The sequence below is a fragment of the Pyrgilauda ruficollis genome, unplaced genomic scaffold, assembly GCF_017590135.1.
Source record: "Pyrgilauda ruficollis isolate IOZ18807 unplaced genomic scaffold, ASM1759013v1 scaffold6, whole genome shotgun sequence".
Lineage (NCBI taxonomy): Eukaryota > Metazoa > Chordata > Aves > Passeriformes > Passeridae > Pyrgilauda > Pyrgilauda ruficollis.
This window is the reverse complement of record NW_024527710.1, coordinates 9376473-9594592: the sequence shown is the minus strand read 5'-3', so window position 1 is coordinate 9594592 and position 218120 is coordinate 9376473. Positions and strand designations below refer to the sequence as shown.

Below are 218120 nucleotides of genomic sequence, written 5' to 3'. Positions count from 1 at the left end.
CTGGTCTCGCAGGTAAATACAGATTTAGCCGTTATTCAAGGCATATTGTTTACCTCATTAAGTGTGTGTTTTGGCACGTGCATTATTTACCTGACGGACTAACGGATGGGAGAGAGCAAATGCTGTCTTTTGTGCAAACAGTGACTTTGTTCATGAGCAGCAAGTTCCCATTTTGCTGTGGCCACTTTGTCTCCTTGTCTCATGGTGGGTGCTTCTATCCCTGCATGGTAGAGCAAAAAGCCAGCACAGGTGTGGGGGTGCCATGCTCATAAAAGGGCAGGTGGGTGGCATGTCAAGTGATGGAGTTCTTCCACAAACAGTGGGACCAGCTGTGGGGATAGGTTTAAATATCTTATGCAGCATGATGTGTATGTATATATATGCATACACAATTAGAGGGGGTACTCCTATCCTTGTTCAAGAGGACTGAGTTGGTGCAATTTGCTTGTTTAGCTATCAGTCCCTGTACCCACCCATGTAACACCATGAACTGGTCTTGCATTCTCATCCCTGTAGATCTATTAACAGCCCTGAGGCTGACCCATCTTGGATAGTGACAATCCTGGCAAATTTTTCCTGCAATGTTTTAGAACAAAAGTAGCAGGAGGGGAAATTCAGGTCATCTCAAGATGGGTAATGCAATTTATTTAATAGTATTTGTTAGATGAAAGTATCAGAAGGTGATGGCTGAGTGAGGTATTTCTTTGGGAGGAAGACTGTAGCCTATAGAGTCCTGCTTGCATTTTACACTTCCTGCAGTACTTGCATGTGATTAGTTGAACTGATAGCCTCCTCTGGGAGAAATACCTGAAATTAGAAGTGGAGTGTAGCACTAAAATCACATCTCTGAGAAACCTTGTATACAGAGCAAACGAGAACTTTCCTGGGGAGGAGCCTTCCAGCCACCAGCCACCTGGATTTGTAATGGAAATGCCATGTTTTGGTGCAACTGGCAGATGTTTCAGGGTCAAGCTGTTTGGATAAGATGTAGTGTTGGTATGTGTATCGCTGTGTTTAATTTTTACCATGTATTAGAAACTGCATTGTATATGAAAAGATAAAAGGCCTCAGAAATTTCAAAAGGGCTTAGATTGGATATTCTGTGTTTTAATTGTTTTGTGTTATGTTCTGCTATAATGGGTTTCAGCAGTGGGGTGTGATCTGGTGCCTGGAGCCATGACTGTTGTGTATCTCTAGTTCTTAATTTAGAGTCGTTTGCAGAAGTTAATTTTCAGTTGCCCGTGATTCTGGACACCTTGAGCTCAATCCAAATGTCATCTGTTGTGCTTAGAGCAGGTTACTGTATTATTTCAGGTTTGTGATGCTGGAACCTCCACTGAGAAGCACAAAGGGAATCCCTGTCAGAGGAGGATGAACCAGTAGAGATGAGATGTAGGTGTGCATGAGTAACATGAGTCTCTCTTCAGTTTCAGATGCCTCTGGATGTTCAATGATAGCACTTCTCCATACTGGAGCAGCAAAGTTTCCCCCAAACTTACTTTCAAGGTCAAGACAAGCTGTGTTCCCCCTCTTCCCAGCTGGTGTTCTCGAAGGGTTCCGCTCCATCGTAAGCAGGAAACTGGCGTCCCACGGCTTTGGAGCTTCCATGGCAGCAATGTCATCCTTCCCTCCACAGAGATATCACTACTTCTTAGTGCTGGATTTTGAGGCTACATGTGATAAACCGCAGATTCATCCTCAGGTAAATAGTTAATCATGTTAATTATTGCCTTGCAAGTTGCTGCTGCTATTCTGAGAGGTAAAAGGAAAAAACAGTGCTGGCTCACTAATTTTTTCTGATTTGTCCCACCTCCTTTCTGTTGCTGGTTCTCCAGGGCTCTTGCCAGTCACCTGCTGTCTCAGGAGCAATGCCAGGACTGTTTGGTGGGAATGAATAAAGGTGTCTGATTTCCATCAAGGAAGTGACAATTCATGTGTTACTGAAAACAACTTTAAGTCATGTATACTTGTCATTTGTCTGAACTGGGAAGGATCTAAAAGTTTTTGGCTGGAAACTTGCATTAATAGATGGCAGCCGTGTTTGATTCTGGAAAGAAAAATTCTACTGTTGGTAGCAAACAGCTTTAGGAAAAGAATATTTTGAATGATAGGAATATGTGCAACATAATGGTATTTCTAAGTAGAGAAGAAGAACAGTTTGTAGATAATTTCAGCAAGATCAGGTATCTTGCCTGGGTTTTTACTCTGGAGTGTAATGAGTCAGGAAGAGTTCAGCTTCAGAGGTCTTCCAGTGCTCTACCACTTGAGACATGCAGAGATCCAGATGAAGTATAGAACTTTTCTGTAAACAGTTCATCCACAGTACTGTAGAGCAGATTAGTAAAAAATATTCTCAGTTGTCATCAGGATGGGCCTATGTTTTTAACTAGAAAACTGTACTAAAAAGACAAAAACCCCTGATATTAGGTTGGTAGCGAACAAACAGAATTTCTGGATCTAAAGTGGACTCAACCTCCTCTGCCAAGCAATTGGTCTGCATGTGTTGGTAATACCTGCATTGGGTCACAACAACTTCTTTTTGCTTTGTTTCGACTATCTGAAAGGCTTAAGCAGTTTTCAGCGTGGTGTCTCATTACTGAAGTGACTCAATGCAGCGTGTGCGTTTCCCTTGCGCTTGTCCCAACAAAGGGTTGCTGCAAGCTGGGATCAGACTTGACTCCTGTCTTCCCCAGTAGTGCCTTGGTGGGTGCTGCCTGTTCTTTGTGTTTCTTGAAAAATGGATAGCAAATTCCCTGCTCTTTTGCTGGCTCTTTGTGGGAGGCTGTTGTGGCTCTGCATCCAGTTCTACTAGCAGGCTCTTAACCGCTCCCCAAGTGAGATATCAGGCTATTTCCTGCCTGCTCCGCCTCGGGTGCACAGACCTGTCAAAGCTGTAAATTGGATCTACCTTGTCCCTTTGGATATGGGCTTGGTCTGTGCACATTTTGATGCAAAACCATGATGCATGTGGAGCTAGTTTACAGCTGGCAGTAAAAAGGAGCATGAGTGGAATATGATTACTACTGTTTTAAGGAGCTTTGTCCCCAAGTCCTTGCCAGGGAAAGTAATGGTCTGGGCCAATGCAGATCTGCTATATATTTTGTTGGTGAGATAGCACCTTTAAGGTGGAGATGTTCTTCAGTGTTGTTTTTCCAGTCTGCTGTGTTCAGTGCCTGTCTGCATCATATAATGTGTTGAAAGGACTGTCAGTCCCTCACATCCTCACCAGCAAATTAGTTCGACAAATAAAGAAATTACTTTTTCTACATGGGTCTCAATGCAGCTGGAAAAGCTGAAGGTGCCTGCCAAAATCTGGAAACTTCACAAAATGAGACTTCAGTTGATGCCGTTACCTACCTCTTATGTCTTTGCTGACCAGCATGGCTTTTGTCCTCTTCACTGCTAGGCTGTATGTCATGGTGACCGTGCCATGTATTTCAGTGATGTTTTCTGCAAAGTTTTGGTGACAGGATCTTTCACTGCAGGATTGATAGGCAGGTTTTGGAGGTTTGGTCTGAGGTCAGAGCTGGGAGCTAGAAATGGTCATGTGCTGATCTTCACTGTGATACTGATAATTTTTTTGCTTTTATTTTAATACCTACAAAATAGAATTCTAGGTACAATGAAATTCAAATGCAGTGGGATTTGATGAGAAGGCTGCATATACAGAGCTAAGCTAAGCTGTGATCCGCGTTACTTTAAGTGGGTAGGCATAGCTGTAAGTTTAGCCAGTTCAGCCTAAAAACCTTGCAGGAGTTCACTTGCCACCATACAGCACATTTCGCATTTCTCACTCACTGTTCTTCAAAATATTCTGGGTTCTTACAAGAAACTACTGAAAGAGCTATCCTTTTATGTACACTAAGATGTGTGACTGCCACATCTGCTCCCCCTCCCGTTGTATTTACTCGTGCTCCTCTGTAACTGGCAGCCTTGCTGGCTTTATCCCTGGGGAAGTCCTTCATGCTCATTCGTGAGCCCTGAAGACCCCTTCATTTCCATTCTCTTTCACATTGCCCGATCTCTCTCTGAGGTCTCGTGGTATGGCCTCTGTAATGGGGATCAAGGAGGGTCAAGGACAGTGGTATTCCTCTGGGAAGCCATCTGCATTGTGGCTCTGGTGGCTGAGACTGCTGGCTGAGTGCCTTGTGGCCGCTGCCCTGTGCTTTACCACTCACTCCTGTGTCAGGCATCAAGGGTCCTTCATGTTCCCTGCCCTACACCCACAAAGGAATGGGAGCATCCTTGCAGCCCTGACTTCTGACTGCTTTCAGAAGATACGCCCCTCCATCAAAGTGCTTGTTTATATACACATAGAAACCGCTCAGCTTTATTGGTTTTCTGGATGTATGCATGAATAATGGGACCATCCCGGAGAGAAAAGAAGGTGTGGGGGGTTTTAACTGCACAGTCTGTGTCATGTAGTGTTTTAGCCGTCCAAAGGTCATTAGGGGTTGGCAGTAAGAGATGTTTATGGCTGGCCTCTCGCATCTCTTTAAAGCTTACCTTGTGCCTTTGGAATGCGATCCGGAGCCCAGTGGGGTCAGTTGGGAGCTGTCATTCTGCGGAGGTCGGTGGACCCTGAACGGTGGTGGTGTATTTCATTTTTCAGCTCTGAGTTTTTTGTTTTACTGTCTGGTAAGAGTTTATAAGTACCTGCTTTTATACACTGTCAGCCCAAGAGCTGGATATATATGGAGTTTTAGCTTCATGAGAAGATGCATTAATAAGTGGGAGTCTTGCTCTTTTGTCCCTCTGTCCTTGTAGACATCAATGTTTATGATGGTCAGTGCTTTCAATGACTGTGTTAAGCAGCTCCACAGATTCAGATCTGTGGCTGCCTTTATTAATGCAGTAAGAAGGTGTGTCTCTTTCAGTCAGCAAGCCCAGTATCTTGCCTTCAACTTCAGCCGAGTGGATGAAAAGAACTTATTTGTTTTAATTATAAAAAGTCTGAAGGTAGAAATCAGATCTTTTCAAAGCTGAATTTGAAATTAGCCTTCTATATATGATGTTAATCTCTAATTTATTAAAGCCACTTAAATCAAAATCAAATAAAATTCAAACTCTGTATGTCTGCTGCCTGGAAGTGTAGAAGAGCATCAGATCTCTGACCTGGTAGAAGGAGCTGGATCTAGGAGTAGCTGAGCTGCTAAATGAGCTTTTGTTAATGATAAAGTTGCGTTTTCTCATGTCAGTTTTTTCAGGTGTTCAGTGTCTCAGATTCACTCAAACTGGTAATCATTTAGGAAGTAGTAATTTGCCTCTTTCAAACTCTCTGTAAAGGGAAAATATGAAATGTTCAGATCTCATTGCTGAAGAAGGTTGTGACCAGAAGCAGAAGAATAAATTGTTTACAGACAATGTTTTATGTGTCCTCCTAAACAGTACTTTTTAAATGCAAAATATCTTGATTTTTTTTTTTTGTTAGTGTATCCTAGATACTTCTACTCTGTTTAGCAGGCATTTAGATTGTTATTTCAGGAGAATTTTGAATTATAAGTGCTGTCAGATGAAACTGGATATACTAATAAATATAAAGCATCACTCACCATTTCAACATAAAATTATAAACACTGGCACAGACTAAGCAGATGTTCAGTTACTAATTTATTTTTGGTGTTCAAACAAATCTGGATGATCATAGTACATACTGTGATTGGCAAAAGTGTATTAGCAAATAGGAGCCAGTCTTTCTGTAAGATAATATTTAGTACAAATGCAGGAGAAGGTTATATCAGATTCAGTGTATATTTCCTTGAGTGCTGCTGTAAAAGAGCATTACATGTGTTTTCCCTTGAACATCAGTCTCACATCCAGCTCGCAGTCACGGGCAGGTACAGCTGGAGTGGCTGTGATGATCTGTACAGCTGCCTGTCCTGCTCTATCCGTGATCTTGTTACCGCAGCAGGGACAACTGAGTCATGTGGCTCTGCTCCTGAGCTGCTGTGATTTATAGACTGACCTTGTAATGGGAATGGATGCTGATTTCCACCAAATTTAGGCCATATCAACAGATGTGCAGTCCCTGCCAAGCTCTCTGTGTAGGGTGACTAGGTAGAGGATAGGGAGCTGCCTTGGGAGCCATAGCTGAAGCTACTTTGTAGGAGGAATATGTCCTTGAAATCACAAACTTGCTGCAGGAGGAGGCGATGGACGGATCGCTCATCTGCTGGGGAGCAGGCTGCAAGGTACCTTCTGTGTGCTTTGCATGTAGTTTTCTGTGGAGACTGCATCGAGGCAATCCCAGCTGAAGGCCTGGATGGGAATGCAGGTGTCTCACACAGTAACATTGTGACATTGTCACAATCCTACGCAGAGGTGGATAAACGACCTGTGTGCGCTTGTGCCTGCCTGTTCTATCTAGACATCCCCACATAACAGCTTTCTTCTTGCATTGTTTTTGTGTGGCTGTTAAGCTCAATGCACTAGAAATCACCTGCCAAAACCTTTATTGAGGATGATCATGAGTTGCTGAAAAATAAAGAAATTCAGGCTTGTTTCCCATGGCAACTTTAACCCAGCATAAGTATTACAGTGCAATATTAATCTGTAATTACCTGTGTTCGTGCATCTTAGGCTTGGGTGTAGTTTTAATTACCTGCTTCTCCATTCAGCTCCTTACAATGCTGTTTCTGGAGAAATGCTGTTAAAAATGCATGTAACATAGCGACTTAAAGCTATTTTTTTTCTTTTTACTACAGGTAAGTAAATATGTATATATTTATCACTTCTTTGCCAGTTATGACTGTTACTATGCCATTGTTCTTACATCAGAATGCTTTAAATTCCTAGAGTGGCAGGAAACAATTCATATAAGAGCCTTTTCAAATGAATTTTCCTGTTTGCATTGAGTTTTTGAACAAACTTCTTTAGGTCTTGTAGCTTTAGAGGGTTACACTGCACCTGGTGTCTCAGACCTGCACTCACTTTGCCTTGGAGACCTCCCTCATTCTCCCAGTAAGTGGGGACAACCTTTCTGTGACCCATATCAATCTGACGGGGTGGGTTATGACTTCAGGCAACAGAATTAGCTGTATTTATTTTAAACCTGATGAGCTAGAGAACATGAACAGTTATTGAACCCAAGTTTCCTGGAGAGCACAGCCATGAGACCACCAGGCAAGACATCTGATGTATGAAAAAAAAAAATCAAAGCAATTTTTTATTTAAAGATATAAACCCAGCATTATTACAGCAACAAGTCTAAAATACCAAGGCACTCGGGTGGCCAATGACTGCAGTCCTAACCTGACCTAACCTGCTCAGCTTTTGGCTGGTTATTGACAGGCCGATGAGATGACTACTTTAAAGCAATCAGTCATGTTGCCCTTTCTTTCACAGTGTTCGGGGACCCCACATCAGTTATGCATCCCGGCCGTGCAATTTCCCACCTGTGCTGTTTGAATACTGTATCCTTAGCTGTGCAAACATTACACATCGTTTAGGTGACAAGTTGCAAAGTTAAGTAGACTTGTTGTTACAGCAGAAAGTAGTTGAGCGGCAGTCACCCTGAAAGGAAAAGATCCAAGCTAGCTCAGGAATGTGCAAGTCTGCTGGATTGTTTGCCTCTCCATAAAACCACTGATGAGGGCTACGTGTGCTTCTTGAAATACTCCCATCATGTGCATTTCTGAAATGAAGGGGATGGGTGTCCCAGGTTTGTATATTTGCTGTGCTTGTCCTGCCGTGTGCGTGGCCTGGCGTGGTTGTCGGTGATCGGTGTGTGCCTGCTGCTCTTTTAAAGCCTCTGAGGTACAGGAAGTATTTTGCATCACTCCCAGCGCAGTGTTTTAAAACTAGGCAGTATTCTTTCATGACATAGTGTTCAGCTAGTGCTACTTGGGGATGGCGCTTTTCAGGCTGCTGTGGTTCCTGAGAAATTGTCTTTGCTGTGTTAAAGTGGTCTTGTCTTCACTTTGAACAAAACCTTCCTGACAAAGAACTCAGCTCTTTTAGTGAGAAGGACACAGGACATGCTTAAATCTTGTGGGCTTTTTCCCCTTTATGCCAAGCTTGCTGTGCAACCATCCCTATGTGGTCTGTGTTGATCTGTGCACTTGTTATCTGGCAAAATAACTCTTCATAACGTTGTTTAGTTCCTTTCTGTCAGGCAGAAATGTGCTGTCATCAGCAGCTAGTTGTGATGTCTGTAAAACCCTGGGTATTCATTTACATGCACTAATGTGCCCTTTCTACCCATCCCAGATGTTTTAGTGTCGTTGGGAACATTGATCATTTGTCCTGCTCAATATCAGGTGAAGAGGTTGGGACTTGAAATGATCTGATAATTCTGCAACAGGGACTGCATGAGCTGTTTGTCTGCCATAGAGAGGAGTGGATGTGAAAAAGGATATAGTGTAGTTGCAGTGGAAAGGTAATACTTGGAAATGTGTGTGTGTGTGCTGTTTTTAACTTGGTCTGAGTGCTAAACTTCTCCCAAACTGTCTAACTTAAATTGCTGTTGGCTGTGTCAGTAGAGATGTTCTGGGTGGTTAAATATATGTCAATAGTGCTTGAAGAAACACATGGAAGTGTTGATGCCTGATGGTCTATATTTCTCGTCCCATGTGTGAGAAGAGGGAGATTCTGCCGTATTCTTGATGTCTGGGTCCTGCTGGAAAGATCAAAATAGTGGGTTTTGGCAGGGAGAGATGATGCTGGTGGTGAGAGGTAGGAACCAGCCTGGGAGAAAATGATTACTGAAAGTTTTGTTAAGGATGGCAGGACAGGTGTTGTGAGCCTGCTGTCAAGATTTCAGGTGCAATGGCAGGCACGAAAAACTCCCAAGTATCACAGTGGTAAGTTTAGGAGAAAGGTGTCATTTGCAAGACGTGGATCCTCCTTTTGTTGGGCCTTTAAGAAGGGGCTTGAGCTGATAAATACTTCACTTTGTATTCCATACTCTTTAGAAGAAAAAAAAGATACCATTTCAAGAGAGTGAATAAGAGAATCAGTGAGTGTGACCAGGGGTCTGCAAAATGCAGCTGTGGGTGAAGGCTGGATGGCTTTGGGGTTGTGTTTAATGCAGTGATGTGAGGTGTATATAAGATGAGGTCTTTGTTACAAAAATGAGAAAGGCAATGTTCTGGCCTGTGTCTGCTGTGGGTAGGAAGAGCAATCGGGAATTTAAACAACAGCAAGGGAAATTCAGATTAGGCATTAGGAAAACTTCTCCAATGATAAGACTAATGAAACAGGAGGATAGAGTGAGTGCCTGGGGAGTATGTGAGTCTCTCTTATTGGAGTCGGTAAAAACAGCCTAGACAAAGTCAGAAATTATTTAGGGGGTGATGATGCTGCCCTCAGGCAGGTGCATGGACTAGATGTCTCTTTTAAAGCTGAAGCTCCTGGAGGCATGTGATTAGATGGGGATTTCAGCTTCTATTAAAGAAAGAGAAATGGTCCCTCACCCTCAGAGTTGTAAGGCAGCACTGGGAAATAAGAGCCACGTTTGATGTCAGTGCAGAACCCAAAATGCAACTCAAAATTTATCTTTGAGGAAATCCAGCATTTGACATTGGGCTTCAGTGCCTGAGTATTGGGGGTAAGCAGTGTGATTCACCTGACAGCAGAGGAGAGAAGAAACATTGGATAATCAATGATCAGGCAGCAGAATTTTTCTTCATATCATCTTTTCCCAGTGTTTCATGATCTTCCCATGTTCCTTCCAGTTCTCTTGTGTTTTGTTTTTGATGTGTATTTCCCTTCATGCTTTTCTAGGATATAGTAGTACTTTTAAATGTATTGAATTGTTAGGTGTGTGCTTATGTGTATTTTAAGCTAGGTAGTGATGGAAAAAAGAAATTTGGAGGTCAGCTGCTTCCCCAAAGACCTTTTGATAGGTTTAATCAGTACACAGAGTAACTTAGCCAGGACTGAGGCGCTGAGAGGCTCCATGGTGTGTGTGCAGGCAGACGTCCTTTGGAAAGCCAGCACAGCCCTGATTCAGCAGAAGTCCTGCTGCTCTGCACTGGAGAGGTGTTGCCTTTATGGTACTTGTTTTGGTTAGTTTAATAAAAATTTAGAAGTGAGGAAAAGACCTATGAGGTCATCTTGGTTACTGCCCCTGAGGGCCAGTGCAAGGCTGCTCACTTGGAAATGGCTTTAGTTAAAATAATAATTAAGGCAGAGGATGGAAACTGGGGAGGCAGATCTGTTAGGCTAGTGCTGTCCTTACTATGTCCCTTTTCGGTTTTAATTGCCTTGGAAAAAAAAGAAAATCACAAGGCTTTAAAAGCTCTGATTCTCTCTGCTCTTCAACGCCCCCACACCCTCTCCCCGATCTTGGAGGCATCAACTCTCATCTGTCAAAGTGTAAATCAGCAATTAAAACACAAACAGCGAAATGCCAAAGATGACCCGAAGCACAAAGCAACTGACAAACAAGTCCGGACAAATCGGCGGATAATTTATAAGCATTGCCCTAAAATCTAATTATTTGGCAATTCGAATTTGCAGCCGGCCAGGGCTGTGCAATAAATTTAACCCGCCATAAATTATTTAGGAGCAGCCCGTGGTGTAAATCAAAAACACGAGTGTTTGTTTAAGAAATAAGCTCCTTGTGCATAAAATGACTTTTTTTTCTTTAAAGAGGAGGGGGGGAAACCATCCCTGAACACAATGAGCTGGTGCTGAAGCTCTGTCCCTCCACAGACACTCCCTTGCTTCTTCTGCCCTTACCTTTTTTGAAGGTGTAAATGGTTCTTTTGGTAAGAAGTTTTATGCTTTTCCTTATCAGACAAAATCCATTTCTCTCAACAGCCTCTGCTTGTTTTTATTGCATTTTGAACAGTCAGCTCTGATTTTTATGGGCATCTTTTATTCTTGTGTTTATTAAACTTCTTCACATGGGGGTTAGAGTGAGGGATAAATTATTCTCTGGTAGTTTTTGAACTGAATAGGCCATACGATCTTCCTCAAATATATAACTCTGTGTCCTGGAGCGTGCCCTGTCCACTTTGTACACAGGCATCTGGATTAAAAGGTTTTGAGAGCTGGGAAGCTCTTGTTGGCACTTTGTTCTTTCTCTATAATAATAAGCAAAAAGGATAAGCAAAAATATTCCTCTATGGGAATTAGGGTAATTTCAGGTGCTTTATCTCTGACTGGAAATTGTTTAGCAAGTATAGTCTTGTGCTTGTTCGTTTCTTTTATTAGCAAGAAGATCAAGACAGCTGAATTGATGCATCCCTGCTCTGGTGTTAAAGGGAAGGGAGTTTCATATAGGACAACTGGGTAAGGAAGGGTTGGGTTTATAGCAGTGCTTTCACATGCCATTAAGAATTTTTCAGATCTCTCTTAGAAGAAAGTCCCTAGCCATTCCACAGTTACCCTGCTGCTGCTCAACCCGCTGGCTAGGAACAGCCAGGTTGCACAGGAGACTTCAACCTGGAACTTTTTCTTTTGAACCCTTGGTTTTTCAGAAGGACAAAAGTTCTGAGGAAGCTGTCACATAGATTTGCTTGGAGTACCTTGAAATAGTAAATGTAGGAGTGTTATAAAGAGAGTGGACCTGGTAATGGATCTGTATAAGCCTCTGGCTCTGTAGGTTCCTATTGTTACTGTGTTCGGGGGCACAGCTGAGGGGAGGGACAGGGTGCTGATGTTTTTTTCTTTAAGCGTGTTAATATTGATTTTAGAAGCTCTGTGTTCCAACAATATAAATGCAAATGCCTGTAATTGGGAGCCTTGTGCAGAATTTCTCAACAGAAAACATGTTCAACTTCTCTGACAATGAAAGGAAAATAAAAAGCCGCTTATTTATTGGTGGTGGTTTGAATCCTGGATTTCCTTTCAAGTTACTTTGCAGTGCTAAATAAAATACCTAATTGCAGTGCTCGCAAAATTCAAATGAGTACATTTGTTCTTCTGGTAGCTCGCGGCTATTTGCAGCCTCTGGACACCCTCAGCATTATTTTAGCACATCCATAACTCCTGGTTGTGCTATAAGGAAAAGCTGGCGGTGGGGGCAGAGGGAAGGCTTAGAAGCCCCAAATGCTGCTGGCACAAATCACTGCCGAAGTTGGAACATTTACTCAGTGTTGGAGTGGAGACATGTGAGGATCTCAAGGTAACGCTTGCAGATGATCAGGCTCTGATAGAAGAAAGGAAGTGTCAGTGAATCTCTGCCCTTAACTCCCTCCTGCTGCTTTCCTCCACCTTTCCTGCCTGGGAAGAAGCAGTGAAGGTCCTTGAAAGAAGGGGATGGAGCTGAGCATGTTGAGCTCACCGGGCTGCTGTGAAATATGAGAGAGCACCCGGCTGCCTTCCTGCATCACAGTCTCTTGGGGGGTTGTGTGTATGAGTGTCTAAGTGCTCACCGTTTCATAATAATTACTAATGAAATTCTAGATCTGTAATAACATTTCAGATATCTAAAACAAACCATATGCTTGTTAAAAAAAAAGAAAGAGAGAGAAAAAAAGTGGAAACAGATCTACTTTAAGCCATAAATTCTTGGTAATAGAGGCCTCTTTTCTCCCCCCTTTCTGTTTATGTTTGATAGATATTTTTGTTTCTGCAGGAATGTCAACTCTTAATTTCATGATGTATCGTGGGCTTAAGAAAATTGAATTTAATAAAGGCAAAAGATGAATGGCACCTTTAAAGGTCCCAACACTTGTCTTTATTAGCAGGACAAACTGCAGGGTCTCCAAACACTGCTTCTCTCCAAATGAAAGTTTAAATGAAAAGTACAGCAGTGTCACAGGTTAAATTTCATTGCAGGACTGGCTAACGTCGTTAGTGAGGAGTGGGGCTGATTTCATGGGGCTGGTATCTGTTGCCTTAGATACCAGTGGAGCAAACACTGCCAGAGACTGGAAAAATCTCCACTATAGGAAGCGTGCAGATAAACAGCCTTTTGGGAGAGGTTCTTTACCACTTGTTTCAAAAACTGACCCAATAAGCCCAAGAGAGTGGCTGCAGTTTCTCCTAAGACGTTCCAGCTGCCTCTGTGGTTCCACCCCTGTTCCTGGGCATGGACTTCCCACAGACCTACAGTAATTCTGTATTCGGATATTGTTAAATTTTCCACATTTTTTAAGTATGGCTTTTTATTTCCTCTGTCTGTCTTAATCCGACCCTCCTGGAAGTGCTTTTTGCCTTTGGTTCTGGAAGGCGAGCGACGCCTTTGTGTATCAGATCAGCAGCAGGCTGTCTTTCAGTCTTGCTTTGCATCCAGCCAGTTGATGGCCCCTGAGGATGTTTGTGGTCCTTTAGGGCACATCCCAGCATTGCAACACAGCCCTGCTATGAGATCCAGCCGGTGTGTGTCCCTCTCTGGAAAGGGAAATGTTTGTCTTCCCTTGCTGTGAGCTTGCCTGCTTCCATGATCACTCTCTGGGAGGGATACAGGCCTAAGGGGCAGTGAGATGCCCCAGACCCATTTGAAAGATGGAATGGTGTTATTCTGAAGTTAAGCCTGGCTCTATTATGGCAGGCTGTCTGTTAACTTCAAACTTTGCAGTCTGTTTTCCTTCTAAACAGAAGTTTGCTGCTTTCAGAGCCTCTGTGTGGTGGCCCTTTTGAGGAGAGGATCAGCTGTATCCAGCATTTCTTACTCTCTTGGGTTTCCATGGGTCCTTTTGGGTGGCTGAAGCTGGTGAGTTTGGCTGCACCACAACAGGCAATCTGGCTAATACTCAAGTGTTTGGCATGTGTCTTCTCCTTCCCTTGGAGCCCCTGGGTCAAGTTTGCTCTTTTTCCTGGGAAAACTTGGTGACTCCCAGTGGGGTGGTATGGCAGTAGGGAAGGATGTGCCCAGCCATCTGCTCTGCCTCATCCAGCACAGCATGCACAGGGAGTGGCACAGCAGACCATGAGGAAATGCTTAAGCCATGCGTCCTGTGCAGCTTCACTGCTCAATGTCTACACCTGGGCACTTCCACACTGTTAACACTTTATTTGATTTTTACATTTTTTTTCTAACTTTCAATCTCAGCAGCACATGCTCTCCATGTGCCCTGGTCTGGGCTGTGCCCCTGCTGCACTGGGGAGCTGCTCTGCTCTGTCTCTGGGCTCTGCCCACCATGGAAATTGGGTGTTTCTCCTGGCTATTTAAATTATCTGTTGTTTCCATTTACCCACCCAGCTTCTTGCCCTCCCGCTGCCTAGTGGGGTGATGTCATCAGCTCATATATGTAACCTCATGATAATTTCCGCCTGCAGGTCATGAGGGTTGCAACCACGGTCCAAAGAAGTGTATTAGTTCCTCTGCAGCGGCTGCATTTTTCACATGCTAATTTTACTCACAGGAGTTGGATTTTTTTTTTCATTTTTTATTATTTCTTATTTGTCTCTTCCAGATGTTTTCAGGCAGTTTTTTTTTGTTGTTAAACTAATTCCATTCATGTTTTAAAAATTTATGAAAGCACTAATAAAAATGTCAAAGTGGTAAAAATGTTAGCTTTTGCTCTGCTTTGATTAAATTTTGCAAACTGTTTTTGAATATTAAAAAGCAATATTTTTTTTATTCTCTCTCCCTCTCTCTGTTTTTCTCCAGAAGTGATTTGAGAGGCTTGTTGCATGGATATCACTCAGCAGGCTCATTTGCACTCCAGAACCTTGGTGCCATGGATCTCTATTAAAGAACATAGACAAATTATTCTTTAAAGACACCAAACAAATTGTCACTTCTCCTCTTACATTAAACTAGAAGGAAGAAAGGGAGTAGAGAAGGAGGGGGGTGAACACAAAGGATTTTATCGCTTTTATTCAGTGGGTGGCTTTTTTAATTTCATGTATATTTTTTAATAATTGAGAAATCCATCGCAACTGGATTTGTTTAAACTTTTTATTAACAGGTTCATGTAAATTTCTGATTGCTGATTATTCAAATAATTGAACATTCTTCTGATGAAGGAACGTTTTTATTTCCCTATCAGCATAAATTGGCTACAAAGAGGAAAATTAAGCCGGGCTTGCTACTGTGCTGTATCCCATAGGGATGGATTTGGGGGGAGCTTTCAGCTCCTCTTCTCAGTCTGTTGGAGGAGGGCAGTCCTCCTCAGCCTCTCCAGAGAAGGAGGTGCTTCATGCAGTAGTCCCTGTTGTCTGTCTGATGGTGTCCTCTAAAAGGATGGTGGGCTGGAAAGGTTGAGACTGCTCTTGGGGAGGGCACAGCCCCTGCGATGTCCTTGCTAAACAGCTGTGAGCCCATTGCAAGTACAGCTTCATATTCCCTGGGTATGGGAATATGGGAGTGGTGTGAGACCACCTTCCTTAGGTTCAGCTTGGGCAGTGATGTGTGCAGCTGCAGTGCTGAGCACAGAGAGCTCCTTGCAGCCTGTCTCAGCTGCGATGAGCATCAGCACCATTCTCTTCTGTTCTGGTGGTGTTGGATGTGCTCTATGCTGTGGCACCACCTTCCCACTTCTGCAGAGCTTTGAGTTTTTGTTTGGGACTATCAGGCCACCTTGCAGATGGGATAATTTCCAGCTTCATTTCTTGTTTTGTTTTAAATTAACAGCTGCTTTTCTTTTTGCCCTATTCAGGAAATCATCGAATTCCCTATCCTGAAGCTGAATGGCAGGACGATGGAGATCGAATCCACCTTTCACATGTATGTTCAGCCTGTGGTGCATCCCCAGCTTACGCCCTTCTGTACAGAGGTAAAGTGCAAAGGTTTCCTGGTGCTCCAAGAGTCTCTCTGGGAAGCAGGTTTCCATTGCACCAGGGACTCAGGTCGCCTCTTCACGGTGCAGCTGCAAAGCAGTGTGTCATGCCAACCTTGAGTTAATGACAAAGAGAATAATTTTTTGTTATTGCAGTAGTGTATAAAGACCTCAGTTTGGATTCATAAATAACTCTGGCTGTGATCTGCTAACTCAGATAATTGTATTTACAGCTAATAAATGTCTCAATTGGATGACCACCAAATAAACACACTTGTGTTAGCCAATGTTCAAAATCCTGTAACCTCTTTATGAGCTCTTGTGATTCTGCTGTTCTCTTCTATGGTGGGGAAGGTCAAAGAGAGCACGGACTGAGGAAGGACAGTGCTGTGCAGATGTATGGTTCAGAGTCACTAAATGACTCTACTGTGGGCATGTATGTTAGGATTTGGGGAGTCCTTCAGAATAGTAGGATAATTAATGTTTGTATTTTTAAGACTTTTTGATATTGTAATTGTGGGCCACTTGAAATGATTGCTGGAGAATAAATGATTGCTCTTTACTTGCTTACTCTCATTGCTGAGGACAGCTGCTCTTGAGCTGTGGCCACCTTTCCCCAGATATGAAATGAAGGTGGTAAATGCAATTCCTGAGGGTTCAGAAGAGTTAAGGAGCAGGGGTCTGATTTTGTTGTTGATTTGGGGTGGTTTTTTTGTTTGTTTTTTTTTTAATTCAACCCAAAAAGTTAACTGTTTTTCGAAGTGTGTTTTCCCTCTTTGCCATAATCATCAAAAGAAACTTTAAGTTCCTTTTGCTTGAGGTTTTTTTCCTGTCAGTCCATTGATTCGATTTTGAATCAGCTCAATGACTAAAATACTGACAGTGGGAATCAGTGTATTCAAGTTCTTCATTCTGTCCCTGTCTTGTCATCAACACCATGGTGTGTTTTCCCCTACCTCTGTGACTACAGGCTTAAGCCCGTGGAGGGCTTGTCCCACCTGTACTAATCTGATGAAAAATGACTCCTCTGTGTTAGGTGGAGTCCCCTCCAGAACCAACCAGCCCCTTCCATATTTTCACATTGTAAAAACAAATACTTATTTTTATTCTCGTGTAACTCAAAACCGTATGAAGGTATTTTATTTAAACTTAAAAAAAGACTAAGCACAGAAAACATTATTCCCCAGAGAAGAGCTTTCAGAAAGCTATAAATGTGTGAGAACAGAGGGTTATAATGGAGATGGTTTTGCAACCTTAATCCTAGAAGGCTGGGCAACTACTTTGGCTGTCCTTATCCCCACGAGACTTGGTGGACATATGCTTGTACAAATGTGATAAATTTCACAGCTTGCACCTGATCTTTGCTAAAGACAATGTCATCTTCTAGAGCTGAGCGCAAAATGTCGGTCTTGCAAGTCACCTAAATTCTGGAGAGAAGTTGTCTCATTAACTCCCACCAAAACTCCTTCTGGGAATCTCTCTATTGCATCCTTTCCCCTGTTTCTAAAGACTGCAGCTCTGTTCTTGCACAAGAATCTGCATGACTTGTTTGGTGCCTGCTTGTGGTTCAGCTTTGTGAGCTGAACAGAGCCTCCAGCCTGCTGCAATCTAGGGACATTTGGATGTTCTCTAGATGATGACCTTGTGACCAACAGTCAGCCCATCTAATGCTCCTGTACTGCAGTGATGGTTTCTTCAGCTTCCCTTGCTCTTGGGAGTCTGAACCAAATGTTTGTGTCTCCTGTGTGGGGCCTTGAAGCAAGTGAAGCTGAGTGTGTCTGTGTGTTTGTGATGGCTGTGCTTTTGCAGGATGGGCACAGATGTCCCAGGTCAGCATTCTGCTGCAGACTCTGCTGTGAACCTCGGTCTGGCATCATGTCCAGAGTTGGGTGAAAATGGGCAGTACTGAGGCCAGCAGGCAAAATGATTGCAGAGCCCCCACCTGTGTGTATCAATGGTACAAAAAGGCTGCACTACCAGGTTTGGCAAGTCCTCTGTTATTAACAGCATGGATTAGGAAGCTGGTTTTAATCCTAGCCTTGACGTCACTGGCTCCTGGTCACCCCCACATTGTACTTCTTGCTACTTAGTGCCCAGCATGGCCCCTGTCCTTCCTGGCTTGGCAGTCCACTGGCCTGTTGCAGGGGGCTGCCAAGAGGTCCAAGAGTGGGATCGTGGCTGGAAGTTTAACTGGACTTGTTCCTGGGGCCGGTGTATGGGGCTGAGTTTGAAACCCTACCCTGAGAGCCACTGGTGAACCTTACTAAACAGTGGGGTGCTGCTAGGTAGGTGCAGAGATCATCCCTGTGCCACTGGTGTAGGTTTGCTTGAGACCCCAGAGACACAGCCAAGATGTGCTCTTGCAAAGCTGCTGCCTGAACTGCTCCAGCACTTGTTATTGACTTTCTGCTGCTTTATGTTTTCTGAAAAATACTAATTTTGCTAAATGCCAGTAAAGGGCTTTGTCTAGGCACCTCTACTTACAAAGGGTGAGATTTATTGGCCTCTTTGTCTACAAAGAAAGACCAGGCCTGATTATCAGATGGTACACCAGAGACAAGTGCTTAGGTAATCAGCAAACTGTCTTGGAGTAGAAATACGATGATTTTCCAAATAAACTCTCTAGGAAAAGCACTGTTGGTGTTAACATTACATGGGAGCCTGTCTGCTGTGCTGCTGATTTCCCCTCTCTCCTCTGCCTTTGCTAAGCAGTAGAACTGCTTAGTGTAGACTCTGTGTGGAAGGGTTACTGGGGTTGCTTGACATTACTCCTTGGGTTTGGATTACCTCTTCCATCCCTCTTCCTTCTTGAGGAAAACAGCACAGCATGGGAAGGGTACTTGGAAGGGTGGAGAGCTTGTTGCCTCCCTCAAGACATCGCTTTGCTTACCTTTTGGTGTGTCTGTGCTCTCCCCTGTCTACAGGATGTTTCTCCAACTCCCCACATCAATGGCCAGGAGCTGTCTTCCAGTGCTGGCTCGCTCTGAGACTTCATCTCATCCCCTTTCTCCTGGCCTGCTTCTGTAAAACAGCAGGTCGTGACCTTGGTTATTGTGAGGGGTGAGCTGAGTGCTTAGGTGAAGAAGTTGTTAAAAGCTATTATTAGGTGTATAAAGCTCATCATGCCCTTTTGGAAGATCCAGATGATTTTTCTGGTGCCCAAGAAAGTTCTTGCCAGGAGCTTAAGGAGAGGTTCCCTCTACACGCAAGATGCTTGTACAGATCTTTTCACGATACTTTGCTCTCTTTTTATGTCTGATTTTTATTGATTTTTTTTTCCTGAAGGAATAGACAATAAAAATACAAAAGGATAAAGGCATTATAGCTTGCTTATGTTCCCAAGTACCTCATGCTTCTTGGGATAACCAGTGAAATTTTACAATTGTGCAGTTTTATGTTTTTATACTTTTTCAAAGCTGCAAGACCAGATAATGCTGCAGAGATCCAATGCACTAGGTTGGATGTGGCAGATGGACATAACTGATAACAAAAAGTATCAGATGAGAGAGTAGAAATCTGGTCCAGTTTGAGCACTCTGACCTGTATTGAAATGTACCTCTGGAGCAGATACATTCCTTTGTATTCATGTGTGTGATTTCTGCAGTGTGAATCCTGTGTGCGCATGCTTGGCAATGTGTCCTTGTACAGACAGGCTGGTACTTTGCTGGCCTGGCAGGGAAGGACAGAAGGAATTTTGGGCAAGAACAAGCAGTGATTCTTGATGGCACCTCTGCATCTGCCTCCATATCCCCTCCCTCCTCCTAATGGGAAGTGTCTGGATGAGGCCATTATACCCTGTTCTCCCATGGCATGAGGGGTGGAGTGCTCCATAGATACAGTCCTGAGGGTGCCTGGAATGATAGAAACCATTTGCATCAGTACTGGCTAAGATAGTGAAAGGTCACGTGTCATCCTCAGCGCAGAAAAGACTTGGACCTCTTGGAGCAGGTTCAGAGGAGGACCAGGAAGATGAGCAGAGGGATGAGGAAAGGCTGGGAGCTTTGAGGTTGTTCAGTTTGGAGAAGACTCCCAAGAGATCTTATACCTTTTAGTACTTCAGAGGGCCTGTAAGATAGACTTTTCAGCTCGGCCCCATTGTGACAGGACAAGGAATAATGACTTTAAACTAGTCAACTAAGTGTACAGAAGAAGATTTTTACATTGAGGGTGATGAAACAGAGGCAGAGGTTGCCAGAGAGGTAACATTCAAGGTCAGGTTGGACAAGGCTGTGAGTAAGCTGATTTAGTTGAAGATGTCCATGCTCACTGCGAGGGAGGTTGGACTGGATGAATTTTGAAGGTCCCTTCCTAAACAAACTATTTTATGATTCTGTGTTCCTTTCCAAACACACCTTTCAGTCACTTCTAGAGATTTGGGTTGGGCTGCTGTCTGAAAGGCAGAACCAGCACTTTGCAATAGGTGAGCTGTCCACCTCTGCCAGAAGAATACATGGAGAGAAAGATGGCAAGAAAAGCAAAAACCATACCAGTGAGCTTTAAAAACTGCTCTAAAGAGCCGTGCATTAGTTCCTCAAATCTATTTGCTTCTCAGAGTGTGGAAGTCTGTAGGTAGCAGCTGTTAACACAATTAAAATAGAGATTAATATAAAAATAGTTTCTGAAATATAAAAGAGTGTCTGTGTCCCTCCACTTTCCTAAAATTCCATTTCACAATGGCTTGATGGACTTGAGAAACACACCTAGAGGAACTCTGCATTCTTAAAATTAAAATACTTTCCCTAAAAGGTATGTATTGCCATTTCATGGGAGTCACTATGAGAAAATAATCTATCCACTTACAGTTTATTCAGTGAGTCAGGTATTTGGTATTCATTAAATGCCATTACAGTTTAATTGGAGTTTAATATAATTTCTTTTTCTGTCCTCCAAGTTCAGTGCTGTAAGCCAAGCATCCAAAGAAACTGAGAGATAGAAACCATTTAGCTTCCTTCAGTTGCCACATACTTAATAAAGCAGAGCCTGCTGGTTTGTGAGAGGAACTTATGTTGTACGAGTAGGTTGAGCTGGTCTGTGTGGAAGAGTTACTCCTGGGTGATGATGGGGCCATCAGTATCTCTTAACTGGATGCTATGGCTTCCAGAGGTGTGGATGCTTCTAGGTTGTGCTTGACCTTTATTTTATGAAAACGTGTGAGATGTGTAGCTTCAGGAAAGTGCCATATGAAGTGAAATCCCATAGTGTGCACTTGTTTTAATAATGATTTTTTTAATTACTTGGGTGCATTGATGGCAAGCTACTGAACTCCGATATTCAATATGTTAAAAGACAGTTTTGTCAGTTGGAAGGCAGACGGAAAAATTATCTGTTTTCCATGTGCCTCAAGCTCTCCTGGGCAGACACAGGCAGAGGCCCCTGAGACTGCATCTTTTAATGCATGTGTTTAGCTTTGAACAGCCGTGCAGTCGAGGAGCAGTCAGTAGGAGTATCTGTTGGCAGGACCTCTTCTAAGGAACCTACTGGAAAAGACTAGACAGGGCTCTGGAAGAAAGTGCTTTTCTTCAGATTTCATTCCATTATTTTAAAATACAGTTTTGAACTGCTGAGGAATGCTGTGATGGACTGTGGGAATGTGCACATGCTGCCTGCCCTGCTCAGGGCAGGATGACTGGGCCCTCTCCAGGTCTCACTTACCAATACTTCTCTGTTTGGTTCATCTAACACTGAAATTTTGGTGTCACTGTGATAGCAGAGGAATGTCCTGAGACCTTGCTAGTTACCACTGCCTGTGTACATCAAGACAACACCAAAACTGCTGAAGGGCATGTTGAAAAAGGGCATCATGCTGGTGCATGACACTGCTCCCCAAGTGGACCCTGCCATGCTGAGAATTTGCGGTTTTGTGGTGTGGGTAGGAGCCCTGCTATATTTCTGTGTTTGGGATGGAGCTGGGCCCTTGCCTGTGGCTGGGGAGCTACCAGGGTCACTCTGCTGTGGCTGGTTTCTCATCAACACCCATGTGGGTCACAGGAGCATTTTTGGTTGCAGAAAGATGGACAGGAGAGTAGACCTCTCTAACGATCTTTTGAGTGCTGCTCTGGTGACTGCTTTCCGTTTGTCTCTGTTTCAGCTGACTGGGATTATTCAAGGCATGGTGGATGGGCAGCCAAGCCTCCAGCAAGTGCTTGAGGTAAGCACAGTAACCTTTAGTTCTCAAACTCTGACCTCTGGTCTTGTAGTCCCCTCTTCATCTCTTTCCCTGCACCCTCCCCTTGCTGAGAATCGAACCGCGTAATTTGACTATGATTACAGCTTCATTAGAATAACATTTGCTGTCACACTGGTGACACACTGCTGAGATTATTGAACCATTGATCTGTCATCTCCAGCTGTTCATGTCAAGGGTGCTGACAAGATATCCAAACTCCTGCCAGTAGATAGGAGAAGAGGCGATTCTTTCTTGAGCCAGTTTTAAAGCATCAAGACATTGCTCAAGACCACTGCTCCTGGAGATTCTGCTTTCATTTCTTTTCCCCTCCCTCAGCACTTTATTCAATTATTTTTTCTACCTATTTAAATGCTCAATAATACATGTAGAATAGAAAGAAAATGCCTCGGAAATCTAATCTAAAGGATGTGTGAATGCAGATACAGCCCTAGTAATACCTTCTGCTTAATGTGGAATTCCTAGAGAATTTAAGGCTTAATTAGCTTGGAAGTATTTCTCCATCAATAGCTTTTGTTGGTAGTCAGATAGTGAAGGAAACCTCCTCAAGGAGAGCCTACTTGGGCTGCAGATTGGTGTTTGATGCGTCTTCTCTGTCAGGATTTCCACTGCTGTGTTACCTAATTGTTCCTAATCAGAATAATTGCAACAATTGTTTCTCTGAGGAAATCAAATTAAAGGTGTTAAAATCCTCCATGGAGACAGCACTTGATGGGCACTCACATCAGGGAGTTTAGAATGGTTACCCCTGCTGTCCCCAACTCCGGGCAGGCTCATGTGAGCTCATTTTTGGACAGAAAAATTGTTCATACAGCAGCATGTTTCTAGGTTAAAAAGAGATTCAGGTCAGGCAACTTCTGAGGCATGCTGGTTTACTCAGGAGTGAAAGGTGTCAAGCAAGGGAAAAGAGGAAGGATTTCTGTTGCTCAAGCATTGAAAATGCTGCTAGTGAGGTTGCATACTAACAGTTGATTGCCTGCCACTGCAAGATTCTGGGCACATTGTCTGCTAGTTTTGGCTGGAATAAGTATCTGTGCAGGGCTTCTAGTCTAAGTTAGTTCCTTTAATCCCTGAGGTGGATTGCATCCTCCAGGTTAACATGGCCCAGGACCCAGAACATCTGTCCCTGTGGGAAGTTGATCAGGAATAGTGGATCCACTTTAAATCCACACTACACTGAACAAGCACTTCTTCAGAACTGTAAGAAGGAAAGAGGGATCCAGCCTGGAGAGGGAGGAGACACCTGGCTTTGCTTGTTACTGCCGCACAGTGCCTGAGTGTGCCCAGCCTTTCCATTTTTTTCCCCTTCCCGTATTCCCCTGATGCTATATGAATTAGTGTATGTGAGAAATGCTGTAGGGGAGGGATGCCGTCTCAATATACCTGTCTTTTCTCCTCAATGGAGGGGAACAAAAGTTATGTTTCCTACGAGCCTCTTTGGTACAGGGAGAGGAGAAATGCCAGGTAACAGCACAGCTGTATCGTCCCGTTAACGCTGCGCAACTTTCATCCCTCCACAAGCAGAGCTGCTGCGGTGTCTGATAAGATCATCTCTCCTCTGGTTGCCTGATGTCTCCTATCAGAAATCTTCAAAGGTCCAAACGTGCTGTTGTTGAGATGGCAAGCAAAGAGAGAAGAGAGAGAGGGAGAGGTTGGATAAGATCACAATTTTCTTCTCTCTTGATTGCAAGCAGCTTATCTGAGTTTAACTCTTGTGGCTCGGCCTGTCTCTGCAAAACTCATCCTCTTTTCTTGCCTTCCTTTCAGAGGGTTGACGAGTGGATGGCAAAGGAAGGCCTCTTAGATCCCAGCGTCAAGTCGATTTTTGTGACCTGTGGAGACTGGGATTTGAAAGTGATGTGAGTATGGGAGGGGAGGGGGATTTTCCTGGGCTTTATTGCTCTGTGCTTGCCTGTAGTCTTTGTCCTTGCAAGCCTCCAACTGTCTCTAGTCATTGTTTCTTAGGGAAATTGTTGTTGGCCGTGCATAATTGGGAGAGGAGAGTTGTTTGAGAAAACAGGTGGGTGCTGGGCATGGTGCAAGATCACTGCTTAGGATATTCCCTGTAGTGATTGAAGCCTTTCAGAACACCAGTAAAAGTTTAAACTGGAGCTTTGTGACGTTTTGCCTTTTACCCAATATGCTTTCCAAAGGGATGGATATTTCTGAGTGCATACTTGGATGATCATACGTGAAGATCCTTACCTGACTTCCTGCATTGAAGGGGTTTTTGTGAAATCTTGGCACAGTAATTCAATGTGAATCACAGAGTAGTCTTTGGAATAGAATACAAGCAGAACACAAGCCAGGTCTGGCATGCTCCAGTGGTGTTCTTATCGTTAAGGTCATCTTCATCAGCTGGGTGAATATCTGGCAAGTACCAGGTGGGGACCTGCACTGGGATCTGCAAGTGTTAGTGTATGTGCATGTTTTGTTAGAAAAATAGCTAGGCCACAACCTAAAAATGATATTGTAAGAATGGAGCTAAATGTCCAAAAATTAAATTAGTTCAATGTCTAAAATGTTTGCAGATCAGTGTCCTACAGAGCTGCATTCCCTTGGATTTGTATAATCTTGCTTCAGCTTTTCATTTCCCTGTGGTGCTGGGTAAAGACTCCTGTTGTTATCACACCAGTAAAGCATGGGCTTGACACATCCCATCCTAAACTGACAGCCACAACTTGTTAGTAGTGTTACTTGGTTTTCACTGTGACATTGGTTTCCCCAAGCTGGAAGCCTAAATAAACTGCGCATAGTCTAGGAGCAATCAGCACCAGTTCTTCCCTGACAAGTAGTCTTTGCAGAGTGGCAGCTCCTTGCTTTTTCTTTGTGTAATTAGTGAAACATGAAATATGGGGTCCAAAGCTCAGCACAAGCACTAGTGGTGGTGAGAAATTGGCTCCAGACAGAGACAGAGGGGTGGTATTTGAATTTTTGAGTCAGAATCTCGGTCTTTGCTCAGGCTGTGTTCAGAGCTCATATTGCAAGTTCCTGTGTTAGTTGCTTAAATTAGGAGTGAGTTATTTTTCATTATATATCATGTTTATGCTTCTGTTACAGGCCAGCACAGTTGCTGTGCTAAGCTTCTGTTTCTCATGTATTCTGTTTTCTCTATTCTTTACTCCTGTATTGCTGTTGTGAGAGTCCAATTTACCACTTTGTTGATGGTTGTGAGAAACAGTTATCTTTCCTCCAAGCCCATCTTTCCATCCCTTCACAGTGGGCTGGCAAGATTCCCAGGTAACAACATCCTAACTTGGCATTCATATGGAAAGAGCAACCTGGATGTGTTGAGGTGGCTTTTTTTTTTTTTCTTCAGAGCTCTACAGTAGGCAAATAGAGGTAAAGATGAGCCCCATTTGTGGTGAGCCGTAGAGGTTGTGAGGTGAGCTGGCTCAGAGGGACATGCTGTTCTGGAGTGGAGATACACTATTCACTGTTTGCAGCGGTCTCTTGCATGGATTGTCCCTCACTAGTCAGCTGGAAAAGAAGACTCCACTCCTGGCCATGAGGTTGTTGAGAGTGGTTCATTTCTCCCTCTTCCTTTTAAATTTTTTTTTTAAAACCATTAACTTCAGAATTCAATCCTGAAGCATCTTCAGGGCAAAGCAGAAAATGCATTCTGTGTTTCCAAGCACATGGATAGCAGGAGTCTGGCTGCAGCTGCCTGGTGAGTAGCACATCACGCTGCTCCATTGCCGATTGGGTGCTGCAGCGTGTAGCGTCACATCTGATTAGCACCATGCCAGGGGATGAGGCTCGAGTGAGGACTCCCTGCCAGCTCTGACTTGTCTCATTTCCCATTACTTTTATCTGTCACCACAAATGCCGAGTCTCCCTCCTGAACTAATTAAGTTTGCGTGTGTTTAGACACATTGCCAAATAGGGTTTAGCAAAGCAGAACTGAGCATCTCTTTTTAAAGAGAGAAAGCGGAGAGCTGAAACAAGGCTGCTCAGACAGGGAGACAGAGCCTCAGAGACGTGGAACATCCATGAGGTATTCCAGGGAATCACTCCATGCTTCCCTACAAGACCTGTGGTGTAGCTGATGCCCTTTGCTACCACGTTGAGACCACACGCTGGTCACAAAAGGCAGTATGAAGGGAGGTGGAGCTGTTTGTCCACTTTTGGAGGAGTGTTGTTGGAACATTGCATGGTAGAAACTTGGCTGGCTTCCAGAGGAATTGAGGACGCTGAGGTGAGTGCAACACTTCCTGACTTAAGGAGCCACCACTTGTGACAAGTTTACTCCTAACTCTGCTCTTTCTTTTCTCAGCTTCCTTAGTAATGACAGCTGCTTGCATAGCTGCAATCCTCTTACCCAGATCTTGAGTGGTTTGGAGTTCCTGTCGTCCGTTGTCCTTAGCTTGGCTGGCAAACCATGCAGCTTTGTTCCTGGCTTCTCCAGCAGTGGCCTGGGCATTTAGTTTGGCTTCTGTCTGCATGTGCTGTTCTAGAACTGAGATATGGTGTCTTCTGGACTGGCCTGTCTACTGTGAGGGCTCCCAGCAGGTGCCACTGGTAGGTGCCAGGGAGCACAGTGGGTTGAGCAAGTTGGATGTGGGGAAGTGGCTGTAACAAGGAGGAGGAATCTTCAAGCTTGTCAGTGTTGGATATAGGGATAAGGTAGGGAAATAGCCCTGCTTAAGCAAGGAGCTGCAATGTGTGTAGCTCAAACAAAAGCACCAGAGAAATAGTAATTGTCAGGGTACTGCTCTCTGCTGATGGTGTCTGGCACTGCTGAGTCTGCAGGATTCAAGATATAAACTCAGCTGCTAAAGGATCAGTAAAGCTTCTGCTTGGCTCAGGGATCTTCAGGAAATGAGGCGCTGTGTGGCTACAGACTTGATTGCTTTTGAACACTGGAGCTTCCTTGGAAGACCACAGAGCTGTTTGTCTGTCTTCCCTCAGACAACAGGGAGCACTAGTTACAAGGAGCCGGATGCCCAGAACAGGAAGTTCTGGGTACGCAGAACGCCAAGCATGTGAGATGGGCTTATGGAGGTTTAGCACGAGTCAAGGTCCTCGGCCATGCTACCAAAGGCTTTGTCATGGGTGTGGTGCACCATCAGAAGGTGCACCTGTTGGAGGGATTTGGTTGCTGCTGGAGAGAGTCTGTTGTGTGAGAGGGCTCCTAAATGAAGCGCTGATCCTCTGCTGGCTGTGCTTGGATCAACCTGCTTTCAGTTCTTGGTGTGTGTGAATCAGGCTGGAGTTGGGGAGACAGCAGCTCTCCTGCCAGCCCTCCCCTTCCCTCTTGTTAAGATGCAATTTCTTTAATGAGGAAAACCTCTTGAGTAGGAACATCACCTTTCTTGAAGGCTTGTCCTGACAAGGCAGTTCAAGCCGACAGAGTCGCATATCAACTTCAGCAAATATCAGTCACTCATTACAGAGACTCTTCTCCCCCCCACCCCCCAGCAACACCCCTCATTCCCAGACAAGGGAATGAATCACACTTCTGCTCTTGAATACATCATGACAAGTCATGGTTCTAATGAGAGAGGGCCATTCATTCTGGGTGGAAAGTTCCCTGTGTCGACTCAGAAATGTTATTAATTAAAGAGAGCTACCTGAAGCAAAAGATGAAAGGAGCACCAGACCTGCCAAGCTAAAATATGAGTGGGGATACAGCCTCGTTAGACGCACGGTCCTCAGGCCTCTGCATGCTCAGTGGGAGGATTCCTTTAGCCTGTTGCAAGGAGCTGTAGTCCAAGTTTAACAGCTCCAGGGATGGATTCAGATACCTGATGTCATCTGCTTTAGTGCTTGGACCTCATTCTGCACCTAGGTTGGAACTGACACAAGTCATTAAGCTAATAGCATTGATGTGGCATTGGGTGGCAAGGGTAACGTGCCTCTGGCGGGGCTGAGGGAGCTGCTGACTGCAGGAGGCAGGTTTAATGGAAAAGAGGGTACTTAGTATCTGCCAGAGTTGAGCCCTTGTAATATAAGCTCTTTAGTGTAGTTTATCTCTGCTGAAATGTCAAATTGCTTTCCCCTGTGTGTGGAACCAGTTTGTGGGCTCTTAAACACAATGTGAATTAATCCTGGCAACGAAAGAGGCATTTTTACCATATGTTCATAGATACAGAGTTGAAGTACAGTGAGGTTAAGTGAGAAGCCTGTGGCTGTGCACGCAGGCAGAGGCAGAGTCTTATGTCCCAAATCTCAGACCTGCACCATAATGTCAGAAGCATCAGTTAATCCTTCTCCTTACAGATTTGGATTGTTCTGTAAATGCACTGAGCACAGCCAAAAGTACATGTAAGCTTTGGTCTATGTAACAGTGACATGAAGATGCTTTAACTGCACTTACTGTGACTGATCAGAACATGCTAATTTATGTCTTCACAGGAAACTACTGCTCAGAAGTTTTTTATTTTCTTAAATAAGTGTTAAAAGGCAAGTACTCTCTAATATAGTGATAAAACATAGTGAAGTGTCTTGAAATGTTTATAGCCCTTGGTGCTCTTCCTAGGTTGGATATTAGTAAATTCTGAGCAGTAAATTATACGATTGCTTAATTTTGTCTTACTGTTTTAATTCTTTCTTGCAAGTTACACAGACTGGGAGGATGCTTGTCTTCTCCGACCAGCTCCAAGTGTGACAGTGGGTTGCTCTTTCTAGGCTTCTGTCCTGGACATTTTTGAGATCAGAATTAGGTCATGAATGGAAAAGAATTGTTGGTGCTAGTGTCCTCTGTACATGCTGTTCTTTATCACAGGACCAGGAGGGGGTCAGTAGCCTCTGCCTCAGAGAGAAATTGCAGATGGCCACTGACTGGAGTGGGAATGCTTGGGTAGTCATGAGGAAAGGCAGGAGAAGGTGTGGCTGTGTGACAGCAGGGCAAGAGGTGTGTTCAGAGTTGAGAGCAACCAGAAGGATGTGGTAATTGAAAGATAATGTAGTAATCTGTATTTAAAGCTAATAAAACAATTCCTTTCCAATTAAGATCTTTAGATTAGCTTGGTGGTGTTTTTTTAGTGGGGATCATTTTGCTGAACAAGCCTATGCTGTATCTCTTCACATGGTTACATTGGCTGAACAAAGAGTGTGGTGTGAACTACAGTGAAGGGATGGGACTGAATATCCAGGGTCAGGAACCTTTTGAGTCAGCTTTGCTGATGGAGTTGTTCATGTAATTACATCCTAAAGTGCTTTGCCAGAGCTAAGCAAGGGAGCCTTGTGAGCACTTACAGGGAATAGCACTGACCCCATTCACTTCTGCGACCCTGCAGTCCAGCTTTTTGTTTTTAAAGAAAATGATATCACTTATGCAAAAAAAAAAAAAAAAAAAAAAAATTGAAAAAAAATTAGGATTTTAAGATTCCTCCTCTGTACACTCTTATTTAAAACGAATATACCAGACTTGACTTTTGTTATCCCTATGTACCAGTTACCCTGGCTGACTCCTGTTCTTGTCTTTATTTGAAATAATTGGTTGCTTGGGCTTCTGCAAGTTACATTGTCCTAGATGTCTGGAAATGTCTTTGGGTTAAGCTTTGGACATTAAGTCTTTGCATAGGGGTCATCATGCAGTGGACTGTCACCTTCAGGTCTGTTCCTTAGCAAAGACATTTTCATATCAGGGCTGTAGTGGCTACAGATTTACTGAGCTGTGGTGCCCAGTGCACTTTGGGGAGCAGGACTCTTCTACCTGGGAATTAAGACCAAAGAAGTTGGAAGCAGCGTGAAAAGAGTCTGGAGAAACTTACAAATAAATTTGCAGTCTAGGGGAGAATGAGACAGGCATTGCATCATGTACTTTATTTCCAGCACTGAACCTTTGGGATGGAGTAATAAGTGGAGAAGGTAGTTTTTTCTACCCCTGGGTAACTTAACTCAAGCTGTTTGAAAACAGTCACACTAAACTGGATGTAAATCAATGGTCTCAATGTCATCTGCTCACAGAGTAGGGAACCATAATTCCCTCTGCACCAGGAATCACTAGTATGAATTCTGTGTCCAGGGTTTTAGTGAATTCAGGCAAAATGGTTTCAAAATCAAGGGATCTATAATGGGTGCTTGGTAAATGGGTGCCTTGCCTCTGTCTTTATGAGAGCCCTCTAATAGCAGTTCAGGATTGCAGTGATTCTGTGCCTTGGGGAATTGAAAAGCTGGTTGGCTTGGGACTGCAGAGGACCATCACTGAAGGGCTGTTTGCCATCTGAATTTCGTTGTTCGTGGCATGTGTGAAAAACAGGATTAGCTCCACAAAGTGTTTGTTTTCTCTTAAAATAGCTTAATTTTTCTAGTGTTAGACAGCCATAGTGTTTCATGCTGGGTCTGAAATGTCAGCTCTCTTCCTTAGGATCCCAGCTCTTCTTACTTTGCAGAGGGCGCCAGTGCTGCCCTCTCAGTGGCTTGGCTGGGAGAGATGTGCTTATGGCTTCTTTGCCTAGAGAGCTCTGCTTGAAGAATACTGCCAGCCTGGGAGCAGCATCCTTCCTATTTCACTTGCTCTGCTGTGTGAGTCTATAGCTTTCTTGAAAATGTTTTATTTTGTTGGGATGTTTGTTGCCTGTTGGGAGCCATTTTCCTGGAAGGGTTCAGTCCCTTTCCTCCTGAAGCTCCTGGCTGGCAAAGACCTACTGGGCCATCTTGAGGTCATCCCTGGTATTTTCCCTCCAGCATATTCTCATGTGCCTTGTCCAGTGACACTCTGTATCCTCAGGAGTAGATAATGGGGTGCATGCAGGACTTGGGAGGACACCAGAGCTGCAGGCTAACTTTTTGAGCTGAGTCCGTTTCATGTGGGAGTCACCTTTTTCCATGTTTGGCACAGGTGCTGCCGTCGGCAGCCTGGCACCCCAAAGGCACATGCTCAGACATTGATGTGGACCAGGTGTCAGCAATGATGTGAGGCATATGGAGGTGGTAGTAGAAGAAAGCAGAATAGAGAAGTCTGTGGGAAGAAGACAGAGGAAGCAGGGTGATGTCCTGGCAGGGTTGTGTCCGGGAAGCTCATACTGCCTAGGACTTCATCCTGCCTTGGTCCTACCAGCTTTACCTCTCTTGGAGCAAGGATTTCTCTCATCCTCTCTGCCTGGAACCTTGGGACACCCTTCGTTTTTCTTCTGTAGGTGCCTCTTGGTCATCTCTAATTTCCTTGCTTCCGTTTTTCCATGTGAATGTTAAACCAGGTCTCGGTGTTGACTGTTGGCCAGCATGCCCAAGGTGCTCGGGCACCGGCTGACTTCAGTTCCTCATCCCTGCCTGGAGTCACGTCTGTCCCTGCAAACCAGGTGGATGGATTAGGCTGGTGGGAGGTTGCCAAGACCTCTCCTCCAGCTCACAATGCTCCCAGCTCTGAAGAGAACTTTTACATTTTATGGACCATTTAGCTTCCCAATGGTGATCCTAGTTCTTCACAGCATGTATATGCCATTTATTGGTTATTAAAAGGACTCCTGAAAAGGATCTGCCCTCTGAGTCAGAGCTCTTCCATGCAGTTAATTGCAGGAAGGTTTTCCTTAGACTGTGAGGCTTAATATTTCCAAACTCTCCCTATGTTAAAAGGGTGAATTAGTACCCAGATTTCCCCACAGCTGCAGACTGACCCTTGTGCACCATCAGTAAGCAGGCACAGGAAGAACACTTATGCTGGGGGTAGTTCAGACTTGGAATTGCTGTGGAGGAAGTTCACTTGATTTCTGCACAAAGCTCGAGTGCCTTAAAGGTTGTCTGGCCAGGTGTCTCAGTCTTTCAACTCTATATCCTTATTTTGTGTGACACTTCAGGTGCCAAAGTAGCCTCCATTCCTTGGGGGCCCAAGCAAGCACCATGTTTACTGGGAAGAGAGTGATTACCTTGGACTGACTGACAGGTCAGCCAAAGGTTGGATGGATGGATGGACTGGAGGTGATTCAAGCAGGGAAGTTCTTTGTCAAGTCACTGTGCTGTGTATGAGAAAACAGAGGCAGCAAGCCATTAGACTGTGTATTTCAGGTTGTGAGGAAGCTGCTGAGGTCCCCTGGCATTGTGAAATGCCAAGTGAAATGTTACTGCCATGTGGAGCACAGCAGTGTGTTGGAATTAATGAGTCTGGTGTAGGAAGAGCACATGTGAACAGTCTGGAGGGTTAATGTGTGAGGATGATAGGGAGGGGTTTGTCATCAGGATTGCTGTTTTTGGGAAGCACGTTCTAATGGCAAGACCACATAAAAAGAAATTGGGACTTGCAAGGAAAGCACTAAAAGTCATCAATAGCCAAAGTTGTTTTGCGTTTGCTGCAGGCCTGAAGCAAATGGCTGGCTTAAGGGGCTTTAAGCACCTGGGTCTTGCACTGGATTTACAGGTAAAGTGAAATTGAGAAGGGACTAAGTAATTAATTCCTCTTCCTGTGACCAGGATGGGAGATGGTTCTGACTTGCCACTTCTCCTCAGAAGTTGCTTCAGAGGCTGGTAAGGGCTCTGGTTGTGAAACCCAGGAAGCAAAGAGGATCCCTGGGTGCCTGACAATTGCTTTTCTCTGTTGGTTCTTTCTTGCAGGCAGCCTCAGGCTGCCTGTCTCTTTGTTAAGAGAGTGACAGCAATGTGACACCGTGAAAATAATTACTAACAAATCACGGTGGTGACTGCAAACAGCTCGCTGTCTTCAGAGGCATGTCAGGGAGCATTAGAGCAGGGCCGTGGGAGCAGCAGAGCGGCTAGGGGCTCTTTCTGTGCTCTAGGCTGAGGGAAGATCTTGGGAGACCTTTGGCGCCTGCCACCCCCACATCATTCCTTCCTCTTTGGCTCTTTCTTTCCTCCCTTCCCTGCCTTTGCCATCAATAATTAAGCCCATTAATTGCACAGTGAGTTTAGAAAAACTGCTAATGATAACACAGGGCTTCTGCCTTCCCTGGATTCAGCAACCAGACACAGAACAATGACAAAATTCTGGAGAGGTATCATGGGTAGAAGCACATCCAAGCTGTGTTTTCCGTCTTGCAGCTCTCATGTGTTGCCCTGGGCAGTAATGTTTATTAGCAGCATGCCCCTAGGAATTCATGGGCTGCTGGTACTGTTGGAGAATAGCCCATGTCCTTGTCCTCATGAACCTTCAGTCTCGGTGAGTCTGATAGGTTTGTATTTGTGCAGAGCATCACAGCAAATGTGCACTTACCTAGCATGTCTAGCAAAAAAAGTGGGCAGAAGAATGAGGATACAGTAGAGGTGGTGCCATTCAGTGTGACTGAAGCTGCAGGTGAAGACAATCCTTCAGGGAATAAGGAGTGAATAGGTCACATGTGAGGAAGGTGGCTGGTACCAAATAGAGCACCTGGGGGAATTTCTGCAGGGGTGAGCCCCTGTGGCTGTGTTGGAGTGGAGACCCTTCTGCAGGTCTGCACAGAGTCTGAGGGAAGCTCCCTCTAAAGCCTCTCATTATATTGATATAAAGCTCCCTCCAAAGGGCGGGTCTAGCAGAGATACTGATAGGAGACTGGAAGGCAGCTGCTGACTGGAGTGTCCTTCAGCAGCATTGAAAATCAAACCCCTGGGCAAGCTTTGAGGGGGAGCTCACAGCTTCCCCTCCCCTCCTTGTTCCTGGTGGTGTTTCATGCGCCAGTTTGAGAACAGGCTGTGCCGTTTGGCAGGGCTGTAAGGGGAGGCAGAAGGTGCAGATGGGAGCCTGATCCCAGGCGCCTGCTCTGCTGTGCAATCTTCATTCCCATTCCCTGAGTTACTAAAGTGATTTTCCTGACTGTCACATCTGTAAATAATGTTGCTGGCGTATCTAGCTGGATGCAGAGTGGCGATGGATGGGGGAGGGCTGGCGCTGAGGGTGGCCGTAACAGCCCCTCTCCCCGACTCATACAATATTTATGCAGGGCTGGGAGTCGGCGGCACTGACCTCTGGGTCGTGCTGTTAAACAGCTCCCGCAGCCCCTGCATCCTAATTGCTGCACTTGTCCTTTGCTCTGGAGGATTCGCTGTTCCTTCTCTCCGGCGAAGCAAATACTAATGGCAGCTTGTGCTTGGAGGTGGGAGCGGTCTCTTCCCCACAAGGAAAACACAAACTTGTTTTCCCCTGTGCACATGTAATTTGCACAGAAACCTGTGCTCAGACCCTGTTACCCAGTGTGCCGGTCTCCCCAGTGCTGACAGCATGAGAGCCCATGAAGCTGCTGTGCTTGCAGTTTTGGGTTGTGTATCATCAGAGGGCACAGGAAGGCAGTTTACCCCATCCCACTGGCTCCTGTTAGGATTTCTCTCTTCCCTTTAGTGGGGAGTGGGAAGAAGAAGCAATCTCAGAAGTCAGTTGAGAGAATGGAACTGGGTGATGTGGTGCCAGAAGAAGACAGAGATGATGCCAGGAAGAGGGGGTCAAACAGTCACAAAACAGAATGGCATCTTTTGTTATAGATAAATGGTCTACTTTGCAGAGATGATTCCAGGAAGAGGGGGTCAAACAGAGTCACAAAACAGAATGGCATCTTTTGTTATAGATAAATGGTCTACTTTGGTGAGGGGAAAGAGAGGTGATGCAGAAGGCTGGAGGCTCCCTTTGTGGATGAGGGGCTCTTCCCATTGCAAATAGTACAGCCATGGCTGAAGGTGGAGACAGACTTGGCAGACAGGTTTTCAGCTGATTCGAGTGATTCAAGAAAGAAAAAAAGACAAAACTTTTGATTGCTAGAGCTGCCATAGCTTTCCCCCGTGCCTTCTGGCCAGGCTTTGTGCTGCTTGGGGTTTCATGTCAGGTGTCTGCAAGTCCAGTGACCTGACTGACCACCCACGTCCCTTATCCTGCCTTCCTGGGCTGGCAGGTCCCCGCTGCGACTGGAAAAGTGCTGTTTAGGCTGGAGACTAATGGCCTTTAAGTGAGATGATTGTATTATGTTAAGCGTCTATAGGCTTTACCATTAGGCACTAAACAGCTTATGACTCATAGCAGAGAAGCCCTTGTCCTGAAGAGTTTATTCACTAAATGGTCCGGACAGACAAGGCTTGGAAGAGGGAAGGTTTCCTCCTGCCTGTCAGAGAGCAGATCTAAGGAAGGCCTGGCACAGGACATGTCTCCTTAGTTTAGAGGAGCACCTTGGCTCTAGGTCTTGTGTGTTCAGGTTTGCTGGGGAGAAATACTTCTGCAATGGGATTTGTGCAGTGGGAGGAGAGTAATATTTAATTTTAGCTTAGTTTTTGTGCATGTTTTGGTTTTAAGGGGGCTTAGACATGATGGGTACATCCATTTCATCAGATACATTCCCTTACTCGGTGCTTAATTACAGTGTTCTGCAACAGGAGTCTGAATGCTCCCTCTTAAAGCAGCTGGTATGCAGAGAACCAGGCAATTACTACATTAGTGTCTGTGTGAAAGGCTTATTAAGAGACTGTATAGACAGAGAAAGGACACATGCTATGTGTAATCAGGTTCTGCTGGAGCATGATTCACAGAATAATTTAAATAGAGATTTCTAATCCAGCCACCTCTTCAAAGTAGAGCTAACTTCAAACTTAGATTGGGTTGCTCTGGGTCTTCTCCAGATGGGTTTGAATGTCTCCAGGGGAGGAGATTTTGCCACCAATCTCTTCCAGAGCTTTATTACCTGCATGGTGAAGAGTTTTTCCTGATGACAAATTGGACATTGACCTGCTGCAGCCTGTGGTCATGACGCATGACTTTCACTGAGAACACAGTATGCAATTTTGTACACTTCTCTTCATAAGATGCTGTACAATGTCATGTTTAGCAAGCAGACAGACTCTTACACTAAGGTTATGTGTAAAAATCTGTTTGTAGGGGTTTTTCGTAGGATCAGGTTCCCAAGGCTGGGGAGGCAACCTCAGCCTTGGAGACTTTGCAATTTCTCTTTTCTTGGGAGTAATGTCATGCATTTCTGATGTCAAAGGGAAGTCCACCTAGTTGTTCTCCATGTCTGGAAGGGATGGTGAGAGCATTTGCTCTACCCCTCCACCAGTCTGGAGTAGCGCAAATCTTCCTCCTGCTGCGCTTCTAATCTCAGCTGAACCATGGAGCCAGCAAGCTCTGGTTTCCTGCATGGTAATTAAGTACTTACTTAAAAATCAAGAAGCTCATTTCTGATCCTACTATCCCTGGCTGTTTACAAACTCCAGGTAGAGTTACTCTAGATTTACTCCCACATGCCTAGCAGCGGAATCAGGCCCAGTAAATAGAGCTATGAATCTTTTTAAGAGAAGCTGTTAAGAAGTAGCACATAGATTTATTGTAGTATCATGTGTGTGCAATTGTTGATGAGCATCTTCTGTTGGAGGCTGAATACCTGCTGTGTTACAGCCTTGCTTTTAATGTTGAGATAGCATCTCTGCCAGCATCTTGCTGATGCACAGACAGATACTCATAAAAGGGCCAGATCTCGCTTGGTGTTAAATGCCTTCATGTTTCATTAAGGTTGATGGCAGTGGAAGGCATGCAGTGCTTTGCAGGACGAGCGAGTCACAACAAGCCACTTGCCCTATGTGCTTTTTGTGGCAGAATTATGTCCCTAGTGTATACATTGCTCTGGCTGCAAAAGGCTAACACCTTTTTCCATGCACCAGCTGGTGGCTTGGAAAGCAAGGATCCTGAGGTTCTCTCAAATTTCTTAGTGCCCAGCAAAAATTTAGAGAATAGGGATCACACTGTTAGCATATGATGGGTGTTCAGATATTTCAGCCAATGCTGCTATGAGTCTTGAGTGTTAAGGCTTGCAGTTTGCCTTTGAGGCTTCCTAGGCAGGAATTTGTCTGGTAGAGGGAGAACGCAGGTCTGTCCAGAATTGGCATCACAACAAAAGAAAAGATCTGGAAGTGCCAGGTATTAGCCTTGCTGCTTAGCCTGTGTTTTTGGCCTCATTACACTAATCCAATTAAAGGTTGATGGGAAAAGATAACGCACACTTCAGTGAAGGGGTTTGTGTGGCAACTGCTTTCCTTCCTGGGCATCTGGAGTGGCCTAAGTGATGTTGTGCATCACCACACCTCCTCAGGCCCTGCAGACCCACTGGTGCCTCCATGTGCCATGGTGTGTGCTCTTCTCCTGCATTGTGTCTCTCTTATTACTAATGGAGCATGGATGCATTTTAGCTGCTGGTCAGCCCTCATTAATATCCAGAGATGACAGGTTGACATTTGTAAAGAAGACTTGCATTGACCTTCATGTTGTGCATCGGTGCGGTTGCCATACAGTGCCCTGTGCTGGATGCTTCTCCCTGTGCTGCCTCGGGAATGCATTTGTGTTAGCGAAGGGACTGACTGCTCTGTAACCCTTTGCTGCTGTCAGGAGTGCAGGCAGTGTGTCTGGATGTCTCTGCATCCCTCTGCCCATTCCAGGACTGGTTGCTGTAGAGCCTCCATCCATCCCAGTGAACAGGACTGGAGGGTGTTGGGGTTGCACTTGTGGCTCCTTGTGGAGGTTTGTTATTTGGGTACTGGGGCCTTAATGGAAGACAGCTTTATGCCAATAGCAATGACCCGTCTTCTTCCTTTTCCTGGCTCTTGTCTGGGGAAGCAGTAGAAGAAAAGGCTGTGCTGCCCAGGCATCCTGAGTGCTGTCAGTTGCCTGTCTCTCCCCCAGCCCACGCTGTCCTGGCTTGAGGACTGCTGCAGCCTGCTCTACAATGACATTTATTAACAGAGGGGGCTTTGAAAAAAGGCAGGCTGCTCCTGCAAAGGCTTCTCGCTGTAACTCTGTCTCCTCTCACCAGCCCGTCTGAAGCAATGGCTGCTGGTGTTGAAATTCATTAGTGTTACCTGACAGGCGATGGAGGCTTGCTCTGTCTGTTCCCACTTCCCTGCTCTCATGTCCCTGCTTCATGCACGCTGATATTTAAAGCTGATGTGTGGCTCATAGGCTTGTTGCACTGTGACAAGTCTGGGGGTGGTTGAGAGAGCTGAAAGGGTGGAAGGAAAGCAAAGAGGGAGGGAGGTGGGACCTGTCTCAGGGTTTCTGTGAAAGCCCAGGGCTTTTCACACCCTCTCCAGATGTGCTGTCTTTCCACAGCTACTGCTTGTGAATTTTAAGAGCAGCCATGCAGGTGTGGTTTGTCTGGCACTGATGGCAGGTAGAGAGAGATGGAAATGTGTGTGCTTGGTGGGGGCTTATCTGGTGGAAAGCAGGAGCAGGTGGGCTCCTCTGGCCTCTTGGCTGGTCTGTGGGGCTGAGAAGTTGTGAGTGGAGAGCCAGAGGTCTGGCACAGGGTTTGTACTTCATTTTGGACAGAAGCATGTTTGCACTGAGTAGCAAAGTGACTCCAGCACTGAAGAGGAGACATCTCCCTGCCAAAGCTTTCAGATACACAGGAAAGTTGCCCCCGTCTAACCTGAATTACTGGGATGAGGGAGTTGGGGTTTGGGGATTTTTGTGGAGGTGTATGTCAGCATGCTTCAGTTTTTGTAGGCTGTGGTGTGGCTTGGGCTGTTCTTCGTGCATGGGCCACTCTATTGTGTGTGGGTGCTGTGGCATCGCCCTGGCAGAGGCCTCCTGGTTTGCACTGTGGTTTCAGCAGTCTACAGCTGCCTCTTCAGGAGTATATGAATCTACCTAAACTGCTTTGAATTCCTAGCTTGGCCCCATCTCATGTAAGTGCAGGTTAAGTGCAGACAGGTGTAGCTTTGCCTGTTGCAGTGCCATTTCTCTGCTAAATCAGTTCAGGTGCCTTAGCATAGGATGTTATTCACTTGCTAGCTTGTGCTCTTGGGGGAGGACACCTCAGCTTTCCTCTTGGCTGGGCAGACATGCCACTCTGTGTCAAAACAGAGGAGCAGAGTGTGGTCCAGAGTGTTGACCAGCCTTGCTTTGAACAAAGGAGCCCAGCTGAGGTGGTTTGACAGCTCCTCTCTTTCACCGTGGTGCTGTTGGGTGCTTCAGCATCCAAGCAGCTTCCTTCATCAGTGAAAGATTTCCAGGGCAGGAGCCTGCCAGTGCTCTCCTTTGCAGCCCAATGCACAAGTGTTGGCCAGGACACAATTAAAATGTTCTGCATCTCTTACAACGCAAGGTCTCCAGGGAATGGATTTTTTTGGAAGGTTAAGATCAGGTCTATAAACCCCAAGATTTAATGTCCCTTTATCTTCCCATAGAGGAACTTTTCTTTTAACTGCCTCGATATCAATACACCCTGTGTGTAGCAAGTGACCCAATTTCTTTGTCTCCTGACATCCTGAACCCAGAAGCAGATGGACGTTAACCAGCTCTGATTAGTTGGGAGAATCAGGCATTAATTTTTTATACGCCAGAACCACCTGAGTGACGGAAATCAATTATGGCTGCCCCTCCCCCTTCCATATTAATGTGCTGGCTCTGAGCAGAGATGGAGGGACCTGTTGAAAGGAGAAACCCCTATTTCTTCGTTTGACCCTCTAGATAATTAGGGTTAAATTGATATGCTATCGCACTGGTGACACATTTTATCTCCCTCTGTTTGTACAAGAGGATACAATAGTGGAGGAAGGACCAATTTGTGCCCTGCTTTAGCTAACCAGACTGAGATAAAAGGTGTCACTAGTATGATAACGTTCTTGCATCATGCTCCTTTATTGTTGCTCAATTTGCCTTTTTTTTTTTTTTTTTTAATCTTGTTCTTTTTCTTTCAGTACCCTTGGTCATATTTTAACTCCATGCCATCGCATAATGACGCCCTGCTAAATGTGTGTGGAGATAGGCAACTCTGGCTGACAGCCTTCCCTGATAACCGAATTCCAGCCCATCCATCACCAGGCTGCTCTCCTTAACTTAAGGAAAGTGATAACTAAAGCAAGGCCGTTTATCACCGCCGAGCTGTGCGCTTCTTGCTGCCTTGGAGAGAGCTGACTTCAACAGCAGAAATGCAGCCATGTCACCTCACCTCCTATTTGCATCCTGTTCATCTCCAGGCTCCATTTACCCTGCAGGCTGGATAGAAATCTAAGCCTGGCGTGGTGAAAACTCTCTGAAAATGGTGCAGAGTTGCCACTGCTGACCATGGCCTAAGAAGGAGTTAGTCTTGCTTAGCTGGTGGAGGAGAGTGTGCTACCTGATGTCACTTGCTCTTCTGAGCAAAGGTGATCTGCATTTTGGGAGCAGGCAGAAGTTATGTGCTCCCATCTCTGCTTCTGGAAGGACAGAGCACCAGAGCTGCATTGGAGGCTGGAAAATCCCACAGCCATTTTCAAGTTTCTCTATACTGAATGCGGTTTGGGTGTTGGGGTGGTTTTTGAAAGACAGCTTCCTTCCCAAGGAGTGAGAGCTTCAGTGTTTGGGAAGCCAGTTAGACCTCATCAAAAACTGGAAAGATCATGGGATGTTGAAAGCAGCAGAGTGTGCCATCATTTCTCCCTTACCTGAGGGAGGGCCAAATCCTGAGCTCTCTGCTAAAGCAAAGCTGCCCTCAGTGAGCAAGTTTTGCTTTGGCAAGAGCAAGAAGCCAGACAGAGCATAAAAGCTTATTTTTCAAATAAGTGAATGCTCAAGTGAATGGTGGCTCTGATAAATAAACATACTTCCTTACAGCCCATGGTACTTCTGTTCTCCGGAACAGCCACAGATGTGCCTTATTCAGTCCAGCCTGGAAAAGATGGTAGAGAAACTCCTGCCTGGTCACCAGGCTGAAGAGTCGGGGGGACTACTGCAGGTGATAGTCTTACAGCTGGGGAAAGGATTTTTAGGGGGTATTTTCCTCCTCATAGCTACTGGGAAACCTGGGTCCTGTGCAGTGAAAGCCCCTGGTTCCCTCTGTCAGGAGTGCTGTATACTCAGACTAGACCAGACCCATATAGCAATCTTTTGCTAATCCTTGCTCAGTGGCTGTGACCCCAGTGGCCTGGAGCCACCAGGACTGCCTCTTTCCTCAGCTCAGGGATAGACTTATGTTTTGGTCTGTACTGCTGACAGCTCGCCCGGGTTATAACGTGAGTTTGGTCTCCTGGTGCTTGAAAAACTTGAAGCCCCTCTGCTGCTGACAAGAAATGAGGGGAGCACAAGCTTGGAGGGGGAGGGGGAATGTCCTGAGGTCACGCAGCTTCACAGGCAGTTTCTGGGGTTGTTACTTGTTTGCAAAATGTGTCATTTATTTAGTTGACATATTTATTTGGAGCATTTATTTTCTCCAATTAAAGACCCACTGTCCAGCGCCCAGGGCACACTGCCATCAGTCTCAGGGTGAAAATAGAACCAGACTGTCCAGTTTGCTGGGCCTTTTGGTCCCACAGGGATGGCAGTGCTTTAGATGTCATTCGTTGCAGTAGGTGGTTTGCTGTCAATTCCTGTGGCTAACAAGAACAATGCTGCTCTCACTTCTTCTGGGTCCTATCCAGAAGTTAGGTAAATGGATAATTTTTCTTCTAACTGGAGCTAGGCTGAGACCTGTATTAATGAAAGCCTCTTGGGTTTGGAGGAGAAACTATTTTTTTGTAACATACCTTTTGCTAACTTCTGTTGTCATCTTCTCTAGCTAAATGTGAGCAGACTGAAAGAGGTTGAGCTAATCAAGTGCCTATATTGGGATCATTTGTTTGTTTAGATGATTCCTTTTCTTGTAATTCTTGATTTGGGCACCAGCAAAAAGCAGCTTTCCTGGAGAAAGAGCTTTCTCAGCATGCTGCTTGGGGCTGGTTGGGGCTGTTTGACTAAGGGACGTCATGAACATCTGTGTAATTGCTGTAAAGTGCATGGGCCAGGCTGCTGTTCGTGTGGCAGTGTGCAGTTGTGAAGAGTGATTCCAGGTGCTTTATTTCAGCACAATGGCATCAGGTGAGCTGTGCCCCGGGATGGGACTGTGCTGTCAACTTGCACTACTTGCCCTGCAAATCGCCCTGGCTCTGCTCCTTGCTGGCTCGTTCTTTTGAAGCCTTCCTGCTTTCAAAGAGATTCATCTGGACATTCTTATTCAAATGTGTTTGTATGACTTAAATGATTGGTCCTGAATCATCACATGTACATCTTCTCAGGACCAGGCATTTGACTTTGGCATAGGAAGTCTATTACTTTCTTAGACTAAGCAGGGCAAAAGTAGTACACAGGTGGGTCCCAGGGTGTGCTGGCTCTGTTGGCAACATATTCCCAGGAGATTCCTCTGGGTATGTTTTCCAGCTTCCTTCTTTTTTCTTGGCCTAGAAATGGAGGAGTCACCAAGACCAGACTGCTCTGGTACTGCACTACCCTGGGTCTCACATTATCTGCAAGTGCAGTATCTGTGTTGCTCCTTCATTTCTTTACTTGTGTTGCCCCTTACTTGGGGAAATGTCTGGAGAGATGCTTCCCTGCTCACCAAAGGGTTTGGAGCTGAGCTGACCACTCAGGTACTGCCTGGGATACTGATGGTGCACCTTGGGGTGTTTACCTTGTATCCACTTCTCACCAGAGCTTGTTCCTGTATTTCAGTCTTGAGTCTAAATAGTCTGGACTATTCACTCTTTCCTCCTTGGAGAGCAAGAGAAGACTTTGCCCTGTACATGATGGTCTGTGTTCAGATGTTTGAGCAGCTGATGCTGGCACTTCTAGCTCTTCCTCCTCCCCTACAATCTCCTCCTACAACCTCCATGTGCCTGAGGAAGTTGAAAGATTCCCCACACTCTCTGTTTGCAAAAGCTGATTTCTGGGGTTGTGACTTTTAACATGCACAAACAGCACTAATTTAGTCATTTATTTAGTTGACATATTTATTTGGGATGTTCCTTTGCTTCACTTAAAGATCCTGTGATCAGTGCCCCAGGCATGCTCAGCAGTATGTGAATGAACAAGATCCATCAATTACTCTTGATCAGATCAAAGTGGCCAGGAAATACTCCCATAACTCATGTCCCTGCACAGGCTTGGCTGCAGCCACACAGTTTGCGACTCAGCGTTCCCTGACCAAGGGGCACATCCTTGCTCCCCTGCAAACACACTGGGATCAGCACAGTGTGGGAGAAGCAGTTTTCCTGAGGTACTGCTGCTGTCTCTACAGGCAATCCACCTCCCTTACTGGTGCTGTTTTGTTTTGAGCCCTATTCCATCGGCTTCCTCTAGGAAGGGAGAGAATCTATACATGTGCTCACTGCTCTGGCTGCCGTGCTCACATCACTAGTGAGACAGTGTGCACCACCTTGTATCTTAAGAGTTGTGTCTGCTCTCTTCTTCCAAGCACCTGCTTGGAAAACAGCCTCTGCTTTCTTAGCTCTACAGCATTGCTGTCTGAAAAATGAATGCTTTGGTGCCTCCTTCCCTCCCTTATATCTCTTTTGATGTTTTAACCATAAAGGCCAAATGGAGAAGCACCAGGGCATGACAGGTGAATTGTCAGTCCTTCTGTCTGCCCTGTAAGCTGCTGGCAGAGCAGGATGGTTTTGCAGGGATTTGTGATAGGTTTACTTAGCCAAGGAGAGCCTGGATACTCCAGTTGTGTTTGTGTATTAGCCACTGTGGAGAAGAGCTGAGTGATGCTTGGTACACAACTGTTCAAAATGTTTAGTCTAAAAGGTTTCAGCAGCCTGGATGTGCCTTGATGTATGTAAGTCTTAAGCCAAGCTGTATTCTCATGAGATTTTTTTGCCAAGAGCTATAGTGTTTCTGATGTGCAGCATGATGTTACAGCAGACTTGAGAGTCTTTTCCATCTCTGAACAAAATGCACTTAAGAAAACAGAGTTTGTGTTGTCAAGGCACTGATTGAATCAAACTTGCTCTCTCTTCTCTCTTACAGGTTACCAGGACAATGCCAGTATTTAGGGCTGCCGGTTGCTGATTACTTCAAACAGTGGATTAATCTGAAAAAGGTACTTCTGTGCAAACTGTCATGGTCCCTATCTCCCTGTCTCCCTCCTCCCCTTGTCCTTCACTTTTCCTCTTTAAGGAGGTGTCTAATAACTACTGCTGTTTTGCATTGAAATGAGTTATTTTCTCAGAAGCTGGGCTGAGCAAGTCCTCCAGCTCCCTATTGTATCTCCTCTAATAGAGTCTTACTGTACTTGATGGGATGTGTTCTGCAGCTGGGGAGAATCCCATTGTGGCAGGCACAGTGCAATGTCTGCATAATATTGGGACACTGTGAGACCCTTTTTCAGTGGAGGTTGTGTTGTCACCAGTATTGCTGACTTTGTTTTGTTTTGCAGCCATATAAGGCTCTTAGGAGCATGGTTCCCGTCAGATGAAATTCCAGTTAATAAATGTGGAAATACTCCAATATAAAAATCAGCATTTCTCTTTGTGGCGTGGGGAAAGGGAGCTGTCTCAGCAGCACATCCACCTAAGAGATCAGTGATCACTTTGCTAAGCAAAATGCCTTGGACTGAGTACTGTCTGGTGCCTTGTCTTTTGCTGCACACCTTCACTGGGTGGTTAAGGAGCAGCATGCTGTGCATCCACAAGGACTCCTGGTGCAGCTGCTTCATCTGCACAGAAAAACATGGTGATGCCATAAGTCACACACCAAAGTGGGAAGAAAAGAACAAGTGTGATTACAAGCAGGAGCAGGGTGACAGAGGAGGCTGCGGTCTGTGCACAAGAGAAATGGGGGTGGCCCTCCTGCTTAAATCTTTAGTTGAGTAAGATTCCCTTCCCCCATCCAATTTAGTGCTTTATTTGGGTTTCTATGCCTTTTCCTGGTAATTAAGGATCTCAGTAAGCAGATTTTCTTATAAACAGCTCGTTGTTCTTGCAGGCTTTTCTTTTGTTCTTTTACTTATTTATTGTTTTAAATGGAAGCGTGAGTGACAGGCTGAGCAGCCGCAGAAGGACAATTTGCATGATCTGTTCCATCAAATAGGGTAGAACATGAACTTAACAAGGGATGCTGGCAGCACATTCCTGGCTGAACTTGTCAAAGGGTCTTGTATTTCCCTGCTGTCAGAGCAAATCTTTTGGCTGATTGCTGGTCCTTGGTAAATGAAATCTGAAAGCACATTGGGGCATTCTGCAGTTCAGTGACCATTAATGATCGCCATTTGAAGTTCACTAAACTTCCGGTGAATGGATAGCAGCTATATAACCAGCAGGTTGATAGCTGCAGAATAATAATACTCAAAAAAAAAAAAAATCCCTGTGTACTGTGATGTTTGCTAAGAAGTAGGTTGATCCAGCCATGCTCCTCCTCTGGGCCTTAGGATGAATGACTTATGGCACTTTCCCATAGTTCAAGGCTTCTGGATTCTGTGTGTTAGGAGCTGGGATTCCTCATTATGTGAATGTCCAGACAAGTGTCTCTTCTTCAAGGTGAGCATTCATGTATTGCATGTTAGCAAATATTGTGATACTAAGCTGAGGGCTGCTAAGCATCCGTGAAGTCCCAAGCACAGAGCTAAAGGCAGGAGCAGGAGGGAAGTTGTTACAGTGAAATGTTCCCCTATCCAGCTCTCTGAAAGGGTCACATGCTGAGCATGTAGGATGGGGGCATGTGGGTTGGGTTGTCCTCCTCTGCAGATGTGTTATTTGGAAAGTAAAGCTTCAACCTCCTTCGGATTGTGCAGGAAAGGGGATGTGAGAGAGAAATGGTGATCTTCTTCCAGCCCCTCTAGTCCCTTAAAAACAATGAAGTTTTTCTGTCACTGTAATACCTGACACCCTCTGAACACAGAATGGTTCCAGGGACGCGGTGTCCCTCTGGGAAGTGACCTATGTTGCAGAGAACAGCAGGGGCCTCTCCTGTCTTGTGACTAAGAGCTGCTTCTCCTGGGACTTGCTCTTACTCTGTGGTGGTGATCTTTCTATGCCATGCACTTTCAGGTGCTTGTGGGGCAACTGCCTGTGTGTTTTCACAAGAGAGAATTTCCTGCCTAGATAACTAATTCTGTCAAAACAGATGGACCCAGTGGAGACTCAGTCTCTGTTGAATGAGCTCCCAGAGTGAGGCAGATAGGAGTGGACAGGTAACTAGCCCCTCCATTCGTCCCTTCATAGCTCAGGTGGCCCTTTTCCCCCTCCCTCTGGCACATTGCTAACTTAGAAATACCTCCTAGGCTGAATCTGCCTCTGACCTGATCCATGAAGTAAGTGAAGGTGTTGGAAGGTGGGTGGGGCTTGCAGTGTGAAACTGATGATTTCTAGGTCATGGATAATGCAGAGACTTGAATGTTTCAGATCTCAAGGAAACAGGCACATATGACAGAGAGTAGTTTCCTGAAGGAGGGGCCCACCTGCACCTGCTGTATCTTCTTTGAGTCTTTGCTTATGGGCAGTGATAACAAGAGGACCTGTCTGAATTAGGGAGCTCCTGCTGCAATTACCAGACAATGCTGAAGTAGGATTACACGCAGACAAGTTTGTGTACCTATGTGAATTGCAGTAGCAGCAAAATATATTCCAGATTCCTCTGCCAAGGCACACACAGCTTCAGGTCCTCTTTGTCTCTGTTTCGTATCATTTTAAAAAACAGTCCTTGTCTGGACTCCCTCTGCCAGAGCATGGGATGCTTCAGAGCTCAGCAGATCTTCTTCCTGCAGTGGAGAGAGAGTCTTTCTTAGAGTTCATTTGCCAATAAACGTCCCTTTTCACTGCTGTGCTGCAGGAGCAGTTGAAGTGAGAACTTTGTGCCTGCAGGCAGGTTTCACAATTTCTAAGACCTGCCTCTTGGGCAAGCTGGAGACAGAAATTGCCCCCAGTAGCTGTCATGATTACTTTGCCTCTAGCAAACCTTGTTGGATTGATCTGGCCGTTCAGGTGGTGGTGAGCTCCACATCTGACTGCTGCAGTGGTGGCCACAGTGTCTTGGGATCTGTAAAAAAGCCTTCTGTGGAGGAGATGGGGGGGGAAAAACTGCCTGTGCATTTGACCATGTTTGCTGAAGTTTTACCTTGCCCTATGCCGCCCCAGCCTGCAAATGCATCCCTTCTGTCAAGCCTGGTCGGTGTTTGCTGACATTTTTAATGTCACTGAGCGATCTTGTATCTCTAGTGAACTGTCAGTGTAGAGCTGACTCGGGGCAGAGAGTTTATCATGTTCTTCACTTCGATTAGCTCAGCCTTATGGGAGGGGAGCAGAAAGCAGAGGAGGCTTTCTTTGAATGCTGCAACATTTCAGATATCCCCCTAAACCATCTCAATAGAGAGCCACCATCCCTTCTGCCAGCTCTCCTTAGGGACCTGTCATGTTGATATGCAGAGGCCCCGTGGGTTAGGACTGAGGTGCAGAACCTGAGCTACATCACTGGAGCTGGATGCTCAGGGTGGAAATAACAGAGAGGGCTTCATGTCAGCAGAGAGGGGCACCAGTGGAGTAATGTGTGCAAAAAGCAGGAGGCCATGGGTCAAGATTTATGCAAAAAGGAAAGCTGCTGCAGCTAGCAAGCTACAACCAAGCTGCTGCCCCGAGAGTATCCTCCCGTAGCCTGGGTAAACCCATGACTGCTTATTCTTACACAAGGATCAGCTTTCATTTGTGCTCCCTCTGCTCTTTCAGGAGCCTCTGTGGTTTGTTTTCCAGGTCCCACTAGAGTTAGCAGCATGATTGGTCCAGTGATGAATCCTCACCCCTGGGGCTGGAACCAGTGCTGTGTTTGGCTGAGGACACAGTGCCTGCAATCACAGGGTGTCCAAGAGACTGGGAATGGGAAGCCCAGCAGGCAGTAGGAGTTGTCAGCACCATTGGGGTGGGAGCATATCACTGAAGGGAGAGTAGTTTAAAGGAGGGAGGACGTGGAAGAAGAGAGGTTAAGATATATTTTCTTACCATGAGCTTGTGCAAGAAGAATGTTAGATGATGAGGGTATCAAAAGGGTGAGACCAAATGTGTAACCCAGATTATCTTTGTGCCAGAAGCCAGTAGCTGATGCTTGCAGATGTAACAGGGAGAGCATGGCTTGAGTCAGCTTTCTCTGATTCCCAGCAATTGTCTCCTCAAGAACTGAGAGCTGTGCCTGGACCACTGCATCTAGCACAGTCTGTCTACCAGAAACTTGTACACCCTTTTCTGAATCTGCTTATGCTTTCAGTTTCTACAGCATGCTGCGGCAATGACTTTTGCTATTTAATTATGCATCAATTATACTCTGTTTACTCATACATTGTGTGAAGACGCAGGTCCCTTTGTTTCTTTTAAACCTCTTGTCAGATTATTTTCTTTGACCTAGGTCTTGCATTGTGTGAAAGAACATGTGTTTCGAGTTCTTCTTCATGGTGTTACTCTTGATTTGAGACTCAGTCATATTCTTGCTCAGTTGTCTTTTCCAGCCCAGCAAAACTTGTTGGAGGGCTTGCACAAAGGCACTTGTGGACTCTAGAACTGGCTTGTGGAATTCTTAACATGTGTGCACTATCCTTCCTGATCTTCCATTTATTCTCTGGATGTTTTGCAGTTAAAAGATAAGAGGAGTGTTTTATGTATCCACTAAGGGTTTGTTTTATTCCTTGTTTCTCAAATTATAATTCATTTATTTTTTAAAAGGAAGACAATCTTCATACCCATCACAAAGCTGTCCCTTTCTCCGCACAGCTATCCTGGCATCTTTGACCATCTTTGATTTCTGTTTAGAGGGTGCAGCATGTCTTTAGATACAGTAATAGTGGCTGCTTTAGGAGTGAGAGAAGACTAGTCTTTAGTTTGACAACCTCCTGAAATTCAGGGGAGTTTTTATGAAAGGCAAGAGTTGAATGATGAGTGTGGAGGATTGTAACTTTCCCTCTCTGGGCATGATGAAACAGGCTTGATAGAGCCTGGGGAGCACAGTGTGACCATGCTGGGGTGCTGTGGCTGTGCACAGAGCTGGCCTTTTCCAGGGTCGGCCTTTACTGATATGTAGATATTCTTGTTTGGAAGTGAACTGTTAATACACATCCACAAATGTTTTAAGGTCACCTACTTGCATTGTGAAATCTGTCAGAGGAAGCATGTAATAGGATGTTTTTGTTAATATTTGGCTACTAGAAATAAACACATCTTAAACAAACAAAGATTTGCTAACAGCTTTCTGTCTCTCCTCTGAATTAACAATTCCTTCTGCCTTTGGGGTGGGAGGCGGGGCTGTGAGTACTTCTCAAGGCACTTGGTGCTGAAGTGTCTTGAGTGCTTTAGATGAAGATCATTGGAATGGGTGAGAAATGGTTTATGTGTTAACTCATATATTTGGAAGTTGTTTTTGTGAGGTCTAACTTCTTGAAGACTTAGAATGATTGTTATCAATTTCCTGTTTATTGAGTTTCCTGTTTATTGAGTTACTGACTGCAGGGAATATAAAATGCCTGGTAAGGTTAGAAATGCCAGAGGAGGACTCCTCAGGCAAAATGCTTGACCACAGCATCAAGCACATGAATAAATGTTGCCTCCTAACTGCAGTGAACTGTGCCCTGGGCTTTGCTGGTTTGCAGCATGGGTGCCTGTTCTGAGACCCTGTCAAACCTTCCTTCAGAGGGACCTGGGCTTGCTTGGTTCCTCACCCCATCGATGAAGCTCTTGGCTTTGGAAAGTCTCAGAGGGCAGAAATGGGAGAGATAGTGAAAGGAAGCACAAGGAGAAGTGTGACTCCAGGGCTAGACAAGTAAGGGTATCTCTTTCACAGAGGTGAGGAAAGGAAAGTGTCTGTGGAACGGCACTGGTTCATAGTTGGAAGGAAATGGAAGGAATTGCTTATAACAGCAAAATGACTGTGTTTAATAAATACTTTGCTCTGTATTTACAGAAAGGCAGAGGTTGCCATATTGCTGAGCAAGAGGTTTGCTGTTACAACACAATTTTCTGATAAAAGTCAAGTGGTGAATTGGTTGGCATTTTGCATAGCTGGTTTACAGGAGTTTTAAAGAGCTGGCTGAGATGCCCTGGACTATTAATAAGTCTTTGAACATGGGGGAAGTTCTAGAGGACTGGAAGAAAGCTAATGTTGTACCAGTAATTTAGAAGGGCAAATGGGATGACCGATGAAGTAATTATAGCCCTATCATCTTGACATTAATTCTGGGCAAAGTAATGAAAAGCCAGATATCATAGTTGATTAATAAAGAATGAAAAGAGGGTAATATAATGCCAATCAATGTGGATTTATGGAAACTAGATCTTTTTCAAACTAACTTGATATTTTTTTTATGAGAATACATGTTTGGTTGATAAAGGTAACCATGTCAATGTAATATACTTCTAGAAGGCATTTGACTTGGTACCTTATGACATTTTGATTAAGAAACAAGAGTGATACAAAATCAACATGGCACACATTACATTGATTAAGAAAGAGCAAACTGACAGCTCCTAGCATTTAATTGTAAATGGATAATCATCATGGAGTGCATGTCTTCCTAGTGGAGTCCCACAGGGATCTATTTCTCAGACCTCTTGTATTTAACACTTTTGTCAATGCCCTGAAAGAAAACATAGAAATCATTTTTGATAACATGTGCAGATACTGCATCTAGAAGGTGGCTACTGTTGGATTTATAAACAGGCAATGGTGAGGAGGAGCAGAGGGTCTGGATCATTCCTTTCTTTGGGTCTGGTTTGACCAGTATGGGATGTTGGATCCCATCTGCATCAGAAAGAATTCTAGAAACTTGAAGACTGGATGAGAACTGCAAGACCTGAGGAGCACTCGCCATGCAGTAACAACCCTGGGAGCCTTTCAGGGTACCAGAGAAGGGTAAGGGCTATAGTTGCCAAATATCTAAAGGGAGAGCCAAGATGTGACAAGAGGTTCCTTCACGGAAGCAGACAAAAGCATAAGCAGTTCCAGTTCCTGGAAGCCAAAGCAAGGTAATTCAGATGCAGATCTTTACACTGTGGCGTAATTAACTGTTGGAACAACTTACCGAGGGCTGTGGTGGATAATCCAGCTCAGGAGGGAAGGCTTTTTTCCTAAAAACATCAGCTGTGGTTCAGACAGGAATTTGGGGCAGTGCTGTGGCATGTGCAGGTCAGCCAGCCGATCGTGGCTGTTTCTTCTACCACGATGATCTTTGCCCGTCCGTCTCGCACAGCTCTGGCCGCTCTGTTCCTTTGCAGTGAGAGCACTCTCGAGAGCTCCTGGCTTGGGGAGCACAGACAGCATGAACACAAGGCTGGGATTGGAGGGGAAGCATCCCAGGGAATGCGCTGCCTCTGGCACGGTCAGAGGAGCCCTCCTGCTCCGGGGCTGGAGCACAGCAGCCATCCGCGACTTCTCCTTTAAATCTGTCGTGCAGCTGTCTGAACTCTGAAATTTCTTTCACTCTCTCCCTCGCCTTGTTAACATGTGTTGCCTTTGGGGTAATCAGGGAAAAAATATTATGTCCTTTTACAATTACCGGGTTTTGGAATATTAAAATGTCTCTCTGCATCGGCAGTGTTATTTTGATTGGTATTCTAACCTTTGACTAGCCCATAAAGCGAGCCGCTCTTCAAGCCAATATTGCGGGACTGAAATTTAATTCCGAAATGATTCCAGATAATAGGGAGACAGATAATATATGCATGAAGGATATTATGTTTGGACTAAATGCAGCAGGGCCAGGGCTTGGGAGTTGAATAATAGCCCAGAGTGAGTTATAATCTGTGGGACAGAAATACCTTACTGTCAGGGCCAGGAGAGGAACTCTTAAATCAAAGGGAGGGAGATGAGGAGGGAGTTGAGGATAGTCATCTCAACGGGAAAGGGCATCCAGGAGAGGCCTTAAAGGAGCAGCCCTTTCCGTCCTTCTGCAGAGCAACCTGTCCTTCCTTTCTTACTTAATAAGGAGTGCTGAGTGAAAACGTACTTCCAAGGAAAGCCAATAGGCAGGGCATTCTGGAAGTTCTTGGCAGCCTTTTCCCTTTTGTCTTCCTGGATTCTTTAGAAGGTACAGCATGGGTTGATGTCTCAGTTTCCCTACAAGTTGTAACCAAATGGACCAAGGGGTTGTGCAATACATGCTAAGGTAGTGCTCACAGTAATCATCAGGGTTGATTTTGACATCCTCTTTCACATAAAATAAAGAAAGCACAGACACAGCACGTGGGCTACATGGACAGTAGTTTTCATTCAGGGCTCTGCCCCCGATGTTCTCAGCCTGGGACTCACTGCCAGGCAAGGCTGTCTCCCTCCCTCAGAGTTGCTGCCTAAGCTGGTGACTGGAGACACAGAGTAGAAGTATCTTCTGTGACAGCAGAGGTACAATTCAGTGAGTATTAAACACTGGAGGCTTTAAGAAACAGCACCTCCCTCTGGGCTGTCTGTACTAGGGAAGGGAACTTAAGGTTTTTGCTATTTACTCCTCTATACTTTGTGCGTTGCCAGCAGCTTCCAAACATGATGGAAGTAGCTCAGTCCTATAACTTAACGTGCTGGGCAAGGTGTTGGGAGCTTTCTGTAGCTAGACTTTGCAGAGCATCGCGGATGACCGTGCTGCCAGCTGTCCTGGGAGGAGGAGAACTGAGCAGGCAGAGATGGAGAATGATGTCTGCTGCTGGGTGACACAAACCCATGTTGATATAACAGGCTTTGGCTCAGTGGCACGAGCTTATATTTTCAAAGTAATGATCCCAGCCTCACATTTCACTTCCTTTCTTTGCAGTCTCAGGAGCTGGTCTTGATACAGCTGAGAGGGGCTCTAGATGCAGCCTGGAGGCTTCACTGGTTTTGGATGACTTGAACAATAACATACATGCCCATCTCAGGAGGGCAGAAATAGAGCATCCATTTTTGCCTAAATCAAATGATTTTGTGTTTCCCTCTCCTTTGGTTTTTGGTTTTGGGTTTTTTTTGTAAATTCCATCATCAAAACACAGAAGCAATTTTCTGTGGAACTTGTGTCTGTACAAAGAGACAGGAAAGATGTGATCCCCTGAGGGTTCATGTAAATTATATGGAAGCTACTTAGATCTACTCCAGGGTAAAGGGGACACCTTAGTATTTTGGTCCTATTAACAACAAGCTCTTCCTGGAACTTCCTTCCATCCTTCTGTCCTTCTCTTAGCTATGCTGCATGTTTTCTCATGGCATCTCACGCACACATTAACTTCCTTACCATCAGCGGTTCTCCTACATTCTCTTTTGCTAATGCATACTAAAGTGTTTTAGGTGCACGTTAAAGTTCACCTCTTTTCCTAGGCAGGGTGTTTTGCAGCCTGGTCTTAGCCTTTGGAACGAAACTGCTTTTGGGGAGGACCTGCCACAGGTGGAAAACTCAGAGAAGAACAGAAGGGTCAGAGAACTGGAAGACATGACCTCCAGAGGAAGAATGAGGGATTTAGAGGACAAAGCCTGCAGCTGCACCAGGGGACATTTAAGTTGGACATTAGGAAGAATTTCTTCACAGAAAGGGTGATCAGAGAAAGAAGGGGTATTTCCCTTGGGTGCCGTGTACAGTCTCCACTCCCCTCCTGATGCTGTCTGCCCAAGTCCCATATGTTTGAACTGGGAAAATCCCAAGGCAGACTTTATTGGGCAGTGCCTTTGGGCCTCAAGTAAGAACCAGGGCCTCCTGTAGCCACATGTGATGCAGAGAGCTCTCAGGTAAGGTCAGAAGGTATTGATTCAAGAGAAACTGAGAAGCACAGTAATGTTCCTTAGCCCCGTGTAGCCTGCAGCTACTGGACAAAGCAGAGAGGAGAATTTGTTGCCTTTGAGCTTTTTTTAACCATGGCAAAAGATTTACCTTTTAAGTGAAATTCTGAGCAGTGGTTTGCTGATACACAACCATGGTCACTTTGCCAAAAGTATCCTTGTCTATGCAAGTGGTTGGAGGCAGGTTGGCATTTGTGGTTCTTTATATGCACATTGTTTTAGCTGCAGGCAAAAGGCAGAAAGGCAGCTGCTCAGACCTTGTGTGCTGCTCTTCCTGCTGAGTGCCATATTGCTCAGCTGCACCTCACTGTGCCTGCATTCCCCATGCTGGGGGATTTGAACATCTGTCCCCTATACCAAGGAGCCTCCTGGTTTCCATCTGGCTGTGTGTGTCTGCTGCTGCTGAGGTTAAACATACTGCTCAGACCTTTGTTCCATGGGTCTGGTTGCTGCTTGCAGGTTGAGGGAGGAGCTGGGAGTTGAAGGCACAAATGTGTGAAAAATGGCCTTTCCTAGAGTCCCATGGGAAAGGTAAGGGACAGAGCATCCCTGCATCCCAGCCCTTCATCTGGAGCTTTACTTGAGTACCAGCACAGCTGCCTAGTGCCTGGGAAAAGAGCTGGTTTTCTCAGCATTTATTTGAAAGACAGGAGCTCCATGTAGGAGCATGAAAATAGGCTTTTGCAGTTCTCCAGGAAGGCATGATGGGCTATCAGATTTTCTAGCCTTGGGAATTAAAACACTGCCTGGTTTGGTCCTCATTGTCCTACCAAGCCAGCATAGCTACAAAAGGGAGAGTGACTGACTGCTGCCATCACCACCAGCAACAGCAGGCTGGTTTATGGTAGCCATTGGCTTACCTGTAAATAGGAAGAGCAGAACTTTTTCTTTTTTTTTTTTTTTAAGAGATGTTCTTGGTGCCCTGTGCCGTGTGTGATGCACTGTCCTACTGAAAGGATTGGGACTTTGCTACTGGTGTCTTGGCTGGGAAAGTGTGGGTGTGCAGCCTCTGCCCCATTGCACAGAAGCATACCAGGGCTTGGCTTTGGCTTCTCGTGGGCTCAGTGTAAAGCAGCCAGAGATGGTAAGCAGTGAGATGGGAGATACAGTAGTGGAATTTGTATATTAATAACTTGCAGTACTTCACACTCATTAAATTAATTAATTAAATCCCTCAGAACCCCAAGGCTACTAAGGAAGCTGATTTCAGAGTTAGGATTAAAAGTCTCCTGTCACCCTTCCCCCATGCTAGCATAGCACTTCTGGTTTCATCCTGGCTTTTGCTCTTTCCACTTGCAGGTTTCCGTGCTTGAACTCTGCCTGCAGCCCAAGGATTGAATCTATCAAAGTGGCTTTTCTAAGAACTGGCTGAAAAGTCTACAGATATGATCTGCTTTTGTTTAGAAAACAACCCATCTTTTGCCCTTGTCTGGGCATAAACTTCTCTTATTTTGTAGCCTGCTGGGGAGGGCAGTTCTCATCACTCTGAAGCATGAGCCCTGCCAGGGTCTGTCCCATAGTGGCTGGTTTTCCCAGTTGCCTAGGCATTGTTTCCTACAGACCAGGACCGTCTTCTCCTTGGGTGCTCTGACATGAGTGCTGCTGCCATCTTTATAGGGCATCAAAGCTCCTGAGCAATTGGCCATTCCCAAGCTCTCTTAGTACCCATCATCTCTCAACAGTCCCTTCTGGGTGTCAGTAGGTGTGGTGGGGCAAGATGCTTTTATTTACTGGCAAACATGCACCTTTCCTTCCTCGTGTTCAATGTTGTGTCGCAAAAGCTCATAACCGTGTTTTTTGATGTTTTCCTGGACATCATATCCACAGCTGAAATTGTAGGTCCCACTCATGGCTGATGGATCAGCTCCATCCACCTCACCTTTCTTAGAGCCAGGACACTGGCATTTCAACACTGCACTCAAAATACCTTAAAGCAAATGACTTAGATTAATCCATGCGGGATGGAATGTTGTTAAGCTGTTGTCTCTCCTCCAGGCATTGGTTGGCATCCCCAATGGTTTTAGTGGTGTGGAGATGAAATGGCAGTGTACTGTTCTGTCAGTGCTCCTCCTGCATGCATCCTGCAGATGTGTTTTTAAACAAACTATAGATATTTATTGATATTTATGGTTTTGTGCCAATTTCAGGAAAGCCTGTTCTCTGTGCTCTCCCACTGTGGTAACCTCTGTCAGCCTGGCCCTGATTGATGCTGTTAATATTTGAGAGATTATTTGGGATCTCTGCCTTGGCTGTGCTCCTCACTCAGGGAAGAGCTGTCCTGTGTGGATGCTGCAGCTGCCAGAGGAGTGCGCTTCTTGCCTGACAGTGTGTTTTGGAGGAGGCAGGTCTACCAGGACTAAGGGTAGCACAAAACTTTCAAAGAGCTACTTGCTAGCTTCCAGCAGGTCCAGACTGGACCTTTATTTCTGTAGATGAAGGACTTTCAGCCTCCTTGGGACATGCCATTCTGTTCTTGCCTTTTGGCACCAACTGTATTTGGCCACGGCAGTGGAGGAGTGTCCCCACACCTCTGCTCAGCCCTTCCAGGTAGGAAGGGGCTGGTCTTGGCAGAGCTGCCAAACCAGAAGCAGCTCTGAGTCTCTCCTGTGTTTTGGGTTTCCCTTTGCCATTGTACCACGTATGTTTTGCCTGTATGGAGCTGGTTCTGCTGCACCCTTCCTTCCCCTGTGGGAACAATCCGTGCCGATCAGGAGGTGACTGATCCTTTGCTGGTAACTCTGCCACATGTAGTTTCCAGTGACCTCCCAGGAACTGCATATGGATTGTCTGCTCTAAGCAGTAGAGGTGCATGGTCATTCCTCTTGGTGCAGGAGAATTCTAGCAACACATTCCTTGCTCAGCCTTCCCTATGGGGCCCAGCTAAATCCAGTTGTAAGAACGGGGCTGATGTGCTGTGGGGATAGGGGCTCTGACAGATCCAGAAGACAGTAAAACCATGTGACTGAATACCAGACTGTGTTTGCTCTGCCTAATTATCAAAAGTATGAGTTTGTTCTGCTAGGTGCACATTATGCCTTTATTGTGGTGTAATTATGCCAGCTGCCTATGTTTAGTGTCATAAAAAGGAATAAAATGCCCATTACCCGCCTAAAGAATTCTTCTTGTGGTTTTTTTTTATTTTTATTGCTCTGGAGTACACAGTGGGGATATCTTTGGTCGGCAATTCACCATGCAAAATAGCTAGTGAAATACTGTGCCTTTCAGAGAGCTCCTCCAGCCAGCAGCCTGCAAAGGCAGCTGGCCCATGAGCCTCACCTGGCGCTGCCTCTGTTGCTTTCTGCCAGCCCGATCTGGTAGTCAAAATGGTGAAGCCATCACAATGCCTTCCTCTGCAGGAGCTGGACTGCTTTCCAGCAGCATTTTCCTGCTGCCGTCCAGGTCCCAAAGCTCCCTCCTGCTGACACAGCACATGAGAGGTGCAGGATGCTTTCCAAGCCTAGGAAAAGATGCAGCCTCTCTACCTGCTGACCTGCTCAGGAAGACACAATGGTGCCTAGGTGAGGCTGAGGTATTTTTTGGGCAGAATGCTGTGTTAAGGAGTCCCATGCCATGGGGAAGCACTTGAGGTTGTCAAGGGAGCAGCCCAGAGAGATGTGTGGGTGGGAGCCACGTGTTCTTGGCCCTGTCTCGTCTGGAAGCACAAGCCAAATGTCACGAACCTGCCAGCGGCCTGGTGGTGCTCTTGCAAGAGCAGGATACCAAGCCTTATACCCCAGCCAGCCCACAGCCCCTGCAATTGGTTTTTGGCTGCTTTGAGGTTTCCTGTGGTGTCTAAATATCTGAGGCCATGTTTCTGTGGTGCTGAGAGATGCCTCAAAGGAGCCACATCCTCTAAGAGCTGAGGTTCTGTGCAAACATCAATTACTGAAACACATATTCTGCCAGGGAACAGCAGCGGGGGGCTTGCTTTGTGTGTGTAAATCCTAGGGGCATTTTGGTGGTATTAAGTAATTTCTGACAGAAAAAAAAATAAAGAAAGCTCCATATCCAAATCCCACATCTTCAGAGGTTTTTAAAAGCTGCCTCTCTGCCTTTCCTTCTTCTAGTGTTTCAGTTTCTAATTGGAAACTGACTTTATTACCCTCATTAGGAATGGTTAGTGCTGGCTATAGATAGCTCTTAAATATATGTTTTCGGTGGATGTTAAATCTCTTGGGTTAGTTGGCTTATTTTTCAATTCGATGTTATGTTCAGCAGGTCCCTGATCCCCCCCAGCCCAGCTGTGCCACAGATACCTCCCACAACGTCCCTTTTAATTCCCTCCACTTATTTTTTACGTCAGGTGTTCCTTGAAGTGGCCTTCACAGTTCTCCACCCTTTCAGCCGATGACTACGTCAGGGGAAGATGGACTTGTGCCTCCCTGCAGCTTCATTGCATATGCACACGCTGTCTGCCCCGGCGGCACGATTGCCTTGGTGAAGAATCCAAGGGGCTGCTGATAGCAATCATTGATTAAGAGGGTAATTGTCCTGAAAATTCAGATTGATCAAAAGGCAGAAATGATAACTTGTGTAACTGTGTTTAAAACCACGTCCTGTCAATAGGGGAGACTGAGACGTGGCGAGCAGAAAGCAGGGAGAATTGGATGTGCAAGCAGGTGAGTGTGCCTGTGGTTCAGGGAGGAGGGGGAGCCATCCTTCCTTGGGGTCCATAGCAGGATGTTTCTTGTCACTGACGCTGGGCTATTGGAGATTCAATCACTTTTATCTTCCCCTCTCTCTCAATCCAAATGCCTTTTCATATTAGAAAATTAGAATCAGCTCTGCTCATGCAAGATTTATTAGCTCTGCTGAGCAATACCACAGAAGAGTAAATGATGTCGCATTTCAGGGGCTTTTTACACATTATGACCAAACTTGCAACTTCTTAAGTATTTTTCCATTGAGCCACTGCGGGATGTTAAAGGGATGGGGAGACAAACTTCTCTCTGGAAATAGTTCTGCACCAGTTCAGATGTCTTTTCTTTATTATCAGAATGATTGGATTTGGATTCTAATACAGATCTTTTCTTTGGGCTCAGTTTCTGTGCTTATTACTCTGGAAATCAGACTCTGAGAACTGAGCCTGTTTATCGCCTTTTTTTCTTGGGTCCCTTTGTAGAAACTCTTTTTGGTGCTAAAATGGGTGTCTTTGGAGCTCTGCTGCTAGCTGGCACTCATTTACATCTGAAGAAGGCAAATCTTGTTTCCTGCTCACTTTATTTCCATTGTGTTTTGCACTGGGTGGCTTCTTTTTAAAATGGCTTCTGACCTTGTGCTGTACACAGCTCATGTTTTGCGTAGTGATGGTCCTTTGGTTTTCAGGTAGTAGATGTTAAAGCTCTGTAAAGACATGAATGAATTTAGGCTCATACCATTCAACAGATTATATTGTGGGGATACCGAGGCATGGGGGATTGGATGATTTTCCTGTGAATCCATGTCAGAGATTGAAACAGAAATTAGGTCTCAACTCTCCTGCCTGTGGACTTCAGCCACAAGGCTTGTTTGTGAGGCTTTTCACTTTCAAATTGCTTTGCAGGCATTAAATCCATGCAGCATCCTCATGGGCTGGCTGCACAGGAGGGTCACTCAGCCACAAGAGTCAGAACGACCAGTTGCTGGGAGCTTCTGCCTGAGCTGCTGTTCAGTTTTTTCTCCCCATCTCAAAAATTAAAGCACTTGAGATACACAGTATTTCACTGATGCTACCAACACAAATCCCTGGTGCTCTGCAGCATTTCACCCCTCTCAGAATGGGCATTTTGTATTGTAGGCCCTACACAAAAATGGCTGTTGCCAAGGTAAACACCATTTTCCAGTCTGATCTGGTCTGGAATATTCTCAAAAAGGGAGCAAATTTTTCTCCAGCCATCATTATTTAGGAAGGTAGACAGCACCACATGGGGATACTGATGCCACTGCTCAAGTGTCTCACACTAAAACCAGCATTAAACAACAGAAGCTGGAATCAAGCTGTGGAAGGGAATAGTTCCTTCATAGCTTCATCTGCTGTCATTATGGTGTGGTGGAGCCCAGCACCTGCAACTGAGCTTCTGCCAGTCTTTTGTCTATTTGGATCTGACTTTTTCTTGACATGGCTGAGCTGCTGGGAGGCTTGCAGTGCAGGCAGAGGAGAGAATTGGGCAGCCTCATGGTTAAGGCTCCAAATGCTCAGCGGTGTCCTCTGCTTGACAGTTGTAAAGGGACTTTATTAACAGGCAGTACTAATTACATTTAAAATAACACCATATTTGGACTTGTCCAAGTGCCAGCCTAACTTGGTGCAAAGTTTTGCCATTCATTTTAACAAAAGCTATTTCTGAAGAGCTGCTTAGAACTGTGTGTTGCTGGCAGGGAGGTTTCTCATCGGGTGTCGGTGCTTGGGAGGCAGATACACTTGACAGGCAGAAGGACTTGACTTCTTCCCCTTCCATGTACAAGCACTATGTATTATTCACGGTCTTCTTAAGTCAATGCTGGGTTATTAATCGGTCGTTTCTCTGCATATTAAATTTGCCTACTAATTTTGAGGCTCTGGAAGGGGACTGTGGGTATGAGGTTGCACGGTATTTTCTTTCCCTCTGTGAGTCTCTGAACAACCGTGCATGCAATCTGGCTGCTGCACCCCCTTGCTCTGAGTTCAGATGACATAGTTCTGCCTGCGCAGCAGCTGCATGGGAGGTGAGGTCCAGGTTATTGATGTAATGTTCCTGTTTCCAGACAGTCATGGATGATGGGGGAAAGAGGGGCATGGCTGGAGCAATAAAAGCTTGTTGAACCTTGAGGGACCAAGCAAGACCCTCACATACCATCTCCTAAGGACTAGGGGTGCTGCAGTCTCAGGTGTCACTCTGGTGTGGTGTCCAGGTGTGGGGCAGGCATTGTACACAGGCCAGGAAGGGTTTGATCCATGACGTAGATGCTATCCACCTCCTCTTGGCTCCTGCTTTGTTTGCAGACTGATGTAATGAGTTATTTGCAGCTGGTTTGGAGACAGCCTCTTGTCTTGGGACTCTCTCTCCCCTGTACTCCAGCCAGACTTTATGCTCTGGTCTCCTCTCCCTCCACGAGCTCTGGCGGTGCTGCCTGCAGTAGGCAAGGCACGTGGGCCAGTAGCGCCTGCACGTTCCAGGAATCACGTCAGCTGTCATTACTTACATTACCTTGATTGGGAACAGTCAGTTATGTCACCGTTCATCATCGCCTCTCTCCCAGGAGAGGCTGAGGAAGGAGGAGAGGAGCAGGAATTATAAAGCGCTTCTGCAGTGCTCTGCCAATCCCACTGCTCTGTTGGCTGAACATCTGTCATCAGGCAGCTTGAAGAGAAGGTGCTTTGTCTGATGGATCTTCCCATTGTAGCCCCACAGGGAGGAGCCTTCTGCAACACCAAGACTGCCCCATGGGAAGAGCACTGGGGACTCTTACGGAGTTTAACACTAAAGGAATAATGCTGCTGCCTGGGAAGCTCTGTGGAGTACTGCAGTAGAGCTTGCTGGGCAGCTGGGGCCACTGGATGGGCTGTCCTGGCTGAGGGCTGCTTTGAGCCAGGTACTTACCAAAACTGTCTCCAGGCCAAATGAGTTAGAGCTTGGACTTGGATGCTGTCCCCAAGTGTGACTGTGGAGGATTTCTGCCCATGTCTCAGGTGGGATTTCGTCCTCCCTTTGGCCAGGAGCTCCAGACTCCCCAGATGAGAATGAGATCTGGGTTTTCATGAAGGGAAGTTCTTTCTAATGCAGAATTATCTGGAAAGTTTCCAGTGCTCTGCCCCAGCTGATTTGGGAATTGGACTCCTATTCCAGCAACGAGTCTCTTTGACTCTGGTCCCCCTGGCAGGCTGGGGGACAACATGTGGCAGTAGCTGTGTCCATCTCTGGTGGCAGAGCCCATAATGCCATCTGTGGTGAAGAAGACAGTTTGTCTGCCCAGCACTCTCCTGTGAATTAATTTGTGACTGAACTCAGGGAGGGTTGGAGAGGGTAAGAAGAAATAGGAGCTCTGTGGCTGTAGCCAGGAGGTGCTCAAGGGCTGTAAGGCCAGGTTCCACAAGGCTTGTGTGACAAGGTTGTCAAGGCTGAAAGCAGGAAGGGTTCAAGAAGCACATGTAGCCCAGCAGTACACACTGGGAGGTGGGGAAGGCAGTAGTGCCTGCCTCCTTGTGCTTCATGCTATGTGTATTGGTCCTGGCACTGTCGTGGGAGAGACACTGTCTGTCAAACACAGTGCTCACATTTTAGCTTCTGTTAACTAGGCAGAGAACAGGGGTGGCTTGACAGCAGCTGGACCTCAGTGAGTCCCCTTATGGGGGTATTCAACCCAGCTTGGGACCTGGCAGTGCCTCTCCAGAGATCAAGCCAGTGAAGGGGAGGAAAGCCAGGACAGGAGAGGTCTGTACCCAGGGTCCAAAGTGGGGAAGGAAAAGGAGTTCTGTGTTTCTGTATGTTTCTCCTTGGAACAGCTTGGTCAGAGGCAAGGAGATTATTCAAAGGGGAGTGTTAAAACACATGGAGGAACTGGCTGGCACCAGCAGTGGCACACGGATGCTGCACATGGGGCGTGTGTGGGTAGGTCATGGGTGGCTGAAGCAGCCTAGTCTCAGCCTGTGCAAGGCATCTTGTGCAAGTACAGCCAGCCAGGTCTGGCCTGTGATCCATCCTGTCATTTAAAGGACTTGCACTATACAGAAGTGGAGCTTTCTGTGTGCCAGGGGCACCACTGCAGTTTCTGTTAGCTGAGTTTGAAGAGCTCTTGCTGTCCCCAGCTTTAGGGGTAGGTGGTGTTGTGCTGGATGGCCCAGGTGCATGGAGTTTGCCAGGTAAGGAAGAGATTGAAAAGGGTACATGGAGCAGAGGAGAATTGTTCTTGAGGAAAGGTGGGTTTCCATGGTGAGTGGATAGCTAGTGAAGTGAGTAAATACTTGCTATAAACATGTTCAGAGCATCTCTGTGTGAAGAACCCAGCACAGCTTTTCCGAGTGAACAGAAAGAGAGCCCAGGTTCAATTCATATGTCTGTTTTCATTTCTTTTCTTCTGCTGGTCAACTGTGGCTGTAGATAAGAGTTTTCTATTTGAAGTTCAGAAGGGAAGGGAAACCCATTGTTAGAAGGGGAGACATTTTTTTTGCTTGATATCTATCTCCAGTGACACAGCGGAGAAGGAAAAGATTTGCTATGATAAAGGTAGGTTTAAGGAGAAAAAAAAAAAAAAAGGCACATTGAGTGTTGCTTTTCTCTGTACTTCAAAGCCTGGAGTAATATGGAACAGTATAAAAGAAGAGAGGGGAAAAAAAACAACCCAGCCCAGCCTCTGCACGGGGGCTGAGAGTGCCATAATAGAGCACCATCCTGGCCAGAAATCCAGAGCTGTGCCTGAGCTGTTCATCTGGGCTTGACATGATGGAGTTCAGTATGCACAGCACCTGCCAGGAGTCCAAAGGGATGGGCTGCAAGGGGGATGGATGCTCCTTATGGAGAAAGCAGGGGAAGTGTTTTGCAGGTGTGCACCCTGTGGAAGGACTGAACCAAGGGAAGTCACTCACTGGAAAGCAAATCAGGCAAATGGGGAAGCAGTATGGGAAAATGTGCCAATAAACATTTAATTATTAAAATAACTTGGAGGGTGTATGGAGTGTTCAATACAGTGTGGCAGAGGGAAAAAGCTGAACGGCACAGCTCTGGTGAAGGCTGTGGGTGGGAAATAGCTAAACATCTCTGTTCATGTGTCTCAGGGCCAGTGGGGTTGGCTTTCTGGGGTCCTGGGCTGTAGGATCAGCATTTCCCAGTGCTCAGTTGATTCTGAACAAATGAGAGCAGAGGAGTGCTGGGGATGGGGTACTTGTGAATGCCATTCCCTTTCTTGGAGCAGGCATGAGCTTACAGGGGGACTGCAGCTCCACAATCATCAGCGGGACTCCAGTGGCCTAAATGTGGATTTGGGATGTGCAAGATGGGCAGGGTTAGAAGCTCCCTCCGAGGGAACAAGGCAGGGGACAGAGAAGTGTAGCCTGGGGAGCTGTGCTTGTGACATCCCTGCTGCAGTTCTGCTCTGTTCATGCAGGCATCTCCTTTCCTCTGGCCCTCCAGCCAGACTGATGGCATGATCCTCCATGTCTGCTCCGCTGCCATCATGGTTTTGGTCTTCATCCCCATCCCAAGTTCCATGCCTGATCCTGGCTTCTGGAACAGTCCTTTTTGTGTCAGCCTGTTGCTGCTCTGCCAGCCTGTTTTAGGCTTGCTGAGCTGCTGGGACACCCCTGGAACAGACACCATCCAAAGCCTCCTGTTCCCCTCCAAGAAGCTGGTGCTTTAAATAAAGGAGAGAGCAAGCCTGTGCTGGAGGCTTTGCCTCTGTGGGAGTCTGGGGAGGAGCAGAACAAGAAACCAACAAACTCATTTTCAGTGCTGACCTGAGCAGAGGTTGGAAGTAAAAAGATTTCCAGCAAACCTGGGCTGGTCAGGGCTGCTAACGAGCCTTTCCTTTGAGCAATGTTTTACATTCTTTAAGGATGGCAGGGTGCTCTTGGGGAGAATCTGCTAAAGTAAATGGCAGAGTCAAGTGTGCCGGCTCCTTTCTTTCCCTTTTCTTTTCCCTTTTTTTTCCCTTTCCCCTTTCTTGGTTCTCTTTATTATGTGGAGTTGCTCTGGCTCTTTCTCTCACTTCTGTTTCTCCTTTTGTTCTCTCTTTGTCTATTTATCACACTGTGAAGGTTGAAAGAGATGTTATTAATCTGGGAGAATGAAGGCAGGATTAGTGGTATGAATCGGATTTTGAGAGCTGTAATGATGGAAAGACTCGCTCTGCTGGCGGGCTGCGTGAGTTTGATAAATGGGGAGCACTCCAAACTGACTCGCGCCTTCCTCCGCACTGCTCGCTTTGCCCGCTGGGGCGTGCCATGCTCTCAGATCTGCCAGCCATCCCACACCGCTCCTACCTGAACCAGAGCAAAAAGCCAAGGGTAAATCAGAGACAAATATCTCCCATTGCACTTAAAGAGATCATTTCTTTCAACATCTTTTTCAAACAGAGTCCTGTCAAGTTCTTGGACAGCCTTGTGTGGAGGTAGGATCCTCCCTTGGAGTGTGGCTCGGAGCCATGGCCGTGTGTTATTGTCTCCTGCCATGGCTTTGTGGGGAGCAGTGAGGAGTTAGTGTGGCTGCAGCAGAGCTCCCATCCTGCAAGGCACAAAGAAGCAGGATCATCTTCATAGGGCTGCGCCCTGCTGTGTTTGCCTCCTGGGGACTGCACCAGGCTTCAAAGCCCTTGTGGAGCTGGAGAAAGCAGGGGCTATTTCATCAAAAGTTGTTTTGGAGTCTTTGCCCTGAAATCTCCTGAGTGAGGGGTTCTTCTCCCCTTGCATAACATGAGCCAGGTTCTTTGTTATCAACCTTGGGGTGGGGCAAAGTAGGGAACAGCCAGAGAGTAACAGCCCCCAGCTATGAGCCAAAACATGACTCTCTGGACAGCATCTTTAGTGAGCAGGGTTCTTTTCTGGGATCACCCATCACTGCATGCTCACCCACTTGAACCCTTCTTCAACCCCACCTCTGGCTATCTGGTGGCCCACATTGCACCCTGCAGAGCCAGAAAAGCTAGGGACAAGCTCACAGATGTAGGTTATGTTGCATTTTGTAGCAAGGACAGAACTTGCTGAAGTTGTGTCACCAGGCATTCATATGTGGGGACTGTGCCCTTGTCCCAGGGTCCTTCATGGGAATCCTTACTCCACCCTCTAGTGTGACCTCTGTGGACATTTTGGGCTCGCTGCTTGGTCATGGCTGGGCTTGGGTCTTGTGGTCTCAGCTGAGAGCATGCATTTGCTGAAGTGAGATGTGGTTGTGTGAAGGCCATGTGCAACGTGTTGGGAAGGTTTGAGTTCTTCAGTTCTTCCCCTTGCCCCAGAGGCTGTGAGCATAGACTTGGACCTACAAGTCCCCATCCAGGGGGATGTGCCATGTGGTGGTTGCAGAACAACCCATCACTGCAAGGTTTGCACCTTGCCTGGGTTAAACTGGGGGTTATTGCTCAGTAGAGGAGGGGGAACAGCAGTGTGCAGGAGCAATCCTGCTTCCAAGGGGGAGTCAGACCACCAGGCAGCCCAGAGTTGTCAATGTCCCTTTAACTACAAGGTAATGGACTCCCCCGCGCTCAGGCTGAGCTCTGCTCCTGCCTTGGCAGGAACAGTAATGATTGTCAAGGTAGAGCTAATGAGACGTGCACATCTTTAAAGGATCGTGGCTTCCAAGACAAAATTAAAAGGGAAAAAAAAAAAAAAGAGAAATGAGGGAAGTAAAGTCCAACTGCACTGCCCTGGCCAGCAAGGTGTGCGTCCATCCGTCTTGCCTGCCCTTGGCAGGATCACCCCTAAATGACTAGCATGGCCTCTTCACTTGCTGCTGCAACTCCTGTTTGGCCTTGAGAGCCGCTTCACCTCCCTGTGACCTTCCCCCCAGCCTCTCTGCAGGCCCAGTGGGGAGAGAGCAGGGCACTGCTGGGTGTCACATACCTGCTGCTGTGTGGCATGGCTGTGGGGACAGTGCAGCTGAAAAGTGGGATAGCAGAAAGACGTACAATGAGATTAAGAACACAGGACTGTCCTGTGCTGGGTCAGTTGAAGATGTAGGGATGGTGGTGCTGTCAGTCCTGGCTCATCCCTCTCTTCATCCTTTTCGCCCAGGTCTGGGATTGATGCAGTTGGCATTTCCGAGCATGCATAAAGATACAGTCTGGATACTAGGGTTTTAATGATCTCCCAGATGCCTGTCCCATTGTGGAGGGGGAGGAAGAGATGTCTCCACTTTAGTATTGGGAAATGCTCCATGGCCACTCCTGGCACTGAAGAAGGCTGTGTCAATCAGGCTGAGCCAGGATGTGACCCTTTGGGAAGAGCTGGCAGGGGAGCTGGGACGCTGTGTGCAGTGTTTGGTGTGACTGCCTGCCCACACTTTTCCTCCTGTTCTCACTATTTCAACTTCACAGGTTGAATTGGTTCAGAGCAGCCAAACTAAATGAGGAGAGAAATGATCAGTCAAATTTTTCTTAAATCCTGTCTTTAAGAGATAAGTGCTTGGCTGGAACTTTAAGGCAGGTAATGAGGCTCTCTTCAGATCAGCTTGTGATGTGGAAAGTGCTAGATTGACCAGGCTGCAACTGGAAGAAAGCTCTGTCACAGCCGGGGATGGTGCGGCACAGGACTCCCCACACTCCGGCACTCTGCACCAGCTGCCGCCCGCTGCTCCCTTTGCCCTCATCCTGCAAAGAGCAAAATACAGTAGGAGCTGTGGGGAGCAGCTTGCTCACACAAAACTGAGTGACTGCCTTCCACATAAGGAATGTCAGTCAGTGTTTTGAACCCCAGCCCCAGTGTGCTCCAGACATTCAGGCAAGAGCTTGAGTGGAGGTGGTGAGCCAGAGGACCACTGTCCCTCCAAAGGGCTCTCACCAGTTTTCAGTTTTAAGATGACAGATTTGTTTTGCTAAATAAATCAGAGTCACTTCAAGCCCTGCAAGTGGCTCAGTGAGGTGGGATTCTCTCAGTCATGTCTCAAGCTGGTACAAGGGGAGAAGGGAAATGATGCCATTCTTCCATCACCTGGTAAGGATATGTTGGAAGGATCATCCTTCCTTTTCAAGACACTGTCCTTCCCTCTGCAGTGGGGCACCAGCAGTGCTTGTCTGCCTCAGGATGACACCTTCACAAGGCACTTAGCAGAGAAGAGGAGCTGGGTTGTTGGAGGAAAAGTGGCAGTGCAGGAGCAGCAGATGAGAAAGGAGCAATGCTCTGCAAGATGGGATGTAGTGTCTCTTCCTAGCTCCAAAATACTTGCTTCTCCTTTAGTCTGTGACTGGGAAAGCGTCTGGCCTTACCTGCATGCTCTGCACGACAGTGCCGATGCCACACTCCTGTGCCCTTGTTCCCTTATGGCATGCCCACCAGGCAGCACCTTGCCATCCTGCTCTTCTCTAGGGCTCTCCCAGGCAGGAGCTGGGCACCCTCTGAGCTTTCTGGTTTGTATCTAGGATTTTTAGGCCTTCTGTTGTTAATTATTGAGATGTAATAATGTGATTAGAGCACTATTAAAAAAATCGCTGATATGATTACCATGGATTTAATATCACATGATATATCATTACATTGTTACATGGTGACAGATGTAATTGAAATACACTTATTGGAGCCTGGGGTTGTGTTTCATTCAATCACAGCAGCACCTCCGGGGGGCAGAGCAGAAATGGCTAAAAAAAAATAAAAAGGCATCAGGATTGGAATTTATAATGAAAACAAAGAAACTTGCAGCCTCTTCAAGTGTGGGGCAGCTGCTGCTTTGGCATTTTCTCCATAGGAATTTAGAAAGGTACAAGTTTGGAGGATCACCTGGAGATTGGTCAGTTGAGTTGAACCTGTTTGCTCAGGGGACCGGCAGGAGGACATGTACTATGGACCTGTACCCAGAGGGCTTCCAGCCATCTTGCAGCACATGAGCCTGGCACAGTGGGCACTATACCACTGACCTCTTGGTCCCTCTTGACTCCTTTTTAAATGGCAAGTGGACCCAAAGGTGGTATTCACTGTGCTGTGGGAAAGCCAGCCAGCCACTCCCCGCCTTCTGCCTAACACATTTGTGGAGTCAGGGATAATTCAGTTGCCTCTTGTGTGGCTCAGGCTGTGCCACAGAGGAAGGGTAGGCAGTGATGAGCTCACCTGCACAACTGTGACCTGGGTCATGTTTCCTTCCATGTCAGTGAGAAGAGGTGACATCTGTCTCTGCCACATTATCCTCGAGGGGATTTGCACATGGGCTTTGGGCAGCTGGGGTGAGGAGAGGAGCAGCTCTCAGGTACCTTCTACTTCTCAAGATGGTGGTCAATAAGAAGCTGGTGGTGAACATAGAGGTCTCCTGTTCCTTCATCTTCTCCCCTTCCCAGGGTCACCCACCCTCCCAGTCCCCCACAATGCAAGTTTGGGGTGTTGCTTTGGATAGGATTGGAGCTGTGGCAAGACCTCAGAGACACAGCACAGCATACTTAATGCTCTTTAATTGCTCTTCTCATCACCATGTACTAAATCTCATCCCGTAAAGGGGGCAGAGATGTGATTTTGTCTCAGGTACACCTATTCCCATCTCTACTGCAGGTCCCAGGGCTATTTTATCCTTTCAACAGACAGTGTTTAGGTGACTCTGAAACTGAAGGGGATGTGTTTAATCTTGCCCTCATCCAAAACGAAGGAAAGAGGAAGAATTTGTGGATAGAGTGAAGGCGACTTTTCCACCAAGAGGGGAATGGCAGTGTGGTGAGCTTGAGACATCTGGATGTTTGCATAATGATGTAGCAGCATCTGGCCCTGGTCACTAGCTCAGCATTCACATGTTCAGCATCACCCCCTACTCCAATGTGTCTGTCCCCAAAAACAAACCTTGCTGATGCTTGAGGGATCACTTCTATTTTGGGCTTTCAATTTTGTGTTCTCCCCACAAAAAGTGCTCCCACCCCTCTTTTGTGGAGCCAGCATACCCATTCTAAGCCTTTTTTTTTGCTGGGAGCTGTGGAAATTAATTTCCAACTGGCATGGGAGCTCTCTGGCTGGAAAGACTCTGGCAAGCATCTTTCTTTTGAGGTTAAAAACATAATTTCAGTCTGACCTCTGCGTTTCGGAGCTTTTGTTGGTTTTTTCCACCCCCAGATGGTTTTTGTGTGTGATTTTAAAATAGCCTTCTTCTCTTGGTTGAAGCTAGCTGATGCGTCCACTTCTCATTCGAGGATTGTTGTGTTTTATTAATGCTGTTATTATTCCATTACTGTCATTGTGCTCTTTTATAGCAAATAGCTTAATTTAGTTGAGATACACAGATGCTGAGAGTTTTAAGTGAAATCTTCAGCACTTGGTATGCTGGGCACTGAGCAGATATTCCCTAAGCACTTCGGTATAAACCTTTCACTTAAAAACAAATAGGCTGCTGGGGCAATGCTGGGTGGCAGGAGTTTGGGAGAGGGGAGAAGGGGCAGGGGCAGCACTATACAGAGGACCTCATAGTTAAATGTGACTATAGGTGCTGAGGAATGAAGCTTCCACTGAGGATTTCACCCCCAAGATGGGCTGTGATGGGTCCCTCTACCCTACCAATGCTGCGTGATGGGGAATTATGCCACCAACATTGCTGGGTGCTTTGGGTTGAGGTTTTTAGGGGTGGGGGGCAAAGTGTACTGTAATTTCTTCAACTGAAGCTGCCTGGCTACTGGGAGAGGTGAGGACTGGATGTGCTGCCACCCTGGGGTGGAAGGTACAGTGCCAGTGAAACCCACTGAATGTTTGAAGAAAAACGTGGCTGCTGGAAGGCTGTACTGCACTGCAAGTAGATCTTGGAGTAGAGAAATAATATTGGTGCCCAGGTGACTTAGCGGCCAGGACCCTACTGTTAGAAATTACTTGGGTGCTTAAGCCTCCTGGGAAACTGGTGCAATCCAGGCTTTGAAGTACCTTAGCTACTTCTGAAATTTTACCACTTACTGTTGACAGATGTTCATCTGAAATGGATGCTTCTTGCTTGGTGCCTCTGGGCATTCATTAATACTAGTGATAACAATTTCAGATTGTCTCCTACACCTCTTTCCCTGCCTCCATCCCTTGAAAATTACAAAGGTAAAGCTTGTTAGTGTCATGTTATTTGTGCACTTAACTCTTACTGCCTTGGCAAAACCTGCTGTCAATGCCAAAATTTCTTTATGTGGGGCAGGGAAAGCCAAGAAGAGAGTAAAGTAAAATGGAGCAGGCATGTTGCCATACAGGTTGAGGTGGTGCTGATGGCAGTGCTGGCTCAAATTGTCCTCTATGCCTGGCCATGGCAGGGAGGGTGCCATGTCCCTGCCAGGTGGTCCTTTGGGGAGCAGCAACTTTGCCTTTCCTGTCTACTGCCCATAGCTCTAGGACGCCCCAGTCTTCCTGGGGAGGGCTCTGTTCCTCTCTTTCAAGCCCCCCAGGGGCAGCTTCTTTGGGGGTGCAGCTAGGAAAGATTTGCTTCCCCCCTGTATTCTGTGGCCAGGCAAGGGGAGCAGCTCCCTGTGGTGGGGGACAGTGTGGGAAGAAGAAGAGCTAAGCCTAGTTGTCCGTCCCCAGTGTGCACTCATAATAGCTTGGGGGTCCATGGGGAGTTGCTGAGATCATTTTTATTCCCTGCTTTGTGGCAGCTTTGTGACTTTATCTGGCTTTTGAGGTGACTGGGGTAGCTAAAAACATGCATGGAGCATCCTCTGTGGAGGAGGCCTGGTGCCCAGCTTGCTAGAGGTCTGCTTTACCACTTATGAGAAACGAGTTAACCTCCCTTTGATCTCAGTTCACAGCTAACCCTTTAACAAAGTCCGGGATGTGCAAGGAAATCAATACTCAAGGCATTGAATTTAACACCAGCCATCAACTCAAGCGTAACACACACACTGACTGACTCCGATTACAAGGAGCAGTCTGGTTTGAAGCTTGTTTGCCAGCTCTCTGGGGTGGTGCAGGGCAGCAGTGGGGAGGGCAGGCAGGCTGGTTTACATGCCTTGCTGTCATTCAGGGAGGGAGTCAGAGGGACCTGGTGTACTCTGCCATGTCCTCCTGATCAGCTCTGCCTTCTGGTGCCCCATGTCTCCTTATAGCTCTGATTTGCAGCCCCAGCAGCTGTTCCCTGACACTGGAGCAGAGAGCTTGGATGCTGTGTGTGATCACTCAATGCCTGTTTGTGTACACATGTAATTGTGCTTTGCTGGTGAGAAGCAATGGGACCCAAGGCAGGGCAGGTTCTGCTGAGCCAGACAAAAAGTCAGTACTGCAGGTTAAAAATCTGAAAAATAAAATGCTGCAGGCGGGAGAGGTTGAGTGTCTGGTCAAGGAGGCAGCTGTGTCATTTTGCCAGCTCTAGTCCTCCCTAAGGAGATCTAATTAGATTAGTGGTGAACTAATTGGGACACCTTGTTCCATACCAGCTTCTTACTCTTTGCTGGCACACTGGCAGTGGGCAGGCTGCCTGCTATGGTTCCACATTGGGAAAGCCAAGTGTTCCACAGCCAAGTGCCTTCTGGACAGCCCATGGACCTACTCATGACATCTCAGCCCTCCAACCACCAGCTGCATACCAGTTCTTCTCTGGGGACATTTGGTCCTACTTGCTTTTCATCTTTCCGCCAGCCACAGCCAGAGCTGAGACAGCACATGTAGGTTAGGGATGGGTTCAGAGGGCAGCTGAAGGATGCTGAGGGGGTGGGATGAGCATTCCATGACCCTACAGCTCTGTTCTCGTGCCATGGCTGCATGGGGACCCTCCCTCTGCTACACGTGCACAGTAACATTGGGCAGAGATCCTGGGATGTGCTCCTCAGGTCTTGTATCACCAGCAGGCAGCAAGGCAAATCCTACTAGCATTTCCCAGGCTCACTGGCTGCAAAGAGCCAGCTATGCTACAGAATCTGGGCCTCAGCAGTGGCAAGCAGTGATGGCGCCTTCCACAGGGAGGGGACCCAGGGGCATCCACGTGTCTGGGTGTCACAGCCCTTCCCAGCACCTTACAGGTGAATTGCAGACATGGTTAAAAGCCACAGCTAGAGAGTGTCCCAGCTTGCCCAGTAAGGACACCCTGCTTGGCTGGCTGCAGGTGGCTCCCTGTGTCCTTGCAGGGGCCCACCCTGGCTGGAGGTCAGTAAAGCCTGGCAGCACCAAAGAGCTGTGGAGGTGCCTTAAGCTCTCTTGGAAGTCATGAGTTGAGCTCCTGAGGACCCAAAGCCCTTCATTTCTGTCACCTGTGACATGATCTTCTCTGTCACCTTCTCAGGACTATAACATGGTGCTGGTGCCCCTTTTCCAGTCCAATTAGCCGGTACTGCCCCAAACTCCTGCCTGGCTCTCCTCCATGAATTTCTGTGGTTCATCCCCCCATGCCTCCTTTAATAACCTCTTCTCAGGACCTTGGCATGTTCTCCTTGCAGGTCCCTTTATTCTTTTCTTTCATAACCTCTCTCCAAATTGATTCTCTCATGATGTGTTGCCCAGCCCCTCAGATCATCTCCTTCTGTTTGTTCTTCCATTGAAATTGGGAAACCTCAATTTTGCCACTGGTACCCCAGCAGGCTCTGCTACCTGGGCTGCTTGCCTGGTCTTTGCATCCATCACAGCTCTTAGAGGCACCTCTGCTTTAACCTCCTCAGTCTTAACCCTGACCTGAGTCAATAATCATGAGGAAGAGCTGATGCTTAGATGATCCAGTGTAAACTCTACCTTTGATTAGACAGGTATCATCCCTAGGCACTGGCACAGCAGCACCTTATTAGCTTTCCTTGGTGTTCCTTTACTGCAGCCATGAGAGCCTCCAATGCGGGCAGGGGATGGGCTGCTGCCCTAGTAATCTTTATTGATCTTTTCCCTGATGTCTCATGCATTGTATTTCTTGCTTTTCTCTCATTCTTCCAGCTGCCTCTCCTTTGAGCAGTTTGCATCTTGTGGGAGTGCAGAGAAACTCTGGTTTTTTCAATTCTTGCACAGCAGCAGCACTCAGAGACTGGAACAGCTGTGATTGTTGCTCTGCAATGAAAACTTGGGTTTTGCTCCTGTGTGTTTGCGGGGAGGAGGAGGAGGTAAGAAGGAGCAGGGCAGGTATCTCCATGCCTCTCTGGTCTGTTGTGTATGGACCAGTTTCTCTGCATTGTGCCTGAGGTGTTTTAGAGAAGGTCATGTATCTGTCCCAAGAAGACCTGACCTGGTGAACATGAAAATGGAAGGGATTGTAGGATGTGAGCTGAGGGAGAGGTGTGTGATAAGACATGCAGGACAGAAGTGGTGAGAAGGTCCTGCAGGATCACTCTGATTTCTTTTGCATCCTCCAGGGCCTAGGTTTTCCAAACAGATTATTAAACTGAGATGTGAACATGCTGGTCACCCAGCATCCCTCCCTTGCTGCCACCTTGCAAGCACCTAACCTTGGCAGTGACAGATAGTGGAAACCAGACAGTTGAACTGCATTGTCTGGCACCTGCACTATGAATGGATGTGCAGTTGTACATCACCTCCCCTGTGTTCTTCTTCTCTTCTGTAACCTGTCTGTGGGTCTCTGCCCTCTATGGTCCCATCATCCCCATCTGGCATGTTTGTGCACAGCAGCTGAACCATCACCAGAGGCATCCTTGCCAAAAATGTCCAGACCACCATATGCTGAAACATGCTGTGTGTCGTGCAAAGGAGCAGTGTGTCTGCTCTGGACAAATGGCTTTGTTTTGCACTGGGAAAACTGGAGTCAAAAAGTCAAAGCAGTGTTTTGCACAGGAATAGATTGTTCCTTTCCAAAGGGCAACAGTTCTGTCACTGGCTTTTACTTTGTGGTTCCCAAGCAGAACTGTTCCCACACAGTGAAACAAACCAGTATTTTGGCTTTTCCATCCTGGCTTAGGATCAGAGGTAATGTCTTTGGTCTTTCAGTGGGGTGGACGCAGTTTCCCAGCCTGTTACAGCAAGAGCACACTCCCTGCCAAGGATGTGCTGCTTCTGCTTTCAGCACGTTTGATCCAGCCCGTCTCTTTCAAGGTGTGTGGAAATGAGCTACAATCTCATCATTCCTGCAGAGGCTTCTCGGAGGAGATAGCAGAAGGGTCACAGCGCCTCTGGAAATCTCCCTTCAGGTGATGTGCCGTCGCATTTCACAGCAGACAGACAGAATAACCTTTAGGGCATGGTAAGAGGCAGCGTTTTGAACTCTGAGCTAGGGAGCTCAAGAGCTCATTTCTCTGACACATCATCTGTGTCCTGCCGGTTCCTGCATCCCCCTGAAATACCTTTGTCCTAATCCATCACTTCCTTAGCTAGAATTTAAAAAAAATAAGCTGGGCAGTTGGTCCCTTGTGTGCTGGCCACCCAAAAGCTAGTCTCTCCTGCAGAAATGCACCCAGAGCCTCTGCTGTGGCCGATTTTGCCTTAATTTAAGCTGGTCTCAGCCTAAAATGTGGAAATGGGGGGCTGCCCCACCAGGCCAGCTCCTGGCAGCAGAGCGGCTCTCGTGCACCCTCTGGCCTTTCCTGCACTGCACCCTCAGTACGTGGGTCCTGAGTTGGGTTTTTTCCCCACAGATTTATCTTTGTGGTAGTGGGGAGATGAGCGGGCTGGAGCAAGGTGAGTGGGGTATGTGCAGGCTGGCACAGGCTGCCCCTATGAGCCAGAAGCTGGGAACACTGGGAGGAAATTGCTGGTTCTCCCTCCTCCCCGCTCCGGAGTAAATAATGGTACTTTTTATTTAGCTATTATTTCCCAGTGGCAGATATCTCCTCGGCTGTCTGTTTAACTATCTTTATCTCGCCCTCCTTCTCTGTTTGATATAGTTATAGATAAACAGATAGCTACCTTATTAAATAACATGTTTTAAGAGAGCAGTGGTATGGTTAACATAATGCAGCAGCTGTTGATTTGTCTTTCACTGTTGGTTTGTTTTTTGTTTTTTTTTTTTTTTCTTAAGGAAATGCTTTAAATAAGGGATACTTCATCTATTAAAAAAAATACACTTGTAGCAGCTGCTAAGCCCATCCATAAGCCTGCTTTACGTTGTATTTGTGATGGGACTGACAGTGCATGGAGGAGCCTGATTATACACAATTCCATTTTAGCAAGCCCTGCGATGTAATTTCACAGGGCGATCAGTGTTTGAATGTAATAGCAGCCTGTGCTAAGGTGTCAGAATATTAAAGGCGCTAATGGAAAAGCTCCCTGGTACACAAGGGGGACAGCATTACAGGAGACGTCGCAGATGGCTGGGCACTAAACTAATGGGGCAGGATCCAAAAAGGGAAAAAAAACCTAGAGAAGGGAGAGCTCACGGGAGCACGGGCACCTGCTTCCCTCTCACACGGAAATTAAACAGCGAGCGAGGGAGAGGCGAGCGTGTGTGTCTGTAAAGACAGAAATTGAGGGGGGAAAATACCCCCTCTTGAATGTCTTGAAGGTTTTGACAGCAAGCCCGGTGCCAGCTTTGCTTGGGAAAGGCTTGGGGTTAGATTAAAGGGGTGTGTGGGGAGGTCTGAGCATCACAGTCATGGTCTGACCCTGGAAAGAGAAGAGTAATGGATGGATACTGTTACCCACCCTATTGCAATATGGCAAAAATGCAGCTCTCTTTGGTGGTTGTTCGTCTCCAGTTAAATCTAAGGAGGGTGAGATGTATCCACCTTGCAGCTGCCCTGACAGCTCAGTCCTGCAGCACATCTGCTGGGGCCATCATGCTCATTTCTGTCTTCATGTATACAGAGAGTGATATTGGGTCTGATTATGGGGCAGTGTCAACATTTTCCTGTTTTCCAGAACAATTACAGGCATCTTCTCCCTCCCTGTGAACCCGCAGTCTCCTCAGGAGCAGCCAGAATTGGACTGATCCATTCCTGTCTGTATGGAGAGGCTTCTGTGCCTGTGGTGAATCATCCATGAAGTGTGCTTGTGGGTTTTCCTTGGTATCATACCCAGCTTCCCGCTCTGCTGGCCACTAAGCTGTGGTAGGGAAAGGCTTAGTGCTGCTTTCCTGCTTGAATTGGCCCCACAGGGGCTGGGGTGGTCAGGGGATAGCACTGCAGGATGTGAGCCTGTCCTTGCAGGGCTGGAAGGGTAAATCAGCCACGTGTAGGTACTCCCTGGAAGCTGTCTGCCATGTCGTCATGTGTCTCTGCCTTTCAGGCACTAATCAGGAGCTGCTTGTGTATCTTAGTGCTGGGAGCCAATTGCATACATCAGAATAACCCAGCTTGGGTCTGTCACCCTGCAGTGCTGCCAGGAGCACAGGGACACCATGAGAAGTCAGCCCTGCCACTTCAGTGCCTGGGAAAGGCAAAGGGCATGTGTCTCCCAGACCCTCTGGTCATGCTAGCAGCCCCCATCCTTGGGCTGCTTTCTTGGTGGTTTATGGCTCTGCTTGTCCCCTCTCCTGGGCCAGCACTGGCTTGTGCACACCCAACTCTATTTCCCAGACCTGTAGTTTTGTTTTGCTTGTGACCAAACCCAGGGTTCTGACCCAGATCTCCACGGCATTAACCTAGTGTGTCGCCAGCCGCAGAGCACACAGCGGTAGAGAACATTTTATCCAGGATAATCCGTAGCCTGGGAGCAAGGCAAAGACTGCTCTTGTTCAAACACAGGGAAATGTGAAGCCTAAACCGCTTGGCACTTTGACACCCTGGAGTCAGGCACACCAGCGTGTTTCTGTTGCAGCCTAAGCCAAGGCACATGCTAAACCTGCACAACAGCATGGACACCTTCCTGCTGCCTGATGGGACCACAGCATCCAAATGCACCCTGGAGAGGGGCTCTTGGTGGCTGCAGGGTCCCTTCTGCCACACCTGAAGTTCAGATGAGTTTTAGCAGTGAATTTGTACAGCTGTGGCTGAGTTGAGATATTGCCAGAACACAAGCAGGATGAGGCTGCTCAGATGTGTTTGAATGGAATAGGCAAGGCAAGAGATCACAGCATGCCTCAGTTTCCCTTTTGCAGAGCTCCTATGTACAGAGCTCTGATGGCATGAGCTGCTTATTTTAGTAAGGAGAAAGCACATGCAGTTACGCTGCATCCTCTGCATGTTCTCTGACATCTTGGTGCCTTCCCTTAACAAGGACCTGTCCTCCTCCCAAGGTCTGGGGGCACCTCACCCTCTAAAGCATTTCCCAAAGGTGGGCAGAGCCAGGGAGCTCCTGTGTGCCCAGCGCTCACCTTTCAAAAAACAGACCATTCATAATTTTATTTGTTTAATTTACTCCGTGATGTGACGCATAAAGTTGTTTCTGTTCTAACAAGCAGCTTTGCAAATGGACTGAAGTGGACACCAGCTGGGCTTGCCAAAGGCTCCCTGCATCCAGGACATGGGGGAAGCTGGCTGTGTGGCACTGATCTGTGGAAAGCCCTTGTGTGAAGAGGGCAGAGTGCCGGGCAAAGCCTCAGCACCTTTTTAGCAATGTGAGAAGATTTTGTGCAGATCTCATTCTCTCACTGACAGGAATTTCCAATTTTCCCTTATTTTCTCTCAGGTGGGGCCAGACCTCATGCATGGTGTCCTCTTTTTCAGTGTGTCAGCTGCTCTCCTTCCCCCCACAGCTCTCGGAGGGTTTGTGCTCTGGAGAGTGATGTTCCCTGGGAAAGGGCACTGCTCACTTCTTCCCCAGCGTCCTCCCATGTCCAAACCCCAGCCAAACCATTTCCTGCAGCGGCACTGCAGATATATTTGGCAAAGGACACAATACTTTTGTCACCCCTGCCCAGTAATGATTGGCACAGATGTTTAATTCAATGCTTAGGTTCACAGGTGCTACATTGGGCAAAAGTTGTTTTTGTGCACCCTGTACCACTCATGAGTGTTCTCAGTGCACTGAGAGAAACTAATTAAACATGAGTGGTGTTGATGCTGTACCTGGTCAGTCTGGAGGCCCCTCTCACCACCGTGTTTGTAAAAATTAAATGCCTCTTGTTAGTGGTGCAGCAGAGATCTCTAATATGTGTGGACAGAAAGGCAGGGATGGATGGAGTTGGTGTCAGGGCAGCAATTGCTTATCGTGCCTTATCTGGGAATATGAAACTGTATTGCATGACATCCAGAGGCAGGCTGAATAGATATGCCAATTCATCTCGAGCCCAGGCTTTGACAAGCTAGACTGCCCTTGTTGAAAGGCATCAGTCAAACAAGAGCTGCTGGCTGCTTTTCCCTTTTTTATACTTTCTCTCGCTCCCGCGCTCCCTCTCCGTCTCTCGCCGCCTCCCCTCCCTCCACCTCTTTTTTCTAAGCTTTTTCCACACAAAATTGAAAAGCTTTGGAAATAATAATAATAAAAGCCCCCCAAACTAATACCGTTTTAAGTACACCCCCCTCCCTCCCCAAATGGGATTGATAAGGAACCCCAGTGTATGAAGGCATGTTTAGATAACATTGAGAATATTATAGCGAGTGAGAGAAAGTAGGGGGAAAAGCTTCCTGCCGCGTCTAAGCCGGGAAAGGCGACGGCACCCTGGCTAATACGAGTGTTTAATATTTGATGTGTTGGGATAAAGCAGGATCACCTTCGAATTGAATTGAGTGTCAGAATGAGAATCTATTACTGAAATTCTTGTGTGATTTGACAGCAAAGCAGACGATGTTATTCTTCACTAGTTACCGCAATCTTCTCCCCTACATCACTTAAATATTTTTTTCTTTGCTTGAGTAAACACACATTATCCTTTTTTTCCACCTCCCTTTCCTTTTTTGTCTCCCTCTTTTATACTTATTTTTTTATTTATTTTCTTCTTAAATCAAACCTGCCTTTCACAGGGCTGATGGAGTAGATTGTTATTTCTTTATTTGTCCTATTAAATGGAATTCCTGATCATTTAATCCTGCTTTTGTAAGTGATTTAAAAATACTTGAAAAGCTGTGAATGTGGCAACACTTCTGACTAAACTGCTTAAAAGGAACACGTTACACCTGGGCTTAGCTCCTGCCTCCTGACAGCCAGCGAGGGTAGCAGGCTCCAGTGCTGCCGGAGCCATCCCAGGCTCCGTGCCTCCATCCTGCCAGGCAAGCTTTCCTCTGCGCCTTCCCTGTGACAGAGTTCTGCTGTTGTCAGCTGTGGCTTGGCAAGCTTATTCATTACCTGATTTTTCTTTAATTGCATTCAGCCCTGTTCAGGAGCCTCCAACTAAATGATTTGGCGGTGGGGTCAGCTCCTCAGTGGTGTTACATTTTCCTCATATCATGCTGGTAAATTTGCATGGCAAGAAATCCCAGCAAGAAATGTTCATCTCCCATTCCTGGACCAGCATGCAATTAAAATGGGAACACTCTGGAACCTCCAGTGTCCTAGGTGCTGTTCAGGGACGTCCTGCAAGACAGTCCCAGCCCCAAAACCTTGCAGTCACTAAAAACATTTCAAACCGTGTTTAAAAGCCCACTTAGTCATAGCCATGACCTCTTTTTTGTTCCTACCATACGCTGTAATATAAAATCTTGACACCTCATTGTAGCAGCAGTGGAATAAGGGCAGTTAGATGGGAAGTGCTTATTTTGGGTGGATGCAGTGCACAGTTGACATGACAGGAGGAGGAAGATGATTTTGCTGTTCCAAAGACATTTTCTCCATTGCAGAAACATCAGGGTGTTCACCTTCGATCAGTAGGCAGCTGTGCCCAGCCTGATCCTGAGGGAGCATAGCTGGTACCTGCTGCTTGCCTAAGCTAAGGGCAGCTGGGAGGTCTCACACCTTCTTTCTGTGTATTTAAAACCATGTATATTTCATGTGTCTTTTTGAAATTCTTAATGGAGATTTTCAGCAAAACCCACCACTTTTCTTATTGCTTAGTACCCACCCTTCAGCATCTTCTCAGACTGCTTAAGCCCCTTTGCTCCTGGGAGGATTTTTTCCGAAAGGAAATATTTTCTCCCTGCCTGAAAGTGTCTGTATTAATATTAAAATTACAATTAGCAGACGAAACATAGCTATTAAAACCTCTTGGTAGGACATGTAAAATAAAATGACAGTTTCCCAGCTGGTCAGGGCAGGACACCCTGTGCCAGTCCTGGCGGTTCTTGCAGCCGTGGTTTGTGAACATGCTCGTGCCACTGCAAAGCAAAAAGATCCTCTTCCCTCCTGCCCTTCAGCTAAAGCATCCAGGGTGATGCAGTGCCAGCAGCTGTAGGGGAGGGCAGAGGGGCCAGGAGCTGGCCAGCAGGTCACAGCCTGGATATGTGTGGAAAGAACAAGGCTGGCTCTGCAGACATCAGCGCTTTGCCCCAGCAGAGCTCCGGCAGCTCTGTGAGGACCAGCTCTGTTCGTCCTGCATGTGGGGAAGATTTGTGTGGCTCCCTTATTCTGACTTCTGAACAGGTGCCTGTTTATATGCTGTGGGGTGTTTAATTTTGCCTTAAATTTGACTGCCGAACACCAGTTTTTGTGAAGTGTGCTGGGCACTTCCCATAAATAAATGATGGAGCATTATTCAGTCCACTTAGATCAATACATCAGCTTGACAGGTTCCAGTTCTGGGAATTTTCTGACCCCATGGTACATCTTCTCTGCAGCTATGCTGCCTATAATCCGTGGTGTGCAGCCTAAACTAACTCCAGAGAGCAGCACATCAGGACCCAACTGTGTTGGTGCTGTCGCCTTGCTGGCCCCAGCGTTGCTGGGGATGGGCACTGGTGTGCACTGGGATTGCAGCAAGGGCAGGTGAGCCAAACTCACTGCCAAACTGCACAAGCAACCACCAGCATGGGGTTGCCCAGCCTCACTGGCATGCCCTCTGTCCCAGCACAGGGGACCATCTTTGTACCCCAGTGCAGTCAGGAGGACAGAGGAGCTATTGTTTCAGTCTCTTTGCCATCTGAAGCAGTGTCATAGCTACTGGGAAGGTTTGTGACCTGGTACAACAGGAGGTTGGTTTCAGACCTTTTTTTGCTCTGTTATAAAGCCAGCCTCAGATGCTGTGATTCTGTGTGTGCATCATCTCCATGCCCCATGTTTTATCCCCACTTCTGGTTTTTGGATTTTCTGCAGGATATGTGGGCTACAGGTTACCTAATGACCTACCTCCCCACACCAGCACTTGTTTAACAAGATGTGGATTATCCGTGGTGCTTGCTCTATGCATAGAAACACGGTATGTTCCTAATCTCCTGCTGCTATTAGCTCACATTTATCACAGGAATATCTGCTTACCTTTGATTCAAGATCCCTCCATAAGGGACCCAGGGTGGTATTTGTCTGTGAACTGCTGTGTATGCCTATGGGATTGCATAAGTAAATAAATATAATTAATAATCATCTGACTTTGGAGCAGCATTGGCAAGGAGGTAAATGTAGCCTTCATAGGATTACAAACAAAATCAGGAAAAAAGGAAAACCTTCCTAGGAGATGGTATGAATGAAAATAGTTGTATTCAGGCTGCTTGAAAATTATTCTGTAAACATTGTTCAAGTGGTTTTTATCAGATCAGAAACACTGAGTTTCTCTCTAAATTGGAATTTTGGTCAGAACCTTTTTAAAAGATGCTTGAATTTTTATCAATTAAAATGCAGATAAAAATAAAAAACCACAGGGTCTTGGCTCTGCTTCAGTGTCTGACCTAAAAAGGAGCAACTCAGTCTCTGCAACACGAAGACTGAACCAGAGTGAGGTACAAAGTAGTGCAATTTCCTCACAGGAAGGGTTTAATGGCTTTTTTAAAAATCCTTTGGCTTGCAAGCAAACCAGGGTCATCTCAGACTTTCTTACAATTTGCCACAGGGATAAGCACTGAAGGGACAGGGGTCTGCGCCACTGCTGGTGGCTGTGTGGTCACAGAGCTGGCAGGGAAGTGGTTGACACCAGTGTCCCAGCAGCTCCAGTGAGCCAGTGGCCACAGCCACCCCTGCAGGCTGGGTACCCCTGGTGTTGGGGAGCCACGGCGCTTTCTGCCTCGCTTTAATAGTCAGAGGAAGAACTTTCCTGTTTAAAGATTAAACGTTGTCTTTAAATATTAAACAGCAAAGCTCCTTGCTCTTGATTGTGTGGCTGCTGCCAGCAGGCGGCTCAGAATTGCCACTTTTAATTAAAAAACTTTCTTTTCCAGCACAGCCCAGCAGTGGCTCCTCCTCTCGGCCAGCGGTGGCTGACCTCTCCCCTGCCTTCATCCCTTCATCATCGCTGCCTGCACTTCCCTGTGCCTGCAGCAGTGATGGTCCCTGCCAGCCCTGGAGTGTGAGCAGCCTTGTCTGGGACTGATCAATGCCCCTGGCACTTCCTTCCAAAACCCCAGGAAAAACAATTAAAATCCGATCGATCCTGCAGGCAGCTTTGAATATGCATAAGTGCACACTTGACCTTCAGTGGTCAGGCCAACTTCCACCCCAGCTGCTTAGGTAGTTTGCTCAGGTATTGCAGCTGTACCGAATGACCTTGATCAGGAAGGCAGAACGCGATGCAGAGAAGGGCCCGGTGCTGATCCGAGGGCTGGGGCACGTGCTGCCAGCTCCCTGCTGCTGCACAGCCAGGGGAGGCAGGCTGAGCTTGGCAGTAGCACCCAGCTACCAGGAGCTTTCCAAAGCTGTCCCTGTGGCTTTCCCGGAATCCTGCCAGCATCCCTCTGTGCTACCTCAGTTGCTTCTGGGCAGAGTCCAAGGAATGTCTGGGCTGGGAAGGCAGCCTGTGATATGGTAGCTCCCTGGGCAGGGACACCCCTGGTCCTTCCCCATCCGGACATACCACTTCCCCAGGGATGGCCCCCACTGCTGGTCTACTGGAGCTGAGCATGGGAGTCTTCCTATGCTCAGCCTGGGTTTGCTCTGTGCCCAGAAGAGGGAACCACACATGGAACCACTTCTGCCACCCAGAAGATGGGTGGCAGGGTCCCATCCTGCGCCCCAACCTCTGGCTCCCCCCACCCCGTGGTTGGCTGGCCTGCATCATGATCACGGGAGGGAACATACCAGAGCGTGTTTGTCAAGCTCGGAAGGCAAAGGAAATCTCCCCGTTGTGTACACAAAGTGTAATTTCAGTGAATTATGCATAGACTTAATTAGGAGTTTTAATTGCTAATCATCTCCCAACAGGATTAGCAATGCTGTCTATTAATTATCTGTGGAGCCCTCTGTTTTGCTAAGGCAGGAGTAACAAAGCAGCATGAATGGCTACATCGGCCACTAATAAATTAACTCCCCCAAGCCCCGTGGCTCCCGGGGGGCTGCCAGCAGAAGGGGCTGCGCAGGGGCTGGACCTGCCCGCTCTAGACAGAGCAGCAGGTAGCAGGAAAGAGGGGCTGGCAGGAGGTCCCAGCAGCAGGCAGATGGCTGGTGGGCTGGTGGGGGACACCTCTCAGCTCTGGTCACCCATTTCATCCCCATTCCTGCTGCAGAGAGCATCTCCTGGCATTTGCAGCCTGCGGAGGGTGTCAGCAATGCCTGCCACACTGTGGCTGCGGTTAGCGATGATCCCCCGCTGCAGGAGGGAGATAGGGGCGGCTGGATTGACCTGATCTCATCTGGGGACAATGGCCCTCACGGCAGCAAAGATACGCCAGCGTGAGCGACGCTAAGCCCACGCACCCTTCTTACCGCTCACAATGCGTTCTGAGCTTAATTCCTCAAGATGAAGAAGATACGTGGCTGTCAGGCTGTAATTACAGCCGTGCGTGTGACATGGAGGCCCGGCTGCTTTTATGTTTGCCTTGTCCAGTGGGTTTTTGTGCTGCTTATGCTTCCAGCTGCTTGGCTCCTTCTGGAAACCCTGCCAGGGGATGCCATGGGTATGAAACAGGCTCCCTCTGGCCAGGCTGCAGGCTCTGTGCAGTGGGCTGAGCAGTGCTGGCTCCCAGTAGGATTTGTCCCAGTGATGGAGGGAACCAAGGCAACTGGGGCTTGGGGGTGGAAAGGAGAGGGAGCAGGGAGGGCTGTGCTTGCCAGAAAAGAAAGGGCTTGCTGGCCAGGCCAGCCTGGGAATGAACACCCCTTTCCAAACCCCCTGACCCCTGTTGGTGACCCTGTTAAAGCAGGAGTGGATGGATGTTTTTGGAGCAACTAAGGGACATAGGGGATGAGCTTATAGCCCCTGGCTTGCCCCCTACAGCATGGCAAAGGTGGTCTTGAGTGATGCAAACCCCTCTGTCACAGGGTTTTCATGTGTACAGGACACCACCAGAGGTTCTGAACACCTCTAAGGAGAATCAGGTGGGACAGGGCAGGGTGAGAGCACTTTGTGTGGGTAATTCCAGAAGAGCAGCTGCAAGGCTGATGTACAGGTCCACAAAGAACACGGTGAGCACAGACACACACCAGCCCCTGAACACAGAGCCACTCCAGCCCCAGGAGCAGTAAGACCTGGGCAAGTACAGATCATGCCTGCACATGGGCTGTGTCTGACCCTCTGCTTCTCTCTTCCAGGCGTACAGCTTTGCCATGGGGAGTTGGCCAAAGAACGGGCTCTTAGACATGAACAAAGGACTGAACCTACAGCACATAGGGAGGCCTCACAGCGGGATAGGTGAGTGATGCTGCCCCGTGCCATTTCCATCTCCACAGCTGCCGCTCCGAGTGTGTGGGACGTGCCTCAGCTCTAAGACATTGTCCATCTGGGGTGCTGAGAACAAGCCAAAGGGCTGAAGAGTCCTCAGCTGGTGGAAGGATGAAGATGTGTCAGGGCAGAATGGACACATACTTCTCTGTCCCTTGCATGTGCCAGTGTGCCAGACATACCTGCCTGTCCCTCTGGCTGGGGAGCTGCTTCCCTCCTAGACTGCTCTAGCAGTGCTTGGGTTAAGGTTGGATGTGGTCAGCAGTAGATGCCTGGAGCACAGCAGAAGGGTCCCCAGGCTGGGTGGGATGCTCTCCCTGTTGGACCAGTCATCCAGTTGCTCTGGATGCTGCAGTCCTTGGAAAGGAGGCTGTGCTGCCTGGCTTGGGAACTGGCTGGAAACACATTGCAGACTGAAGAGGCGTGATCCCAGCTGGAGAACTGAATCATCATCCTGTTTGTTAACACATATGATGAGTTTTGTTGTCCTGCAGCGTGCTTCAAGATAAAGTGATCAACAGTGCTCTGAGATAAACAGTGGCAGAGTTCCATGTATCCCCCAACTCCTCTGCACCAGGGATCAAAGTGATATGAGGGAGACCTGGCCCAGGACACTAAGGCCGTATATCTGCCTGCTGCTTAACAGTGGGGATGCAGAGCTGGTAGAGTAGCAGGCTGTGGTACAGGCAGGAACTCAGATTTACTGGGCTATAGACAGAGCTGTGACTCAGGGCTGCATCACTCTTGTCTGTCTTGTTTCTCTGTGGAGCAGTAGATCACCTCTTGGAGACCAGTGGTGAGATATTTTCTCTGCCTCCCAGCCTTCATCCACAGTGACTTTTGAGCATTAAAGTTTGCAAGGAGGTAAGATTTACTTGGAAAAGTCACTGGCTACCTGGGCCTTGAAGAGGCTGTTTAATATTGTTTCAAGACTCTAACCATTAAACTCTCCAATCAATCCAAGTTAAGGAGATGAATTATTTAAAGCTCACCAGCTTTTAATTAGCAGGGTCCTTTTGAACTATGGATCTGGTTGCATTATTGACAGAGGTAGCATTAAAATTTGCTTCCCTGCCTGGGAGCAGATTTGCCTGGATTGTGTGCCATGTTGGGAGGATCATGGGGAGGGAGCAGGAACTGCAGGAGTTGTGTGTGCATGTCCTGCTCTGGGGACTTGGGCTTTTTCTGGGGTTTCCGAGTAGATGCAGAGTTGGTTTCTGCCTCATCATTCCTCATTTTATTTGTGTGATGAGCTCTCTTGTTGCTGTCATCCCTTACTCCAACAAAGTGTCCCCATTCTCTGGAGTATCATCTGACTGCTGTTGATTTCTGCCCCTTTATCTCAGTATTGTTGTCTTGCACAGGTATGACAGAGTACATACCTCTGCCTGACAGAGTACAGGGATTTGCTGTTCATGTCTCTCCCCATTCCAGTCCTTTAGGAGAGTTTTGCCAAACTCCCTCTGTGGAGGAGTTCTGCCAGTACAGGGTGAGCCAGCGAGGCCCAGCACCCAAGCTCCCTTCTTGCAGCGCTCCATCCCAATGTACCAGCCTTTCCCTTACCTCTCTCTTCTTCATGCTTTTGATTGCCCGTGCATCAGGGTTGGGAGGAGCCATGCCTCCCTTTCCCTGCTTAGGGCTGCCCTTCCTTTCCCTCTCTGACTGTAAGGAGCCTTGATCCCAACACAGCCCTACTTCTCAGCTGAATAAAGGACTGCCAGCCTCTTGCTGGCTGTGGATCTGGGGATGGTCCCATGCCATCTAGAGCCTTCCTTCTCTTTAGGCTCAGCCCTGGAGTACAGCCGTGTTGAGAGAGTATTAGGGAGCTGAGAGGAGGCTTCCTGGGTCATCTAAGCGGGGGGTCAGCCTCTGATTTTCATGGCCCTCGTGGGTCACTGATGGCCAAAAATCTGCAAACCAAAGAGGACTGAGAAGGGAGCAGCAAGGAGTGTTGATAGCCAGTCTCAGCAGTTTCACAGGTAGCATGCAGTGTAAGAGTGTCTGTGCAGCTCCTTTCCTGGCAGTCTGGGGAGCCTCAGCGTGCTTACGCAGGAATGCACAACACGGATGTTTCCCTTCAAATCTGACAGAAAAATTGTAGTGGATAGCCACTTGTTTTTGCAAACAATTTGCAAGGAATTTTGCCATCTTGCCTGATGGATTCTGTATTGCTTTGTTTTCAAATCACTCTCTGTTTCACTGTCTCAGCAGGTATCTGTTCCAAATCCTTGCACTTGACATGCTCTGGGACCAGTCCTGCTCTATGCTTCATCTCCTTTCCTTCATCGTGTTCAATATCTGCAGAGTTCAGGGTGCTTGACACCCTGCAGGGCCCTGAAGGCCAGATTCTGGATGGGAAGCACCTTTAGCATCCAGTGGATACAGGCAGGATGGGCTCGTGCTGGAGCACAGTGGAGTCTCCCTACATCCCCTGGAACACACAGCTGCACATACAGCAAGCTGCTGCACAGAGCTCATCTTCTAGCTTTTGTCTGGGTTCCATTAATGAGCAAGTGAGCTGCAAAGCTTATTGAGGGGTTAGAAGAGTAATTTGTGTTCCCAAAAACACCAAAATATATCTGCATACACTGCAAATACAGCTGTCTTGGGTGGGGGTGGGTGCAGGTCTGGTGCCATTGTGTTCTTGAGAGGGAAAAGGCAAAGGAAGGGGGGAAATGTAAATATTTCAGGATAAGGAGATAGAAAAGTCCTGCTCCAGAGGGTGAGGATGCAGGAATTCCTTGGGAGATCAGAAAGGAGCAGAAGGGGTATGAAGCCTATTCTTTCATGCCCTTTCTCACATTGATGTTTCAGCCGTAAGGATTCCTTCTGGGCTGAATGTGTCCCTGGAGACTAGAGAGGATATTTTTATGCAATTTCCATCTCTTTTCTAAGACAGGCTAGATATGTGTCAGCTCCAGCGTGGGCTGTAGAATCTTGGGGTGAGGAACTTCTCTTTGTCTGCTATTTTCTTGGCCCTCAGCAAAATGAAGTTAAGTCTTGCCAAGAAGTTACTCAGTCTTACATATATGGGGACACTACCATTCTTAACACATGTGTTTGAGGCAGTGCTTGCCAAAAACAAGCTGCAGCTTTTAATGGGAGTCTTGGCATGCAAAGACCAGCATTCACAGCCTCCACACCAGTGGAGCTGGGTACCTGTGTTGGGGTCTCTCTGATGAGAGTCAGAGACCCATACAAATCAGAAGGATTAAAATTTCAGGTTTTAGTTGTGATTTAAATCAGACAGCAGATCACCTGCATTCAGAAATTGATTCTCTTCTGGTTTTGCTTTTTTTAAAACATGTTTCCCTGAAAAAAGGTCAAATTTTACTGAACAGCACCTATCAAACCAAGTGCAGCTTTCCTTAGTACTGCCCAGTTGTTAAATCTGGTTATTCTTTTACTCATCCAATACTCTATTTTTGCTACATTTATTTTGATTGATTATGTAACATAATATGCCTTCAGTCTTAGTTTTTAAATATTTTTTACATTAGAAAAACGGTGAATTACTGTTTGTTCTTGAAGAGTTGGTGATTAAATTATTACTCATGATTGCTCTTTTGGATGAAAACTGTAATGCCATGCTTAAGTACTTCAGTGGTAGTTTGAATTGATTTTATTAGGAAAATCATCTTTCCCTTGCAAATATTCACTACAGAAAGAAATGTAAATTTCAGAATACTTTTTAGGTAAAGAAAAGCCCTGGTACATGAAACCAAAGCAAGAAATAAATGATCAGTGACCTGGAGGAGTGTTTCTGGAAACCAGCCTTTCAAGGTATTAGAATGACTACATCTCATCCTCTCTTACCTTAGTTGATTGGTTTGGTTGTCTTCAGTGATTATGGAAAGATAAAAGACAAACCTTTTTTATTTTCAATCCTTTGTTGTTTCTCAGCTCTGAACTAGCCAGTTCTTGAATTGAAAATACACCAAAACCAGCAAAAAATTTCCAAAACTGCAAAAGTAGCAGCTCCTACTGGTAAAGTATTTTTCTCATTTGTCAGCTCTGCTTCCCTCTCCAGTGCATTGACTGTCTTTAAAACATGACATTACTCCTTGCTACTGATCTTTTTTGAATCTAATTGAATGTAATTGAATCTTTAAAGTTTAGGTTTTAGCACATACATTATTGTGATTTTAGATTTAGATGTAAATGTCTGGTTTGGGGTTTGTTTGGTTTTTGTTTTTCTTTTTCTAGGTTGCTGTATCTCTTGCTAGTGAACCCTCAGTACCCATCCCAGGTGACCAGGAGATCTGGTCCCATAGTAGCACCCATCTTGACATGGTGCCCTCACTGGGCTGTTTCACATCAGCTGTCATAACCCTGTGAGCTCTGAGCCTTTGCACAGATCTTCCCTGTTCCACAGCTCCCTTGCCGGGGTGGTGCCGTGCTCCCTGTGTGGGGGGATCTCTGCCTGTGCCAAACAGAACAGCCCCACCTGCCTGGGCAGGTCAGCAGCCCATGCGGTGAGCGACCCAGCAAGCCACCGTGCCTTCCTGACTCCGTCTCTCTCTTTTCATTTACTGATTGGAAATCTCGGAAGGTTAGGGTGTGATATTGTTCCTGATCCAGAGCATTAATTAGGCCTCGGAAAGAAGAAGAGGAATTGCGTGTTTTTAACAGTGAGGTTAATGGGATGCTCGCAGAGTAGACAGTTTTAATGAGCTTCAACTCGATGTGCAGTGAGTTTACTCTTTGTGTTAAAAGGGTCACACTGCAGTAGTTTGATGTGGATTGTCTCCTGGCCCCCAATGTCATAGGTGAGCATCTGTCAGAGTCCAGTCAGAGCGCATTTACTTAGTGACACGATTCTAATTAACTACCTCGAGCTGCCAGCGCCACGGGGAGCCGGGGCAGCGCCTGCCAGGGTGCCTCCTGCCCGGCGCAGCCATCCCTCTCTCCTCCGCTCTGTCTCGGTGGAGCTGGGCTGCTCCCCGCGCCGACTCTGCAGGAGAGGGTGGCGAGGGCCACCTTGCCAAGTGCGGTGGCAGCTCACAGGCCACCCACCGCAATGGCCTTGGGCTGTGAGTGCCAGCTCTCCCCGCTGGAGCTTGGCGGGGGCGGATGAGGCTGTGCCTCACCCCTCAAGGTGCTGGAGGTGTGTGGTCCTGGCAGCTTGCTGGCCTTATTTCTGCCTGCTCTCGCTCTTCCCTGTTTTCCTTTCCTGTCTTTCCTGCCTCTCCCAGCATCTGTGGAATCCTCGGTCATCCTTGGTGCCCACCTGCCTCCCCTGCATCAGGGCAGGGGGAACAAGGAGGTGGACAGCATTTTGTGAAACTTCCTTTCATGTTTTTGACTATTTTTCATCCCACCCTATGTGACAGAGCCAGTCCCACCATCCTGGTCCATCCTTGTGCTCCCCCAGAGCAGACATACTCCATTCTTTTTGAGCTCTTCACTTCTCAGCGGAGGTGACACTTGCACAGCACCATCCTTCTGCTGAGGGATCCTGAGAGGGAGAGCTGAGAACGGGGCTCACTCCTGTGGAATGGGGCACTGCCCTGCACACAGTGGCCCCTGCTCAAGGCAGAAGGGGAAGGACTCTGAATTAAATAATTAAAAGAGACTTAAGTAAAAATCAACAGAAATGTCACCAAATGAGCAGCGTCATTTTAAATTAGCGCTCATAAAGGTCAGGCAGATCCAGAACAGGTGGAGCGGCTGCGTGCCGGGTGTCGCAGCCAGGCGGCGTGTCCTGGCACCCGGGCAGGGGGCAGGGACCAGCACAGCCACTGCGGGGTACCCACTGGGCCATGGGCACAGGGACAGCACGGCTGCCCCGTGGTGAGAGTCCCGCTGCAAGCGCCGGGCCCCAAATCCCTGCGGAGCGGCGGGGAGGGAGGGCTGGCCGGGGCAGCTGGTTAGAGGACAAGCAACTGTCAGAGTCCAGTCAGAGCACATTAACGCGGTGACATGATTCTAATTAACTACCGTGAGAGGTGTCACAGCTGGAAAAGCAGTGAGCAGAGACAAGCTTTTAAAAAAAGAAAAAAGCAATGTGACAGTCTTTTTTTTTTTTTCCCTTTTTTTTTTTTTTTCTTTCCCCTTTTTTTTTTTTTTTTTTTTTTTTTTACTCTTGTGTGCTCTCTCCCCTCCATGTGGGAGTGGATCTAAAGATAATTAGGATGTCTGGCTGCCTGGGAACCTGAGCCGGGGCTCTTTTGCTTTCAGTCATTTAAGTTTTCGACATCTCTCTGAAGGGACTTGGTGGCGCAGTGGATTACTGCGCGCCAGAGTGACAGAACACTCTTCTAATCGTAAACCCTTTTTAGAAAGGATTCTGCTCTCCCTTTTTCCCCTGGAGCAGCAGGGGGTATGTTCTGATCACTGCGGCTCTGTTCCCATACATGCTACAATGGGAAACTCAAGGTCTTTCAGCTGTTTCCTGCAGTTAACAAAGGAGGCACAGAAGAAAGAAAGGAAGGATGATTGAGTGTTTGTGTTGACTGCACTCACCCCTCCATCCTACCCTGCCAAAAGTTGGTCGTGTGCCCATCTGACCCCTGACTGCCTGACAGGGGTGTGATGGGTTTGTCACACCTTGCCCTTGGCTGAGGGCTCGAGGTCCCCAGAGAGCAGCCTTTGGAGGGAGTGTGATGGCTTCAGGGACTTAAACTGCCTGAGAAAAGTCAGGGTGCTTCCATGTGCTTCTCCCAGCCCCCAGGCAGGCAGTGGCAGTGGCTGCTCCCTGGTGATGTGTGGAAGGTATGCTCGAGTCCCTCTCTTCTGGCTGGAAGCAGTTGTTTGCAGCACCAGTGTTAGACTGAAGATTTAAGAGGGATTTCTGGATTGTTTGCTGTGCTGCAGTGCCTGGGAGGCCCAGCTGCAAACCGGGGCAAGTCTGTCTCAAGCCTCAGATCTGGCTGATCCCCAGCAGGACGGCATTGCCATCATCTCAGAACTGCCCTTTGGCACAGCAGTGGCTCTACCCTCTTCCTCTGGCTTCTGGTTTTAGGAGTAGTGGTGGGGACTGTCTCCCAAGGCTTGCTGTCCTTCCCTTTCTCCCTTCACCCAAGCCAGTTGTGATCCTCAGCCCAACACCTGGCCCAGTTTCTGTCCCCAGTGATAGATGAGAAACCTTTCAAATATATTTTTCATATCACTCTCAACGGTTGTAGTGGGAGCACCAGGAGAGGCTGATTGGTTTGTATTATATTTGCATTATGTCTGCTCTGTTTTAGTGATCAGCCAGTCCCAAAACCAGGAGTGTGCAGACCTGAATTGATCTGTGCTGTAGTGACCCTTGCACTGCCTTGTATCCATACACTCCTGGCTATTTGTCCAGTCTTTTTAGTTGTCTGTGCCTGAGCCTTGCAAAATATCCCCCTCACACTCTACTGGAACGACCCTTGCACTGTCCAAGCCGTGTCCAATATTGTGCTGGGCAGGTAGAACATCTTTGCTGGCATTTGTTCTCCTGCCCCTGTAACAGACAGCACTTCCCAAGCACCGTGATGCACCCTCTGACACAGTGAGATGTGTTAGGTGAGAAGCCTTGGAAGATCATTAACTTTCTACAGAGCTCCTTCTGTAGAAAGTAGCAACGTAAAACACCGAGTGACATTTTGATTTCCTGTAGATTCTTTTGGTGCCTTGGTGTCTCTGCAATATATCCCAGATGAGGCTAAATGGTGGCGTGTCTTCCCTTACCTGTGAGGAGGGGAAGAGTTTCCTGTTAATGAACATAAACATCTCAGTTAAGGGCACGGATTGCCTGCCCTGCTCCGCACTGGACTTTGGTGGAAAGTGTCTTTAATGTCCTACTGTCCTGCAATAGAAGTGTCCCCAAATCTGCCTTTACATGACTGCATCCAGGGGGATCCCAGGCATGCTGTTGTCCCTCTCAGGTTAGCCCTTGTCTCCAGAGTTCGGGCACCTAAGTTTTCCCCTCTCTGTCCTCCCTAGAATGCACAGGGCTGGTGAGCACTGTGGTCTGCCATTGCTAGGAGGAGAGACTCCTGCCCAAGTTTTAGTAAGGACCTGCCTTTAAGGAGAGTGATGGCAGAGGTGCAGAGGGAAGGCTGTGTCAGCAAGGGATGCCAGGTTTAGAGCTGCCCCGCTTCACCTAATGAGAACCGATTGCAAGGTGCAGGAGGGCAGGGGGTAGCAGTCAGCCAGAGAGACTCCACTGCAATTTAACAAGTTTTCATTCCCCTGAGTTCCCTGATAAGACCCCCCTGGAAGTCTGTACAGGAATTCATAAGAATAGGATAATTAGGATGTTTCAAAGCTGCGACCCTCAGAGGAGTCCTTGGATTAATCTGTTTTTTCGCTTAAAGACATCTGTAACTACAATCTTTGTTTCTCTTCTCTTCTTCCCCCCCTCCTTCTTTTCCCTTCTTGTCTGTCTCTGTATCTCCTGTCAAACCGTGGCAGACGTAAATGACAAAGAAATCAGAAAGAGAGATCAATGCAGTCCAAATTAGCACTTGGAGATAGACTGTGCTGGAGATGTCAGAGCCTGACCCCAGTTGATCTGCCAGCCTCCACTGGTGATATTATGCAAATTGCATCCATCTGGCAGAGCCCAGTAAAGGACTAATGGGGCAGGGAGGGGGCCAGGACCAGGCACCTTTGGGAAGGGGAGAGACATGGGGGTCTTTGGATAGGGGGTCCATGATCAACAGGGGAGATAAGGTACTGTATTGGCTTCCTTTGCACTCCTGGGTGGATTAAAAGCCAAACTCCAGATAAGAGATAACCAAACTTCATTTTGCGTTTTATTTTATTCCTTATTGCTCCCCCCATGCAACCTAGTACCAAAAAGAAGGGGGGAAAAAAAGGTGGTTCTTGGCGCTCGTTTCCTGCACGTCATTACCACTAATGGCAGTTTGAGGGGAGAGACAAAGTCAGAGAAAGAAAGCAAAAAAAAAAAAAAAAGCTGGCTGCTTAAAAGACTGTTGTAATAGGAGCATGGATAATAGAAATCTCAAATTACGGTGATCGCCTTGTTAAGAAGTTTGAAAATACAGCCAGATTGTCTTTAATGAGAGAAATATGGCTGTTAGTTAGTGAAGGAGGAGGGAATGGACCTTGTTTCAAGATCTATAGCTCACCCATCAAAGAGGCACTGTCTGTTTCATTTCAAAATCCTGCTCCTCTGCCTGATATTAAAAATAGTTGTTAAAGGCTTTGACTAGCAAGACGATTCTCTTTGACTTCCTACTCTCTTTCCACCTCCCCCAAAAGACTTCGCTAAGATAACTTCTGCTTTTAAAAAACAGCTAAGCAAGGAAAGAAAGAAAGAAAGACGAAAGTTTTGGGGGCTGCAGGATGATACTGCCCCTGGCACTCCAGGGTGCCTGGAGCCTTAAGCCTGAGCGCTACCAGCACCGTGGCCATTCCCACCATGGCAGAGGGGAGCCTCCTCCGTGCCGTGTGCTGCTGTGCCGGGATGAGCACTGAGATGTGGTACCACCACTGCTTTCCTCTTGGAAGTCCTAACCCAGGCACAGGGCAGCAGTGGCTTTTTTGGCATCTGGACCCCCATAAAGTGCCATGATGTTTCTTTCCTTTGCTCTGCCCTGAGCCTGGGAAGTGGCACCAGGCCAGGGTTGAGGATGCAGAGAAGGGCTCTGACAGAAGCCAGTTCTGGCAGCTGCCCTCCACCCCCACCTCTTGTGAAGAGCTAAGGGGCACCTCTGTGCTGTTAGGCTCTGACCCGTAACTCCTGCCTCGCTGTGCTGACAGTCCCCTCTTCATTCTCCCCTGATATCAAAGGATCACATTAATTGGTTTCAGGATCGTGGCCCCATGTCCTGAGTGGCCTGTTTAAGATAACGAACTCAGAGTGTTTAATAGCTGCTCTACCTCAACAGAGGATCTAGAGACAAGGCCTGGATGGGGAAGATGCTGCTGGGTGGGGAAGATGGGCATTGACACATAAGAGTCTATCCAATACTGTGTTTTTTCCTATCCTTATGCAAACCAGTGTCATTCCCTCACTTCCAAGTTGCTAGCATTATGAAATCCCAGGGCAAAGGGGACTGGCCAGAGGGGAGAGCTGCACCAGCCAAACTGTTGCCCTTTCCCAGGGTGGCCTTGCTCTTTTCATAGGTCTGCAGTGGGATCAGAGGGGATCTGCTCATATCCTCCATAGCTTGAGGCTCTTCCCAAAGGTGAAGCTGCCACTGCACAGGTTGATCCCAGCTGTGCCATTAATCACCCGAGTTCTGGCTTGTTCTGCAGGAGAGACCCACAGTGGGCTGCACTGTAATGACAGTATTTCCATCTGTTCCTGAGAGCCATGAGCAATCCTGCTCCAGCTCGGGAGCTGCATTCTTCTAACACAGCAGAGCCCAAGCAGCTTCTCCCAGCCTGGGCCCTGAATGGGGCTGTGAGAGTACAGGACCTGGAGGGGAGGCAGGAGGAGAGGGTCATGGTCACTGCTAAGGGTGGGTGTACCTAGTCCATGCTGCAGGGACCAAAATTCCATGTTCAGTACTGTAGTCTGACATGTCCCGTGTGCTTGGAGGTCTCTGAAGAGATGGCATGAAGGAGGTGCTGAAGAGCTCCTATGAGTTTTTGGCCAGTTGATGGTCCAGGGATGCAGCAGAATCAGCTGGCTGGGCTGTCATGCTGGGTGGGCTGCAGAGCTGTCCTTCCTCATCTCCCCAAGGCACAGAGCTGATTTTTAACCACAGAATACCCCTACCCAGAGATGTGATCCAAACCCCACAGTGATGGAGAGTGCCTGGGTAGTCCTGGGTCACTTTTCCCACTATAATCAGCCTCAGTGTTAATTACTTGCAGGCCTGTGATGTGCAAGGGTAACATCCATGCAGCCAGAGGGGCTTCCTCTGCACAGACCCTCCTGCAGTGCATCAACCCTGCGCTGCCCTTTGTCTCCTGCCCACCTCAGCAGCAGGCATGGCAGTGGTGCTGCTGGTTGCCTTGGCTTCCCAAGGCATGCATCTCCCTGCCTGCTGCCACCTCTCAGCCAAGCCCCAGAGGAAAGGGATCCTGTGCCCTGGCACTGCTACCTCAGAAGCCTTTCCCCAGGGGCTCTGTGGATGGGGTGAGCCTGCAGACAGCAGGACCCCCAGCCCTTTGCCCTAAGGAGGGCACAGCAGCACCACCTTCACAGGAAGCCCACTCCAGGCCTTAGCTGCCAACTGCCCAGTGCTGGGGGTGTCTGGGCCAGATCCCCTCTCCCGTGCTTTGTGCTTTCAGCCAAGAACCACTGATTTGGCTCTATGTGCATGCCCAGGAGTCTTAGGGCTTGGCAGCTGGGTCATCTGCAGCACCCACAAAGCCCCCTGCTCATGCTCTCCCCCTCTGAAAGTACATACATAACAGCCAAGAGAGACCGAGGAGGAGAGAAAAGGAGAAACGCCAGCTTTGCCTCCACGCTCCCATCCAGAGCAATCTCCTAATGAGAAGAATATGGCTGCTAGTTAGCAGAGGGGTGTGTCCTGTAGGCTAAAATGAGATAGTTACACTGCACTGATTGAAGGTTGAGGTTAGAGGGCAGCACAATTATGTTCAGGAGATTCAAGGGCTCTGTTTGATGCAGCAGTTCTAAGCTCCCAGCCAGTGTCAGTAGTTTAGCTCAGGGTTTCTTTTTTTTTTCTTTTTTTTTTTTTTTTTTTTTTTTTTTTTTTTTTTTTTTTTTTTGTGGGCTAAAGACAGGAAGGATAAAAACTATGGGAATGAGTTGTTTCTATTATTATAAAGTGGTGTGAGTTTTCTCTTTTTTAAATCACCAGTTCACCCCCCTTTTGCTTAACTGTTTCCTGATCATTATATTTTAAGCTGCTCAGAGGGAAGAAGAGCGCATCCCTTTCCCCCTGGAGAGCAGCTCTGAATTTCCCCCAGACAGGGAACGTGATTTTCTGAGTCCACTTCTGCTCAGTTCACTTGACTATGGATCAGGAAAGCAATTAGCAGTTCAAATTATGCCAGCACCAAATTCTTTGTCTCAAAATCATGGGTTAAGAGTTGCAAAAGAACCTTAATTGTCTGGTGCTGAACTAGATGGGTTTTTTTGAGAGCATTTCCAGTGCTTAGGGCTGTTTGTGGGGGGAGCCTCTTGTTGAATACTGTGGATCCTTTTCCCAGAGCCTGTAGCAGTACTCAGGCACTGCAGCAGCATCTCTGGCCTCTCCAGCCTGTCTCCCATCAGCAGGTGGCTGCCTTGCAGGCAGCCATGCATTCATCTCAAGATGATCCTGGTCACTGTCACCCATCTCCACTGTCCTGTGTGTAGCTCTCTGGTCGCTGCACACAGCCTCTGCCACCTGCATGCACTGCAGGGAGATGAGGATGAAAGGGACTACTGGCCTGCAGCAGCAGCACATGGCAGCCCAGTGCTGCCCATGGAAGGAGGCTGTTGCACTCTTGGTGACAGCACCCAGCTGTGCTGGGCTGAACACAAGGTGCTGGCCTGCCCATCTCATCCACCCCACCCCATCCTTGAGGATGGACGAAGGGATGCCTGCCCCAGACGAAGGGATGCCTGCCCCTTTCTCTCCTTGCCTGCTCCCCAGGGCCCATTTTGTCCCAAGCACACACTTTGCATTGCCTTTTGATCTGAGTGACAGGCTGGTTTATTTACTCTAATGGTTCTCAGTTTTAAATGTTAATTCCTCCCTGAAGAAAATGTCTTTTCAGGATGAGTTGTCCATCAGCAGAGATGTGGAGGGTGTGTTGGCATCCCCGGCCTCTGTGCAGAGCCAGGCCTTCACCCAACGGGCAAGAGCCTGGAAGGTGATGCCCAGGGAATACCTCAGTCCCTGTCACACTGTGGCTGGGCTGTCCCGGGGACCCCTCATTGCTGGGCAGATCTAGGTGGGACAGATGCATCCCTAGCATCGCAGCTCGTCCCTGTGCAGCCCGTTTGGCACAGTGCCACACACCACTGTCACAGCCCCCCGTAATCCCAGCTGCAATTAGGGGTTGATGGATTGTCCCCGGGCCAGGGTCTCAGTACAGCCCCCTAAAAGGGACGAGGCACACGCAGAGACGGGCAGGGGCCTGCTGGGCTGTCGCCATCCAACAACAATTTCTAATCTTGATTGGAGAGGAGGGCGGTGGGCTGGGGGGGAAGAATCAGAGATAAATGTTAGCTCATTTCTTAAGTAATTAGTTACCTCCTCATCCCCATGTTGTAATTGTGAACAAGCTGTAATGTTTAATTAGTGTGTAAATGAAACCCCAATTTCATAATGGCTGCGGTGACAGCGCTAAGTGAGACAGGCACAGAAGGGGCCGCATTGTTTCAGCAGGAGATGAAGCTGTCGCCCAGCAAGCCAAGCGTCTCTGGGAGAAAATGGAAATGATAAACGAAGTGAGGCTAATTAGCAAAATCCTACAGGCCCCACTGATGGTTCTCATCAAGGGGAGGTAATGAAGCGGGCGGGCCAAGCTGAGGGGGGATTAATTGGAGCTGATTGCTGCGCATACAGGCACTGTAGAGCAGTGCATGCGGGGATGCAAACTTTCCTGCTTTTCTCTTCTTGCCTTTCCCCACGACCTAGCTGTGGGTAGAGCCTGTAGGGAGCACACAGGTGAGAGTCTGGTTCTGGAGCAGGCAGGACACAGATGCAGAGGGGTGTTCCCTGCCTGCAGGTGTCTGGGCAGAGGCACATAGGCACCCATCCCACGTGAAAAGCATGGTATGAAGGATCTGAAACATTGGAGAGCTGCTGCAGGGCTAGTTTATAGCACAAGAAGGATTATAGCTCTTCGTTAGCTCCCTTCAAGTCCCTCCTCCTGTGCTGACTGTATTTTGAGTGTAGACATTTGGAGAGTAAAAAAAGCACCTCTGCATAATGGGTGCTAGGGAAGGGATGAGTCTTCCGTGCTCCCCCTCTGGGTGAGAGTTTCTGCAGACCTGATACCTGTGGCAGCACAGTGTGGCAACTGAGCCAGAGCTTGCTGTGGTGGGGGAACCTGGGGCATCATGGGGCTGAACTTTATCCTTTCAAGCTGTGTAAGAAATGCCCTTTCTGCAGCTGTTGGCACACAACCCTGATCACATTGCATTACTTAGTGACATTTCAGGGAGCACATGGAGCCCCGCTGCCAGTGGGCTCAGTCCCAAATGTCCCATCCCTGCTGAGGATGGGGTTCAGCTGCCTGCGGGCCAGGCTGCCCCACAACCTGCTCTTTACCTGCTGCCAACTCAATATCAGAAGTGAGCAAAAGCCTTGCCAAGCAGAAGAGAGGACAGCAATACCTCTCTGAGCTTGCATGCGTTAGTCTGTCCAAAGAAGTTATTCATGGCTGCATGTGAAACCATGAGACCATGAGCAGGTCTTTTCAGTGTCTCAGTCTCCTTGTCTGACAGAAAATGAGAGAGTAAGTTGTCTGCTTGACAAGTGCCCACAGCTGGCATGTCCAGTGCCTGCCCAGAGTCATTGCATCCCTTCCTCGTGGCATCTCCAAGCCCCCTGCTGCCTCTCTTGCTGAGTAATGAGAGATTTCCCTGGGCCTCCGAGGGCTCTAAAGAGGGGCTGAGCAATATTATTTATTCAGTTGTTTACAGAAGCGTTTGATCGGGAATAGTTCTTCACTGCCAGCCTGTTGTGTATTATTCATTGCAATAATCTCTGCAGATTGTGATAAACTGTAACTGCGGCGGGGCAGCGCGTAGCTGGGCTGTACTGCCACCGCTGCCTGCTCCGGCCTCTAAAATATCGGCAGCTGCAATCATAAATCTCAATTTACAAGTGGGACTATTGCACGGGGAGTTATAGTTATACTAATGATTACTTCTCTGTCTTATTTTTCATGTTGCAACAGAGTAATAAATTTTTAAAAACAGCCTGGGCAAAGCGTCAGCAAAGGCTGTGCGTCCTCTCACACGCTGTCAGCAGAGAGGGGCATTCCTGTTCTCCAGCAGGCATCTCGCTGGTGAAGAGAGCTGAGCTCCCGGCATTGTTTTCCCTGCTGAGAATGGGGACTGAGCCCTGCATTTGTCACTGACCTAGTCTTTGTCAGTCAGACTTAGGAAATCCTGGGGTTGATGGGGCCAAGAGGTAGGGATCTGAGGACTGAGAGTGGAGCTGGCATTTGAAGGGTGTACCTTATTCCTGTAGCTCACCACCCTCCCAGCACTGGGGCTTTCCCAGACAGAGAGTTGAAAGCTGCCCTTTTGCAGACAGCGTGCCCACAGTGTGGAAATGGGGTGATGGCTTGGGTGGTCCCACCTGAAGGAAAGCCCCCCTTCCTGGAGGACACAAAGGGTCAGAAGAAAAGGTTTTGGGTTGGAGGAACTAAGACCTTGCTCCCATCCCCATCTGGGAGCAGTGACTCAGGAACACCCAGTGGCATCCCTCCTGGAGGAGTCACCATGGAGGCACCTCCCAAAGACCAAGTCTCTTGCCCAGAAGGCAGCAATGGGACATGGGGTTCAGTGAGCATTTCCCAAGTGTTTATCACAGCTCCGAGGTCTGTGATGTGAGGCCTCTGATGGATGCCTCCATTCACAGACTTGACATTATGATGTACAGGGTGCCTAGAGATATATAGATTTTCAAAGTGGCCACTTTGAGCATAATTATAAATATCCAGCCTCTTTACATAGTGAATTGTTGCCAGGAAAAGAAGGACCCCAGGAGCTCTGAAATTTGGCATCTAGGATTTTTTGAGAAAGGAGCCTTGGCAGAGGTTTTCCACCCATTTTGGGGCCAGGAAGGTGTGGGTGTTAAGGGATGATGCTTTTCCCATCTTGAACCCCCTGGCAGGTCCTCCCCCATTCCTCATGGTGCTGGCAGTGTCTCTCTGTGAGGGACATCTCCAAGGCACTGTCTTGGACCCTCACCTCCCCTGCTTGTCTGCACCAGCACACTGTAATATGATTTTAACTGCTTCTGAGTGGCTGGCTACCCTTCCAGATCACGGCACAGAGCACCAGGGGCATAACAGAGCTGGGAGCTGGTGCTCCTGGTGTCTATGCCTGATCCATGGCTCCAGAGACACAGCAGAGGAGAGATCTTCCCATGGCTCGCTCATCTCCTTACGCTAGCCTTTGCAGCATCCCAGACCACAGAGGGCTGGGGCTCAGCACAAAGATCAGTTTTCAGGTGAGCAAAGATCCCCCCAGCTGCATGGGTGCTGGATGCAAAACCAGCAGCTGAGACCCGGGCACAGTCAGGAGCACTCCCACATGCCCTTCTTGGATTCACAAGCTCCTAGAAAAAAGGCAGCTGTCCTTTCTAGGAAACCATCTGGAAGTCCCCTTATCATGCTTTTCTCTTGCCCTTTGGATGATATCAGAGCATCACCACTTCCATTTCCATGCTGGAGCTGGGGTGAGTGTGCCCTGGGGAAGGTCTCTGCAGGCAGCTGTGTGCCCATCCCTGAGTATGAGTGTCTAGGCTCAAACAGGCACCGGTTATCGCCTTCCCCACCCTGGCACTGGGGCATGCTGGAATATTGCAGGGAAAAATGAAGAGAATGTTTGAGGATTTGTGTTCTGTTTGCGAGCAGGGTCTGGAGGAGAGAAGGTCAAAGAAGAAAATTGGAGCTGAATTTAAATCAATGGCAGGTAGAGATTAGAGCAGTGGCCCAATTAACTGCAGCAAGACAGGTGGAGGCTGGGGGAGGGCTCCAGCTCTCCAGGTGAGGACCCCTCATTGGACCCCGGTTCTGGTCCATGGAGATGTGAATGTCCCAGACAAAACAGGGAGCATGGCCAGGGACTTGGGATGGGGACTTTGTGCCAAGGACTTGCTGGTGGGCAAGGGCTGGAGTAGCTGGAGGCTGTGGATGGTAGCAAGATACCTAGATGGTTTCATGTTGGATTGAATCCCACTCCTTCCTTCCTTCTGTGCACATCTTGCCAAGCTCAATCTGCCTCTCCATCCACATACCAGCTCTTTGTCGTTGTTTCCTTGTCCCAGTCCCTTCCCCCATGTCCTGCTATCATCTCAGCTGCTCCCACCACCAGCCCCACTAGCTCCCCATCACTGTTTCCTCCTGCTTGTCTGTGCCTTGACTCCAGCTCTTGTTGGTGCAAGTGTTTCAATGAAACAGTTTCCTCCCTCGCACTTCCTGGGGAAGTCATCGAGCACCCGGAAAGCTGGGTCCCCACTTCCCACGCAGGTGTGTAGAGTGGGTGCCAGGGGAGTTGCAGCAGCTGGAAGCAGGGGCCAGCAGGGCCAGGGATGAATGTCAGTGCACGTGCAGCTGCCCAGGGCCGCCACACACAGCTGTCTTTGCCCAAAGTTGGCTTGATTCTGATGGGAAATGCAAAACATTCTGGGTTCCCAAAATCACCTTCCCAACAGACATCAAGGCTTTGTTCTGAAACATCATGGCAAATATAAAAAAACTTTGCACTGGCAAGTAACTGGAATTTAAGGGAAATAGTGAGATTCTTGTCATTCTTGTTGATGGCAATGTATTCATGGTTCAGGCTGGAATTTCCTGGGAAAATAATTCGGTGTGAGTTGAACATCCAGCATGGAATGCCTCAGCTGAATCACTAAATTTTGGGGAAAATCACTGTAGGTCACATCAGAGCAAGGGGAATCCACCAGCCCTTCCTTGTTCCCAACACACATCCCCCATGTGCTCCTGGGGTCGGGGCAGCCAGGAACACAGCTCCCATGTCTCTAGGTCTACAGGGGTCAGGCTTTGCTCTCTCCAGCAACCCTATGCAGCATGTTGCACATTACCCAAGGAACGTTAATTAACATTGGTGGAAGATCTCAGGAAAGGTGCAATTTGAATGGTCTGGCACCACAGTCATTCGGATGCTGAGTTAATTCAATCCTTGCACACAGTACTCCTACAGATTGTTGGCTTTAAACAAACAGCAGTGACAGATTTGTTGCTGCGGAAATGTGGTCATTAAGTCAGGAGCGTGTGTTTGACCTGAAAGCGATTGAGTGATGGATGCAAGTCATTTTAAAGCTGCAGCAGCCAAAGGATGCTCCTTTTGGAGAGCAATCTTGCATCTAAGGAGTGTAAATAATTTAAACAAACAAGTAAAGTAAGGTGAAAGCACTGCTGTGTTGTGGCACTAAATGCAAAGCAGGGCAGTGCTGCCAGTCCTGTGGTGAAGGAGAGCTCCTTTGCACAACACTGATGTAAAGAGGTGCAAGGTACCAGCTTAGGGGCTGTCTGTGGGGATAAATGGTACCAACCAAGCTCCCATCACTGCGTAGTCGCCCGTGGGAGCCGTGCATCCGCCGCGCTCCGAGTGTGAGCAGTGCAAGCGCTGTGGGATCCCCAAGGAACAGCAGTCAAAGTGGGTTGGTGGAGATCACCTTCATGTCCTGAAGAGCAGGACTCACATGTCCTGCAGTGGGGCACTGTGCCACTCCAGCTGCTCCTCTTGTCAAGCTGAAGGAGGCTGATACTCCCTTGGCTTTCAGACAAGGTCTGGCTTGTCTTGTCCAGCAAGGAAGGTTTGGTGAACCTGGAGCTTGGCATGCTGCCTGCTCCATGCCAGCCTTTCTCTGAGCCATCCTCTGATTGCTGTTGAAGATCCTCTCGCCCACAGAGTGTGAGCAGGGAGTTTGATCCGCAGCGGTCACATCACACGGGTCTGCGCATTGTGCCGCTGGATGTGGCGTCCCCGTAATGAGGCTGGTACTTACTGAGCATTAGAAGCAGCCATTGCTTAAGCCTCAATATCTCGGCCATTTAATTTAATGGGTTTTTTTAAATACCAAAAGCAATTAAGTTCACATTGTGAGCTAATCGCCTACAAAATTTCATTTCAAAGATGCTCAGACTGTTTGTGAGAGAACGGCTGGAAAGCAGCCCAAATATGCCACCGTGTCTGTCTGTGTGTCCTTCTTTGCCTTCCTTCTTTCCCAGCCAGAGTTAAGCAGACTTCTCAAAAGGAAATAGTCACATCCTCAGTTCCCTGCTTTTCTGATAGTTTTTCTCTGGTGTGAATTTAGCATGTCTAAGTTAAATGCCAGTGATTGGTGATGATTACAGTGCTCAGCTGCTACTACACGAGTGGAAAACAGGGGTTTGAGGTCTGGCTGATGGGCAAGAGCCAGATAGCTGTTGTTGGGGAGTGAGTGGGCACACAGCTGTATACCCAGGCCAGGAGGATATGGTGGGAGCTCTGATATTAGCTTGTGTCACCACTGCCTTGAGGCCATGTGTCTGTGCCACTGTGCCTGGGGGTATAAGAGGTGCCTAAGCAGTAACACCCAAACCTTGCACAAGCCTTTCTGCTTTGGAAAAGTGTTCTGGGTGAGCTGTTTGCAGCATGTCCACCATGTTCCATGGTGGCTCGCCCCACATGCCTGCCTTCCCAATCTTCCTCCTGCCTTAGCAGCTCCAGCCCATGGCACTCATCCGTGGCAGTCCCTGCAGGGACCAGCTTGCCTGTAGGCTGCAAGGCTTTATCAGATCGGAGAAGAGCCAGAGGTCTTTGTCAGAGATTACTTGTTCTCCTGAACAGTCATGTTACTGAATATGGAATAATCCCCCCTCAGCATCCAGCTGGGGGTTTTGTTTCCTTCACTGTGGGCTATCAAGTTAACACTCTCTCCTTAAAGCACCTTTGCCAGCTGAGTCGCCCACGTGATGCCCATCACCTGACCAGCATGGTGGGCAGGTGCACACTCCACACCACTGTCCACCAAGCTGCCTGCCCCCAGTGTGTTTGGCTGAGCCATGCATGGCTGCCATCCCGTTTTGGCTGTGGTGTTGCCTTCTCCATACTCCCATTGCCATTCCCCCCAGCTGGTTTCCCTGGCCAGCAGTGGGGAGGTGATTTATGGAGTCCCACATGCACCCGGTGAGTCCAGCTCTCTGTGTTTCAGGGAGATCCATCGCACAGGGAGGGGAGGTCACTGCGTTGCAGGTTTGCTAACCTTGCCCGCTTATTAAAAATGGTAAAAGCCTCCCTCAGGACTCGTGAAGTATAGATCCAAAGAGCTCCATATGCTGTTCCCCTTAATGAGATGTCTGCCTGAAGAGCAATAGCAAAACACACCATCCAGTGCAGGGTCCCTATAGCTAGATGGCCTGGCTGTAAACAGAGCCGTCCGTCTTAATGGGCTATCGTGTAAAAACTTCTCCCAGTCAATAAATCAAAGGGGCTCCATTTATATCATGTGCTGCCTTCGCTATTAGGCTGCCTCTGGATGGCATGTTCTGATACAGAGCTCCCCGGGCCTGCCAGACAAGGCCAGAGGCTCTAATAGACATTTAATTTAGGCTTCCCCGTGCTGATACCCGTGCGGAGTTCAGCATCTGGGACTCAGCAGGGGCTCCCTCGTGGTCTGGGGTCGCCCTGCTGTGCAGGAAAGGGCACCCATGGATTGGCACCTGGCAGGCATCACCTCCCCTGCCCTGCTGGGTAGGAGCCTCTGGTGTACAAGGAACCAGACCTCTCTGTGAAGGGGTGTGTGGGTTTGATGAGCACCCCTGCTCGGTTTGGAGCAGCAGCCACAGCTTGGCACAGTTATTTATTTTTCATCCCCTCCCTTGTGCTGCTCAGATGCCACCGGAGGAAGTTCCGCTTCAGCCACCATCCCAGGCAGAGATATTAGTCCTCATTACTAATTAAAGGAAGCAGGAGTAATTGACGGATGGTGGATGGCAGGGGAGCCAGTGTGATGAACAGCCCCTGTCCCTGTGCCGGGGACGCATGCTGAGCGCTACCTGTTAGCTACAAATAAACAAACCTGATAAATAATAAATAGTTTGAGAAGAGTGGGAAAGCATTATTTAAATTAATAGGGATTAGAGGGAGAGGTCTGAAAGAGCATTCCTCCAGATGAGCTATCCGTGGACAGACAGGGACTCATTTGTTGCAGACTGGAGTAAACAAGGAGAAGGGGAGGATTCATCACAGCAGGGCCTCGCAGCGCTTCCAGGGCTGGTACCGCACGGCTGTACTTCTGCTGGCCACCCTGCATCAGGGCTCCCCGTGTGCCTGCTGCCCCACCCGTGTCACCGTGCCGTCACACCTCTGGTGCCAGGCTGGGGCACTGGCTGCTCTGAGGGAGTCAGGGGGCTGCAGCAGAGCAGTGGGAGCAGATGCTGGGCTCTGGCTGCTGGCAGGGTCCCACACCACGACAGGGCAGCCGCGAGTTTTCCCAGACAGCTTGATGGCTGCCTGCAGCCTGCCTCCCCCCAGGCACTCACTGTCAGCCACGGGTTGGTCCCAGACACGAATCCGGCTGCAGGGGGGGTCTCTCCTCACGCCCTGACATTTGGATACCACCCTGCCTGCTCAGGGCAGGAGGCTGGGGGTGCTGGAGGAAGGAGGAAAGCTGCGGGAGGCGGGGGAAAGAGGGGAGGACAGACGCTCTGCTCGCTATCACATCTACTCCATCTTATCACCACAGTAATTTGATGATAAAAAATAATCCGAGGCTGGAAAGGAAACATGTGTAGTGGAGTAAAGATTGAATGTAGGTGGATTGTGCCCTGGGGCGGCGGCTGGGAGATAGAAGGAAATGTCCTTCTGTTTGACATAGTGCCGAGCCGCAGCCGTGCCCCCGCCTCGCCTCGCCCTGCCCGAGGCACCGGGAGCCCGCGGGCCCGCGGGCCGTGTGCCGGGCACGGCGGAGCCTCTTGCGGCCCCCCGACACCTCCTGCCCCTCCGCCTGCACCTCCTGTGACCCCCAGTACCCTGTGGGGTGCTGCCCCCCACCTTTCCACCCCACAGCTCGCTCCCAGCGCACTTCTGGTTATTTTTTCCCCTTTGGTTATGCTTCACAACTCATTTTATCAGCTGTCAGTAACCAAATGTCTTTTTTAAGGAGTGGGTTATAGCCACTAATGTACTGAATGCTATTGCACTGGCTGCAGTTAGTGTTCCACGGCTAAATTACTATAATTAATGTTCCACTAGAACTGTTTGTAACAGGCGGCTGCGGGAGCCCCAGGTCTGGGCTTTCACAGCCACTGAATTATCTCTCCTCCCCGGAGAAAGCGCCTCTCACAAAGGGGAGGGACGAGGTCAGCACTGGGACAGGCAGGCACTAACCGAGCAAACTCCAGCAGATGAGTGGCCCGGGAGCTGTTCCCGGGTACAGACTCCCTGTGTCACCCCATCCCGGCTGCTGTGCCCCGTGGGAGCGCGGCAGGGTGTGCGGTGGAATTCCTGCTGGGATTGTCAGGGCACTGCTGCATGGCCAGGGCTTCGCCTGTCGCCCTCCGTGATTGCGTTCTAAAGATGGAACGCGGTGCCTAGAGAAACGCTTCCAAACTCGCTAAGGGCAGTCAGCAGAGATGTTTCCCTGTGCCAGGCATGGCGCTTCAGCCCACACTCCACACCAAGTCTGCACCCAAAACCATCCCTGCTCTCACCTCTCAGTGAGGCCGGAGGTGCAGGGGGAAAAAATTTGCTCGGCGGGCATACACACCCCTTGTTTCGCTAAATGCATTGTTCAATACCTGCAACAAACAGATTAGCCGAGGCTTTATCAGGGACAAGAGAAGGGAGAGCAGTGTGATAATGGTTTTCAGCAAATCCTCGGGCTGTCACAGATTAGAGCCGCGGCAGGAGCATTATCAGCCCTTTCCTCCTCTCCCCATCACCTCCCCCTTTGTCTCTTCTCACCATCGGATTTCTCCAGCCAATCTATCCCTGAGAGAGCCGGGCAGATACAAGAAGAAGTCGGTTTCCATCTGATCTGCAATTGGTTTTTCTCGGCAGCCGATCCGTGTCGCAGCATTGATCCGTGGGCCCCCCAGCGCTTGTCACCTTGCGTGTCTGGAGAGGAAGGTGGCCAAAGGAAGGGGGGCTGGGGTGGGGATGCTTTAAACTTGCTGTGTGCCATTGATCTGCGGGCGGGAGCATGGCCAGGCCAGCCCTGCCAGGCAGGAGGGCACGAGCCACCTGCCCTCATCAGAGGAGTTTAAATGGCTGTGACCTTCTTATTAAAGGAGAGGAATGTCTTTGGAAGGCCAGCAGAAGGAGGGGGCCAACCCCAGGCTCTGGGGCAGTTGGTTGGGAACTGCCCAGCCTCACCATCTCACTGAGGGACAGCTCGATGAGGCTGGCACTGGGGTGCTGGGAGCCTGCGGGGCACCCTCCTCTCTCAGAGGGGTCACCCACTGCACCCACAGCCCCATTCCTGCTGCACACCTCTCTGTGCCACACTGCAGCATGGCCAGGCATGAGCAGGGACCCCTGTCTTGGCTCTGCTGCTTGCCCAAGCCTGTGGGAGAGAAGCTGCCTGGTGGGAGCTGTTGGGTTAACCCCAGGGGGTGGGCAGCTTTCTCAGGAGACCTGAAGCTGCAGAAAGTTGTTTTTTTCCTTCTAAATGTGGGACACAAGGCTATCTTTCATCCCAATTACTGCAGACCCCATCAGGCAGGGGTTTGTTCAAATACCTGGATGCTCAGGAGCCATGGCCCAATGGGCAGGGCAGCAATGCTGTACCAGGCAGGACCCAGCATCTTTGGAGTCAAGCTGGGACATCCAGGCTGTGCCAGCTGCCCCGCCCCTCACCCTTCTGCCAGGTTCCTGCTAGGGTAGAGCTGTGGCAGCTCTGCCTTGTCTCGCCTTTTCTGGCTGACCTGAGGGATGGTATGCAGGTGGGTGGGAGGGCAAGAGGGGATATAACAAGTAATGGCCCCAAGTGTGGAAACAGTGTTAATAAAGTGTATTTCACTTTTAATTTTGGCATATAATGTAATGATCTTTTTTAAGGCCCTATCATATTATCTGCATGACTAGATTATTGAGTCTTCATCATCTCCAGATAAATTTATGACCAGGATGATGTTTGGAATTTATTATCAGTCAATAGAGCTCAATACTGTAACAAGGCGTGTAATAAGATATACATATTTAATGATCCAGAGTAAAACAGCCCTGCTAATGGGCAGGATGAGACAGAGGCTGGAGCGTTAATTTCCATCCCCTGTCCCTTTCCACGAGAGCCTGCACCATTCAGATGGGATGCAGCCCCAGGGTCCTGTGTGTTGCCTGAGGTTGGGAGCAGGGACTGGCTCGGGGGGCCACAGGAGCACAGCCCTCATGCTGCTGTGGCTGTGAGCACGTGCCTGCTGCACATACGCACTCGTGGGAAGGCACATGTACCGCCCATCCCTGCAGAGATGTGCAGCTCTGTCTCACACAGCACACGGCTCTCTTACATGGCTTTGCAGGTCTGGATGACATCCCTGTCTGCGCCAGGTCAGGACTGTCACACATCCACTTAGCAGGTGGCTCTCTCCAGCCCAGCAGTCTGGGCAAGCCTTGCACAAAGCTGCTGCTCCAGCAGCTGCTGAGATGGCTGGAAAACCCACAGAGTACTTTTTATGTTCCAGGGGCAAGCCTGAAATCCTGCCTCTGGGACAGTGCAGCGCTCTCCAGCTCAACAAGGGGAGCAGAGCCAGGGCAGACAGATGCACCACATGAGGACATCTCTGGCCCGGCAAAGCCCTTGGTGAGGACACAGTCGCATGTGGCCTCACAGAGTCCCCCACACTCCAGCTCACCTGGCTGTCTTCCTTACAGGAGACCAGACAGCACCAGAGCAGCACAGCCCAGGGAGGTAGCAGTCTGTGTGCCCAAGCACCCTGGCCCTGTGTGCAGCTGCCCACAGACTGTCATGTTGAACAGGGGGCCATCTGCTTTGCCAGGTTGTATTTTGAGCCGCCAGCGCTGATTTTTCCAGCCTTTTGGGATGTTATTAAATTACTTTCCAAGGACTTTTAATAAGCGCTTTTGATACCTTTGAAGCGTGCAGCTATGTGGGAAGATTACAGTCCCGCATCCATCTCGCTGGGAGAGAAACAATGGCAGCAGGGTTGGTGTTTGATCTCTCCTCCAGAAGGCGAGAGAGAGTTTGGGTTAGACAAAGAGGTGAGCTGCTGATTTAGAGCTAATGTTTAAAAATAGGTAGGTCTCCCTCCAAGATAGAGAGACCTGCCCTCCTCTGTGTAATCGCCTGCCTCTGCCTCGCCGGACTTGCAGAAACACAGCTCGCTTCATTTGAAGGCTTCGAGTGCAGCATCGCAGTTTGATTCTTGGTCCTTTTCAAGCTATAACTAGGCCATCTGACCAAGCTTTAAAGAGCAGGAGAACTTTCCATTAGGACTTGCGACACACTCTTGGCAGCACTGGAATTGCATTCTTGCCTTTTATTTCCTTTCTCTGACATCTCATGTCACTCAGGCAGGAGAAACTCAGCTTTATAAACTCACTCATCTCTACCTTGAAATTTCTCCCTAATTAGGGTCCCAATCCCAGTGAAGGGACTGAATGTCAGGAGCTGGATGTGGAACAGAGCCAACAGCAGTGGTGGAGGTCAAACCAAACTGCTCCCTGCAGCCCAGGGACCACCTGGCCCCAGCAGCATCAGTCAGGGGCAGGGAAACAGCATCTCCCATGTCTATGCCCACAGCTCCCACACAGGAGAAACAGAGCCACCATCCCTGCCATGCCAAGCATCTGCATGTCTGGCCCCCGTGCTGCCTCAGGCAGAGATCATCAGTTGAGTTACAACACCACGAGCACCCAGCTCTGCCAGGCATGCCTTCACTGCAGGGAGAAAAGGTGTCAAGGGAGTCGAATTCCCTTTATCTGTGGATAACTACTGCTGCCTTTAACAGCCTGGAATAAACTAGCCATAAATATCATGATCATAAGTGCTTAGATATGGCAACTTTACACTGAACAGAGGTTTTAACCTTCCCTGCGGAGGATATCCAGCTCTACATCACTGACTGTTTCCATTCAGCTGCACGGCCAAAGACAAGCTCTTGATGAACTGCTCAGAGCAGCTGCACCAGCTACTGGCCACCTCTCAGCCCAGTCTAATCCCAGTCCTTACCCAGTTTTGGGGTAGGACCTTCCTCCTGCTTTCAGGGCCAGACAAGAGTCCTGCTGCCCTCTCCCCTCTACCAGCATTCTTTCCTCCTCTCAGGAATCACCAGCACTGGAGCCCTTTACTGGGCTCCCCTGGGGCTCCATCTTCCATTCTCATTTCCACTCACAAGGAGGGTCTGAGCCACCAACTTCTGCAGCAACTTCACCATCCCCTTGTCCCTGAGCCAGGCCAAGGGTCCCATATCACCAAGAGGGCAGTTTGCACCCTCCCTGCACCTTGCCAGTGCCCCGCCGTGACTTTATTTTGCATGGCGACTTTGAGGGGAGCTGTAAAACACTCAGACGAGTTAAATAATACACGAAAGTGTACGGTATAAATTACAGGAAGCCAGCGGTGGAGCGACATTGTATGCTGAATAAATTAAAGGCTGCGTGACTTACAGGCGAGATTGATCTGCCGAGCATTTTGTTTAGTGACGTGCTTGTCATAAGGGAGAGCTAATTACAGGCGCGGAGGCGCGCAGCTCCGGCGCTGGGGAGCACAGAGCAAACTGGGCTCTCCAATGTCAGCAGGGTCCCTGCACTTCCAGGATTTGCTCTTTCTCAGGCCAGCCACATGCCCGGCCCCGTTAGCTGGGTGCCTGCTGTTTTCTCAGGGCCATCCAGCACTGTCACAGCCCAGGAAAAGGATTGTGCTGCCACAGGGAGCTGCCATGGTCTGGAAGTGGGTGTGCTGGTGTGGGGGACACAGGCAGCTGGTGGCTCTGGGGTCTGCCTTGGGCAAGGGCTGGTGTTGGGTCTGCCTCAGCAGCTTAAGGGAAATGGAGATGCTCTATCCTGAGCCCATTCTTAATGGAGCAGAGCCATGTAGGAGTGCATCCTTTGCTCCTGTGGCATTTTTGAGCCCAGCGCTGCTCACAAGGTGACACAGGGATTTCACTGCTCTGGGGTACCCAGGACTGGCTGAGCAGCAAAGCTGAGAGCTGTGGGGGTTGGTTTGGGGACTGAAGAGTACAAAAAGGCAAGTACAAGTCAGAAATTAGGTAGGGATCCTGTAATAGCAGGATGCTGCCGTAAGCCATCAAGGGAGAGGGCAGTCCTTTAGGTCACAACTTGGACTGCATAATTTTGGGGAAGTTGTGCTTTACCCACATGGATGTGGGAGACTGGTGAGAGGCTTGGATTCAGCTGGGTGACTTTAACCACCAAACTTGGGGCTGAGTTTGGAGGCTTGTCCTGCTGGGCTCCGGAGCAGGGACAGCTCCTGTGTCAGGAGGTCTGTCCCGGTTGCCTGCACAGCTGAGCGATGCCGTGCAGGCTGTGGGCAGCCCTCGAGGTCACGGCAGAGGCTGTGCATGGGGCTGGTGGAACGGGGACCTGCCTGGCCTGCCACAAGGGTGCTGGTGGCTGGAGACCGTGCTCCGGAGCGGGCCGGCCATCGGGATGTGCTCCCTGCGGCTCGGCCGGCTCGGCGCTTGTCTGTCACTCGGTGGGATTATGAGTAGTGAGTGTAATGCATCGGCGTATGAATAGGGTTGTCTGGCTGATGGTGATGTATCGTTTTTCATTACTGCCTCTCAAGCCCTCCCTGCTTCACGTGTGGAAATTCTATTTATTCCCTAATTTGTAAAAATTCCCTCCTTATCTGATACCAATCAGGGAGGGGTAATTGGCTCTCCAGGGCTAGCGGCTGGGGTCCTGATGAAGAGATATGTGTGTCTGCTCTGGCTGTCCAGGCACCCTGCCCTGCTGCACCAGCGACACGGGCCACAATTAATAATGATTTGCAAATGGCAGACAAGCAATAACGCAGAAAGATGTCCAGCCAGCCTCCTGCCCGCCCCTTAATTTCCTTCTGTAATATAAATGGCACAGGAACGAAAATCCAGCGCTATAAATTCTGAAATTAGTTATTCACCGTAATAAATGGTTCCCTTTTTGGTGCACTGTTCTCCCCATCCTTCTCCCCTGACCCCCCCCAACTTCCTCCTCCCCCTCCCAGCCCCTTTGCCTGCTACCTACTTCATTTGAGTCCTAATATGCAAATGCTGTAATTTAACGGGATGGTGAAGTTGATTTTCATGTTAACTTAATTACTTTGATTTATGAAGGGCTGGGATGTAGACACAGCTCCATCCTTGCCCACCTCCCACCCTCACCCCTCTGCAGTCCTGCTGACCCGCTGCCTCTCTTCCCTTTTCTTCCCTTGGCTCAGTCCTCTTTTCCTCTTCTTCCCAAGTTTAGTGTTTTATTAGCTGCCTTTAAGTGGACATAAGTCCTCGCGACAATCGCATGATGCGGAGGACAAATTCCCCGTCCTGCCTTGTTTAATCGTGCCTGGATAATGGATGTATAATTGACTCATTTGAATGCTTTTGCCTACAGGAGTGCAGAGCATTAAATGTTTGATTGCCTTAATTTCCAAACAGATCATTATCCCCTTCTTACCCGCTCTTAATAAACACTTTATGAGGATTTTTTTTGTAAAGGAAAAAAATCTCCACTCCTCGTACTTCTCTGAAGTGATAAACTCTAATTAAGTCTAATATTTAAAAATATGGTAATGGTGACTTGTTTGAATAAGTGGCCTGCATTTCCATAATTTCATTATTACGTAAAACACGCTAATTATTTGAAGTGTGCTTATTACTAAAAGAGAAATCTCCTTCTAATAAAGATGAAATTGGCTTTTTTCCCTGTATTGCGTTGCACGCCTCTCCCCTTCTCTCCTGGACGGTGAGTGGCCACAGCCAGGAGCGGGGTGATGGCAGCATTCGCTTTGTTTGCTCAGGGAAGGCTGCCAGCCAGGGATGCTGGATGTGCAGGAACAGGCACAGAGGCTGAAGGACAAGCTGAGGTCTCTGTACACCCTGGGTCACCCTTGGCCCCAGCATCACTGGTGCCCTTTGGGCTCATGGGCTCCAGGAGTTGTTGGGAATGTTGCAAGCTCAGTCCCTGCTGCCCACTGCCTCCAGCAGGAGTGCCCCAGCTGTCATGGTTTGCCCACATGGCATCACCTGTGCCAGGCTATTCAGCAGCCTGTGGGGCTGGAAGGTGTCTCAGCAGCTGAGTGTCTTGCAGTGCAGAGGCCCCCGCCACCCAGCTCTGCCCTGGGAGGGGGACAGCATGGTGGGTGCATGATGGGAAGAGTTGTTCCCATTGCAGAGGATGAAAGGAAGCATCCTGTCTCCCACAGGGTGACAGTGACCAGCCTGGGTGGCAGAAAGAAAGTGCCCAAGGCAGCAGGTTGATGGTCAAGACTGGTCCCCTTTTGCTGCTCTTCCTACTGACCTGGGAACTTCCAGAGATGGGCCCTACCTGCTCCAGTGTCCCTGCTGGGGTAAACTGGATCTGGAGGTCTTGCTGACCCCAGTGTGCAGGGAGTGGGACAGGCATCGTGTCCTCAGGGACAGACACAGGTTGAGGGAGGATGAGTATGAATTGTGTCCAGCCCCTCTTCAGAGCCTGTGCGGGTGCTCTGTGGTGGGGCAGGCAGGGAGGCACTGGGATGAAGTCAATATAAAACTAATTTTCTTTTCTTCATGAAGAAATGAGGTGTGTGGCAGTAACGTAATTGCAGATAATGAGGTAAGTTATTCTTAATATTCTGCACGTCGCTGTCAGCTCCACCTAATATACCTGCCGGCTGTGCGGGACACACACAGCCCCTTGCCCCATGCACAGCATTATGAGGCCATTAATTTGGGAGCAGCTTGGCAGGACCATCCCTGGCATCCCTGTGGATCCCTGGGAGCACTTGGTTCTGACATGTCCTTGTCACCACTGTGGCAGGCATCCTGGTCCCCACCTTGCCCAGCATGTCATGGTGGGGATGGATTCAGATCAGACACAAACTGCCTCCAGCTCCAGTGTGGACACGGTGAGTGACACAAGAGCCTGGCTCTGTGTGCTGGGAAAATGCTGTCACTCCCTGCCCTGACAGTGACATTCCTGCTCACAGGGAGCAGCACAGCCCACTGTGGGGACACAGCACCCAGTGCTCCCATTCATGATTGCTGGGGACGCCAGCAGCAGTGCCAGACTTCGTGAGATCTCTGAGGTCCATACAGCTGCCGCCGCTCACAGGGCCACCTGCTGTCACCCAGGGGTGGCGGTGGGGACGCTGCGGGCGGCCCTGGCCGGGCGGGCCTGTTTCCGCTTTGCAGGGAGCTGTTATACAAAGGCAGCGGTGATATTATTCATTAACAGTAATCTGCCATTAGAACATTGACAAATGGCCCCTCGGCGCCTGAGCATCAGTTCTGGTACAGCCCATAAAGCATGGGGACAGTTTAAATATGGACCTGCTCAGCTCGGGCCGGGGGTGATCCGTCTTCCCGGCCATAGCACAGGTGCAGTGGGGTTGCCTCCAAATGAGCACGTCTGGGGGGGCCCTGCAGTCCCTGACCACCCACAGCCCAGCGGGGCAGCTGCTGCATGGAAAAGCTCCCTCCGTGCTCCGGAAGCGTCTCGGCCCAGTGCACGGCGGTTGCAGCAGCGCTCAGCCCCCTGAGCCCCCGTGGTGGAGGTGTCTGTGTGGTTTGATCCTGTGGGAGAGGTGGGAGAATGCTGGCAGGGCAGCACACATAGCCCCTACTCTTCTCCCCAGTGCTTGGGCTGGATGTGGAGGTGATGCTCTCCTGGAGTGAGCATTGCTGCTCCTGGCAGCCCGATCCAGCAGCACAGACTGCTGCTGATGGAATCCTTGAGCTCATGCTGGGTTCACAGCGGTGCTGCCGTGCAGTGGCTGGTGGGAGGGTACACGCCAGGCAGTCAGCCCAGTGCCATGGGCTGGGGGCTTTCTGCCTCCATCTCAGCAGAGGAGTGCAATGGAATGTCTGTGCACTCCAATGACAAGGCAGCCAATGATGCTGAACGGCCACAAACTCCAGCCTAAACTTAGGAGAGCATCCTGCTGTCCCATGCATGTGCATGTGTCGCTGTCCTTGGCTGTCACTGCAGTGAGAGCTTGGCAGGACATGGAGAGGGCTGAAATGAGGGTGTCAGGCCAGTGTGGTGTCACAATGGATAATGCTGAACCACAGGGGCAGGAGGGTTAAAACTTGGTGGGCTAAGCCAGCCAGGGTGAGTGGAGGCTGGGGTGTCACATTACCCCACACTGCACTGGCAACTGGAGTTGGAGAGTCCCAGAGGTATCCAGCCCCAGAACCCAGCACCTCAGGGCAAGCTCAACCCCAGCCATCCTGGGCCACTGCACGGGGACATGGGGTGAAGCTCGGAAGCAACACAGCAAGGTGAGGGGCACGGAGGCAGGGCTGGGCCACTGCTCTGTTTGCATGATAACCCCAGGCTCACCCCTTTCACACACACCGCACAACACCCCTAAATCAATTGCATCTTATTATTACAATATCAATATACAATATTCCTACAATAACACCATTGATTTTCTACTCAGAGGCTGCACCTAAGTCTGTTTTAAAGAGGAGGGAGTTAATAGTGCCCTCATTAAAAATCTATAGATTACCCCCCACCCCAAAAAAAAGAAAAAGCAGTTTATATTCATTAGGGCTATTGAATATAAAGTAATATGTTTGTGTAGGACATTGGAGTAATGTGATAATCCGTCCGCATATCAGGGAGAAATCCACTTAGCAACCCTGTCAGCTTGACAAGAAAAATGTGCCCATAAAGTCGGGAATACATTGAGGGAGTGAGCGGGAGGAGAGCGGGGGCGCGCGTGCACGTGTGCGCCTGTGCAGAGCCATGCTGGCCATCAGCGTGGGACCACCTTCACCCCGTCACCCTGCGCAGCCCTGGGACACAGCTGGGCACCCCTCAGCCCCTGGAGGTTCTGGGGCGGGGACACGCCAAGTGTGCCAGGATGGGGATCAAGCTGGGGGGCTCCGCAACCTGCCAGCCTCCCCAGCCCCAGGCAGGGGCACCAGACGGGACAGGTTGGTGGGTGCCAGCCTGGGTGCCAGGGCAGCACTGCCACAGCTTCGTGCCCCCCAGGGAGAGCCGGGCTGGGTGGGGGCTGCAGCATGGGCAGGGCTGCCTGTGCCCTCCTGCCAGCCTCGGACTCTGCTTGTCCCCTGCCCCGTGGTCACCTCTGCGATGGATTAAGCACTGAAAAGCAGCAGAGCAATCCCAGTCGCACTCTCTTAGGCTGTCAATTGCCATTTTTGTAATAGAAATTCCTTTCACAAGGTAACGACGGCCAGATTTAGAGGATTTCATATTGTTAATAATTCCCCAAACAGCCATCTGACTGTGTTGTTTTAAAAGCCGCTTAGTTTTTTGCTTTGGAGTTTATGAAAATCTCCCACTCTAATATCCCGAGAGCCAGCCTATAATTGTGTTATTAAATCAATCGGAGCGGATTACATTGTAAAATCAATAGATGGCTGTAATTGCATATTAGAAAGTTGTTCTGCTGTTGTTGATTTTTTTTTACATGGATAATTATAATAAGCGTGTTTACCTTAGCGCTGATTTGGAATGAGTCTCACTAAATGATGTATGACGAGCTCGGCACACTCGCTGCCAGGGGCCGTGGCATCCTTTGGGACAGCAAGGACAGCACTGGCAGCATGGGCATGTGGGTGGCATTGACCCAATAGGGTCCCACCAGTTTTGCAGGGTCCAGCTCAGAGTTCAAGGTGTCTCCCAGTGCTGGCACCTGACAACACAGCACACTAGGGTTTTGGGGAGACAAATGATGGGGTGCAGGAAGCAGACAGCAGTCACAGACAGACAGCGGTCACAGGTCTCTGTGCAGTTCCCCCTCAGCAGTATGGAGCAATAATCAAGCCCCAGTGCCCACTCCAGCTCAGGGCAAGGCTGCAGGCTGTGAAGTTGGCAGTGGGACATCTGGGGCTGTGCTTTCACATCCAAACTGCTCCCTTGCCTCCCACCTGCCAGAGCTGCAGCATTGGCTTTGCTGTTACTTTTTGGGGGTACCAGGCCAGGGCTGGCTGGGTGGGGGTACTTTGATCACAGACAGTTGCACTCTTCTTACCTGTTTCCCCAGCTTTCAAGCCACTGTTACCCTGTTAGATCCCACTGGCAGCTGGTTCCAAGGGTTGAGGCTTTTCCAAGGGGCTCAGTTGTCTGGGGGACAACTGAGATGGAGCAGGTGATCCTAAGGACAGTGAGGGGATCGCTTGAGTGGGAACAAGTGACAGCAGCAGGAGCTGGCATTGTGGCTTGGCTGGGCAGAACACCTGTCACCTCCAGGGGCCTTATGCAGCCATCAGTGTCACCTTGGGCAGCAGAGAGGACAAAGGCACAGAGAGATGGGCTCACCTCTGCTCCCATGCCAGCCAGTGGGCTGGGGACCCCCCTCCTTTGTTGGCCTGTCCTCATGCCCAGCTGCTGTTCCCTGTCTGGCACACAAGTGACAGGAAGGGATGCCACAAGAGGGTCTCGGGAGACACTCCAGAGGCACGTGGCACTGATGGGGAAGTTACCTCTTTCACTGCTAACCATCAGCCAGGAGGGTCCCTGGCAGCTCCTGGCAGCCCCTCGGGGAGCTGCACACGGGGAAAGTCCTGAACCTCGCACAGACGCTGGGGGACAGGCAATGGCTTTGCCAGGGGGTCACTGGGCACAGCGGGGCTGGGCAGTGCTGCTGGTGTGGCAGGGAGCATCCAGGAGGCCGGGCAGCCCCATCCCTGCAGGCAGATGCCTGGCAGCAGGACAGCGCTGCCCGGCTGCGGGGGGCCCTCAATCCGGCACGCGGCACTGTCAGCAGGCAGCCTGCTGTCTCCTAGACAGTGAAATATGGCCACAATTAGCCCGGATACAGTTCAATTATGATAAACAGCGTTTGCACCCTTTAAGCTGTGATTAAAAGGCCTCCTCCCGTTGATAGAGAGACCTAATTTCACATTATTATCGCTGTAGCTTGATTATAAAGCACTCCCTGGATTTACAGTTGGGAGATGGATGTGGAGGCTTCTTTATCATTTACACATCAGTAATGATGCAGCCTTCCCTCCACCACAACATCCATCCAGCAGCAGCAGGGAGAGGGGGGCCTCGCCTGTACCCCCCTCCCGGGGCACCCTCTCCCCGTGTCAGCCAGGCCCCGCTGCCACACGCAAGTGGGCAAAGTCACCCTTACGGTAACAGCTTGATAAATGGGCGGGCGGTAATGAAATGGAGACATCAAGGCGTGGGGCGAGGAAGAAAGAGTGGTAATCGGAACGAGTGGAGCTGTCCCGAAACGGAGGGGAGCGGGAAGAAGGATCGCCTCTGCGCCGTGTGCTGTCAAGGGAGAAATTACACATTTACTCTTGCTTTTTCTTAAGGAGACGGCCCTCATAGATCAAAACATGGATTTACAAGCCAATTTTCAACATGAAATATAGACACTAGGAATCAATTTAAGCCCAGCTTCTATTTTAGCAAACGGTGCCTGAGTTTAGTCCCAGGTAAATAACACCAGAGCCTTCCCCTTTCCCATCTTGCTGCTCTGCCACGGCCCAGCACCAGGAGTGGCTGTGGCTTGCCATCCCAACCACCTGCCACTTGTCAAACTCTGGTCGGTGAGCACAGGGAGGCGCCGCAGGCTGGCTCTGGTGGGGACTTGGATGACCCCAACCTTCAGGTCCAGAGCATGGATCCATCTCAGCGCAGCACTGGGTCATACTGGGATGCAGGTGACCAGTGCTGGGACTGGGAACTCTGCAATCACACCACATCACTGCAAGGTCCTTGGGACAGAGTACCCGGACTGGTGAGAACACAGGCATGGCATGGGATTCAGAACTTGCTCCAGCAACTCTTGTTTGGATCGTGCCTCTAACCCAGTATCTCTGTGCTTTCTCCTTAGACGACTGCAAGAACATTGCCAACATCATGAAGACACTGGCCCATAGAGGCTTCATCTTCAAGCAGACCTCCAAACCTTTTTGATCCCCGAGGCAAGCCAGGCAAGGGCTGCATGCGCCCGGTGCCGGCGAGGCGGGGAGGACGGGCTCCAGCATTAAAAAAAACCCGGCAACCGAGGCCAGAGGAACCGACACAAAAAAAATCTCAATTTCAGCTGTTAACTCCAGTAGAGGTTGTATATATGGGAAGGCAATTCTGTGTAGACCTGATGTGACTCCCTCTCTGGGCTGCTCCGGACATTATGCCATGCTAGCGGACAGCCGCATAGGGCGCTTGCACCACATTTTAGACTTGTAGTTCGTTCTTTTTCTTTGGCTCCTGATTTCCGTCCCTCCCTCCATATCCCACCCCGTCCTCCCTCTCCCACCCCGTAGCCAGAGCATCCCCCATCTCCACCCTGGCATGGGCCATACCCACCTTCCCTTCTTCTTTCTCTTCTCTGGTTTTATGTTTTCAGGCCTCGACAGCTGCTGCAGCGATGCCGGCGTGTGCCTGCACTCGGGCAGCGCTCACGGAGGCTCAGTGTGTCGAGACGGCCCCTCGCCCTCCCCGCCAGCTCCCCCCGCCTCTCCCCTGAGCGCCTTTTCCCCTTTTTGAGTCAACACTAACCCCTCTCTGACTCCTGTATGTGACAAACGCGATCCGTCTCTTTATGTTCAAGGTGAAGTGCCTGTATTCTCCGCTGCAGAGCCCCTGGCAGTCCCACCGTGGGCTGCAGGGTCCCGGAGGGCTCCCTTCAGTGAGGCAGGGGCCCAGCGGACAGGCGGGCGGCAGGAGGGAGGTGACAGTGTCCGCATGGAGCCCCGTCCCGTCCCCGTTCCGTCTGCTCGTGCCTCTTGCGGGGCTGGGTGGGATGCCCAGCCCTGCCTCGTCCCTGCCGATCAATTCCAGCTCCATGGGGGACAGGCCCGCCACAGCACCGTGTCCGTGTCCGGTGGTGGACGTGCCAGCGCGCGCTGGCCCCCGGCCCACAGGTACCTGAGCAGGGGAGCTGCAAATTGCCCCAGGCCCCTGAGCGTGCTCCCCACCAACCTCCCTCGGTTCCGAGCTGAGGCTCAGCCCCCCACGTGCTGTGCCCCTCACAGGTCCCCGCGGACGCTCAGCAGCAGCTGGCTTGTTGCCTGAGAGAGTTGCCGAGCACATCCCCTCCGGCTGGGTGGGCTCCCGGCTGGCCAGGGCGGTTGGGGGGAGCCGTGGGGCGGGCTGAGGGCGCACGTCCTCTCAGTGTCACCCAGCCCCAGGGCCCTGCTGAATGGAGCCCTCGTCCGGGCACTGACCTGCAGGGAGGCTGCAGCCCCAGGCCCGTGCATGCATGGCCTGGAGCGAAGCCGGTGACGGCAGCCAGAAGGGCAATACAGGCACTGAACTTGGCGGTACATGACTGCATGGTGTGTGGTGTTCCAGTTAAACCAACCGATAATGCAACCCCAGCATTTTCATTGTCTAGTTATTCCAATCCTTGCTGTAAATGTGCCACATGAATAAAGTTTGGGGGTAAAGGAGCCCGGGCTGTGCCCATGCATGTGCAAGTGTGTATGGGGGGCAGAGGGAGGGGAGTGCCACCTGGATAGGTGGGAGTAGGATGCTCCCTGAGGTATGGCACAGCCACGCTCCCCATAAAAGGGTTTTGGCTGTGAAAGGGCGGTCAAGGTTCCCTGCTGCTGGGAGCACTGCCCCACTCTCCAGTATGGGCACTGTGTGGGCACCTGCCCCAAGGCAGCAATGCCCTGAGGATCCCACCAGCCCATCACAGTTGGGCCTTATGCAGGGATGCACCCCACGCAGTTTTCTGCCCAGTGCAGCGTGACAGCCACCACTACATCCCACTGGCACCTGTCACCCTAACCTGTAGCCTGGCACATCGTACCCACACAGCTGCCACTGCATTTGGAGCATCTTGGCTACAGAATGGAGCCAGCGTGGCTCTGCTGGGCCCTGGGGCACCTGCTCTGCCCCACGAGTGTAATGCTGTGGGGTGCAGGAACTGCATCCAGGTGCCCAAGGGACCTGCCCTGTGCCTGAGTGCCACTGGATGACAGGGGTGCAAGTATCCAGCTAGCACCGAGTGGGCAACTCCCAGAGGGGAGTCCAGCCCATTTGCTCCATGCAAAGGTCACAGGGGTTTTACCAGTTCCATCTGTGCAGCCCCTGATCAGCTTTATTGACCCTTTTTCGATGGGAGTCGTCTAATTAGTTTTTTATGAAAACTAAGAACTTGGCCTTTGCCCTCTACTCCTGCAGGCGAGAATGTGACTCAGAGGACATTGTCACGGTGGATCGATGATGGCAAGTCACACTTGGAAAGCAGGTGTAGGGAACACAGGGTGGGCAGATGGGCATCAGCCCAGAGCAGGGCACACAGCCAGGGCCACCAGTGCCCACAGTGGCAGCACATAAACCCAGGCTCCCACTGCAATGCCTCAGCCCCTCCAAGGCCCTGCAAAACGATTGCAGGAACCAGACAGAAGCCTTGGGTGGGGCAGCAAGAGGTGGAACTCTGCTGACAATGAGCTGGGGACGAGTGTTTCCAGCAGGGGCAGCCCCTTACGCAGGCAGGGCACCACTTGCAGGTGTCGGGCACAGAAGAGTTACTGGAGGAGAGCAGCTACACAAGGGCTGGGCACGAGGGAGCTCCAGCCTGGTGTAGGCAGCACAGGAGCAGCCTGGCTCAGGACATGGTAGCCTCAAAGGCAGCAGGGGCTGCAGCAACTGCAGCTGTCACCTGGTGACTGAGGCAGATGGGCTCAGGGACAGCCAGCAGCTGCCAACAGGGTCAGTGGCACCCAGCCTGCCTGGGACGGGGGTGAGACAGCTCCATGCACCAGAGCTAGTGGCCGCAGAGCAGCCATGGGTGGCCTGGGGCAGAGCTTTGCACATCCCTGGGGCAGCTCTCCAGCACCTGCTGCAAGTGCCTGGAGGTCAGATGGGGTCAGGGCTATGGCACTGGGCAGGTGATAGCTCCCACTTTTCTCTGGAGCACTGCAGTGTTTGCCCCAGCAAGGCCCCTGTCCTGTCCCATGGCTGGAAGCAGCCAGCTGTCCTAGGGGCTCCAGGACAGCCAGCACTGCCCCTACACCTCCTCATCCTCACCCTGCACAGAGTGCTCACGGCTTCTTCACCCTCTTGATGGAGAAGGAGCTGGAGGCCAACTCCCTTAACTTCCTCTGCTCCAAAAGGTAGACAGGAAAGAAAAAAAAACCAGGAACAGCAGGTGGGAGCACTTGGGTTATGGCAAACACATCCACCCATCTCAGAGCTAGCCCCAGGGCTTGAGCATCACTCCAGGCAGTGCCAAATGGACTACACTGCCTGGCTGAAGGCAGAGCCAGGTCTTTGCATGACAGGAGGGACAGAGCTAATCCTGCAGTGACAAGACGGTGGGATGGCACCCTCACAGGGGATGTTACCTCCTTGACATAAACAGGGCTTTAGGATGGTCAGGAGGAAGGGGCTGAGCTCTGCAAGAACTGGGTGGCCCCAGGAGCCCTGACCAAGCAAGCCAGCATGCACCAAGTCCCAAGGAGCAGGACACTGCATCTGAGTGAGACTGTGCCAGGTGCCACACGGACCCTCTGCCCTCAGCCATGGCAGGGTCAGCACCCAGAGCTGGGTGCCCCAGGCACGGCACAGCTCCCAGGTACCCGTGTGCTGGCTGCTGCAGGGACACGAGGTGCCAGAGCCCCGGGTCCCCACGGCACAAGGCACGGCAGGCAGCGGCACAGGGACTGCAGTCTGTGCCTGCTGTGCCCAGCCCCGCAGCCCTCCCCTGCTCCCAAGGGCTGCAGAGCCACTGCCCCGGCCCACAGGCGGCAGCAGGGACCCGGAAGGAGCCAGGCCTGCCCATCCCTGCTCCTGTGTGCTCCCGGCGGCAGAGCGTCGTGGGAGGCCCCGCCGCCTCCCCTGGCGGGAAGCGGCCCCCAGTTCCCGCCGGGCAGACGGCAAACAGAGCATGGAATTTGCACGGCTGAAAGTTAAATACAACACACACACGGATTTCGTCAGAGGCCCTGGCACCGCTGCCTTCGTGGGATCCGATTAACGGGGAAATAAAAGGGCCAGAGAACCCACACAGCAGAGTGAGCAGATGCCCTATAAAAATCAAATACAGGGTAATCAAGGGGACCAAAAGGTACATTTAAAAAAACAAAAACCCACCCTGGAAACAAAGGAGTTGGGCTTTGTGGCTTTCCTGGGAGGGCTGCACAATTAATGGGGAAGAGCACATGTGTTTGATAATCTTTATATGGCAAAAGACCCATCTTTCAAATATGTCACAAATTCATATTAATCACCTTCCTATTGCCTTCCGTGGCACAGCTATTCCAGTTGCCTCGGGCAAAATTGGGAACTGTCTGGTTAAAAAAAATGTTTTACATTATAATTTACAAGAGCTTACAAGTCTAGTTTCTTTTAATGGAAAGAACGATTAAAAAAAAGAGAAGAATATATATACACCCTGGTATATATACACTATATATATTAAAATATATATATATAAAAGACAGATATTGTAACTCCATCTGGAAAGAGAGAATGTTTGATCTTAACAATGTAACTTCTAGCTTTCAAACAGGCTCAGAAAACAAGAAGTCAGCAGGAGTTCAGATAAAGGAAGCTTAAAAGTCAAATAATTCTGACTCTGAACCCGAGACTTCTTAGACTCAAGGTCCTTTCCTTTACCCATTAATGGGCTGACTTGTGAGCTCAGGAACAAAGTGCTGCAATGTGAGGATTTCTGAGAGTCACTCATTACAGATCACTGAGTGGAGTCTGAGTTGCGGAAATCAAAGGATCCAATCTGGAGTAACTGGCTGAACTTCTGCTTGGAACTAATTTGTTCCGAGTTCGGCTCACCTTTCACCTCCCAAAGGCCCCGAGTAAAGTCCCTACCGGGGTCAGCCTCAAACAGCACCGGGGGGATCCCAGCTCAGCTTTAATGGTCAGCAATGGGCACTGCAGTCCCTGGGAGAGTGTGGACAGGTACCAGGGTAGGAGAAAAGTGGTGGACACAGCAGGGCAGGACAGCACCAGGCTTCCCACTGCCCCACGGGCTCTGAGACAGATGCCTCTCCCAGCCTGGCTAACACACCCTGCTGACATGTCCCCATCCCCACTGCTGGCCAAGCGGGGTGGTGGCAGACAGCTGCTGACAAAAGCAGTATCTCAAAAGACCCTGGTGTGCCTTTGCCCATTCATTCCAATTCCTGGAAAGGAATCCAGACATGCCAGGCAGCGCTCAGGAGTCAGGACTCCTAGTCCTATTCCTGGCTTTGCCACTCACTCCCTCCAACATCTGGAGCAAGATACTTCTCTCCAGGGAAACAAATCTGGCTTCAGGAGAGCAGCTGGTTTGGAAGCTGAACTAATCCATGCTTAATCCAACATGTAGAGTGCCATGGACAGGCAGTGCTAGACAGCACAAAGGGATTCTCCAACTCAGAGGAATCTGAAGGAGGGAGATTAAATGATTCCCCCAAAGGCCCTGGCAGCTGTGGCAAAGCACACGCTTGAACTCGGGAGCTCAAGGCTGACGTGGCACGGTTAAACCACTGCAGCAGGACAAGGGCAGGTGTCATGGCCAAGCACCCACGGCTGCAGGAGGCGAGGGAAGGAATGGCCATCAAAAAGCACCGCTGTGCTTCCACAGGCTGCTTTCCTCAGCACCGTCACCTAGCCCTGCTGTCCCCACCACGGCCTGGGACACCTTGGGGCCATTGCTGTGCAGGGTGGGGACACATGCATGCACCCACCAGCCATCCCCCTTCTCTGTGCTGACCAAGCCCAACAATCTTCCGGAGGCAAATTTCAGCCATGATGCTGGACAAGAGGCACTGGAGCTGCATCTTCCAGCTCTGGGCAGGGCAGGGAGGATCACCAGGACATGACCTCTACCCAGCCTATCTTGGGAAAAGCTGGCTGTGGGCTGCAGGGTGTTGATCTCTCTCTCCCACCACCACGTGGCCCAACAAATGTAGAAAGGTTCAGGGCAAGCACACTGCCAGGCCCTGCCTGACTTTCCAAACATATCTGAACCAGGCAGAACATGGTACAGCAGCCCCATTCTCTTCCTCTCCAAAATACCCCTCCAGCTGGGATGTAATTTCCCCCCCCTCAAAAGGTAGCAAAAAATGGTCACAGTGTGAATGTGCTTGACCTTTTGTCTTGGACTAATCTAATTGTGTCGTCTTTGTGTAATCAGCCGGTAAAGGTCAGTGCTGTATTTAACATGGGGGCCCTTTAGGTACTGAATTTGCCTTGCAGTGAATTAACTTGATTATATTTCTTTCAAATATGTCAGAGACCAGGTCAGTTTAACCCTCTCTGTGCTGCCTGGGCCCATGCCTTTGTTTCCAATTCCAGGAGGTGGCACCGAGGAACAATGTGGTCAGAAACACACACATGGACTCCCTCCTCCTACAGGTATGGCCACCACCACCATCTCTCCCACCTTCCCAACAAGCCAGTTCTCAAGGGAGACCAACTGTACTGTAAATCAGCCCAAAAAGTTTGCAAACCAGGACACTCCAGACCGCAGGGAGGGAGGGGTGAGATTCCAGATTGAATGCAGTAGGGAAAAAAAATAATAATTCAAAAGACTCCTTTACAAACATGAACCTGTCTCAGTGGAACTCTTCCTTACGACTCAACATTGTCACAATCAAATAGGACATTACTCAAGTCCAGGTTAATGTGTCGCCTCTGCCGTTGACAGATAAGGTGTTCTCAATATCCTGCAATACATTATACATTTTAGAAAGTAAAGGTCTGTGCCGCTACCAGGGGCAGTGCGTCGGAGGCGTCGCGGATGCCACGGTGTGGAGATGGGCAGCTTTCATCAGGCAGTTCAGCTCAGCTGTGCCAGGGGACTGCACAGAGGGGAAAGCAGCCTCAGCTGATTCCCAGGCTTACCCTTGGCCCTGAGGCAGTGGTGAGGGGCTGGGCAACCTGCCCTCCTGGAGGCAGGGAGGAGAGGCCGGTGATTCACATCCTGCAGAGGTACATGCACAGGACAATGCCACAGGGCTTGCACTGGAAGAAGCCCTAGGCCAGGCTTTTCTTTCTTGGCACTGGAAGTAGGGTACAAAAACCCTCCTTTGCTCTTCAAACACCTCTGTCCTTCCCAGGCCTCCTGCTCCAGGCAGGGCTACTGCTTGACTCCAGAGTCTTGGGCAGGTCATGTCTCATCACCTGAAGACTGCTTTCCCCACCTGCTTCCCTCTGCTGAGCAACCCTTACAAGGCTGTGTCTAGAGGGAAAACACCTCAGGTTTGCAGCTGTACTGTTGCTGCCTTAGAACAAGCTCTCATCACCCAAAGCCTCACCGCTTTGGTCCACAGTGGCACCCACACCAAGCCATCTGCCTGCATGCAGGATGTAGAAAGCCCTGCTGACCCCACCTGTAGCACCAAGAACACTGTCCAGCACAGGAGACAAGCCCAGAGAGAGCACTGGGACTTGGGGGGGAACAGGCGTGTTCTGCTCCCTTGGACGCGCATGCCTGGAAGGAGAGCAGGGCAGCACCCCCAGCGCTTGTCAGGGCATCTGCGTCGGAGACCTGAGTGCGCCCTGTTCTGCCCCCCCGACCTTCCTTCTCACCGAGTTGGGGGTCAGTGGTGCTCCTACTACATCAATGATCTGGTCCTTGGTATCTCCCTTGCCCTCCTCGATGCCGAGCCCTGTCTGGCCATCTGGATGGGCACCTTCCACGCTGAGGGGGCCGATGCTCCCAGCTTTGGCCAGGGCCTCGTAGCGGTGCCGTAACATCTGCAGCTCGTACTCGCAGTTGGCAAAGGCTTGTTTCAGCTCGTACAGCAGCACCAGGTCGCTCCGCAGCTCGTTGAACATCTGTACAATCTCCTCTGTGGGCATAGGGTTAAGATCTAGGGAGAAAAACACCCCCGTTAAACACCCAGACCTACAACCTACAATGAAAAATCCCTATAAAGGTCTCGGCTGCTCTTTCATTCCCACAAAGACATGCCAGGAGCCTCGCTCCAATAACATGGATCAGTAGCAATTGGTATCCCTAAGGGCTACAACTCCTATTTCTCAGGCTGTCCTTTGGTTCTGACCAAGGATTAAGGGTGAACCTGCAAAGTCCAGGACTCAGCAAGTGAAGGATGATGGAAGACCAGATGGTTGAACCTTGCCACCCACCAGGTCACATGAAGGGAGCTGTGTCTTGCAGAGGGATTGGATCCACACTGCTGCAAAGGGCAGAAGAGCTCCTGCTGCTCCCTACACCTTCACCAACAACAGGTGGACAGGCTGAGTTCTCTTATTGCTCCTCGCAGGGCAGGTCCAAGGCAGAGAACTGCTCTGCTGCTGTGTTACAGACCTGTTTGTAGCAGCAACTGTCAGATCACCTCCCCACACCTTGCATTCTGCTGCACCCCACCATGCACACACACAGAGCCAGGAAGAGCTGCAAGTTCTGCAGAAGGAAAGGATGAAGCTCTGCATGTTTGCCCCAATACACAGCAGTGGCCCCTGTCTGCAGGGCTGCCCACATGAACCCCTTCCTGCTGGCACTGTGTTCCACCCCCACAAAGCCCAGGTGTGGTTCTGCACTCTAAGGTACAGCAGGGCCGAAGGCCCAAGAGACCCTCAAGATATTTGAGTTCTGTGAGGCAGGAGTGGGGAGTCAGGAACCCCTCCTTACCCTCAAGGAAAGTGAGCTCCAAGAAGCACTCACATGCTTCCCTCAGGCTTCCCTAGCAAGCACAAACAGCAACTCCTTTAGTTCTACAGCAGAAAGAGGAAACCATCCTGGCTGAGCCACTTTCACCAGCCACAGGAGGCCTTCAGAATGGCACAGACAACACATCGAGCCATAAACCAGTTGGCCCAAAAAAGTAACAAGAATTAACAGAAGTCAGTGCTGGGAACAGGCTCAGTGATCTCTTGTAAATCATTAATAAGGCTTCTATTTTTCTTTTTATTTTTCTCTTTTCCTACCTTTAAATGTCTCTCCAGCCACAGTGTGGGGGGAAGGGATCATCAGGTGTCTAATCAAGAGACACTGCATGCTGGGACCTGTAATACCTGCAAACTGTCCCCACTGCATGGAGAGCAGCTGCTGGCCACAGGCTGCACTTCTCCCCCTCTAGCCACGAGCAGGTATTGTACATGTGAAGTGAACCCTTCTTTCAGCTGCTAAGACACTCGAGTTCAAGAGTGAGGGATGTGTGTTTACTCGCCTTTCAGCAGAGATGCTCCAGATTTTCACACAGCATGCAACCTATAAAGGGGGGGATGAACAGTCCCAGATGCATTTTGGACTTGCCACCGTGAGCAGTAAATTAAGAGGAAATGAAGCTTAAAAGCAAGACAGGGCAGCCCTGAACAATGCGTGTGCCGTGGTCACTAACACACTTAGAAGTACCTCTCCCGGCAAGGCTGAGATTTGCCTTCCTAATACTGTGCTGCCTCTCTTGATGGTTAAAAAGGCCCAAACAAGAGAGAAACAAAGGCTCTTTTAAAAGATTTTTCTACTGGGAGGAAAAAAAAAAATCCCTGTGCATCTTGTTCTGGCTTTTACCCTCTCTTTTTTTTTTTAAACACATAAAATATTTTAAAAACCATTCACATACTGTTATTCAAGAAACTGGCTGTATTACTAGGGGAAAAAATAGCCCATCTCGAGAACAAAGGCTAGCTCTGTGTGTCTCTTTCTCTCTCGCGTGCCCCCTTTACTCACCTACTCCGAGTTCCATCAGCATCTGCTCCAGGGCTTTAATCTTCTTCTGTCCCACCGAGCTTGGCAGTTTCATCTGGAACACAAAGGTAACAGAGCCACACAGCTCAGAGATAGCCCTCACTCACAGCCGTCTAGTTCAAAAGGCAAGAGAGCTTTTCTTTTTATAGTGCAGGGGGAACAAAAAAAAGAAAGGGAGAGAAAGGAAAATCAAGTGGTAAGAGAGGGAGACAGGGGCTGAAAGTTTTCAGACTAGGTCTGAGGGCAGGTATTGAAAAGCCCGGTCGTGAGGGCTTTTATTTTCTCTCTCGTGTGTGTGCAAGACACGCTGTTTTACAGTTTCCATGTGTCACTGAATTAACAACAAAAGTTCTTCTAGGCTTCAAACCCTCTCCTGCGGTGCCCAGCCCATCAAAGGGCTCATTTACACAGCGGCTAATGTGCAATGCTGCCCTACTTTATTCGCTTTAGCCGGCCTGATTAGACTCATGCGCTAACAGACTCACTTCTCCTTTTACCTGCTGAGCCCCAGACCTGTGGGATTCATTTACAGAGCAGGCTTTGTAACAAAGGGGAGAGACAGAGAGAGCACAGTTACTTGACTGGCGGAAGTGTGCACACACATTTACATCGGAGCTAAGGGGCTAGGTGAGAGAGGAAGCATCAGATGTGAGCTATGAAAGGGAATTGGAGCTGGCCAGGAGAGGAAGAATGCACACACTTAGCAGGGTCCTTCCTCTGCATTCATTTGGGCTCTAGCAGGAGTGCTAGCTGCTCAGACCAAGCATTTATTAGATTACCAGCAGCACAAATGCAGCTGGCACAATATGGCAGGGAGAACAGGTTTCCAAGCCCTGCGGACATATTCAAGAAGAAATGAAAGCACTCGGCTATGCTAGAAGACACCAGGAAAGAAATGGTTCTCGTGCTGCATTGTCCAACACTCTTCTGCATGGGCACAGGCTGCCCTTCCATATCCAGCCTTGGAAAGGTGACCTCACACCTCAACCTGAGGATCCCAGTCACCAACCCAAGCTGCCCAGCAGGCCATTGGGCAGCCAGGAGGCAAGAGCCTCCTGCAGCCATCCTGCACACACCACTTACTGACCAGGGGCCCAAACCTCAGCCACGAGCCCACCAACCATGAGTCTGCAACGTGGCTGGGAATGACCTGAAGGAAGGAACATTATTCACTCCACCTTAAAACTGGCCTCTGAGGAGAGCTCCCTGGGAGGGCCTGTGGTCACCTTACTTCCCATAGGCCACAGGCAGAAGTTGCCCAAAGCAGGCAATCCAACATCAGCCTCCCAGATTAGAGCCATCTCTTCCAGTGTTCACTGCACCAACAAAAAAAAATGCCAAGAGGCTCCATCTGGAACTTCCTAATTCCTCTGAATGCAGGAGCACTGCATGCACACACACATCCCCAAATGGTGAGAGCTCTAACCTTAACTCAGCTATGGCTGTGTCCCATCAGCTGCTCCACAACACCAATGTAGGACCTGTGCAGGACCAGAAGGATCCTGCCTTCTCCATAACATCAGTTCAGCCAGGAAACCAGAGTATGGATGCCACAGAGCACCCCAGGGGAATGGGCCTTTCACAGTATTTGCTGAGAATCACCAGGTCCTTTTTGACAGATATTAGCACCACAAAAAAGACTCCAGCAAAGGACCAATAGGACTATTAGGGGAGGATTTCTAAGAAACTAGCCTGACCTAGAGAATCCAACAGGAGCACTAGAGATAAAACAAACACACACCTTCATGCAAAGAGTTAGCACAGGTAAGGACTATAGGATGCCCCTGCCTTTTTTTTTTACCCCAAAGGTCTTTGGCTTAGAGCTGGGGTTTCTGCACAGCAGTCAATTCCGTACTTCTTCCCTACTTGTAAAGAAACTGATTCTTTGTGATTCACCACAAAATGACTGTTTTAGCAGAAGAAAGGCTGTCAAAGTTATCACGTATTTGGAATTCAGTCAAGTCTTCAGCCCAGAGTCTCAACTTGAGCAGAACCTCACTAAAAGAGGTCTTCTGAGGAGCTCTGCTGCACAGACTACCTACACAGGCTCTGCTGAAAAGGAGAGGGTAGAGCCCTAAGATAAGGCAGCCCAGAGCACTGGGACAGGAGATGTTCTGTTTATTCCATGGGTGCCACGCTGCAGGTAGCAGCAGGATGCCAAGGAAGGAAAGGTCACTTTGCACAGCTTAGCAGAAGACTGAGTAGTCAGTCTAGAACATCAGGAAGATATCCCTGAAAGCAAGAGGATTCACCCCAAAGAATTGTTCTGCGCCATGAGGAACCATACAGAACATTTAAATGGGTGACATATCCAGCTCTGCCTCAGCTTGGGGATGTATGGGCTGACCTAGTCAGAAGGTACTGCCCTTAATTTGGGGGACACAATGAGCCCAGCATCTCCCCACTGAAGAGCTTGTGGACCACAATGCTTGTGTGACTATCACAGCCCTGAGAGTGTCCTCACTCCTGCCTCAACACCAGACATTGCAGCCTTTTCACCTAAAGGCAGGATTCCCTTCTGGCAAAAGCATGCTGGGCACCAAGCAAGCTTCAGGAACAAAGGACAAGAAAAGGTCACCCTTGGCTAGGCAAGGTAGACAGACAGGAGGTCTTGGTTTGTTGGTTAGTGGAAGAGCACAAGCTTTCCTCCTGGGAGGCCTCCACTAGCTCAAGCAACGACTGGCAACTCAAACAACCTGGCAAAGCCTTCAACTGTGATGTTGTGCACACCTGGATCACGTCCCACAGGAGTCTGGTCTTCACTGACACTTTTGAAGATTAGAGGATGGAGCAAGGAGAGGCAGGACAAATTAATTTAATTTCAAAGAAAGGAACACTTAAGATGCTGAGGAAGAGTGGGACTGTGAGTTTAGTTTAAAACCACATCAATTAAGCTTCCTTTTAATTCAGGCAGGAGGATCTGGCCTGCAAACAGGAAGGCTTCATTGGTTTCTCAAAGCAAGAGTATATTTTAATTTTACCATCATTAAGAAAATGTTATGATTTATGTGGCTGCTGTCGGACTAATATCTTTAGAATTTAGCTGGCTAAGCCAATTCATCTCTAAGACTGATGAAGGCTGATTGCTCTCTATGCAAAATGTATTAAAACTAAATGAGCAGTCTATTACTCAAACGCTGCTGATAATCTGTTAGCCAAGGTCCGTTAGCTGGGCTGCCTTGTTGCAAGAGAGAAGTCTTTATGCTCTGTACAGCTCTGATAAGACCAAGCTTACTTCAGGAAGCTCTTCTTTGTTCTGGTCTTTCAAGCAGATATCCAGAGAAGCAGCACAGTGCTGGAAGTGGTGCTCACTTGCCCCTCATTCCCAAAGAATAAAGCAATCTGCAGCGGCCACAAGTCCCAGCCAGCAGCCCAGAGAAGAGCTCTCTGGCGCATGACGTCTGCACTGCACTCTCTGGCTCATGATGTCTGCACAGAAACCACTGTGGTTTCTGTGGGCCATATCTCTGCATTAATGAAAACACCCCTTCAGGCAACCTTACTGCTGACACCACAGCTCCTGGGATGTTCTTGGTGTTGTCATGGATGGCGGCCTCCACAGGGGCTGAGGAAAATTATGTTCCTCAGAGAACTCCAGTGAGCAACCACAGCTTCTGAGGTGAATGGCATTTGCCCTTTTCTTTCCTTCCTCATAGTAGACTATTATTGTTATTTATTATCTTTAAAGTCCCCATATAATAATAATACCTGGGAAACAGATTGCTCCCGTCAGAAAACTGATTAGCTGGGATTTTTGAGGTTACTATATTTTGGATGCTCTTCTCCTTTGACAGCCTCTCCCTACAGCCCTCTTTGCAACACCAGCCTGTGCTTATAATTACACCAACATCACTTTTGATTTAAGGACTGTAATCCTTTGTCCTTGCTATAAACAACCTGCATTAAACACATGAACTGTGTGTACCAAGAGAAAAATAAAGAGCTACAGAAAACTGTGAGTCGACACCACAAAGCCACAGTACCACAGCCTGCCTGTGCAGAGAGAAGCCTGGGATACACAGCCTCTGCTGGAATGCACTTGGTCTGGGAGACATGGAATACAGGGCACTGACCTGCCCTGCTCTCCCCTGAAGGAGGAGGACATTGCTCCAGAGCTGGGTCAAGCAGTTTAAAAAGATCAGACCAGAGCACCCACCACACCTTCACAGCAAGGGCTGGGACTGGGGTGGACTCTGCAGTTCAATTTCTGTACAGGATCTCACCATGGAGTACCCTTGAGGTTTTGGATGATACAGGGTTTTTATTTAATGTTCGAGGCATTCTGCCAGCAAAACCTTGCTAATTCACACTAATGACTAGGAGACCTACTGCAAATTAATTGCTAATTGGCAAAATTCATTAAATTAACAAACAGGATAAGAAATAACCGAAGATATAGCCTCCCCAAACAGATTTGGTTCATTTATTTTTGTGTGCCATTCAGTTTTCATGATTTATGCTAATACTTTTAAGCATAGTTGTAAATGTATTTGAATCTATTTTAGTAGAGTAATGAAGTCTAAATAATAGCAGAGCTTGCAACACAGTCCTGTTGTGTCTCAGAGCATCACCACCCCGCAGGTAGAGGCTGTCATGGGGATCTGCAGTAGGAATGGAAGAGGTCTGCAGGATCTACAGATTCAGTCAGGGCACTTGAGTGATTGTATTTGTGTGGTCATCTTAAATGTCCTGCTCTCAATCCATCACTTTCTTCATAAATGCTCCTTTTCTGATGCTCCCAACTTCCCACTCCTCCTCAAAAAGTCTTTTTTGTGCTGAAACCTTTTGTTTGGTCTACCACCAAAATACAAGGTTTTTAAAATTAATTAGTGGTTATTTAAATATTTCACAGGTACCCTCCCTGATGCTGCACTTCATTATAATTCAATTTCAAGCTAAGTTTTTTCTTAAAATCAGCCTTCCCCAATCTGTCCTAACAACATTAACCCTAAAATCTCCACACATCTGACCTATGCCTGTACAGCTGTACCTGTGGTTTTATGCACCAGCACCAGTATTGTTCAGCATTATAATACAGCTCACTGACATTGAAAACCACCTTCCTTATGGATTTCAGCAGCAAGAAAACTTTCTCATTAGGCACTTTCTTCATGGATATCTTTAGAGTACTGAATGGTTTAGTGGATTTCCAGGAAGGTGTGCTAAAGTTTCAGATGAATAATGTTTTTTGCATTTTCTGCCTGAAGGTCAAACATTGCTGAGTTGCATGGCTCTACTCTGCAGGAGCAGAAAGCCTCCACTCCTGTACAGTTTTAAGATTCAAGGAAGGAAAGAGCCATATTAAGTACTTTAGTCTTAGAGCTCCGGAATTTGAAAAACCTCAGCTGAAAAATTCAGTTTTGGATATGAACTTGCACATTTCTAAAATTCTGAAGTGCTTCACTGAAGTGCTGCAGAAGAAAGAACTGCACAGGACATTTTTACTGGGGGGTATTTTATGCCAAAAGTACATTCCCAGAATGACACTACAGTATTTTGCTTTAAGCAGACCTGAAGATTCCCAGATAGTCCTACCCCTGCCTCTCACTACAGGCATGAAGACCAAGCTGAGACCCTCAGAAAATGGAAGTGGCTGCAGCCTCTAAGCTGCGTCTGACAGAAACAAATCAAGAGCACAGCAGTGTGCACTGTGATTGCAGGGAGGACCCTAAGACTGGCCAGAGAAGGGGGAATTCCAAGGACACTTTACCATAGCACAAGAACGTTACATAAACTTACAGATCAGACACAGCAAAGTGTAGCAACACATGCATCTAGTCTTGAATTGATGTTGCTTTTCTCTTAAATAATTTAACTGAATCTCCGCTTACACAAATACAAACAACCACAGTGACTAATTACAGTCCAATCATTATATTGGTTACACTAATGAAAGAAAAAAGTGATATATATGGAGCTCTGCACATGTTACACACAATAAAACTGGCTGATGAATGACACCCCAGACTGTGTCACTACGGGCACACAAAGGTACTAAAAGCTTCTCAAACCCAGGAATGACAAAGGTCCCTGAGGCCTCATACTGCATGGACACTGTTTGGCACTGGATGATTCAACAGAAGCAGCAACATGGAGTGTCCTTTCCAGAAGTGCAATTTATTTTACAGATCCCACTCCTGTACCCAGAGTGCTCTCCTTATACCCGAGAACCTACAAAGGCTTTGTTCCAGATGCTCTCCCACATCAATGACCTCCACAAAAAAAAAGGTGATGCACGGATTTTCCTTCTGCAATTTGACATTAACTGCCTTTTGGTTTAGCTAAAAACAAGAACGGAGGAAAAGATGTGTTGGATTCACCTTCTCTAGTTCATTCAAGATTTTGTATCCTTTGCAGTTCTCTCTAAAAATAAATACACCAATATTTTCATCTTATTTCATTCTCTACAGACAGGAGTTTGATTAGGAAATGCACCAGCACTCTCTTGGCCCTAATTAAAGGGCATATAGTACAACAAATAGATGGCAATGCCACAACATGAATTCGATCCAGCCTGCATCATTTCTTCATAAGTTTTATTCACAGAAATGAGAGAACTACTTCCCTTCTACACCTGTCAGACTCCCTGTGGAAATTACTCCCAGCCACTCTCTTGAAGAGTGCAAAACATACAACTTCACTAATGAAAAATTGCTAGCAGAAGCAACAAGCACATCTCAGCTAACTAATCCATGGGATGTTCAGACCGGGAAACATAAACTTTCCCCACCTAATAAGGGTGTGCTGATCTCCATGAGATTGATGTCAGAACGCCTTGGAGTGCAATCAATACAAAGCAAATAAATAATTAATTGCTTCAAGTAATTAAATTTATCAAATCCAAATAAGAATAACTGGTATTTTATGGAACTGCTTTCAAAAGCTGAACCTCTGAAGGGATGGTATTGATCACAGGAGGACAGACAGATGTGTCACATGTTCACTGCCAATGAAGTCTGGGTTTGCATTAATGACAGGGAAGGAACAGAGCCAGCAGCCTCCAGTGCAGGGTAAACAGCCAGCATGCTTGGCCTTGTAATTATTAGATCAAATATAGAGAATAAACATGTCTAAACACATACATACAACCCCATCTTCCTCTAGAAATATCATTCACCGTGGACTTGCAGGAAGCACTTAGTTCTCACTCCAAGGAAGAAAAAAGGAAGAACGCACACACATGCTTCCCCACACAACCACAGTAAATTCTTATTCATTAATCAGTGCTAAAAAAGTGCTCAGAAGGCTACTAAACATTTAAAAGCTGGTGAGTGTGAATATTTGAATCAATGGGTACTGAAGCTCTACTTGTAATTTTCCTTCCTTTACTTCTTTCTTAATTTGTTCAACTGGCAAATTGTCTACAAGATCCCAGTTAAGCAGATGGAGTCAGGCTGCTGGCTGGAAGCCTTTTCTGAGGGGAGGAGGCCAGCTTTGAATGACTAAGCTGGAGCATCCCTCAGTCCTTTCTGCAGACTGAGAATTCTACAAACATCTTCTCATCACAAGGTTTTGTTTTGTTTCCAGATGAGACACCACTCAAATAAATTATCTTCCAGTTCCTTTGCTTCCAACCTATGACAACTGAGCAAGGACAGAGACATGCACACCAACATGCAGGAGTGGGTACAAACATCCACCCTTTTCTATGTATCATCTTCTTTCTTAAAAGCACTGCTGCAACAATTCAACTGCATTACCAAAATCATAAGTTAAAATCCACAGACAGGGCTGAGAGAGAAGAACTTAAAACACACTGCAGAGATGTTAAGTATGCCAAAGTCAAGCACTCTGAACACAACAACAACAACAACAAAGATTAAATTTAAAAGAAAGCTGAACATACATGGTACAGAAGCACTGTGGTGAAATCAGAACAAACTCAGTTCTGCCCTACTGAAGCAACATCATGCCCAGATCACAAACATGTGGTTACTGTTTGTTTGTCTGGATCCTGGAAAAGATTCAAGTTCAACAGCTCCCATCTTCCTTTCCTTCAGGCACATCCACAGCAAAGCATTCCTTCCTCATAGCTCCACGCTTTCCCTTTAGTCTTTTCTTCACCTTTGCCTGTTCAAATTTCCTACACATCTCTCTTTTCCTCTGGCTCTTTGGCTGTCTGACCTCCCAACTGAGCAGAGCTGGTATAACAGGAAGTTTTCCAGAAGTAATGCTTAGCATATACAGTAATACACTTCTGATGTTATTTTCATAACACTGTTTTACTAAGATCAAATGCAAAGGTCTAAAATTCTTTTCAAGAAACTCTCAGAAGGCTCACCCCTTTCCAAACATCTGCTACTGCCTCCTGTTCTCAGTGGCACCAAGGCAATACACTGCCTTGAATTAAGAGAAAGCTTTTCATAATACCCAGCTTCTCACTGCCTTAGAGAAACTTGCAGTCTGTGCTGTCAGGAGGCAGAGGGAAATCCCATGCAGAGCAAGGGCACGGGGGCTGTGGCCTTCTTTGCCTGTGGCCACAGTCCCATGGAGAACAATGGGACACTGAGGCCAGTCTGACAGAAGCCAGCTTGTCGAAGTCACTGCAGAAGATTACTCTTCAGCGTCTGCTGAAGGAGAAACTTTCAGTTATGAAGAATAATGGCTGTAAGTGTCCATTAATCCTCACAGGGGAAAAAAAAACACCAGTCTTCAAATTCAGCTTGTCCATAAGATTGTGTAAGCTGTAATGACAAGGGGAATTTGAAGAGCCATGGCTATTGTCATAAAAACTACTGGAAACAAATTAAGTTGAATACAGATTCCTAACTTTTTCTTCAAGGACTCATTGCTATAAATTAATTTTAACTCAGATTTCAGACTAATTGTAAATCCTCAGGAAAAAAAAAATCTCTAATCAAAGAGTAAGTGCTATTATCCTGGGGATGATATGGTACATTTTTCACACATGACAGAGGTTGAGCCCTGATCTCACTGCGAAATCCAACTTTACCTAACCACAAAGGCATAAAGCACAATAGCAAAGTATGAAATAAAGGAGGACAACAGAAGCCTTTAGGCGAGGAACTCTTTAGGTCTTGAGGCAAAAGAACTTACTGCAGGACAGCACAAGCTTTTGGAAATAATTTTTCAATGTGCTAAGGGCAAAACATCTTATGCTGGATGTTGTCAGAGTATGAATTTCTAGAACTTCATTCCAATTCCTCACTTAGTCCTAGTCAGACTCCACCCTGATCAATTCCACATCACTGGAGATCAGAGGGTTTGCCATATAAATCCCACAAGTAAAATAATTTGGATTAGCATGGACTGTCAACTCCATAACACTTGGCACTTCAGCACCTCTTGCCAGTTCAAAAGGCCTGTGCTGACCTCATGTAATTAATTCTCCCCACCATACATCTCTGAAGCAAGTGAGTCTAATAGCTCCCATTTTAAAAACAGGGAAGGCTTGGATAAGGAAGCCAGGTGACTGGCTAAAAGCCACAAATTAATTCATTTTTCTGGCTTTGAGGTAGGTTTCACATTTCCAAATAGCAAAGTGTTGTTTTCTCACCTAGATCAGTGATGAACCATCTTTTTAATTCACAAACCACTGGCAATTCTAAGAACAGCATTTATCTCCTTAAAAATTGCAAGAAGAACATAGAAAGTTGCTCTAGGTCACTCCAGGAGCTTGGATACTGCAGGCTAAAAGATGCTGAATCAGACTGCCATGCTTCAGCTTAACACTGCATCTTGTGAGCATTAAAGGGAACAGATAAAAGCATGTAGCACCCATTTTCATGAAGGCTGGGATTTGAATTGCCTGTTTGGCGCATGAAAAGGCTGCTGGCTTTGCCAGATGGTTCCATCACCGATACATTATTGCTCAGCTTCTCTTCCAGAGGGTGTAAAAAAATAGAAAAGATCAACCATTACTTATTAGTTTTCAAAATCCAAATCAATCTCCATAAATTACTCTATTTATCTTAGTGCTGGAGAACACATCTGCCACGTCTCAATAAATCTCAACACCTGCACTGCAATCTTGCTTGTCACTGCACTGCGATTTCCTCAAGGCTGTAGCCCCTCACTCAAACACGTATCCTGCAGAGGGTGGCACTGGTACAATGAAGGGGCCTCTCAGCAGTGACCCTGCTGAGGCATCCCACCTCTAACACACACATGCACCAGTATATTAAAGCAGCAGTATCCCAAACGCATTTCTATTAACAGCAAGATCTGAAACCAGGCTGATATCAAAAGAACATTCCATAAAAACAGTCTTTTAAATGTACTGTGCCAAGTGAGGATGCCTGGCAAGGAATGTACTTATCCAACTTTGCTATAATTCAATTTTTTTTTTTTTTTGGGCTAGGAAAAAAGCAAAAAGTACTTGTATGGGCACACAGGATTTTGACATCAAAACTTCTCCACAAAACCTACCAACAAGGTTTAAGGTACTTGATATCCCAAAACCTGTGGCGAAGAGGCAGGTGTCAAGTCTTGCTGATATTAGCAATACAAAAACAGCAAGAAAGTTCTTTACTCAGGAGTATCTCTGCAACAGACTGAACATGGGGGTTTTTCCAAAAAATATCTTCTAAGATAATGTAAACAGAAAAGCTAAAAATTCTATGTGTTTATGTGTTTCTGTTTTTTTTTTTTCAAGACACAAACCTGAACATCCAGTTCTTAATCATCTTAACTAGATGATTTTTAAGGTCCTTTCCAGCCCAAACCACTCCAAAAGAACCTCTCAGCTAGTAACACACATGCTCCAAGGGGCCCATTAGATCTGGCAGTGAGCTCTGTTTGGACTAGAGAGCTCCATTTGGTTCTGTTACAGGTGTCTAACAGCAGAGCAGGCACACTAGTGACAAACACCAGCAAGTTCAGGTGCCTCTGCAAGGCAATGAGTTGGCTTCCACAGAGCCAGCATTCCAGGCTTCTGAGTCTCTACATTTATGGAATTCCTTTCTTATTTTAGAGGAAAGAACTCGACTTTCTTTAGCTATAAAAGGATGAGGAGAGAGCCAGGCAAAGTGAAAGACATTAACAGAGGTCCCATGGGAACAGGACAAGAGCCTACCCTCTGGCTCCGCAGCGTGACACCTGCAGATTTGAAGTCAGGAAACTTGATGCCAGCAGTCTCAGGAACAGCCTGAAAGAGATTGAAACAGGATGTGTTGATAGAGGAAACACAAGAAACACAACATTTCATATAGAGACTATCTGAAGGGGAAACACCGTTTCCTATGACAGAGAACCACCTGCCACAGCCACATGTCAGAGCTGAGGCAAGAGGAAAATCCCAGGCAATGGGATTCAGTGGGAAAATCCCAAGCACTTCATTGAGAAAAATACTCCAAGGCATCTTTGGAAAGCTCAAACATTTTTGGTCAGTTGGTTTAAATGCACTGCTCTGCACAGAGACTTAAATCCACCCACACAGAAACCCTGACCCTACATGGTATTTATACATATTTGCACAGTATCATCCTTATCCAACTTTGACCCATTTCACTGATCAAAACAGCCCAGGACTTCCCTAAATCTTGCCTTTTGACTGTAAACTCTCAAAGGAATGAGCTGAGAAACCTCTGATCTGTACAGACCTGAGGCCACTAATGAGGATGCAAGGACTGCCCCCTCCCAGGGAGGCCTGCTGTTCATACACGTTTTGCCATTTGTCCACTCATTAGACAGTTTTCTTTCTTACTTCGTACTTTAAGCACAGCATTAAAATGCAGCAAACTTCCATGTTTCTGCTGCTAACAGTAGAGCATACAGCTGCATTTCAATGAAATGGAAAAAAAAATAATGCAACCCCTTATAAATCTATGCTGATGAGCAAAGCAAAAGGTGAGCAGACTTTTAAACTACTAAACCAGGCTATCTGTGCACTGAATAGTGTGGGTTCCCCTGAATGGGTCAGCAATACTTACGATTCAAGCTAAGAATAGCCACAACCTCTGCAAAACACATGCACAATTGTGTTTTTCCATAACCAAATCACCTCGAATTTCCCCATTTCTTTGGAGACAGCATTTGCCTTGCTGCTTCCAGATTTCTCTGCAGAGAGGCTCTGCAGCTTGCTCTTTCTTTGTTCCAGACAGGGCTGAGACAGCCAGGGCTGCCCCAAGATCATAAGAGATGCTGAAGGACAGTGACTCAATTTCTCAAGTTCCCTGCCAACAACTCTCACATCCCTATCAGCTGTCTCTGGGTCTTGGTCTTGAGGTGGCACCCTGCAAACCACTCTGCATGGCCAGGCATTAAGATTATTTCAGTTATCTATTGTCTGTCCAATGAACAGAGCACCTGGGAAAAGACTCCTAAACTCAACCATGGAGGAAAAAGTATTCTCTAACTACCAACAGTGCTAATGAACTTGTAGAGATGACTTTGATCTTTGGCAGGATACAGCCTCCCTGCTTGTCTTATTAGAGACAAACAAGGCTGCAATCAAAAACCAATCTTCTGTGCTTCCTTTACACGAAGGCTGGTTTCCAAACTCCCTGAACTCTGCCCCTCAGCCTGTTGCTGAACACCCTGACACAAGCAGTGTGGGGAAATCAGCATCACTGCCTCAGCCAAGCCAACTCTGACTTGCATTCAGCAATAAGCAATTAAATGGGTTCTTTTGCCTCATGTGCCTGTACAGCCTGTACATGCTGTAAACGCTTCAACCTCAATTGACTCTTTGCTAAATGATTTTCCTTTGTTGAAATGATGCTGATGCAGCTCCCGATTCAAATTCTTAGTTAAAATGCAATTTTTTCTTAACATTTCCTGGCTATAGTTGGTAATTGACTCCTAATGGACTCTGTCATGGTTGAAATGATGCTAGTGCAACAACAGAAACTGCTTCTCTGCCCACCCTGGTGTGCCTGTGCACTACATGCATGCAGACAGGCCCCAGCCAACATTTAGGGGTGGCCTCCCTTGCCTTGGCACCCTCAGTATCTTTCCAGCCCCATTCTCTAGCCCTTTTTTTTTCATTCCCACCAGTGACAAGCTGCCTTCTTTACAGGGAGATATGCCAGCCATGGCTGAGCTTTCCCAGAACAACCCTTTAGGGAATTCAATGTACAAGGTGCCCAGTGATATTATACTCATCACACAGCAGGGACACACATGGGACATGACACACCAAAAGAGTGTTTCAGGAAGTGGTGGCCATTAGGCACACTTCAAGCAATAACTGTCTAGAATTCACTGCTTCTCCCCCTCTCTGTACAGAATCTTTTGGAGGAAAATGACTCAAGTGCTCTCTATTCACAAGGTGGAGGGACAGGAATTCCCAGGGACTCACTGGAAATATCCGAGATTTTTTTAACAGTCCTTCCCCACTGAAGGTGCTGAATTTAGATCAGTCCATGTTGTCCTCCTCTTTCCAGTAAGGGAAACCGAGGTAGCACCAAATGTGAACTGAAAGCTGTGTTCTGGGCCCCTTAGACTGCAGCTCAGCTCATGGAGAAATAGCAATAGCTCCCAGAACACAAGAGTCCCGCAGCAGGGCTGCTCTGATCACAGCTGAGGATCAGGATAGAGGCATGCACTGAGCTTGGGAAGATGCTGCTGAGATCCAGGAGCTGGGGAGGAAAGGAAAACTTGAACTAGAAAAATAAGGCAGGTGAAAGACAATGGGTTTGTGGGCCAACCGTACACAGCAGTAACAGAATACACTTGGAAGAAGCAGGGAGACAGATGCTTCTCCTTGCCACAATGCATTAACAGTTGGCATTATTTCATCCCTTTTCTCAGGCAGGGAAAGAGAAACAGGACTTAAACCAGCATTTTTCAAATGGGAGAGAGACCGAGAGCACATCAGGGGACTCTGACAATGGCTGCCTTACACCAATCTCCCTTCCAAAGATGTAACCAAAAAACATCTGCCAGAAGGCAGCCAGCAGTTACTCCCACCACCCTGAAAGGGCATGATCCCCATAGGACTGCTGCAGAAAATGTTACTCAGCCAGAGCATAAACAGGGTAAAGGGGGAAAAAAAAGAAAGATAAATGTTTACAGGCTTCTCTGTCTCCTTCTTCTGTGGCAGCTTCTTCTTGGGAGCCTTGCGCTCAGCACGCCTCTGCTCAGTGGTGGTGTCAGCAGCTGTGATGAGCTTCTGCAGGTCTTGGGTTCTCTTTTCTCTCTCTTTCTTCCTGGTTTCAATTTTACGGAGCTCCTGGATGAGGTATTCTTCTTCTGCCACCTGCAGACCAGAGCACGTCAGGGCAGTCAGAGAGCAGAGGAGGCCTGGCAAGGCAAGGGGGCCATCTACCGATAGCAGCTCTGCCCTGGGCCAGCCCGGGAATGATTTTATGCTCCTGCCTAACTTCTTGGATTTGTAGAGCATGCTATAATCCATAACCTTACCCTGTACGCACGGCAGTGCCACTCTACAATCTGACAGGTCACAACATTTATGATGCGCCCTTCAACAATCCATAAATTACTAATCCCATCTTCCAGAGACCAAAAGCACAGAAGGATTAAAAAGCCCGAATATGCTGTAGTTGCAAATACAGTGTTGTGAAAAGAAAAAAACTCCCCTCCCCAGTCATAGCATATAGAACCTAGAGCAGCTATGCCTAGTACTGACACCTGTCAGTGGGGTGAAGAAGCAGAGTAAGTCACATATGAACTTGTCCTTGGAGGGAACTGAAAAGGCTCTCCCCCAGCCTATGGAGAACACACTTTCTTAATCTCTGAACTGCAGGACCACTACATAGCTTCAACATAGAGAAGAACTAACCACGTAGATTTAGTCTTTGATGCTTTCTGGAAAGATTTTTACTCTCAAATAAATAATTCTCTCTCCACAAGACTCTGGTACTCATAACAACATTGAGAATTTGCTTCTGTCAGAGGACTAATACAGTAAGTGTCACTGAGAAGGTCCAGAAACCATTATGCTGCTCATGTAGGCCTTTCTCCTGGATAGTCAGATTTCTCAATGATTGTCCTTTTAAACTCCTTAAACGGACATTAACCCGACAACAAAAGCTGTACTCAGGTGTTGCTTCTTTCTTATCCAGCCCTTCTTTACCTTTCCCACCCTCTGGCCTGCATCATACACCTACTGATTCAACTTATCAATCTTCTGGAGAAGTGATGCTCTCTTCCACAAGTTACCTGCTCTGGTGTCCTATTGTACAGCCTTTCCAGCTGTTCCTTCCTTCGTCTCTCATGGCCAGCATCAAAGACTGGGATTTTTAGGTCTGTGCCCGGAGCTGCACGAATGTTTGCCAGCTTGGCACAGATGTGGTAATACCGTTCCTTCAGGTCCTCCACTGACCTTTTCTGTGGAAGACATCACAGGATGACAACATTATAGAAGAAGTAAGCAAAACCTTGTGCAGTAGCCACCTAAGGACCACAAGTATGTGTACCCACATACAGTACAAGAGAGAGTACCTGGGAGGAAGGCCTAGCAGGGACCCTTACAGCTGCCAGGGGAATGACAGGGAAGGAGGAGATTCTCAGTGAGCTGCATGAATTAACTGCCACAGGTTCACAGCTACCACTTTAAAAATACCCACCAAAAGATCCAACAGTGCTGAGGGTTTAGAGACAATACAGCAGTACAGCATCCTGAGCAGTGAAGATAAAAGAATGCAAGGAGAGTTGAGAGGAGAAAGCCTGCAAGCAGTAAACTGCAAAAAATGTGCAGGTCTCTGAGTTGCTCCAGATGATGGTCATTCAAGTCACAGCCAAGGTATCAGCACCATCAATTCACTGCCCATGATTTCATGAACTGAGCTGTGTTCCATAAACCAAGCCCAAAAGATGTTTGGGCTGCTCAGCTGGGCATACTCTTTGTTATTTTACTTTGCTCTTCATGTGAGCATTTCAGAGGATAACAAAGAGCTGGTCTGTAGATGTCACATCATTCCCTATGTAACCAGGAGGCATGAAACCAGTATAGTAGATCAGCAATCATGACTCCAGGGTTGCAATTTCAGACCACTGATGGTCCGTGTTTCACAGCAGAGATGATGGAAACCTGCATCATGTCAGACCACAAGTCAGGAGCAGCACCAGGGAGAAGTCCCAGCCCCCAGGGTTCACTGGCAGATCCTTCTCCAAGGGCCTAGACTGAAATCCAGAACACCTAGCCTCCTCAAATGAACTCCCTAGCTGCTTATCTTCAAGGAACAACGAGCTGTTCTCCTAGCAGGTGCAAACCTTCTGACTTTCTAATAAAACGCAACAGGGAATGAGAACAAGTCACAGTGGATTTAATTACAAACAAAGCAACAGCAATGCCTTGTGCTGGAAATCCAATATTCCTTGCTGCCAATAATTCATTATTTTCCCCTAATTAAGTTGATAGAAGGGTAATTTGGTCTTTCAAGCGCAGAAAACCCTGAACATGCCATAGCAGCACTTGGCCCCCAGGACTCACCTTGAACTGCTGGTGATCGTAGCGGTCATGAATGACTACGAAGCGCAGATCAAAGCGCCGAGCCAGGTCAAAGAGATGGTCTGTCTCAGCTTTGGTCCACGCATCGTCGTGGAGATACATCTGGTACTCCTGCTCTGAGTAGACAGGAACCTGCACTGTCTGTGGAGAGAAGAGAAAACCATGGTAGCGCTCCTGGCGCACTGCCCTCCTCACTGCCAAGACACCTGAGCCAAGAGCATGAGCACAGCACTGACAGGAGGGAGCTGCCAGGACCCTGAGCGATGAGTCTGCATAGGAAACATGATGAGCCGGCTTGATATGGAGCAGTGTGTGATCCCAAGGCCATAATGTGACATTCAGGGAAGCCTACCAGGAACTACTGCCTAGGAGGCTGAAACCTATTTCAGATGGCTCACACAGGCAGAGGTCAGCAACCCACATCCTGACTATGGGTCTCAACATTTCAGGCTAACATGACAGTGAAACCAAGATTCAGCCAGCTTCCCTGCATTCCTCCCATACAGCAAAACCAATACAATGGCACAAAGTGCCCTGACAGTTGACTCTCTGCTTGGGTTGGGACATGCTCACTTGTACAGGAAGAACAGGAAAGGCAAGGAGCAGTAATCCCCAGCCTTTAGCACACCTTCTGCTTTGATACTCGGTCTACTTCTTTCATGTTTGGTGCAGACAGCATCATGAAGATCTGAAAGACTGTGTACTGTACAACTGAAGGCCATAAACTTGGCAAATAAGTTTGTCCCTACCTTTCCCATAGATCTTTCCCCCAGCAGGATGACAGAGCCAAATGACAGTCCAACTCTTACAGTGTCCCAGGTGCCTAAAGGACCAAGCCCACATTACTGTCCCCAGCCTTGAACTGCTCTGCAAGGGCTCTATCCAGAACACAAGTGTCACATGAGTACTAAAGAAACAGCAAAAATACTTACTATATTAGGGGAAATCCCAGCATGTGGTAAAGCAAAAGTGTAAATAAGCCTGTGCTTTCCTCCCTTGTTGCCCCTCACTCCCTTCCTCCTGCAGCAAAACATTGCTCAGCCTGAGGAGGTCCTGTCTCCCGAAGAAAACAGTGCGCATGCAAGCAGCAGATGTGCTTCAACACCTCTGTGGTTTTGTGTCCTGTCATCCTCGTGAACTCCCTACAGCTCAGAGGAGCATTTCTAAGCCTCCAAATAACAGCTTCTTTAGGTCTACTGTCCTTCCTCTATCACTTAGACACGGAAACTCAAAGGTGGAGCAGATCTCCTGGGGATGTACTGAACCTCAACCTTCAAGTACCACTTCCACAGGACCAAAGCCATCTGACCAGACACTGTAAGGATGTCCCATGCACATCATGAAACAAAATAATTTCTAGAGGAGCACACACACATGAGAAGAGCCAGCAGGGCCCTCTGCAGTGGATAGAAGGGAAGGTGGCAGATGCTTCATCAGACAAGAGAATGTGACAAGAGCAAAGAAATTTCCAAAACACTTCCTCAGCCCCCATTCACGACTGCTCAGATGAGAACCACTGAGAGAATTCATAAGGTGGGAACAGATGGAAAGCTTGAGCCAACCATGGGCTGACTATACATTCAAATGCAACATAACCATGAAAAGGCAAATATGATCCCCAGAGAGGGATTTCCAGCAGAAACTGGCAGTGTTTCAACTGCACAACAAGAATACTGGCAGGAATACCAACTACAACACTACTGATCCCTGGTCAGGAAAGATGCACTGAAATGGAAACAAGTACAGAGAAGAGCATGAGTAATGGGGTGGTGAGCCTGTCTTCCTACAGCCTAGGAAGACAACACAGCCCAGCAAAGGAAGTCTGAAGGAGAATCTGACTGCAGGCTTCAAGTATGCTAGATGAAATGAAAGGAATACTCATGGGAAGAAAAGAACAACTGAAATAAGAACAATGAAATTGACTTGCAAAGAAATGCCAATTTAACATGGAAAATTTAACCTGGAAATGAAATGGAGAAAAGACAGTCTAAAAGAGCTTCCCAAGGAAGCACAGGGGCAGGAAAAGCCAAGTGCTTTTCAAAAGGAACTTGATCAGTTTATGAAAGGGACTGGATTGTGGGAGGACCTGAAAGAGTCAAGAAGAGAATTAAATGGCCCAGAAAACCTCTCTCAGTCCAACATTTCACACTATAAACTCACAAAATTATGAGTATTAAATTAGCTGAAACTGCTCAGGATCCTGGAGCCACAAGACAGCTCTGTGAAGACATCAGCACAATGCCTAATAGAGGTAAAAACTCAAACCGAACAGTAAAAATTATGAGGGAAATAGAGAAAAACAGCCCACATAAATCCACCATCCTCTCATAAGTGGAACACTCACTCCTAGTCCACACATTTCAAAAGAAAGGATATTTGAGAACAAGAGAGTGCACAGGAGGGCATGTGACATTACAGAGAACACAGTACACAGCAAGGACAATTTACTACATCGTGTAACACAAGATCTTTGAGGGACTAAACCTCAAGGCAGCAGTTTGAAATGAGCAGAGGAAAGCACCTTTGCACACCACACAAAATTAACCTGAAGAACTCATTAGCATGGGTTACTCATGAAGCAGCTTTCTGCCCTGAATGTACCTAGCAAGAATTAAACACAAATTTCAAATTAAGAAATCCTTAAGCCAAAGACCACCAGAAAATAGGAAAATATGCATTTGCCCCATTCTCATACTCTTTCACTAAGCCTTTACTGATGGTAGTCAAAAAACCCAGTATTGGCTGAGAGAGGACTTTGCTCTAACACCAGCAAAGCTGCTTTTATACTCCTATTTCAAACCCTGAAACAATGCTCAGTGTACATGGTGAAACCCAAGTTCACATTTTGGATCTCACAACAAAGAGGAGGAAATTGTATTGGAGACTGGAAGCATAGAGAAAAGAGAAAGCAACTGAGCAGTGACCCAGGAGCTCAGTTGAAGAGCTTGAGTGACCAGCAGGACAGACTACACAGGAAAACAGGCTCATGCCAAGGGGAGAGAAAGATTCAGGCAGAAGTATCAAGTATGTGAGAAGAAACCCACATACAAAGAAAAAGAGTCTGGAAAAGTAAGTAAATTTCCTCTGATAAAGCAAATATCTGCAAAACTCTTCATCAGTGCCTTCAACTTTCTCAACTACAGCACCAGAAGGGTAACAACTTGCTCCTGATATTATGTAATTGTGCATTTGCAGATGGCAGAGGTCTGTACCACTAATCTAAAGGTTACAGCCTTGCTGAAGGCTCTTCTGTCTGTCAGCTCACAGTACCTGATAAAGTTAAGGAAATGAGAATCATATAATTAAAACACCCAGATGTGATGTGTGGCCCCCTCTGATAAACTCAGTTGAACTCAGCCAAAACCAGTTCCAGCAGTAGAGTCTTAGAGACAATTAGCCTCACAAAGTTTCACTCAGACAGCTAGGTAGGTGCCTCGACTAAGTGAGTCATACTTCAGACTTCCACCCCAGACATCAGAGAAGAGATACCACAGGAGGCTCTTACCAATGTCCCAGCTACAGGCAAAGCATCAGTCAGAGCTTGAGCCTTCTAACATATAAGGTCAACCAACCACTTAACTCTGCAGGAAGCTACGCTTTGTTAGAGCTGATGCTCTGTGGGTTACAAACTTAAAATATTGTATATGGTTACACACAAGCAGAGCTTTTGTGGAATCATGTTAGCACACGGTTTTCTCACTCTTTCATATTTGCATCATGAAGGGAGTTAAATTACATTATGGAAGCACCCTAACTCTGCTCCTTCCTAACTTTGGAGGTCCTGACTTTGAAGTATAAATCTTGATGTCGTTTTCTTTGTGCATACACATAAAAGGCGCAGCCACTCAAAGCAGATACATCTGGGACAAAAGACAGCAGGAGATTACAACAACACATTGTGACAATTTAATGTAAGATGCAAAGAACAGGGGACTGCACCACACTGATACCACGAGAGCAGTTTCAGAGGGAACGCAAAGTAATTCAGCATCTGTGCTGGAATCTGGCCAAGAGGTTGCAAGCCACCTTTTTGGCCATGAAGCTCAAGCCATTTTTTTTCATACTGAGCAAAATAGCAAGATTTCTGACTTTTATGTCTCACTCAGAATAGAATACCTTTTACTGCCCTGAGCCTGTAATTAGGTTGTTGACCAGGAACAGAGGTAGGTATCACAAATCCTCCTCACCAAGTCCATGACTGCACACCTGAAACACCAGGGTCTCTACCAAGCTCTTACCACATACAAAGCCTGCTTTGCCTGAATGATTTGGAGACATCAGTCCATGGTCACATGGCTGCAGGTCATGCTGCAATTCAAAATGCAATTACCACATCTAACTCAGCCTTCACGTGTTGAAAGAATCAACTTCCCGTCTGGACAGCCAAGAAACTGACTGAAGGGTATTTTCCAGCTGCTGTTTATATGCTTTTGTTTGAAAGTGCTCCCACTTACTTTATTAAATCTGGCAAAAGGGTAATCCTTCCCTTCCTCTGCTGCCCTCCTCCAGTGGTAGAACATTGCTCCATCTTTCCTCGCTGGGTTGGTGAAAGGCATCCACTTCCAAGGCCGGACTTTCTTGGAGCCCAGTTTTGCTTTGACTGTTCGATAACCCTGAGTTGTATCACTTGGCAGCAGTGGAGGTGCATCCCTGTGGTGGAGAAAAGTGCTAGTGATGAGAAGCAAGGAGCAGTCCTAGGCAAACCCAAAGAAATTTCAGGCTCAGAACTCTTTTTGCAGATATAAAAGCAGGATGCTATTCCCAGTTGAGATTAAGAAAGAATTAGATACAAAGGCTAAGAGCCCTGGTTTGTCTGTGTTAGACTATTTTGCCTGTATCTAATTAATTTCCTATATCGAGCAAACCCCTCCAATTTAGAAGAGAGAAAACAGACACTGTCCATGACTAAGAGAAGGGCACAAGCATGGGCCAAGCACCAAGGGGAATCAATCTGGGAAGCGAGAGTGCCCCTGGTTTCAAGAGGATGCTGCCCTGCCACCAAAATCCCAGGCCACCCCACAACCTGCACAGACGACCATGTGCTCTTACTTTTTGTCAGAATAGAGAAGTGCATAAACTTCTCGGTGCATTCCTTCTGGCCTCTTAAACGTTAACGTCTCTGAGGATTTCTTGGATTTTTTCTGAAACAAAAAAATTGCGCTTTAGATTCAGAAGTAGAAATTCCTGAGGGAACATTAAAACTGTACAACTTGGTGCCCTGTGAAGGTTTTTACTTTTATCTGGTTTTAGACAGCTTGAATTTCTCCAGGAAAGTGCCTATTCCTGGTGGAAGACACTGACAGACAAAATGTACCCACTTTCAGTGATAGGGCTCACCAGTACCCACATTTGCTCTTGCTGATAACACACTTAAATTCCAAGCTGAACATCTGGCTGTAGATTGCAGGGGCTGGTGCACTAAGTCTTTTCCTACTAATCAAGCACTGTCCTCCCTCAGAAGTATTAATGCATTTAATTACATGATTCCCTACCTTTTCGAGTAAGAAATGTCTTCCCAGTTTTTATAGTTTTTGTCACTTTGTTCTGCAGCACCTTCAGTTTTTACCATCTGTGATTACACCCTCACAGTAGCCCCTTGGCAAAACCCCCAGTGTCACCTACCAAAGTTCTCCAGCCCCAGCTCTGCTCTCCCATTTACACAGCAAACAATTTTTTTTGACAGTTTCCTCAGAAGAGGAATTCAGTGTACACAACTCAACCTAGCCCCTAAACTCTTGACAGAATTGATGGTCTCTAAGACACAATCCAACTCATACCCACACACAAGTTCATCAGTAATCAATTGTATCAGGTGATCAGCTTTGGATTCAGGTAGGTACAGTAACAGCCACACTAAGAAGTTACATTTCATTTAAGAGGGAAAAGTTTACTGAGCATTTGGTCTAACGGTACCATCTTTATAACTACCACCCCAGACACTACTATTACATACTTTCTTACTGTATTACTACCCAATTTTAAATCAGAATATTTTTCAGTAGCAAAACTAACATTGCATCATAAATTGTGTTAAATCCATACAGTCACCTCTACCAAGCAAATTCAAGATTCCACTAAAAAAATAAGTCCCTGTCATCTTGGATTACAAGTACTTTCCATAAAACTTCATGACAGATGCATTCTGTCAGCACCTTTTCATCCCTAATCAAGCACCTTTCTCCCAGTGTGTCCATCACTTTGCCCAGCAGCAATGTAAGGCCAACCAAGGCAGTTACCCACAGGTCACCACACACCCTGTATGAACACAGGCTTCTGGAAATTCCCCAAAGTTCCCAGATTTATTAAAAGTTAATATCAGCAGGCCAGAGATCAGCTCAACCAGCCCTTTTAGGAGTTGAGAACAAATGACTTGGTCATGCTGATTTAAATGTTTTTATGCCTAGTAATTTTTATTTTAACATTCTCAGTCACTAATGGACTGGAAAGTACTTCATGGTTCTCTTGTGATTTCAAGACATCAATCTGTTTCTTTTCTAATTGAGAACAGATCTATTTCCTGAGTGAGAATTGCACTGTTATTAGCAACTCTGCACTGTCCATGCAATAACATCTTACACCTTTGGTTTGGCTTCGTTTCTGTACTTTGCAGAAATTCAGAATGTTTCATTCAATCCCTCCTGCATGCCTCCCAGGACTTTTCCCTGCACCTTCCCTTCCTGTCTCTCCCACTACAGTAAACTTGAGGAGAAAACCACCTTGGTCCCTGCTCCAAAGAGACAGCCAGCCACCAGTACTCCTTTGGTCTGTGCTGCCTAACACACAAACACACTTAAATCAAGGAACTCACAACTCCAAACACTCAGTGGCAACGCTCAGGTGAATCCAGCCATCAGGCTGCTCACCAGACACTGTTCACCAACACAGCCCGTGACCAGCAACTGCAACATTTCAGCCTTTAAATGACTGAAACTCACTGGTTTTCCATCACACCAATTATACTGTGTGCCCTAGCAAGGCAGTGAAACCAATGTTTCTCTTCAGACGCAAACGTTTCCGTTTTGTTTTGATTTTTTCCCCAAATACACAGGCTTTACTTCAAATCAGAAGAGATTTGAAGTACCAGATTTGTACCATCTTTGTACCAGAGAGCTCCCTGGGCTCATTTCAAAGCACCTCCACATCTCATAACTACTCCTAAACTGACATTCCCAATGCCTTGCAGAACATGGGACACCCATGACCTTGCCCAGATTTAAAACACAGAACACAACAAGACACTAGCACATTACCCCACAGAATGCAGCACATCATGTCACACATCCTTAACAGAGTTCACTAACTTGCCACATTCCCCCAGGCAATGCATCCCAGTTGTCCCAAGCCCCAGACACACCTTCCCCACACAGGCTGAAAGACTTCTGTCATTCAGTCGAGTCAAACAATATTTTCTTTCTTCTAAAACAAGACTGTGTTGTATTATTTCCATTTGTTTTGGGGCTAGACACTTCACAAAATGAAAGTTTTTAGAGACAGCTGGGAATGTCCTGGGGCCTGGCCCAGCTCAGCAGGACACGGCTTACCCAGCTCCAGCTTAAATCCCACACCAGATGCCATGGCACAGGTAGCTAAGAAGGTACACACTTAATTCCACCTTTTCTTCCAATATTCACCCCAAACACCACATGCAAGGCCAGCGAGTGCCTAGAAACCACGCAGCAGCCCCTCAGGGCACTGCAGCTCACCTTATCCGAGTTGATGATGTCCTTTTTGTTGATGGTGCCCGTGTTCTCTGACTCCACGCCTCCCAGCTCCAGGATGTCCCGTACATCTGCCCCCGTCGCCATGTCTCCGCCTGCCCTCTGGCCTTCTCTGCGCCGTCCTGTCCGTCCCCTCCAGCTCTGGGAGGGCGGGAAACCGGGGGCAGGGGGTTAACTCCCGCGGGGTGCCCCGGACTCATACAAACACGCGTAGGTGCGTGTGTATACACATACACGCACGTATATCCGCACACACACACGCATATACATGCACACGCACACTCACACACTTATATCTACATAGACACACACCCCCCTCGGCCTCCTCCCATCCCCCCGCCAGGCCCAACAACGGGGCCTTGCACCCGGCGGGTCCCGGGGGTTCCGCACGCCGCGCCCGCGGCCCGCGGCCCCGCGGGGGGATCCCGGGAGGCCCGCGGGAGGGCGTGCGAGACGCGGCGCTCCCCGCGCGGCCGCGGCCGCCCCGCTCCGAGCGGGACCCGCGCACCCACCGGCGCCGGCTCCGCGGCCACCGGGACGTGCGGCGCATACGGCGGCCCGGGCAGCGCCGCTTCCGCTCCCGCCAAGAGGCGCCCGGAAGTGCCCGGAGCGCTTTGGGGGACGCACCACGCGGGGGTGAGGGAGAAGGATGGCGGGTTCGAGTCCCGCTCCGGGCAGGTTGTGGCCGCCCGGCCCGAGGCCGCCGGCGCCGCTTTCCCCGCGGGCCCGCGGGAGCGCTCGGCCACAGCCGGCTCCCGGCACCCCTCGCCCCGCTCAGGGCGCACAGCCCGCCGCAGGCGCGGCTCGCTCCCGCGCCAGGAGGTGGCAGCACCGCCGCGCCCGACCGGCGCCTTCCAGCCCGGCCCGCGCGGCGGGGAGGGGGCGCCGCGAATGCGCTCGTCGCGCCCACCGTGCCCCCGTTCCTTTGGGGACTGTGTGATGGGTCGCTGCTCTGCCGAGGTCCCGGGGCTGACCCTAGTTTCTCATCAGCAGTTTTCCCGTCTCCTTTCCCGAGGCGCTCGCTGGCGGCTTTGCCCTGTCCCGTTCTCGCCGCCAGCCGTGCCAGGGGCCAGCCCGCGCCAGCCGCGCCTCACGGCACACTCGGGCTGCCGGCCTGGCTTCGTGTGCCACAGCGTGCGCTCCTCGCCCTCATGCTCTAGGCTCCAGAGCCGCGGCGCTCACATGAGGCAGCCCGGAGTGAGAGTTTTATTAATAAGACTCCTGTTTCCTCTTCTCTGTGGGAAGAGATGGGGGAACGAGGAAAGGAGAGAAAACAGTGGTGTGGGGCCAGGAGGGACTTTGAGGAATCACCTTCCTGCGAGATGGAGGCAGAGGCAGCCTTGCCCAGATGGTTTTTTCACTGGGCACAGAGAAACACTGGGACCTGCTGGCCACTTCGGATAGCCCAGGAGAGGGAGTGCCTCTGAGGGGAATCTCTTTTCCTTGCAGCCCTGGGATGAGCTGAACCCCACTAGCTCTTGCACAGAATCCCTCAATGCCAGCCAGGCTGTGCTGAAGTTACCACCATTCCCATCCTGCTGGTGAGCCCTTCCCACGAGGATTGGCACATCACCTCTGTATCAGTGCCCAAACAACGCCAGTGTGCCACAATGGGAACAGGTGACACCCCCAGAGTACCATCTGTTGTCCCCAGAAATAATTTAACCCCTTTTCTACACCTTTCCACACTATCAGGGATGGCTTTTAGCATCCTTCCCACAAGGACAGAGCTGATGCTGAGGTTTTGCCTGCCCTATTTGCTCTCAGCTCTGCCTCCTCTACCCAAGTACCCCCACCAGTGTGTGTGGACATTGCCAATAATTTCTAGCACATTTCCTTGCTCTTGCCACAGCTGGCCTGCAAGCGGGGTCCACACTCCCCCAAGGTGGGCTTGCAGAAGGAAACAAGGCTTTCCCAACTTCTGCAGTCTCTACCTGCCTGGCAAGCCTGGCACTGCGGCTCCATGGAGAGCTTTGTAAGACCAAAAATGGGGCTTCTCTTTTTGCCACTCATGGCGGGTTGTTCGGTTGTTCGCAGTCCGTTCATCCTTTAAATGCCGTTAAGCGGCACTTAAAGAAAACAAAAAGCCAGTTCCAAAAATAAAGTCTTGAGACAGATGGGGCCATTCAGCGCGTTTTTTGATTATATCTCCCACTTGTTGACCTGCCTCCCCCACACCTCTGTGAGCCCCGGGAGCTGTGTCCCACCTGGAGCTGTATGGACCTGCAGATGAAACACATTAGCCGGGTGCTTCTGCTAATGGGCTCATCAGCAGAGCAATTAGCACTGCTTCAGGGGGGCCTGCAGTTATTGTTTCTGGCCTGGAGTTATTGTTAATGGTCACTGCATCCCAAAGCTAGCAAAGGGGAAAGGCTGGGAAGCTGAGTCACGTACCTGGTCCATCACTGAGTCCTGTACTGGGACTGTGCCCAGATCTGACCACGAGGGTCCTGCCTCGCCAGGGCACAGGAAGGGGATTCAGGGAATCAAGGACAGCCAGCAGTGACCAGGAGCCCAGTGCTTCTGTGCCCTGGAACTCTGGCATCACTGTCCTGTCACTACAACACTGTCACCCACCTCCAGCTGTCTGGATACCAGGGATGTCCAGGGTCCAAGCCTGGGCGATCTGCCACCAAGCAACTGGGGGAGAGATATGCCCCCAGATTTAGCCCTGGCAGGAGGGCTCCCTCCAGGCCAGCTCCTCGCCCACCTCAGGATGCTGGGGAAGGATGCACTTTATCCATGCCCTGGCTGCCAGGTATGACCAAAGGTGGCCCCAGGCCAGAGGTGTGCGTGCCTTCTGACCAGGGCTCAGGGTGTGTGTGTCTGCCAGCCTGGCACCAGCGGAGGAGGACAAGTGCAAACACTGTGGCCAGTGGGGCAGGAGAAGGTTATCTGGGGCCCGGCAGTGGAAAAACTCTCCGTGTGTGACTAAGGCACAACAGCGCCAGGTGTGGGTCCAGGCAGGGCAAGGGAGCCGGGAGTTATCGCTTCCCCGTGGGTTCAGGTGCCTGAAGCCAAATGTTTCCTAAGGGTGCGGTGACAGCCACAGCCCCGTTATCGTGGCACCTGGCCCACCCCAAGCAGCATGGACACGGGGACAGGCTGCTGGACCTTCCCCCCAAGGCAGGGATGGGGCACTTCCCACTGCTCCTCCGATGGGAGACTCAAGCCCTGGGAGCGTACTTCAGCAGGGACACCTTGGTCCTAGGGACCCAAGCTCTGGCCTCATGGTGACGAATGGTCTGTGTCAGCCTGCCCAAGCACCCCCAAAGTATCCTCCCACCCTGGAGCACCCAGGCTGTATCCCACCCACAGCACTCTTGTCTCCTCCCCAGCTCCATGCTGTCCCCATGGACCACAGCATCCCAAAGGTCAAGCCCTGGCTAAGGAACCTTCAGATCTGCAACACTCCTTCTCCCTATGGATCAACAATCCCAGGCCAGCTGTGGGACCTGTTAGCTGTAGCATGGGGGATTCCCATGAGCTGGGTCATCCCCAGACAACAGAAACCCACTCAAGTTTCTCTTTCACCCCTCTCCAGCTCTGAAGACCCCAGGGCCCTGCTCCAACTGGCAGGTACCAGGCCATACTGTGACCATGACTCACACTTCTGCTGGGAGGTGTTTCTCCATACCTTGCTCCTTCCTTTACTCCCTTGCCTCCTCATTGGACCAGTTCAGCTGTACCCCAAAACCATGGGGCTTAAGAGTTAGACATTTCAGGGAGCTCTGTACAGTTCCCAGGGTCCTTTTTGACAGGAAGTGACCAAGGTGGAAAAGGAAGGGAGGGAGGCATGGTCTACCTTAGGGTTCTCCAGCTGACTGCAGGTGCACGCACCACAGGGATTGCACCCCAGCCGTGCCTCATCCCTCAGTGCTGCCAAAGGTGTTTTCTTGCTGCCCTCATCACTTTGACGGGCAGGTTTTGCTGGGGACAGGACTGGCCTCCCTCCTCCAATGGAGAGTGTGTCTTCGCCCAGGCAATTGGAAGAGGGTGTTTTTTATTAACAACAAATTAACCATAATTGTCTTTTCCACTACAGCCACTCCTCCCCAGCCATGCGGTGATTCCCAGCCATGCTGGGCCATTGACTGCCGTGCCCCATTGTGCCTGAAGGAGTGCCTTGCCCCAGGCACAGGGGAGCAAACCCAGAGCAGCTCTGTTTGGAGGAGCCAAAGCACCTTCCCCTGCTCTCGCCTCCCCGTGTAGGTAGTGGCAGCAGAGCCGGACCTCACTCCTGCCCTGGCACAGCAATGATGAAAGGCGAGAAAGAACTGGTTTGTGCTCTGATCTCAGAGCTGAACCTCAAAACAGCGTGAACCGTCACTCCAGCTCCCAGGATGCTTAGGGAGGACAGGACAGCAGAGCCAGCCTTTCCAGTGGGACAGGATGGTTGGAGAAATTCATCGTTCCCCTGGAAATAAAAATAATAATCATAATAAAAACACAAAGCCAGAGATTACTTATACGCACACAAACACGCAGGCACGCACTCTCCCCATCTGGCTTTGCCAGCCTGACTCATCGCTAATTCAAACAGCCCACACCTTTCCCTCTCCCTCCATGTGACGTTTTGAACAAGTTTCCAGGGAAGAGGCAGAAGTTTTGCCCCAGCTATCCCCTGGCATTGTAGCCTTGTCCTTGGTTTCTGGTGGTCCCGGGAACAAGATATCCCCAGTACTGCATCAGAGGCCACATGTGTCCCAGCACAGGCACCCCTGCACAAGCACCTCTCAGAAAATGGGGCAAGCAGAGGGTGGAGGCAGCAGTGGAAAGGACAAGTGATTGAGCCTGATGGATCTTGACACCTGTGGATGCAGCCCCATGGTCCTGATCTCAAGCCTACAGGCAGAACATTATGTCCCAAGCTGCTGCCACCCTGTCTAGAATCACCCATGCTTTTGTACCTGCTCAAGGGCAAACCACGAGGGTGGGTGCTGGTCCCAAAACAAGGAGCCCAACACCAAAATATTGGCCACTCCTCAGGGGAACATCAGACCTGCTCTGCCATTCCTATCTGAACTGGAGAGAGTGGGATCAGCCCAGCTACATCCCACTTCCACTTGCAGGGCAAGCAGCCCCAGGGCACCCTCCAGCCCTGACCAGCTGCTGGGGGTTGCAGAGATGAGCAGGGGGAGGGAGCCACTGCCACCACCACCCTGGGCCGGGGCATCACAGAGCTTGTGTGCTCGCTGCACTGCCAGCATGGTGTCAGGTCTGGACAAGTTCCTGCCTTCAGAGGGATTCGTGCATCACAGGTAATCAGCTGTGGGAGGGAGGGAGGGAGGGATGGAGCCAGACCTGCTTGCTGAGCTCCGGGACCTGCCAGCATGCTTGTGCTGAGTCACCATCTATTAACGCGGGGAAACCTCAGCACCTGAACCCCGCCAAGCTGCCAGGCCATCCCCAGGACAGCAGAGACAGCACCCAGGACCAGCCAGCTGACACCAACTTCCCTGCTGGTTGTGACCGCAAGGCCAGTACTGCAGAGCTCCCCCTGTGAGGCACAGCAGGACAGGACTGCTGAAGAAGAATTCAGGACCAGCAATGCTCTCAGTTGAGTTTCGGCTGCCATTCTCCTTAGAGATGACTCACCGCAGGACCAGTCACACCATCCCAGTGCCGCAATTGCCCCATCTGCAGATTAGGGAAACTGAGGCACAGGGAAGTGGGGTGACTCAAGAGCTGTTGCACAGGAGATGCTACTCAGATGCCGAGGCTTGGGCGTTCCCCATCGATCCTCCACAGCTAACTTAAGCAGAAATGAACATCGATGTAAATATTTACTGACAAACAAGCTCAGCCTCACCCTCTCCTCTTAGAAGAAACCTTTAAAGTAAACTCTCCTGGCTCTTTCATGTTTACATCTTGTTTATTTATTATACAGCAGATCACAATATTTCAACAGTTTGCATATAAAGAAAAGTAACATTTCAGAGTGCAAGAGACCTAACGTGCCCAAGCAGAGAAATGTTAATTAACAATATACACAGACGGGAACAGTGCACTTCCCAAAGCTGAGACTCATCTGTGTTCCCAGCTGGAAGAAAATATATTAAAAAAACCAGAAACATTATATATTACTGCTTTGTTTAATTTACAACTTGCTTTGCAGAAGCTGCACATAAAAAGACTCATTTTCTTTTGAGCTTTGTTTTTTGTCCCCCCCCTCTACAAAAATTTCAAGTATAGCAGAGACCTGGGCATTCATAGCTGGACTCACTGTCCTTTACATACTAAATTTTAAAAAGCAGCATGGGGAAGGCAGCTGCAGCAGTACCTGGTGTCATCCTGAGGGGAAGAACAAAACAAAATAAAGCAGACAAGAGCCAGGAGAGACATTTTAGGCTCTTGAGTGGAAAACTGGGAATGGCCAGGGCTGGACTGCCCAGTGGGGTCCCAGGCTGGTGATAGGAGCATCCCTGTCCTCTGTGCAAGGTGACACTGTGCTGCCAACACCTGCAAACCTTTATAGCCATGAGCCAGTCAAATCCCACCCTTGTCCCATCCGCTTTGGGTCAGGAAGTTTGTTCTGATGATCACAACTGAGACAACCAGCAACCCATTTCCCAGCATCACAACCAACGTGCCCAACTGGCATGGCTCTGCAGCCAAAAAGCAGCCAGAGTCAGCCACCACAGCCCCTAGAGCCAGGGGGGTGCCAGAATCTGGGGGAAGAAGGTTAAGCTGATGCCAAATACAAGCCAGGAATTCTGGGGACAGATCCCTTATGCACCAGTTCCCCCACTCACTGAGTACCTGGCTGGGGGGAACCCTCCAGGCACGGGGAGCTGAGTGGTGATGACTGGGCAGATGTTTCTTGCAGTTTTGCTCCCCACGTACATCCCCAAAGCAGCCCTTCCCCACCACTTGGCTGGGCCAGCTCTCACAGGAGCAGGAGGAGAAAACTAGTTATCAACTACAAGCGGAGGGGGCTGGGTGGCCAGGCTGCTCCCCACTGCCATCCCTGGCCCGACACTATTTACACCGTGAGCTGGCTCCGGGGACATGGAGTCCGGCCGCAGCCACTGCTCACATGTGCCGCTTCATGTGGAGAGCGAGGTGGTCTGAGCGGGAGAAAGCCCGCTCGCAGAGGTGGCACTGGAACGGCCGGTGCCCTGTGTGCTTGCGGTAGTGGCGGGTCAGCTCATCGGAGCGGGCAAATTTCCAGCCACATCCTTCCCAGGTGCAGTGGTAGGGCTTCTCGCCTGCAGAGGAGAGAGGGTGTCAGTGGGCTTGTAGCTTCCCACCCTCCCTGTGCCTTCAGTTCTGTGCTACCTTATCCAGCACCCCCTTTTCAAGGAGATGTGAGGCCCATTGCGCACCTCTACCTGCCCAACTTTCCCCTTCTGTCCCCCATTTTTCTGCCCTTCCCCATGTGCAAAAGTTTGTTTTCTGAGCATCCCTGCCCCATTACAGCACCCCTCCTATGTGCCCCTGCTTCACTTTAAACTGTGGGTGGTCCCCTGCTGTGGGCTGGCACCATGTGCCCTGTTCCAGCTCGACCAGAGGCTCTCACCATAGAACCCCCAGGCTGTCTCCCTATTCTGTTTTTCCCTAGCCCAAGTGGAGGGTTTCTCCGTGTCCCTAAGTCCTACCAACTCAGGCACCCCCGGGCACCAAAACCAGCAACTGGAGGAGCCACAAGAGTGGTCTTGCTACACGCCAAGTCCTTATGTGTCCCTGCCCAGCGCCACCACGGGGGTCCTGAGCACTTCGGGGGCCATCCCCATTTCCCCCTGCCCTAGATGCAGAACGCCTCCACGCGGGCTATCTCTGGGTGCCCTCACACAGCCCCATCACGGGGACCCACCGTGCACTCTCTGACATACCGCAGGGGTCTTTCCCACGCGACACGCCCCTCACCCCCGGTGGCACCTCCCGCGACGCCCCATTCACACCCACGGAACCACGCTGGCGGGTCTCACCACGTGCCGCCGTACCCCCACCCGGGACCCTCTATGCGTGCCGCCGCCCCGGCCGCCCTTACCCGTGTGGGTCCGCATGTGCGCCTTGAGGTGCGAGCTCTTGGTGTAGGTCTTGCCGCAGCCCGGGTATTCACAGTTGTGCGTGGCCGTTCGCTTGCGCGCCCAGGAGCGGCGGCCGCGCTTGGGCTTGCAGTCCTCGGGGGGAGCCCCGGTCGGGAAGTACTCCAGCACCGGGGAGTTGGGCGGCGTGACCAGCAGCCCGGGCAGCCCCGCCGGGCCCGGGCCCGGCCCCTTCAGGGGCTCCCTGAAAACACTGAAATGTCCATGAAACTGCGGTGGCGGCTGGGGGGCGAAGTGGGGCGCATAGCGGTGCGGGGCCACGGCGTAGTGGGGCGGCAGGTCGGCCAAGAGGTGGGGATCGGCGCCAGGCAGCGGCTCCTCAGGGGGCCCCAAGCGGCCGTGGGGGAAGCCCGGGTAGGGCAGCGGCGGCCCCGGCACCGGTCCCGGCCCGGGACCCGGCGCCACGCGTGGCTTGTGCTCGCCGCCGCCCGGTCCCAGGTACTCGGCGGCAGGCATCCCTAGCATGCAGGCGCGCTCCTCCGGCTGCTCCTTCTTGATGCGGGGCCCGAAGGACTGCGCGGGGTCCAGGGGCAGCGGGCGGGCTAGGGCCGGGTGGAGGGGCGGATGGTGATGGGGGTGAGGGTGGTGGTGGGGGCCGCCGGGCACACGCAGCTCCGTGTACTCCCTCCGCTGCAGGTCGTAGTGGCCGGGCAGGTCCGGGGTGAGCAGCTCAGCCACGTAGCTGTGGCTCTGGCCCTCGGGGTAAGGCGCCGGGAATTTGCCGGGCGTGGAGTACGAGCCGTCGCTGTCGTAGGTGGTGCCACAGCTTTCGGGGGTCTCGGGCAGGGGGTAGTTGGGGCCGGTCGGCCCCTGCCCGCCACTGCTGGTGTGCGCCAGGATGAAGTCCAGGTCCACGAACTTGCCCAAGTCGTCTTCCTCCCGCTTGACGGCAGCGGGGCCATCCTGCTGTAGCATCCTCTGCGGGAAAACGAAGCGTCAGGATCGGCGGGGAGACGGTTGCAGCGGCACCCGCCGCCTCAACACCGCGGCCCGCGCCTCCCGCTCGGGGCGGCGGCTCCCCCCAACCCGTCCGACGGGTCGGCACCACTCCGGCTGAGCTGCGCCGCCCCCGGGGCGCCCTCCGACGGCGAGAAGGCGGTCCGCCCCCCACTCCCTGGCCGGGCTGAGCCCCAGCCCGGAACGAGCTGTCCCGTACCCACCTTGCCACCCTCTCCCCGGTGCCAGGTGCTTACGTGGAGCATGTCGGCGGGCCGCTCCTCTAGCGGCATCAAGTTGGCGAAAGTGGAGATCGAGGGCAGGGCGCTCTCGTCCACGGCCGCCGCCATGGCGAGCGGGGCCGGGGCGGGCTGGGGGAGCGCGGTGCGCGGAGCCCGGCACGGCACCGCTCCGCTCCCCGTGGCAGCAGCGCTGCTCTGCGCCGCCCCGCGCCCCTAAGCTGTTAACAGCATGGCTGCGCCCCGATTGGTCCGGCCCGCATTGATATTCGCCGCCGCCGCTTGCCATTGGCTCTGCTGCAGCCCGAGCCACGCCCCTCTGGCGGGGCTGTCCCGGCGGGCGGGGGTCGACGGTTGCCGCTGCCCCGACGGCGCTCGGAGCCCGCGCGGGGCGGGAGAGGACGGGGCAGAGCGGCGGGGTCCCCACGTCCCTCTTTGCCCTGCTCTGCGAGACTGTCGCACGGCGGAGAACAGACAAGGGTGCTGTTGTGGATCGCGGAGGCCAGAATCCTGCCCGCGATGTGAAGGGGGCAGCGGCGCCCCTAAGGCTTGCCCACACCACGAGCGGGGAGGAGGGCTGTAGGTGGCAGTGCCGGAGGTCCCCCGGCACCCTGTCCCGAGTGGGACAGGGGCGATGGCTCTGTCACATGCACCCTGTGTGGAGGCAGAGAGTGCCGGAGAGGTCTGGCGCAGGGGAACAGGTAAAAAGCATTTCATCCACTGTGCCGGACACTGCACTCGCCACGGGGGCCACCGAGCGCGTCAGCGAGCGAAGGTGCAGTCCCAAAAAGGGGCGCTTGTGCCACCATAGGAGGTGAACCAGATAACCGAGCCCCGGTGCCCCCACACCCCCACGCGATTCGTTTCATTCGTAAGCGCACCCGTGAAGCCGCGTCCTCCCGCGCCGCGGCTGTCGGTGAGGCAATCAGCAGCACAGCGCGTACCAGCTCGCATCTGGCTGCGTGCAGGGTGCGTGTGCGAGCCGAGATAACTGCTCGTCTACCCTGTCGGGGGCTGGCACGCTGCCGGCATCGCCTCATCTCGCCCCACAGCCCCCACAACACGTTTGTCTGCCCTCCTTAGGGACAGTGCTGTGGCTGAGTCTCCGACCGCCCTGGCACTGAGGGGCACGGGCCGGCTGTCTCACCCTGCCCACCCTGAGCAGCCCCTGGGACAGCACTGTCCTCCTGAGGGCTTCCCATGGCAGGGGACACAAGGACAGCAGGTTATCCTGCTTTGCAGGAGACCCACCCTATTCTAGCTGGTTGGATGATGGCACAGAGGACCCAGGGCACTGGGCAGGCCTCCCCAGGGGCTCTCTGCCTCCCTGTCCGGCTCACAGCAAGGTCTTCTCCATTTGGCCCCCATCCAACCAGTACCAGGAACGGCCCTGCTGCTGTTGAGCTCAGAAGCAATGTCCCTTATCTCTTGGAGCCTGTCTCCCTGCTTTCTGGAGCTGTCCATCTCCAGATACCTTTCTAAGAACTGAGGCTGCTGCCTGCTCTATTCAGAAGCAAGGAGTCAATTTAAAAAAAAACAAATATAAACACCAAAGGTGAGGTGTGCACACACACCACACGCACATGCCGCTTCTGAATCCAAAGCTACTCTACCAGTTGCTTTCATCACCGCGCTTTAATTATAAGGGTGGAGCATTGCAATAAATTATTTCAGTAATCCAGTGGAACAACAACAATTCAGATCTTCCCCCTTTTACCAAGAATCCCTGCCCTGGTTTCCAGAGCACATGTTGGGCTGCTGCCTGGGCCCCATCTGCTTGTCTGCTGGCAAGGCAGCAGGTTTATTAATGGCACCTATTGGTCAAAACGCATGGGCTCCAAAGTCCTTCCTTGGAAAAAGCCACCTCCGAAGTGGCAAAGAAGCATGTAGGCATTACCTGAAATTACTTTTAGCTTGCCTCCCAGAGTAGTTTATTCAAGTCATCAGTTAATCCCATTACTTGTTTCTTGGCCAAATAATAATTAATAGCAAGGCAGTTCCTGCCCCAAACTTTTGCAGATAAGTCAGAGAAGATGCCATAGGAGACAGACTAATTCATCTTGGTTTTCCCCTTTTCCAGGAAGTTTTGGCATTTGCACCCATGCTGACTTATTTTGAGAGGCTTCGCCAACAGATCAGCTTAATTTTTAAAGCCAATAATTCTTGCAAATGTGGGATATTCCCCAGGAAACTCTTTTTACTGATGCTCTGGTGGGAGGGCCGGCGCGGCGGGGAGCGGCAGCATGCCAGGCACCGCAGCAACACAAGCACTGCCAGTGCTGAGTGTGCAGGGAGCCAGCAGTGCGTCATGGGCAGGGTTTTCCTGCTGTGAGCCATGGGGTGGGCACTGGGGGTCCCTGCCACAGCTTTGTCAGCCCCTTGGCCACAGAAGCCCCCTCTGAGGTGAGTGGGAGGCAAGCAGGAGCAGACAGTGCATGCACAGCCTGCTGTTGACAGAAGCCCATTTAGGAAACGTGGGTTATCTCCTGCGCCACTACAGCAGACTGTAAAGTTGCTGGCATCCCAAGAGATCAAACAGCAGCCAGGCAAGAGAGCAAACAGAAAGTGGGAAGGGCCACCCACCCAGGTGATGGCTAAAGAGGAAAGGGTTAATGGTTATCCTTGCTTTTGGCACATCTGGCAGCAGAGGAATGAGGAACCTGGCTTGCCCAGCATGGTGTGCCACAGGTGGCCCTGTCACAACAAGAGCATTGTCAGCCCTGCCAACACTTCCACAGTGCCATGGCACCTTCTCCAATGACACAGAGCACGGGTGGGATGGGCAGGGGGACAGTGCCCTGTGGCACCACCAGAGGTGGAATTGGTGCCCAGGTTGCTCAGCAGGGCTCCCAGGAGGCCCTACCCCACAAAACACTGGGGACTGAAACACACCTGCACTGCATCCTTTTCTGTGCTGTCACCTGGAGTTGGGAGACTGAAATAAACCCAAGGACTCTCCCTCAGAGCATCTCCAGTGCCCCCTCTCCAACACCACCTACAGCATCACAGCCCAGAGAGCTTCTGCTTCAGTGGGAGGCAAAATCCAAGTCCCAAAAGCTCCACAGGGGACCCCATGAGAGGTGCCAGGGGGATCCACACTGCAGAACACCCTAAACAACTGTGACACTCCAGGGTTATATCCCTGAGAGCAGAAAATGAATCTGGCTGGGTTTTACCCTCTGTCTTCCCCTCTGCATGGTACTGGCCTGCCTAGAGAAGGGTCCAGGAGCCCCCAGAACTGCCTGTACCCCCAAAGACCCATTCCCCTCCTGAAAAGAAAAGAGGAACTGAAAATGAAATTAAAGCATAATTCAATCCGGAGCAGGTCCAGAGTAAAGTCATCTGCTCTTATCGTGTGCTGGCAGGCTCTTCCCGCTCCGCAACAAACACAATGTTATCAGGGCACAGAGGGCAGATTCGTTTGCACCGGCCGAGCAAGCTGCTGTGTCCGCCCTGCCTACCCTGGGGTCTGGGGAGCACCGGGATGCACGGCTGAGGACCGGGGCTGCCAGGGACTTGGGGAGACCCGAGGCAGCACCCCGGCAGCACCGACAGGGAGCTCAGTCCCAGGACAGGGTACTTTGGCTGGAGGCCATATCCAGGCTCCCTACGCAGCTCTCTGGCCACAGCAGACAGGTCAGGTTGCTCTCAGTGAATGTCAGCAGAGTAAAGGCTACAGAGGGACAGGGTCCGTGGGAGATGTCTTTGCCTACGGGAATATACACGGCCTCTTCTCCCATGGGTGCTGCCCAGCTGCTTGGCCAGGAGGCTGCCAAGATGGCAGATCTTGGCATCCCACCCCTGGCAAAGCAGCCCAGCGGCACCCCCAGACCCTGCACACGCTCCCAGCCCCACTGCATCGCGTGGACCGCATTCCGCTTTGATCTCTGCTTGCTGCCTGGCTGTGCCCTGGTGGCTGCGGGGCCAGTGCAGCCCTCTCCGTCCTTCTTTATATACCCCTGTTATTTTTAACTCTGCCTACGCAAATCCCGAATCCGGAATGAGCAGCGGCCGGGGGCCAAGGGGAAATGGACATGGTGCAAATTTCCTGCCCTTTTTACCTCTCTTCCTCTATAACATACAGCAACGTTTTTCCTCCACTTCTTAACTTTCACTGGTACAGGAAAGCTGAAAGCTCCAGGCTCTGCAGAGAGCCACAAGGTCCAGCACCACAGCGGACGGGGTATCCCACTTGGAAGGGACATTGCACTCAGCATGGTGCCAGGAGATGTCCCTCCCCACAGCACACACCACAGGCTCCATCAGCAGTGCGATGCGCTGGAGGCATCCGGACAGCCCTCGCAGCCACAGCCTCACGTGCAAACACGTGTGCTCATGTGCCAGCCCAGGGGCCCATCCTTCCTTTCCTCTGGCCAGCAAGAGCTCTGGCCCCAGCCACAGCAGCTGGGACTGGACCACAGCCATGGGAGCCATTCCCTTTTGCCACTCACAAAAGTGCTGGACAAGACCTGTGACACCCCAGCAGCTCCAGGGGTAACAGCAGGAATTGCTGTTTTCCTTGTGAGCAACAAGGAGGAGGAACACAAGATATTCTTCCAACATCTCTGGTTTAATCTTTTAAAAAAAGCCACAACACAGAGTGCCACAGTGAGTTGCACAGGCAGTTTTGCAGAGGATATCATGGTATGGCTGCAGTGCCCATGGGATGTGCATGTTAGAACCCTTCTCTCACATTCTGGAGATTATTAGCTGTACATCATGTAAAAGCAATTTGCCTACAAAAGTTCCAAATGGCCCAGGTAAACACCTCTGCCACTCTTTTCCAAGCAGTGTCCAAGCTATACTCTAAGGTATTCAGTGTCCAATGAACCTGGATTCTCAGTGAGTGGGGAATACCTCTCTTACCATGCACAGGGGCAGGAAAAGAGCGGATGCTGAGGCCAGTGCTGATCAGACCTGATCCACCCAGATATACACCATTTCCCAGCCTGGAGAAAGCCTGGTTAGCCCTGGAACCTGGGCACTGGTGTGGCTGCAGTATCCAGGCACTGCTGGGCCAGTGGGGAACAATTTTCCAATAGGAGCTGTGGGATAGGGTTGAGTGAACAGTCTGCACCATGAGTCACTGGCACCCATGGGGACACAGCTCGGTGTGAGGCAGTGGGGGACAGCCCAGGTGGCAGCAGAACAAACAGGGAGCTGGAGAACTCTGTGTGGAAACCGTTTTCCAGGTAATTTGATTTTGTTATTCCTCCCATGCAGCTATCTGCCCAGAGCCACCCCACCAGTGTATATCACACAGCATAGCACATTGGAAACATGGAAAACTCATCCTTCCACCATCCCATGCCCCTAGGACACTGCACCAAGGGCGCCACTGTAGCACAGGATGCTGGAATCAATCACAGTCAGCCACATGTGGCTGCTGCAGTGGTTTTACAGAAACAGCCCACAAAACTGCATCCTCCCATCCACAACACTCGTGGGGTGTCTGGCAGGATCAGTGGGCACACTGTGTCGGGACCAAATCCCTCTGCACTGGCATTACATAGGGTGCTTCATTCTGCTCCAGGAAGTGGCATTTAATTACCCAGCCTCCTGGTAGTAAATAGGTTTCCAACACATTACAAAAGGCTGTATTACTTTTTTTTTCTCCCCAGCCTTGCTCATGCTCTGCGCCGGTGAGCTCATCCCCTGGGAATACTGTCTCCAAAATAGATTCACTCCCTTGTTGGAAATAATCAAATGGGAATCCAAGCTGCTGAGCCCAAGCCCAATTCCTCCCTTTGTTCTGGGGCTCTGGCAGCGAAGGGGTTCGGATCAGGGTGACAGGAACTCGCCTTCTTTTAATTGACCTCCGATGATGAAACAATCAACCAAACGATTTAGAAATGTGCATCCAGTGAGATCATCAGGAAAACTTCTCCACAAAGGGGCCTGGGGAAAGGAAGGTGCAGTAATCCACCTGCCCCAGCCGCCTCGGCAGGCCTCACTGCGTGGCACAACATGGCACAGCATGGCATGGTGTGTCACAGCCACTCAGTGCCTCTTGGGCTACCTTGCTGTGGCTTCATGCCAGAAGCTGCCTCACTAGGTCCAACATGGGGAAAGAGTACAGCTAGACTTGTCCCAGTCAGGACATCTGCTCCCATGGGACATCTATCCTCCTTGTTTCCAGCCCCAGCCCCTCCTTAGCTACTGGGCACCCACTTATCCCAAGCCAGCACCAAATGGTAGTGCTGCCTGTCTCCACTCCCAGACTCGCTGCAAGTCCTGCCACCCCACCAGGCATTTCTAGGACAAGATTCCATGATGTTGTGGGGGAAAAACCCTCCCAGCCCCACGAGCAGTGCCTCCCTGGGGATTTCCATCTCTTGCACCCTTTCCCCAGCTTTTTGTAGCCTGGCGGGAGGGCAGCCACACGGGAAGGGCTGGCATGGCTCCCTGGCCCCAGCTGCGCCACTGGGGCTGCCCCGGCTTCCCCAGCCCAGGTCAGTGCACGCTCCAGCTTGGCATGTGGCAGGCAGTAATTTTCACCCAAAGGGTTTCCCTTCAGCAGACTCTGCCGCCAGGGTGGTTTTGAAGACAATCTTAGCCAGAGTCTTCCTTCCTCGACTGCCAGCGATTCGGAGCCAGGCTGGTATGTTTGTGTTGTGTGTACATGAGTGTGTGTGTGTGTATCTCCAAACCGCAACAAATATTTCATATTCGTTTTCTTTCTTTCCCTTTTTTTTTTTTCCCCCTCCAAGCCCTTGACTGTGGTATTTAAATAGTAGGTGTGGTCCCGGTGCTGTGTGCCAAAACCAACACCAGTTCCACAGCAGATAACCCTGCGAGCAAATGCAGCAGCGAAACCACACTGAACTGCTGGGAGAGCTGTGCTGGGATGGGCAGTGCTGCTGGGTATGGCCACGGCATGGCCCTGGGCAGGCTGGCAGCAAGCGGGCACAGTGGCCACATGGCTCCCTGGCCCAACAAGAAAGCTTAGCCAAAGGGGCCAGGAGGAGGTGGTGGAGTCAGTACGTCCAGCTGAAGAGCCATGCACTAGCTGCTCACTGTGTGCAGCCAGGAGTTGTTTGGGATGGACCCAGATAGCCTTTTGGGGTTTGGTTTTTTTATAAATCAAGGCAAAACGTGTTACTTAATCATCTATTTTCCATGCTATGAACAATCAAAAAGATTTGTTTGTTAAAAAGGCTACATTTCTCCCCCAAAAATGTAGGGTGTGAGGAAGTGGGAGGAGAAGTCCCTCCACTGTTTTAAAAGCTGTTCGCAAAGAAACTTTCTTACGCCCTGGTGTTTTTCTCATCCAAGCTGAAAACCCTGAAATATAGTGAACATCATGTATTTCAGCATGAGTCACCCAGAGAGAACCAGCTGCGTCACCTTCCCTGGCAGTGCTGGCTGTGCCTGTGTATACTGGGGACAGTGGGGATGGAGGGGACCTCTGGGTGCTCTTCATCCAAGGACGGATAGAGATAAGTCAGTTCAGGCAGAAGAGGAATGAAGAAGGGTTGCTGCAGACGCCACCCTCCCCTTCCCTGGGGCAACTGCCATTTTTGGAGATGGAGAGGGGCTGCCTTGGAGTACCCATGAAGTTTTGAAGATTCATGGTGTGAGCATAATCCCCAGGAAGTTTGCAAACTCATCCACAGGGGAGTGCACACAGTGCCGCAGGCAGTCAAGTGAGGGCCACAGCACCCCTACTCCAGGACAGCCTCTGCCTCAGTGCTGCTGTCCCCCCAGAGCAGCACCCACATCCAAAAAGACAAAGGAAGATCCTTATTGCAGCCCTCAATCCCTCAGCTTTCCACAGGGCTCACAGGTTACCATGTTTCTGGGCGGGTTTGTTCGCATAATATTTTGCTCCAGATGGGACCTATTTGCATTCTGCAACCTGTGGGACAGTGCGCCAGTGTCCTGGCACAGAGACTAGGGGAAGCCTGAGCTTTTCCAGACCTGGCACTCACATCCCACTCTCCTCCTTGCTTTCTGGGTGGCTCTGGTGTGACATACCCTGTTTGCTCCTGCCCTAAGCCAGTGCCTTGTGGGAAGTCAGCAGAAAGGGCAGTGACATCCCACAATTTTGGTCCCAAGCAGAGACACTCAGGTGAACGGTCCCTGGAACACTCACCTGCTGGGGACAATGCCAGGAGATGGGGATGCTCCTCTCCAGCTGAAACCCAACACCCTGCCCAGAGGATAACCAGGGATAAGTGTCCCCTGGCTGGACGGTGCCTGGGGGTGACCACAGGCTGCTTGTCCCTGAGCTGAGCTGGTTCACGGCCACAGCCAGGCGTGTGGCAGGCACAGCCAGCACACCTCTCCCTGCCTCCCGGCCCTGCCGCGGCTGCCGCTGGAGAGGAGCCGGCCAGGCGTGCAGCGCTTCGCCAGCAGCACAAGGTGCACAGCGGGGCGAGGATCCACCCAGCCCGTGGCAGAGTAGGAGGGTCCTTGGCAGACAAGGCTCTATTTGAAAACCCACAGCCAAGCCGGCTCCCTGCCCGACCTCAGCGCGTGTTCTGGCTACGGGCAATCAGCCTCGAGCCCAAACCCAACCTCTAGTGGCCTCCATTTTCCCTGGCTCCATCTTCCCTGACATGCCTCAGTCCCGCTTCGCCGCTGCCTCCCACGTGTCAGCTCAGTGCAGTGTCCCGTGGCTCCTCAGGGACCTGTTGGCCCCACTGGCACGTGTCCCAGCGTGGAAAGGAAAATAAAGTTCGGATGTCACCTCCCCAATCAAGAGTGGAAAAATCTTTCCCAAAAAACACCCTTTTAATCCCTCACTGAGCATAGCCAATGTTGGAGTCCCCAGCCCCACAGATTCACAGCCAAACAGGGAATTTTCCACCTACATCAAAGCAGAACCATATGATTTTACAGGAACAGACATGGAGGTTGTGTCCTGTGCACCTGCCCGCCTGTCTTCTTGTTTTGGAAAATTGCAGTGACCACGAGGGACTGTGCAGGATACCGAGGTCCCCTGCTGCACACCATGTTGTTTCAGCCCCTCCTGCCTACCCCAGCAGCTATGTACTGTCCTGTGAGGTGTAGGGAGCCTGAGGGCTTTTCCAGTGATTACCCTAAATCCATCTCCCCTCTCAGACATGTAAAATGCATGAGGCCTGACTGAACTCATGGCACATGTGATGGTGAGGAGGCTGCTCTGCCTACAGCGTGGGAAGAATTGAGGGGGGTGGAGAGGGGATCTCAGGGGTTTAGAGTCTACCCCAGACCCACTGCTGCCCCCCATGCATGACGCTGCATCCCTCTCTCTGCTCTGAAGGGGAGGATGCTGGGGGACAGGGGCAGTTTCTAAGGGGCTGAAGTGAGGTTCTGTGGCACTGCAGAGCTATCTCCATGGATCTGGGGGACTCCACAGGACTGTTGGGCTGTTCCTGGGTCAGTGGGCAAGGGGAGAGCCCAAGGGGTCATGGGGAGAGCCCAGCCCTGCATCCCAGGCTTTCCCCAACACCAAGCCCTTTGAAGAGCCTGCCCTCACAAACTTACTCACAAAGCCCAGGGGTGGGGGATAGGATCCATGGGTTGGTGGGCAACTTGCCCCCCACCCAAGGTTGCCACATCCTCGTGGCCCAACCTCATACTTAGCCCTTAGGTGGATTTAGAAAGCCAGGATGTCCCTAAAATTACTTGAACCTGGCTTTGCCTCAGTAAGCATGTTCCAATTCACTTGGTGCACACGGGGCCACCACGGGCACAGGGACTTGGGGGTACCCGGCCATGCCTGGTTACCTCCCCCACACCATCTGTGCCCTGGGAAGGAGTATCGCTCCTCCAGCCCTCCGGTGTGGATCAGGTGGCTGTACCTTCCCGCTAGCCCAATCTGATGCACTTCAAAGCCAGGCAGGAGCAGGGCCGCCTGCCCCGGGGACATTAGTGTCAGGCAGGGTGACATCCAGGCAGCCTCGGCTGCCGGTGGGGATGGTAGGAGATTACTTCGGGAATCTGCATTTCCCGTAAAAAGGCTGATTCCGGGAAGGAACCCCGGACCGGAGCCATCAGTGGGACCATTACGGGCCACTCCAGCCATCTGGAACTTTTAGTCTCCAGCAAGGTCTCCTTCCACGGAGGGTGATGTGTGGGGGTTCTTCTGCTCTCCAAGTACACAATTGCAGGGTCATTTGCATCTAAAATGGGAGCTGGGCCCTTTAGCAGCTCCTCTGCTCCTGATAGGGGCTGGGAGCCTGCTCGGGCACTAAACCCGTTAATGCAATCAGCGGGGCCGGGGCTCTGCACATCAAAGATCCCCGGCTCCCTTATAGCAGCCTCCCGGCCACAAACCTCTCCTCGGCCACCTTTCATCACTGCCAGAGTGGCTGTCACCCCTCTCCTGGGGAGCTGTGGCTGGGGGAAATCCAAGGAACAGGTATGATGAAGGGCCACCAGGCCTCCTTGAGTGCAGGATGGGGCCACTGCTGCATCCTTGCCTGCACCCCTCTCATGGAATCATAAAATTATTTGGGTTGAAAGGCACCTTAAAGACCATCTAGTTCCAGCCTGCCTGCCATGGGCAGAGACACCTTCCACTAGACCAGGCTGCTTAAAGCCCCATCCAGCATGGTCACTCCCCCACGGCTGTAGTTTCCTTCCCTACAGGACTTCTTTTGTCCCCATTCACGTTGTGCAGGAACATGACCATGGAGAGACTGGGGAGGGGCACATAGCCCCCACCACTGACCCGAGGGAACCATGGGGCCAGCACAGGACAGGAGCACCCACAAACACTGACTCATTAATGGGGTTACAAATAACATCTGAAAGGAAACTGGCTGAGGCAGCCCTGCCCCACATTCTCTGCACCAGGGAGTGGCACCATCTTCATCCCACTGCAAGGTGTCCCTAGAGAAAGGACTGGCAGCCCTGGTACCACATACCGACTGGGAGAGTGCTGCTTGGCATCCATGTAAGAGGGTGCTGGATGCTCAGCTGGGTGGTTCACCTCAGGGTGCTCTGGCTGGGGCTGCTCCAAGGCGTGCTTGCAGACCAACCAGCATTTCCTCCTGTTGGGAAAGTGCTTTCCTCCTTGTTCATCCTCTGCACCCCCAGGCTCACCACAGAGAACCTTCCCTGGGAGTAGAGAGGACACTGCCCAAGGTGGTATCACACTGCACCTGCAGGCAGGACAGACCTGAGCCATCCCTGAATCCAGAGGCTTGCAATGGGTACTCCCACACCATGGGCTGGTGGCCCTGCTCCTCCTGCTCAGGCAGACCCTAGAGCACACTTGGGTCACTGCATATCCTTGCCACAGGCAGGTACTGGAGACCATGCCCTCCCTGGATGGGCTTCTGGCTTCAGCTCTGCTCTGGTCAATCTACAGCAGGGTCTCGGTCTGCTGAAGGGACAGCACAGTGCTCCTGGAGGGACACGAGGACACCTACTCAAAGGCACAGGGGTGCTGGCTGCGCTGGCTCGGTGCCATCCAGGGCGCTGGCCCACGGCTCCTGGCCAGCAGTCACTGCTCATGGCAAACACAGCTGCTTCCCCATCCTTCTCCATGCCCGGCTCGTGGCGCCAGAGCCTGTTGCCATATGGTGCTGATGTGTACACAGAGCCTGGGTACACACAGTGTGCCAGGAGCGCTAGCTCTGGGGTCTGCCTGGCCTCAGGGGGACACAGCACCCTCCAAATAGCTGCACCTTTTGGCAAGGGGAGGGGTGGGGGCCCTCAAGTGCCTGTACAAGGGATGGGGGCTCACCACTGGCCAAGCTGTGCCTGATCTGGCCTGCTGGAGATGGGGATGGGCTTCTGGCATGGTCTAGAGCTGCTCCCCCCATGCTGGTGGGAACCTCTTGGGGCAGTGGTGTTTTTTCATGTTTTTTTCATGCCTGCTGGTGGTTTGGTGCTCCCAGTGCAACCAGTGGAATGCCAGGTGGCTGTGGCAGTCCCACCCTGGCAGGGAAAGCTGGCAGTGACTCACTACCCTCACCAGCCCTGCCTGCTGGGTGACTCCTGCTGCAACCCATCCCACTGCTATTGCCAGCCCCTGCTCCCTCCACGGGCCCAGATCCTTTGGCTGGGCTGGCTGCCACCCATGGGGGATAACCCCTGAGCCTGGGGGACCCCACACCCCATGGCCAAGGCTGCACCATCGACACCCTGCTCCTGTGCCCTGGCTTGATGGTGCCAGATTCAGGACAGGGGGAAAAGAAAGTCATGGTCCACTCCTTTTTACCTGTTTTTCCACCCTCTTGAGGGGAATCCCTAATCTCTTCCACAGGGTCCATCCATCCTCCTGCTCCCAACCAGTGCATAGGACAGGGAGAGGGGGAGCCCTGTTGGGACTCTTCTGGTCCCCAGGGCAGTACCTGGGGCTGAGCTGAGCCCTACTCAGCCAACACCTCATCCAGCTGCCCCAGGGCTCTCAGGGATATGTGCATCCCGGGGGAAGGATGCAGGCAACGTTTGCATGCATCCAGGGAGAAAGGAAAGTCATGGTGGGATGTGTCCCAATTGTAAGTTGCCATTTTGGGAGATGGGTTGCGGGTGTGGGAGGGGCAAATGGGTCAGGTAGGGATGAGGCAGTAGGCAGAAGGTGAGGAGGGGACTGGCTTTGGAACCCTCCCCAGGAGGTTCCATAGAGTTTAGCTCCCCTGCACAGCTGCTGTGGCAGCAAGTGGGTCCCTTCAGAGCAACAGCCTCCTGCAGCGTGTGATGTGCTCTGGTCTTGCTACATCCAGGGTGGCAGCAAGCCCAAGAGGAGCCCCTGAGTGTGCATGAGGCTTGGCCCCCCACACTGATTGCGGCAGGGAGGATATGGGATGATGCCCGGGGTCTGGCAGGAGCAGGATGGGGGCTGGGGCAGCCCTGCTGTCCTGCACAAGTCCTGCAGGCACCCAGCTCCCAGCCAGGATCCACAGGATGCAGGAGCATTGATGCAAAGACAAGAATGCAGAGGCACCGAGGCTTTGCTTCTCCCTGCACTCCCATGACTCACAGTGCATTGCATGAAACAGCGCACGGAGCCAAGGACCCCAAAACCAGTGCTCCAGAGAAGTGTGGGGTGACAGCAGAGGTGATGGTTGGGAGCTGCAGGAGACGTTGTGGTTGGTGGGAACTGGTGGGGTAGGCAGGGAGACGTAGGAAGCTGGACATCAGCTCTGCTGGGTAGTGCTAATGGGGGCGATTACAGGGTGGTTTGCATTTTTGGGGGTCTCCCTGCAGCCCTGCTGGGAAGCTGGGTACAGTGAGGGGAGGAGCAGAGGGATCAAAGAGGTGGGGGAGTGGAGAAGCTCGTGAGTTGTGGGTCATTATCTGCTATTAACATCTGTAATCTCCCAAGAGCAAACTGAGATTTACAGCCTGTTATTAGGCTGTTACTCAACCTGTTGTGCAACAGCTCAATTTAAAAAAAAAAAAAAAAAAAAAAAAACCCAACCTGAACGTGATTAATAGCCTGCTAATAAGGGGGAAATCTCTCCTATTTAATTCAAACAGCCTCTGCCTAGGCACTCCAGGAAGGTATGGGCTCTCAGCCCAGATTGCCATTCTGGCTGCTGGGCTCCTGCTGGGATTCCCCCGGGAAGTGACACTGGATAGAGGTCCTGGGGGATCGGTGGGTGCTGCTCCCCACCATAGATCTGGACTCTGGGTTCCCAAAGGCATCGGGCCGCCATTGCCGCCTCCTCCCAACATTGCCTCCACACAAAGGGGGCACCAAATAATCCCTGGCCATCCTCTGTGGTCACCCTCTGGAAGAGGTGGAAACTCTGAGTCAGCTGCGGTTCTTATCCAGGCATCTCACCTTTTCTTTGGCCATGACTTGCACCTGAGTCACTTTGACCCCACAGCTTCCTGCCCTCCTGCCTTTCACTGCCTGTGGTCCAGAGGGTGCTCTCTGTCCCCACTTGTTCCTAAGTGCTACAGCTTCACATCTTGACTCTCACCCCCTTTTCCAGACATCCAAAACTGTCCTCCCTGTAAACACCTCCATGGCCTTGAGACCACTCCACTGGGAGTGCTCCCTGGTTCCTGAACTCCTCTGCTCCTGGGTCTTTGCTTCTTCAAATTGTCCCTTCTTAGGAGAGGAGAAGCAGTGTCACATGGCTGTTCCCCTCAAATCCAATCTCTGCACACTATGTGCACCCCACTGGGACCCCAAGGATTTGTCCCTTTTCCAAGATGGGGTCTTCAGCACAGGCTTAAGTAGAAGAGAAGATGCCAACAGACCCACTTACACTTTGCAACCTGGATTCAGCCCATGCCACTAAGTCAATGGCCTCACTCAGCCAGCATTTGACCCAGTGACTGAGCACCATGGTTAACTGGATTGCAGCCGGCTTTGTTCCTATCCCTGCTGCCAGCCCAAGTCCTGCCTGTGATCCTGGGATGCTTCAGGAAAGCCACGATCCAGTATCTACCTCCCTGTATTCTCCTCTCCCATTAAATCCCTTGGCCACTTCCCTTTGGACATACACTGGCCCTGCCCAGAAGGACTCGCAAGCTCTACTCTGGGTAGAATTTGGCCACATAGGAGTTGCTGCTGTCACCGTCCCTGGCTGAAGGCAATATCACCTGCAAATGCTGGTGCTTCTGGTCTTGCCAGCAGCAGCTGGTCTGCAGGGCCATTCTTTCCCTGTCCTGGCGTGGTTGGAGGCAGCTGGGATGAGAGAACAGCACATGCCACCTGCAAATGACACCCAGGGAGGACTAAAGTGTCCCTGGGCAGCTTCTCCCAGCATCCTGATGTCTGTTTGGGAGCAAATACACCTGGGGAGGGCTGGGCTGTGGCACCACAGGGTAGTGTGGCCACAGACAGCATCCGTGGGCACCAGGGCAGTGGCACATCACATGGGGGGACAAAAACATAGAGCTGGAGTCCCTACACTCCACAGCTGACCACCCTCCAAGGCCAGGCAGCATCTGTTCACCCAGCCCACGTACTGGTGATCACCACTGGAGCTGCCACCCACCACCACCTCCAGCACAGGGCTGCAGTGGGCCGGGGCTTTGTTGGTGGCCCCTGGGCTCCCAAAGCATCCCGTCTGGTTGCTGCTGTGGGACGTGTGGGCAGCCACACTACAGCAGCTTCCCTCAGGCTTGCTCAACACCGCGGAGGAGGGTGAGCTGAGCCCGTCCTCGCGGCCCACGCGGGTAATGAGGGCCTGGCGCTGCCTCGTCAGCAGGCGCCCTCGCTGCCCCGGCCCGCGGCCTTCACGCAGCGCGGCGCACGCGGCGCTGCAGCCCGGCCGCCGGCAGGCCCGGCCCTGCCTGCTTCTCACGTGGCACTGCGGCCGGGCTGCATTTTCCACATTCTGCCCCGCTCTGAGTCATCCACACCTCTGCTGCCAAAACCTGTACCTGTGCCTGGCTGTGCCAGCAGGCAGGGCTGGCTCCAGTGGCCGTGCATGGCTCCATGCAAGGTGAGGGCACCTATCCCTGTGTGTTTGCTCCAGGGCACTCTTCCCTGCCTCACAGATGAGCTTCCCACCCTTGGCCCCAGGAGAATTGCAGGAATGCTCCTGCCTTGCCCAGGGGAAGCTTTGGTGCTGGAGGTCCTCCACCCCATGGGGAACACCCACCTTTGTACCCTTTGGCCCAAGCATCCCAGGGAAGGGGTTTGCATCCTCTGCCACCATTCCCCAGCTCCAGGCACTCCATCACTGACCTGCTGCTGCCTCCTGTCCCAGCTCACTGTGGTGCTTGACTCTTTCAAAGAGTGCAGCAGTGCTGCCAGCAACCTCACCCTGCCCCAGCCCCAGCCCCTGCTCAGCTCCTTGTGCACTGTCCCATGTCCCCATCCAGACATGCCAGCAGTGCCACCCCCCAGCTCTGGGCCTGGACTGGCATTTGCAAAAGTAGCCATGACCAGGGCTCAGGCACATGGGAAGCACCTGTGACAAGGGGCACTGTGTGCTGGCTGTGGGGGTGGGATGCAGAGGGAGAGATGTGTGGGGCTCCCACCCACAATGCCCTGGCAGCACCTTGGCGTGGCTCACTGTCAGCAAGGACTGCACATGCCTCTCCTGTCACCTGTCTCTTCAGTTCACTGTGGAGCCTGGCACAAGTATGCCAGGGATTGCCAAAACCCGGCGCCAGAGTGATGTGTGACCCCCAGCACAGTCGTGATTCCACCCCACCGTGGGGCCTTTGGCTCACACCAGTGCCAATGTGTGCAGTGACTTTTCCAAGCCATGGCTGAGCCCAGGGCAGTGTGGCTGCATGGCTGAAGGAGTCCGGGTGATCAGCACACCATAGCACCCCACCAGCCCACAGTGACCCAACCCCTGGGGGAGCAGCCAGGAGGGGAAGCAGAGTGAGTGCTGGATGTACAGGAGCATGGGGATGTGTGTGGTCTGTGGGTGTCCACGGTGGTGGGCCATGCATCCATATCCCTGTGTGATGTGCAGGCACACGTGAGCCCAAACTGAGCCCAAACTGAGCTTATGTGGCCAGGGGCCAGGGAAGGAGTGAGGTGAAGGGGGCTGGTAGGTGGGCACATGGGGTTAGGCATGTGAGGGGCGTGGGGAATGTGGGGGGATACACAGTGTGGGGTCTGGGCTCACCCAGGCATGCACGGATATGGTGAGTGTGTATGTGATGCATGCATGTGTAGGCATGTGTAGGCATGTATATATATGTACAGGGTGTGCATGGTGTGAGGGGTGCACACGCATTCCCACGGGGGCATTTGTGTGGTGCAGATGCATGGGGGGGATACTGATGTATGCACAGCATATCTGGAGGGGTGTGGGAGGCCCGTACAGGCCTGTGGGATCTATGTCCAGGCATGTGCCTCGCTCCTGGGTGGTGTGTATGTGTGTACACAGCATGTGCACTGCAAGGTGCACATCGTGTCAGGTGTGTGTCTGCCCACCTGTGCCATACATAAACATGTGCAAGTGTCCACAGGAGCAGCTCCCAGCACTCAGCAGTGCTCCAGGGAGCACCGCTGGCTCATTCTGTGCCAGCAGCCAGCGAGCTCTCGTGCAGCAGGTGGCTGGGGAGCAGCCCTGAGCCCTTCCTGGTGCCTCTCCCCACAGCGGTGGCTCCAAGCCGTGACACAGGGGCCAGGCTGTCTCTTTCCGGCTGTTTCCCAGCCTGTCAGGCCAGTCATGTTGGGTCTTGCTGCGATTTCCCGGATGGTTGCTTGGCACCTTCCTCTTCCCCATCCGGATGGACAAGTTCCTGGAGCACCAGGCTGGGGCAACACATCTCCTTGGCTCCTGCCCTGCCTTTCCACCTCCGTGCCCTGGCTTCACAATCCCTCCCCAGTGCTGCCAGCTCCCTGCCTGGGTGCTTTGAGGGGGGTGGTGAGGCAGCGGGGCTGCGGGCGGGCACTGAGTCATGGCAGGGTGGCAGGCACGGGGACAAAGCTGCCGGCTCTGGTTGGGGCGGCCGGACTGGCTGGGCAAGTCAGGCTCGGGCGGCAGCGCGGGCGCCGCTCGTTCGCCGCTGTGGCTGTAGGACGTGCTGGGAGGAGCAGCGCTGGTGGGCATGGGCACCTCCCGCTGCTGGAGCCCGGGGAGAGGTGCCCGGGGCTGGGCAGGAGGGCAAGGCCTGCCCGGGGCTGGGAGCTGGAGAGGCAGAGCTGGGCTGGGATGGCTCCAGTGAGCTTGGCTCTCCATCCCACTGTGCTGGATGGTACTGGCCATATGGTGATGCTCAGAGTTGGGGAGAGGCCAGATCTCACACTGCCCATGGAAAATCCCTTCCTTGCCTGGAGCCACTCAGGAGACACTCGCAGCTCCGTGCTGGGGGTAAGGATGCAGTTTTGAGCAGAGGGTGTAGCCGTGGCCACGGGCAGGCTCATAGAAGCTGCTTGCCGTGCTGAGTCCTGCTGTGCCTTGCTGTCCCTGCAGCCTGCCTGGGGTAACTCTCACCAAGCCACCACTCCTACCCTGGCAGCAGGACAGCTCACATGCCTGCTGGCCCACCCCTCTTTCTGCACATGGGAAAAGTGAAGCAGAGAGTATGGCAGAAAAGACATGTTGTGTTAAGCCCCAGAGAATCTGTGGGCACTGAGCCATCAGCCCTGCCCAACCCCACACACTGCAAGAGCATCCTTTGGGGAGAGCTGGAATGTGCAGCTCAGGTACTGTGGTAATGCCAGATACATTTCAGTGTCACCAACAGCCAGGGGACAGCCCTGGGCACATGCCCCTCAAGCCATGCTAAGCTGTGGTTCTGTACCCTTCTGGCCACAGGGACTCTTGGCTGGGGCAGGGGAAGTGCAGGCCCTCAGGCATTCGGACCTGGTCCATTTATTCCCACAACCTGTGATTAGCATTGCTGACAGGGTCTGTAATTACCCACAGCTCTTCATGTCAGGAGCATGGTCCTGGTGGGACAATCCCCCTGCAGGGAGCCAGAGGGAGCCCCAGGCTAGAAGTCCCCTCTGATACCCTGCAAAACCCAGGGGCTGCATCTCTATTGGAGGGCAAAAGAGTTTTCTTCATTCCTGGTGTTTTCAGGAGCCCCTTGCTGTGGTGTCCCACCAGCCACTGCACAGGACACCAGGGGCAGGAGGCAGATGAGGTGGGGATCACTGGCTCAGCCCAAAGGATGGAGGAGTGGGGCTGACCAGCACCACTGCTGACTCAGGGTCTCCTCCCTGGCAAGCAAGGCCAGATCCAGGCGGGATAGAGCCCCTCAGTGCCCAGAGGCTGGGCCACTGAGCTCTGCTCTCTATCCCTAATGAAGTCCTTCCCACCCCTGCCATAGGTATCTGGTTAATGAGCCCCATAGTTCCTGCTGGCAAGGTGCTGGAACCTTGTCCTTCTGTGGCTGTACCCCTTCCCAGCCTGGGCTCCTACAGCCTGCCCTGTGTCCTCTCCTGGCTGGCAACTGGAGGGTGAGGATGCACCAGCCATAGGGGACCCAGACTTCAGGGCTATTGACAAGTCTGGGTGCCCTAGCAGAGCCAGGATACGTCCAACTTGTGTGGTCCCATCCAGCCCCACGAGTATCCTGGGGGATGGCTTGGGGGAGGGTCAAGTTTGAGAGACCCAAAGGACCTTGTGGACCCCACAAGGCAGTAGGGTGGAGGTGCAGGGATGGGGCTGTAGTAAGGGTCAGGTTGCACTCTTAGTGCATATAGGGGGTGCAGGTCTGCCACTGCAGCCAATGGCAGGGGCCTGCTGTGGTGTAAGGAAGCAAAGTGCATTGCCCCAGAAGGGACAGCAGCAATTTTCACCACTGGAGGAACCTATTCCTGAGGGTGTCAGAACCTGGCACACCTGTGCACAGGGCTGTACATGCCTGGCACACACATACAGGGATGTGCAGATTCCCTGAAGCAGCATGTAGGCAGCACTTGTGACCCCTCTCCTGGCTCTAGTGCCATCAGATCAGTGTCCAGAGCAAGGGTGCTGGACACTAAGATGCAAACAAACTTACCATATTCCTGTTGTCCTCCACATTGTCCCAGCAGAGCCTTCACCCCATGAGTGATGCTTGCCTGGGGCCAGGACAGGTAGAGCAGGATCCCTGCTCTGGCCTGTCATTTTGTCTCTAATTGGATACCCTGCTGTTCCCCTTCGTCAGGGCTGAATGAGGGCTGGCTAATGAGGGGAATGTGATTAGCAGGGTAGGGGGCTGGCTCTGGGCACAGGAGGTTTCCCTGGACCAGGTAATGACAGGCTTTTGTCCCCTCTGGTCCTGCTCCCAACAGAGGCAGGGGGATGAGGATGCCCTGGGCAAGGAGTGGGTACCAAAGGGCTGAATTCAGCAAGTCCAGGCTGTTCTCACTCCTCTGCAGTGTCCTGCTAAGGGAATGCCTCAGCTGCTGGAGCCTGACTGGGAGTCCTGGCTCCAGTTCAACTGCCCAGACCCAGTGTGTCAGCTGTGGGGACATCCCAGCACTGTCACCCCCAGGCCTGAGGATCCTGGTCCCAGCTGGGAAACTCATCTCGCTATCGGGTCCTGTCTTGGGAACCACATTTCTATGGCCAGGGTTTACCCAGGATGGGAGAGATGCCTGGACAGCAGGCTCCAATTCACTTCAGCCCTGGGCCACAGTGCCACAGGCTGCAGAGCGCCTTGGGCCAGTTGCCCCCTACGCTGCTCACCTGTGCAGGGACCAGCATGGGGACACATCAGGCAGCACTGTTTGGGGGACCCATTGGAGGCATGGATGCTGGGAGCCAGGAACAGGGTCTGGTTCTTGTGTGGGCTGAGCTGGGTGTTGTACTTGGAAGAGGCCAGGACAGAACCAGAAGAAGAGTAGGACAGGCTCCCACTCCTGTGCATACTGAGGGTGCTCTCAGGCCTTGGGAGAGGGAGGTGTTGGTCCCCACTTTAACCAAGGTCACAGAGCCAGTACTTGGTAATACCTCAGCCCTGCTGGGATCTTGCACCCTGTGAGGCTGCAATGATGTGGGGAACCCAGGATGGACATGGTGTGCAGAGGCAGGACCGTGCAGCGGGACCCTGGTGCATCCAGCACATGGGAGAGGTGCTGTGCCTGCAACCTGGCAAGCAGGAGAGTGGAAAGGCAGACAGATTGCGTGCGACGGGTCGAGGATAATTCACTGCTCCTGAGGAGAGAAATCTTCCACCTGGAAAGGAATCTGCTCCCCTCCGCCCTCAGCCCAGGAGGCTGCAGGGCCCAGGGGGGCAGGGAGGGGTGTGCAGGTGGGCTGCTGCACTGTGAGCCTGGACAGGCAGGGCAGGCTGCACCCTGCACTGGGCAGGGCACCGCAGTGCTGCCGTATCTGCATGGGTCCCCTCTGCCCCACCAGCACAAGTCCTGTGTCTCTGATGGGATGCTGGGAAGGAAGCTGGGGTTGGTGCCAGCTGCTCACCCACCCTGCAGCTGAACATGCCCACCCACCACATCCAGCACTGTCCCTGTGCTGGGTGCACGTGCTGGAATGAGCTGGAGGGTGCTTCTTGATCCCACCAGCTCCTGGCCATGGACAGCCTGGAACCAGCAGTTCCTGTCCTGGCATACAGGTGGGGGCATGATCCTGGTGGGGTGCTTAGAGGCCCCGGCAAGGTGCAGTACATGCACTACTTCAGAAAAAGGCTGTGCCAGGCAGTGCTGAGAGGGCTGGGAGCCAGAGCGGCTGGAGGGCTCATGGGGAGGGTATGGCCTGCGTGCCCCAGCCCATCACTGCTGTGTTAGGGAAGCCAGCTGCGTGGCAGGCCCTGGCATGAAGCAGCGTCTCTGCTGAACTCTCGTGTCTTAGCATCTCCCAGGAGAGGCAGCGTGTTCCTCTAAGGGTGTCCTGGCCTCCAGGCTGCTGAGTACACACAGACACGTGTGTGTGTGTGTACACATATGTCTGAGCATGAGCATTCTGGCTGTGCACGTGACACATCTTCAGTCAGGGCTAATTAGGTAGTGAGCTGATCAGCAAATCATCCTGAAAGCATTGGCTTTCTGGGGACAGCAAAGGAGAAAAATGAGGATCAGTGAAGACACATACTCCCTCACAGCATCCCTCTCAGCCACACCTGAGCCACAAGCAGCCTCACACCAGCATCTCCTGGGGGAGGATTTTCCCCGCCTTCCGCCAGGTACATCCATCCATGTTGTCCTTTTCTCCAGCTCTCTGCCTCGTTGGGAAACAGGCTGAGATGATGGGGACAACATGCCAGCAAGGATGCTGGAGCAGGCTGCTAGCATGGGGAAGGCTGGGCACCCATGGAGGTGGCTTTGGCTCCCTGGGAGGGACAGGCACACCAGGGGGACACAGGGACACCCTTCTGAGCTGAGGGGACAGGTGACCATGCCAGGCACCCTGCCTGCAGTGGGTGGGACTGCAGCAGTGTGGGCAGTCCTTTACCCAGAGCTGTCACACTCCCCTGCGGGTCCCCGTGTCGCCTCGCCATCCTGTCCCACACAAACATTCCCTCACTCCCGGCCATGGTAAATATTGTTGCAGGGCAAACAGTGAATCAGCCCTCTTTGTTCGAGTGCTGCTGGCAGCCCCATCTTGTTCGACTGCTGTTTAATGACCCTCCAGTTGTGTACCCTGGAGGTACTCATTAACCTTGGGCTGCAGATGGTGAGGAGGATGGATCTGAACTAGACAGGAATGGCTTGACAGTGCTGGGGACCAGCTCTAGGCAAATTCTGGTGACCTTTTACCAGGAGTGGATGTGCCAGAGGTTTCTCCTCACACCTCTGCAAGGTGCGGCCAAGCTGCTGACAGCTCAGCATACCCACAGGCTGACGTTCTTATCACAACCCATGAGTTCCATTTTATTTTCTTTCCTGATTCTCCTTCCCATGCTGTTGGTGGAGGAATGGGAAGGGAAAGTAAGCCAGCAGTTGTGTGGTACTTAGTTGGCAGCTGCAGTTAAACCTTGACATCATCCCACGGTACAGCACAACGGGGCTTGACTGGAGCAGCATCCCTTTAGAGCATCCCTCTTCAGCTCAGTCCATGTTCCTGGCGCAGCCATGGGGTGTGGAGAAGATGCTGGCTCTTGTAGAGGGCTGCTCCAGCCCCTGTGTGCTACAGGAGGGTTTCAGAGGCCTCTTGATGGGAGCTGTGGGTAGGAAGACTGTGCAGCGCAGCTTGGGCAGGTTGGTAAGGGCCATGAAAGTGAACAGCGGGAAATCCTGAGACATGCAGGATGCAGGACAGGGGCTGGAAATGGGTAGTCCAGGAACAACTAGAAGAAACATGGGTGCTGAGCCTTCTGCCACTGCTGACAAGCTGCTTCTGCCACTCTGCCTGGTCCTCACATCCCATTCGTGTGTTCCTGGCTCTTCGTCAACACCTCGAACTCCACCCCACATTGTAGTCTGGCTCCTTCCCCCACTGTGGTCCAGGCCTCACCCCTAATGGTGGCAGTGGCTCCTGACCCACAGTGGTCCCATGGTGGTCAGTGTCCAAGGGGCAGTGCCAGCCCAGCCCAGGGACACTCCGTGCACTAGCTCTGGAGCTCGGCCCAGGATGCTGCAGGGTCCCCAGGGCTCCAGCACTGGTGGCACAGCTCCCTACAGTGGTGCCCACACCAGCAACAGCAGGTGCCAGGATGCCAGCCCCAGGGCCCCCACACAAACTTGTTCTCAGGGAGCCAGGAAAACAGTGCTGGTGGCAGGTGACAGCACAGGGTCTGGGGCCACCCCCACTCCCACCAGCAAACTGTAGGAGTCAGCATCCCCACAGGAGCAAGTGCCTGCTGGAACTTTACCGCTGAGGGCCTGGTGGGATCAGAGCAGGGTCAGGGTGTGGGGCAGGATCCTGTGACCGTGTCCCTGTAGGGCTGTGCAGGATCCAGCTGTGCTGCTGGCAGAGGAGACAGCCTGGGGAGGACCAGAGAGACTGTGTGGGGTGCCTGGCATGTTGGATTGGGGCTGCCAGGAAGGCACCGATAAACATCTAGCCTCTGTTTATTTATGACTGAGGATATTTATACCGCAAAGGCCTTTAAATTTAGCTGGGGACACACCCAGGCACCATCCAGTGCTGACGGCCGTGGGGAGCTCCTGGTGCAGTCTGAGCTGGCACACCAACTCAGGCAGTGGGTACACCAGCAGCACCAGATGTGCCCTGGAACTGTCACCTCCAGGACTGATACCTGCTGTGGGGTGTGAGGCGCAGGAGCATGGCTGGGGGGACAGCAGCACTTCTCATGAAGGCAGGATGAGGTGCACCCCAGAGGGACAGGGTCTCCAAAGGTGATGGCACAGGCTCCCTGCCCATCCCTGCCCTCGGTGCAGCGAGGACCCCAGTGCCACCAGGGCAGACCCACATCTCCTCTGACACAAACTGACACCTTCCTGTCCCTGTGGTCAGTGCCATGCAAGGCTGGTTGTTGGGTCAGAAACAATCTTGGGGCTACATCCCGAAATTACAGCCCGGAGCTCAGCCGGGTGGGCTCGGAGCAGCCCAGGGCCATGGGGCACGCTGTGCCAGCCCGACTCAGCCGGCCGTGTCCCTGCGCTCCCGTCCCTCCGGCCTCCGCTGCCGGCCGGCGGGGCCGTGCGGAGCATTCCCCGCCGCCGCCGCGGTGTCTGCCTCCCTCTGCCGGCAGCGGGACACCCGGCGCTCCCCGCTGCCGCTCCCGGCTGTCGGAGCTCCGCCGTTTGCGGTCCCTCAGCGCCGAGGCAGCAAGGTCCCCAGCCCGCCAGACCCGCTGCCGCCTTCTTCCCCTTCGCCCAGCTTTGGGTGAAATGCGGCATTTTGCTCCCACAGTTTCCAGCTGCTCCGTGCGTAGCTCGGCACTCGTTGCTACAGCATCATCTGGAGAGAAGAGGTTTGGCATTTCCCCTGTTCTGCAGTGAAGCACAGAGCAGCATCCAGCACCCACAGACCTGGCTGTCCCTTGTCCCATGTGGACCCTCTGTGCGGTGCCATGGACACTGAGCCGAGCACCCTCTGGCACCTGCAGCTCTGTGCTCTGTGGACGTGCCACTGTGCTCATCTCACCAGACTCCTTGCTGGTCTACTCAGTGCCTCTAACAAGTTAATTCCTTGTCTTGGAAAGGGTCTCAATAGCTTTGGACAGGCAAGGTCGAGTTTACACGAGGCAAAGGCAACGTGCATTAGGATTCCTACCCACTCAGTCTTTATTAATTAGATCCCATCTCAAACTCTGCTGTTTCTCCAGGACAAATGCGATGCCCACCAGCCTGTGATTGTCCTTGACAGCTAAGACAGCCAGCCCCATGTCTTTCCATAAATGTGCTGCTCTTCATTCTACTCTGACACCAAGCATTTTACCTCCAGCTTGTCCTAAAATCCCTGCCTCACAGATTGAAAGAAGTCCTGAACGACTCTGAGCAGTGGGAGCTTAGGGCTGGCCAGCCTGAACAGTGCCTGCGTGCCCATCTCTCCAGCACCTCACCCCACTCCACGAGGGACATGTACCCGGCTGGTCCCTAGGCCTGGGCCATCCTTCTCAGTCTTTTCCCGCTGTCCCCTCTGTTCTCTGCTTCCTTTACTGCTGCCAAGTCACATTAAGAGCTGTGAAGCTGCACGGTGGAGATTGTTGGGGTGAGTGTCCCTAGGACAGGCAGCTCTGCATGGCAGAGTCTGGCCTTGCCTGGAGGCTGCTTATCCCTGTACTCAGACATTCCAGAGCTTGCTTTCAGACTTGGGGACACTCTCAGCAGGGATATCTGGATTTTATTTGCTGTGATATCTGATTTTATCTGCTCTCCCTCCAGCTTGACACATGGAACTCCTACAAGCTCTTCACAGGGATGCATGCGGTTACTGGGGTGATGGGTGCTCGGCAGCACCGGCACACACCAGCTTGGGACACAACCCAGGAGGAGACAACCCTCGTCCCTGCCAGCAGGGAGGGCTAGGGGACCCGCGCCGGGCTGTGCCCACCGCCTGTGGGGACAGTATCCCTGAGAGAGCCGTAGGAGCCAGGCAGGATCGGGATCCCGCTGCTTTGCCGGCGGCTGCAGTGAGCAGTAGCTGTCCGCAGAGGGAGCGCGACTCCTTCCCGGCCCTCCTCCTCCTCCTCCTCCTCCTCCTCCTCCTGCACTGAACGGGGCGAAGAAGGCAGAGAGGTGACCCTCACTGAGCGAGGCTGGGTCCCGCCTGAGCTCTGTCCGTGCCCCATGGCTGCCTCCATCTCTCTGGATATGTGCTGGGGAGATCCTCCCCCCCAGCTGCTTAGGGGGTCCCCAGTATCCCGGTCTGGACATGCCTGATGGCAACAGCCATAGAACCCACTCATCTCTGCCAGCACCGGGAATTATATTTAAAATCACCTGTCGCCAGGTCCATGGGCTTCAACCATGGGGTTCTCCAGCCCTCTCACACTCCGGGACTTCCACTCCTAATGCAGTTGGTGTCCTTTTTGCACCAGAGTGTGCTGGATTGTCGTTATTCCAGTGAGAAGGGCACTCAGATTCATTAAGTGGCATTTAAAAGGCTATTTAATAGAGCTCACACTATAAAGTGACTACTGTAGATAGTCTTAGATCCCTTGACATGAAGGAACCCCAGAGTGGCCCAGCACTGAACAGACCTCCAGACCACACACAGCACACCATGCAGACCCTGTCAGTAGGATTATGGGGGTTATGCCAGTTTAGTCATTTGAGCTATTGAAGAAAACAGCTCTGTTTAGTATTTTACTGCCAAAAAGAAAGATGCTGATGTGAGAACTTCTTGCTGCTGTTTCAGATGAAGGCACAGATATGCACATGGCAGGTACCAGCTATGAGCTCCCTGCAGACTCCTCTGTTACAGGCTGGTTTCTAACCTGGATGAGCTTAGCCTGGAGCCAAGGGATGCCCACAGCATAGGTCTGGGCCTGTGCAGGCTTGCTGTTCCATGGGTCACTAACTGCTCCTGCCCAGGGCCACAGCAGCACCCTGGCTGCAGTCTGTCAGAGCTGCAGGGGAATGGGCTGTTTCCTAGGGCTGACGATGTCATTGTCCCTCCTCCACCCTTCACGGGGATGCTCGCCTGATTTCCCCGAAGGGAATTTCAGCAGAAGTCAGAGGATGGGTGAGGAGAAACGTCATGGACATGCCCCAAAGGGAACTGAAACCCCTGTGTCATGCAGGGTGGAGGACTGCATGGTAAGCTGGGTGGACAGCACCTCATCTTGCTCAGTGTCCCTGAGGATGCAACGGAGATAGCCTTGGGGCCTCTCTCCAGGGACTTGCACGGGCAAATATCATATGAGGCAAGTACTGGCTACTGCTTGGCCAGGCTGCTGCAGCCATTGTTCCTTGTCCCTCAACCTGTTCTTTGTGGGAGTGCCACTACCCCAGGGACGCTGCCCAGCCCAGCCTCAGCAGCCAGGTGTGATTTCTGCCTGGGTCCCTGCCTGCCCACCACCCCCTAGGGACTCAGCACCAGCCCCGGGCAAGGCAGCAATGCCACCCCCTTTTGCCAGGACCCAAGAGCCAGCTGGCCAGGCTGGGGAGAGGAAGGTGCTTGAGGCAAAAGGGGAACGGGATGGGGAAGGGTGCACCCTGCAGCAGGTGGCTGGCTGCCAAGTTGCAACAGGAGATGGGGGCATTTCTGCAAGCCCTGCTGAACCTCCAGGCACCAGCTATCCCTGTCTGGGGGGGCAAAGGTGGGTTTGACAAGGCCCAGGGCTACAGCCACACACCCTCCCCAGGCACAGGTTGTGGCAAGGAGACAGGCCCTGTGGTGATGCTTGTCCCAGCCCAGGGTGCTCTGCAGCCCATGGGTGGCAGGCTGAGCATTACAGTGATCACTTCCAGCTGGCTCCAGGTCCATGGGGCGCTGTCATGGGATAGCTTCCAGCGGCCAGGCAGTGGGGGACCAGGGACAGCTATTTTGGGCAGCCCAAGGCACCACAGCTGTCATGCTCTCTGCAGCACAGTGCACTGGGCAAGGACCTGGGTGCTGCCCTTGGAGAGGAGGACATGCTTCCCATGAGGGACCCAGCACCCTGTTGCCCCCCATGCCTAGGGGAGATCCACATTCCAGGGATGAGGCAGCCCAGTGCAGGGCTGACCTGGGTGATGCTGAAGCCATCCAGATGGCTCTGTGCCTCCCAGACAGGTGTCACCAGGGCAGAGGAAGGAACGGCCTCAGGACCTGAAGCCAAAGTACGAGCTCGCAGAAGTGAAATCCTTGTCTGTACCCAGGACTGTCCCCACCAGCCACACGTAACCGTGGTGTTAAACACAAGCTCTGTGTTGTCAGCTGGGTGCTGCGTGTGCCACCAAAGCTGCAGGGAGGGCACAATGGGGCAGTGTAGGAGCCTGGCTTCAACCCCTGTGGCTGCTGTCCCCTGGGCATCCACACCCATCTTGCTGCCCATCCAAGCCAGGGCTTCTCCCAGGCTGTCTGGATACTGTGTGAGGGAATTTTCCTAGGTCATTAGCAGGCACGCAGGCACGGGAGTGGAAAGTCCCCAAGAGCTGTGGCTGCTGGGGATGCAGCTCCCTGTGACCACAAGCAATGATGCCTGTGGCATTTCCTCCTGATGTCACTTGCCTGTCCTGGCACTCGCCCAGGCTGTGGACACTCAGTGGAAACCTGGAGAGGGTGTGAGCTGCTGGAAAAACCTGGGGCAGGGCTGGGGGAAGGGCAGCCCGTGGCACAGCAGGGACTGGGGTGCCAGGATGCAGAGGGGTGCCAGAGCAGGATCATGGCACTGCCCTCACAGCATTGCAAACACACCAGATCCATGCTGGGAAGCAAGGCAGATCTCACAAGGTGGCTTCAGATTGCTGGCAAATCAGGGACAATTCGGGGGGTTTTCCAAGAGCTTTGGTACTATCATGGGTGCTTTGGGGCAGGAGACGACATGCGGTCATAGAACAGTTCAGTCCCCCACGTGTCAGGCAGGATGGAGATGACATGCCAGAGAGGAAAGAAATATGGGAAAGCTGGGAGGACAAAACAAGCTGGTGGCTCTTCTGTGGCGTTTCTGCCGCTCCTCTTGCAGCATCCCTCCTGATAATACAGGGTCAGCTGTAAAATTGCCAGAGTGAGCACAGCCAGCCTGTGTAGGGATTTCTATCCCCATTTCTCCCACCCTGAAGGCAGAGGTTGTTCCCCACCAGCTCATTTCCTTTCCAAACTCCAGTGCACAGGTGGAAATTTGGAGGACCGAGACGACAGCCACTCCAGAGTGTATGGTCTCCCAGTCTCTGCAGCTTCTCAGGTAGCCTGATGCCCTTTGGGGCTGACCTGCAGCCTGGGGAACTGTAAGCTGCCTCCAAGACGATTATTTGAAAGAAAATGCGTTGATTTTGGTGATGAACAATCATGCCAAAGCCGAACTTAAACTTTCCCCTGCCTGCTACCCCAGGATACACGCAAGCACTGGAGCTGTCATTCCAGGAGGGGTGGGTAAGGAGCCCCTATTCTGCATGCAGCATCCCACCATAGGGAGACCTCAAGGCCAGATCCAGACCCAGCAGTCCTGGGGCTCATGGTGCTCTGGAAGTGCTTGGGAAACAACCCCAGAGTCTGTCTGGGGAGGTGGAGAGCCAACCTGCATGTCAGGCACACAGCAAGGACAGCATTAAATCCTGCTGCATTTGATGCACACCTGAACTCAAGGACAAGGCCTGGACCACGTCAGGGCTTCAGCCACTTGGGGATTATCACAAGCCCATGCTGCAGGCCTGGTGCATGGGAAATCTTCAGAGATTGCTGGTGTTTCAACCAGCCCATCCCTCTCAAAGGTGCTGGGAGCTGGCACTTCCTCTCCACCCTTCAACCCTCTGGATCCCTGCCCGCATTTGCCCATGGTTTCCCAGGCAACAGCACCCGTGGAGATAGGAGGGGAGAGGCTGTGCTGCCTAGGCAGCCGTGCCACCTGCAAGTTGACCCATGTCTCCCACAGAGATGGCACGGACGCCAGGAGGTCGCTGCACCTGCCCACAGAGGCGGAAGCATCCAGCCTCACAGATTTGAATGGCACTAGGGTAGGGGTGCTGTGGCCCCACCACCGTGCAAGGATTTGGGGGACATTGTGACATCTGTCAGCCATGGGGGGGATAATGAGGAAGGAAAGAGACGAGTGCTCTAAGACGGGGAATGGGGGGATGATTGCTACCAAATGGGGAGAGAGGGCTGAAGGGTGCATGAGTACAGACTGGAGCACCTCCCCTCAACCTGTGCCACTGCAGCCTCCCACCCCACAGATCACATTTGGCTTCTGCTCCTGCTGCATCTCTGGGCACCAGGAGAGCCCAGGAAAATTCTGACTGGGGTGGTAGGACCATGACCAAAGCCACGGGTGCACAGAGCAGCTAGAGTCCTGGGAAGGAGGTGTTTGCACCCAGGTGTAGGTTGCTAGAAGATGCTGCAGCATATCGGAGATTGCAGAGGAGAAGGAACAGACCCTTGCTGACCCACCTGGGGTTGCAGGGCCTCTCCTCTTCTTTTCCCATCTCCTGAGCTCCTGTTGAGCACACAGAGGAGATGCATAAAAAGTGAGAGAGATCCTGTGAAGGGTGTGTGAAAGCACAAGTTTAATCCATGGAAATCCATCGCTTAAGGATCAAGTCTGCAATTTCGCAGCTGGCAGCACCTCTCCAAAGCTCAGATCCTGGGGCAGGGGTGTGGGTTGCAGCCACATTCTGGCTCTGACACAGGACGCTGGGTGTGGAATGCTGGGCTCAGGAAGCCGGGTGTGGGATGCTGGATTCAGGTTCTGGGTGCAGGATTTGGGCTGCAGGGTGGAGCGTGAGGCCACACGCAGCCAGGAGCGAGGGTGCTAGTGAGCAACCTGGTTCCTTGCATAGAGCAGCCATGTGTAGGTGCTGGGAGAGTGTGGGAGGACCTGAGCACCCGTCAGTTTCACTGTTGCCTTCCCCTTCCTGCTGTGGGAGCCTTCACTCTGGCTTTACCACACTTACAAAACGAAAGCAGTGTTGGTGCATGGCTGCACTCCCCTCCTGCAGCCCAACACGCTGGTGAGACTGCTGCAGTGGGGCCTGGACACACACACCTGGGGCACCGCCCCTTCACTGCCCCCACCTCTGCCCCATCCCTGCGGAGGATTTCCCTAAGCAGGCAGCAACCCTCAGGGACAGAGCAGGGATCCGTGGAGAGACAGGTAAGGGATGCTTCCCAAGTTGGTTGGAACACTGCGAGGTCAGCCCCAGGATGGTGTGCAGGGCTGTGGAGGAGGAAAGGATTCTCACTGGGATGTGGGAAGGGCTGTGCTGTTGCTGCACTTGGGGTGCTGCGCTGCACCCCTGCCACGCTCCCCAAAACAGCTCCTTCCTGAAGACGCAGGGTGCAGTGCCAAGGCCCCGAGGTGCAGGAACTGAAAGGGATTCAGGGAGCGGGGCAGGGTGCTGGAGAGCAGGCACACATCCCAGCACGTGGGAAGCCCATGGGGATGGAGAGGGGAGGGAAGAGAGGCCTCGGCGAGAGGCCAAGCAAGGGATGGCCCCTGGCACGCTCGTCATGCATTACTGGAAACATCTGGCCTGGGACGTGGGGGCGTGCACTGGCTGCACACACATGTGTGCACAAGCACATGGGTATGGGGAACCATACACACACACGTGTATTTATGGGTACATGTGTATCAGTACATGTACCCACACCTGTGTACATGCATGCTCATGTGTGCCCACGCAACCATACATGTGTACGTATGTGCCCATACATGCACAGACACACATACACAGGTGTGAATGTTTGCACACACATGTAGATACCCCGAGACAGGTGTGTGCATACAGATATAAACATGTACAACTACACATGTACACACCCCTAACCACACAGGGATAAGTGTACAGATTTGCATGCATATGTGTGTGTGTGTACATGCGCCAGCAAGCACACTTGCTGTGGCATGTGCAGGCATGGACATGCACACACAGCTGTGTGACACGCACGTGTGCCACAGACATCCACACAATGCACACATGCACAACTGACAGAGTGACTTCACGCATCTTGGCTGGAGCCTGTGGCCATCCCGCTGCCCGGGATTGCCATGGCACTGTGCCCTGGCAGTGTGTGCAGGCTGCGTGTGGCGGTTCCCCTGTGTGTGAAAATGTGAAATGTGTGTGGCAGGGATGTGTGTGTGCGGGGATGCATGTGTGCCCATGGGGAGCCTCTGTGGGATCGTACCTCCCATGTACGTTCACATGTGCCACAAGCCTGTGCAAGCCTGCATATGCCCCTCCACGTCCACATGCCTGTGGGATACCGATGGCTATGTGTGCCAAGTATGCCATGTGCGTGCCCGAGTGCGCCAAGTGCGGAGTGTGCCCGTGCATGTCCGTGCGTGCAGCATGCCCGTGTGTGCCTGTGTAGCCGTGTGCCCACGCGTGTGAGTGTGCGCCACACGTAGCCCGTCTGCCCGCCGTACCGCGTGCGCTCTCGCCGTCCGCGGTGCCCGCGGTGCCCCCGGTGCGGCGAGGCGCGGTGCGGGTGCCGAGGCGGGGCGCTGGGGAGCGTGGCGAAGCGGGGGGCGGAGCACGGCGGCGGGGGCGAGAGGCGGCGCCAGCCCCCACCGACCTCCAAACTTTCATTAACTCGGCAGCACCGGCGGCGGCGGTTCCGGGCCTGCTGGAACACCGGCATTGACACCGACACCGGGCTGGGCGCGGCGGAGCGGCGCCCCCGCGGGCCCACCCGGCGCGGCGGGAGGGGCCGGGCGTCGGCATGGGCACGGTAAGGGGCGCGCACCTCCGCCGGCACCGGGTGCCCGGGCCATCCAGCAGCCGTGGCAGCACCGGGGATGGGACGGGAGGAGGAGTGGCTGGGCTGCTGAAGAGGGATGAGAAGGGGACGAGGGCGGCGAGGGCCTCCGGAGCGGCGGGGTCGGGGACATCAGGAGCAGCACCGGGAGCGGCCACCCGTCAGGATGGTGTCGGGAGCGGAAGAGCGGGATAACGGGATGCGGGGCGGTCCCGCATCTGTTGCTCTCGCGGCGCGGCGGCGCGGTGCCGGCGGAGTGCGGGGGCGCGGCGCGCAGAGCGGGACCACCGCCACCGCTCCCGGGGAGGGCGCCGGGCACCGGGGCAGCCCGGCTCGGTCACGGGCCGGGGGGGTTGGCGGTAATTTTCCACGGGCATGTGCCGGGGCGGGGCGGCGGAGCAGCCACCACGTGGCGGCTGATGTAACCGGGCCCCCCCGCCACCGTACTGCACCGGGCGGCGGCGGCGGGGGGAGCCGCGCGGCGGGCGCTGCCCGCGGAGCCGCCGCCGGAGCCGTCCCCGCGGGGCGGTTCGGGAGCATGGCGGCGGCAGGCCGGCCCGCTTCCTGCCTTCTGCGGGCACCGGGGAACCCCGGTTGCGGTGGGCCCGGCGGATGCTGGCGGAAGAAATGGCCTCGCAGGTGGCAGCGGCTGCACCGGTGCATCGGGCCGCCCTCCCGCCTGGCGAGAAGGGACGGGGGCTCCATCCTTCGGTCGGATATCCGTGGCCTTCTGCTGGGTGCCGTGTGCTGCGTTCCCGCGCCGAGGTGTGACATGCTGTGTGGGAGCCCCTGTGGGTGCCGAGGTGTCCCCATTTCCAGGGGTACCTGCCACCCGTGCCGGCTCTGGGTACGAGCTGCGCTGCCCTCTGGTCTGTCATGGCATCTCGCAGCTGTGGGAGAGCCACCCCGTGGCACTACTGCTTTGCATCCTCGTCCCTGCTGGGCTGTCCCAGCGGATGATGCAGCCTCGGGCATCCTTGCATCCGTCCCATTGCCACACCACCGCTGGCTTCGCGCTCGATCCTTGTCAGGCTGGGAGCCAATGTCAGCGGCACCTACGGTGCTCATGGAGGCTTATCAGCACCTGGCAGACCCCGAGGGGAGTGGCAGCCGTCCGGCCCCTTGGGCACTCCCCCTTTCCCAGGGCACGGGATTAGTTCTCGGTGTGAATTCAGGGCCGCGGGAGGGTGGGCAGGTTTTGGCTGGCTGGTGGTAGGTGTGTGATAGGGAGGAGGTCTGCCCACCGAGCCTGCACCTCCCACCTGTGCCATGCGAGGATCCAGGTTTGTGACAGTGATGACATCTCAGCTCCCCTGGAAATGCAGGCACTGCTGAGGAGGCATTGGCAGTGGGGTGCAGCATCTGCAGTATCTGCCGGCAGCAGCCTGTCTGCGCTGGAGGGGCTGGGGGCTCACGCCACAGCCCCTTATCTACACTGCCCATGCTCCTTCCTTATGTCTTAAGGTCTCTGCTGATTGCTTCAGAGTCATGGCAGCCTGGGGATAGGCCTTGGGGTGTTTGACTGCTAGTGGTGGTCAGGGACCCTCAGTGCGGGTCAGGGGTCCTTCTACAGCCAGCAAGGGTACTGAGCACTGGTATGGGATCTGCAAACACCAGTGCTTGTTGCACAGACAATCAAACTGGTGTTTTGCAAGAGCGTCTGTCCCTTCCAGTGAGGTCAGGCCTCCGTGTTCCCCTGGGGCCTCCAGCAGCCCCAGGCTGGGGCGGGGTGAGGGCCGGGGAGACAGATGCCTGTGCCCGTGCACTGTCCAGCAGCACCTGGCACCCGGCAGAGCCCAGCGGCTCGGCCCCCCTGCGCTGCACGTGCATGCGATGCACCGGGGCAGAAGGCAATCGTTTCCCATCTGTGTCCTGCGCGGCAGCTGAGCCCTGCGCTGGCCCCGCTCTGCGCCCAGTCCCAGCGCTGTCGTGTGCTGCAGCCACTTCAGCTTCATCTCTCGCTGGGGGAGAGCTCAAGGGGCCCCTGCTCCTGCCCACGGCCCCTGACGCCCACCTGCCGGGGGGCCAGCAGCCAGCTGTCCGCAAGGTCGTCTGTCCACACCGGGTAAATCTTTAACTGCTTCTTGGGAAACACCTGGGAGCCGCCGCTCGTGTGGGTTCAGAGGGGGTTCAGAGACGCTGCAGGGGCTGGGAGTCAGCAGAAAGAGACCCCGCCACCAGCCCACCCAGCCCCAGGCACTGCGTCCTCCACCAGGAGTCCCACTGGGCAGGTAGAGGGGAGCGACTTGCCTGCCACAGCCCCCCAGTTCCTGGAGGGAGGGGGAGGCCTGGGGTGGGGATGTGCCCACCCCACCAGTCACATCTCTCTTGGTGTCTTCTTCCCTCTGCCCAGCTTGCTCTGCCGGTGGATTGAAGGACACTAGTGCTGGTGCCGCAGCCAGCGTGACAGAGAGCGGGCAGGCACGGGACCCTGCACTGGGCAGCCAGCACCGTGCTCCAGCCTCCAGGAATGGCCGATAAGTGCAGCGAGGGGCTGCTGGTAAGTGCAGGGGTGTGGGGAGCGGGTTGGTGTGCACCACTGCCTCAGGGACCCAGAGAGCCTGGTGCAGGGAGCAAGACACTGGGGCTGTCGTAGGACTTGGTGTGCCCTCCTAGGTTCTCCAGTCGGGGTTGTAGCACCATGGTGCTCTCCCAGCATGATGATTTTTGGGCTGATGCTCTTTATCCATGAGCCTGTTGCCTGTGGGGCTCTTCGGGTGTGGTGTCTCGTTGTGCCTGGAGATGCTATCGCCTGTTTTCAGGCGCTCTGCCCAGCCTTATCACCCACCCCAGCTCCTCAGGCAGGCAATTCTACAGCCTGTTGTCAGCAAAGGGTGCAGGTGTTCCTCCAAGCCAGGTGCCCCCTGAGGGTCACATTGTGGGTGCTTCTCCTTGCCTTCACCCAGTGGGCTCTCTGAGGCTGGGCTGGTAGGATGGTGCAATGGCAGGGGAAGGTTTCTCTGGGCACCAGTGTAGTGCCTGACGTTCCATCCTCATGAGCGGTGTGTTGCAGGGTGCCGTGAGCTGCCGTGCACTTGCCTGCGCCAGGGGTGGATTTGGTGTTCTGGGCAGATGTGGGACATGCCCACTGCATGTCTTTGTTGGATGTCTGCGATGGCCCCATGCTTGTGGCAGCTCAGGTTCCCATGACAGGCTGCTGTGCTGCCTTGGGCAGGTGAGCCCCCAGGCTAGGCTTGGCTGTTTCCCTTATTCCCAAAGGATAGGAGCTGAATGCTGAGATTGACACAGTCACCGGGCCCTCCCCTTCCCAGGGGGCTTCCTGAAATAGCTGCACACTCCAGCTGGAGGGCTGGGAGCCAGGGTTTGCCTGGGAAGCCAAGAGCCGGGGGAGCGGCATGCTCCAGCAAGTGCTTCCAGCGCGCCTGTGTGCACGCAGTTCCTCTGCTTGTGTGTCCCAGCATGGCCCTGCCGGCTGTGCCTGCAGCAGGGAGCCCAGCGCCCATCCTGCCCACAACAGAGAAAGGGTTGGGGCAGCTGGTGGGATAGGAAGGCAGATTTCTTCTGGAGAAGCCGTGAGCTGGTAACAGGGAGGTGCTGAGGATATATCTGGGCAGTCAGGGGTCTGTCGTGGTGCTTCTGCACACGACGCTTGCCATGACTCCATGCTGTTGATGTTTGCTTGCTATGACCAGAGCAGTCAGCATCGCACTGGGGCGAGGGCTGAGCCTGACACCCATGTCAGGAGCCAGACATTGGAGTGCCCACCCACTCCCCATAAATCTTTAACCTGCTTCTCAGAAGTACCTGACCAGCCCACCCCAGGGCTAGGGTGTCACATGCAATGGGGCCTGACACGTGCTGTGTTGGCCACTCGCTCTCAGAGCTCTTTCTGGCCCTCCCCTGTTTGCAGGGTGCAAGATACCACTGCACAGGGCATTGCTGCTATGGGGTCTGTGGGGAGGAGGGTAGGTTTCTGTGAGAGCATTCCTGCTCCTGAAGTGTTCCCATTCCTGCATCCTGTGAACACCAGGAGGAACTGCAGTGGGCCAGGTTCTGACCATTGAGCTCCCTGAGTCCCTGGGAAAGGAACATCTCCTTGGCCTGCCTCCAGGGCCTTGCCAGTAACCTCATAAAGTTTGGTGCCTGCCTGTCCTCTCACCCCTGCATGCAGGTGTGGCCCCCACCCCCACCACCCCCAGTCCAGCCGGGCTCTCACCATGCAGCCCCTGCCCAGCATTGTGTGCAGTGCCTGGGGCTGGACAAGTTTACAGTGCCTGCTGTGCCCCACCTGGGGAGGGACGTGGTGGGGCACAGCAGGCACTCTAAACTTGTGACGGAGGCAGCGGGTGGGTGATGTGCAGCTGTGCCTCAGTTTCCCCACCTATCACCTGGGGCCTGGAGAACAAGGGTGATGTGTACTGCTTTTGCAAGATCTGTGTTTTTGGGTCCTTCTGTGAAGCTCTGAATGCTTACTCCAGAACAGGAGGCAGTTGGGAGGGGCCGTGCCCACCCTACTTCTCCCAAGCTCCAGAAATACTCCGACTGCGGATACCCAGCGGAGTGTGGGACAGCTCCAGGGGCTGGATCAGTCCCTGTGTAGCTGGGCAGAGGGGCTCCCTGTGAGCCACAGGGGAGGGTCTGATAGCCTCACCCTCCCAGGCCTTTAAGGACGTTTTGTTTTGTTGTCCTTGTGGTGCTTTGTTCAGACTCCAACACTGCCAGTGGCTCCTGACTCCCGGGGCTGCCTTGCTGGCACGGCCAGGCAGCCTTTGGCTGCAGCTTGCCCAGCTCAGCTAGGTTCCTGCTGTCACCCAGGACCACCCTGACTACACACTGGGGTGCTGCTCCCACTGCACTGCAGGGGGATGGGGGCTGGAGGGTCCCTGCCTGTTCCAGACACCCCCAGCGGCGCGGTGCCACTGACCAGCGGCGGGAGCTGCGGAAGTGGCTTTTGGCTGTGGGAGCCCTTCCCGGAATACCAAGGGGCAGTGATGGGGGGGCTGGCGGGGGATTTTTCTGCCTGAACGCCCCGGGAGAATCATGTCTGCCCTGGTAGAATGGGGCCGGAGAAAGGCAGCCCTGTCAGGAAGCACTCAGCTAGGCGATAGTGGCACTGGGACAGGTCCCTGGGCGTCATTCCTACCCCAGCCACCCTGCAGCCGTGGCAGGGGGCTGGAAGACTTGTGGACCACCCCCCATGCCCCCATCACCCCGTCTGTCTAGTTCAGCCCCAGCACCACCAGCCAGCCAGGCTGGGGACCAGAATGCCAGGGTAGGTGAGGGTCCTTTGTTTCTAGCAGTGTGCCTCCATGCAGCTGGCTGTCCCCTCTGTCTGCTGGCTGGGCTGCCAGGGAAGCAGCAGTTTGCTCCCACAGGGCAAGGCTGGCAAAGGGTCTGGCATCCCCAGGACATGGTGGTGGGTCCTGCTGTGCTGTGCTCAGGCTGCTCTAAGGGGCAGGGGGTGCAACATACCCAGGGCAAAACATGGTGGTGGCACGCAGGTGGCCCAAGCAAAGTGTTGCAGCTGAACTGGTCATGGAGGGATGCCCACAAGGTGCCCACACACCTTGCAGAGTGTCTGGGCACAGAGCTGCCTGGCTGCATGTAGGGCAGGGCTGAGGTAACTGGGGCTGGCACAGCATGGGGTGGCTCTTGGCTTGCACGTCTCGGGGGGCACAGTTGAGTGCTGCCATCCCATGGGTGATACATGTCCCAAGCTACTGCGTGGCTGGTGCAGGAGGGGACAGGAACAAGCACTGGGTGCTGGCATGTGGGAGGTTGAGTGCCCACCCCGCACACGTGTGCTGTTCACGTGTGCGCCCTCGGCCGCTGCTGCCCAGACCCCAGATGGTCGCCCGAAAGCGCCGGCCCGTCCCCCCGCCCTCGGTGCACCATCATGCGTCGCTGCCGCCTTGGCCACACTCCCCAGCCGGGACGGAGGGCTGGGAGCAGCTGGGGCACCCCGAGCCTGGCTGCAGGGCACCCTCTGCCTGCGTCCTCCCGTGGGACACACCACCCCACCAGAGTCCCACCTCGCGCTGGCAAAGGGGTGAGCAGGGAGGCTGTGGGGTGCCTGGGCAGTGAAGGGGTCGTGGCGTAGCCCTCCTGCCAGCCAGATGGTCCCCCTCGGGGCAGTGACCTTGTGAGGGTTGCCATGGAGGCCCATGATGTCACCAATAGTATGACGTTGGGTGAAGTAGCATGGCACCAGGCTGGGGGTGTGCCAGCAGAAAGGCTTGTCCCTGTGCCCCTATCCGCAAGCAGGGCCGTGCCCTGTTCCTGCAGCCCTTGAATGCTCAGGGCTGGGATTGGGCATGCAGGGCCAAGCTGCTGTGATGGGCATAAGGGCAGGAATGCATGTGTGGGGCTCGGGATGTTGAGGCATGGAAATAGGGGGCTCTGAGGGAATGTCATCTTCTGCTATGCTCCAAGAGCAGCTCCTGGCCCCGACCAGACGGGCAGCGGTGCCCGCAGGGAGGGCAGTGCTGCCCACTGGAGCGTGCAGGGCTGTGAGCAGCTGGACCCCGCTAATGAGGCCTCATTAAGTGGGACAGGGCTGAGCCCGCTGTGCAGCCTGCTCTGCCTTGCCCTGCCTACACGAGCCAGGGAGGGCACCTGGCTCGTGGGGGTGCAGCTCGTGGGGGGTAGCAGAGGCACGGCAGTGCCTGCGGGGTGGGTCGGGCAGGCATGGTGCCAGGGCAGGTAGCATGGTGGGGTGCCGGTACTGCATCAGGGCGGGCAACAGGGGGCCGAGCCTGGCTGGGAGGCAAGTGGGGAGCAGTGCCAAGCGCTGGAGGCAGTGGGCGGGGGAAGGCGGGAGGGCGGGTGGCTGCTGCTGCGCCGGAGCCCGAGGTGCCAATGAAGCTGGGGACTCACGGAGCCGTCCAGCCTGGGCCCCCGGATGGCAGCTGCGAGCAGCCAGGCCCCCTCGGACCCTCTCAGCAGGTCAGTGGGCAGGTGAGAGCAGGGTCTGGGGGGCAGAGTGGGGGGCGGGCCAAGTGGAGTGGTGGCTGTGCCAATGCTGTCCCCCCAGCACTCATGGTCTCCAAAACCCTTTGTACTGTCTTTGGGATGGTGGGTCTGCAGCGGGGAGCTGAAGCTGTAGATTTGTGCCATGGCATGCTGGAGAGGTACCCCCAAGCCTTACAGCCTTCGATGTGGGGTGCTCCAGGGAGGGAGGGGAGAGTATGGCACCAAGCCCCTCAATGGCCTCAGTTGTGTTGGGAGCAGGAAGAGATTGCCTGACAATTGTGTGTTTGTTATCCCTGGAATCTACTGATTTTGCAGAAGAACTGCACAGCACCTGGGTTGCAACTCAGTGCTGCAGGGGCAGAGTGTAGCAAAGATCCTCCTTGTCCCCCCCTCCCCTCTTCCCTTTCGTGGGCATCAGTGAGCAATGTCAAAGTTTGCCCTGTTTCCCCATGGCACCCCAGGGCAGTACTGGTGGCTCGCAGGGCGTGCTCAGGGCTGCCACTGGGGCTGGACAGCCTTCTGCAATGAGGGGTGGTGAAGGCAGTGTAATACTCCTGGGAGGTCCTGCGGTTTTGGTGTGCCCCTCATCACTGCATTACCCCAGCTCTGGGACTGTCCTCAGCACCGTGCCAGATGCCTTTTCTCCCTCAACTTGTCTCTGCTGCGCTGGGACACGGGCAAACATGGGGCTGAGCAGCAAAGAGAGAGGGTAAGGAGAGTTAGGATGTGCTGGTGAGGTTGGCAGAGTCAGGATGCGCGGGGCACAGCAGCCTCGGATGCAGGGATGACACTTGTGGATTCATTACCCCATGTACCAGGGACAAGGAGTGCAGGGCCTGATTACAGAGGCCTCAGCACCAGGATCAGTTGACAGTCAGCAAGGGTACCCAGGACACCCCTTCTATAAGTGACACCATCCCTCCATCCCTTGGGACTCCCACCTCAGGCTGGGGTTCATCTGCCTCCAACATCCTGCACCCTTCTTTCTTGCCCTGGAAGAGCCACTATTGTGGCAAATTATGTAATTAGCATATTTTTCTATCTTCCAGCAGCCCCTGCCTAACGTGAGTTTGTTGCCGTTGCCATCGCCATGGCAATGAGCAGTGACATCAGGCTGACATCAGGGGTACTGGTACCCTCTGCTGGCATTGCAGGAGCAGCCCTGACAGCCCTCGAGTTGGAGGCTTCAGGGCACCCTCTGGAGAAGTTGGGGGTCCCTCACTGGTTCATGGGGGCTGGATAAGTTTTGTGCCCCAAAGAGGGCTGGGCTGGCATACCCCATGTGGACAGTTTGAATGGGGAAAAAAGAGGAGGGGGCTCATGCTGGAGATGCCTCCCATGAGGACATCCCTTTCCAGTATCAACCCTGCCACCAACACAAGCTTACCAGCCATAAATCAGGGCCCCTTAGGGAAGTGGGGCGCATCCGGGCACCCCAGCCAAGCTGTCATTGTATGAGTCGATGCTGCTTAGCATGAGAAAGACCTTGGTGCCAGGCAGGGTGATGGATGATGCCTGCTTTGCTGGGCTGGGGAAGTTTTGGCCGTGATGTATGGGGGGTTCCCTGGGGAAGGGGGAGGAAGAATGCCCTGGGCACCCCGAACGTCCCCTTTTGGGATGTTTCGGACATTCCTTTTTGGAACTTCCCTTCTGGGGACATTTGGGGTGCCTGTGGCATCCTTCCTCCTCCGTGATGTTATCACCTAAGCCAGGCATCCTTTGAAGTTGCATTCGGTTACATGCACAGAAAATCTGGGGCTTGGGAGCAGGATCTGGTCCCTCAAGAGACTGCACTGTTGCTGGGTGGCACCTCTCCCTTTTCATTCCAGCTCTGTCCCCTTCTCATAGCAGGGGAAGGTGGGGAATTTCATCCTCCCAGATGTCTGGGTTCTCTCTGTCCACCTCCTTTTTTTACCATGGCAGGGTGGTTAATGAGTGTAAAGGACAGGATGACCTTCCTAGATTTGGGGAGGGGGGGTTGTAGTGAGCTGATGGGTGAGCATGCAAGTGTTTGCGCACGTGTGCTCGCTTGTGCATGCATGGACACACATGTGGCTGCCCCCTTATTGGGGACAAGTGTACCAAAGCCCAGTGCAGCAGGAAAGGAGGAGGGAGCAGCACAGGCCTGGCAGTTTCATTGCACTGGTGCCAAGCAACTCAAATTTGGGGTGCTCCATGAGGCTTGGGAGTGAAGCCAGGGTCACCTGAGTAGAGCGATGGCTTGGAACAGGGATGAGGTCCCCCGTGGGCAGCAGGGCTCCTGGCTGAGCCATGTAGCGTATCTGGTCCCCTCACCAGACCCTTGGTCAGGGAAGCTGGAACATTGCCCCCACTCCTGCTGGCTGTGCTGCTCATTACGAGCCTCGTTAGTACGAGCAGCTTAATCAGAGGCTTTCCGATCGGATCAGTCTGCTCGAGTGGGCAGTGTGCCCTGGCATGGGGACACTGCCAGTGTCCTGTCCCCCGCTTTGGGGACCTCTGACTCCTGCTCTTGCACAGCACCCCGCAATAAGAACCTCTGCTGGGAGGGAGGTCCCCCATCACCTGGAGCTGCTGTGAGCTTGTTTCTGATGGCCCCTTGGCTCACAGAGTCAGGTGGGGGCACTCCGGTTCCCCAGCCGGGCACGGCGGCGTATTGCCCCTACAGCCCTGCCCACAGTGCCCTGCGATCCCCGCTCGCCCCTCTCCTGCAGCCCTGCAGCCCCCCCGCAGCCCGCGGCGCGTGCGGGCCCCGCTCGCAGCAGATGGCTTTGTTTGGCAGCGCGGTGCCGGAGTCGCTGGGCATCACGTCCCGGCTGTGCCGGCCCTAATCAAATGATACGGTTAGGTGCACCGCGCCTGCTGCTGCGCCCCGCCGGCGTGAGCAGATCCAAAGTGACGGCTCCCATTTGTGGCCCGCTCACTGCCGGCCTCAGCCATTGTGGGGGGCAGCTGGGGGAGAGGCATGAGGTGGGCATGGGCGCTGGGGTATGCGTGGTGGTGGGACCAGCACCGTGGAGTTCCAACAGGCTCCTAGGGCTGCTGCCCCCTGTGCTGCTCCCGTAGGAGTCCTGTGGGACTATGGACTGGCAGCCAGCACCTTCGCTCCATGCACCCATCCATCACCTGGCCTCAGGAGGGGAGGGCTCGGGGAACTCTGCCTTGCAAAATGCCATCTACCCTCAGCCTAACCTGCCAGAGTTCCACAGCATCCGTGCAGGATATTAGTATGACCCCAGGGCCATGCTGGGACAGAGCCATGGGGTGATGGGTGCCATCCCTGCTGGGGTGACAGGCACTCATCTCCTTTGTTGTTGTCCTCCTTGGTGTGAGCTCACATTGTGTGGCAGTCTGCACAAAGCGCCCTTTCTTGCCCCCTCCTGCCCCTCTGCCCCCCAGTCTCCTGCAGTGAGAGACAACTGGGCACTGGGGCTGTCCACTCAAGGGACCCAACTGCGTGGGACCCCCTGTGAGCTGCCCCAAGCATGGTGCCCTTGCCTAGTGCTGAGCTGGCAGCAGGACCCTGGCTGAAGCAAGGTGCTTTTTCCAGGGGGTACCCAGGCCCCTGCCAGCTCTAGTCACTGCACCTCACTTCCCATCGAGAGGGGCTTCTGCTTCAACCCGGGGGTCCCGCAATTTCCCCCCCAGTCATGGGCAGTGGCCACCCAGCAGGACCTCTCTCACTGGGCGCAGGGAGGGGGGGCACGAGAACAGAGGCCCCTTTGTGCTCTGGCGCCTGGACCTGCTTTGTATGAGTTGCAGGCTCTCCCTTTGCTGCAGCCGGGCTCTGGGCAGAGCCATTCACTGGGGGGGGCCGACACCGCTGCCCTCCCCCTCCTTGGCACTGCCTGTGCGTGGCGGGCGGCAGGGACAGGCAGGGGGGCGGGATGGGGAAGGATGCCGGGGACCTCCCAGCCCCGCTCGGCGGCTGTCACCCTTCCAGTGGGGCCAGCAGGGGGGTCCCCAATTGACACATCCCATGGCATCTCTCTGCAGAATGGCGCTGTGCCCGGGGAGCAGGGCAAGCAGGAGAAGAGCGTCAAGCGCGGCAACTGGGGCAACCAGATCGAGTTTGTGCTGACCAGCGTGGGCTATGCCGTGGGCCTAGGCAACGTCTGGCGCTTCCCATACCTCTGCTACCGCAATGGGGGAGGTGGGTGTCAGGGGGCCGGGGGAGTGGGGTTCCTCTGGGCAGGTGTGGGGTGTGCATCCCATCCCTGCACGGTATTTCTTGGGGTGGTGCAGGGCATGGGAAGCACAGCGGTGCCTGGGGTTAGTGCTCACTCATCCTCTGGTTCCTGCTCACCAGGTGCCTTCATGTTCCCCTACTTCATCATGCTCGTGTTCTGCGGCATCCCCCTCTTCTTCATGGAACTCTCCTTTGGGCAGTTTGCCAGCCAGGGTTGCCTTGGCGTCTGGAGGGTCAGCCCCATGTTCAAAGGTAAGGAGTTGCCTGTCCGTACTGGCACAGGCCAGCATGGGACACCTGCTGTCACAGTGACCCTCACACACTATGGGATTCATGCACACCTCTGGCACATCACATGGCCCAGTGCAGGCACCTGCAGCTTGTGCAGACCTGCACACGCATGCCCTGCACATAGATCACAGTCTGCATTGCCCTGGTCCCCTGTGCACATGCCCACCCTGGCTATGCTGCCCTGCACAGCCTGCCTGGCATCCCTTGCACGCATTACACGTGCCCCTGCACACGCGTTGCATCTCCTGCGCAAACCCCAGCCCTGCGCTGGCATCCGCTGCAGGCATTACACACACATCCCTGCATATGCCACACGTGTCCCCAGCACATCACTCTTGCAGAGGCCACTCGGGTCCCCTGAACACACTGTGGCATGTCCAGCTGTGGGCGTGCTTCTGCAGTCGTCTCCCTGGACCATAGGTAGAGGTGCTGTTGCCACATGCTTGCCCTGCCGTGGCTGCATCCTGCTCCAGGTGCATCTCCTGGCTTACCAGTGTGCTCGCATGCTGCTGGCTCCCCTGGCCCACACCTCCTGCGGGCTGCCTGCCAGGTGACGTGCCCACGATGTCATGTCTGAGTGCAAGCGGCCCATGCACACACTCTCGTGTGCCCTGCACAGTGGCATGCTGAGCCTGTGGTGCACTTCCCTGTGCTCATGTGGCCTGTCACATGCCACCAGATAACTGCAGGCCTAAAGTCACTGTAGCCAGGAGTGGCCCCCATCCAGTTGTTCTCTCGGGCTGCAGACCCCAAGGGTTTGCCTGCAGCCTGTACGCAGTGCCCCGTGTCCCAGGGGACCCTCAGCACCACTAGGCTCGTTTGGAGGTAGAGGATCCCATGCACAGTGCTCCTCACACCTGCGGCAAAGCCAGGCGCTGAGCTGCAGCATGGCTGCAAGGCTGCTGACAGCATTGCACGCAGCCCACTCCTCCCATGCCACAACCCCTGGTGCTGTGCGCCGTGCCCGTGCCGCCGCACCCTGCCGCTCACCCCTCCCCGGTGCTGTTCCCAGGCGTGGGCTACGGGATGATGGTGGTGTCCACATACATCGGGATCTACTACAACGTGGTGATCTGTATTGCCTTCTACTACTTCTTTGTGTCCATGACACGCGTGCTGCCCTGGACGTACTGCAGCAACCCCTGGAACACGCCCGACTGCGTGGGGGTGCTGGACGGGAACCTCTCCAGCCGTGCTGCCCTCAACATCACCCAGCTCCTCAACACCACCCAGAAGCGCACCAGCCCCAGCGAGGAGTACTGGAGGTACCAGGGCCTGGGATCAGGGACGGGGGAGGTGATGATGGTTGGGCCCCACTGACGCTGCTGCCCCCTCCCCATACAGGAGGTATGTGCTGAACCTGTCGGATGACATCGGGAACCTGGGCGAGGTTCGGCTGCCCCTCCTGGGCTGCCTTGGTGTCTCCTGGGTCGTTGTCTTCCTCTGCCTCATCAAGGGCGTGAAATCCTCGGGGAAGGTACCTGTGTGTTCCCTTTCCAGGCTCCTCCCTGGGGGTGTGGACATGCCTTCAGGATAGATGGCCATGTCTCCCCTAGGCATAGCCCCACCCCTACTGGGAATGAACCTCCTGTTGTGGATATGTTCCCAATCCCTTCTGGGCACAGCTGCTCCTCTTTTAGCATTGTCCCTGCCCTCTATGTGCTCCTCCCACTCTGGGAAAGGCCACCCCTCTTTGACCTGGCCAAATCCCTTCTGGACACAGCTCCTCCCATGTGGCCATGGTCTCACGTCCTTCAGGATAGTCCCTTCTCTGGACCATATCCTCTCCTCCTGGTCTGTCTCTCCACACTCTGGACCATAACCCCAGTCCACAGCCATACCTTAGTCACACCTGCCTGTGTCCCCACCCCTGCCTCCATCCCCCCCTCACTGAGGTGCTGCCCCACAGGTGGTGTATTTCACGGCCACCTTCCCCTATGTGGTGCTCACCATCCTCTTCGTGCGCGGCATCACGCTGGAGGGGGCCGTCACTGGCATCATGTACTACCTGACGCCCCAGTGGGACAAGATCCTCAATGCCAAGGTGAGCAGGGACGAAGGGTGGTGGGCAGCCAGGGCTGAGCGGGGCAGGGGGCACAGCATTGACCATCCCACTGCCACAGGTGTGGGGTGACGCGGCCTCACAGATCTTCTACTCGCTGGGCTGCGCCTGGGGCGGGCTCATCACCATGGCTTCCTACAACAAATTCAACAACAACTGCTACCGGTGAGTGCCCGACCACAGTCCCCCAACACTACCACTGCCCTCGTGTCCGCTGCCACCCTGACTCCTCTTCCCATAGGGACAGCATCATCATCAGCATCACCAACTGTGCTACCAGCGTCTATGCTGGCTTCGTCATCTTCTCCATCCTGGGCTTCATGGCCAACCACCTGGGTGTGGATGTCTCCAAGGTGGCTGACCACGGGCCAGGCCTGGCCTTCGTCGCCTATCCTGAGGCCCTCACCTTGCTCCCGATTTCGCCATTGTGGTCCATTCTCTTCTTCTTTATGCTCATCCTCCTGGGGCTGGGTACACAGGTAGGTCATGGAGGGGCCAGCATGTTCAGATGGGGTGGCGTGGTGGGGCCAAGGTGGTGACATGCTGCCCCCTCTGCCCCCTGTGTAGTTCTGCCTGCTGGAGACTCTGGTCACGGCCATTGTGGATGAGGTGGGCAATGAGTGGATCATCCGCAAAAAGACCTTTGTAACGCTGGGAGTGGCGGTGGCTGGCTTCCTGCTGGGCGTCCCACTCACCACACAGGTATGTGACCATGGGGCTGTTGCCACGGGGTGCCATTGCCATGGCCACTTTCATCAGCCACATCCACTTTGTTGCCACTGTGATGGTAGTGACAACCAGGGCCTGGTCTTGCCACACCAACACTGGGGACGGTACCCAGAATTAAGTGTCTCCATGCTGACGCTGGCATCAGGCATTGCCGTGCCAGCTGTGGTGGCGGTATCCAAGCTGCGTGTGGCTGGCACAGTCAGCGTGGCTGTGCTGGTGCCCTGCCAGCAGCAGTGGTACCGCAGGGGCAGCTGTGCCAATGTGTCTGTCTTCCAGGCGGGCATCTACTGGCTCCTGCTAATGGACAACTACGCCGCCAGCTTCTCCCTCGTGGTCATCTCCTGCATCATGTGTGTGGCCATCATGTACATCTATGGTAGGTGCAGCTGCCTGCAGCCAATCAGATGGTAGGGCTGATCCAGCCAGCCAACAGGGAGGGGTTTGCCTCAACAGCTGGCCAATCAGCAGTTTGCTCTGTGTTACATGGGGGAAGCTGTTGCCCAATCAGGAGCTGCGGCCTGGGGATGTTCGTGGGTCCCACCATGACGGCACTGGGGCTGGAGCCGGCTGGGTGGTGAGGGGGCTCAGGTCACCACCAGGGCTGATGGACACTTTTCTCCCCAGGACACCGCAACTACTTCAAGGATATTGAGATGATGCTGGGCTTTCCTCCCCCACTCTTCTTCCAGATCTGCTGGCGCTTCATCTCACCTGCCATCATATTTGTGAGCATTGCAACCATGGGGCATTGGGCTGAGGGAGGAAGGAGCGAGGAGCTCACCTGGACATGGCACTCCCTGGAGAGGAGGGTGCTGGGCTCAGGAGACCAGCAATAGGGCAGAGCGGGAAGTTGTGGGGGTACAGAGCAAGCTGGCTGCTCCCCACTAGCTGATCCTGCCTCTCCCTTCCCAGTTCATCCTGGTCTTCACAGTGATCCAGTACCGGCCCATCTCCTACAATGAATATGTCTACCCTACCTGGGCCATCAGCATCGGCTTCCTCATGGCACTCTCTTCCGTCATCTGCATTCCCATCTACGCCATCTACAAAGTGTGTCGTTCTGAGGGGGACACACTGCTTGAGGTGGGTGTCTAGGGGCTACACCCCTTTGTCTATGTTCCACCTGGGGTGCCATCAAGGCTGTCCCTTTCCTCACTGGAACTGTCAGCAGTGGCTGTGTGCAGGCAGGTTGCATAGGGCACCACATGTTTGTGCACCCCTGGAAGGTGCTGGCATGTTGGTGCAGATCGGGCAGGGGAGCATGGTGAGTGCTAATCTTGTCTCCTTCCTCTCCCTTTCTAGCGCTTGAAAAATGCTACCAAGGCAAGCAAGGACTGGGGCCCAGCTCTGCCAGAGCACCGCAGTGGGCGCTACGCCCCGGCGTTCAGCCCTTCCACTGAGTCCCACCTGGAGGTGCAGCCCCTGCAGCCAGAGAAGGGCCAGAGTGAGGCAGCGGCTGCATCCCCCGTGCAGGGCAGCAATGGCTCAGCCCACAGCCAGGACTCCAGACTGTGACCCCCCACAATCCCCACACCCCCTCTAACCCCTCTTGCACCTTCCGCTGGCGGAGCCTGGCTCCGGGCGCACCGGACCATGGGGGCTCTCAGCACCCGTCCCCGAGACCCCCCCACCTCCTCGCCGGTTAACCCCTCCCGCCCCTGCCCCCGTGGCGTTTGTTAACCCTCGTGTTTACGGTAACCTTTGTGCTCGACGCTGGGACAAGAGAGGAGGGGGCACAGCCCCGGGAGGGCTGGGAGCCAGAGGCACTTTGCAGGAGCCTTGACCTGGGGGTATGCACAGGATGGGGGGGGTGGGACGCTCCCAGGCTCCCACCCCCCCTTCCCTAAGCCAGGCAGCCTGCCCTGCCATGGGGCACCCTCCTGACCTTCCCATGGGGAGGACATGGGGTGGGACCAGGGTTGGGCATGCCAGGATTGCCCATGGCCTGTGTGTGCACAAGGCCATCATGGCATGGATTGGCACTGCAGGGACCCCCAGCCTGGGTGCACACCCACTGTGGCTCAGAGCCTGCTGGGTCTCACAAGTGGTCATACCCAGGGGTGCTGCCAGGCACGAGGCCAGCACAGGGAGATGGGGGCAAGCATGTTGCTTGCACCGGCAGGGGGATCTGATGGCACAAGACACAAGCACTTAGAGCACACGTGTGTACACGTGTGTGTCCCTCACAGACACAGCATGGGCACAGATGTGGCGTCCGTGGGCACGCACATATGCACGGTACGCCGGGGCTGTGCAGGCAGTGAGCTGGGATGCTCCCCTCCATGCGCCCCTCCACCCTGTGGCCCCACTGGGGTCTGTGGGTGCCCTTCTGGGTGACCAGGCATCGCCTACAAAGCTGGGCACAGCCACAAGCAGCGTGGGCACAGCCCAGTGCTGCTGCCTGCCCCACAGTGGGGCAGGAGGCTGGGGGAGTACTTAAGCCTGGCCGGAGGGTAACCAGACAGGGATGAGGTCCAGCTCTCCCTGGCAGCCCCAGCACTGGCAGGGGAGGACCCTCCATGGTGCTAAGGGGGACCAGGATGGACCGGCCTCCCCCAGCTGCTGCTTAGCAAGCGGTACCAGCGGAGACACGAAGGGCTGCACCAGCCCACTCGCTCCGAACCATCTGGGGATGCTCAGTCCCCAGTCAGTATTAGTGGAACAGGATGCACTGGCAAAGGCCGGGCGGTTTTAAATCTGTCTTCCAGCTCCAGCCAAAGGGCTTGGAGCTCTTGATTTGGGGTGGATGGGATGAGACCCTTCCTACCCCGCTTGCTCCCCTCCCAGCCAGCACCCTGTGCTCCCTATGTTGCAGCCCCGAGGCTGGCACAGGGACACGGCACAGCTTGGCACGGTGGCGGGAGGCAGTGGGCGGCGAGCCCCAGCAGGATGTTCCAGCTCCCCGTCCCGAGCCCCCCGTCGTGCCGCGGCGAGGGGCGGAGATCCCGCATGGTGCCCGTGCCCTGCCCCTCGAGTCACGCCGCTACTCTTCACCTCTAATTGTTAGCAATAACGCGCGCGTCCCTGGGCAGCGCTGCCTGTGCCAGTGTCCCTGGGCAGCGCTGCCTGTGCCAGTGTCTCTCCTGGTGTAGAGTTCTAAAGTATCCTAGATTTTAATGAGATTTATATTCCTGAGGTTGTGTCCTGCTGTGCCCTTCTTTGGGAACCATGTTGGGGGAGGGAGGGGTTGAAGAGTGGGGGACCACACTTAATGGGTGCAGGTCTTTGCACTCAACAGCCAGCTAGGTCCTCGGGCATTCTCCTTTGCCCTACCTGGACGTACAAAACCAGCTGGAGGTAAGGCAGAGGATGGAGGACGGGCTTACCCCTGCTGGAGAAAGCATTGTCCCCAAATGGACAGGAGGGCAGCTGGCTTTGCCCTGTACACTTTGCCCTAGGTGGGCGCCTTGTTAGGCCTCCCTGCATTGCTGAGTGAGCTGGGGGATCCCAAGGGGTGGAGGAGGTGAATCAGGGGCTCTGACTTCCAGCCAGCAGCTGGAGGTGGCAGACAGGACTTCCCCTCTATACTCCACAACCCCACTTCCTCATCAGATGGTGTTTTCTCCCACCCCCACAAAGCCTGCCAACTTTTCAAACTTTTATTAAATACAAAACCCCCGGTCTCTACGACCGAACGCTGCATTCAACGTACGCTGAAAAAAGGGTCAGACATTCAAATGTACAAAAGTCGCCGGTGCCCCCCAGCCCTGGCAAGCTGCCCTGCTCCCATCCCCACTGCTCCCAGACCCCTGTGGAGCATCAGGGGTGCTGGGGCTCCCAGTCCCATGGAGGGGCACAGGGCTCCTGCCCTGCATGGTCCTGGCCTCTCCTGCCTGCAGCCCCCCTGCCCCTGGCCTGGAAGCAGGAAGGCAGACAAGGGGAGACCTCAAGGAGAAGATTCCCTCCCTGCTAGAGGGGGGCTGCACCAGCCCCCACCAAGAGGCGCTGGGGGGTTCAAATCAGCCCTATTTCCCCCACCGAAGTGGGGAGGGCAGGTGAGGGCAGGCGCAGGCAGGGGCTGCACACACACACGGCACCTGCCTTTGGGGAAGGGGGATGGGATACAGCTGCCATCCCCCCAGCCCTGGGGAAACTGAGGCACAGCGAGGGGCATTCACTAATCAGAGGTCTCTGTTTGGCAGAGCTGAGACAGGGCCCGGCTCTAAGCACCAGACTAAAGCAGAGGAAGACAGCAAGCCACGTCTGTGTGCCCAGCAGCATGGGCAGTGCCTGGCCAGGGCAGCAATCTCGCCCTGATCCTGCCTGCCTGGGGGCCCCAGGCTGCTCCCATCCCCAGCTGGGGCAGCAGTGGCTCCAGCGCTGGTAAAGGGGGAAGCCTGCACCCCACTTCTCACAGCGCTGGTGGGGACCCTCCAGCTCTCACAGAGCAGTGGGATTTCACCCTCCCCACCCAGGGTGCAGGCAGGAGCTGGCATGGACTGGGGGCTCCTTGCCAGGCCTGGGGTTGCCCCCTCCCTCTGTGCCAGGAGCTGCTTGCAGGGCAGCTGGGCTCATCCACCAACACACCACGTATGGGGCAGGGGTCCTGCAAACACACTCGTGGGGATGGGGGAGACAGAGGAATCCTAGGGACCAAAGGGCCGGCTGGGGGGCAGCCGTCTCCAGAAGGCAGCAGAGTAGGGAGAAAACATCCCTGTCCTGTCACGGCTCTTGAGCTGGGGCAAAACCCGCCATGCCCAGCCAAGCCCGGGCACAGGGGTTCCCAGTGACAGGAGCACTAGCCGCGGGCCAGGCGGGGCGGCGGCCTGCCGATCTCCACCGTGATGTTGGTGTACATGGGCTGGCGGGAGATCTCCACCAGCCGGTACTGCAGCGAGCTGATCCCATCCCGCTTCATCGTCATTTTGGTGTTCTGGATCTTGGTGAATCTGGTGGAAAGAAGAGCAGGATGAGGATGGAGGGATGTCTTTTTGTAGTGCCAACAGTGCTGGATCTCTGAGGGGGTGAGCAGCCAAGCGATCGCCCAGCGTCCCAGCTGCCCCAGCCCTGTGGCTCACTCACCTCTGCGGGTTGGGCTCATTGTGTTTGTCGCGTTCATGCTTAATCATGCGGTACCTCCCAATGCGGATGTCGGGCCTCGACACCTTCATGCCATTCAGGGATATGCTGGGGGCCAGGAGAAGGGTGGGATCAGTGTGTGGGCACCAGGGTGGGACATTCCCCAGTCCAGAGACCTCCAGGGTCAGACCCCAGGGAAAATAAACCTGTCCCTGGTTAAACAAAGCTGTGCCAAGCCAAGATGAGCAAAGCCAGACCCCACCCAGGCCAGTGTCATAACCAAGGGTGCCAACTGCCCCGTGGCAGTGCGCCCAAAGCACCACTCCCGTCCAGGGACCGGCAGCTGCATTCAGCCTGTGCTGCACACAGGCAGCCATCCCTCCCTTCCTCCCTCCCTCTGTGGCCCCTGCCCTTTACATTCCCTGAATGCCGCTGCCTAGCCCTTCCCTTGGAGCCCTCCCCTCAGATCAAGGGCTGCCTGAAGCTCTTCCAGAGCTCCACACACTTCTTGTCCCTAACCCTGAGCCCACCTTGTGTGGAAATCACAACCGTGCCACATGTCCAGGGCTCCCACAAGGGTGTTTTGCTAGTCTGGCCATTACAGGCTGGTTACACCCCACTGGCTGCACACTGCTTCCCTGGGCAGCAGCACAGGGGAGCCCATGGGAGGTGAGGTGGCCATTGTCCAGCTCTGGCACCCAACACAGGGTGTGGGGGGATTGGGCTTTGCTCAGCTCGCAGCTGTACTGCTGCCTGCCGGCTGCAGGCAGGAATGACTGTGTGTCTGCTGCATGGCCAGCACTGAGATGTTTCCAAGTTTTTAATCCCAGCCCTGGACACATCCAAGTCTAGCATCCCAGCCCCTGTATGAAGCAGAGCCCACAGGAACACCACGCTGCAGGCTTCAGCCACAAGAGAGGCAGAGGGGTGTCCTGCAGCCCCCCAGCACCCTGGGAAAGGCCAGTTCCATCCAAGAGGGTCATCAACCCCAAAGCTGGAGTGTAATTCAATCCCTCCCTGACATGTGGCATGGCCCATGCTATCAAGAGTGCTAATTCAGTGCTCTGGGGGGAGCCTGGTACACCCCAACCAGTCAGTGCTAGTGAGGGGCTGGGCACCTACCGATTAAAGATGTCATCATCCTCTCCTCCCCAGCCCCAGTACTCATTGGGAAAGCCATTGATCTTCAGGAACTGGGACTTGCTCAGCCCAGAGACACCGCCAAAGTAGCCGGCATAGGGCAGCCTGCAGGTTGACAGCAAATGGGTCAGTCCCAGGAACAGGTAAAGATGGAGGTGAGCCCCATGGGGACCCCCAAGTACAAGTACCAACCCTTTCCTTTGTCACCCTCCTACCCAGGGTTCTGTGCTCTCCACCATCTCAGGTCCACAATTTGAGCCATCGACCTCATGCCTGCCCCAGGTGGCAATCCAGGGGTGGTTGCCCTGATGTCATCCCAGAGAGATATTCCAGCCCTGCCTGTGCAGAAACACCCCAGCACCCCAGGGCACCCACCTGAACCCAAACTTGTCCATGCCAACAGCAAAGTGCCGTGGCTGCTCGTAGCAGCGATAGAGGTTGCGATCGTCCATGGGGATGAGATCCACGTCGCTGAAAATGAAGCAGTCATACTCCTCGTCGTCCTTGAGTGCCTCCATGAATCCCACGTTGAGCAGCTTGGCCCGGTTGAAGGTGTCTTCACCGAACTGCAGGGCAAAGCTCAGCAATGCCTGCTCGTCCACCCCAGCCCTGCCACCCCTTGTCCCTGCCCCCTCACCTGGTTGATGATGTAGATACCATAAGCCACCTTCTGCCGGCGCAGGATGGGGTGCAGGTAGTGCAGCCAGTACTTGAGGTGGTGCTCACGGTGCCGGAAGGGGATGAGGATGGCCACCTTCTGCCGGGGCAGGCAGTCTGAGGGGGTGTACTTGCCACCCTGGCGCACATCAGGGTTCTCCCGCTGCACTCGCTCCATGCTCATGGGAGAGCTGAACTCGATGAGCAGGCGCCCAACTGTGAGAGGGAGAGCCAGGCAATGCCCACAGGACAGGACATGGTCAGGGTCATGGTCACCTGCTGCTCCTGCCCAGAGTGGTAAAGCAAACAGCAAGGGGGACCCGCAAGGGGGACTGGCACTGCTGAGGGCAGAGAGCACTTAGAACCTTTCCTAAACCGGGGTGGAGAGACTGGGATAACAAAACCTGAAACCAGCTGTCCTGACACTTTTCCAGGCTGGGGTTTCTCTACTATTTCATGGGAAAGCCATGCCCAGGGCCCAGGGGATAAGGATGTCAGCCATGAGCACCCACCTTAGCCCCATGTTCACAGTCAGAGCCCAAATTCATTCCCAATGCTCACCCAGCATGTCTCACCTAAACCAGGAGGTGTCTCCTGGCAGGGCTGCAAGGGCTTCTCAGTGGCAGACTGGTTGGTGCTGGGCTTGGTGCTGGGGGATGGGGCCTCAGCACCGGCTGGCCCGTAGCTGGGAACGGTGCCGTTGGTGCGGGAAGAGTTGGAGAAGGGGTGGGCGCGCGAGGCGTTCCTGGCGTTGAAACGGCTGAAGAAGTCCAGGTGCTGCGCGTAGACGTCAAAATAGAGGATCATGATGATGACAAAGTGGAGCAGGCAGAGCAGCAGCACAGCCTTGCAAATCCTTTCCAGGGTCACCCCCAAGAGCAGCCTGGTCATCTTCTGGGCACGGGCAGGCGGACATGTGCGCTTGGTGGGGCAGGGGGGCGGCTCCAGCCACGGTCCTGATCCTGCCAAGACACCTCACGCTCAGGACATCACGAACCTGAGCCGCCAACACAGCCCAAATGACACTGGGACAGCAGGAGCAGCACAGGCCTGATGCAGACGTGAAGGGCTTGCAGGCTGGTATGCCAGAGAGCACCCTGGGGGGAATGCTGCACCTGGAGCCCTGCTCTGAAGGCACAGCCATGAAGATATGAGAGGTCCTCAGCCCCACATAGCAAATCACCTCCTCGCTTTCCTAGGCCAAATCCAGAACAGGACAGATCCACTCCCCTTCCCTTTTTCCCACCCACAGAGAGTATGCAGACACCTCCAGACATGCCACAAAGAGCCTCCATGGAGGTTGAGCCTTTGATGAAGGCTACACTCTCCAAAAACATGGCCAGCCTGGGATGTCGCAAGAGCACCACAGGTGTCCCCACCAGCCACCCCTTTCTGAGGCACTCCACTTCCCTGTTCCCCATCCTGCTCCCTTCCTACAAAGCTACACCCCAGCAGCAGCACCAAAGCAGGGCGGCAATGAGAGCCATGCCAGGCCGAGCCGAGCAGGACATCCCAGCTCCTCTGAGTCAGGGTTCCGGGCCACATCCAGGGGGATCTGGCATACAGCCAGCAGGGCAGATCCTCTCCCCTCCTCCTGATGGTGAGGCCTCCTGGGACACTGGCCTGCTGGAAGTCAGGGTTCCCTTATCTCCCACATGACGCCTGGAGCCGGGCCAGAGCCCTGCTGGGAAGTCAGCTGGGAGAGTCACTAGAGAGTCCCAGAGAAGTCAAACCATCCGGCCTTTCCCAGCCCTGCCACTGCCAGGGCTCAGACCACAGCACAGCCATGCACCCCTGAGCCCTGCCCTGGTAGCTCCTGCTTTTAGGGAAGATGCTAGGACACAGCAAAGCAATCACAAGGGACAGGCACCAGGATTCACAAAGCCCTGAGGATCTCGAGACAGGCCAGAGCTGCTGCATGGTCCCTGGGGAGACCTTGGTGGCTGGGGATCTGCAGCAGAATCCCCAGCAGGAGTGCAGGTAGCACCCAACAGTGCTGGCAATTGGTCACTGGCAGCTGCCAGCCCTGTCCAGTGGGGCTCCCCACGGAGCCACAGGGCACTGAATCAGCAGTGATGGCCACATTGGATGGGTAAGGGGATCGGAGCTGAGGTGTGAGGGAGGATCCTTCACCCAACCCTGCTCTGGGGTGTCCTCTCCCAGTCACAGGACTGACCCTGGCAGGCAGGCCCTGGAATCCACCACAGGCAGGAAGGTGCTGAAAAGCATCTGAGCCCAACGCCCCAACTATGTCTATCCTCCCTTTGCAGGATGCAGAACAGTACCCCTGTGGACAGGGAGGTCCTGGCATGTGTCAGCAGCACAACCCCACATCCAGGTTTTTTCTGGAAGTAGCCCTCTGAAGAAAAGCTGGCTTTGCTGTTATTGCTCAGACTTCCCCCCCAGCCACAGTGCCTAGTCACCCCACACAGCCCGTGACACGGGGATCTGCCTGCTCCCATCACTGGCCAGAAACCCCCCCAAAAACCTGTGCAGTGCATGGAGTGGTGGTGCCTCAACAGCCAGATGGGGATGCAATAGAGAAAAATCAGAGCTGGTTTTAGGGGCCCTTTGGTAGAATGGTCCATGAGGCAAGTAGGGAGTGACACTCAGCAAGAACAAAAGCAAAGCACTCCATCAAGCAATGGCCACAGGACACCACAAACATGAGTGGGCTTAAACTGCTAAAGAGGGGGTTATGAAATATGATGTCATCTCCCCCCACGGCAGCATCTGTGCAGGGTGTGAGAGGCCAAAAGCAACCTGGGGATGGGGAGCTGGTCCCCAGGGTTTCAAGCCAGTGCAGTATGTGCCACGGTGATGCTCGTTTTGCAGGGGATGCTCAACCCCGTGCACTCAATCCTTCTTCCCACAAGACATCCCAGGGCTGGGAGAAGGGAGGCACGGTGGCAGCCGGTGGCCCCGATGCCCTAAAGGTGGCAACCTCTCGGCCAAACGTGGGGCGAGGGGCCGCATTCAGCACAACTAACGCTCCCCCACCCCCTGATTTTTCCCAGTTCCCGACACATGCAAAAACTTATTTAAAAAATAAGAAACAACCTCAAAATTAGGCTTTTTCCCGAGCCGGAGTGGTGCCGCCCATGAGTGACCGGGATCGCATCCCCCGGGTCGCATCCCGGGCCTCACCCGCCCGGCCAGGCCTGCCCGCGCCGCTCCACTCACCGCGGCCTCGGGGCTGCCGCGCCGCCCCGGCGCTGGTCAGCGGCCCCCGCCGCCGCCTCCTTCTCTTCCTCTTCCTTCTCTTCCTCCTCCAGCCCCGGCCGCCGGCCCGCGGGCTCCCATGCCCGGGGCTGCGGGGGGCCCAGCCGGCCGGGCCGCCGCACCGCCGAGAGCCGCA

At 51.5% G+C, this 218120-nt stretch overlaps 5 protein-coding genes across 11 annotated transcripts; 2 read left to right on the top strand and 3 right to left on the bottom strand.

Moving 5' to 3' along the window:
- Positions 1-1432: 1432 nt before the first annotated feature.
- On the top strand, positions 1433-120219 carry ERI3 (ERI1 exoribonuclease family member 3). Of its 2 annotated transcripts, XR_005956465.1 has the most exons (8): positions 1433-1702; positions 15498-15614; positions 21706-21765; positions 23569-23660; positions 43406-43478; positions 84006-84105; positions 118659-119691; positions 119803-120219. XR_005956465.1 is itself a non-coding variant. In XM_041483546.1 (7 exons), the coding sequence occupies exons 1-7, from the start codon at positions 1451-1453 to the stop codon at positions 118739-118741; spliced, it is 777 nt and encodes a 258-aa protein (XP_041339480.1). In that variant the 5' UTR covers positions 1433-1450; the 3' UTR covers positions 118742-120219. The 2 variants fall into 2 exon arrangements, 1 of the variants encoding a protein (XP_041339480.1); XM_041483546.1 differs by having other exon boundaries at positions 118659-120219.
- Positions 120220-123109: 2890 nt separating this feature from the next.
- Positions 123110-153079, bottom strand: DMAP1 (DNA methyltransferase 1 associated protein 1). 2 transcript variants are annotated; one of them, XM_041483545.1, is made up of 10 exons: positions 153041-153079; positions 152514-152669; positions 149860-149951; positions 149265-149460; positions 144793-144951; positions 143520-143687; positions 142411-142596; positions 139471-139542; positions 128418-128490; positions 123110-126597 (listed from the first exon to the last, which is right to left on the bottom strand). In XM_041483545.1, the coding sequence occupies exons 2-10, from the start codon at positions 152613-152615 to the stop codon at positions 126251-126253; spliced, it is 1395 nt and encodes a 464-aa protein (XP_041339479.1). In that variant the 5' UTR covers positions 152616-152669; positions 153041-153079; the 3' UTR covers positions 123110-126250. The 2 variants fall into 2 exon arrangements, with proteins under 2 accessions (XP_041339479.1, XP_041339478.1); XM_041483544.1 differs by lacking the exon at positions 153041-153079 and adding an exon at positions 152841-153034.
- A 5305-nt stretch (positions 153080-158384) lies between these two features.
- LOC121361982 (Krueppel-like factor 2) lies at positions 158385-162658 on the bottom strand. 2 transcript variants are annotated; one of them, XM_041483141.1, is made up of 3 exons: positions 161740-162658; positions 160522-161497; positions 158385-159739 (listed from the first exon to the last, which is right to left on the bottom strand). In XM_041483141.1, the coding sequence occupies exons 1-3, from the start codon at positions 161863-161865 to the stop codon at positions 159564-159566; spliced, it is 1278 nt and encodes a 425-aa protein (XP_041339075.1). In that variant the 5' UTR covers positions 161866-162658; the 3' UTR covers positions 158385-159563. The 2 variants fall into 2 exon arrangements, with proteins under 2 accessions (XP_041339075.1, XP_041339076.1); XM_041483142.1 differs by having other exon boundaries at positions 161773-162650.
- Positions 162659-193534: 30876 nt separating this feature from the next.
- On the top strand, positions 193535-211081 carry SLC6A9 (solute carrier family 6 member 9). Of its 2 annotated transcripts, none has more exons than XM_041483027.1 (14): positions 193535-193736; positions 196117-196263; positions 204672-204828; positions 204985-205116; positions 206168-206420; positions 206500-206632; positions 207065-207199; positions 207279-207382; positions 207459-207696; positions 207785-207919; positions 208223-208322; positions 208571-208671; positions 208859-209029; positions 209249-211081. In XM_041483027.1, exons 2-14 carry the CDS (start codon positions 196234-196236, stop codon positions 209459-209461), a joined length of 1902 nt encoding a protein of 633 aa, XP_041338961.1. In that variant the 5' UTR covers positions 193535-193736; positions 196117-196233; the 3' UTR covers positions 209462-211081. The 2 variants fall into 2 exon arrangements, with proteins under 2 accessions (XP_041338961.1, XP_041338962.1); XM_041483028.1 differs by lacking the exon at positions 193535-193736 and adding an exon at positions 194398-194528.
- A 450-nt stretch (positions 211082-211531) lies between these two features.
- On the bottom strand, positions 211532-218113 carry B4GALT2 (beta-1,4-galactosyltransferase 2). 3 transcript variants are annotated; one of them, XM_041483029.1, is made up of 7 exons: positions 217946-218113; positions 215338-215724; positions 214743-214978; positions 214481-214671; positions 214088-214210; positions 212969-213073; positions 211532-212835 (listed from the first exon to the last, which is right to left on the bottom strand). In XM_041483029.1, the coding sequence occupies exons 2-7, from the start codon at positions 215651-215653 to the stop codon at positions 212685-212687; spliced, it is 1122 nt and encodes a 373-aa protein (XP_041338963.1). In that variant the 5' UTR covers positions 215654-215724; positions 217946-218113; the 3' UTR covers positions 211532-212684. The 3 variants fall into 3 exon arrangements, with proteins under 3 accessions (XP_041338963.1, XP_041338964.1, XP_041338965.1); XM_041483030.1 differs by having other exon boundaries at positions 217823-217946; XM_041483031.1 differs by lacking the exon at positions 217946-218113 and adding an exon at positions 217823-217927 and having other exon boundaries at positions 215338-215539.
- Positions 218114-218120: the final 7 nt, after the last annotated feature.

Excerpts from the sequence above, each read along its gene's own strand:
- SLC6A9 (XM_041483027.1), top strand. The coding sequence starts at position 196,234 with ATGGCCGATAAGTGCAGCGAGGGGCTGCTG. Across the intron at positions 207,200-207,278 it reads ACAAGATCCTCAATGCCAAG|GTGTGGGGTGACGCGGCCTC; the intron begins GTGAGCAGGGAC and ends CCACTGCCACAG. Across the intron at positions 209,030-209,248 it reads AGGGGGACACACTGCTTGAG|CGCTTGAAAAATGCTACCAA; the intron begins GTGGGTGTCTAG and ends CTCCCTTTCTAG.
- B4GALT2 (XM_041483029.1), bottom strand. The coding sequence starts at position 215,653 with ATGACCAGGCTGCTCTTGGGGGTGACCCTGGAAAGGATTTGCAAGGCT. Across the intron at positions 214,672-214,742 it reads GTATCTACATCATCAACCAG|TTCGGTGAAGACACCTTCAA; the intron begins GTGAGGGGGCAG and ends TTTGCCCTGCAG. Across the intron at positions 212,836-212,968 it reads AATGAGCCCAACCCGCAGAG|ATTCACCAAGATCCAGAACA; the intron begins GTGAGTGAGCCA and ends TCTTTCCACCAG.
- ERI3 (XM_041483546.1), top strand. The coding sequence starts at position 1,451 with ATGATAGCACTTCTCCATACTGGAGCAGCAAAGTTTCCCCCAAACTTA. Across the intron at positions 15,615-21,705 it reads TTACGCCCTTCTGTACAGAG|CTGACTGGGATTATTCAAGG; the intron begins GTAAAGTGCAAA and ends TCTCTGTTTCAG. Across the intron at positions 21,766-23,568 it reads GCCTCCAGCAAGTGCTTGAG|AGGGTTGACGAGTGGATGGC; the intron begins GTAAGCACAGTA and ends CCTTCCTTTCAG.
- LOC121361982 (XM_041483141.1), bottom strand. The coding sequence starts at position 161,865 with ATGGCGGCGGCCGTGGACGAGAGCGCCCTGCCCTCGATCTCCACTTTC. Across the intron at positions 161,498-161,739 it reads ACCGGGGAGAGGGTGGCAAG|AGGATGCTACAGCAGGATGG; the intron begins GTGGGTACGGGA and ends GTTTTCCCGCAG. Across the intron at positions 159,740-160,521 it reads GCACATGCGGACCCACACGG|GCGAGAAGCCCTACCACTGC; the intron begins GTAAGGGCGGCC and ends TCTCCTCTGCAG.
- DMAP1 (XM_041483545.1), bottom strand. The coding sequence starts at position 152,615 with ATGGCGACGGGGGCAGATGTACGGGACATCCTGGAGCTGGGAGGCGTG. Across the intron at positions 149,952-152,513 it reads ACATCATCAACTCGGATAAG|AAAAAATCCAAGAAATCCTC; the intron begins GTGAGCTGCAGT and ends TTTTTGTTTCAG. Across the intron at positions 139,543-142,410 it reads AGAAGGAGACAGAGAAGCCT|GCTGTTCCTGAGACTGCTGG; the intron begins GTAAACATTTAT and ends AATCTCTTTCAG.